Source organism: Balaenoptera ricei, chromosome 3 (genome assembly GCF_028023285.1).
Source record: "Balaenoptera ricei isolate mBalRic1 chromosome 3, mBalRic1.hap2, whole genome shotgun sequence".
NCBI classification, from domain to species: Eukaryota; Metazoa; Chordata; class Mammalia; order Artiodactyla; family Balaenopteridae; genus Balaenoptera; species Balaenoptera ricei.
In genome coordinates this window covers 154,922,817-155,211,174 of record NC_082641.1, presented here as the reverse complement: position 1 = coordinate 155,211,174, position 288,358 = coordinate 154,922,817, and the positions used below count along the sequence as shown (strand labels likewise).

Below are 288,358 nucleotides of genomic sequence, written 5' to 3'. Positions count from 1 at the left end.
AATAGCCTACTGACTGGGTTCCTGCTCTGTTGAGGAAAAGGGTCGTTGACTCTCCCCAGAAGGTGTTCAGTTCACATCCCAAAAGTCCCTCTCTTCAGGCCCTGGGGAGGTGTAGCAGCTCCTGAGGGCGCTCTTTCCTGAGGCTGGCTGCCAGAAGTGTGTGTGTGTGGGGGGGGGGGTTCCTGAGAGTTCCCGGGTGCTGGTTGAAGTCCCCAGAGAATGGTCATGCAGGTTGGGGAGTCAAGTAGGTGGAGAGAGAAGGTCGGGGGCAGAGGGCCCCTTCCTGAATCCAGAGCTCACAAGGTTCCCCCCCCATTTCCAGAAACTCTCTCTTCCCCCACACCAGCCCACATGGCCCCGTACCGGGAAACCGGGAGCCCAGAGCACCTGTGGCCGCAGAGACACTGGCACGCAGCCCTCGGAGTGGGCGGGGCCGGCTGCAGGCAGATGGGGACGCGGTGTGCTCCCGGGAGGCCTCGGGCTGAAGGTGGCCCTCTGAGAGAAGCGGCCCAGCTTGGCCAGGAAGGTTAGAGGCGGGGGAGAGCAGCCTAGGGCGCCCCCTCGGAGCAGTGGGAGTGGGAAGAGGCGCAGGGGCGGAGGGAAGCCGCGACGGGAGGCGAGTGGGCTCTCAGCAGAGGCCAGCTTAGCCCGCGGGAGCTGCCTCGGAGCAGGGGGCGGGAGGGCAGTGCCGCCCCGGGGCTGCCGGGCTTCGCGGATCGCGGCTCTCCGCACACGGCTCGCAGGACCCTGTGACTCTGTATCCCCTCCCTCACCCCGCCCCCCTCGCGAGGCCGCGCCGCTGGGTGGCCTGTGTGGACGGGCACAACCCCATCGCCCGCCCCTCCCACACCCGCCTCTGCCCACCCGCCTGGCCCTGCGCAGCTTGCGGCCCGGGGGCCTCGAAGGTCCCCGCGCACTCAGCCAGCGGCCTCTGCTGTGTCTGCTGCGTCTGCTGCTGCGGCCGGAACCCGCGTCCAGACCACGCCGGGCACCTCCAGCACCCCGAGTCCGCGGGAGCGCACGCGGGCCCTGAGGCGGGACTTCCCGCTTGTGGACGGGGGGCTGCAGTGTGTGCGGGCTGGTGGGGGCCGGTGGGGGCCTAGCCTGGCCCTGGGCAGGGGAGGAGGTCCGGAGCATGCAGAGCTAGTGGGGAGGCTCCCTCACACCACCCCTGGATGTCCTCTCCATCATCTATGGATGCCCTTCCCCTTCTCTGTCATCCCCTCCCTGGTGGGAACCCCTCAGCCCAGGCCTCAGCTGCTCCTAGTATAGTCTGTGTGACAGTGTGAGGTGGGGGACCCCCCGGCTGGCCCAGGCCAGGCAATGTGTCCTGCCTGATCCCAAGACCTAAGGAGCCCACCCATTTGCCTTGACCTCCCTCCAGCCACAACGACATGCCCCTGGGTCCTGAGGCAGTTTTACCACAATGGGCTCCAGGATGTTAATCTGTGCAATTTCAGCCATGGCCAGACCAGCTTGGACAGGCTGAAAGACGGTCTCGTGGGTGCCCAGGTACCAAAGGGCCACACAAGGTGCCACCATGGCTGCTGGGGAATGTGGGGCAGTTTGGGGGCCTCAGAGACCACAGGTGAGTCACACTGGAACTAAGTTACCATAGTGGCCTAGAAAGTGCCATGCCATGGATGCTGGGGGCTACAGGGGTCACAGTGAGCCAACCTGACGGGCATCCAAGTACCACAGAAAAAGCAACGCGTTCCATGTGACTTCTGGGCACAGTGAGTGCTGTGCCAGCTGAGGAGGCTATGAGAAGCCCAAGGAGTTCCAAAGCCCGAACCGAGCCCTGGCCTTCCCTCAGTTCTGGTCAGCCTACGTCCCATGCCAGACCCACGAACGGGATGCTGTGCGCCTCACCCCGGATCAAATTGACCTCATCCGCCTCATGTGTGCCTCCTATTCTGAGCTGGAGCTTGTGACCTCACTTAAAGGTAGACGGGGGACTTCCCTGGTAGTCCAGACGTTAAGACTCTACGCTTCCACTGCAGGGGGCTCGGGTTTGATCCCCGGTGGGGGAACTAAGAGCCCTCATGCTGCGCGGCACGACCAAAAAAAAAAAAAAAAAAGGTAAACAGACTGGTGGTGGTAGGTGCTAGGGACTTCAGTAAGCTACCCCTGCCTCTGAAAATGATCATCTGACCTACCTGCCCCCAGCTCGCAACAATACCCGGAAGTTGGCTTGCCTCATTGGTGTGGAGGGCGGCCACTCACTGGACAGTAGCCTCTCCATCTTGCGTACCTTCTATGCGCTGGGTGTGCGCTACGTGACACTCACCCACACCTGCAACACGCCCTGGTGAGCGCAGTGCAGATGGTAAGGGCCCAGTGAGGCAGGGATCTGCCCAAGATCACGCTGGGGCCCAAAGCAAGTTTACCCCTGGGATCCGCCCTGAACCTGGGGTGGGGAGGGGAATGGAGGTTCGCAGAACAAGACTGAATCCCCAGAAGGGCCCTCCTACTGCCAGGCACAGCCCAGTTTGGGTCCCTCCTCTTGCACCAGGGAGTTGCAGGTGTAGACGGTTCGACAGAACCTCTTTCTAGGCTCTTGTAGCCAAGTCATGGCCACCAGTCAGACTGCCTCCTGGCCATCCTGCAGGGCACAGAGCTCAGCAAAGGGGATCCACCCCTTCTACAGCAATGTCAGTCGGCTGACCGGCTTGGGCGAGGTAAGGACCCGGGTTCCATACCCTGCCCCACATGAATGTACAGCCCCGCCTGTTCCCTCCAGATAAATGCACACAAGGTAAATGCAGCCCTGATGCCCTCTCCCCATCCTGTCCCTGCAGAAGGTGGTGGCAGAAATGAACCGCCTGGGCATGATGGTGGACTTGTCCCATGTCTCGATGCTGTGGCACGGCGAGCCCTAGAAGTGTCACAGGCACCTGTCATCTTCTCCCACTCAGCTGCCCGGGGTGTGTGCAAGAACACTCGGAATGATCCTGATGATATCCTGCAGCTTCTGGTGAGAGACTGCCCTGGCCCTCAAACCTAAAGCAAGAGGTTCAAACCGGGAGCCCTTGAACCCGAGCCTCTTCTCCCTCAATTTCCTCAAACCCCAGGTTAAATATCTTCTGCCCCCAAAACCCACGGTCCACAGCCCCTGAACTCCTGAGCCCTAGGTGGGGGTCTAGGTGGTAAGATACTCCACCACACCCGGAAACCCAGGGCCAAGACACCACCCAGACCAGGGCTGCGGCTCCTCCATTCACACAAACCCAGAGAGGAGACGACTCTGACCTCAACACCTTCCTCACAGGGGCCGAGAGAGTGAACAGGCAGCTGGCTGTGCTGGGGGCCAAGCTGACTGTCCACCGGCCCGCCCCTGCAGAAGAAGAACGGTGGCATCGCGATGGTGCCCTTGTCCGTGCGGGTGCTGCAGTGCAACCCGTTAGCCAACGTGCCTACTGTGGCAGGTGAGCCTCACCCTGGGCTCTCTGAAAACTCTGATTTGGAGCTGAAGCTGGGTCCAAACTTGGGGAGGACTTCAGAAGAGCCCCAGTGGCTTGACCCACCTGTTGGCAATAGGTACAGCTCCCAAAAACCCAATAACGGACGGTACACAGCACCTTGGTGCCATGTGGAACTGGAGCCACGGAATCAAAACTGCGGTACTGATGGGTAGCAGGGAGGCTGTCAGACACAGAGCCCGGGTGCTGCCCATCTGTGCCTCTGCAGGGGCTCCTAAAGCGCACTGCCCCTACCTCTGGCCAAGGGACTGGACAGCTCCTTAGGTCTCTGGGGTCTTCATCAGTTGTACTCTTGTTCCTCTCTCATCCTCCACACCCGGGGAAAGGAGCCCCCACAGGTTCTCAAGGAGACTGGGAGGCAGGGTGAATCGTGGGTGGGAAATGGCCCAAACAGGGGGCTCTGGGGTCCACTCCAAATCTGAAGTCCAGTCTAGAGCCAGCTGGGATCACTTCAGATCAAACCTCAGGGCCCTCGAGTTGGTACTCTCGGTGCCAGGCCACGAAGGAACTGGACTGTTTGGCCTACAGGCTGCAAAAAGGGGAATCAACAGAGGCCAGTCATCACCCCCACCCCTGCCCTGGAAGCCCCACACTGCTGACTTCCCATTCTTCAGATCACTTCGACCACATCAGGGCAGTCACTGGATGCAAGTTCATCGGGATTGGCGGAGATTATGACGGGGCTGGCCGGTGAGTGCTTCCCCATGGCTTGTCTCGGGCTGGCTGGGCAGCAGTGGGGCTTTCACAGCCACCGTGCCCACCACACTGTGGTCCTCATGGCCTTGACCATAGCCTCAGGTGTGCTGGCCCAACTGGTATCTCCCCTCTCCCAGGGTCTGCTTCCTGGGCTCTCCTGTCTGCTTGGCCCTACTCTAGGTCATCATATTTGTCTAAAACACCACACAGAGCTCATCTGCCCAGCATCTGCGCCCATGCAGTGCCAGCAGACCCACGGCCTCTGAGCAGACTCTTCGCAAGGTCTGGGCTGGGCTGACCATCGTCTCTGCCTGCAGCTGGGTCTGTGCATGCAGGGGGGTCAACCCAGTTCTTAAAAAGCTTTTCTTCTCTTTATAAATGGAGGCAAAAATTGCATTCAGTGAAAGGCATAGATCTTAACAGTACAATTCAATGAGTTTTGACGAATAGTCGAGGCGCTCTTGGGGCCTTCCTTTGAAGGATGAAGAGCAGGAGTGAATCATTTACTCTCTCCAAGTCTCCATTTTCCATATCTGACCAGGGCTGGGGTTCAGTGGACCCTGGACACATAGGGCTCTGGTTCTGACTCAGGACCAGGGAACAGGTCTGAGGCCCAATAGCTGGCTGGCTGGCGGCCACACAGGTTCCCACAGGGGCTGGAGGACGTGTCCATATACCCGGTACTGATAGAGGAGTTGCTGAGGCGTGGCTGGAGTGACGAAGAGCTCTGGGGTGTGCTTCGAGGAAACGTGCGGCGGGTCTTCAGACAGGTGGAACAGGTATGCTGGGCTGGGCAAAAGAGTAGCTCTGAGCAGGTGGTCTGAGCAGGTGTACGTGGGGGTGCTGTGAGAGGTGCTGCCCGCTGACTGCCGCCTCCAGGTACGGGAGGAGAACGAGGGACAGAGTCCCTTGGAGGATGACTTCCCAGATGAGCAGCTGGGCAGCTCTTGCCGCTCCGTCCTCCCACGTCTGCATCAGAGAGAGGATCTGGCTCCAGACCAGAAACTAACCAGAGCTGCGGTTCGTGGGAATCCCATTTTGTCACCTAAGTGGTCATTCTCAAAATCTTGCCCCCACATGGGCCCAGGCCTCACAGTTATTGCTGCCTTCCCAGTCCTCATTGTTTGGCTCTGGTGATCCAGTTAATCCTGCCAGATGTCACTTTGGCAGCCACAGATACCCCCCAAAGTTTCCTTGCATGCGAGCACAAACATTTCCTATGTATTATTCTCTTCTGATAATTCTTTCAATGTATCCCTTCTGGCTTTGTGCAAAGCGATTCTTTGTTTTGTACACGGGGACCACATCTGGGAAAACATCGCCGCACCCTCATAAGTGACAGGGGGAGACCCGAACTGGCCAAGCCATGACAGGAGCTCGCCGCTGCTGAGCTCTACAGATCCCGCCCCTTCCACACAGTTCGCCAATTCCGTGGCGAGCTCATCTTTCTTGATGTTCTTCCCTTAGGAGACGTGTACAATGCAGCAGGATTCTCAACCCGTTCCCCGTGGTCACTTGTGCTAGATGGAGCTTTGCAGTGTTCTGTGCCGGCCGTGGGCCGCTGGTGGAACACTGTGTGACAACTGCCTGCACAGGACTTCAGGGTTCATGAAATGTCTGTCTTCCCAGCCTGACGCTGCTGAAAACCACGCTTCCCAGAGAAGGAGAGAGATCCAGCTGGTCCACACCTGCATACACATTTGTTGACATGTGCAGAGGACAGCAGGCTCTAGCAGGACCCACATCAGCCTAAATTCAAGAACTCCGGTGCCAGCCCTTGACAGCAGCTGAAGGGGGGTTTACAAGAGATGCAACCTCGAACCATACCCTAGGCTGAATCAGAGGTGCTGTTGGAAGAAATAGGCCGTTGTGTCACTTTCCCGAAGAGTTTGGCCACGAGAAAAGTCCCCCAGAGCCCAGCACTGTGGGAGAGGCCTCACCCACAGAGCAGGGCAAGTGTCCCAGGCAGGGTGCCCCGCGCCCGGCACCCCGCCAACGCAGCAGGAAGGTGCCCCCCCCTACGCCCCAGACAACGGGAGCTCTCCCTTCCTCAATAATTGAGCTTCTCATCCAAAAGAGGTTCTCTTCCCACCCAAACATTAGAGCTTCTAAATATTTCAGGATCCCTGGGTTGTAGAGGGTCACTCGCCGTGCCCTTTGGATAAATGAAGCCAACGTCAGCTGCTTCTGGGCTGGCCTTGAACAAAACCATCAAGATGGGAAATCTCTGCTCCTGCCCTTCCTCCCGTCACCCCCCGTCAAGCCTTTCCTGCTGCATGCAATGACCCGGCTCTTTTGTGAGCAGGTGAAGAACACCCACGGTGCGTGCAGTTCTGTGGTCCCTGCAGAGATGAGGTGGGTGCGGGGGACCCTCAACCATGCTGGCCTCTGCTGCCATCCCCAGGGCCCTTGATGTGGGCTTCAGCACAGCACAGCCAGCCTCAGGAGGCCTGTGGGACCACTGGGGCCCCGGTGGCGATCCCCTGGATGTTCCTGGGAACGCTCCCACGACTCCAAGGCCAGTCCTGCCAGCACCCAACTCCACCAAGCTGGCACTCCTTACCTTTTCCGGATTCCGTTCGCAGCTCCCTCCTCATACGCATTCTCAAAGCTTCCAAGAGGGGTGACCCCACTTCTCTGCTACAACTCCACCCTGAAGGCAGCCCCCGCCTGACAGCACCGCCCGCCCCCCCCCCCTCCGTCAGGGCAGCCCTGAGTAGCTGCCCCTCCACGTGGACTGTCCGTTCCCAGGTCCCACGCCAGCCCGCCGAGGGGTGGAGCCTCCAGGAGAGCCGCTGTCCTGCTCGCACTGCCCCAGCATCACCACCACCGCCACTTGCCGCCACTCTGCACTTGCCTCCTGTGTGCTTCCCCACCCCGGTCCCCTGCGTGGGTCCCCCGCTGCGCGTACACAAGCCTGTGCAGAGACAGAGCACAGCCACCAAGTCTGAGCCTCGCCGCTGACGTCTGTGCTTGGAGAGGCTGGAGGAAGCTGCTCCCCAGTCGGCTTCACCGCAGGGTCCTGGTACCCAGTCTGCCTCCAGCAGGGAGGTGATGGGACCCCACGGAAGGATGCCCAGAAGCTCTCCCGGCCCGCGGGGTCTGGGGCTGTTCAGCTCTCTAATGCTGGGTCCTTCGGAGATAAAGTCTTCAGTCACCTGCCTGGGCACCCCATCCCCTCTGAAGATACAAACTCAACCTCCTCCAGGGTCTTGGCCTGGAGGGAGGAGCCGCCCAGGGTCAAAGCCCATCCCTCTCTCTTCCCACCTCTAGACCTGTGGGAAGGGCTCAGGCTAAACTCCCGGTGCCTCTTCTCTCAAACCCTCAAATGATAAGAGAAGAGGTATGTCTGTCCACCTTGCAGGGTCCTTACTCCGCCTGCCAGTAGGCGACATGGTCCTGGAGGTGCTTCTTAAACTGCCAGTCTCACTGTCTTAGCCTCAGAGTTACACACGCCCAGGAAGGACCCCGGGTACACGGCGTCCCGTTACTCCCAACTCTACTCCTGAGCGTCAGGGTTAGCTGACAGCAGGCGACAACCCATTTCAGGGATTTCTCATTTCCAAGGGCTCTTGAATGCAGAAAGAGCCCTAAGAGTCAAAGGAATTTGGCTCCAGTGGTGAAGTTACAAGTCATCTGGCAAACACTTACAGCTGGAGGGCCAACTAAGCACCCCCTTAAATCTCACCACACAGACTCTGCTGATCCGGGCTGGCCGGTGTGGTTCTCCTAAGGTTGCTTGTGCTATCGATCATCTTGCTGTACCTCCCAGTTAAAGATACAGCCTTAGGAAGATGGCTGGACCCAGACCATCAGGCAATCATATTTACCCATTGACCTACCCTCTTCCTCCCTCCTTCCTCCCTCGCTTTGGAAGCTTTAGCGAAACATATTTCACTTCCCACTTTACAATGAAATCATTAGCCTCTAAATAATGCACCTTGCATGGATAGGAGGGCAGGCAGTCTGCACACACACCTGTGCTGGTCGCTCTGCCCAGTGAAAGGGAGGAGCAGAGTATTCCCCAAGGGGCTTTCTCGGAGCTTCGGAGGCTGAAATTTGAGGGTTGACGGGGTGTACACGTCAGGAAGTGAAAGAGAGAGACTCCAGCTGCGGGAGAGGAGGGGAGAGACTCTCAGTGGTCTTCCTAGGTAGTGAGCTGTCGGAGCGAGTGGCATTCCTCCCCATCTCGCCCATGAAACTGTAAACACAGCACATGTCTCTGTGTCCTTTTCCTAACAATGGATTATTTTTTAAAATCTTTTAACTCTGTGTGTTGTTGTACAGGAGGGTCACTGAGGGATATATTTGAGACTAGGACCCCTAACTCCATGAATAGCAAAGTTAATATCTGATGCAGCCAGGACGTTGCAAAGCCTCTTGGGACCCCAGGCACCCAGGATCGCTGTGCACGGAAGAGCCAGCTGCCCATTCGCTGCTCATCCCCCTGCAGGCTCCCCTGTCACTTGCTTACCTGGCCTCCTGTCTGTATGTTCCCTGTTGCAGCTCACGGTGCTTGACTAACTGAGCCCGAAGCATTCAGAGCCTCTTCTGCTGGGTGCTCAGAGCACTGATCCCAAGAGCTGCACCACCAAAACAGGATTCTAAGGGTCGACAAAATGGGAAATCTTGCAGTTTATCCTCTTTCTAAGGACCCACTGTACTTTTTGTTAGTAAAGCCTCTTAGATAACCTTTAAGAAAGACACCTGGGTTTTTTTCCAAACTCACTCAACTTTTCCCATAATGAAATTTTTATTAATATCCCGCAGACTTGTGCTTCACAAAAACACTCAGGAAGTCTTTTCCAGAAGCGTATAGGTCGTGTCTGCAACAGTAGTTCTCGTGCAAATGCAGCAGTGAACTTTGCATGACTGTTTCAAGGATGTTTAATGAAAGCCAAGGGCATGATTCCTAAAATGCAATTCAGTGAAGATAATTACACAAGGAAATAAACTAATATGGTTCAAGTCATTGGCCTTCTGGTAGACCAGTGAGAGGCATCTGCCTCAGACTGCCTACAGGGGTGGATGGGGCGGGGGACCTTGGATGGTCACTCCTAAAGGGCACTCCTCTCCCAGACTTTGTAAGTACTAAACAGCCCACAATTCGAGGTTAGACTCTCAGAGGGAAATCAAAAGCACTGTTATCTTGCTTTAATAATTGAGGATAGGATCTATATGCTTTGGAGAGGAGAAAAGCAAATGGCAGAGATGCCATCCAAGTAGGAAACTTGGTGAGCTAATCAGTATTCTCCCCTGAATGGAAGTCTCTATCCTCCTCCAGGACTGAGGCAGGGACGGACTTGCCTGAGGTCATATAGTGAGTTGGTAAGAGGAGAAAGTCACATCCAGTTCCCAGACTCTGTTCAGTGATTACTCACCCTACCAACAACCCAAAGACCTCAGCTCTTCTTGAATATCTTGAACTGAGTTGTGGGCTTGTAAGGTGCCCAGAAGTTTTGTATGGTTTTGTTTTATTTCTAGTAAGTAGCTGGAAGTCTGAGACCACGGTTGATGCACAACCAGAGGAAAGGGAAGGAAAAGAGGAAAAAGTACATGAAGTGCGTCCTCCTGAACTCTTGCTATTTTGGTTTCAAACTTCACTTCTCCGTACTCTAACCATGAAAATACCGATGGTCATGGTGATGGCAGTGGCTGTGATTTACTGAGCACCCACTCTGTACTCTGTCCCGTCTTAAGCAGGCTCTCTTGATTCTCATGCTGGTTCTGTCTCATTTTTCTGACTTTTAAACCTTGGAATGTCCCACCCACTCCTCTTCTCCATCCTCACTCACTCCCTTGATGATCTCATGCAGCCCCAAGATTGTTAATGAACTACGCACTGATGAGCGTATCCCAGCCCCGGCCTCTCCCGGGGCCCCGGATGCTCACACGCCTCTGTCTACCCATCACCTCCACTTGGGTATCCAACGGACTACTGCTGCTTAATGCGCCTGAAGCCAAATTCTTGGTTCCTGCACCCCACAACCAAAGGGTTCTCCTTTCACCCAGTTCTCCGTTTCAATATGTGACAACTCCAGTTTACCCATCGTTCAGGACAAAATCTTTTTTTTTTTATTGCAAAAGTGTTGTTTCTTTTTTCTTAAATTTTTATTGGAGTAGAGTTGATTTACAATGTTGTGTTAGTTGCAGGCTTACAGCAAAGTGAATCAGTTATACAGATACGTATATCTGCTCTTTCTTAGACTCTTTTCCCGTACAGGCCATTATAGAGTATTGAGTAGAGTTCCCTGTGCTATACAGTAGGTCCTTATTAGTTACCTATTTTATACACAGTAGTGTGTACGTGTCAATCCCAATCTCAGGACAAAATCTCGAGGTGTCTCTTTGTGTCTCACTATTCACCCAACCCACCCCTCATACTAGCTCATCCTACAGGTTCTACCTACAGAATATTTCCAGATTCTGACGGTCACTTATCACCACGACCACTGCTGAAATCCAAGCTCTCTTCCTCTCTCACCTGGAGATGCAGTCACCTCCGACCTGGTCTTTTGGCTTCTCCACTTACAGTGTTGTTGTTTTCTTTATTGGAGTATAATTGCTTTACAATGTTGTGTTAGTTTCTGCTGTACAATGAAGTGAATCAGCTATAGGTATACATATATCCCCTCCCTCTTGGACCTCCCTCCTCCCCCCCATCCCACCCTTCTAGGTGGTCACAGAGCACCGAGCTTACAGTCTTAAAAGCTACTTTCCACTGAACAACCAGAGTGGTCTTTCTAAAATATACATCAGGTCATTTCTCTGCTCAAGGCCACCAGTTGTTTCCCATCTCACTTAGAGTAACCCTGCCAGGCTGTATGATCCAACCAGCCCCTGCGTGCACACACACACACACACACACACACACACACACACACACACACCCTCTCTGCCCTCTTCTCCTTGACCCCCACTTTCCCACCCCTCCAGCCACACAGAGCTTCTTCATGCTCCTTGAACTTGCCAAGCACTCTCCCACTCCAGCACCTTTGAACTAGCTCTTTGCCGTACCTGGACATCTATATGGCACCTCATTTTCTTCCAGGTTCTGTTGAAGTATCATCTTATCAAAGATGCCTTCCTTGACTGTCCTTTAAGAAAAGTCATCCCCACATGCATACACTGTCTCCCCTACCCCTCAGCCCGGCTTTATTTTTCTTCTAAGTATCATAACCACCTGACACAGATGTCATTGCCGTTTTCCGTCTTCCCATGTTAGACTATTAACATCCGAAGAGGAGAGACTGTTCTGTTTACTGCTTGATTTCCAGCACCTAGAATACGCCAGAGTATGGATTTATATGTTTATATTATTTGTTAAATCAATGAGTGCAGGTACCGTGATCCAATTTTACAGATGAAGAAACAGAGACTCTTAGAAGCTGATTACCTGCCAAAGACCAGTAAGCGGTAAGTTCAACCAGTAAGTTCATCAGACACTGGAGTCTTTGCCTTGGTGTCCAGTCCCCTGTGGTGCCACCACGTCCATCACATTCACAACAATAAGGCATCTCCTTCTCCCGACCTCTCTTCTGCTGCTTCCGGGAAACAAACTGCTCTCGGGAGGTGTGGTGGGGAAATGCACAAACCAGCAACAGGCAGAGAGAAGTACAGGGTGTGTGCGGTTTTATTGGTGCCACACACCCGGCCTCTTCTGTCTCTTGTAATCGAGTTGCTGAAATGTGTACGGCCGGCCCAGATTCCAGGGCACCTACTCCAGAGGAAAAGCGGGGCTTGTAAAGGAGGCTGGAGATGCCCACGGCCACTTTGCTGAGCCTCATCACACGCGCTGCTCAGGCTTCTGGATTAATCATGAGATGTGGAAAAGAGCAGGAAATCTACCTCCGTAACTGCAGCTCAGCTGGGTTCCTTAGGACATTTCCCAGCAGGCAGAGTGATCCCCGCTTTGCCAGTACTGCAGGCCCATCATTAAGCCCAAGATCCGCCATCCCCTCCTGGGAACAGAGTGCCTGACTCGCCCTCCCACCAAGACCTGCCGGGGGAGCCAGTGGACGCCCCTGACCCAGAGCTGCCAACAGATGCCGCCGCCCACCTGGCTGCCACAGGATGGGGCCGGGAGGGACAGGGCAGCTGGCCCCAGTCCGGCTTCCCGCTCCCCCTCCCCCGCCCCTCCCCCCCAGCGCTGACTCCCCCCAGCTCTTGTCAAACAGAACCAGCTCTGCTACTTACCAAGTGTAGCACCTTGGGCACGTTATTTAATCCAAGCCTCGGTTTCTGCGTGTAAAGTGGGGGTCAAGATCACGCTGACCTCCTAGGGCGGCTGTGAGACTGACCGAGACGAGGTCTACTTGGCAGCCAGCACAGTGCTTGACCCGTAATGGAGCCGGGTAGGTGGCAGCTGTCATCAACACAGACTCAGAGGGCTGGCAGGGGTATCAGAAACCTTTCAGCCAGTGGGAGGCACTGCCAACTACACCCCTGGTAGGCAGGGAGAGCTGGACCAGTTGCCAGCCAGCCCATCCCTCAGTCTCTGGGGCAACTGCAGGGGTTCCTACCAGCCCCTCCCTCCTTCCTGCATCTGATTCCGATGCCATCAGCAGTCAGTGAGCCCAGAGGGACTCTCCAAAGCTCCCCTGGCTTTCCAGTTTCTAATTTCTACCATGATAACCTACCGTGGGTCCAGAGAAAGGCAAACTCTTGGCCACCTGAGGGACAGGGAGGCAAGATACCCAGTCTCGCTGTGGCTGATGGTAGAAAGCACGATGGCAACTCAGGTTTCTAAGCCTCCAAAGACAGTGGGGCCAGGCATGTGCCTACCAGCTTGGGTGAGTCTATTGCTACATCTTGGGGAACTGTGTTAGCCGCCTGGCATCCGGTTGGTGACATGACCTGGCTCACAGTGAGAGTGTTAACACACAGAAATCAGCAGACGTTGCCAGTCAAGGTGCCTCCCTTACCCCAACCCCCAAGAGCTGGTGAACGTTTATCAGCCCACCACCCAGCAAGACTGTTCTCGCTCCCCACCCCTGCCTTGGTTGCTTGTAACTATTCCCCTCCCACTACACGCCCATCTCAAGTGTTCCTGAAATAAACCGCCAGAGACAGGTGATGAGAAGCCACTGGGGATGCGGGCAGGGGGGCTGACCCCCTGAGCCAGCATTAAGGCTCCGCCTCCCTCCTTTCACTGTCTGTGCTCCTTCTCGGAAGAAAGTTCACCAGCAGGTATTTGGATGCAAAGACTCATCACCAAGATCTTTGCACCAGTGCTCCGAGGTGCATGTGGAGCAAAGAGGCAACCAGGAAAATGGCTCAGAGCCCCGGAACTCTGACCTCTAGGGGACCACCTAGGGTCACAGAGACTTGTGGACTCCGCCCAGACCCCATGGAGAGCCTTGTGAGGAAGAGCTTGTGGGGCTGGTGGAAAAGGAGGGCTATCCAGTGTCAGCCAGCATCAGCGAGCTCAGCAGAGACCTCAGCTTCTCTAGGGTCACATCTGCATCGCCCCTTGAGGAAGCTGAAAGGAATCCAGGGCAGCAGCCTTGAGGCTGAGGGAGACGGAGCATCTCTGCCCCCATGCCCTTCACCAAATGGACACTGGCCGTTCTGTTCCATCAGGAGCATCGCTGAGCAGCAGCAGCTTCTCCAAGGACCCGGGGGCCCCGGATACTGGGAGTGGCACCGCGGGACCCCCGATGGGCATCCCCCTCCCTCCCCCTCTCTCCCCCACGGAACCCCTTCCCTCCGCAGCAGTAGGTTTCTCCCTGAACTTTACCCTTAAGGGAATCTGGTGCATTCTCTCCTACAATATTTATGACCCACATCAATTTTTCATTCATCCCATCACTCAGCTTCTCAGGCGAGTTTGGAAACTTTCCCTCTGAGTTCTCCTTCTGCTGAGGGTGAGATGGGGACCGGAGTAAAGCCCCAGGGACCTGCTGCACCATCCGCCCTGCCATCCTCCTGCCCAGAGAGCCAGTGTCTGCCACGTTAACTGCCAGCCCGTCCGCCCCTCTTTCTAAGCCGCTCACAATCTGATTACACCTCAACGTCCAACCTTACACTCCACCTCTGCGGCCCCTGACCCCCCCCCCACCCACTTCTCACTGTGATCTGCAAACACAAAGCTTCCCCTCTCTCTCTGGGTGGGGAAAGGGGTTCCTATTGCTTCTGACCATGTCCTTCCTTTGGTGCATCTGGCCCTGCCTCATCCTCCAAGCCCAGACCAATTCCACATCTTCCCCCAAGCCACGTTTCCCCTCATCTAACCCCCATACCATCTCCTTGCTCATCCCTGTTTCACTTCAGCCAGTAATTAATGACTCAGTATTTAGCTGTTCTTTAACTATTCTCTCTGGCTGAAATGTAAGCTCCCTAAAGACAGAGTCTGCACTTTCACACTTCTGTGGCCTGGTTCCCATGGGGCTTACGGTATATAGCACCAGCTACGTAGCAGGTGCTTCATAAATAACTAGATACAGAAATAAATAGCAAAGAATAAAATAACATAATAAAATGATAAATAATAATATAATTATAAATAAACGATTTAATACATAACTTGGTGGAAATCATTTGGACTTTTCTCTAATTTCTACCATGGGTCTTGGTAGAAGACCCATGGTAGAAATTATTATAATTGGGTCTTGTTTTTATCTGGTCTAATCTCAGATGTAATGACGATAATACAGAGATGTTCTTATCTCTGAGAAATACGATAGTATGTTAATTATATTAATAATAATAACGATTGCTCCAATTTATTGAGCCCTTACTCTGTGCTGGAAGCAGCAAAGTGTTTTGCAGGCACTATCTAGCTGACCTTTCAGGTAAGTGTTGTTATAACCCCCATTTCACAGGTGAAACACAGAGAGGTTGTGACTTGTCCAAGGACACACAGCTAATACGCGTTAGAGCAAATGCTCAACAGCTGTAGCTCAGACCAGGGCCCATGCTTAAACGTCGCCTCGTTCCTGCCACAGCTAGTAGCCCTGCATCCCTACATCCCTGCGCACAGTCTCCAGGAGGGCAGCCTGAGGTGTGGACAATGCAGTAGCCACCAAAGGCCGGTGCAACCAGCCCAGCAAAAGAGGAGAACCTTCAGGTAAATATGGGGAATGAGCATAAACACTTATATCTGCTCCCGCCTGAAATACCAGAAATGTTACGTAAAGGAATAACAAAAGGGTCGCTCCCCAAAGACAGGGAGAGGAGGGGAAGCCACAGCATCAACACGACACAACAACCAAGACCCAACACGGCCAAAATTAAATAAATAAAATAAATTTAAAAAAATTATATCAGAAACGAAAGTACTTCTATTTAGAGACAGATTCAGCAGTAAGGATACTGACAGCAACAGAGAAAAAACAAAAGAAAAAAAACATTAAAAATTAGAGAGTACAAAACAATGAGAAAGACACAGCCCAGGTTCATTTAATACAGGGACAACTAGTCCTTAATACCTTACCTGTCTAGTAGAAATCACTACAATGCAACTTATTTTTACTGTGCATAATGTCACTCTAATTTATCTAGAAAGGATTAAATTGTGTTCAGCACTTTCTTTTTAAGAAGCATGAACTCGTTAAATTTAAAAGTTTTTTAGTTAAAATGTTTATAACATAGAATCCTAAAATAGTTTTCTCCTGATAGTCTGCCTTCCTCTATATGTACAAGCAGTCATACGTGATGATCTGACTGGACCTGTTTAGAAAGAAAAGGCAACTCTGCCCAAGAAGCTACTTTGCATGAACCTGAGATGAGGTGGAAGAAGGAAAATCACTGGACTGACTGAAGCAGAGTGATGATTAGGGATCAATGAAAATAGAACAGTAAACTGAGGGCCATGAATCCTGGCACAGCAAACAGGAGTAAATGAAAGTTTTCAGGAAAATAGTTATGTGGGATGCAATATGCAGTCAACTAACCTTTGACCACGGTGCCCAAAACACAAAATGGGGAAAGGATAGTCTATTCAATAACTGGTGTTAGGAAAATTGATACCCACATGCGAAAGAATACCATAGACAAAAATTAACTTGAAATGGATTAAGGACTTAAATGTAAGACCTGAAACCATAAAACTTCTAGAAGAAAACATAGGTGGTAAGCTATTTGACATAGGTCTTCGCCATATCTTTCTGGATTTGACGCCAAAAGCACAAGCAATAAAAGTAAAAATAAACAAGTAGAACTACATCAAACTAAAAAGTTTCTGCGCAGCAAAGGAAACAACCAACAAAATGAAAAGGCAACCTATAGAATGTGAGAAAACATTTGCAAACTACCTATCAGATAAGGGATTAATATCCAAAGCATGCAAAGAACTCATATGCCTCAATAGCAAAATTTAAAAAAAAATTCCAATTAAAAAGTGGGCAGAGGACCTGAATAGACAGTTCCCCAAAGAAGACATACAAATGACCAACGGATATATGAAAAGGTGCTCAACATCACTAATCATCAGGGAAATGCAAATCAAAACCACAATGAGATATGACCTCACTACCTATTATAATGTTTATTATGAAAAAAGACAAGAGATAACAAATCTTGGTGAGGATATGAATAAAGGGAACCCTTGTACACTGTTGGTGAGAATGTGAATTGGTGCAGTCACTATGGAAAACAGTATGGCGGTTACTCAAAAAGTTAAACATAGAACTACCGAATGATCCAGCAATCCCACTTCTGGATACATATCCAAAGGAAATGAAATCAGTATCCCAAAGAGATATCTGCATTCCCATGTTCATTGCAGCATTATTGACAATAGCCAAGATAAGGAAACCTGTGTCCATCAATGAACGAAGAAAGAATATGTGGTATATATATTCAATGGAATATTATGTAGCTATAAAAAAGAAGGAAATCCTGTCATTTGTGACAACATGAATGAACTCAGAGGGCATTATGTTAAATGGAAAAAGTCAGACTGAGAAAGACAAATGCTGCATGGTATCACTTACATGTGCAATCTTAAAAAAAAAAAAAAAAAATTGAACTAATAGAGACAGAAGAGAAGGGTCCTTGCCAGGGTCTGGGAGATGAGGGAAACAGGAAAACGTTGGTCAAACGTACAAACTTTCACTTTTAAGAAGAATATGAATAAGTTCTGAGGATCCAATGTACAACATGGTTACAGTAGTTAATAATACTGTCTTGTATACTTGAAATTTGCTGAAACAGACTTTAAGCATTCTCACCACCAAAAAGAACAAAAACAAAAACAAGGGTATGGGGGTAGAGGGGAACTATGTGAGGTGATGAAAATGTTAATTAACTCGATCAGGACCAGTATTTCCCAATGTCTAGGTGTATCAAATCAGTTTGTACACTTTAAATATATACAATTTTATTTGTCAATTATACCTCAAGAAAGCTGGGAAAACAAGAACTAAATAAATATTTAGTAAATGAAAAAAAGTTATGAGGTAGGTGTTTAGGAAATATTAATTAGGAAACACTGTACAGACAGGACTAGAGCAGACAGGTACTGCAAACAAGGAAGTAATCTCTCTCTTCTTCTATGGAAATAAACTAAGAGTACCCATGCCTGACAGCAATTCATCAGCAATGTCCCAAAATTCAGATTCCCAAGAGAAAGAACAAACGAATAGGAGAGAAGAGATGCTATGTATATCCTCAGCCCACAGCTTTATCTGTTTTCAGGCTACAAACCAGTTTCTTACAGTCCCCTGGGAATAGGAACATGAACCTGCAGGAGGATAATGGCTGCTTTAACATCACTCTCTAAGCTCATCAACGATGTGCTAATAGTTCATACATTTAAGCCAGACACTCGTAACTCATTTTCAGTGGTGCACTTGTCTAATAAATTGTTGGAAACTTTGAAAAATCTTCAGTGTTCCATAAAAATGAAGCCTTTTCACAATAATTGAAACCAGTAATGCAAAACAAATGTATTTCCTTGATAAATTTAGTTTTAAGTAAGCTTTAATTTATATGCTAAATTTTTTAATTTAGTTCAAGTTTTGGCAGAGACATGTTTATTTTAATTGTTGGCCTTCAAAACTCTAGCTTAGGAATAAGCATATGCTTCTTTTCAATTTTCCGCATAAACTGGATAAATTTCTTCAAGTTGCAAATGAGGGGTGAACATACACTGTATTGCTTCTGGAAAGGTTACAAAATTGCAGCACTTTTTGTGAATCCTTTATGAGAGATCTTACAGCATTACCCTTAAATCTTAACTAGGGTTCTTATATGTACTTACATTTAAGCTGTTTTCAAAGAACATAATACATTAGCATCTAGACCTCGTGCCCAAATAGCCCTCTTTGGAGCACTTGTCGAATACTCTAATACATTTTGAACTCCTCTCATTGCTTTATAGAGATTCACAAAACACATGGATCCTTTCTCTAAGATGAAAAACCTCCCAGAGGAAAAGCACAAACACAGCCTCAGCCCACCTATACTGGAGACCCTGTAACCAATCTGACAAACATACAGTGCGTATTTCTCCAGCTATAGCCTTTGGAAGAAATCAATAAAACTTTCAGAAAATTAAAGTTAGAGCTCTTGAAACACTGTAGGAGGTAACATTCATCCTTTGCAAATACCTTAAGAAAACTGACTTCTGAGAGAATCCAATCCCTATTATAAAATATTCTTCCTTCACCAGTAATGGCAACACTGGTAAAGACACTGCTAAGCATGTTTGCACTCATCTGAACCAAGCAGGCATAGAACCTAGGTAACAACGCCCACTGGCTATTAATATGATTGAAACTATCTGTGAATTGGGACTCAGTTGATATTAAGATGTAAAACCCCTGAAAATCTACAAGAGCGTTTTCTTCTGGGGTGTTTTATTTCGTCGGTTTCTTTTTCAGTCTACCTTTTAAGGTATTACCCGATCGCCATGTTATGTATGGTGTCTAGCCATGGTACTGATGTTCATGATTCCATGAAATGGCATCTTTGCTGTACAAAGTATCAGGGTTATAACAGAGAGAGTGGTGAAGGACTAAGAAACATACTTTAATAGAGCCAGTTAACTTGCTGGACACTAACATCCAGTCAGGAGCCTCAAGTAAAATCTCTGCCCAAAAGTTTCAATTGCTAAATAGCAAGGGAATAATACCAAGGCCCAATCACAGAGTAGCAAATACCAGAGGCCTGGGAAAATCCCAAGAGAATAGCTTCAATGGCAGTGATTCTCAAATGTTCAAGGTACACAACAATCACCTGGTGAATGTGTAAGAACAGTTTCTGAGGCCGATCCTCTGAGATTTTAATTCAGCAGGTCAGGCGAGGTCCATGAATTTATAGTTCTAACACGGCTGGCGGAACCAGAGCTGCTGCTCTGAGGAACACACTTTGAGAACCACTGCCCCACCACTATTAAATCAGAGTCGGCAGTCTTCTAAAAGGCAAGGTGACTTGCGTGTTCATTAAAGTTTGAGAATCACTGCTTTAGGAAATGAGGCAACAGGTTTGTTTGGTTTTTTCCTTCTTCCTGTGATATCAGGATAGGGAGATGGTGAAAAGAGATGTTTTCAAAAGAAAGTAAGTGCTTAAATCACACTCTTTGTCATGAAACAAACCTATCTGGCCACCTTGCTCACCTTCCCCAATGAAGCATCACTCACTCCTTCCTTTATCCACCTCTCCATCCTCACTGTACCTTACCTAGGGCTCACGAGGAGACAGAGGTCCCATATGAACTTCAGATCTGCATGTTATAGATTTCCCGGGAAAATCTAGAATTCATATAATTGTTTTTCTAGTCCATAAAAATTGCACTGGCATTAAACAAAGAATCAAGTTTGAATTACATACGTTTAGAAAACTTTTCATGTAAATAACTTCACAAGAAATTCACAGAAAAATATTGTTTTAGACTGATTGGCAACAGGGCCACGACAAGAGCAAGAAATGTCAACAGAGGGGCCTCCTGTGGTCACCCATGTCTCAGAGATGGAGGAAGGAAAGATAGCCTCTTGACTGATTTGCACTGTATGTAATTTTACATTACATGTAATTACGTGGACTAAACCAAGTGTAACACAGAAGACTAAACATGTTATCATTCCATGTGATGAGCCTCTACAAAGAGGAAAAAACAGAAGATGTGAAAAAAAACACTTTTTTTTCTACTTTAATTTTGTACCTATATGAGATGATGAATGGTCACTAAACTTACTGTGATAATCATTTCATGATGTATGCAAGTCAAAGCACTACGCTATATACCTTCAACTTTTACAGTGCTGTATGTCAATTATATCTCAGTAAAACCGGAAGGAAAAAAAAAAGTGGAAGATGTGAATATATCAAGCCTTGGCAATGGGAAAGGCCTAAGTCCACGTGACTAATCACACCTCCTTCTTGCTGATTCATGCTATTGTAGATTCAGCAGCTCCAGCAGCGAAACAGCTTATCTGTTAATAAGCTACAGAAAGAAGAGCCCCAAGTCCCATCACGCACTGCAGAAATGTGAGTTGAACTGGCAAACATCTCCCAATCCACCACAACAACCCCTTGCCTCGCTTACCTGAAACTTTCACACATACCACATCTCCCCAATTATTTCCATAATCAGTGAGCCTATTGCTGATCTAAAACCTGACACATACATGAGTAGATTCCAGGTCTGTTAAGTACCAGGAGAAAAGGAGGACATAGAAAAACACCGCCTTTAGTCTCATTTTCTCTGAGAAATTCAGTGCACTGCAAGACAGCACTGGACTGAGAACACGGAACCAAGGTTCTAACACCAGTTTTTCTACCAGGTACCTTGAAGCAAGTCACTTGGCCTCTTTCATCTCATTTCTTTCGAAATTAGACTACATTATCATTCAGATACTTCCATATCTAGGAGTCTGTGATTATGCTGAGTATCCATGCTATTAGAAAGCCAAAGAAACAGCTACTCAGAAGCACATGGAAAATAACCATCTTGGATGAGACTTAAGAGCTGCAGTGGCACTAGCTCCACACAAGGCATCCTAATCCCAGGTCAGAACTCGGTACTGCAGGCTGCCCAGAAACTGGGGCATATAATAAGGTTTATTCATATGAGCATCCTTCCTAACTTATTCAACCAGAAGCCTTTCATGAATACCACCCAGATGCTGAAATTAGGATCGCCATCCTTAGGTATCAGGGATTAAAGTATGATCCAAAGAGTTCAAGTTGCCTCCAAAATGTCTGCAACCGCATGGAAGTTGAAGGCCTCGCTCACCTCATTCCCACCACATCCTGCAAATCCTTTTCTTAGAAGGAAGTCAGAAAGAGAAAAACAAATACAGTATGCTAACACATATATACGGAATCTAAGGAAAAAAAAAAAAAAAAAAAAAGGCCATGAAGAACCTAGTGGCAAGGCGGGATTAAAGACACAGACCTACTAAAGAATGGACTTGAGGATACGGGGAGGGGGTGGGGTGAGATGTGAAGGGTTCCTTTATTCATATCCTCACCAAGATTTGTTATCTCTTGTCTTTTTTCATAATAAACATTATAATAGGTAGTGAGGTCATATCTCATTGTGGTTTTGATTTGCATTTCCCTGATGATTAGTGATGTTGAGCACCTTTTCATATATCCGTTGGTCATTTGTATGTCTTCTTTGGGGAACTGTCTATTCAGGTCCTCTGCCCACTTTTTAATTGGAATTTTTTTTTAAATTTTGCTATTGAGGCATATGAGTTCTTTGCATGCTTTGGATATTAATCCCTTATCTGATAGGTAGTTTGCAAATGTTTTCTCACATTCTATAGGTTGCCTTTTCATTTTGTTGGTTGTTTCCTTTGCTGCGCAGAAACTTTTTAGTTTGATGTAGTTCTACTTGTTTATTTTTACTTTTATTGCTTGTGCTTTTGGCGTCAAATCCAGAAAGATATGGCGAAGACCTATGTCAAATAGCTTACCACCTATGTTTTCTTCTAGAAGTTTTATGGTTTCAGGTCTTACATTTAAGTCCTTAATCCATTTCAAGTTAATTTTTGTCTATGGTATTCTTTCGCATGTGGGTATCAATTTTCCTAACACCAGTTATTGAATAGACTATCCTTTCCCCATTTTGTGTTTTGGGCACCGTGGTCAAAGGTTAGTTGACTGCATATTGCATCCCACATAACTATTTTCCTGAAAACTTTCATTTACTCCTGTTTGCTGTGCCAGGATTCATGGCCCTCAGTTTACTGTTCTATTTTCATTGATCCCTAATCATCACTCTGCTTCAGTCAGTCCAGTGATTTTCCTTCTTCCACCTCATCTCAGGTTCATGCAAAGTAGCTTCTTGGGCAGAGTTGCCTTTTCTTTCTAAACAGGTCCAGTCAGATCATCACGTATGACTGCTTGTACATATAGAGGAAGGCAGACTATCAGGAGAAAACTATTTTAGGATTCTATGTTATAAACATTTTAACTAAAAAACTTTTAAATTTAACGAGTTCATGCTTCTTAAAAAGAAAGTGCTGAACACAATTTAATCCTTTCTAGATAAATTAGAGTGACATTATGCACAGTAAAAATAAGTTGCATTGTAGTGATTTCTACTAGACAGGTAAGGTATTAAGGACTAGTTGTCCCTGTATTAAATGAACCTGGGCTGTGTCTTTCTCATTGTTTTGTACTCTCTAATTTTTAATGTTTTTTTTCTTTTGTTTTTTCTCTGTTGCTGTCAGTATCCTTACTGCTGAATCTGTCTCTAAATAGAAGTACTTTCGTTTCTGATATAATTTTTTTAAATTTATTTTATTTATTTAATTTTGGCCGTGTTGGGTCTTGGTTGTTGTGTCGTGTTGATGCTGTGGCTTCCCCTCCTCTCCCTGTCTTTGGGGAGCGACCCTTTTGTTATTCCTTTACGTAACATTTCTGGTATTTCAGGCGGGAGCAGATATAAGTGTTTATGCTCATTCCCCATATTTACCTGAAGGTTCTCCTCTTTTGCTGGGCTGGTTGCACCGGCCTTTGGTGGCTACTGCATTGTCCACACCTCAGGCTGCCCTCCTGGAGACTGTGCGCAGGGATGTAGGGATGCAGGGCTACTAGCTGTGGCAGGAACGAGGCGACGTTTAAGCATGGGCCCTGGTCTGAGCTACAGCTGTTGAGCATTTGCTCTAACGCGTATTAGCTGTGTGTCCTTGGACAAGTCACAACCTCTCTGTGTTTCACCTGTGAAATGGGGGTTATAACAACACTTACCTGAAAGGTCAGCTAGATAGTGCCTGCAAAACACTTTGCTGCTTCCAGCACAGAGTAAGGGCTCAATAAATTGGAGCAATCGTTATTATTATTAATATAATTAACATACTATCGTATTTCTCAGAGATAAGAACATCTCTGTATTATCGTCATTACATCTGAGATTAGACCAGATAAAAACAAGACCCAATTATAATAATTTCTACCATGGGTCTTCTACCAAGACCCATGGTAGAAATTAGAGAAAAGTCCAAATGATTTCCACCAAGTTATGTATTAAATCGTTTATTTATAATTATATTATTATTTATCATTTTATTATGTTATTTTATTCTTTGCTATTTATTTCTGTATCTAGTTATTTATGAAGCACCTGCTACGTAGCTGGTGCTATATACCGTAAGCCCCATGGGAACCAGGCCACAGAAGTGTGAAAGTGCAGACTCTGTCTTTAGGGAGCTTACATTTCAGCCAGAGAGAATAGTTAAAGAACAGCTAAATACTGAGTCATTAATTACTGGCTGAAGTGAAACAGGGATGAGCAAGGAGATGGTATGGGGGTTAGATGAGGGGAAACGTGGCTTGGGGGAAGATGTGGAATTGGTCTGGGCTTGGAGGATGAGGCAGGGCCAGATGCACCAAAGGAAGGACAGGGTCAGAAGCAATAGGAACCCCTTTCCCCACCCAGAGAGGGAGGGGAAGCTTTGTGTTTGCAGATCACAGTGAGAAGTGGGTGGGGGGGGGGTCAGGGGCCGCAGAGGTGGAGTGTAAGGTTGGACGTTGAGGTGTAATCAGATTGTGAGCGGCTTAGAAAGAGGGGCGGACGGGCTGGCAGTTAACGTGGCAGACACTGGCTCTCTGGGCAGGAGGATGGCAGGGCGGATGGTGCAGCAGGTCCCTGGGGCTTTACTCCGGTCCCCATCTCACCCTCAGCAGAAGGAGAACTCAGAGGGAAAGTTTCCAAACTCGCCTGAGAAGCTGAGTGATGGGATGAATGAAAAATTGATGTGGGTCATAAATATTGTAGGAGAGAATGCACCAGATTCCCTTAAGGGTAAAGTTCAGGGAGAAACCTACTGCTGCGGAGGGAAGGGGTTCCGTGGGGGAGAGAGGGGGAGGGAGGGGGATGCCCATCGGGGGTCCCGCGGTGCCACTCCCAGTATCCGGGGCCCCCGGGTCCTTGGAGAAGCTGCTGCTGCTCAGCGATGCTCCTGATGGAACAGAACGGCCAGTGTCCATTTGGTGAAGGGCATGGGGGCAGAGATGCTCCGTCTCCCTCAGCCTCAAGGCTGCTGCCCTGGATTCCTTTCAGCTTCCTCAAGGGGCGATGCAGATGTGACCCCAGAGAAGCTGAGGTCTCTGCTGAGCTCGCTGATGCTGGCTGACACTGGATAGCCCTCCTTTTCCACCAGCCCCACAAGCTCTTCCTCACAAGGCTCTCCATGGGGTCTGGGCGGAGTCCACAAGTCTCTGTGACCCTAGGTGGTCCCCTAGAGGTCAGAGTTCCGGGGCTCTGAGTCATTTTCCTGGTTGCCTCTTTGCTCCACATGCACCTCGGAGCACTGGTGCAAAGATCTTGGTGATGAGTCTTTGCATCCAAATACCTGCTGGTGAACTTTCTTCCGAGAAGGAGCACAGACAGTGAAAGGAGGGAGGCGGAGCCTTAATGCTGGCTCAGGGGGTCAGCCCCCCTGCCCGCATCCCCAGTGGCTTCTCATCACCTGTCTCTGGCGGTTTATTTCAGGAACACTTGAGATGGGCGTGTAGTGGGAGGGGAATAGTTACAAGCAACCAAGGCAGGGGTGGGGAGCGAGAACAGTCTTGCTGGGTGGTGGGCTGATAAACGTTCACCAGCTCTTGGGGGTTGGGGTAAGGGAGGCACCTTGACTGGCAACGTCTGCTGATTTCTGTGTGTTAACACTCTCACTGTGAGCCAGGTCATGTCACCAACAGGATGCCAGGCGGCTAACACAGTTCCCCAAGATGTAGCAATAGACTCACCCAAGCTGGTAGGCACATGCCTGGCCCCACTGTCTTTGGAGGCTTAGAAACCTGAGTTGCCATCGTGCTGTCTACCATCAGCCACAGCGAGACTGGGTATCTTGCCTCCCTGTCCCTCAGGTGGCCAAGAGTTTGCCTTTCTCTGGACCCACGGTAGGTTATCATGGTAGAAATTAGAAACTGGAAAGCCAGGGGAGCTTTGGAGAGTCCCTCTGGGCTCACTGACTGCTGATGGCATCGGAATCAGATGCAGGAAGGAGGGAGGGGCTGGTAGGAACCCCTGCAGTTGCCCCAGAGACTGAGGGATGGGCTGGCTGGCAACTGGTCCAGCTCTCCCTGCCTACCAGGGGTGTAGTTGGCAGTGCCTCCCACTGGCTGAAAGGTTTCTGATACCCCTGCCAGCCCTCTGAGTCTGTGTTGATGACAGCTGCCACCTACCCGGCTCCATTACGGGTCAAGCACTGTGCTGGCTGCCAGGTAGACCTCGTCTCGGTCAGTCTCACAGCCGCCCTAGGAGGTCAGCGTGATCTTGACCCCCACTTTACACGCAGAAACCGAGGCTTGGATTAAATAACGTGCCCAAGGTGCTACACTTGGTAAGTAGCAGAGCTGGTTCTGTTTGACAAGAGCTGGGGGGAGTCAGCGCTGGGGGGGAGGGGCGGGGGAGGGGGAGCGGGAAGCCGGACTGGGGCCAGCTGCCCTGTCCCTCCCGGCCCCATCCTGTGGCAGCCAGGTGGGCGGCGGCATCTGTTGGCAGCTCTGGGTCAGGGGCGTCCACTGGCTCCCCCGGCAGGTCTTGGTGGGAGGGCGAGTCAGGCACTCTGTTCCCAGGAGGGGATGGCGGATCTTGGGCTTAATGATGGGCCTGCAGTACTGGCAAAGCGGGGATCACTCTGCCTGCTGGGAAATGTCCTAAGGAACCCAGCTGAGCTGCAGTTACGGAGGTAGATTTCCTGCTCTTTTCCACATCTCATGATTAATCCAGAAGCCTGAGCAGCGTGTGTGATGAGGCTCAGCAAAGTGGCCGTGGGCATCTCCAGCCTCCTTTGCAAGCCCCGCTTTTCCTCTGGGGTAGGTGCCCTGGAATCTGGGCCGGCCGTACACATTTCAGCAACTCGATTACAAGAGACAGAAGAGGCCGGGTGTGTGGCACCAATAAAACCGCACACACCCTGTACTTCTCTCTGCCTGTTGCTGGTTTGTGCATTTCCCCACCACACCTCCCGAGAGCAGTTTGTTTCCCGGAAGCAGCAGAAGAGAGGTCGGGAGAAGGAGATGCCTTATTGTTGTGAATGTGATGGACGTGGTGGCACCACAGGGGACTGGACACCAAGGCAAAGACTCCAGTGTCTGATGAACTTACTGGTTGAACTTACCGCTTACTGGTCTTTGGCAGGTAATCAGCTTCTAAGAGTCTCTGTTTCTTCATCTGTAAAATTGGATCACGGTACCTGCACTCATTGATTTAACAAATAATATAAACATATAAATCCATACTCTGGTGTATTCTAGGTGCTGGAAATCAAGCAGTAAACAGAACAGTCTCTCCTCTTCGGATGTTAATAGTCTAACATGGGAAGACGGAAAACGGCAATGACATCTGTGTCAGGTGGTTATGATACTTAGAAGAAAAATAAAGCCGGGCTGAGGGGTAGGGGAGACAGTGTATGCATGTGGGGATGACTTTTCTTAAAGGACAGTCAAGGAAGGCATCTTTGATAAGATGATACTTCAACAGAACCTGGAAGAAAATGAGGTGCCATATAGATGTCCAGGTACGGCAAAGAGCTAGTTCAAAGGTGCTGGAGTGGGAGAGTGCTTGGCAAGTTCAAGGAGCATGAAGAAGCTCTGTGTGGCTGGAGGGGTGGGAAAGTGGGGGTCAAGGAGAAGAGGGCAGAGAGGGTGGGTGTGTGGGTGTGTGTGTGTGTGTGTGTGTGTGTGTGTGTGCACGCAGGGGCTGGTTGGATCATACAGCCTGGCAGGGTTACTCTAAGTGAGATGGGAAACAACTGGTGGCCTTGAGCAGAGAAATGACCTGATGTATATTTTAGAAAGACCACTCTGGTTGTTCAGTGGAAAGTAGCTTTTAAGACTGTAAGCTCGGTGCTCTGTGACCACCTAGAAGGGTGGGATGGGGGGGAGGAGGGAGGTCCAAGAGGGAGGGGATATATGTATACCTATAGCTGATTCACTTCATTGTACAGCAGAAACTAACACAACATTGTAAAGCAATTATACTCCAATAAAGAAAACAACAACACTGTAAGTGGAGAAGCCAAAAGACCAGGTCGGAGGTGACTGCATCTCCAGGTGAGAGAGGAAGAGAGCTTGGATTTCAGCAGTGGTCGTGGTGATAAGTGACCGTCAGAATCTGGAAATATTCTGTAGGTAGAACCTGTAGGATGAGCTAGTATGAGGGGTGGGTTGGGTGAATAGTGAGACACAAAGAGACACCTCGAGATTTTGTCCTGAGATTGGGATTGACACGTACACACTACTGTGTATAAAATAGGTAACTAATAAGGACCTACTGTATAGCACAGGGAACTCTACTCAATACTCTATAATGGCCTGTACGGGAAAAGAGTCTAAGAAAGAGCAGATATACGTATCTGTATAACTGATTCACTTTGCTGTAAGCCTGCAACTAACACAACATTGTAAATCAACTCTACTCCAATAAAAATTTAAGAAAAAAGAAACAACACTTTTGCAATAAAAAAAAAAAGATTTTGTCCTGAACGATGGGTAAACTGGAGTTGTCACATATTGAAACGGAGAACTGGGTGAAAGGAGAACCCTTTGGTTGTGGGGTGCAGGAACCAAGAATTTGGCTTCAGGCGCATTAAGCAGCAGTAGTCCGTTGGATACCCAAGTGGAGGTGATGGGTAGACAGAGGCGTGTGAGCATCCGGGGCCCCGGGAGAGGCCGGGGCTGGGATACGCTCATCAGTGCGTAGTTCATTAACAATCTTGGGGCTGCATGAGATCATCAAGGGAGTGAGTGAGGATGGAGAAGAGGAGTGGGTGGGACATTCCAAGGTTTAAAAGTCAGAAAAATGAGACAGAACCAGCATGAGAATCAAGAGAGCCTGCTTAAGACGGGACAGAGTACAGAGTGGGTGCTCAGTAAATCACAGCCACTGCCATCACCATGACCATCGGTATTTTCATGGTTAGAGTACGGAGAAGTGAAGTTTGAAACCAAAATAGCAAGAGTTCAGGAGGACGCACTTCATGTACTTTTTCCTCTTTTCCTTCCCTTTCCTCTGGTTGTGCATCAACCGTGGTCTCAGACTTCCAGCTACTTACTAGAAATAAAACAAAACCATACAAAACTTCTGGGCACCTTACAAGCCCACAACTCAGTTCAAGATATTCAAGAAGAGCTGAGGTCTTTGGGTTGTTGGTAGGGTGAGTAATCACTGAACAGAGTCTGGGAACTGGATGTGACTTTCTCCTCTTACCAACTCACTATATGACCTCAGGCAAGTCCGTCCCTGCCTCAGTCCTGGAGGAGGATAGAGACTTCCATTCAGGGGAGAATACTGATTAGCTCACCAAGTTTCCTACTTGGATGGCATCTCTGCCATTTGCTTTTCTCCTCTCCAAAGCATATAGATCCTATCCTCAATTATTAAAGCAAGATAACAGTGCTTTTGATTTCCCTCTGAGAGTCTAACCTCGAATTGTGGGCTGTTTAGTACTTACAAAGTCTGGGAGAGGAGTGCCCTTTAGGAGTGACCATCCAAGGTCCCCCGCCCCATCCACCCCTGTAGGCAGTCTGAGGCAGATGCCTCTCACTGGTCTACCAGAAGGCCAATGACTTGAACCATATTAGTTTATTTCCTTGTGTAATTATCTTCACTGAATTGCATTTTAGGAATCATGCCCTTGGCTTTCATTAAACATCCTTGAAACAGTCATGCAAAGTTCACTGCTGCATTTGCACGAGAACTACTGTTGCAGACACGACCTATACGCTTCTGGAAAAGACTTCCTGAGTGTTTTTGTGAAGCACAAGTCTGCGGGATATTAATAAAAATTTCATTATGGGAAAAGTTGAGTGAGTTTGGAAAAAAACCCAGGTGTCTTTCTTAAAGGTTATCTAAGAGGCTTTACTAACAAAAAGTACAGTGGGTCCTTAGAAAGAGGATAAACTGCAAGATTTCCCATTTTGTCGACCCTTAGAATCCTGTTTTGGTGGTGCAGCTCTTGGGATCAGTGCTCTGAGCACCCAGCAGAAGAGGCTCTGAATGCTTCGGGCTCAGTTAGTCAAGCACCGTGAGCTGCAACAGGGAACATACAGACAGGAGGCCAGGTAAGCAAGTGACAGGGGAGCCTGCAGGGGGATGAGCAGCGAATGGGCAGCTGGCTCTTCCGTGCACAGCGATCCTGGGTGCCTGGGGTCCCAAGAGGCTTTGCAACGTCCTGGCTGCATCAGATATTAACTTTGCTATTCATGGAGTTAGGGGTCCTAGTCTCAAACATATCCCTCAGTGACCCTCCTGTACAACAACACACAGAGTTAAAAGATTTTAAAAAATAATCCATTGTTAGGAAAAGGACACAGAGACATGTGCTGTGTTTACAGTTTCATGGGCGAGATGGGGAGGAATGCCACTCGCTCCGACAGCTCACTACCTAGGAAGACCACTGAGAGTCTCTCCCCTCCTCTCCCGCAGCTGGAGTCTCTCTCTTTCACTTCCTGACGTGTACACCCCGTCAACCCTCAAATTTCAGCCTCCGAAGCTCCGAGAAAGCCCCTTGGGGAATACTCTGCTCCTCCCTTTCACTGGGCAGAGCGACCAGCACAGGTGTGTGTGCAGACTGCCTGCCCTCCTATCCATGCAAGGTGCATTATTTAGAGGCTAATGATTTCATTGTAAAGTGGGAAGTGAAATATGTTTCGCTAAAGCTTCCAAAGCGAGGGAGGAAGGAGGGAGGAAGAGGGTAGGTCAATGGGTAAATATGATTGCCTGATGGTCTGGGTCCAGCCATCTTCCTAAGGCTGTATCTTTAACTGGGAGGTACAGCAAGATGATCGATAGCACAAGCAACCTTAGGAGAACCACACCGGCCAGCCCGGATCAGCAGAGTCTGTGTGGTGAGATTTAAGGGGGTGCTTAGTTGGCCCTCCAGCTGTAAGTGTTTGCCAGATGACTTGTAACTTCACCACTGGAGCCAAATTCCTTTGACTCTTAGGGCTCTTTCTGCATTCAAGAGCCCTTGGAAATGAGAAATCCCTGAAATGGGTTGTCGCCTGCTGTCAGCTAACCCTGACGCTCAGGAGTAGAGTTGGGAGTAACGGGACGCCGTGTACCCGGGGTCCTTCCTGGGCGTGTGTAACTCTGAGGCTAAGACAGTGAGACTGGCAGTTTAAGAAGCACCTCCAGGACCATGTCGCCTACTGGCAGGCGGAGTAAGGACCCTGCAAGGTGGACAGACATACCTCTTCTCTTATCATTTGAGGGTTTGAGAGAAGAGGCACCGGGAGTTTAGCCTGAGCCCTTCCCACAGGTCTAGAGGTGGGAAGAGAGAGGGATGGGCTTTGACCCTGGGCGGCTCCTCCCTCCAGGCCAAGACCCTGGAGGAGGTTGAGTTTGTATCTTCAGAGGGGATGGGGTGCCCAGGCAGGTGACTGAAGACTTTATCTCCGAAGGACCCAGCATTAGAGAGCTGAACAGCCCCAGACCCCGCGGGCCGGGAGAGCTTCTGGGCATCCTTCCGTGGGGTCCCATCACCTCCCTGCTGGAGGCAGACTGGGTACCAGGACCCTGCGGTGAAGCCGACTGGGGAGCAGCTTCCTCCAGCCTCTCCAAGCACAGACGTCAGCGGCGAGGCTCAGACTTGGTGGCTGTGCTCTGTCTCTGCACAGGCTTGTGTACGCGCAGCGGGGGACCCACGCAGGGGACCGGGGTGGGGAAGCACACAGGAGGCAAGTGCAGAGTGGCGGCAAGTGGCGGTGGTGGTGATGCTGGGGCAGTGCGAGCAGGACAGCGGCTCTCCTGGAGGCTCCACCCCTCGGCGGGCTGGCGTGGGACCTGGGAACGGACAGTCCACGTGGAGGGGCAGCTACTCAGGGCTGCCCTGACGGAGGGGGGGGGGGGGCGGGCGGTGCTGTCAGGCGGGGGCTGCCTTCAGGGTGGAGTTGTAGCAGAGAAGTGGGGTCACCCCTCTTGGAAGCTTTGAGAATGCGTATGAGGAGGGAGCTGCGAACGGAATCCGGAAAAGGTAAGGAGTGCCAGCTTGGTGGAGTTGGGTGCTGGCAGGACTGGCCTTGGAGTCGTGGGAGCGTTCCCAGGAACATCCAGGGGATCGCCACCGGGGCCCCAGTGGTCCCACAGGCCTCCTGAGGCTGGCTGTGCTGTGCTGAAGCCCACATCAAGGGCCCTGGGGATGGCAGCAGAGGCCAGCATGGTTGAGGGTCCCCCGCACCCACCTCATCTCTGCAGGGACCACAGAACTGCACGCACCGTGGGTGTTCTTCACCTGCTCACAAAAGAGCCGGGTCATTGCATGCAGCAGGAAAGGCTTGACGGGGGGTGACGGGAGGAAGGGCAGGAGCAGAGATTTCCCATCTTGATGGTTTTGTTCAAGGCCAGCCCAGAAGCAGCTGACGTTGGCTTCATTTATCCAAAGGGCACGGCGAGTGACCCTCTACAACCCAGGGATCCTGAAATATTTAGAAGCTCTAATGTTTGGGTGGGAAGAGAACCTCTTTTGGATGAGAAGCTCAATTATTGAGGAAGGGAGAGCTCCCGTTGTCTGGGGCGTAGGGGGGGGCACCTTCCTGCTGCGTTGGCGGGGTGCCGGGCGCGGGGCACCCTGCCTGGGACACTTGCCCTGCTCTGTGGGTGAGGCCTCTCCCACAGTGCTGGGCTCTGGGGGACTTTTCTCGTGGCCAAACTCTTCGGGAAAGTGACACAACGGCCTATTTCTTCCAACAGCACCTCTGATTCAGCCTAGGGTATGGTTCGAGGTTGCATCTCTTGTAAACCCCCCTTCAGCTGCTGTCAAGGGCTGGCACCGGAGTTCTTGAATTTAGGCTGATGTGGGTCCTGCTAGAGCCTGCTGTCCTCTGCACATGTCAACAAATGTGTATGCAGGTGTGGACCAGCTGGATCTCTCTCCTTCTCTGGGAAGCGTGGTTTTCAGCAGCGTCAGGCTGGGAAGACAGACATTTCATGAACCCTGAAGTCCTGTGCAGGCAGTTGTCACACAGTGTTCCACCAGCGGCCCACGGCCGGCACAGAACACTGCAAAGCTCCATCTAGCACAAGTGACCACGGGGAACGGGTTGAGAATCCTGCTGCACTGTACACGTCTCCTAAGGGAAGAACATCAAGAAAGATGAGCTCGCCACGGAATTGGCGAACTGTGTGGAAGGGGCGGGATCTGTAGAGCTCAGCAGCGGCGAGCTCCTGTCATGGCTTGGCCAGTTCGGGTCTCCCCCTGTCACTTATGAGGGTGCGGCGATGTTTTCCCAGATGTGGTCCCCGTGTACAAAACAAAGAATCGCTTTGCACAAAGCCAGAAGGGATACATTGAAAGAATTATCAGAAGAGAATAATACATAGGAAATGTTTGTGCTCGCATGCAAGGAAACTTTGGGGGGTATCTGTGGCTGCCAAAGTGACATCTGGCAGGATTAACTGGATCACCAGAGCCAAACAATGAGGACTGGGAAGGCAGCAATAACTGTGAGGCCTGGGCCCATGTGGGGGCAAGATTTTGAGAATGACCACTTAGGTGACAAAATGGGATTCCCACGAACCGCAGCTCTGGTTAGTTTCTGGTCTGGAGCCAGATCCTCTCTCTGATGCAGACGTGGGAGGACGGAGCGGCAAGAGCTGCCCAGCTGCTCATCTGGGAAGTCATCCTCCAAGGGACTCTGTCCCTCGTTCTCCTCCCGTACCTGGAGGCGGCAGTCAGCGGGCAGCACCTCTCACAGCACCCCCACGTACACCTGCTCAGACCACCTGCTCAGAGCTACTCTTTTGCCCAGCCCAGCATACCTGTTCCACCTGTCTGAAGACCCGCCGCACGTTTCCTCGAAGCACACCCCAGAGCTCTTCGTCACTCCAGCCACGCCTCAGCAACTCCTCTATCAGTACCGGGTATATGGACACGTCCTCCAGCCCCTGTGGGAACCTGTGTGGCCGCCAGCCAGCCAGCTATTGGGCCTCAGACCTGTTCCCTGGTCCTGAGTCAGAACCAGAGCCCTATGTGTCCAGGGTCCACTGAACCCCAGCCCTGGTCAGATATGGAAAATGGAGACTTGGAGAGAGTAAATGATTCACTCCTGCTCTTCATCCTTCAAAGGAAGGCCCCAAGAGCGCCTCGACTATTCGTCAAAACTCATTGAATTGTACTGTTAAGATCTATGCCTTTCACTGAATGCAATTTTTGCCTCCATTTATAAAGAGAAGAAAAGCTTTTTAAGAACTGGGTTGACCCCCCTGCATGCACAGACCCAGCTGCAGGCAGAGACGATGGTCAGCCCAGCCCAGACCTTGCGAAGAGTCTGCTCAGAGGCCGTGGGTCTGCTGGCACTGCATGGGCGCAGATGCTGGGCAGATGAGCTCTGTGTGGTGTTTTAGACAAATATGATGACCTAGAGTAGGGCCAAGCAGACAGGAGAGCCCAGGAAGCAGACCCTGGGAGAGGGGAGATACCAGTTGGGCCAGCACACCTGAGGCTATGGTCAAGGCCATGAGGACCACAGTGTGGTGGGCACGGTGGCTGTGAAAGCCCCACTGCTGCCCAGCCAGCCCGAGACAAGCCATGGGGAAGCACTCACCGGCCAGCCCCGTCATAATCTCCGCCAATCCCGATGAACTTGCATCCAGTGACTGCCCTGATGTGGTCGAAGTGATCTGAAGAATGGGAAGTCAGCAGTGTGGGGCTTCCAGGGCAGGGGTGGGGGTGATGACTGGCCTCTGTTGATTCCCCTTTTTGCAGCCTGTAGGCCAAACAGTCCAGTTCCTTCGTGGCCTGGCACCGAGAGTACCAACTCGAGGGCCCTGAGGTTTGATCTGAAGTGATCCCAGCTGGCTCTAGACTGGACTTCAGATTTGGAGTGGACCCCAGAGCCCCCTGTTTGGGCCATTTCCCACCCACGATTCACCCTGCCTCCCAGTCTCCTTGAGAACCTGTGGGGGCTCCTTTCCCCGGGTGTGGAGGATGAGAGAGGAACAAGAGTACAACTGATGAAGACCCCAGAGACCTAAGGAGCTGTCCAGTCCCTTGGCCAGAGGTAGGGGCAGTGCGCTTTAGGAGCCCCTGCAGAGGCACAGATGGGCAGCACCCGGGCTCTGTGTCTGACAGCCTCCCTGCTACCCATCAGTACCGCAGTTTTGATTCCGTGGCTCCAGTTCCACATGGCACCAAGGTGCTGTGTACCGTCCGTTATTGGGTTTTTGGGAGCTGTACCTATTGCCAACAGGTGGGTCAAGCCACTGGGGCTCTTCTGAAGTCCTCCCCAAGTTTGGACCCAGCTTCAGCTCCAAATCAGAGTTTTCAGAGAGCCCAGGGTGAGGCTCACCTGCCACAGTAGGCACGTTGGCTAACGGGTTGCACTGCAGCACCCGCACGGACAAGGGCACCATCGCGATGCCACCGTTCTTCTTCTGCAGGGGCGGGCCGGTGGACAGTCAGCTTGGCCCCCAGCACAGCCAGCTGCCTGTTCACTCTCTCGGCCCCTGTGAGGAAGGTGTTGAGGTCAGAGTCGTCTCCTCTCTGGGTTTGTGTGAATGGAGGAGCCGCAGCCCTGGTCTGGGTGGTGTCTTGGCCCTGGGTTTCCGGGTGTGGTGGAGTATCTTACCACCTAGACCCCCACCTAGGGCTCAGGAGTTCAGGGGCTGTGGACCGTGGGTTTTGGGGGCAGAAGATATTTAACCTGGGGTTTGAGGAAATTGAGGGAGAAGAGGCTCGGGTTCAAGGGCTCCCGGTTTGAACCTCTTGCTTTAGGTTTGAGGGCCAGGGCAGTCTCTCACCAGAAGCTGCAGGATATCATCAGGATCATTCCGAGTGTTCTTGCACACACCCCGGGCAGCTGAGTGGGAGAAGATGACAGGTGCCTGTGACACTTCTAGGGCTCGCCGTGCCACAGCATCGAGACATGGGACAAGTCCACCATCATGCCCAGGCGGTTCATTTCTGCCACCACCTTCTGCAGGGACAGGATGGGGAGAGGGCATCAGGGCTGCATTTACCTTGTGTGCATTTATCTGGAGGGAACAGGCGGGGCTGTACATTCATGTGGGGCAGGGTATGGAACCCGGGTCCTTACCTCGCCCAAGCCGGTCAGCCGACTGACATTGCTGTAGAAGGGGTGGATCCCCTTTGCTGAGCTCTGTGCCCTGCAGGATGGCCAGGAGGCAGTCTGACTGGTGGCCATGACTTGGCTACAAGAGCCTAGAAAGAGGTTCTGTCGAACCGTCTACACCTGCAACTCCCTGGTGCAAGAGGAGGGACCCAAACTGGGCTGTGCCTGGCAGTAGGAGGGCCCTTCTGGGGATTCAGTCTTGTTCTGCGAACCTCCATTCCCCTCCCCACCCCAGGTTCAGGGCGGATCCCAGGGGTAAACTTGCTTTGGGCCCCAGCGTGATCTTGGGCAGATCCCTGCCTCACTGGGCCCTTACCATCTGCACTGCGCTCACCAGGGCGTGTTGCAGGTGTGGGTGAGTGTCACGTAGCGCACACCCAGCGCATAGAAGGTACGCAAGATGGAGAGGCTACTGTCCAGTGAGTGGCCGCCCTCCACACCAATGAGGCAAGCCAACTTCCGGGTATTGTTGCGAGCTGGGGGCAGGTAGGTCAGATGATCATTTTCAGAGGCAGGGGTAGCTTACTGAAGTCCCTAGCACCTACCACCACCAGTCTGTTTACCTTTTTTTTTTTTTTTTTTGGTCGTGCCGCGCAGCATGAGGGCTCTTAGTTCCCCCACCGGGGATCAAACCCGAGCCCCCTGCAGTGGAAGCGTAGAGTCTTAACGTCTGGACTACCAGGGAAGTCCCCCGTCTACCTTTAAGTGAGGTCACAAGCTCCAGCTCAGAATAGGAGGCACACATGAGGCGGATGAGGTCAATTTGATCCGGGGTGAGGCGCACAGCATCCCGTTCGTGGGTCTGGCATGGGGCGTAGGCTGACCAGAACTGAGGGAAGGCCAGGGCTCGGTTCGGGCTTTGGAACTCCTTGGGCTTCTCATAGCCTCCTCAGCTGGCACAGCACTCACTGTGCCCAGAAGTCACATGGAACGCGTTGCTTTTTCTGTGGTACTTGGATGCCCGTCAGGTTGGCTCACTGTGACCCCTGTAGCCCCCAGCATCCATGGCATGGCACTTTCTAGGCCACTATGGTAACTTAGTTCCAGTGTGACTCACCTGTGGTCTCTGAGGCCCCCAAACTGCCCCACATTCCCCAGCAGCCATGGTGGCACCTTGTGTGGCCCTTTGGTACCTGGGCACCCACGAGACCGTCTTTCAGCCTGTCCAAGCTGGTCTGGCCATGGCTGAAATTGCACAGATTAACATCCTGGAGCCCATTGTGGTAAAACTGCCTCAGGACCCAGGGGCATGTCGTTGTGGCTGGAGGGAGGTCAAGGCAAATGGGTGGGCTCCTTAGGTCTTGGGATCAGGCAGGACACATTGCCTGGCCTGGGCCAGCCGGGGGGTCCCCCACCTCACACTGTCACACAGACTATACTAGGAGCAGCTGAGGCCTGGGCTGAGGGGTTCCCACCAGGGAGGGGATGACAGAGAAGGGGAAGGGCATCCATAGATGATGGAGAGGACATCCAGGGGTGGTGTGAGGGAGCCTCCCCACTAGCTCTGCATGCTCCGGACCTCCTCCCCTGCCCAGGGCCAGGCTAGGCCCCCACCGGCCCCCACCAGCCCGCACACACTGCAGCCCCCCGTCCACAAGCGGGAAGTCCCGCCTCAGGGCCCGCGTGCGCTCCCGCGGACTCGGGGTGCTGGAGGTGCCCGGCGTGGTCTGGACGCGGGTTCCGGCCGCAGCAGCAGACGCAGCAGACACAGCAGAGGCCGCTGGCTGAGTGCGCGGGGACCTTCGAGGCCCCCGGGCCGCAAGCTGCGCAGGGCCAGGCGGGTGGGCAGAGGCGGGTGTGGGAGGGGCGGGCGATGGGGTTGTGCCCGTCCACACAGGCCACCCAGCGGCGCGGCCTCGCGAGGGGGGCGGGGTGAGGGAGGGGATACAGAGTCACAGGGTCCTGCGAGCCGTGTGCGGAGAGCCGCGACCCGCGAAGCCCGGCAGCCCCGGGGCGGCACTGCCCTCCCGCCCCCTGCTCCGAGGCAGCTCCCGCGGGCTAAGCTGGCCTCTGCTGAGAGCCCACTCGCCTCCCGTCGCGGCTTCCCTCCGCCCCTGCGCCTCTTCCCACTCCCACTGCTCCGAGGGGGCGCCCTAGGCTGCTCTCCCCCGCCTCTAACCTTCCTGGCCAAGCTGGGCCGCTTCTCTCAGAGGGCCACCTTCAGCCCGAGGCCTCCCGGGAGCACACCGCGTCCCCATCTGCCTGCAGCCGGCCCCGCCCACTCCGAGGGCTGCGTGCCAGTGTCTCTGCGGCCACAGGTGCTCTGGGCTCCCGGTTTCCCGGTACGGGGCCATGTGGGCTGGTGTGGGGGAAGAGAGAGTTTCTGGAAATGGGGGGGGAACCTTGTGAGCTCTGGATTCAGGAAGGGGCCCTCTGCCCCCGACCTTCTCTCTCCACCTACTTGACTCCCCAACCTGCATGACCATTCTCTGGGGACTTCAACCAGCACCCGGGAACTCTCAGGAACCCCCCCCCCCCCACACACACACTTCTGGCAGCCAGCCTCAGGAAAGAGCGCCCTCAGGAGCTGCTACACCTCCCCAGGGCCTGAAGAGAGGGACTTTTGGGATGTGAACTGAACACCTTCTGGGGAGAGTCAACGACCCTTTTCCTCAACAGAGCAGGAACCCAGTCAGTAGGCTATTTGAGTGGAAGGAAATGAAGTCATTTCCATGGCAGCAGAGCCCCCATCGCAGCAACCTTCCTCCCAGGGCTGCTGGCCGACCTTCTGTCCAGGATCCCTCCTACCTCAGCATGGAAGGCCTGGCCTTGTGAAGAAGTATAGGTTCTGAGAAAAGACCTGGCACCTGGGTTCTGCTGCTACACTTGCCTTATCTCGAGGCCCTTGTGACTCTAGCTTTCCCAGAAACCTCAAGGGCTAAGTGCCTGTGCTTGCTCAGAGGCCGCACGCCACTCCCCATTTCCAGCCTCAGGCCCTCCCCCTAGCTGCCTCCTCTGGGGACCCCCTCCCTCCAACACACACACACACACACACACACACACACACACACACACACACACACACAGAGGGGATGTGCCTTCTCACAGAAGCTCAACCACTGAGATGCTTTAGGGACTGTGCCCAAACTCCTTCATCCCCAGCCTCTCCAGTTTTTGCTCTGATCCCTGGCACCCCCTGGAGCTGTTCCACCTTTGGAACCTTTCCTGGGTAGCAGGAGTGCCTAGCACAGGGGTAGTGACCTAAGTGTGAGCACTGGCGACCCTAGAAGTCTGTTACAGAAAAACATTGAGCAGTAAGGGACCCCCCTGGGGACAGAAAGGGCTGGGAATAAAGGAGCATGTGAACCTCGGGGCAGGGTGCGTGCTGCTTGACTCTCCATCCTGTTCTTGCTTCAGGGAGCAGGTCTTCCTGGGTCTCTCTATCCTGCCTCCTGAGACCCCAGGCAGGAGGCTCTTTGGGAAGCCACAGATTGCTGCTTTCAGTTTCAAAAAACCCAGCTCCCCCCTGGTTTGTGGTGGTGGCCGCTGACACTGGCTCAGAGCAGGAGCCCATGTGGTAGCCTGCTAAGGCTTCTCTGCACCCTGTCTCTGCTCCTGCATTCTTCTCGGCTCGCAGAGTGCAGACTTTTCTGTCTTCAGCTGGCAAAGGGGCCCCTGAGGATTGAGCAGAGGAACGTCACGTTTTCTTCCAGGCCAGCTTCAGCCCTGGGATGTTCAGGGCAGACTGTCATTTCAAACCTCAGTTTCTGAGGCTCCTTGCTTTTGGCCATTTAGTGTGGCAGGAGGCTCCTGGCTGAGGAAGGCTCAAACAGAACGACGCAGGTTGTGATCTGTGGCAGTGGGCAGTGGGGGGACGGGGTGGGTCACTGCAGGAAGAGGCATTCGCTGCCTTAGGCAGTTAAACCATTGCCCTCTCTTCAGAGTGCCTCAGCCAGCAAGATGCTGTGGGGTCTACCTCCTGGCACCATGCTCCAATCGCCGGATTTTGGGTCTGGGGCAACCCAGGTCTTCGTCTGACTCTTCCGGAGCGCGCTTTCTCTTGGGAGCATGTCTAGGGACTGGCTTCTCTGCTTCCACCTTTGCTGGCGTGGCCAAAGGAACTGCTGCTGCAAAGAAAATCAGAACTGATCAGTCACTTCTGCTGTACACAGTCTCCTGCCAGAATTTCCCTCTCTCATGTCTCTCCCAGTTTCTGGCTGAAGACCTTTAATCGACTTGACATCCAAAACACAGCCTTGGCCCATCACCTCTATGAGTCCCTAGAGAAGGGACACTGGCTGCAAAAGCAATTCCTAGAGCCTATGGCTGCAGCACATGAGGAAGTCTCTTCACCGTTTCCAGGGTAAACAGTAGAACCCGAAAGTCATTGCAACCATGAGCCTCTCCATCTCTCCCTTCCACAACAGAGAAAACATTTCTTGCAGTCTGTCACTTCTGAGGCTTTAATGGAAATGTCTTTCAAGTTTTGGAAAAAAATAATCTAATATAAATTGGTGAAGAACCCCTCCCACCTTGGCAACCCCTCTTGGGCCCCATTTATACTGCCTGTTTCCACCACACTGAACTCTAGCCCTCTGATACTTTTATGTAGATTAGAACAAGGCCGAATACTGAGGCAGAGTGATCAGGAGACTGAGAACCGCGTTCTGGGTACCAAGTCTAGGCTCACACCAACCCAGCCTCCTGGGACACCATCTCCTCAGCCCTCCAGTCTCATTAGCACTTCGACAGCCCTCTTGGTTCTTCCGGTCTTCCCATCAATATGGCACCACCCTCTCCCCTAGAAGTAAAAATCATTATAATTCTCCCTCTCTCCACCGTGAAAGGATGAGATAAAGGCTCAGCAGCAGCCCCCGTGAAACACATGGTCACCACTGTGAAGAGGTGTTACTAAGACGATTTGGTCCGACTCCGAGAAGGAAAGAGACAACTCTGCCCTAAGGCTGATCAGGCCCACAGGAGGGAACCACACTGGGGGCAGCCTTTGAGAGAGTGGCAATGCGAGAGAACCTTCTTTAGGAGGGGACTCCCTGTTGCCGACCTTGAGCAAGTAAGGATGGGACATTGGTTTACTGGGGCTGTTGCAGAGGGGATGTGCCCAGAGGTTGGGCCACCCTGCTTGAGAATCAAAGCACCTTCTAGTCCGAAGCTGCTTGAATGCTCCAATCGCCGGATTTTGGGTCTGGGGCAACCCAGGTCTTCGTCTGACTCTTCCAGAGCGCGCTTTCTCTTGGGAGCACGTCTGGGGACTGGCTTCTCTGCTTCCACCGTTGCTGGCGTGGCCAAAGGAACATCCCCGTAGGCCCGGTAGCCACCAACCAGGCAGTATGTCTCCCCATGCCAGCCCAACTGCGTTTCTCCACACCCTCGGTAGGGGACATGGTACTGACCAGGGGTAGGAGGAGAAACGGGAGCCACTGCTGCTGCAAAGAAAATCAGAACTGATCAGTCACTTCTGCTGTACACAGTCTCCTGCCAGAATTTCCCTCTCTCATGTCTCTCCCAGTTTCTGGCTGAAGACCTTTAATCGACTTGACATCCAAAACACAGCCTTGGCCCATCACCTCTATGAGTCCCTAGGGAAGGGACACTGGCTGCAAAAGCAATTCCTAGAGCCTACGGCTGCAGCACATGAGGAAGTCTCTTCACCGTTTCCAGGGAAAACAGTAGAACCCGAAAGTCATTGCAATCATGAGCCTCTCCATCTCTCCCTTCCACAACAGAGAAAACATTTCTTGCAGTCTGTCACTTCTGAGGCTTTAATGGAAATGTCTTTCAAGTTTTGGAAAAAAATAATCTAATATAAATTGGTGAAGAACCCCTCCCACCTTGGCAACCCCTCTTGGGCCCCATTTATACTGCCTGTTTCCACCACACTGAACTCTAGCCCTCTGATACTTTTATGTAGATTAGAACAAGGCCGAATACTGAGGCAGAGTGATCAGGAGACTGAGAACCGCGTTCTGGGTACCAAGTCTAGGCTCACATCAACCCAGCCTCCTGGGACACCATCTCCTCAGCCCCCCAGTCTCATTAGCACTTCAACATCCCTCTTGGTGCTTCCAGTCTTCCCATCAATATGGCACCACCCTCTCCCCTAGTACTCAGCAGCTCAGGATGGGATGTGTCTGAGGGCACCGATATAGATGTCTCCATGACAGCACAGAGGTGCCTGGGTTTGAAGGTGTGTTTCAGGAGTGGCCCTCTTCCTCAAACTGCTCCATTTACCATTTGCCAACAAAAATGCACTTGTCTTTTGCTAAGAGGCCAATCAGGAAAGGGTCTGAATGGAAGCATCCTGTAGCCCAAAGGGGAAGCTACATTTATAAAGATCAGGACCATCCTGCACACTTGTCCAGGGATGACCTTTCACTTGTCCTCAGCAGTGAGCACTGTGGGTCCCTGAAGGTGTCCCAGGTCACTGGTATTACTTACAGCTGGCAACGCGCTCAGGTATACGTAGTGGGCAAACCCCACAGGAACATGAGGCAGCCAGGTGAGATTGTGTGTACACCATGCCTCCGGGCGGTCTCGGTGTACCTGCCGCACTGCCCACCCATGGAACAGAGCACAGGTCTGAGTTAATATAGACGATCCAGTCACACATTCTCACTCAGACAACCAAAGAGATCGGTATCTGGTGGAGAACTGTCAGGGAAGTTTCTCTGAGGGCAGCACGTTGGCAGTTACGCGGCCATGGAAACTGTTAGAAGGCCGGCCGGTGAGGTCATCACTACCCAGTGAGGTCATGATAAGGAACGTGTGACTTGGGGGTCAGGCTTCAGGAGGAGGGGCAGTTTTGTGGAGGAGATCAGGGGGGAGGCAGAGGTACTCTACCTGGCCCCTCACACCTGGGCCTCCCCACCCATGCCCTAGTCTAGCAGACACCCCACGTGGGGCGTGCCGGTGGGCTGGCACAGCCCCAGGGGCCCCAGGAGGGCAAGAGAGACCCACTTTCTGAGATTGCCAGTGACACACCCATAGTCCGGATATTATCCGTAACGATTACTAAGGTGGTTTATCTCCCTCCACTTTTACTAAGAAAAGGAGTAATTGAAGACTCTAAGTCATTTTTACTGAGGTTCTTTGTTTTTTTTTTTCCTTCAAAATACTAAATGTAAAGTCTGCAGGGCGTATATAGGTGTTCAACTTTTTTCCAGATTTTATGTTTTTGGTGTTTTGTAAAAAATTTTTATTATTTATTTATTATGTTTATTTTTGGCTGTGTTGGGTCTTCGTTTCTGTGTGAGGGCTTTCTCCAGTTGCGGCGAGTGGGGGCCACTCTTCATCGCGGTGCGCGGGCCTGTCACTATCGCGGCCTCTCTTGTTGCGGAGCAGAGGCTCCAGACGCTCAGGCTCAGTAGTTGTGGCTCACGGGCCCAGTTGCTCCGCGGCATGTGGGATCTTCCCAGACCAGGGCTCGAACCCGTGTCCCCTGCATTGGCAGGCAGATTCTCAACCACTGCACCACCAGGGAAGCCCCTTTACTGAGGTTCTTAATACCTTCCTCACAAGGGTGGACAAAACTCTCAGCTTTTTGTATTGAGTGCAGATGTCTCTATTCTTGCCCATTTCAGAGTCCTCCTCACACAAAATCTAGGTTTTGTCGATCTTTAGTACCCTGTCTCTCATCTTATCTCAGATTATTCTGTGGTAAGATGGTGCAAACTATGTATTTACTAACTGGAGAGAATTCAAGTCCCCGGAGCTGTTGTAGCTCAAAATTCTGTTTTTTGTTTTTTTGTTTTTTTTTTTCAAAATTCTGTTTTAAGTGGAGTCATTTTCTGTGCTTTCCTTTCATGCTGTCTGCAAAATGCCTGTTTCTGTCCTCCTTGAGATCCAGGTTTACAGCGCTCTCCTTTTTCTCATTCTGGGGTCTCTATGTTTGTGGCATCTCTGAGGGCCCATGTTCTGTTGAGGCTGAATTTGATACCTGGTGGGGGGGGCGGGGAAAGCAACTTCCAGATGGGTCAGCCTAGAAAAGGATCCCCCATTGTGTAGAAATTTAAAAACAGGCAAAATACCTGTCCTATCAGACACTATGATTTGCCCCCTCTGTCTGACGCAGCCCAGAGCTTCGTCATTTAATTCACACCTATCTACTGTGAAGGCCCAGCCAACAAGATCATTTTGGAGCCCTGAGTGGGTGCCCAGAATGGATGGGAGAGCTGAGGTAACCAGAACTCTGCCTTTTTTATGGACAGGTGTTAGGGCATCTTCTTTTCAAAGTGACACATTCCCAACCCATCCAACTCACGTAGAGGAACAAAACCACTGTCACCAGCCAAAGGGAGAAAAACATGGGGCTGCAGAGGAGAGGGATCTTGTGGGGACTCTTGTATTATTCATCCACGTGCAAGTATGAGCTCCAGATTTGATAAGACATGCAGTCTGATCAAAAGTCATGCAATTAATGATTTCTTTCAAAAATCAAAGAACTCTTTGATTCTTCATTTTAATGTAACTTTGACCTCTTTTCTTTCCATGTCATAAAAGAGGCCTTGACTAAGCTAAACATGCTCTCTCTCCGTGCCTGCAATGTATCAGAAAGCATCGTCAGTTACTTTCACAGGCAGTGGAGAACTCCTTAATTTTTCTCTGACGACAAGAGCTCCCTTTGAGCCTGGGCCAGAGGTGAGCAAGATTCTGATTCTGGAAAGATGTAGAAAAATGAAGTTCCTTTTGCCAGAGGTTCTGGGTGAGCATTGTTGATGTATGACTGTTAGCAGTCTTACCCTCCTTCCACCTATTCTTCCTTTTCTGCATGGTGGACTGTCCTTTAGTTTTGGGGGTACAGTATTGGGGGAAAAAAGGAAGGGGAGGCTAGAGGTAAGTAGGCTAGTGGCGGGGATTTTGTGCACGAATATTTGAAGAAGGAAGTGTGGGAGCAAGTGCTGTGGTAAGACGGGAAAGGGAGAATTTAAAAAAAAAAATCTGTGATCCATAAATCCCCTTCAAAGACTCTAAGCAAAGTACTTAAATTATTTCACAATTACTTTTTGGTTACTACTCTGCAGTATAAAAAACAATAAGTTCACTTTTTATCGTATCCCTATGTCATTAGCATCATTTTAAAGACGTGTCTTAACGGCTGTATCGTGTACCATCCTTTATTTAACCAGCTCCCTTTTTTGGACAGTTAATTCAGTTATTTTGTTGTTTATAAATAAATAAATAATATATATATATATATATATATATATATATATATATATATATATATATATGATGGATATTTTTGTTTGTAATTCTGATTATGTCATTTTGTCAGTCAGGATAACTGATGGTAGCTGTACTAACAAACAACCTAAAATCTCAGTGGCTTAGCAGGTGTTGACTGAAAAAAATGCACAACTAAAAGTTGAGAATCATCTTTTTTTTGGTGGACTTGCTGAGGACTTAAGCCCGGGAGGCAGTGTCAGATCGCTCTGAGAGATTGCACTGAAGAGGGAAGGGAGGAACCAGGACATATAGGAGTTTTGCAAAAACAAAACAAAACAAAACATTAAACCCCCAAACAACCAGGTAGTCGGAACATCAAAAGATTACTGTTAATTAAAGAAAAACCAGACATCTCAAGTCAATGAATTTAGCATTTTTCTATGTACGGGAAGAGGCAGGAGTCTGGGCTCATTGGAATCCTTCCTTTGATGTGCATTTGAACTATCTAGAGCCAGCATCCTGCTTTTCTCCATCCTGAATCCCCTCCGGGTGCACCATCGGGGATGGCTGCCATGGTTGATGATGGCTTGATGGCTGCAACACTCTGTTGACTGATAGGGCAGGCGACATTCTTCATCCATACAGGTTCAAGTCTTCTTTCTTGCTCGATTTACTGGCTAGGGTTGGAGTGGGAGACTCTGTTCTTTGCAGATGTGAGGGACTCAGGGTCCTTCAACATTGTGGCGTCACCTTCCTCAGGTCCTCAGAGCCCCGGCGCTGGAAGAAGGGAGCTTGGAGAAGGCACGCACGCTCTTGGCCTCTTCTGCCCGGAGAGGACAGAGCCACTTCTGCGCATGGTCCACTGGTCAGGGCTCGTCCCAGGGCCCCACCCAGAGGCAAGGGGGCTGTCGAAGGGAATCTGGATGCAGCAAAGAGAAAGGGCCAATGGGTATTGATTACCAACTAGCCAAGGTCCTACCTACCTACCAATTCACTGTCAGATCTTTAGAATACAAAGGGTTACATTCCTGCAATCCTCCTCTAATTCGAGACAATTCTCCATTCATATTCTCTTTTGCTTAGAGCAACCTTGAGCTGGGTCTTCCCAGGCTCTTCTTTCTACCCCTACAGGCTGTGGTCTCCTCGGAAGCTTTGGTGGGATGCAGGCAGCATCTGGGAGAAGGCGCCTCGGAACTCACGTGCCCGCGTTGCCCAGGACCCCAATTCCTTCCACCTCTCGGATGCTGCTTTCTTTTCCCAGGGACAGAGCCAAGCTGTAATTGACTCCTTGGGTATTTCAAAGTCCCTGATCCCAAGACTGAAGGATGACTGCCTGCTGTTGTGAAAGGTTACCAAATTATCAGGACCTCTGATTGGGAGGGACAGTGGGAAGAGGGGAGGTGGTGTCAGGGGAAAGGCACTGACATTTTAAACTCAGCTGGCGACTCCAGCCCTTGGTAATGGCTTTAGTAACTTCCCAGCTGATCCCTGTGATTGAGCATCAGGACCATTGAATGCTAATTGGATTGAAAAGCTTCCCCCTCATGTGCTAAAACTCTCAGGCAGTAAAAGGCTTCTGACCATGTCTGGAGTTGCGTGCTGGGGACAATGTGGTGGGTTGCCTCTGTCTACGCTTAACTGCTGTTCGTCTTCCCGGCTTGACGGGGTAGGGTTGCTGTACATACACAGACTTTAAAATTATTTTTAAATTATTTTTTTAAACTGAAGAATGGTTGATTTACATTGTTGGTGGTTTCCGGTGTACAGCAAAGTGATTCAGTTACGCATACACACATACATACGTATACATACATACATATATATATATTCTTTTCCAGATTCTTTTTCATTATCATTTATTGCAAGATATTGAGTAATATTGAGCACAGTAATACTGTGCTCTACAGTAGGACCCTGTTGTTCATCTATTTTACATATATCATATATCTGTGTGTCTCTGTTAATCCCACACTCCTAATTTATCCCTCCCCTCACCCTTTCCCCTTCGGTAACCGAAATTTTGTTTTCTGTGTCTGTGGGTCTATTTCTCAAACAGACTTTTTTTTTCTTTTTTTTTTTTTTAAGCAGATTGCACCTTGCTGTGTCTGGATCAATACTCTGGAGTAAGCTGTTTGCCCTCAAAACTGCTGGGGCCGCAGCCATGGAGCTGCAGGATCCCAACGGGGTCCTGACGTCCATCTGCTCTGTTTTTTTCAGGTGCGCTGAATCGACAGTCCTGAGTTTTGAAGTTTTCCTGGAGGGGACGTGAGGGGATTTCTCCAGGATCGATGGAACTCCTTTTGTGGTGCTTCAGTGCTTCCACCATGAAGCGCTCATTTCCCTATGCACGTCCCCCCGCCCCACCCCACTGTTTCCTTTACTCTCTCTCCTCCCACTCCCAATTCCCAGAAGAAGATCTAGGAATCAGGTCCAAACATAAGATCTTTGGAGAATCCTTGCGTGTGTTTTTTTAAATTTTTATTGGAGTACAGTTGATTTACAATGTTGTGTTAGTTCCGGGTGTACAGCAAAGTGAAGCAGTTATACATATACATATAATCCACTCTTTTTTAGACTCTTTTCCCATACAGGTCATTACAGAGTACTGAGTAGAGTTCCCTGTGCTATACAGTAGGTCCTGATTAGTCATCTAGTTTATAGGTAGTGTTGTGTATATGTCAATCCCAATCTCCCAATTTATCCCTCTCCCCTCCCCACTTTCCCCCCCTGGTAACCATAAGTTTGTTTTCTACACCTGTGACTCTATTTCGAATCCTTGTGTTTTACTCTCGTCCTGAAACTAGATAAAGCCTAGTCATCAATCAACAGGTGAGGAAGTAGAGCCAGGCATTGGTTGAGTGTTGATGTTTCTGGTACAAGCTGACTCTCCGCTCATCATCCCACACCTTCATCAGCCATCATCATGCTGTCTGTCACCTCCTCTTCTCTGAAGAAGGCCCGGGCCATCTTTTGAAAATACAAAGTCCAGCATTGAGACCCTCCCAACTGAGAGAGCAGGAAGGGCCAGGGCTGCTGAGGTGTGCTCCCTGAACCCCACTCAGGGGATCTGTGTTGTTCCCACCTGGGTGTATTGTGTGGACCCCTAAAATTCCTCCAAACCTCTGCCTCTGCGCTTCCAGATTGCCCCTGAAAGAAATGAACAATAATCATAATACCCACCACGTACTGACCGCTGGTCTCTTGAGGGCTGCCTTGCCATTGGACAACATTTGTTGAGCTCCTACTGTTTGCCAGACAGCGGGTACATGCTTTATGTGTGTTTAGCCCTTCTGACAACATAGTGATTTAGGACCTGTTAATATGTCTATTTTGCTGAAATGGAAACTGAGGTTCAGAGTGGTTAAATAACAAGGAAAAGTCCATGTTTTTACCCCCTACACTAATATATATGTATATTTGTGTATATATATTCTATATATGTATATTTAACATGTATATGATGTTGACTGAAAAAAATGCACAACCTCAAAGTTGAGAAATATGTTTTATTGGGTGGGCAAAACTGAGGACTTAAGCCTGGGACACAGCCTCTCAGCTCTCTCTGAGGGACTGATCCAAAAAGGAGAGGGAGGAGCCATCAACTATAGGAGTTTTTGCAACAAAGACCAGGTAATCGGAACATGGAAAGATTCCTGTTAATTAAAGAAAACCAGACATCTCGAGTTAATGAATTTTTAGTGTTTTTCTGTGTATGGGAAGATGCAAAAGTCTGGGCTCACTGAAATCCTTCCTTTGATATGCACCTCAGCTATGTGGGCCAGTATCCTGTGCTTTCTCATCCTGAGTTCCCTCGGGGTGCACCATCAGGGGAGGCTGTGGCAGTTGACTGCTAGATGGTGGGCATCCTGTTTCCATCCTGAGTTTCCTCAGGGTTCACTCTTGGGGCGGCTATAATGTGATGGCTTGATGGCTGCAACATCCTTTGTTTACTGATATGGCAGGCAACATTTTTTCATTGACAATTATATATATACAATCGACACTGTTCGTGTTACATATATTATCTATTTTACGTGCTACGCGTTTTTTAGACTCTTTGCAAAAAACCTTGCAAGGTAGGTGTTATTCTTTACATTTTGTGAAAAAGAAATTAAAGCCTCTAACAGGCTGAGAAATTTGTCAGGTCACTACATCACGATTAACTAGTCAGTGAACAAGATTTTGAATCCAAGTAATCCTTTTGTGAAAACAAAACCCCCCCAAAAACAAAGAAACTATGTTCTTTCCATGCTCCAAAATATATTTTGGTCAAGTGACTTAAGAAACTCTCCCTTAAGCTTGTCTAAAGCAGAAAATAAGACAACAGTGCTTGACTGGAAATTATCAAAAGGCAGGATCAAGCAGGAATAATGAAAGGGAGCCTGAGGTTTCCGGGGATGAACCCACTGGCTAAATAGGCCCCTGGAAACAGAAACCCACTTTTTTTTTTTTTTTAATTCATTTGTATATTTGTTTATTGACTGTTTTCCTCCAATAGAATGTAATCTTTTTTTTTTTTTAACATCTTTATTGGAGTATAATTGCTTTACAATGGTGTTAGTTTCTGCTTTATAACAAAGTGAATCAGCTCTACATATACATATATCCCCATATCTCCTCCCTCTTGCTAGCTCATGATTTAGGACCCACGCACAGGAGAATTCAGGCTGCATTAATAGAAAAATATGACTTGCAGCCCTGGAGATGTGGCTTCAGAGGAAATGATGACTTAATGCTTGTGATCTGTAAGAATGTTGGTGTTTTGGGTCAAATAACCTATGCATTTTCTCAAGGGAGGTAGGTTTGGGGAAAAAAGGCAATAATTAAACTGAACATACCAACAAGGAAAAAATAATTTAACTGTTACGATGACTCATTTAGTTGGCAGCTTCAGGTAATGAGGTGCTCTGGATTAATTTTCCTGAGAGCAGAAACATATCCCTTTAAATGATGAAGCATGTTATCTTCATCAATCTTTGAAGAAAATATTTCCAAGGTACATTTTATATTCTCTTTTGTCAGTAGTATTCTTGACAATTTTTAGGACTAGAGACATAGTTTTGTTTTTGTTTTTAAAGAGTTTAAAGAACGATTTGATCTTTGAAAATCATGTTACATCGTTGGTCCCCAGTGTTTTCATCTACAGTATGTGAACTTTGGGTTAGATGATCATCAAGGTTCCTTCCATCTCTAATATTCTCTAAGTAAAGGGCTCTTGTGCACAATAAAATTTAAAACATAAGAATCATCGAGGGGGCTTGTTAAAAATGCAGATTCTTAGGTATCATTGTTGGAGGTTCTGATTCAGTTGGTTTGAGTGAGGCAAGAGAACCTGTATCATAAATGGGTGCATACCCATGGCCATTTTGATGACCTCATTTTGAGAAACTGATTCTCTTTCCAGCCTCAGATAACAGATGTCATAACCATTTTTGGCCACCAGGGTACCGTTGCTGCCCTGCCCTCAGTGGTGTGAAGTTGTAAGGGGCTGACCAGACCCAGAGGCCTGTGCTTTGATAGTTTGCTTCTGATCCCATCCTCAGTATTAACTGTCACTTAGTTAATGTAGCTGCTGAGGAAAACCAGATAATCGAGCTGCAAATTAGGTGCCCTGCATTTGTACCTATGAGTCATTAAGTTTTCATCTCAGGCTGGGTAGGGGCGAGGGGAGGACTTCCATTTTCTCCTGTAGTCTAAAGTGCATAAATGAGCCACGGCTATCTTAGACCCTGTTTGGAGGTCTCTTACTCTTCGTTCGTGTTCTTTCTCATCCTAAGAGTCAAGTTTCTGGAAGGGCGACATCAGGAGAAGTGGCAGATTTCTGTGTAAATATGTTAACATTTCATAGTGAGGTTTGGGGTCAGGGCTGTCCCTGACTTCTCTTTTAAATTTCTTTATTTTTTAAACAGTTGTATTGATGTATAATTCACATGCCATACAATTGACTCTTTTGAAGTATATGCAATTCAGTGGTTTTTAGTAAAATCTGTGAATTTATAGAGTTGTATGCACCTATCATGTAATCTAATTTTTGAACATTTCCATCACCCTCCAAAAGAAACCTTGTGCCTATTTGGAATCACTCTCATTCCCACCCCCAGACCCATTCAACCGATAATTTACTTCTTACCTCTATAGATTTGCCTTTTGTAGACATTTCATATAAATGGGCTCATACCGTATGTGGTCTCTTGTGTCTAGCTTCTTTTATCTAGCGTAATGTTTTTGAGGTTATGCAGTAGCATGTATCATATTGCCAAAGAATATTCTATAGTATGGATATACTACATTTTATTTATCCATCCACCAATTAATGGACATTTGGTTTGTTTCCACGTTTTCGCCGCTCTGGCTGATGTGTGCATGTAGTTTTAATTTCACTTGGGTGGTTACCTAGGGGTAATTACCTGGGTCATATGATGAATCAGTGTTTCAAAGTAGCAGTTTCGAATTTGACAATTCCACCAGCAATGCATGAGGGTTCCAGTTTCTCCGTATCCTTGCCAACGCTTGTTATTATTGGATACAAGTCCTTTATTGGATATATGATTTTCAAATATTTTTTCCTAGTTCATGGCACGTCTTTACTTTTTTAATGGTGTCTTTTGAAATGCATTATTTTTTATCTGAATGAAGCCCAGCTTATTTTTTTCTTTTATCAATATACTTTTTGGTGTCATAGCTAAGAAATCTTCGCCTGACCCAACATCAGTGTCTTGATGCTTACCTAAAATCTTGTAGGCTTTGTTCAATAGGAAGTGACCAGTGACACCTACTAGTTAGTGCCTTGTTTAAACAGATGAAAGATGAATATGCACGTTGTGGCCTGAACCTACTCTAATGAAAGCTTGCCGACAGTTTTCCTAAGGTCGTGAAGGTGCCGCAGCCAGACTGGACTCCTCCATCACCATGCCATGGCCTTCTGAGCATCTCTTCCTCATCTTAGTGCCTGCCAGCAGCAGAGGAAGGAGAACATAGGTCTTTCATGTACCTTTTTGTACTATGAGGTAGCACTGTGCCCTCCTTACTTTTTCAGAGCCTTAGGTAGAGGACCCTACCCTGAGGTGCCACAGCTGGAGGAACACAGCCCTTCTCTTTCTATAGGTTTTAGAGTGAGATATCGGGACAGTAGCTCAGTCTCAGGCAACAAAAAAAAAACAAACAACAAACCACCCCACTACCTTGACTAATATAGTGGCCCATATAAATAAAAGGGATGAACCCAAGTTCACCCAGGTAGAAAGTAGTACAATGAGAACTGGAACTTAAGGCCTCATGACTCATTCAGCTGTGAACACTGACCCAGAACTGGGGTCCGCAAACTCTGGCCCACTGATCAGATCTCGCTTGACTCCTGGTTTTGTACATAACGTTTTGCTTGAACACAGCCGCACCCATTCATTAACGTATTGTGCATGGCTGTTTCTGTGCTACAGCAGCAGATGGGCAGTTGCAGCAGAGACATATGGTACACAAAATCCAAAATGTTTACTATCTGACCCTTTACAGAAAAGATCTGCTGACCCTTGCTCTAGGATGCCATCTGATTTCTGATAGCACCGAGGAGAATAATTCATGCACACTGGGTTAGATTGTTCATCTCATGTCCTCCTTAGGTCAAAGATCTCTTAAATGCTCACCCTTGCCATAGCCAACTTGGGGAGCATTTTCTAAGGATGCAGAAATATTTCTTGCCAGGTCTTTCCAATCCACACTGCTCCCTGACTATCGTTCTTAAAACCTATTTTTAAAAAAATTTTTATTGGAGTATAGTTGATTTACAGTGTTGTGTTAGTTTCAGGTGTACAGCAAAATGAATCAGTTATACATATACATATATCCACTTTTATTTTTTTTTTAGAGTCTTTTCCAAATAGGCCACTAGAGAGTATTGAGTGGAGTTCCCTGTGCTAATAAGAAGAGCAGGTTCTTATTAGTTATCTATTTTATGTATAGTAGTGTGTATATTTCAGTCCCAATCTCCCAATTTAGCCTCCCTGCCACAATCCCCTGGTAACCCTAAGTTTGTTTTCCACATCCGTGCCTCTACTTCTAAAACCTGTCTATTTTAACCAACTACCACTCATTGCTTACTGTCTCTGGCTTCATGTACTTGATAATAAATCTATTTCTTGTTCTATCCTGGATGACATGTTCCACGGACTGAGATAATATCTTATTCTACATAATTTGTCCTTGATATTGTCTATCTTGGCGTCTTCGTCTATGTCCCAAAGAAGACAGTCACACTCTGTCTTCTGGTACTACTACTAATACCACATTTTATGGCATGAATTTGACCCAGTGCACTGAACTATCCCTTTAGAAGCTGTATGCAACCTGTCACTGGGTTTTAGCACAGAGGTAGAACTCAGATTAGTGTTCATATTTAAACAAATCTACTTGACCAGAAGCTTTTTGTCTCACCATTTATTTTATTACACAAGTAACTTCTGTCTTTGCATCTATGATGTAAATATTTTTAATTTCCTAAATTATCTGAAAAATTATTTAGACCTTCCATTTCAGTAGGCATTGGAATTGCTGTGTGATGACTATTTCATTATTTTATTTCCAAATGTTAAATTAGGCTTCAAGCTTTGGCCAAGAGTAGACAGAAAAGGGTTTAAAAAGAAATGAAGAGTGGGAGAGACTTCTGATGCGATGGAGACTTAATCAAGATTTGATTTTGAATCAATAATTTATAATAAAGGTTTGATTTTGAATCAATAATTTATGTCATTGCAAAATAACTCCCTGGTAAAATTCCATTCTTTGGTCATCATTAAGTACAGAAATTAACAATCAGAATATGCAGTGCTCTTCTTCATTTTCTAAAAACAAACCTATATCTAGATGAGAGGAGAATTCATTTCATAACTCAGGCTCTGGGCTTACGACTCCAAGTCCTGTCTTCTTTCAACCATACCTGCTAAGTTTCTGTCTAACCTCTTGAGCATGAGGTAATGGCTTCAGCTTTCATCCCCTTCCTCAGTATATAGCTTGGTGACTAAGAGTAAGGGATCTAAAACTTGAGAACTTGGGTTCAAATCTTGACTCTAAAATTTACTTGTTGAGTACTCTTGAGCGTGTTATCTGTTTTTGCCTCAGTTTTCTCATCTATAAAATACAGATAACATTACTCCTCTCAGGGAGTTGCTCTGAGGGTTAAAAGAGAAAATTCATACAATGCAAGAATTTATCAGTTCTTGGAACACAATAAATACCGAAAAAAAATGTTAGCCATTATCAAGGGCCCCCTCATTTTATGGATAATATAGATTAGTTTATATAGGTCTAATATTTACATATACATAAACATTTTGTACCTATATGTGTGTATACGTTCTTCTTAGAAATTGAGCAGTCAACATTCACATCTAAATATGTGCTCTGTGAAATGCAGATCTCCTGTGTACAGACACAGTGCTATAGTCATCTATTGCTACATAATAAAGAAGTCCAAAGTTAGTGGTGAAATAAACAAAAATTTTAATATGTGCCCAGATTCTGTGGGTCAGCAATTCAAACAATACACAGAGGAGATGGCTTGTCTCTACTCCATGACTGATGTCTGAAACCTCAGCTCATGAGGATTCAAATGGCTGGGGCTGGAATCATCTAGATAATTTTAATTCACACGTCTGGCCCTTGAGATGGGATGACTTGAAGACTGGGCCCAACAAGGACTGTTGACTGGAGTGCCTATAGATGGCTGCCCATGTGGCTTGGACTTCTCATAACGTGGTAGTTAGGATTCAAGATAGAGTATCCCAAGAATGAGTGTCCAGGGTTCAAGCATTCCACGAGAATCATGCAAAATCATGCATGACCTTTTATGACCTAGTCTTAGATGTTACATAGCATCACTTTCATTATATACTATTGCAGGCGTTGGAGATCTTTTTCCATAAAGTGTCAGACAGTCAATATTTTAGGCTTTACAAGCCATACAGTCTCTTTTGCAACTACTTAGCTCTGCTGCTGTGATGTGAAAACAGACACAAACAATACATATACTAAGGAACATGGCTGTGTTCCAATAAAGCTTCATTTATAAAAGCCGGTAGAGGCCTAGATTTGGCCCACCAGCCATAATTTACTGACCCCTGCTCTATTGTTTGAAGGCATGGAAAGCCTGCCCAAATTCAAGGGAAAAATGCCCACATCTGGATGCGAAGAACGGCAACGAATCTGAGACCCTGTATTAAAACCACTACATATGGGATATTTATAAGAGGATCTGTCTGCATACCTTGATTCTCCCATGTATGTTGGATATGAGGTATTGGGACATCCTTACATCTCTGTAAGCCTGGGTCAAGGTCAAAGTTGGAATCTGAACTTAACGACCTTGATTTCTGGAATAATTGGTAACTCTAATTATGATTTCCTTACACTCCTTACCCCAATAAATATACCACAAAAGATAGATTTCAAGTAAACAATTGCTTTATGGCAGATTTTTATTGTCTCCATTGACTGAATTATTCCATTTTGGTTGGAAAGCATGGGTTTTGTTTCTTTCCTAAAGAGGTCTGCAACTTTTCAGATGTGGCATTTCATTCTACTGAGAGGATGATGTAGGTTTTTATAAACGGAAAAAGCAGGGCAGGCTGAGTTCACTCAGATCATACTAATGCTTACAGGAATAACCGAAACTGGAACACAGGCTTCCAGGTTTTCCTGTCCTGTGCTCTTTGCGGTAGGTGCCATTGTCTGCTGGGCCTGGCAGTAATAATTTTTGACCTTTACCTCTCTACGCTATTGTGAAGCGGTTTTGGGTTTTGTTAGCTTTCTTATGAGTTTGTACTAAATTGTGTCCATAAAATAGGCTGAATTCCTCAGGGAAGGTTGAGAGCTGTTACTGTGTTATCACTTAAAATGTTGTGTTGGTTACCTTTTGTTCTTTTCTTTTCTCCAGCTGTCTCCTGAACTTAAAAGCTATATTATCCTAAATGAAAGATGTGCATCTGGTGGAAAACACTAATTTAAGGGATGAAAATTCCTGATGATTGCTTCAGTCAACCCTTAATACACACTGAGCTTCATTAGTAAATAGACAACTCTCAGACCTTTCCCTTGGAAGAGGTCGCATAATCAGGCTTTGTGTTGATTTTGCATTCTGTTCGTTAGAGACAGAACAAATTAGAATAATTGGCTGGTACAGGGAAAGCACAAAGAACTTTCTTCTATTTTTGTGATGCATCCCGTAATAAGGGTTGAAAATGAGACTAGAGGTAAGAACGTGAAACTCAGAAGAGCAAAGGAGAGAGGATATTGTTTCTTTGAAAATATTCTTTCAGTGTTGGCCCAGAAGAAATAGGAAGCTGAGGAAATTGTTTTTTTTGTAAATGATGATTTTTGTGTTAATGATGTGAATTCCACAATTAGTAAGAATCAGGAAGCAAGCATCCTTTGCCACCAAGGACTTGGGAGCAAATGAAACCATAAATACTCCCCCGCTCGTGGAAACCCTTTTGGAGCAGTAATCAGAGAAGGGTAAAGGCAAAGCCTCAGGGCAAAGGTGTTCAGAGCAAAGGGATAGGCGGAGAACAAAAGGAAAGTGGATATTTTTAGAGCTGTCATTTTGAAATTTACCTGCTTCTGATTCAGTGCTGCTTTGCTACCGTGTTGGTCCAGTGGAAATCCTCAAAGCAGGAGCAGCCGTATTTTAAAATAATAAGGTTAGAGCAAGTGACTTTAATCCAGGTCTCTTTAGCTCAAGAGCACAGAGGAGAGCGTGAGGAAAGGGTGAGGCCACAAGGAATTGTTCACTGGGTAAATTTTCCCCAAACCTCCCTAACTGGGAGAAATTGACCACCGGATTATGTGCCTTGAAGGAAAGCAAAAATGTTGAAAGCAAAGAGTGTGGAGCTTGTTTAGAAAGCAAGCTCTATCATTTGGTCACCTGCTGATAATAGCATTGGCTGAGACCTGACCATTTACAATGAAGGCACTTCTGTAGGTAATAAGTTCCAGGAGGGCCAGAACTGAGTATGTCTGTTTCAGCATTTAGCATGGTTTAGCATCTTAGAGCCCGGTACATTATTGGCATATAGTAGACTTAAAAATGAGTATTTGTGGATTGTCTGAATGAGTGGATGTGTGTGTGATTCATATCCTATTTGCAGGTCCTATGCCCTACAGTGGGTTTTCAGTGTCAGATTGTGAAAGTATTTATGCCGGGGATTGGCATTGTTCCCTATCTAATCGATAAAGATTACACATCAAAGGACGTTACACTGACAGCCCAAAAGCCTCATAGGAATTACTTAACAAAAAAATAAAATTGGATTCTGTGTAATTTCTAATTTATAAGCTGGCCAGAACACTGGTATTTCAGCCAGTCCTCTGGTAGTTCCAATGATGTCCCCATGATCACCCAGGCATAATCAGAATGGCTTTAGGATTTGGGAGCCAAAATGTTCCTCAGTATTTACTGCTTTGCTAGTCCATTTAAGAAAATGGACTATTGAAAAAACAGCTTCAGACACAATATGGCATTTTATGATTTAGCACGAAATCTGAGAAATATAGAGGTAATCTGAAGCCTGCAATGGTAAAGTTCCCTCTGCTATTGAAGTTATTGTCTTTAAACAATGATTCTACATCAGTAGTGCTATATATATATATATATATATATATATATATATATATATATGTTTATATATATATATATATATATTTATGATATTCAGGTTTATTTCCTCTTCTCTCTAAGCAAGTAATTGGTTGGTTGGTATGAGAGATGGTGTGGCTTCCAAAGGTGAAAAGTATTATTTTGTTGTAATTTCCGGCTACCTAAGGATGGGAGAGGCCCAGGACACTGCAGTCAGTATATTATGTGGAGCAGGTTATATTGTGGTTTATTTATGAACTTTTACATGTTTATTTTCTATGCAAGTTTGTGTGCTCCTTTCTGAGTTTTGGTAGATAAGTGTTTTGTAACTTTGGAATACTTGGAGTTATATATATATATATATATATATATATATATATATATATATATATATGACTTTCATATATATATATATTTTAACGTAGTAGTTAAAGCCGTGGAGAGAGTACTAGTCTACGTAGGTTCAAATTCTGGCTTTACCCTATGACTTCCCTGTGGCTTCCTCTGCTCACCTATTAAAAAGGAGTATAAGACAACTGCTGTGGTGAGTTATATACTAAGTGCTATTTAAGCATTTGCTATAATGATTATGTATACTCGAAGGCAAGGAACTTGCCCCTTGATCGTCTCTGTATTCCTAGTGCTTAAGAATTCCTAGTGCTTTTCTAGTGCATTGTCTTAGGATAGAGATAGCTCAGTATAGCTCTTCTCACTATAAAGTACTGTTACGTTGAAAGTGTTTGCTTGTGTACTAATAATCTATGACATATCTGCTGAGGACAAGGAAAGGAATAGTTTTAAAACTGCAATGGATAACAAAAGATTGTATGATGTAATGCCTTTATTACGTAATGATAAAACTAACAAATGATCATGGTAGAAAATTTGAAAAACTCCTAGACAAAATAGAGATCAACAAAATTTGCAGTAACTTTCAGAGTGTAGAGTTGTCCATGAATATTAGTGCTTTCACATTTTCCAGGACTTCAAGTAGACTCTGCTTCTTAAGAGTCTATTCATGAGATTTTATTTTAATGATGTTTTCATCATGGGGGGACACACACACACAAATCTGTTAAAAAGAAAGAAAGAAAGAAAGAAACACATGTAAATCACTGATGTTTCAGATAGCCACATGAAATAAGGTGAGAAAGGTCAACAAGCTGAAAGAATGTGGAGTAGCATCTCCTTAATCGCTTACATAATTCTGATAATTACCTCTTTGTGGCTAAAGTAATTAATGGGGAATCTAATTCAAGAAAAACGTATGAACTTCAAGCCTTCTTGAAGCCAAGTATTTCTTTCCACAAAAGGTTACTTTGCACGGCCATGCTTCCTTATTACCTGACAGGGAAAGAGTATTGTATGGCAAAGGATCTTCCCGAAGGAGGGTGCTTCCCACGCTGATTGTCATAAATGACTTCGGAATTACTGTTGCTGTATTACCAAAATCTTAAACTAGGATATTTTTGACAAATGCGGTCCTTAGTTAATTTTTAGAGCTACACACTGTCAGATGGCTCTGAAATAACAATTGTCTGGCTATTCTTCAGGGTGATCGCAATACGGTAATGACCTTGAGGTATCACTAAAAAGCAGGAAGGTGTGAGTCTTCCTTTGGTTCCAGAGTGAAATGCGAGTTGGAGTTGGAGTTGGAAAAGAGGCCGACAACCAAGTGATAGAGAAGGAAATGTGAGGTCATTAGTGAAAAAGCAGGTTTAAGTTAAGGTGAAAAGGCATGAGGAAATGGTCAACCGTTACAGTATTACAAAGATCATCACGAAGCGTATCCATGAATGTGGTTTGTATTGCAATCTGCTGAAAAAGAGACAAATATCCTGGCCTGGCCTTCATGGAGATTATATTTTATTGATTCTGATGATAGATTATTGTTGAAGAGGGCCTCCTATAAATTATAACCATGTAAAGGCAGCAAGATAATTTTTTTTTCTTTATGTATGTGTTTCTCATTCCTACTCACTTCTCTCTTAGGGGAAGAGAAAAATCACAAAAAACCAAAAATGTCAAATCTCAGCTATTCATTTGCAAAATAATTTTTTTCCCAAATTCCAATGGAGGCAGTAGGTTAACCGTTAAGATTTGTAAGGCTCAAAAAGCTAGATTTTTACAAAGTGTAGCCAAATTTTATTCCATAAGTAATAGCTTTGGAAAGAATATGTGATGATGCAAAGTTGGAAAAAGCTGGGTTTTCTTCCGTAAATGACTTCACTGTGTTGGGAGAAGAGGCAGAGAAGAAATCAAAGTAAGTAAACATGGGGTGAGTTTTTCTGATAGGGGACTCTAGTGCTTTAAAATAGACTACATAATCCTAGGGATAATCTGAGGGTAGAAGAGACCAATGCCTTATTTCCAATCTGGTACCCTGGAAGAAAACAGTGTATTTCCTTTGAGGTCTTGAGAGGTTTTTCTTCTGCTTTGTTTTGTTTGGGGTTCATTTTGTAGTCAACCTTACTAAGGTATCATTTGCATACAACAAAATGCAGACATTTTTAGCTAACGGTTCAGTGACTTTTAATTAATGTATACATTTGTATAACTACCACCCCCATAAAGATAGATAACAATTCTAAAAGCCGAGAAAGTTTCCTCCTAGGCTTTTGCAAAAGTATCCCCATCTCCCACCCCAAGGCAACCACTGATTTGTTTTTTATCTTTCGAGATGAATTTTGCCCAGTTTAGAATTTCATGTCAGTTGAATACTACAGTAGGTGCCCTTTTGATCTGGCTTCACTTGCTCAGCATATGGTTCTTGAGATTCATTCATGTTGGGATGTTTTAAACCAGGACTTTAGCCTGGGTGGCTGATTTTGTCTGAAGGCACCTACAGGTACATCTGGGTCTCTGGCATTGTCACTGTCTGTTCTTGGCTCAGTATTTTCAACTTTACTAAGAAGCACAAGGTTGAAGTAAGGAAGATCATTGTCAGTATACTGGAGGTGAAGTGGGTTCCGTTATGTAATATTCTCAGCATAAATTGACCTGCTTGGAATCATTGTGTTGATAATCGACAAGGATACTCTTCCTCCAAAAACCTTGATACTATAAAACTTCTAAAGGACGCTGTCCTAGGACTCTTTTAGTTTTAATTTTTTGGGAAACATTTCTGGAAAATTCCAATGCTCACAACCTGAAAGAAGCAATTATTCACCTGAAGGCTAACTCTGCTCAAGTTGAGTTGTCCGACCTTTACATGCTGATAGAACCCAAATAGCCTTGCAAAACAATGCTCTCTTATTGGATATAAGCACATAGACTATTTAAGATGGACGTGTATATGCAGTAAAGTAAAAAAAACAAAGACTCTTTGAGTTTCCCTTGCAGGTTTTTAAAATTTTTTCATTTAAGTTTCTATAGCATATGCTAATAGTTGAGGGCAACCTCAGGTTAGTTTTAGGTCCACTCTTTACATCAATGTTGAAGTACTCCATACCCACCTTTTTTCTACCTTCCTTCTCTTCTTCCATCTTTCCTTTCTAACTTCTTATAATCCATTATACTTAATCCTGCATTTGTTGAGGTGGCAATTAGTGTAGGAAAATTGAAAGCAGTGTGAAATTTTGCTGTTCAGAATGCATGTTGACCAAATTCTATATTGAGAAAAGGTCTGAATTTACCCACAGGAACCCTTTCTCAGCGTCTTTGAATACAGGCCATAGAAACTGGGCTATAATATCCTGACAGGTATGTCGAATTCACAGCAATAGCCCTCAAAGAGCTTACCTAGCGTACGTAGATGCGTATGAATGCATTTAATGATTGCTTTATTGGCAGCAGTGCCAACATACACAGTCTATTTTGTTTTATATCATTATCATTACCTGCTGTTGACCACTGTATACATTGCTAATGGTGTGGTTCCTATGGCTTGTGAATTTCACGGCCAAATAATATGTAATTTATTGCACACTTTAGTGTAGAAGATGGAGACTCCATAAATTTTCGTGTGCTCTTTGCCCCTTTGGAATGTATTACACTGAGATCAGGCAAAGTAATAAATTTACTTCAAATGTGTGTGATAGCTAAACATCAGTTAGGACTGATGGGCAATATTTCTTCTTCCAGCAACATAACAGTTTTTAAAGACTAAGCCATTGAACGTGGAGTTACTGAACATGGGACTCAGTTCACTGGGATCCCTTCTCAGAAAAATAAAGGAAAACTTGAATTGGATATGTGTGGCTTATTCAAGTAGTAACTGATCAGCTACATCTTGGTGAACTTAATTTGTCACAATCGTTTGGTATTTTATTAACTCTCTTCCCCTTCTTCCCCGGACTCTCATGAGAATGGATTATGAGTATCTTAAAACATACTAAGTCGTCTTCCATCCCTGTTACTCTAACTACAAAAGCACACTTTCCTTATCCAACGTAACTTACTGTCTTTTAGAGTAGCTGTGGTTTTAATTCTCTACAGAATTCAAACCAGCAAGAGAAACATTTTCAAGGAGCCACCACATTGTAGAGCTTTAGAAAGAAGACTTTAGAATTAAGGGCAAATATATCATTTTATGGCTAAAGCACCTGAGGCGTAAAGTAGGAAGGTAACCATCGAGGTCAGGGAAAGGGGTTGAAGATCAGGTTTCAGGCTGAGAAAGAGTCTACAGGGACTCAATCTGAGCAGTTCAAAACCTGAAAGGAGACCACGAATGTTCTGGGAAGGCTGGCATCTGGCCTCAAGTGTGGGATTTCAGACAGGGAGTGGGCCCGGGGGGAACTGAGCTTCTGCAGTAGGCAGAGAAGTCCACCTCATCTCCAGAAAGTGCCACTGACATCAGGGAGTTGAGGGGAAAGAGCAATGAATTCCAGTCCACCTGAGAAAGCAGGCCAATCTGATTAACTCTGAATTTAGGCTTATTTCAGATACTTCTTGAGAAAGAACTTGGACAAGCGCAAGTCCCGAGTAGCCTCTTTAAATCCATGCCCGGTATTTTCTGGTGAAGCTGCTTAAACCCTCCAAGTGACTCCAGTGTTTTAATTTCTCTCTCTATTTAATTCCGACAGTTCTATGATTGATTATTTAGTGGGCAAATAAGTAGGGTCACAAGAGAGTGTGAATGTATTTTACAGGATGAGGATGGGCGGAGTGGAGCAGTCTGGAATAGGACACCAATAAAAAGGGATCTGGGTAAATAAGAACGTCTATTAGAAAGGGAGAGGAATTCGCAAGGAAATTAGTGCCTGACACCAGGACATGGACATATGGTGAAGTTTGCGTGAGAGAAAGCAAGTATTAGAATTTGTCTTGCGAGCAACTATAAACACTTCCTGGAACAATCTAGGGTAGAAGGAAAAGGAAAGGAAGGTGGAAACAAAGGAGAAAGACAGCTAATGATGCTGGAGTCTCTCGCTGGGATTTGTGGTATCGCTTTTTGAAACTAAGTACAAAAAGTCAGAACTTGACTGATTGTTTCTTGAGCACGGTTTGTTTTCATTTTTGTTTTTTTCTTGCTGTCTCATCAGTTATTCCAGCCAGTGCTATGTCATTTTCAGTTTCAGTAAGCATGCCTGTCTTGTTTCCATTCGCATTATTCATGCAAATGTTGACTGAACTGATGACCCCGAGTTATCAAGGAAATATTAGATACACCAGTGGATACATTTCTTAATTTTAGAAAAAAATTACCGAGTGAAGGTGAAAATAACTCCTCTTAAATTTGCCATTTAAAAAAAACTTCTCCTAACATACAATACCTCATTGCCTAATAATGCCAGATAAATGAAGAATTCCTATGTATTCATGAACGCAGGCTAGTCTGTCTATTTTTTGGCAGGTATGACCGTTACCGAGGGTAACGGCCTAGTTTGCTGGCCGTGTCCTGTCTCCTAGAAAGTGGTAGTTTCTGTTGTCTTTCAGTTGGTCCATTGGATATCAGAGGTGAATTTATAAAACTATACTTCCCTTTACACTTTGTTTTGTTTTGTTTTACTTGAAGTATAGTTGATTGACAATGTTGTGTTTCAGGTGTACAGCCAAGTGATTCAGATATATATATATTTCTTTTTCAGATCCTTTTCCATTATAGGTTATTACAAGGTATTGAATATAGTTGCCTGCGCTATACAGTAGGACCTCGTAGTTTTATCTATTTTATATATAGTATACACTTACTCTGTGTGATCCAGGCTGGTCAGACCACATGATTCCTTTCACTTCTGATATAATTTTTCAGGTCCAACCTCAAATCTTTGATAAGAAGTTATTTTAAAATAAGTTTATTAGCATGTGTGTGCTCTAAATCCAACAGTAGTTATTAGAGATATGGTTTTGCACTAGGTATTCCTCTCTTTTTTGTTCTTGGCCAGCCAATTGAAAATTAGCTTTTATTTTCTGGTTGGTTTGCTAGATGTTTATGACTATAATAAAAGTCTTAAATTTTGTCTCATATCTTAAAACACAATCTGAATTAGCAATGGATATTGTGCTCTACATAGGGGCTGTGATATAAGTATAGTTTCCAACTTCAAAAACATATCACCTAGAAGGGAACACACACAGACACATATGCAGCAATTATGGCAACTGCATTTGTTTACGAAGTGAAATAGTACTGAGATGGATAAAGTGCTAGCAAGCCTTGAACAGCCAAATCAGCTTCAAAAATAGATGTGCAGTTCTTTAAAAATATTTTTAACATTTTTCCAGCTACATGTAGAATATAACTTAGCATAAAAACGGTATGGGTTTTATTTTAAGTAATTCAGCATTTTGACATCCTCATAATGAAATTAAATCCAGGAGGAGGTTTCTCTCCATGATCTCTTGAAATGGTCCTTGATCATCCCCAATATTTCCCATCATCACAAAGGTGGTACCAAGGGCAGGAAACTCCAACATTATTAAAGTTTCATAAAGCAAAGTCAATTTTAAGAATAGAATGACCCCAAACTGATAAAGGTCTTGACAGATAATTTCAAGGGAAGCATAAATTATTTTCTGTTTGTCAGAGGGCAAAAATATTTAGGCTGAGTTAATGAATGGTAGAGTTTTTGAGTGGAGAGTGTCCTTAAAATATTATGTAGATCTGTACTGTCAACAGATGCTAGCCACGTGGCATTATTTATATTTAAACAAATTTAAAAATAAGATTAAAAATTCAGTTCCTCAGTTGCATTTGCCATATTTCAAAGATGTTTATTAGCTCCATGTAGCTATTGAGTACTGCATTGCACGGTACAGATATAGAATATTTTCATTATCATTGAAAATTCTATTGGGCAATACTAAAATTATACCCAGATATTCACAGAGAAGGCAACCAAGTCTCAAGGAAATAATATAACTTCCCCAAGGTCACACAGCTATGTTTTGAAAGAAAAACAAAATGACACAAAGGAAATAGTAACAGAGGCATTAAAGAAACCCAGTAAGTTTCTGGAGCAGTCAAAGTAGGGTTTAAAAGTGCATACTTAACTGTTAGCAGGGTTGAAGCTCTTGATGGTTGGTAAGATCTACCTGCCTGAATTTGGACATGAGCATTTTATGCAATGAATTAAAAGCAAAAAATCATTTCAGCGAATGGCTGCCAGCTCCATAGTTTTAGCCACTGCTGTGCTTCCAGATTATGTTTATCACTTTCATGTACAGGGCACCACTGTGAAATGTGATGGTTTATCTGACCCCAGAGAAATCAAGAAATCTTGTGGGGGTTATGGCTATATTTGAAAAGGCTGATTTTTCAATGCATCATGCAGACTGGCCCTGTTTTAAAAGGGATTCCTGCCATCAAATAATCAAAATGGAAACTCTCTTCTCACCTTGCAAAAGTCAAAGATACTCCCTGCATTTTTATTATTTCGTTGAAATCCAAATATTATTTTTCCATTCTCTAACTTGTTTTCCTCACAGTGTGATCAACTATTGCCAAGGAAGGAAGGGTTAGATGTATCAATCAAAGTTTGCTAAAGGCCCCCTAGGTAACTGAACCCTCAGGAGAAACAATCGTCATGTCTTCTGTTTCTGTTGTTTCAATATCTTCGTAAAGAGTCATTTCAATATGTTTGGTTCTGTAGCAGAGGTTCTGTGAAGTGCTTCTGTTCCTCAGAGGTCCAGAAAGCCTGCGAGTCTGTGGGTAAAGGTGGGTAAGGAGAGAGAGGGAAGGAGGCTAGAGAGAGGCTCAGTGCTGAGATAAGGACAGTGTTCTAAAGCCTCCTGGGGGTGAGGCTGGGGTGCACAAACACCCACGACTAATCCAGACAGAAACTGAATAATCAAGGGGACGAGCACTGTGAAGTCATGTGGTCACCTCTCCCTCTAGAAATACACATTGCCCTCAGTAAGCCTCCTCCCGCCCCAGAAGAGCATTAGGAAGGTCTGGAGAGGGGGAGTATTGGCAGAAATGGAAAAAGCAGGTTGAAGGAATTACCCTGGAGCAGAGAGACCAAGAAACGCAAGCCAGCAGATGGAAGGCAGACTTTTCATGGAAGTCTCCAAGCCCAAGTCAAGTTCTGGGACCACCAAGTACAAGTCAAAGAGTGCTCATTTAACCCCTTTGGGCCCCCACGCGCGTGGAGGAAGACTGGACAGAGAGGGAGAAGGGGCCATTGAAGGTACAGTATTTACTATGGGATTTAACTCCTGAAAGGCCTCCCAAGTAGCTTCAGATCTGCTCAAGAATCCTTCATGTCCTGCTGGTTCGCAGTGAGTGGCTCACAGCTTCAAGGCCTCCTCTGCCAGATGGAGAACTATTTCAAGCATCCTGCCTCTATTTTGTACTGTAGCAATGCAGACAGGAAACCTGACCCCATTTTCAGGTTCTAAAGAGCAATTCTAAGTACCTGAAAGACTGAGGAACATGGTGGCTTTTATTTAAGATGTGGAGAGAGAGAGCACATACCTGGACTTGGGCCTGCAGCAGCACCAAGGGTTCCCTTTATTTTCTCTCCCGTCTCTGTTTCTCCTTTTCCCTCGGCTGGATTAGCCACGGGGACTCCAAGTTCTTCATTCTGCGGTCCTGGTACCAAGATCCTCCTGGGAATTATAAAGTTATTCACCTTCTACATCGAGCACTTCTTATTTTTTCCCCAGCAACGTAAGTCATCCTTAAGAGGAGTCAGGGTGCTAGCTCTTAAATATATTTTAGTCATCCCTTTGTACATTAAATGCTCTTTCTTGGAGACTGCTCCTGACATGGTGTTCACCGTGCTCTCAGCTGGCCTCCTGAAGTTCTGCCCTGCCTTCCCCACCAGGTACAGTTCAGGAGCTGCCTACCTCAGGGTGATAGGTTATCTTTTACATTTAGAGAATATAATTTGAATACATAAACTTCTCTGTGACCACAGCTTTATTTGCGACCCACAGGTTTTGTTATGGCATATTTTCATTATCATTCAATTAATAAAATTCTAATTCCCATTGTAACTTTATCTTCGACCTACATAATGATCAGAAGTATGTTTTTAATATCCAACTCTTTGGTAAAATATTGGTTATATATTTTTTAATTTCTTGCTTATTCGGAGTCTTGTTTTATAACCAGCATATAGTCAGTTTTATAAATGTGCCATGTGCACCTAAAAATTTCTGCGTAATATATATATTCCATCATTGTTGGTGCAGGGTTTTATTTAGGCCAGAGTTTTTAATGATGGTATTCAGATCTTCTATCATCTGCTGATTTGTTGTTGTGGTTCTATGTTACTGATCTAGGTAATTTAGATTTTTCTATTTCGACTTAGTTTTTTGGAATTTCCCTTCATATACTGCATTGAAGTTTAGATATATAATATATTCCTTGTAAAGTAACAGTGGGTTTTATTATCCTGCCTTATCGCCAGTGATAATTTTGGCTTTCAAATCTGTGTTAACATTAAAACATCTTCAATTGTATTTATTGTTGTTATGACATAATTTTTGAATCCTTTACAGTCTGACTCTTGTCTCTTGTAAGTGGCATAGAATTAGGTTTTTTGTTTGTTCCAATAATCCTTGTCCTTTAATTTGAGTATTTACAGTTAATGTATTTTCTTATAGACCGTTTACTCCTTGTTTACTATTTGTCCCACCTTGTTATGTTCCTTTTGCTCTTCTTTCTTCCTTTTAGATTTCTTCAAATTCCATTTTCCCTTGTATTAGCTTGTTATTTTTACATAAGTAGCAGTTACACATGTACCATGACTTGTTAGCTTTTTTACTGCTTCTCAAGCAATGCTGAGATCTTAAATTTCTTTGACTACTTTTTTCCTCTTCCATTTGTTTTTAATGCATTCTAATTTTTGATATATTTTATTATTACTCTTTTGTGCAGTTAGATTTTATTTAGGTTTATCCACTTATTTATCCTTTCTGTTATACATAATTCTTTATAAAGTCCTTATTTTCATCTGTGATAACCTTCCTTCTGCCTGCGGGTCTCCATTTATAATTTAATTCAGTCGGTTCTGATGAGAACGTATTTTCTAAATTTTGTTTGTCTGCAAATTTCCTTATTTCATCTTTCCTTCCAAACAACATTTTCTCTGCGTCTAGAATTCCCAATGGGCAGCTCTTTTCTTTAGCACTTAAAAATGTTATTCCATTATTTTCTAGTATCCAATCAGTTTCGTTGAGAAGTAAGCTGTAATCTTAATCCTGCTGTTCCTTTGAAAGGAATCTCTCTCTTTTTCCTGGGGCTGCTTTTAAGATGTCATGTTTTTCTTTGTTATTCATGAATTGTACTGTGGTGATCTTAGGTGTGGTTTTCTTTGTATTTATTCTTGTTGCATTTTTTTTAGTGCTTATTGAATGTATGGCTCCATATATTCTTTTTAGTTTTAGAGAACTCTCAGCTGTTATTTCTGAACTATTGTTTTCATCCCAATCTCTCTCTCCTTTTTTCTTTGGACTCCAGTTTACACATATGATAAAAATGTTTCCTGTGGCCCATATGTCTCAAATGCGCTTTTGTGTACTTTTTATTCTTTTCGTTTCCCATGCTTTAGTCTTAATATTTTTACTACTCTATCTTCCAGTTCACTTACCTCTCTTTACCTGTGTCCAATCCACTACCGAGTTTTAAATTTCGTATAATTTTTATTTCTATCAGTTCAACTTCAATCAGTTTCTACTTTCTGGTTGTCAAGTTAAATTCTCCACCTTGTCATCTATTTTCTTGAACTTGATAACATTTACCAAAATATGTATGAACTTTTAATGTTTAGGTCATCTATGATTCTGATTCTGTTTTGTTTTTTATTCATTTAATTCTCCTTTTCTTGGTAGTCTTGGTGGTTCTTCAGTGAATGAATACCAGACTTGGGATATGACAAGTTGTAGAGAATCTGAATGACATTACAGTTGCCCTTTGAACAACCTGGGTTTGAACTGCACAGATCCACTTATACATGGATTTTTTTTCCCATAAGTAATACAGTACTACATGATCTGTGGTTGGTTGAATCCTCAGATTCAGAACCACAGATAAGAAGGGCCGACCATAAAGTTATATGTGGATTTTTGACTGCACAGGGAGTCAGCGTCTCTAACCCCTACATTGTTCAAGGGGTCAACTGTATTTTCTTGAGGAGAGAATTTCCTATTCTTAGGTAGGGAGCAGAGGGGACCATCACCTCAGTCACTGGACCAACTTCATACTCATTTTCCTTCTTTATCAGGTTCAATGTAGACGTTGCATCAACCTTCCTAACACACAGACACACACACCCCCACACACACACACATATGTAGAGACTTCCAATGTCCTAGTTCATATCATTAGTTTTCCATTGGGCCAGAAATCTTTCATAGGTTCTGAACCCCCGTTTTGTCTCTTCAGCATTATGAGCCAACTAAGTCTTTGCTTTGACTTCAGTTAGCTTTTGTTTGACTTCTTAGCATCTTGCCTTGTCTACCTATTTATACATGGAAAATACTGCAAGGGAACACTGTTGCTGAATCCAGCTCAGTTCTCTGAATGTTTACTCTCTCTGTGATTTTGGTCCTTAAAATTCTAGCTGCCTTGTTATTTCTCAATTCCAACTCTGGTTTCCTTAGTCCTATGACATTGTCCTAAGATCTACTGGCTTTTCTACCTCTTAGGAGTCACATTTGGTTTTGGTTTCTCAGACTTTTGCTCTTCATCGGTAGTTTCTAAATGACTGGGCTAGAAAAGCATGTGCAGAACATGGTTCTCACTTCAGTGAGTTTCTTTCTCTATTTTACTCTTCTGGGTCATGGCTACCTCAGTAGCTTTCTAACGCTCACAGTCAAATGTTGCTTATGATTTATCTGGCCTTTCTAGTATGTTTTCCTAAGGTAAACTGATATAGTTGGAAACAGAAGTTCGTACCCACCATTTAAAAAATTCTGTTTTGTCTTTCTATGAATTCTCTCCTTGTCCCATCTTCTGTCACTTTTTCCCACCAAAAATTCCCATTCTCACAGATAGATTATTTTAAGATTAAAAATTATTATTAAGGGCTTCCCTGGTGGCGCAGTGGTTGAGAATCTGCCTGCCAATGCAGGGGACACGGGTTCGAGCCCTGGTCTGGGAAGATCCCACATGCCACGGAGCAACTAGGCCCGTGAGCCACAACTACTGAGCCTGCGCGTCTGGAGCCTGTGCTCCGCAACAAGAGAGGCCGCGACAGTGAGAGGCCCGCGCACCGCGATGAAGAGTGGTCCCCACTTGCTGCAACTAGAGAAAACCCTCGCACAGAAACGAAGACCCAACACAGCCCAAAATAAATAAATAAATAAATAAAAATTAAAAAAAAATTATTATTAAGCTAATATGTTAATTTTGAAAGGAATTAATTTTGCTTTGAACAAGAACACAGATTGGTGAATGGAATATGGAAGATGCCTTAAGACCTTTTTCATCTCTAAGAGTAGTATCCAACCATCGGTACCATAATAAGTTTGTCAACTGTGGAAGAAAGCAGTCTTTATAACATCAACATTATTCAATAATCTCAAAAACTGCTTCACTTTCCTGCTCATGCCACCAATTTCCAAATGTTCAATGGGAGCAGAGAATCATGGGATGGGACATGGAGAAATGGCCTGTCATAGTAACTATAATCATTGGAAGAATGAAATTATAAATAAAGAGGGTTTTCTATGAACATATTTGAAATGTTTGTTCCTAAAGAACTTGTAGAATAAGACTCAGAAGTTTACACAGAAACACCTCTTGATAAGTATGAAACTCAGTAAAATTTATCTCCTAATAGTTTTTTCTTTTGTGTTATGTGATTGTCAGAGTGACACAAAACTATTTTTATCTGGACTTCACAGATCTTCTTATTTTTACTATGGGATCAGTGACCCTACATGTTTGAAAAGTGGCAAAATAGTTAAAATTGGAACATTTCCCCCAAATCCAGGGCATATGACTTACATTTCTGTAGAAGGCAATATTATATTTCTGTCTAGTTCTGGGGTAAACATTTTCATACCTGCCAATCCAATTTGACTAATGTATTGTTTTTACAGTGCATTAGTGGAAATTAAATGGTAAATTCAGTCAAACAGCCATTTCATACATCAGAAAGGAAAATCAGTCAACACAACTGTCTGACCGAAATGAATGAAGAAAACAATTCAAGGCAAACAACTGTCCCAGTAGACTTGTATAAATACAGTAGTGGTGTCATGTGCAGAATTAATCTTTCCTCACTCTTAACTGGAGAACACTCTGCCAGCCAATTCAGTCACTCAAATGATACTGAATTATAATATTCCAGTTTCATTTACTCTCAGTTACTGGTGACTGCCCTACCTTCTCCTCCTTCATCTGCCCATCAGTGGAGAATGTCAGAGCAGGAGAATAGTAATATTGGCATATTGTAATGTACTGTCTTGAATTCCGCAGCTTCAAAATTCTTAGGCTAACTCAATGATCTTAAAAGAGTCTGGTGCAGAAAGGATATGTGAATTAAATGGCAGACCACCGGCTGATCCTTCCAGCACTAACATCCCTTATTCCTGGTTCTAATATATCACAGAATACTCAAGAGGAAGTTTTTGAGTGGTCAGCAGAAATATGGCTCCAAAGCAGGCACATGGAAAAGAAATGTTGTCATCTGTGATCCACTTTAAAGTTGACTTGTCTTTTACTCATAAACCAGATTCAGTGTGAATTCTCTTCTGCTGAAATGTTAGAGAATCTGTTGGAGGAGTGTGGCCAATTCTTTTGAATTTTTTTACTCTCTAACATTTTTTTTAGACATCTTTATTGGAGTATAATTGCTTTACAATGGTGACTTGGTTTCTGCTTTATAACAAAGTGAATCAGCTATACATATACATATATCCCCATATCTCCTCCCTCTTGCATCTCCCTCCCACCCTCCCTACCCCACCCCTCTGGGTGGTCACAAAGCACCGAGCTGATCTCCCTGTGCTATGTGGCTGCTTCCCACTAGTATCTGTTTTATATTTGGTAGTATATGTATGTCCAAGCCACTCTGTCACTTCATCCTAGCTTACCCTTCCACCTCCCCATCTCCTCAAGTCCATTCTCTACGTCTGCATCTTTATTCCTGTCCTGCCCCTAGGTTCTTCAGAACAATTTTTTTTTTTTTTTTTTTTAGGTTCCATATGTATGTGTTAGCATATGGTATTTGTTTTTCTCTTTCTGACTTACTTCACTCTGTATGACAGACTCTAGGTCCATCCACCTCACTGCAAGTAACTCAATTTCTTTTTATGGCTGAGGAATATTCCATTGTATATATGTGCCACATCTTCTTTATCATTCATCTGTTGATGGACACTTAGGTTGCTTCCATGTCCTGGCGATTGTAAATAGTGCTGCAATGAACATGGTGGTACATGTCTCTTTTCGAATTATGGTTTTTTTAGGGTATATGCCCAGTAGTGGGATTGCTGGGTCGTACGGTAGTTCTATTTTTCGTTTTTTAAGAAACCTCCATACTGTACTCCATAGTGGCTGTATCAGTGTACATTCCCACCAACAGTGCAAGAGAGTTCCCTTTTCTCCACACCCACTCCAGCATTTATTGTTTATAGATTTTTTGATGATGGCCATTCTGACTGGTCACACAAAGAACTCTGGCATGGTGGTCATCATCTAGCTAATCCTAACATGCAGACATTTATGAGAGTAAAGTCAGGTCTTTGCCAGAGTGGGTTGCTTATTTGGGCAACTGGGTCAAATCAAGAAGGGCAAATGTAGGCTGCCAGAGTAAATAAGGAGAGGAAGAACAAAAAGAACGAGACATTATCATTCATCAGTGATTTCCCCCCCAATATTCTTAGCCTCCACCTATCTCCATCTTACTGGTAACACAGGAACTAGACTGAACAATCAGGTAAAAGGTCTCTACAGAAACTGAGTTAATATAGAAAATAAAAAAATAAAACATAAAATTGTAAATTTTCTTCCTAGGGATAATTGAGATGATAGTTCAGTAATAACGTAAGATCAGGTGAAGTCTAAAGAAATTTTAGAAAACCTGGATAAAGTAAGAAAACATCTGTTCGCCGGCATCCGAATGTTCGCGAGACACCGAGACATGTGGGCCAAGTTCTGGAGAGAAGGGAAACACAGACGCAAGCTTGACATTTGGTGCAGCTTTTCTCCTCGGGGCATTTGCTGATTCAACTCATACAGCCTAGGAACTGAAAAGCCAAGGAGTTCAACAGACTCTAACCACAGAAGCCAAACGGCAAGAGCTCAAGCTAAAAGCAACAACTAATGGAATGACAGGCTACACGTATCCTTAGTCTCACAGGGCTGGCGGAACCATTACATTTAAAGCCTAACAAATACAAGGGTAGTTGGGAATAGGGAGAATCCAAACTTTCACATGGTAATGCCAAAGGGCAACACCCGTAGAGGAAGGACAAGACAGAAATAGAGCAACCTTCACACAGACTGAAAAACAGCTTTGAAGGAGCTCAAACTGAGAATGGACTAAGGTTTCCAGTCCCTATAGGAACTGTCTGCCATGGGCAAAAGGAAATCTTTTCAAGAGAACGATAACAGCATCCAGAATGTGGAGGTATCTTAATAGTTTCCTAAAATAAGTTAAGCTCAATTTTAATATAAAAAATAATTGGACATACCAGGAAAAAGACTAAATGATTAAAAGCTCAAAAAAAAAAAAAAAAAAAGGACAATGTAAATAGACACAGGAGGACAAGAGTTAGTAGGCGGTTAAAAAAACAAAACAAAACAACTATGATTAAACAAAGAAAAGAGACACATGGCAAATAAGCATATGAAAAGATGCTACACATTCCATGTCATCAGGGAATTTTCAATTAGAACAACAGTGAGATACCACTACACACCTATTCAAATGGCTAAAATCCAAATACTGAAATCCCAAAGTTGTTGACAATGCAGAACAACTGGAATTCTCATTTGTTGCTAGCAGGATACTTGGCAGTTTCTTACAGAACTAAACATACTTTTACCATACAGTGATCTAGTAATCATGCTCTTTGGTATTTACCCATAGGAACTGAAAAGTTATGTCCGCATAAAAACCTGCACATGGATGTTTATAACAGTTTCTTTCATAATTGCCAGAACTTGAAATCAACCAAGGTGTTTTTCAATAGGCGAATGGATAAACAAACTATGGTATATCCGTACAAAGGAGTAGCATTCAGCGCTAAAAAGAAAAGGCTATGAAGCCACGAAAAGACATGGAAGAAGCTTAAATGCATATTGCTAAGTGAAAAAAAGCCAGTCTGCAAAGGCTTACGTGCATATTATATGATTGCTGTATGAAATTTAGGAAAAGGCAAAAGTGTGGAGACAGTCAAAAGATCAGTGGTTGCCAGAGGTTGTGGGGAGGGAGAAAAGGATGGGTGAAGCCCGGAATTTTAAAGGCAGAGAAACTCCTGTGTATGGTTCTGTAATGGTGGATACAGGTTATTGCACGTTTGTCAAAAATCATAAAATGTACAAAACAAAGAGTGAGGTCTAAAGTAAAGCATGGACATTAGTTAGTAATAATGTATCAATATTGGTTCATTAACTATAACAAATGTATTACGCTAATGTAAGATGTTAATAATAGGGGAAACTAGGGTGAGAGGTAAGGAAGTATGAGAACTCTGTCCTTTCTGCTTAATTTTTCTGTAAACCAGAAACTGCTCCGAAATAGTCTGTTAATTTAAAAAACAAATCTAGACCTGCATACAAAACTTGCACGTAAACCCAACCACAGCAGCATTATTCATACGAGCCCCAAAGTGGAAGTAACCCAAATGGCCATTTACTGTGAATGGATAAATGAAACATAGTAATATCCACACCATGGATTATTATTCAGCCATAAAAAGAAATCAAGTACTGATACATGCTACAACATGCATGAACTTTGAAAACATGCTAAGTAATCGTATGATTCCATTTGTATGCAATGTCCAGTCTAGACAAATCTGTAGAGACAAAGGATATTAGTGGCTGCCTAGGGTTTGGAGATATGGGAGAGTGAGTGACTTATAATAGATTCTTTTTCTTTTGGGGGGTGGATGAAAGTTCTAAAATTGATGGTGGTGGCAGATGCATAAGACATTAAATTGTACACTTTAAATAATATGGAAAGTAAATTATATATCAATGAAACTATTATTTAAAATTATGATTAATGTATTAAAAAAAGGACAACATATACAATTTAAGCAGAAAGTATTTGTGAAATGCAACCAAAAGAAACTTCTAGAATTAAAAAAGCTGAAATTAAGCACTCAGAAGATCGGCTGAACAGTACCTTAGTCAAACAAAAGAAAGGATTACAAATGTCAGTTAAAAAATAACTACACTAAAATTTGGAGGGAAAATGATGGAAAACAGAGAAATAAGTACTTAGGACATATAGAGTATATATAAAACACTGTATCTAGCCAACCCCAAGTCACACAGCCTAGGGAGGAGACACACAGCCTACCTGAATCACAAGGACTCCTCCAAAGGAAAAATGAGGTTCTGATGCCGGAAGTGGAAGGAATGAATTACAAAGAAAAAGAACAATGGTAAACTATAATCTAGATATACATTGGTAAATACATAGGTTCCCTGGGGTTGTGATCTGGTACAAACAATAAAAAAAAAAAAAAAGATAAGACTCATAGTAGAGGCTGCTAGATTCTGCTGAGGAAAATGTCCAGGGAGGGAAGAGTTGATTTATTTCCTTGTTTTTTGAGAGTCCACATATAAGTGACATCATGCACTATTTGTCTTTGTCTTATTTCACTTAGCATCGTGTCCTCCAGTTTTATCCATGTTGACTTAAATGACAGGATTTTCTTCTTTTTTAAGGTTGAATAATATTCCATTGTATATATATATACCGTATTTCCTTTATCCATTAATCTACTATGGACACTTAGGTTGTTTCCATACCTTGGCTCTTGTGAATAATGCTACAGTGAATGTGGGAGTACAGATATCTCTTCAAAAATGATGATGTTTCCTTTGGATATATACTCAGAAGTGGGAGGGAGGAAGAACTTACGACACAAATCGACCATGTGTAAAAGATGTAGGAATGAAAAACTCTGAACACCTAGGAAGAGTGTAGAGTATTTGGCAAGGTCACTGTTCAAGGTCATACATAGTTTAAAATTATGACATTTCAGTGAGCCTGTGTGCATGAAGGCTTGCTTGTATTTCGGGATTTGAATACAGTGCAAAGAAGTGCTGCTAAATTTTCGATCAACATCAAAAAAAGGGTGGAAATGTTTTTTTCTTTTATTATGAAACTGGAGGAAAGGCAAGCCTAGAATTCTAGGCCCACTAGAATTTTCCCTGATGATAGTGGTAATTTAGGAGAAGAAGAAGGATCCAAGGCCATAGAACAATTTTGAAAGCAAAATAAGGCTGCTGAGTCTTCACCCAGTGTATGAGATTAAGTTCTAATGGCGTATGATGAAGTGGGCGTGACACAGCTGGCAGAGCTGGTTGAGTTGCTGAAAATGGCTCTTGAAGCTACAGGCATTGGACAGTAGACGTAGAAAAAGAACAAGGTAAATCCAAAAGAGTGGAAGGACAAAATTAATCAAGAGAAAAGTCAAAACTAGAGAAGAAAAGCAGTAAACTTGGCAAATAAAACCAAAAGCTTGTTCTTTAGAAAGACCAATAAAATAAGCAATATTTGGCAAATATGTTCGAGATGGGGCTAGCTATAACACAGAGCGAATTTTTTTTTTTTTTAATTACGGAAGAATACTATGGTAGCTTTATACCAACACATTTGAAAATCTGGACAAAATGGCTGATTACTGATTAGTTATATGTAGCCATTATTTACTTCCTGTTTTGAGTAGAGAATACAAGAAGCTTTAGGAAATTAGAAAATATAATCAAAGATATACACCTTAGAAAGACATCAGTTATTTTCCAATGTATTAAAAAATTAGAAGAGTCCTAATACAAAAATCAGATATGGAAAATTTACCCAAAAAGTAACTAGAAGCACATTTCTTTGAAGATCTTAAGTCCTAAGTAATATTAGCAAATAGATTCCAGCAACATATTTTTAAAAAGTCATTATGATCAAGAGGGATTTATCACCATAAAGCAGATTTTTTCAAGTAGGATAAAGTTGGAATGAGGAAAGAAATGTCCATATCCAATATCAAAACACACTCCAAATTTCAGTAGTTTAAAAGAATCTAATACGCTGTAACAGTACATCAGTAGATTATTCAAGCAGAATCGGAACCCATGTATATGTGAGAAATAAAATATAGGGTAAATAAAGTACAGGCTGTCTTCACTGTGGAGCTATAAAAATGATCACAGAAGCTGAACTGTGCAAAGTTGATCTCAGTGATTGATGGGGAAAATATTATTGTTCTATGACCTTAAAATCTTTCTGACAAAAACACTAGAAACTTTCTTGTTTAAAGTTATAGATAGACTTATAAAAATTAGTAAATCTTGTATTTAGTTAATACAGTGCAACCTAAAACATTAGAAGTACTGAAAATTAACATGTTTTATTCCATTGTAAAAAACTTATGAGACTTCTAGTTTTGAGTCCAGCAAGGAAGGAGCTTGGAAGTTGCCACTCTGTCCTAACAGGTAAATATCTGGACACACTGAAAAATCAACAATTCTTCTTAGATTCATTAGAGAAGTGAGGTCACAGGAAAAATCACCGTGCCCAAAACTGGAGAGGCAGATGGCAGATACAGAGAGTAACAACTTACCGGAACAGAAACCCAAGAGCAGAAATCTCTGTGGAAAGCAATGGTGAGGTAGGAAAACCTGAACTATATTTGAAGGATTGCTGGAGGCTTGTGTGGAAAAGTCTGTGAGGTAAAAACTCCAGGGAAGCCCCTATCCTTTTGCGAGTTTTGTCTCTTGAGCTCTACCAGGTTGTGACTACCAGGTGAAGGTCAAAGGAAAATCCCCTTGGAATTCTGGCAGGGGGAGGGTGAAAGGAGCAATTTTGAAATACACCAGAGCATTCTGCTGTTCTTCATAAGGCCTGCCCTCAGGAGAAACGGTTTTACCAGAGGCCTAACCTATGGGGTTTTGTCAGAGCCTAACTGACCTGGGGGAAGGGAAATATCCTACCGTGACCCCTGCCGGCCACTGGGTTTCACCTAAGGTGAGGGAAAATACTGAGAGGCACTTGTGACATTCATAGCTGAGGAGCACATGCTCATTATAAGACTGAGACCTAATCATAAGACTATGCAATGCTTCTATAACACCACATCTCTAAAGGACTATGTACTGCAGTGAATTTCACCAGTGCATCGTGTCTGGATTTTCAAGGAAGAGAAAAGTGAATCATATAAAATGCCTGATTAAACCGAGAAATGGCAGAAAAAGAGTGGAATGTAAAAAAGGAACAAAGAACACTGGCAATAAATATGAAACAGTAACAAATATGGTAGGTATTAATCCAATGATATCAATAATCATTTTAAATACCAATGGTATAAATACACCAGTTAAAAGACAGAGATGGTCACAGAGGATCGATAAACAAGATCCAAATATAAGAAATCTACTTTAAATATGAAGGCACATATAGCTTAAAAGTAAAGGGTTGGGGAAAGCTACATCATGCTAACTAATTAAAAGAAAGTGTGAGAAGCTGTATCAATCTCAGACAAAGCAGAGTTCAGAGCAAAGAAAATTATCAAACACAGAGGGACATTCCATAATGATAAAGGGGTCAATTCTCCAAGAAGACATAACAATTCTTCATGTTTATGTGCCTAACAACAAAGCATCAAAATTCGTGAGACAACAACTGATAGAACTGCAAGGAGAAAGAGATAAATCCACTATCATAGCTGGAGATTTCTACACCGCTTTATCATAAATGGACAAATCCATCAGGGAGAAATTCAGTACAGACATAGCTGAATTCAGCAACACCATCGACCAAATGGATACAATAAACATCTACAGACTACTTCAACAACAGCAGAATACACATTGTCTCAAGCTCACATGAGTACACACGAAGACAAACCACATTCTAGGCCATAAAACACACTCTAACAAATTTAAAATGTCAGAAATCATATAAAGTCTGTTCTCAGACTGCAGCGAGGTCAAACTGGAAGTCAAGAACAAAAACAAAGCTGGAAAATTCCAAAATACTTGAAGATTAAACGGTTCAATTCTAAGCAATACATGGACCTTGCTGTATGTGAACTGAATAACATGCACAGTGACCAATCACCTACAGACTTTGAAAGAAGGGACCTGATTGTTCACTGACCATGATACACATCTGTTATATCCCGGGTGATTTGTGGAGTTAAGAACTAGCTGTGAAGTTTGTACTTTATGCCCTTCCTCACAGTTAATATGGCAGTAACTGAAATTTGATGGTTTTGTTGTGGTCCTGGGATTATTTAACTAAATCATGGTAACTGAAATTCATGCATGGGCAAACTGTTCAGAGCGAGGACTGCATGTGTAGCATACATTGGGTAACATTCCATTGCAAGAAACAAATACCTAGAAGACTGTAAGATAGGATGAGAAATCATACTCTTGTTATGAGGAAGTCTGTCCCTAAGCAGAACATGAAACTGAGATATCATAAAGAAAAAGGCGAGTTGATTTGACTTGATAAAAATTAAAGAATTCTGCACAGCAAAAGGCAACCCAAACATAAAGATAACTGACAAACTGGGAAACCAAATATAAATATCTGACCATGGATTTGGCCAACAATTCCTTTTCTTCACAATAGTATGAGGAGGGAAAATCTCAGTGAGTCAAACCTCATGAATCAATAGATGAGAGGTTAGACTAAAGTTCTCATATGGTGTGGATTTAATTTTATGGAATGCAACTTACCTTCCAACAGAAAATGTGAGTATTACCAGTCTTATGAAGATCCTTGGCAATGCAAGTAGAGAAACCTTGAGTAACTGTGTGATAGATGCATCTCTTTCCTGTTCTATAAGAGGAGGAGAACAATGAACAGAATGTCTATTTCTCCAGGGCAGAATTCCAATATTGCCTCTGTACCACTGAGCCTTGTAAAACATCGAAGCGGACAGTCTTTAGCAAATCACTCTTAAAGAGTCAAGAGGGAAAGAAATGGAAAGGCTAATGAACTTGCCAATGACCTATGTAGCCCTGACTGCTGAAAACAGCGATGATGGGAAATATGTGATGCCACGTATGTGAAACTTGAAGAGCACAGAGATTCAAATGGAGTAGAGTAGGGAAGAATGCCTCTGATAACCCACCCAAGTTGAATTATTTATAGTCTCAACTGGGAAATGTTGATTAAGAAATGAGAGGAAACAGGCAAGAGCGGCCCCTGAAATTGTGCCTAAATACCTCCAATATTCCTAAGGAATCCCACGGACAACTGTGTCAGAGCGGAGCTGACAAAGGGAGTATATAGTAAGCGCAGAGGTCATGGCCTTGTCAGCCAGCATATGGAGAGCATTACTGATCCTCAGCAAATCATTACTGATCCTCAGGAAAATGTACTGTGACTGGGTCCAAAACCTGACTGGAATTTTCCATAGATGTGTGATATTGGAGATGGGTTTGCAGGTGCACTTGCCAAATCACCTTTGCAAAGCACAGTAGGCCACAGCCAGAGGAGCAAAGGCTGCTCTGCTCTTTCTCAAGCAGAAAAGGATTTTAGAAGTGCCCACTTCTGTCCCACAAAGGATGGGGATAGCAGATTACGAATTAGTGATTAGCACAGTATCTGTGATCCCTCGGCTAATTTCCGTCTTGAAGCTGGGATATAAAGACTCAGGTGTTGGGTGATGAGCCACAAGCCGTCTGAACAGGTGCTTAATCAGGACTGGACAGGATGAATTCAGGCCTGGGCATCTGGCATCTGGTTCCAGCCCTTTTCCTGGCAGTTAACCTTTAGACATGTCCCTGACACCTTTGCATCTGTAGCTTTTCGTTGTTGTTGTCAGGTTGTTTAAATGTGTAAAATGGTGATAACACTACTTGGTGGCATATTCTATTTTAAAAAACCTTCCATTACTCCACGCACATCAAACAGTAAATGCGTTCTCTTAGTAAACCTGCATAACAATTTTCTGAACTCTTGTGTTCTGGGCAAGACTTATGAATACAGCAGGCAAATAAAGTGAAAGGTGAGACAGTACATAGTGTTGTATTCAATTGGGTCTTGATACCCAAGTGTGACTCTTCACCAAGGATTATGCAGTAGTTCAGGACACAGATTAAAGTTGTTTAGAGTGTGTCCTAAAGTCTCACTGGCAGAATTTAAATCTCTACTCTGGAAATTGTAGACCTGAGACAAATTGCTTCCCTCAACTTCATTTCCTGCATCTGAGAAAGATAATAGTATCTACCTTGTAGTAGACTGAATAATACCATTGCCCCCAAATGTCCACATTCTAATCCCCAGAACCTGTGAATGTCACCTTAAATGGCAGAAGGGACGTTGCCAGTGGGATGAAAGTAAGGGTTTTGAGATGGGGAGATTCTCCTGGACTACCTGGATGGACCCAAATGTAACCACTGGTATTCTCATAAGAGAGAGGCAGAGGAAGTTTTTACTCCAAAGAGAATGTGATGATGAAGTTGGGGTTGGATTGATGTGGCCAGAAGTCAAGGAATGCTGGCAAGGAAACAGATTCTCCCTTGGAGCCTCTAGAAGGAGGATGGACGGCCTTGTCAACTCCTCGTTCCAGCCCAGGGAAACTGGTTTTGGACCTCTCTCTTCCAGAACCATAAGAAAATAAGTGTGTTTTGTTTTAAGCAAGCACATTTGTAGTAATTTGTTACAGCAGCCCTAGGAAACTAATGCGTACCTCATAGGAACTATTTCTCCAATTAAAATGTGTGCCTGGAAACACACTTGGTGGCATGTCTGACACATGGTAGGTACGCTACTGTAGGTCGTTCTCGGAAACTGAAGCCTTGGTTTTGAGGGATCATCAAAACCAGTACAGTGGTTGCCATGTTTCTCCTTGTTCATCCTGGTGACAAACCTGGTAGAGAGAGCTCCATCCTTTCCCACAGGATGCCCACCCCAGTACTTAGAGGGAAGAGGTTATGTCTCACTTAAGGCACCTTCCTCTTTTCCTTTCTACTTTTTTTTTCATTCATCTTCATCCAACTGGCCTTTCTAAATTTTAAAGAAAACAAGACCATTTCTCGATGGATTCAGATACTACCCCAAGTTAATATTCCAACCAAGTTCTTGTTCTTCCGGGTCTCATCACCAGAAATTTCTGAGCCTAAATCCTCTCTAGTTTTTAGGATCACCCATTTTCTCATTTCTCCCTTCTCTAGTTCAGAGTCTTGTCAGTTTAGTCCTTTCCCTAACCACAACTTATAATAAGGTGACACAGCAAAGTGATGAAAGTCTAGACGGTCTGGTTTTAGTCCTGGGTTTTTGCCACCTACTTACTGTGTGGCATTAGGCAAGCTATTCAACCTCTCTGGGCCTCAGTTGCCCCAAAAAAAGGTGAATATTACATACCTACAGGGTTGCCGTTATGAGGATTCAGTGAGTTAATATTTGCTAAGCACTTAGAATAGTACTTGTTGTAGTCTAAGCACTACAGTTGTGCTTGTTAATAACAGTAATTGCAATTCCAAGCGTAAAACTTACTCAGCTTTCTGTCATAACTTTGAAAGGTTGGTCTATCTTTTGGCCGGCGTTTCAGGTAACTGAGTCGAGGCACGGGCTGAGGCATTGCTACCACTGGGTGGTGTGTTCCCAGAACTTGGAGCAGCGGTGTGAAATGGGTAGTAGTTCTACTTGGAGACGGGGCAGACTGGACAATGACGGCCCGGGAAGGAGGTGTGGTGTCCATAGCTTCGGGGTCAGAGGTGCCGCCTGCTGAATGACCAATGGCAGCCGAAGCCGTAAATGGGGGGCTGGGGAAAACAGGGGCAGAATGGACAGTGACGGCCCGGGAAGGAGGTGTGGTGTCCATAGCTTCGGGGTCAGAGGTGCCGCCTGCCGAATGACCAATGGCAGCCGAAGCCGTAAATGGGGGGCTGGGGAAAACAGGGGCAGAATGGACAGTGACGGCCCGGGAAGGAGGTGTGGTGTCCATAGCTTCGGGGTCAGAGGTGCCGCCTGCTGAATGACCAATGGCAGCCGAAGCCGTAAATGGGGGGCTGGGGAAAACAGGGGCAGAATGGACAATGCCGGCCTGGGAAGGAGGTGTGGTGTCCATAGCTTCCATATCAGAGCTGCTGCCTGCCTGATCTGAGAAAAGAGAGTGAAAGTGGGAGAGCCTCTCCCTAGCTTCTAACTCTTCTCGAGGTCTAGCACGCACTGGACAGCTCAGCCTGGTGCTGTGACATTCCATTGTACGTGTCATAGAGCAAGGGCAGGCGGGGGCGGGGGTGGGGCGGGGGCCACAGGCAAGCCCAGCCCGTGGAGAAACCCGGCCCAAGGACAAAGAGCCTGAACTCTTCTGGGACTTCTCGCTGTGGGTGGCAGGTGTTTGGCACCGGATGGGCCACCGTGCGGAGACTGTTGGGGACTCTGGAAGCCTTCTCCTCCAGAGCTCACCCTGCCTGGGCACCAGCTCTGCAGGTGTTGCGTTTAATGTTGTCCCAGAGGTCTCTTAGGCTGTCTTCATTTCTTTTCATTCTTTTTTCTTTAGTCTGTTCCGCAGCAGTGAATTCCACCGTTCTGTCTTCCAGGTCACTTATCCGTTCTTCTGCCTCCGTTATTCTGCTATTGATTCCTTCTAGTGTAGTTTTCATTTCAGTTATTGTATTGGTCATCTCTGTTTGTTTGTTCTTTAATTCTTCTAGGTCTTTGTTAATCATTTCTTGCATCTTCTCAATCTTTGCCTCCATTCTTATTCCGAGGTCCTGGATCATCTTCACTATCATTATTCTGAATTCTTTTTCTGGAAGGCTGCCTATCTCCACTTCATTGAGTTGTTTTTCTGGGGTTTTATCTTGTTCCTTCATCTGGTATGTAGCCCTCTGCCTTTTCATCTTGTCTGTCTTTCTGTAAATGTGGTTTTTGTTCCACAGGCTGCAGGACTGTAGTTTTCCTTGCTTCTGCTGTCTGCCCTCTGGTGGTTGAGGCTATCTAAGAGGCTTGATGGGAGGCTCTGATGGTGGGTAGAGCTGACTGTTGCTGTGGTGGTCAGAGCTCAGTAAAACTTTAATCCACTTGACTGCTGATGGGTGGGGCTGGGTTCCCTCCCTGTTGGTTGTTTTGCCTGAGGCAACCCAACACTGGAGCCTACCTGGGCTCTTTGGTGGGGCTAATGGCAGACTCTGGGAGGGCTCACGCCAAAGAGTACTTCCCAGAACCTGCGCTGCCAGTGTCCTTGTCCCCACGGTGAAACAGAGCCAGCCCCCGCCTCTGCAGGAGACCCTCCAACACTAGCAGGTAGGTCTGGTTCAGCCTCCCCCAGGGTCACTGCTCCTTCCCCCGGGACCCGATGTGCACACTATTCCGTGTGCGCCCTCCAAGAGTGGGGTCTCTGTTTCCCCCAGTCCTGTCGAAGTCCTGCAATCAATTCCCACTAGGCTTCAAAGTCTGATTCTCTAGGAATTCCTCCTCCCGTTGCCGGACCCCCAGGTTGGGAAGCCTGACGTGGGGCTCAGAACCTCCACTCCAGTGGGTGGACTTCTGTGGTATAAGTGTTCGCCAGTCTGTGAGTCACCCACCCAGCAGTTATGGGATTTGATTTTACTGTGATTGCGCCCCCTCCTACCGTCTCATTGTGGCTTCTCCTTTGTCTTCGGATGTGGGGTATCTTTTTTGGTGAGTTTCAGTGTCTTCCTGTCGATGATTGTCCAGCAGCCAGTTGTGATTCTGGTGCTCTCGAAGAGGGAGTGAGAGCACGTCCTTCTACTCTGCCATCTTGGTTAATCTTCCCTATAGCAGCCAGAATGTCTCTGGATGAAAACAGAATAAAATTAAAGCAATATTTTTCACCTCCTCATTCCTCTAGTGGCTTCCTTTCATCTTCGTTTCTCTCTCAGTCCAAACCTGGTCAGTCTGATTCTCGCTTTCTGACCACTCTCACTATCTTTTGAAGCACAGAACCGTGAATCCACTCTTCCGATAAATCTAAGATTCATGACATCTTCTGCACTCATAACTGAATTTCTAGACATCTCATTCCTGGGATAAGTTCCATCATTCCAGTTGCTTATAGGAATTCAAGACAACGTTAGTATACAATGTTCTGTTACATATCTTTGTTTTAGGACAAGCATACTGACCTTGAGGTGAGACTGAAGGAAACAACAAATCCAGGAAGAAAGTGTGAAAGAGAACGTTAGAAAAAACTTAGTGAGGGCGATATTCAGAAATAATATTATTCACAGACATAGACAAAATATAAAGCACAGGATTAGAGAAGGGAAAGGAGTCACACAGATTCTGCACTGGCAACAAAAATTAGTCATTTCAGATTTTCAACAAGTGTATTTTCATATTAGATTACACCACTGTACCTTAATGTAAGTTTCTAAAAGAACAAATTTTGTCTAAAATTTACCATTTCCTAGGGCAGGAAAAAAAGTAGTTTCTTAAACACAAAGGAAAAGAGAAGAAGGCTAGCTGCTCCCCTTCTCGTTTAAGTAGCTAACTGTGATCCTACAACGTCAGTCAGCTTAGTTCTAGACACACCCATCTTAGAACTGACAACTCCTTTACCCACCCCAGTCCATGTCTTAGACCCAAGTCATCCAGGAGCAAAAGTAGAAAAACACTGACAGCTTCAGTTATTCTGTAGAAAACAGAACTCTAATTCATTTGGAAAATTTTGAAATAATTTTCTCAAATGTGAAAATAATGTTTCCTTAATTACACCCATTATTTCTCATTCCACATCTATCAAATCCACCCCCAAAGGCGCAATCTCAAAGCAATAATGAAGACTATATGGCTCTATAAACATCAATTCATTTCCAATACTGCTCAGCAGAAAGAGATGCAAAGTAGCCATGATTCATATTCCTACCTTAGCACGAAGCCCCTGAGGTTCATTACTGCTTTTCATAACAACAGGCAGTTTTCCCTTTTTAAAAATTAATCAATTTCATTGAAAGTAGTATCGATATTATCCTCCAAATACTTAAGACTTCTAACAGCCAGTGCCATCCAGCTCACCTTCAGGATCTAAATTTTACTTTAAGAATCTAACACAAGAAGTTTATTTCTTGAATGCAAGCACCATTTCAACTTGCACTTTAATGTTTTCTAATATTTCAGTACTAAAACGAGAGTTTTTTAAAACTCATTGTCAGAATAATGAAAGGCAAGGATAACAAGATTTATGATCGCCATCACATAAGATAAATAGATGAAAAACAGAGAAACAAAATGACAAACAAAACTCCTCACAACCACACAGCAAATACGTGGTGGATCCGTGAGAGGAATGTAGGTCTGCTGACACACCTCCTGGACATACTTTATATGTCCTATGATGCTTACAGACTCCTGAAGGGATCTACAAAAATCCACGGATCTTTGGCATTTGGAAAACAGTGTAGAATGCAGACAATGTTTAAAGTCAAAGAGAGGCCAATCATTTATCTAAATGACTGTTCCCAATGATCTTTTTTATTTTTGTTGGTTATGACACATTACGTTAGAATAATTTTAGATCAGTGATGACACTCACTGAAATCTCATATAGATGCAAAGTTTTATATGAGACACGAGAAAATCCCTGAAAAAAGAAAAATTAAGCTTATTCCTGTCGAGAGTGAGCAACCTTAAGGATCTTTTTAACTATTTTACAGTTCAGGAGTCATATTTCACTTTGGCATCAAACTTTAGCTCTTGGGAAATAAATTTAGGAGAAAAAAAATCTGCATATAGAATAACTATATATAATTCTAATGTTTCCAGTGTCAAGTAAAAACTTGAGGTAACCATCAAAATTTCTATCAAGACTGTAATAAATTATAAGGTGCTGTGCCCACAAGAAACTTTAGGAAGATGGCCTAATAGAACTGACTATGTAAAGCGGTGTGATTTATTCTTCTTTTAAATGAAATCAGTGAAATTCATCTAGGAGGACGAAGGAAGAAACAAGCGGCCCCCCCCCGAAAGCAAGCTGAAGCCAGCAGGATCTGATAAAGAACCAGTCGCCTTCCGTTACAACAGTCGCAGCATCTCGTTTTCCCTTTTTCTTTTCGTTTTTTTAAACACAACCCGTTCTCCCTCAAGAAAGCACACACAATCACCACACTCATTTCTCCTCTATTCCAGCTACGTCAAGACCACATTCACCAACACTGTCCTTCGTGGATCAAAGATACATGACTATAAATTTAAAAGTAAGGAAATGCTTTAAGGAACCATTTTCCTCATGAATTGTATACTAGTTTACGCCAAATCTATATACAGCTTAATATTAATTTCCCTATGGGAGATTTCTGAAGACATTAAGCTGAATGATCAATTCGGGATTTCTTTACAGAAAAAATATTTACAAATATGAAGATTAAATATGTAGGTTTATATTCTCAGGTTATACTGTGCCATAGATGCCTGAATGTACTGTGATACCAATATAAAATCACAAACATAAAACCCACTTTCCAAATGAAAATGTCAACAAAAATTTTAGGTCAACCTAAGCAAATAAACTTTCAGGATGCAGTTAAAACAGTCAAATATCTAATGATAATAGTAAACATATTCATCTGGTTACACACATTTAAAATGGAATACATGAGAAGATAACGTTAATTTGGAAATACTTCCTTCCACCCCCAGCCACTGAAATAATTTTATTCACTCTCTTTGCGCACATCTTCAATATCAATTCACCAAAGGAAGAAGATGTGCCATTACTTTATGTATTACCAAGAAATAAAAAAATATATACCAATTAAATCACGCCATTATTGATTCACGTATCCCAGTTTCAGTGATGTTAAAATGTAAAAATACAAGTTAGAATTGGTATTTCACTGTGACAGAAGAGGAGAGAGGTTATCTATACTTTTGTTTAACCTGCAGATAGAAAAGTAATCCTACTGAATTATATTAAATAAGAATATTTAATGCATATGCGTTTACTTATATTTTTACAGAAAGAAAAGTATACGGGCAATGGTAAACATATTACAAACATATAGAAGAAACAAATATAAAAATATATTCACTATAACAAACAAGGGTATAAGGGACTATTAAATCTCCATCTGCTTGATCAACGGTCTGAATGTGTGGGGGATGGAAAGATAAAAGTGAAGAAATGTGGGATGATTAGACAGTAAAATGAGAAAGGAGCTGTGTCTCTACGTTTTAATGTATGTATTTATTGGGCCCACAACAATGTACAGTCCTGGGACAGAATGTGATAGATACTATAACAAAAGCACACACACACACAAAAAAAAAAAAAAAAAAGGAAAGAGACATTACTACCTAAGAGAGGTCAGTAAAGTTTTTTTTTTCCCCAAAAAAAGATAACAATTAAAAGGGGTCAAATCCCCACAAATGAATAAGGGGAAAGAAAATTTTAGTCAAAGAGAAAATACTCAGAAAAAGCAGATAACAAAAAAGCATTCACCTCCTAATTCTAAAGCCCAGTTTTAAAGAAAACAAAGAGTTAATTAAATCTACTAATAGCAGACCAAAAGTTGGAAATATCTTGTAAACTCTTAAGTTTGCCAACACATTTTGAAAGATTTATAAAAAGTAAAAATAACTCCGTTTTCATTACATAAAATTTCAGGTACTAGTAAGCTTTAAAAGCAAATAAAAAAACTTAAAAGGTCATATCCTCGAGCCATGAGGATTTAAGCCTAGCAACTATCTTCCCTAAATTCTCCAAATACCACCAGAGAAGTACTTTCTCTTACACATGCACGCGTGCAAATAACACCACAGACTAAATCTCACTCCCGGCATGATGGGAAAACGACCCCATTCTTTGTGTTCAAGCTCAGTTCATTATGTTGATCTTGAACTACAGAAGTATAGATTCCTCTCACTTACCAAAATGAGGTTAACAGTTACTGCTGTAGCAATTTAGACAGTTAATTCAGGGGCTAACTACCTTGAGCCTGAATTCTGAGCAAACTGGGAACACCCTTGCTTTAAACAAAAAAATCAAGCAGCTCCAAATCTTATGAATACATCATATACCAGTTGTTTAATAGAGCCAGTTGTTTATAAACCAGAATGTAGTTCCCTTGGAAACATTATAAACACAGGTTAAGTTTTCTTGCTAGTCCACAAAATTTAAGTTTAATCATGATGTAAAAGCCTAGAACTAATAGTTCTAGATGAGGTCTGGAAAAGACAGTTAGCAAAGAAAATGAAAGCAACCATCACAAAGCAGAAAAACTAAGTTTCCTCCTAATAAAAACCTAATATAAATCTACTTACGAGACTGGCCCCAAAATGTGCTTATGTACCTATACATATGTGTGTGTATATGTGTGTGCGTGTGCGTGTATGTATGTAAATAACAACACTGATTCCTGGTTCTCTTGCCTTTGTCAGAATAGTACCAGTAGCAGCACACTATCCTGGCTTTCCCTCTCCATTTTACATCTCCATCTACGCTACAGTTCTAGGACCTAAAATTAGGAGCCTAGGATCCAAAACAACCTGCTAGCCTTCTATCCAAACAACCTCTCAAGCCATTATCATTTAATACTGGTCACAAAAATTAGAAGACCAGACTTAAGAGTCTGAAGTTCAACAAGAAGCCCCTTTTCCGTAATAATTCTGTATCCTGGGGCACACATTAATTGAGTATGTTAAGTATGACTTCCCAGGAGAGCTCAACCAGACCGCAAATGGAAACCTCCTCACTGAAATTTCTAGGTACCGGCAAGCTGTGGAAGAACGCCTCTGCCAGCATTGCCTACAGAGGAAAAGTCCGCTCCTTGCTGGAGCTTTCGTCTTCTGAGGCTAGATGATAAACTCCTGGAAGGCAGAGATTTTGTTTGCTTTGTTCCCTGTTGTGTCCCCAGAGCCCAGAACAGTGACCAGCAAATAAGAGCCTTCATAAGTAGAAAAATTCATTCATTCATTAATGAAGAAGGAAAGGGTATATACTTTGTGGCAAAGAGGAGAGTGAGGTACAGAGAGAAAAACTAAACTCACAGATTGGCTATTATTCTCAAGAGCTTGATAACTACAAATCTTACTAACAGTAGTGTTTTTAGAGATGCATATTTAAAGGGAGAGTAACCAGGTAAAAGGAATAAGGAATAAAAAGAACTTTAGGGTTTTCAAAGATTAAACATGTCTAAGAAAACATGTCCTTTCTTCTCATCTTTTAATCCCTCTTATAAATTTCAAAACACAACCCCAAATGAAATCTACATCCATTAAAATTCCAGTTTTTATATTCCCACAAATCAGGAAATACAGTAAATCCAAATTTCTTATAAATTATTTAAGTTACACAATAATATTCTATTATTCTTTACATCACTGAAAATTCCTAACTTTCATAAACCAAAGGCAATCCTTGATACCTAAATTATGTGAAAAATCAGAAGATGGGTGTCATTCTCCAAACATAAAAGTTTCTAAGTGGGATGCTGAATGTAATTTAAATAAACCTCACATTAGAGTAAAAATTGAGGATTTCTAGTGCAAACACCAAACTCTGCAGATTCATTAGTGCTTCTGTATCAGAAAAAAAAAGGTAATAAAGCAAATACAGAAGCAAAATTATGCACGGGGGATAATGCTCCCAGTATACTGCCATGGCATGGGTATTTAGCTAAAGGGACATGAGTGAAAGAGCAGACAACAAGCAATTCTTTCAGGAGTCTGAAAAGATACTACTATCAGAATTTCATCAGCCTACATTACTAAACATTTTAAACATTATGCCAAAGAAAAGGCTATTCATCGTGCATCTAAATAGAAACCATAATATGCTCACTTGAGAAGAGAAATATTCAATTTACATTTTGGGTTCCTCATGCTAATCGAAATCAATCTACTTATATAACACGTCAATCTTTAGGTTTGTTTTTACTATTATTTTCTCCCTTAAAATCATCTGTGGAGACTATCCAGAACCGCCAGGTGATGACTTTCTTGAAGTGTCAACCTGGGTAGGCTACAGCACCCAGTTAACTTAATCCAACACTAATCTACATGTTGCTATGAAGGTATTTTGCGGATATAAGTAAAGCCTACAATCCATTTAAGTAAAGGAGATTACTATCCCAGATAATCGAAGTGGGCTATCTCAATTCTTTGGAAGGCCCTAAAAGCAGGTTTCCCAAGGAAAGAAAAGAAATTTTGCCTGCGGACCACCGTTCTGGCCCATGCCCACGGGAGTTCTATCCTGCAGGTGATCTCCTCCTGACAGCTTTCCCATACACATTTCAGACTCGCTTAGCCAGCTGCTGACAATCATGCAAGACAATTCCTTGTAATAAAACGGATATATATGTATCATATATATATAAATATATGTATGTATCTCTCCTACTGGTTCTGCCTCTCTGGTTGAACTCCAACTGATACACACCACAGTACGGAATATAAATTTAGAAATAGTACTTCTTCGATTTAATTGGGAAAAATATTTTGTATTTGCAGATGTATGGGTAGGCCTACATAATCCTCGTTTTAAAATTGCAGTAGCTCAAGACACTGGTACAACACTAAATCATCTGACAGGAACTACCATTGTTCTGGAAGAGCAGTGTAAGGGACTATTTGTTTTTCTCAAGACCACAAAGAATAAGTCTGGGAATTCTTCATGATTTAATCTAAACCTATTAATATTGGAGAATCTTACATAAGTACTAGGAAATTTTAAAAGAATAATAAGAATTTTCTTTAGCCCAATGATAACATTCTGCTGTCATTTTTGCACTTAGAAGGTGGCTGAACACCCAGTAAAAATGCATGCTACTTCCTGAATCAGGGTGTGGCACTACAGCTGCATCGCCTGAGAGGCTACTACTTAAAGGGCACTCCAGCAAAAGAACCACCACATAAAAGATGGGCTAGAAACCAAGAATAAGACAATTATATCCAACAATATCAGAATCTTAGCAGAGAGAACACATACTTTATCCACAAGCAATGGACCTAAGAGGTACTGTTCAACTGGATATATAACCGGCTGGTCTTTAATTCTGATCAAGCAAAACCCCCAGCAAGCCCCAGCAGCAGCAAGAGTGGCAGCAGCAACTCCTCGAGTACACAACTGTAGCCTTACTTAACACTCACTTTCCCAGGAAGTCCCAAACAAACCCCCCCGACGGTGCAGGGACAGAAATGTGGCGTGGAAGGTACAAAGTGCGGGAGGCTGGCTTTCTGGGAAACAGCATGGCCAAGAGGGACATGAACACAGACAGACACAGAGACCAAAACCCCAATGGAATAGGACCAGGATAAGAAACGCCAAAAGAAAGGTGAAGAAACTCAGATGAGGAATGACAGGGAGCCAGACACCCACACCCAGGAAACAGTGGAACAGCAACATAAGAAGCAAACGGTTAGTAAGAAACACAGCAGCCACGCACACGCAGCTCAGTACTAAAACTCTGGGAAGAAAAGGCATAAAATAATTCCAATCATCTTTTATTCCCCTCTTAAACTATGCTGCTCAATAACAAATTACAAAGCCAGTAGCAATTGAGTTTTTAAAACTGTTTCTTTTCTCGGTAGCCAGGAAACTGTGCGTCGAATCTTAAAAGAAGATTACAATGTTACATGACCAGAGGACAAAATTCTATAGTACTTGTTCAAATTTATAAGTAATATTCTGTGGAAAGAACAGATCATTTACAACTCTCTCCCCAAATGTGAGAAATATAGTGGCTAATAAAAGCTATCTGGTGTGCTTTGGATATCAAATATAGATTTAATTCTATTTCTTACTCTTGTTCAAATCACGTCCATCTCCCAAAATCAGTACTGGGTCCAAAAATGAATTGAAACATTTTTCAAGCAAGGTATCTGGAATAGCAAGCAATAATTTCAATGCAGAGTTCTAACACAAAAAAATCAAACTGAAAAATAAAACTTTATCAAGAAATTTCTTTTCTGAAACACTGAAATACATTTAGTGGGAAGTCACTAATCCATCAGAAGTATCGTATTTTAAAATCTATGAAATTAAGATTTGAATAAAAGTCTGATTTCAAAAAATAAATAAATAAATAAATAAAATAAAAATAAATTACATCTATGAAGTACTGCTGTTGATTTCAGGGTGACACAAAAGCAAAGAAAGGCATGTACTTATGTAAGTATGTAACGAGAGTGTGTGTGTGTGTGTGTGTGTGCACGTGCACGTGTGCTGGGGGTAAAGATGCAGTGCAAACAGGGAAGACGTACAAAAAACATACATAATCTAATCTTGAGACTCTGATAATTTGTTAATTCTGACTTAAAGAACTTTATCCACCCATCTTATCCAGAACCAGACCAGAAAACACGAATAGAGTTAATATCAAAATAAGAGGAAACAAATGAGTAGGTGATCAGCTCATTCATTCGCACTTTCAACTTAGTGAAGAAGAATTGTGAGGGTTGGACTTTATCCTTTTAGTTTTTTGAAAATCAAAATTCTATGGGTACAGAACAAGAGGAAAAAGTTACTTCTAGGGGAAAATATCAAGTCTACCAATATCCTAAAAATTTAAAACTTAGTAAACAACTTATGAAAGTAGTCTACTACTTCCCAACATTCAAGAGCATGAAAATAAAATACTTCTAAGAATCAGGCTCAAAGGAGTCACACGGATTAATGACTTCATTCTGTCACTGCCAGTCTCTCTGACTGTTCAGAATACAGTGATTAATGCAGTTCTACTGGAAGAACTATTTCTATGCACTTGTGAATTTATGTTAAATACATGGTGTAAAGGAAGAGGCCAAGAGGCATACGCTTTATCTTTCGTACAAAATACCCTAACAAGAAAAAAAGGCAAAGAAAATTCCAAGAGAGCTATCTGGCTGGTTCTGTTTAAACAAAGCTCATTCTGAAGAAGTCAAAGTCAGAGCTCAATAAAAAAATCACATCCAAGTCTCCTAACTTGTCCTCAAAATGTCCCTCCTTCTAAATTTGACCTATGTACCAATGTAATAGCTTGCTTCTCCACAATACAGAGTCTAAAAATTCACAGCCCAAAAGAGCAACGGCTCAACATAAAAGGTCTAAACCAATTAAAAATTTTAACTCCTTAAACTTGAGGTTCATTTGTTCCTTACACAGATAAATAAATAATGAGAGAGCAAGTGGCTATCTGCACTCTCTTGATTAGCCAGTAGAAAACTTTAACTTCTTAATCAATGAATACTTTCTCTTTCCAATCAATGATGCTGAAGTCCATAGCTTCCCAATCTATTCCCACTCCGTGTTGCCATTCAGAGACTGCAACAGTGAAGCTACACTGACTTAGAATAAAAAGTAGGTAATAAAGTAAATTCAGAGAGGCAGATATATTGGAAAAATATGTCCCGAAAAGTACATAGTTTTAAAACCATCCTTCAACCTCTCTAACATAGAGAGTGCCTCTTCAGCTTTCCTTTCCTTACCTTTCCAACTCAGCAATCTTCTTATCTTTGTCATTCTTCTCATTTTCCACCTCCTTCAAGATTTCCAAGAGGCGGTCAACTTCTGCCTGGGCCTTGCTAGAGTCATCTTTGTACCTGGCAATCTCTCTCTCCAATTGCTGTATTCGATCACTCATCTCTGGACTGGCTCTGGCTTCCGATGCTGCCTCGTGTGCCTGCAAAGAAAATGTCCAAATTCTATCAGATATACATACAGTGGCAGTGGGCAAACCATGTCCCCAAAAGCCACCTATACTCCAATTTCAACAGGGGATTATCAAACATCTAATAGCTAGTCTTCAATTTATAAGGTTCTTCTCTGCTTAAATATTACATAGACAAAATATCACTACACAGTTACATTTTTTTTTTAATAACTGGAAGTTTGTACCTTTTGACCACCTCCACCCATTATACAAACACACACACACACACACACACAGCCCTCCATTTCTGACAACTACCAATCTGGTCTCTGTATCTATGAGTTCAGTTTTTGGTTGGTTTTTGGTTTTTACATTCCACATATAAGTGAGATCATACAGTATTTGTCTTTCTCTGTCTGACTTACTTCACTGCCCTGCTTTTAAAATGTAATAATGCTAGGGAAGCACTTATCTACTAGAATGGGATAAAATCTGAAATATGATATTTAACAATTATTCTGGGTCTTACATTTTATTACTAGACTCTTATCTCAATCTTACTTTAGGAAATATGCTCTCATTTATTTTAAGACATTTTTTTAAAGTCAAAGGGTTTTTTATTTTCAATAAGGCAACTTCCAATATAAATTAAGTTTAGAAACAGACATGATGAAATAGTCAAATTCATTCAACATCTAGCAGAACTGAAAAAGCTGTATAAGACAGGTATATTGTTAATTAAGATCTCTGTGATCTACTTTCAAATTCCTGGGCATAGGTTAACTTAACTGATTCCATAAACAGTTATGTGTTAATGAATAAAACTAAAGCTGATTCCCAAATATAATTAATAAATTGTTTTTATTATATTATTTTAGATTTTATTCTAAACAGCAAAATTCATACAAATACCTTCATAAAACAAGAATGAGTAGGCCTGTTCCATACGGGAAGCTACTGGAACTTCAGTTCCAACATGTAAAAAACTCAGAAGTCATCACTACTATTTTTACAAGAAAAAGTTGAAAAACAGAAAATCAATGAGTTTTCTAGGACCTATCAGAGAACTGAGGGTCACAGGAAAAATTACCCCTCCAACATCAAGAGACACTGGCAAACCCACAGAGCTGAAGCTGAGATCTGCTCACCTGGAGCAGAAGCTGTGAGCAGAAACACTTAAGTGGTAATTTTAAGGAACTGCTGGGGGCTGAGTGTGGATGTACAAGCAAGCGAGTGAGGAAAGTCCCAGGGCCAGCGGTTTTAGGGGCGCCCGTACTTTCATGGGCTTTAATCCAGGAACCACACCAGGGTCTCACAGTGAAGAGCCAACAAAAATCCCCTTGTGGTTCTGGCTGCAGGAGGGGAAGAGTAACAATTGTGAAATATGCCCAAAGTGTACTCTATCCAAAGACAGACCCTCAGGAGTAAAAATTTTAACAGAGCTTTGTCCTACCTGGGGAAAGGGCATTTCTCCCACTCTCGCCCCTGCTAGTAAAAAATAAGACTCATATATTTGACACAGATGTTGGAATTACCAGACAGGGAATTTAAAGTAACTATGATAAATAGCTAAAGGCACAGGACTTCCCTGGTGGTCCAGCGGTTAAGAATCCGTCTTCCAGTGCGGGGGACACGGGTTTGATCCCCGGTCAGAGAACTAAGATCCCACATGCCGCAGGGCAACTAAGCCCGCGTGCCGCCACTACGGAGCCCCCACGCCTCAACTAGAGAGGCTGCATCCCACAAACGACAGAGCCCATGCGCTCTGGAGCCCGTGCGCCACAACTAGAGAGCCCGCGCATCACAATGAAGATCCCGCATGCCACAACTAAGACCCAACACAGACCAAAAAATAAATAAATAAAATAAATAAATATTTTTAAAAAATAGTTAAAGGCGCTAAGGGGAAAAGGAGACAACACCCAAGAGCAGAGGGGCAATGTAAGCAGAAAAATGGACACTGCAAAGAAGAATGAGAAGGAAATGCCACATATTAAAAACATGGAAGATCTTGCTTATAATGTGGAATCTGAAAAAGGTGAACTCAGAAAAGCAGAGGGTAGAAGGGTGGCTGCCAGGGGCTGGGGGTGGGGAAATGGGAAGATGTTGGTCAAAGTGTACAAACTTTCAGTTATAAGATGAATAAGTCCTGGGGATCTAACGTATAGGATATTGACTCTAGTTAACAATGTTGTGTTGCATACTTGAAATTTGCTAAGAGAATACATCTTAAAAAGTGTTCTCAACAACCTAAGTGTCCATCAGTGGATGAATAGATAAGAAAATGCGGTATGTACGTATGTGTGTATGTATACACACACAGGAATATTACTCAGCCATAAAAAAAGGGGGAAAGTCTTTTCATTGGCCACAATATGGATGGACCTTGAAAACGTGCTACGTGAGATAAGTCAGACAGAGTAGATAAATGTCATTATGACTGCACTTACATATGGAATCTAAAACAAAAACAAAAAGACCAAGCTCACAGAAAAGACCGGTAGCCTGCCAGAAGTGGGGAGTCAGAGGTGGGCGACATGGGTGAAGGGGACCAGAAGGTACACATTTCCAGTTACAAAACAGTAAGTCCTGGGGATGTGATGTACAGCATGGTGACTATAAATATGTGCTGCATATGTCAAAGTTGCTAAGAGAATACATCTTAAAAGTTCTCATCACAAGAAAAAAAATTTATAACTATGTATACTGATGGATGTTCAATAGATTTACTGTGGTGATGATTTTGCAATATAAACAAATATTGAGTTGTTATGTTGTACACCAGAAACTAATAAAATGTTATATGTCAATTATACTACAATTTTTAAAAAGTGTTCTCACCACACACACGAAAAAAGGTAACTATTTAAGGTTGATGAATGTGTTAATTAGCTTGACTGTGGTAACCATTTCACAATGCATACATAGATGAAAGCATCATGTTGTACACCTTAAATATATACAATTTTTGGCATTGAAAAAGCTGAGGAAAAAGAAAAGAGTGAAAATGTATATTGCAAACTCTAGAGCAACCTATATTTAGGTTGGAGGAGGGCGTTGTGGGAGCAGTGTAATAGGAAAACATCACTAATTAATTAAAATGAAAAGTTACAGTTGTCCAGAATGAAAGAAGGGAAAATACGAAAAGTAAAATGGCAATTAGCAGAAAAACAAGTAATAAATCAGAGGAGGGGGAAGCCACCAAGTCCTCTACCCAAAGATAACTTTATTTTTTCTCATGAACCTAAACACAAAGTTTAAGAGATCATAAAAATGGCCAGCTATAGAAGTATCATAACAAGGAGATTAAAAATAAACAAAGAGAAAATGTGGGATTGCCATAAATAGGCGAGTTTGGAATATTAGTGAATAACATTTATTACTCTTGACAGTTACTGCTCAGTTTCATAATCCTAAATACATCTAACAGTCTTACCTTCAATATTCCAGTATTTAATAGAAAATTACCTCCACTTCTTTAGTGAGGGGGAAAAAAGTCAATTACCAAATCTGAATTAGTTAATCTCAAAAAAAGTATTTTCCTACTTATTCAAAAGTAACTTTAAGCTACTGGATTTTCTTCCTTTCCTTAGCTTAAGAATATGACTTCATTTCTGGCATACCCTAAATAATGATTCATCACAAGGTGTTCATGCTGAACACACCCAATATATGTCAAAAGAACACCACCAAGTCTCAAGACTAGGCTGGGCCCCCTTCTCATCAGTAATCACATGAACTGGACCCAGTTAATCAGAGTTGGTAACTCAGAGATAATAAGTATGAAAATGCTTTGAAAACCACAAACTGCCATATAAATATTAGAGAGGTGTAAATCAATGAAACGGATAGTAAATACCTGTACCAAATTCTAATATTCACCGGTATGGGTGACTAGCACTGTTAAATTATCTCTTTCCAGGAAGCCTAATGCTAATAGAAGAAAAATATCAGATAACTGAGATTTTTACATTGTGGTCTTACATTTCATCTACAAAGGAGCTGCATATTTTAATCTTACTCTGAATTGCCAATTTTCTAAGAGTTTGGGGACTCTCAGGAGTAAAGTAAAATAGGATAAGAATGCCAAGAGAATTAATCAAGGTATAAATGGTATTTTGAATTTTAGGAGATTATTACTCCACTGGTAAGTTATTCCATATGGACACTATAGAGTTTTCTACTATGCTGTTATTTAAGGCAAAGCAAGAACAGTCATCAAGACAGTATGGGACTGGCACAAAAACAGAAATACAGATCAATGGAACAGGGTAAAAAGCCCAGAGATAAACCCACTCACATAGGGTCACCTTATTCTTGATAAAGGAGGCAAGAATATACAATGGAGAAAAGACAGCCTCTTCAATAAATGGTGCTGGGAAAACTGGACAGCTACATGTAAAAGAATGAAAGCAGAACACTCCCTAACACCATACACAAAAATAGACTCAAAATGGGTTAAAGACCTAAATGTAAGGCCAGACACTATCAAACTCTTAGAGGAAAACAGAGGCAGAACACTCTATGACATAAATCACAGCAAGATCCTTTTTGACCCAGCTCCTAGAGAAATGGAAATAAAATCACAAATACACAAATGGGACCTAGAAACTTAGAAGCTTTTGCACAGCAAAGGAAACCATAAACAAGATGAGAAGACAACCCTCAGAATGGGAGAAAATATTTGCAAATGAAGCAACTGACAAAGGATTAAACTCCAGAATTTACAAGCAGCTCATGCAGTTCAATATCAAAAAACAAACAACCCAATCCAAAAATGGGCAGAAGACCTAAATAGACATTTCTCCAAAGAAGATATACAGATGGCCAACAAACACATGAAAGGATGCTCAACATCACTCATCATTAGAGAAATGCAAATCCAAACTACAATGAGGTATCAACTCACACCAGTCAGAATGGCCATTATCAAAAAATCTACAAACAATAAATGCTGGAGAGGGTGTGGAGAAAAGGGAACCCTCTTGCACTGTTGGTGGGAATGTAAATTGATACAACCACTACGGAGAACAGTAGGGAGGTTCCTTAAGAAACTATAAATAGAACTACCATACAACCCAGCAATCCCACTACTGGGCATATACCCTGAGAAAACCATAATTCAAAAAGAGTCATGTACCACAGTGTTCATTACAGCTCTATTTACAATAGTCAGGACATGGAAGCAACCTAAGTGTCCATCAACAGATGAATGGATAAAGAAGATGTTGCACATATATACAATAGAATATTACTCAGCCATAAAAAGAAATGAAATTGAGTTACTTGCAGTGAGGTGGATGGACCTAGAGTCTGTCATACAGAGTGAAGTAAGTCAGAAAGAGAAAAACAAATACCGTATGCTAACACATATATACGGAATCTAAAAAAAAAAAAAAAGTTATGAAGAACCTAGGGGCAGGACAGGAATAAAGACGCAGATGTAGAGAATGGACTTGAGGACACGAGGAGGGGGAAGGGTAAGCTGGGACGAAGTGAGAGAGTGGCATGGACATATGTACACTACCAAATGTAAAACAGATAGCTAGTGGGAAGCAGCCGCATAGCACAGGGAGATCAGCTCAGTGCTTTGTGACCACCTAGAGGGGTGGGATAGGGAGGATGGGAGGGAGATGCAAGAGGGAGGAGATATGGGGATATATGTTTATGTATAGCTGATTCACTTTGTTATAAAGCAGAAACTTAAAAAAAATAAATAAAGCAAAGCAAGAAATTGGAAAAGTTTTCTTTAACCTTTTTCAACTGCGAGTCCATCTTCAGACACTCTTCCTTCTTCTGCTCCAAAGCAATTTCTAGTGTCTCAAGCCGTGAGTCCTTTTTCAGTCCTGCGGAAGCCAGGGAAGAAGCATGCTCTTTCAGATCCAAGAGTGAAGCCTAAAAGAAGCAACATACATCTAGGATAAATACTATTTATTAACAAAATGGAGATTTAAATTCTTAAATTTATTTTCCTGGTGGTTTGTAGTTTCTTTCCGTTAGCATATACTGACATATTTCCATTTCAAGAACATGAAATACAGAACAACAACATTAGCTCTGGCTTTCAAGTTCTAAGTAAAACAGAATGAATTCCCAAGAAATACCAACTGAATAGTGACTTAAAGAGCTCTACCAATACATATCCAGTCCCACAAAATAAATGGAAGTAGATCAAGCTTTGTGAATGTAAGCAGTAACCTTAGTAGCTACACTGACTTTTTTCTTCTCTTCTAATTTTGGAAGAAACATTCTATTAGAAACACAAATTCCCATAAATTTTCCTAAAGATATTAGAAAGAAAACCCTGAGAATGTCCCTAAAGCTCATTATTATCTGATCACAAGGCATTAGGCATTTCTGCTATTTAGGTGACATCGACAAGATTCTTCAAAAGTAAAATCAAAGTCTATTAAGTCACCTAACTGGTCAACAATCATTTAAGATTTCTCTGCCAATGCTGAGGTGATCGTTAAGAGCTGATGTAAATAAACTGTCCTCCTTGTGCATATGCCGTTCGTCTATCAGCTTTCTCACCATTAGCACAATATTTCTCCAAATGTAACTGGAGAAATACTGTTATTTTAGGATCTGTAAAACGTCATTAGCAAGTAAGAAGCCAACTCATAACAGTTGCAAGAGGTAAGAGGTAAGACTTAGGAAAGAAATGATTCCATCTACTATATCTCTGCAAAGCTTCCTGAAATAATCCCTGCTATAAGAAGATTCTTTAAATCTTCCAACAGACCCTTTTTTTATACGCATTATGTAAACACCAACAACATATACACACAATGCACTGGCTAAGCAAACCAAATAATTCCATTTTGGTGATCTTGACCTCTTTCTCTGAGAGGTCGCCTTGCAATAGGCTGACTTTTTCTTTCAGGTCTTTAAGATCTTTTTTGTAGTTATGAATTTCCTCCTGCTTTCCTTGCTCATCTCGGTCCTGCTGGTCCTTCAAGCGTTCGATTGTCCGCTCCTGATAAGAGAGTACATCAATACATGAGAAAATTCCTTTCATACTTCTATCATATGACTGCAATTCAGCTTCTAGCTGATAAAATTTCACACTTCCATCCTCCATTCAAAAGACAGTGATAGGGCTTCCCTGGTGGCGCAGTGGTTAAGAATCTGCCTGCCAATGCAGGGAATACAGGTTCGAGCCCTGGTCTGGGAAGATCCCACATGCCACAGAGCAACTAAGCCCGTGGGCCACAACTACTGAGCCCATGTGCCACAACTACTGAAGCCCGCGTTCCTAGAGCCGGTGCTCCGCAGCAAGAGAAGCCGCCACAATGAGAAGCCCATGCACCGCAATGAAGAGTAACCCCCGCTCGCCGCAACTAGAGAAAGCCCGCGTGGCAACGAAGACCCAACGTAGCCAAAAATAAATAATAAATAAATAAAATAAATAAATTAAAAAAAAAAAAAAAAAAGACAGTGATAGGTCGTTAATAACTGACCTTGTAAAGAATTCAACCTTCCAACCTATCTTGCCCTAACATACATCTGGTTTTGTTCTTTTGATTCCCCTAGGTTTCTTTTCCTATAACCTTAATTAGTATTAGATGTCCCTAGAGTATTCTTTTGGAATAATCTCATTTATTCAAATCCCAAGCAACAAAAAACTTATACATATACCCTAAGGACAATAAGTAGCAAATATTTCTTTTCTATATATAATTCACATGTTGCCTACAAAGCAATGGAAACAACTCACAACTCACACAGCAAACAGGAGGAGGTTGGAGAGATTATGATTTGTTGAGCTTAAAGCATAAAGAAGGATAAAGAAAAGAGAAACCATTAAAACTTCTGTCAACAGATACTCAGGAAGTTTGAAAGTTGAAGCAATTTAAGTACATTTATGGGTATTATTTCTGAATATATTCGGGGATCAAGCCTTGATCCCTGGGCAGGAAGCCTGAAACATTCTGAGTCCAAGAGGCTTAAGGAACAGTAACCCTATCCCTTAAAGAAAAAAGAAGAAGAAGAAGAATCCAATTAAAATGCCCCACCAAGAGTCCTTAAACCTCCTCCAAGACATTAACACTTGTCATATTGGGCCACTTCTTTATTTAGTCAACCATTCCTGTAAAAACTAGGTTTGCTCATGAAGGCAAAATGAAGTGGCAAGGCCACGACTAGAAAAATAGCAAGTACACTGTATTAATAACTAAAACCCATGAATATATTAGATCCCAATGCGGCACAGTAAAAGAGAACTAATGTTGCCTCCTGATGGTCAGCGTCTGACATTCCCACATCACCGATTCTAGCTGACCATACACATAAAAAGAAGATAGTAAACAGGGAGCACATGGCTAGTTCTTTAGAAACTTCAGCCACTGCCCTCCAGTACGGAATCCATCCTGCCTAGCAACAGGTGCTTAAATTGGCAACAACAAAACGAATCTTCCTTCCCTTACACTGGGTACGTCAGCAACAGTACAGGCAGCTCTTTTCCCTTTTGCCAAAGCGACTTCTTCTGTCTCCTCTATCAAGTCTCATCACTAAAGTGACTTTCAGATTAATGAGAAGGCAGAAGAAATGTGTCTGTGAGGAGTCTGGGCCAGTCACCCACCTTCTCGGCAAGGGCCTCCTCCAAAGTAGTCAAGGCGGTGTCAGTGTTGGTGGTGTCAGCCTGCAAGGATTTGACTCGCTCCTTCAAGCTGCTCATCTGCTTTTCCTTATCTCTAAGTTGCTCTTGGAGATTTTCAATCTGAGTTGTGCACACACATTTAAGGGGGGAAAAAAAAGGAAATTCAGAGAAATACAAACAGTCACAATAAAAATCATTTTAAGTTGGAAACAGGTAGATCAGGGCTGTCAGTGTGTGCTCTGTAGAAGTAATTTAACCCTAAGGGTCTTAGAACTTCATGCAAAGCTTTAAACTGAGAACTTATAGCCAGAAGAGAGAAAAGACATACACATGGGTATGGTCATACATGCAGAGTCATAAATCTCTATAAAGAAATAAGGAAAGTAGCTAGGGAGAAAAGACCCAACATATAGGGATGGGGATAAAGGGAAGACCTACAGAGAGGAAAGCCATGAGAAACTGGATTACTTCCAAAGCAACAGTGTAAATGCCCAGAGAGATTCCTTTAAAAAATGCTGAGGGAGGACAGCAAACTGAACAGCTGGATGCTAAGAAAAACAAATCAGCTGTAAAAAGGAAAAACTGTTCTTCAATTTATTTATTTACTTATTTATTTTTGGCTGTGTTGGGTCTTCGTTTCTGTGTGAGGGCTTTCTTTGGTTGTGGCGAGTGGGGGCCGCTCTTCATCGCGGTCGCGGGCCTCTCACTGTCGCGGCCTCTCTTGTTGTGGAGCACAGGCTCCAGACGCGCAGGCCCAGTAGTTGTGGCTCACGGGCCCAGCTGCTCCGCGGCATGTGGGATCTCCCCAGACCAGGGCTCGAACCCGTGTCCCCTGCATTGGCAGGCAGATTCTCAACCACTGCGCCACCAGGGAAGCCCGGAAAAACTGTTCTTAAATGCTAGTGTTCAAGTTAGGTTTTTATATCATCTTTTATTTCAACAGCAAGCATTTTCAATGAAATTTATTATTATAGTTATTCATTCCTTCATATACCCTAGTACGCATTCATTTACTCAAAAAACTATTGGTGAAGTCTCTATTACATGCCAGGCACTAGTGACACAAAGAAAAATGAACAGACCCATTTTCATTATAAGATGGGAAGGGGACTTTATGTACCTGAATCCAAGCTATGGATGGGCTTCCGTGCCATTCTAACGAGCACACATTTTACTCTAGACAGATGGGGACTATTAGGGACTTTTAAGCAAAGAAACAGTCCGGTCAGTTCTGTATTTCAGACTGATAATTCTGATAGCTGTGGAGAAGATAGTCAATATCTAAGGGGAGTTACGTAGAGGCATGAAAACAGCTAGGAGAGCGTATCAATTCAGGTAAGAGAGTTTGGAAACTAAGTGAGTTAAGAGAGATGGAAAATAGGGGATGGGTTTGTGAAATAGTGTGGAAACAGCATATTATCACTAGGGAGACTCCCGTACACACAATGAAAAATAGGAAGCAAAAATATGGAGGAACTGTAGAGAGAGATTCTTAATAAGCAAAAGGAAAATAAGTAAGACAACTATTCTAAAACTCACAAACTTCATTCTTTCATTCAGCTACGTGCCAGGCAGTTTTCTAGGTGTTGAGGATATAGAATTAATCCAAACAGACAAAAATCCCTGCCCTCAAAGAGCTTAATCCTAATATGATAGACAAGGAATGAATGAATGAAATGAACATAGTATGTAGGATGGTGATAAGTCCTACAGAGAAAAATGAAGCAGGAGAATATAATATCATTGTCTACTCTTGAACTAGCTGGTTTATTTCCCATGGCTTTCAAAAAGCAACATAAATGTTATCTGCTTTGGGACGACTTTCTTGCTCTTATCCCCATGACAATAAGATGACCACAGTCTGTATGCCATCACACATGAACAAAGTATTGATCTACATACATACATATACACATCTCCCATTCTTTTCTCTATCTATACATTTATCTCCATTCTTTCATCTATCTATACATTATAACACGAATCTCCAACCATATTGTTATTACTCATTCTATACACATCTCCACAAATAGACTGGATCTTACTCCTCTACCCCAGCTTTGTATCTTCATATCTGGCACACATCAGGTCTATAATAAATTCTGGTTCATTAGTCAGTAAATAATACATAAGCTTGGACTTTTATAAACTGTATTTAGGCATACACATAGACTTCTGCCAAGAAAAGAACTACAAAAGAACCTAAATCCAACCTTCAAATAATTCCTGCATCAATCAATTTAATATAAGCTCTTTAAGGGTCTGCTTCATTCCAAGCAGACCCTTCCAAGGGGAAGAAAAAAAGGTCCCTCTCTACAGTCCCTGAGAATTCCACAGCAGAACAAATAAGCTAAGCGAAAAGATTCAGCGAACTCAGAATAGGGAACCATGAGTACTGTCAGGCTTGGATTTTCACTCTTTAACGAAGGAAGAATCCTACAGGTGAACCACTGCAACTGGCTCCAGTCTTTTCCATGCCGATAAAGTCCAAAGCATACTGTGAGAGAAAAGACCATCACATATGAAAAGCATTAGTTTCCTTTAGTTTAATCAGACACTCCTATTGGAATCTCATATGGATCAATACTTAGGTAAATTCACAACCACTAAAGAGATTTTGCCACTTAAAAATCTAGTACTCCATAACATACAGAAGGCAATGCCCTGGTGTTTACATATTTAACCAGCTGTGCGGGTCATCCTAGTTGCTGACATATAAACCTTACACACACACAAAAAAGATATCATTCTGTTGATTAGACTTTTTTACCAAGGAAGAGCAGTACAAACCACCTTTTTTAAAAAATAAAACTTCATAGAACCAACCAAGTTTTACATACAAGAAACCAGAGATTTGTTTTATGAGCCCACCTAATATACAAACAGCCCTTACATGCATAATAAGGATTATACCCTTCTTTCTCCTCCATCATCAGCATCTAAGAAATAATTAAGATGTTCACTGTTAACAATTCCACTTGTATAATTTGTATGTAGGCCAACTATTAAAGGGATCCATTATTCTTTGCCAGCAAAAACAAAAACCAACAAACAAAAAGACTTTTCCTGATATACTCAGGTGCAGAAGCTGCTAAACCAGGTAAAATCCCCATTAACAAGTTCTCCCTAAGCTACTTTCTTATCCAATTAGCCAGCTGTCTAAACTGCTGAGTTGGAGGGGAGGAAGAGGATGGCTATTCCTGGAGAGCAGAAATAGCCACTCCACGGTGAAGAAAGGGCAGCGCTCACTAGAGTTGTCTCCTTTGGGCAAGCTGCTATCGGCAAGGAAGACTTGCAGTAGATACAGGTATGTGCAAACCAGCTGCAAGAGCATTAACCCAAATGAGGCTCTGTGTGGTGTGTGGGAGGATGGATGTCTACAAAGCACTTTCCGTTTACCCAGCATCATGATGGACAGCAGCTGAATCCTACTGAAAACTCCTTTTATATATCCTCACTTTGGTTGAGACTCAAAATCGTGATTTTGTGATCAAGGCTCTCTGGGTTCAGACGTTGCTAACCAAGGGGTGTATAAATGCTATCATATTAATCTTGCCATTATTCTCTTCTTTTAACTAATCCAATATAGAGGCTGTGAAAACTGTTCACCCTAATAGTCCCATATCACACCATTTCAGTATTTACTATGCAATTGCTATAAAATATATAGTGGAAATCCCATTCTATACCAAGTTCAATTATCCACAGGATCTAAAATACACTATTTACAAAAGCTTTGAATACAACAGCTAAGAGAAAAACTGGATCAGTTATGCACATACTCGACTATTAATGATAGAGATGACTGCTTCAGAATCATGCTAAGTGGAAAAATACTCCTTTAAATATGCTCAGAATATCTACCCAAGAAAAAAACTTTCCATTTTGTAGAAACAGAAACCACAGAATCCCTAAAATGGCAATATGATAAAAACAACAAAAAATTACTCGTGATGGGGGTGGTGGAGGAGGCGGCGGCAGTGGTGACAAGAGGCACCACTAACACAGAGAGTGTGGTATGTATCAGGCACTGTTTTCAGAAATCTATGTATAACAACTATTGAAGCTCCGCCACAAGACTATAATTATTAGGCAATCTAGCTCCAGAATTCTACTCTTAATCACTGTGCTATAAATAATATGTTCTATGATGGGGGGCGGGGGGGGGAAAGAAGAATCACACAAAGATGTCTCAAGCATCTTTCCATAAATGATTCCTTGTTATTAAGTAGTGTTTATCAATAAACACAATGTTATTACTACGGTCACATATGAAAATATTCTCCCCTACAGAAGCAAAGAAGGAAGGGTGGAGGTACCAAACCACTGCCAATGCAGAAGAGCATCTTCCATGTACTTCCGTGTATAGTCAAACATAACACACTAAAGCTGGTGGGCAGAACCAAAGGTACTTGATATCAGGATCAATATCATGATAGTATTAAGACAGTCTGTTTGGCCTTTCAAGGGGTAGAAGGAGGCTAGTTTATTTATACACACGGACTAAGGAGCACTTAACAATAGCTAAAAAAGCTTTTCTTCTTTTACTTTAATAACTTATACTTAGTAATATTGAAAATTAATAAAAAATTCTTGCAGAAAATAATGTATTTTATAATTCTATGGGCTCTTCCTACTTTATGCATAACCGATCTGTATTAAGAAGAAATCATTAAGCAGCTATTAACATGTATTCAATTTCTGCATGAGTAAAACTGTGCAGAGATCGAAGGAATTGGTGTTTAGTCTATATTATCTGTGTCCCTGGTGATGAAGAGGGAGGGGAAGGGTCAATCAGGTTTATACATACAGCCTAAAATCATAGAGAAGAACTAAGAGTGAAGAATTCAAGAAGGAAACACTTTCTAAATAACTATTTAGAGAAGAAAGGCGTTTTCCTTAAAATGACCTCTCTAATTAGGGTATAACTCTGTTAACTGGGCTAGAAAGAAAATCGAAATAATTATTATATGATACAGAGCCTTTCTTCTCGTACAATTTTTATTTTACAAAGAGAGAAAAACCGATGAAAGAGGAGGAAGACTAATGCACAATGCATGCTGCACGTGAATCCATCAAATCTGCACACCAGCTCCACACTGGCACAGATTTCTTAACATCTTTTGTTTTGGTTTTTATCAGCATTGCCAGTTGTCAGAAACTATCATGGTTCAACGTGGGTGATTTATTCCTAGTCAAGTGGAACTGACTGCTCTGCTGCTGAGGCCCTAATCACTGAGCAAACGTAGAAGGGACTTCCTGTAGGATGTAGTTCTAAGGACAAGAAATCCCAAAATACTCCTTGCAGTCACCTAGCTACCTGGAACATCATTTAAAGGAAAGAATTTTTTGGATGATGCCTCCACACTTGTTCTAAGCAGCCGTCAGTGTCAAATGTATTGTGGAAAGCAAGTTACTCAGAAAGGCTCTGACCTTTACCTTCTTGGTTAATAATACCTCTCAGTATCAGTGGTAAAAGTACAGTCTGGATGAACTGGTCATAATCAGCTGGCAAAAGAGACCTACAGTAATCAATGGAATCTAAAAAGGAAAAATTCACTAAGTCCCCTGATCTACGCAATTGTCTGTCTACCATCCTGCAGGCCTGTGAAATGTACTAACAAGGCACAACTATACTTTACCAAAATGATCAGGGTTTGCCCAGACTGTACTGGTCTCTAAATTTTACTTGTCCAGTTACGTGTTTCCAACGATTAGAGGATACAAGAGCAACAAAGTCATGTGGAACTCTAAGCAGTGTTTTAAACACAATTTAGGTTGTTAAAACTCCCATATCTATATTCTCAATGACTGTTTAGGGTCTTTAATAAGCCCAGCAAAGATTCTGGCTGACAACCAATTATTTCTTTGGTTGAGTTTCCCTCCCAATTGTGCTATTCTCTCATCATATAAGTAATGGACGGATTATCGTGATGAATAAATAGCTAGCTATGTCCCACTGGGCAAGTTACTTGTTCTTTCTAATTACCTACCTACAAGACAAAGACCACTAATATTCCTTTCAATTCTAAAATACAACTGTATTCTTATGATGGGAAAGACGAGAACATTTAAAAAGTAATACACTTCAGCAGAGTACCTCTGTATTTTATCTTAAAAACTGTTCAAATTGAACTATACAGGAAGTATAGGTATGACCTTTAGGAAAATACAGAGTCCATTGCTCCGGTTAGATTTTATTAATTGCTGGGAGGGAAAGTAAGTTCCTTGATAGACTTGCTCATGGTACAGATAATGGAACTAGGGACCTCTTGAATTAAAATAACTGGATAATATGAAGCAAAAGCTGGTGAGACCAAAGGTCACACTGCTAGTCAAGATCTGCTTGGTAGACAATTAAGGAAATGGCTCAAATACTTCTTTTTATATCTGGCAGGCATATATAAAAACTTGACGGATATTCATATGCTAAAATTGCTCAAAAAAAACCAAAAAAACAAAAAGAGGACCCATAAATCCACGGTGGCTGTCCTTGTGAAGCAGCGGCAATGATGAGACTGCACCTAGGACCTCAATTCACACCTATACGAATGGCATCCCTTGAAGCTGTGCAATAACAATAGATAGAACACTCTTAGATCTAATAGTTCACTACATTTTAGTGATGAAAGAACTCAGTATTTTTAAGTAACTAACTAAAGCAGACACACTAGGCTTAGTTTCTGCCCATCCCCCCACAAAGAACCACTATTCTTTGTATTACTTATTACCAATAACAAAGTCGGGAAAAATCAAGTACATAACAATAGAAGGCTAGCTAAATTAAATATGCTCTATCAACCATTACAGTTCATATACTTGATGATTAATTAAGGATATGCAAACTTCTTTATTATATAACATTACATGAAAAAGAAAAGTTATCAAAATGTACAATATTATCCCAATTTGAAGGAAAAGTTTATTTTTACATAGAATTTTCCTTGTTATACCTTTTCCACATTTTTCAAATATTCAGAAGGGACATACATGATTTCAATGATAATGACAAAAGCAATAATTTTCTAAATCCTATCTGAGAAATCTCAGGATTTACAAGAAATATGATTAGGATCATGGTAAGAGAGGTTCTCCTAACATATGCACTTACCAACATGGGAAATCTCTAGGGGTTTCTGTGGGACATGTGAGCGTTTCTATTTAACCCACACCTTCCACAGGTTCATACTGTGGGACCAAACCAAGCTGTCAGAGACTTGGGGGGTTTTCCGCAATGCCAAAGAAGACTGAGAGATAACAAATGAATCCAGAGAAACCAAGACTTGCAAAACCTATTTGAAATATAAGGTCCAAAGGAAACAGCAATAGGATGCTTCACATATTTTAAGTCTAAATTCAAGTTCATCTCACTCAATTTTTATTTTAGCCAGGCCTACTTTTATGGCCTGAAGTAAGCTAACTTGTACTAAAAGTCAATCCTAGTGTGACAAGGCTGGGTTTCCCAAGAAGCAGACCTTGAGACAGATTTTATTGTTCAAGAAATTAGAGGGTGCTCTTGGGATCAATACCAGTGGAAAGGAAGTGGGGAGGGGGGAGCATGATGGTGCAGAGGGAGAAATTAGGCTGCCATGAAGTCCCAAAGGATTCAGACAACCCCATGGGGAGCTCTGAATCTGCGACGACCTTTCAGAGTTGCCCCAAGTCAGGGCAATGGATTCAAGCCCTTGTACCCTACAAGGATCAATCATTGGATACCAATGGGAAGGGATGTGGCCTTGTACAAGGTAGGTCTCTTTAGCCAACGCAATCTCCACAGGGGATACTTCCAGCACCTGGGGGAATACATCCTTCAACCCTCAGCAGGGATCTGGGTCACTCATCACAGCATCCATTATACCCAGCAGCTATGTATGCTCTTTCTAGTTAAATAATATTTAACATGAAATTGTAACTGCTCTCAATTTATGCTGTATTTGAATCACATACATAATTTTATGGCTTTGTAAAACCTAGAGACCCTTGTATCCCAACTTGATTGTTTCACCAATGGTGGGCATTTTGAAGCAGGAGTTCAGGGATGGCCTTTAAGGTGTGTCTGACATCCCAGTCCACACAAATGAGCCATGCGCATTTTTACATGAAGAGCACCCACAGCTTTCATCAGATTGTCAAAAGGGTAGGAGAAAAGTTACAAATCATTAATTAGTGGCATTCTTTTCAAATACCCACAATATTTTCTAAAACGAATAGCCACTTCACTTAAAATTGCTTGCTTAGCTGTTTTACAAAGATACTGTGTTACCAAATTTGCTGTGTAAGAGTTTGGCCTGGTTGGGATGCAGGGAGAACAGATCCAAACAACAGTTCCTCACCTGTATGCAATGGAAGCTCAAGAATCTTATTAAATTTAGTAAATTCTCCTTGGTCAACTTGAATGATTTTTCTAATCTGAAAAACCCCTGCAGGAAAAAAAAAGTGTTAGGAGAAAAAAGTAAGCAGGTCTGGCAATTACAGGAAGATAAAACAGATAAAGGACAAAATACACGTCTGATGCTGGAAGCTCTTTTCTGGTGAGGGTGTACATATCGGTATGGCAGAGAGAAGGAAGAGCACAAAAAGCTACTTCATCAAAGTTTGATTTAATAATTTCTTCAGGAGGTTAATTATTTCCACTTCTCAACTAGAGTTGACAGGCACCTAGGCGTCTATCCAAAAACAGGCATTCCCACAGGTGAGAATGCAATGCAAGTTAATTCATGCCAAATTATAAGCAGTTTTAAGCAGAAGAAAATATTAACTGTGCTTCAGAACTCTGATCAAGCATTTTTTTTTCCAAATCCTTTGCCTCTTTCTAGATATTTATCTATGTAATATTTATACTCTGACAAGTTCCTGCTACAAGGTCTCCTGAGAGACTACTAAGAACAACCTTTGTCCCAAAAGGAATCTGACCCTTCCATATTGACTTGTTAATTACCATTTTTCAAGTTTAAAATATGTTTTCAGTCAAAACAGAAGTCAGGGCACTCCAAACTAGAGCTTGCAAGACTCTGAGAATATTAATATGGCATACGATTAATAGGAAATGGACACATCACATAAATCCTCAAATTATTCACGAAGCTCCTTAAAAGTCCAAAGAAATGATGTTTTCATAAGAGTCAAAATTACTTCTGTGTTGTACAAAGCATTACACTATAAGCCTTTGAATGCTTCTTGTTTATATTATACCCTAGCACTTGAAAATAAAGCATTTATCCAAAGGCTATGTTCTCTCAGGTCCATTCCTATTGCCTCCATGATAATGGTGGTAGAACAAGTTTCTACATCTCTCCAGGTGAAAAATACAAGGCTCTTTAAAAACACATCCACTCTTATCCCAGGAATGCAAGATTGATTCACCATACAAAAATCAATCCATATAATGTACCATATTAATAAAGAACAGAAACCACATGATCATCCCAATAACTACAGAAAAAGCATTTGACAAAATCCAACACCTCTTCATGATAAAAAACACTCAATAAACTAGGAATAGAAGGGAACTTCCTCAACTGGATAAAAGGCATCTGTAAAAAACCCAGTTAACATCATACTTAAGGTGAAAAATGAAAACCTTTCCCCTAAGATAAAGAACAAGACAAGGATGTCCACTCTCACCACCTCTATTCATCATTATACTGGACAATTAGGGAAGGGCAATTAGGGAAGAAAAAGAAATAAAAGGCAGCCACATTGGAAAGAAAAGGTACAGCTACCTCTATTTGCAGATGGCTTTATCTTATACGTAGAAAATATTAAAGAATCCACTAAAACACCATTAAAGATAATAAGCCAATTTAGCCAAGTTTCAAAACCCAAGACCAATAAACAAAAATCACTTGTATGTCTTTACACTAAAAATAAATAATCTAAAAATCAAGTAAAGAAAATTCCATTTACAGTAGCAGCAAAAATAATAAAATATTTAGGAATAAATTTAAAGAAGTGCAAGGCTTGTAAACTGAAAACTACAAAACATCAATGAAAGAAACTAAAAACAACCTAAATAAGTTAAAAGACATCCTGTGTTGATCAGCTGAAAGACCTGATGTTGAGGGGAGGCGGTTACTTCTTTTTTTGGACGCCCAAAAGCCAAAACGATCTTGAAAAGGAACAAAGGTAGAAGATTCACAGCGTCCAGTATCAAAACCTACTACAAAGCTACAGTAACCAAGACAGTGTGATGTGGGAAACAGACAGACATATAAATTGATGGAACAGAACTTAAAGTTCAGAAATGAACATGTGTGTCTATGTACAACTGATTTTTAGCAATGGTCCCGAGACCATTCAGTGGGAAAAGAACAGTCTTTTCAACAAATGGTGCTGGGACAAATGGATATCCACATGCAAAATAATGAAGTTGGATCCCTACCTTACACCACATACAAAAATGAACTAGGAATGGACCAAAGACCTAAATGTAAAAGCTAAAACTATAAAACCCTTAGAAGAAAACACAGGAGGAAATCTTTGTGACCTTCAATTAGGCAATGGTTTCTTAGATATGATGTCAAAAACATAAGCAACTAAGGAAAAAACAGATAAACTGGACTTCATCAAATTTAAAACTTTTGTGCATCAAAGGATGCTATCAAGACAGTGAAGAGATAACCCAGAGAATGGGAGAAATATGTGCAAATCACTTATCTGATATGGATGGAATCTCCCGAATAAAGACTTTCTAGAACTCAATAAAAAGCCAAATAACTCCATTTAAAAATGGGCAAAGGGGGCTTCCCTGGTGGCGCAGTGGTTGGGATTCTGCCTGCCAGTGCAGGGGACACGGGTTCGAGCCCCGGTCTGGGAGGATCCCACATGCCGCGGAGCGGCTGGGCCCATGAGCCACAATTGCTGAGCCTGCGCGTCTGGAGCCTGTGCTCCGCAACGGGAGAGGCCGCGACAGTGAGAGGCCCGCGCACCGTGATGAGGAGTGGTCCCCACTTGCCGCAACTGGAGAGGGCCCTCGCACAGAGGCGAGGACCCGACACGGCCATGGATGGATGGATAAATAAATAAATAAAAATTAAAAAAAAAAATGGGCAAAGGATCTGAACAGACATTTCTCCAAGGAAGATACACAGATGGCCAGCAATTACATGAAAAGACATTCAACAGCATTAGTCATTATGGAAATAGAAGTCAAAACCACAACAACATACCACTGCACACCCATTAGAATGGCTATTTGAAAAAGAAAAATAACTAGTGTTGGCAGAAATGTAAAATGGTTCAGCCGCTTTAGAAACAGTTTGGCAGTTCCTCAAAAAGTTACAGGTAAAGTTAACATCCATTCCATCCCAAGATATAAACTCAAGAGAAATGAAAAACGTTATGTTCATACAAAAACTTGTACATAGATGTAACATAATCATTATTCAAGTGGAAACCACCCAAACGTCCAGAAACTGATGGATGGATTAAAAAAAAAAAATGTGCTATATTCATTACAATGGAATATTATTCAGCCATAAAAAGGAATAAAGTACTGACACTTGCTGCAACATAATGAACCTCGAAAACATTAAAGAAGCAAGACATAAAAAGCTACATATTATATGATTACATTTCTATGAAATGTCTAGCATAGGCAAATTGATAAAGACAAAAAGTAGGCAGTGGATGCAGAGTATACGGGTTGTGACAGGTATGGGTTTCTTTTTAGGGTCATGAAAATGTTCTGGAACTGGACAAAAGTGATGGTTGCACAACCTTGTAAGTATACCAAAAACAACTGAATTATATAGTTTAAATTAGTAAAGTTTATGGTATGTGAATTATATCTCAATTAGGGAGGGAAAAAAAAGCATCAATCCAATTAACCCCACGGTGCTAGCTTTAAAAGTCAAGGTTCCCCCTCCCCCCCCCCTCCACCCAGGGGTTTTTACAACCAAAAAATGTTTCTAGACCTTGTACAATGCCCCTTTTGAGACAAAACTGTCCCTCCCTTCCCCATTAAGAAACACTGATATAAATGGAATGAAATTATAATCTATTAATTTGAAGCGTCAATCTTTAAAAAGCATAGTTTCTGTGACAGAATAAGAAAACAGAAAAAAAAAAAAGTCAAGGTTCCCAATATCCATCAACGAAGCGTGAAACTACTCTAGTACTGAGATTTATCTGGCGTTATTCCCCAAATAACACAAATACAAATAACAGTTTAGTCAAGTTTCTCTGTTCTTAATGGACTTAAAAATTCTCTTGCAATCACTGTGTCATCCATGCACATACTCAGTCTGACGCGCTTCTAGATGGCGTCTCTTCCACGTTAGATCACTCATACGCAAAAGTTTTCATCTAGACGGTTGTGCTGCTCACGTATGATGATCTCCAAATTGAATACGTAGCATTAATTCACCTTCTGCTGTCAGCCTGCCCTTTCCACACACCTTATTCCTCTGTACCCTTTTCCTATCAATTATTTTCATACCCAGTGATAATGCCTCAATTGGGTAAAACAATTTAAAACTGTTTAGAATTCCTTCTGGTTTGAAGTGACTTCTGTTGACAGCAATAGATGATAGTAGAAGTCCTATGAATAAGAGATTAAAACACTGAGCAGAACATGGAAATATACAAAAAAGTCATACGACAACAGAAAAGAAAGTGAGAGCTATGTTACCATACCACACAAACAAAATCTCGCCCTCATGTTCTCAATCCTTTATCCAACATTTTTATTCAGCTGGAGCAGATATTTTGCACAGACGGCCGCAACAATGTCTCCGACTTCACGTGCTTTTTTGTAAGTGGCTTTGCCTCTCCTCCAGTAAGACGTGGAGTATTTTCCTTGACGCCCCCGCCACCAAATCAAGTTAGGTCCTGTGACTACTGTGACCAAAAGAGTACAGGCAAAAGGAATCCCCTGCTGCTTCCAAACCAACTCCTAGCACAACCCTTAACTGGCCAGGAGCCACGGAGCCAGAGGCCAAGGAATACCCAGGCAGGATGTACGCAAATGAAGAAACCATCCTGGTAGTGGGTCACCCAGCTGCAGACACCCCCAGCTGTCACCAAACAAATCAGGGACAAACTACGCAAGAGAGCCCTTCCTGAATTCCTGATTCACAAATAAAATGACTGTTTACTCCACTAAGCTTCAGCAATAGTTTACTATGCAGCGAGAGGTTTTCCTCCCCCGTCTATCTTTACAACGCTATTGCTCTTTCTGTTTTAATCACTGATATCGAAAGTGTATTGTTTCTAGATTATCAGAAGATCGGGATGAGGCATGTTGTGTTTTCTTTTATTGTTTTTATTTTTTGGAGAGGGGTGTTCTGGAAGAGGAGGGATGGTGAGAAGGAACATATCATAATGAAAAGATATTTTGTAACAAAGTAAACTAAGATCCTCCCTTTTTTAGGGAATAATTCTTCAATCATTGTAAGATGTCACTTGTATAATACCAGCATCATTTAAAAAGTTATCTACTGACAAATGGAAGTTAAACCAGACTTTGAAAGTTCAACTATCTACCCTCCTTAAGGTTTACTTGAAAAAGTGAGGGGAAAAAAGTTCTATGAAGCAAAGTAAATCCATATGGAGCATATTCCCCAGCAGAAAAGTTACCGTCAATCAGACTTCATTTACTATGCATTGTTTTTTCAATAAAATATTTCAAGAATTTAGCTATACATATTTTCCACTGAGGAAAAAAATTTTTAATTAAACTGAGTTCTATTAAAAAATAATAAAGAAAGAAAGAAAAGGGAAAATTCTAATGCCTAAGTATATTAAGTTTCCAACTTAGAATCCAATTAGGGCCTGACCTGCTCTTCTTTCAACTTAGCTTCATTAACAGCTGGCTTGTGATTTAAAAAGAATATTTAGAAAACATTACAATTAATCCTTATTAAAAATAAAAGCACAATTTTTAAAATATTAATTTTCTCAGAATAAATTAGTAAATATTGTTTTCAATGATAAAATATATTCTTTCCATTTTATGATATGGAAAAAGTGAAGAAACTAACATGTCCTTAAAGTCAAGACTCTACAGCAAACAAATAGAGTGTATAAAGAACCTATTCTTTCTGACTTCCTACCGAAAACAAAAGAACAGGAGACTTAAAGAACCAATCTAGGACCACAAAAAGGGAAAACTTTCTAATTCAATTATCAGTTAGCTTTCTGCTACTGATAAATCTAAACTCTAAATACCAAAACCTAGGAAACTGGAGATGCAGGCAAGGTGAAATAAAGAGAAGTTACAGAAGCATACAAGGGAAAGATGATAACGTCTGCGTCAGCAAATTAAACTCCAAGCTACATTACCATTTATAATCAACCAAGCAAGAAGCTGTACAATTTTAACACAGATTCTGAATGCAGCTCAGATTCAAATGCTCAATTACGTTTTCCAGGTCAGTGATTTATTATGAAGATAAGAAATTTACTGTAACACAAAACTACTTTAAACCATAGCGGAGAGCCCTGGAAAGGAGAGGCCGGTGCTAATCCCACTGTACTGCATGCTTGGCCATCTGCTATTGTCTCATTTCATTCTCTGAGCGCAGGGCTATCCCCGTGCATACAAATACATATACTACCTAGAAAGCTGGAAGCCTATGGGCAGGCAGTGGTGGCCCAGACAGACCCAAAATCGGTCCAGAGTATGTGATTCACAATCCAGCCATTCTCAAAGCTGCTACGATTTTCAGAAAACAAGGATTTTTAATGCATATTTAATATGCCAAAGTAATGCCAAAGTAATACATTGTTTCCTGGTATTCTCCTTAAATATTAAAAGAGTTAAATATTACTTAAACTTACAATTATAAGTAATATTTGTGAGAAAAATGATAGAGAATGCAGATGCCAAGAACAAGGAAAGGATGAAAGCAGAGTTACCATCTGCTCTTCCTTATGGAATAAGTGGATAAATCAAGAAGCAAAATAGGGACCTCCCTGGTGGCGTAGTGGTTAAGAATCCGACTGCCAATGCAGAGGACACGGGTTCAAGCCCCAGGAAGATCCCACGTGCCACGGAGCAAATAAGCCCGTGCACCACAACTACTGAGCCCGCGTGCCACAACTACTGAAGCCCACAAGCCTAGAGCCCATGCTCCGCAACAAGAGAAGCCACCGCAATGAGAAGCCCGCGCATCGCAACGAAGAGTAGCCCCCGCTCGCTGCAACTAGAGGAAGCCTGCACGTAGCAATGAAGACCCAACGCAGCCAAAAATAAAGAAATTAAAAAAAAAAAAAAGAAGCAGCAGCAAAGTAGGTTAAGTGTTGCATAGAATTAAGACATGTCTCCAGGGACTTCCCTCGTGGTCCAGTGGTAAAGAATCCGCCTTACAATGCAGGGGATGCTGGTTCGATCCCTGGTCAGGGAACTAAGATCCCACATGCCGCAGGGATAAGCCCATGCGCCACAACTGCTGAGCCCGCGTGCCACAAACTATAGAGCCCACGAGCTCTGGAACCTGCGCGTCACAACTACAGAGCCCATGCGCCCTGGAGCCTGCACACCACAGCTAGAGAAGAGAAAACCTGCCGCCACAACTACAGAGAAGCCCACGCGCTGCAACGAAAGACCCTGCGTGCCTCAATGAAGATCCCGCATGCTGCACCTAAGACTTGATGCAGCCAAAAGTCAATTTAATTAATTAATTCAAAAAGAAAAAGACATCTCTCCAGGAAAATCTCAAGATCCGCCTGTAAGGTTATACTTCAATATACCACCGCAGGTAAATTTCTAAAGTTTCTGATGGAAAATCTTCAGGGCCAGGGGAAAGAAAAACTGAATTCTATTTATCAGTTTCCTAACTAAACTAATAGGACAATAAAGATGAGTATATTCTCTGAAAACCTTCGCATTATGTAAGAAATGGGAATAATTTTCCCAGAGACCAGGTAATAGGAGAGATCATAGTAAGAAAGAAAAGGCATTGAGAGACAGAGCTCTACCAGAAATTTCTAGGAATCCGTATTACAAATGTATGAAGTACAGAGGTGAAATTCCAGGGCGTGACCCTCTGGAAAGGACACTATTCCCCTTTTTCATTCACACCGCTCTCTCAGCTTGGGACCTCTTACCCCTTCCCCATCTGCCTAGCAAACTTTCACACACCTTTCAAGACTCGACTGCTAAGACTTCTCTTAGACTCCTTTCACACAAGGTCGAATCCGGAATGCCTTGCTTTGTGCCCACTGTACACCATTTGTATGGTAACTTCTTTAACTGCTACAACTCTGAGACTCTGAGAGCAGAAACCATCCTCTCTGTGTACTTAGCACAGTGCCAGGTGCACAGCAGAAGGCAATGCTGACTGCATGAATGAGACAGCTGAGGACGCCTGGGAAGACTGGGACGCCCACAAGAACATAAAGTGACTGTGCAACTATCAATGCACTCAGTAAGGGGGGAAAGGAGAGAAGCCAAGAAGATTCCAGTGTATAGAAATAGACACACTGCTTAGAAAGCTAGGCCATCGTGTACATCATCATGTGGCTCACATCACTCTAAGAAGGAATTATACAGAATGATAATGAGTCCAATGGACTCAGATTTTCAAGACAGATTTCTTCTGGATGAAGAACAGAGGAGAAAATGGATTTACAAAGGAACTGTACTGTATAGCACAGGGAACTCTGCTCAATATTCGGTAATAACTGAAATGGGAAAAGAACTTGAAAAAGAATAGTTACATATATATGTATAATTGAATCACTTTGCTGTACACCTGAAACTAACACAACATTGTAAATCAACTATACTCCAATATAAAATAAAAATTTTTAAAAAATAAAAAATAAATTAGACCTGCAAACAAACTGGGATTACCAAAAAAAAAAAAAAAAAAAAAAAAAAAAAAAAAATCCTACAGACAACAAAAGGAGGTCTTCGAATTGTTTGGATAAACATATCAATCTGATAGAGTTTTCTTACAATATACCACAAAAGTCTTTTCTGAGCCTATGCAACATTTTATCACCTACATGGACGTATAAAGAATATATTCATGGGCATCCCCAGTGGCGCAGTGGTTAAGAATCCACCTGCTAATGCAGGGGACACGGGTTTGAGCCCTGGTCCGGGAAGATCCCACGTGCCGCGGAGCAACTAAGCCTGTGCGCCACAACTACTGAGCCTGCGCTCTAGAGCCCGCGAGCCACAACTACTGAGCCCGCGCTCTAGAGCCCGCGAGCCACAACTACTGGGCCCGCGTGCTGCAACTACTGAAGCCCGCACACCACAACTACTGAAGCCCGTGCGCCTAGAGCCCGTGCTCCACAACAAGAGAAGCCACCGCAATGAGAAGCCTGTGCACAGCAACAAAGAGTAGCCCCCGCTCGCCGCAACTAGAGAAAGCCCATGCACAGCGACAAAGACCCAACACAGCCAAAAATAAATAAATAAATTTACTTTTTTTAAAAAAGAATATATTCATAAGGGTTGAAGGTATAAAACTGAAGGAGATAAACAGACTAAATAAATCAAGTTTCAAAAGATTCTCAAAGATTAGAGTCATTGGCTGAATTTAGCAAAGTAAAATGTAATAAGAGCAAACAATATTAACACCTATTAATATATGCATGGTATATAACACTTCATGGGTTCCAAGGTGCTTTTATACACATTACATCATTTAACAACCCCCCCAAAGTAACTATTATACCCTGTCTACAGATGAGGAAACTGAGGGTTAGTGAGTTTTCCCAATACCACATTTCAGGGAGGGCCAAGAACAGAACATTAATCACCTTCTAATCATCTCTCTTGCAACTAGATCCAAAATTCCAAAGAGTACAAGTATGGAGGAAAAATGAGTGTAGAAAAACAACTGCCATCAGAAAAATTAATCAGGGCAAGTAAGAATAATGGGAGGAACAGCAATATTTCACCGAGGAAAATAAGATTTGGGGGCTGTCAAATATAGGCTCCCAATATCTAAAACATCATCCTGCTGAAGGAGGCTTACACTTGTTCAATACGGCCCAAGCTAATCTTAACCAGCAAATACGATAAGTAGCCAAATTCTGGTTCAAGGAAAGAGGGTCAAAACTGTCCAAGCCATTCATGCATCTTAATTGGACATATCTGACCATAAGCTGAATAAATCCATTTGCCAGACTTTGTAGGAAATTTTCATCCAACGAACAGCTGGGCTTTATCAAATGAGACTCTACATCTGCATCAGACATTGTTTCAAAATATACACATAAACTTCTAGAGGAAGGTGGTTCTAATTTCACAATTATAAAATTAGGAATGAATTTAAAGTAAAACACAGGAAAAATTCTTTCTCAATGAAGATAGATATGTAGGTACAGAGAAGGGTTTTTCTAGGCATTTTTACTATTCATATTCAAACAAAAGGAAACATATAAAGTATATAATAAGCACCCATGTACCAGCAAATTAAACAGAAGTAAATCTGCCTCCAGGTATCTTAAATATATTTCAAATATAAATATGTATCTATGTTATGAACTATGTTAAATTACACACAAACGCATTACCCATCGTTAAGAATGAGAATTACCTGAACTACTTAAGATACTCATACATTCTTCCTTATCCCAACCCTCTTCCCTTCCCTACCTCCAGAAGAAATAACTTTGCTGAATTTTTATCCTAAATATTCCCTTGCCCTAAAACGAAAAGAATAATGTATTCCACTGTGTGACTATACCACAACTTACTGACTCAATCATTCTGTCAATAAACATTTGCAAAGTATTCCCTCAGTTTTGTTTTGGTGTTTTCCTTAATCCAAACAAGGTTACTATGAGCATTCTTACATACATCCTGGAGTTCATCTACAGTATATGTATCTGGCAGGGTACCCTTATGTTTAGTAAGTGCTTTCCAAAATAGTTGTACCTATTTAAAAACCCAACAGCACTGTGTGAGAAATTCAGTTGCCACATTTACCAACACCTGATACTGTCAGACTTCTTAATTTTTGCGAACACAGCTTACAATGCTAAGTATAAAATGGTTTCTTAATCTGGTCTTCTTTTACATTCCACTGATTACAGTGAGGGTACATAACTTTTCATATTTATTTGCCATGTGTATTTCCTCTTATATAAATTTTATTAACACATACACAGGTTGTACGAAAACATGCATCCTGACCTAAGATACGGGTGCATGCATAAACACCAAAGCAAGCGTTTATTTCTGCAAGAGAACGGAGGGGAATACTCTCAAGAAAAGATATGCCAAAGAACTTTGACTCTGTTTGAAATTTTACTTCCCAAGTTGAGTAATTACCATTACTTATTATGTTATTCTCTATGCTTTTTGAATCTCACAAATAATTAAATTATAAAATGTAAAAAGATAATATAAATGCATGGTCAACAAGCAAGCACCCAGCGGACTTCCCTGGCTGTCCAGTGGTTAAGACTATACTTTCCAATGCAGGAGGTACAGGTTCAATCCCTGGTCAGGGAGCTAAAATCCCACATGCCTCGCAGCCAAAAAACCAAAACATCAAACAGAAGCAATACTGTAACAAATTCAATAAAGACTTTAAAAATGGTCCACATCCAAAAAAAAAAAAAAAATCTTAAATAAAAAGGTACACTTTAAAAAAACAAACAAACAAGCAAGCAGCCAGGACCACTCTTGAAAAAGTGTTCAAAGGAGTTCTTGGGGAACCAAGAATTAAATGAAATGTAAACCTTGGGAACAGGTAAGCCATGGTGCTACAAACAGTGGTAAACATTAAATTCACTTAAACACAGAAATAAAGGCTAAACAATATGAATCACGATTACAGAAAAGACTTTTTCCCCTTCGAAAAGCAACACAATGTAAATATGAAAAGCACTGTGGACTCAGCAAAAGACAACAAAGCTTACCAACAAAAATCAGGAAGGGGGATTCTAAACAAACTAAGTATTTTTCATAAAAAGCAGTCAAAGAAACAGAGGCAGATAAATGGAACAGACCAGAAATAGGCCCAGATTTAAACGACAATTTATTTTTGGCATTTCAAATCAGGAGGAAAAAGGTAGATTATTTAATAAATATTATAATGATGACTGGCCACATAGAAGAAGAAAAAGCTGAATCATTAAAGCCAATATATAAATTTTATAAAACAATTTTTAGGTATAAAGAAAAAAGAAACTTCAAATGTACCAGAAGAAAGCATGCGTGAATTACTTAATAACCTTGGTGGGCATAAGGACTTTCTGAGCATGACTGAAAATTGAGAGGACACAGAGGAAAGGACAACTAAATTTGACACATAAATTCTAAAACAAATACCATAAAGGAAGTAAAAAAGAAAATGACAAACAAGAAAATATATTTGTAAAACATGAGGAAAGAGGCCAATTCACTTACTAGGGAACCCCTATAAATCAATAAGGGAAAAAAATAAACCATCTAACAGAAAAATGTAGAAACGACATGAATATGTAGCTTCAAAACGAAGAAAACCCTATGAAAAAATGCTCAACATGCACTCAAATTTAAATAAATATTAAGCAAGAAAGTAGATATTTTTGGAACTTCCCTGGTGGCGCAGTGGTTAAGAATCCACCTGCCAATGCAGGGGACACGGGTTCAAGCCCTGTTCCGGGAAGATCCCACATGCCGCGGAGCAGCTAAGCCTGTGTGCCACAACGACTGAGCCTGCGCTCTAGAGCCTGCAAGCCACAACTACTGAGCCTGTGCTCCGCAACAAGAGAAGCCACTGCAATTAGAAGCCTGTGCACCGCAACAAAGAGTAGCCCCTGCTCGCTGCAACTAGAGAAAACCCACGCACACCATAAATAAATAAATAAACAAACAAACAAATAAATAAATAAATGGGGGCGCGGAGAGAGACGAAGAGAGGGAGGGAGGGAGGAAGGAAGGAAGGAAGAAAGAAGGTATTTTAAAATTATCTACCAGGTCACTGGAAATTTTTAAAGGTTTGGCAACAAATGTCTGATGAAGCTGTGCAGAAACTCATCTTAATATATAAAAGCACAAGCTTTTTAGAGAACTGGGCATCCATCAATTTTTTTAGATGCATACAATATCAATTCATGAATAAGGTATGTTTATGTCATTAACTGTTATGCTACTATAACAAATATATAAACAAGAAAAACCCCTATAAATATCTACTTATACAGCTATAGGACATCAGTTAATTATGGTGCAAGTAAGACACCGAAAACCAAGCAGACATTAAAAACAATGAGATAAAGCTACATATAAAAAGACACAAAAATACGTTTATTTTTAAACGAATAAAAAAGTATGATCCCACTTGTCTTTTTTTAAAAACGGTGTGTAACATACGTATGCCTATATATGCATAGATATTTTATAGAAGAGTATACAAATAATTATTAACAAGTTACATCTCTAAGGAGCTGCACTGAGAGGGTCAAAGGATGAGAAAAGATAAGTTCATTTCATATGTTTTTGTACTTTTGATTTTTTTTTTACCTTGAACATATATTACTTTCATAATTTAAAACTAGCTAATTTTTTAATCCACATTGTCATTTCTTAGTGTCTTTTCTTTAGTTGAGGTATAACTGACATGTAACACTGTGTAGTTTCAGGTGTACAACATAATGATGCAGTATTTGTTTATACTGCAAAATATCACCACAAGTAAGTCTAGTTAACATCTGTTACCATATATAGTTATGAAATTTCTTTTCCTGTGATGAGAACTTCTAAGATCTACTCTCTTAGCAACTTTCAAACATGCAGTACAGTACTGTTAACTATATTTAGTCACCATGCCATACGTAACATCACCAGGACTTAATTATTTTATAACTGCAAGTTTGCACCCTTTGACCCCCTTCTTAGTGCATTAAAATCTAGATTTTAAAACAGTTGAGCACATTTACTCAATATTTCAAAACAAATATATTTGAAATATACTAGTGATTCTACATTCTGCATAAAAATTAGACAAAAAAAGTTTCAGAGGCTAAACTTTTACAATGATTGTACAACACTCTCCCCCAAAGTATACTTCAGAATTATTTTTTCTATTAAAAGAATAATTGTGGGCACACTAGAAGTTAGTAGCAAAGTTACAGCAACAATCTACAGTGGGAATAACCCAGGGATTTACAGCAAGCCAAAACATTAATACACATTGACCAAGAAAAAAAAAGAATACTCAAGTGTATAACACGTTTTGCAAAGCTCATGTGTTTCAAAGTTCCCAATTAAAAAGCAATATAGGGACTTCCCCGGTGGTCCACTGGTTAAGAATCCGCCTTCCAGTGCAGGGGACATGGGTTCGATCCCTGGTCGGGGGAATAAGATCCCACATGCCACGGGGCAACTAAGCCCACGTGCCTCAACTAGAGAGCCCGTGTGCTGCAAACTACAGAGCCCATGTGCTCTGGAGCCCATGCGCCACAACTAGAGAGAGAAAACCCACATGCCACAACTAGAGAGAAGCCTGCGCGCCGCAACGAAAAGCTTGTGCGCCGCAACGAAAGATCCCATATGCTGCAACTAAGACCTGACGCAGTCAAAAACAAACGAACAAACAAAAAGCAATATAGGGGAAGTTTCTACAAGCTAAACACAGTCTAACCATATATCCAGCCATCATGCTCCTAGCTATTTACCCAAATGAGTTAAAAACTTGTGCCCCCACAAAAACCTGTATGGGAATGTTTATAGCAGCTTTATTCATAATTGATAAAAATTGGAAGCAACCAAGATGTCCTTCTGCAGGTAATTACATAAACTATAGTACATCAGACAGAAGAATATTATTCAGCGATAAAAAGAAGTGAGTTATTAAGCCATGAAATGAAATGGAGGAATTTTAAATGCATATAGTAAGTAAAAGAAACAAGTCCTGGAAAGGGTGCATACTGTATGATTCCAAATACATGACATTCTGGAAAAGGCAAAACTGTAAACAGTAAAAACATCCGTGGTAGCGAGCTGGGAGAGCGATGAATGGTAGGACACAGAGATCTTTAGGGCAGTGAAGATACTCTGTATGACGCTGTAATGGTGGATTCATGTCATTATACATTCAGCAAAACCCACAGAACTGTACAAGACAAAGAGTGAAACCTACTGTAAGCTACAGACTTTAGTTAATAATAATGTACCAATATCGGTTCATCAATTTTAACACATGTACCACACCAATGCAAGATGTTAATAACGGGAAACTGTGGGCAGGGAGTAAATGGGAAAATGCCCTAAAAATAAAGTCTGTTAATTTAACAACAACAACAAGAAAGCAATGGGGGTATCTCAAAGGCATAGGGAAGGGAAGAGCCCAGCGGAAGGTGCTCGGCTGGGGGTTGTAGTTAAGGTGGGACAAAACCAGGTGACAAGCAAGGAGGAAGGGGGAAGGGCCGCACCACAGCAAACACAGCACTCGTGTGGCCAGGGAGGGGCTGCTGACCCCGTGCTCCTCTTGGGGAGCTCACAGCGAGCCATTTGTTTGTGTTCTCCGCACTCACGCATTCTCCAAGTCTTGGTAACCGGAACATTTCTCTCTCCCGGCTCAGAAATGATCAGTGGAAAAGGAACCAAAACAAGTACCTCATTATGTGTTAAGATTAATCTGGGAAAACTGTGGGCTGTTGACTGAACTGCTTCTCTTAATCGGCTGGTGCTCTAGCTTTAAAAGTTCCCAGGAGACAACCTGAAATCCAGAATCTTCTCAAAATAGAAAAGACTGGGGGAAATTCTGAATACATCACCAAACAGTAAGAGCCTCAAGCCTTTGGAAAGAGCCCAAAGGCCAAAAGCAAGACCTGCAGAGCTCTGTCCACACTGGTGGGTAACCTGATGATTATCTAACAAATTCAGCATGTGTCTACCAGAGTTCCAGAAGAGTGAGAAACCTTGGGATTCGTCTGAGTTAGAACAATCTTTGATTACAGCTGAGTCACCTCTGTGTTCTTAATACAAGTAAGACCTGGGGTCTTTTCACTGTGTCTATTCATGTGATAAGTGTCGCCCTCCAGTGTGAAATGGAAGGACGCCCTTGTTCTGTGGGGAAGACAACTGTGGAAGAAGGAGCTATGAGTACAGAGAGCGCCACCTAGAATGCCCCCTCCAAACCCGTCGGCAGAAGGCCTCTTCCTGGGGGCCTCTAACAGATCCTGAATGCTGCAGAAGCCGCAGAGGCTTGGGATCTGGGACCTTCCAGGAACTCAAGATCTCTCTTGCTGAGGTCCTTTCCATCACCACATGGACCAAAGTCTTCACCAAAGCCTTTGTGCTTCTCACCGTCTTCCTTATCAGGAAGCTCCACACGCCAGCCAACTATCTCACTGGCTCCCTGGCCAAGACCAATCTCTTGGCTTTCATCTTGGTCATAGCCATCTGCATCACATATACCATCACCCACACCTGGAACTTTGGCCAAATCCTATGTGACATCTGGCTGTCTTCTGGAATCACGTGCTGTGTGCATCTCTGCATCACTGCTGTGGACGTGTACTGGCCATCACCAACATCCTGTAGTACAATAAACGCCAGATATGCGGCCTCCACAGTCACCACTGTCTGGGCCATTTCATCTCCATCCTGTCGCTCTTCTCCCAGATCTCCTACATGATCTACTCCACAGATGGTGCCTTCTACATCCTGTCCGTGCGGCTCATCACCTTTCACACGGCCTCCGGAAGCCACCATATCACCACAGCCCAGCTCATCAGAGTTCACTCTACTCCCTCAACCCCCAGTCTCGCACTCAGCCAGCTCCCCTCTGTCAACCACCTGAAAATCAAGCTTGCTCACAGAATCCTGGAGCAAGGGGATGTTTGCACCTCAAGAAAGGAAAGCCATAATAAAAATAACTATAGCTCTCTTGAGAACCTTTAACTGCCTCTAAACTTACTGTGTTTTCTGGTTTATTTTATGCGGATCCAAAAATTAAAGCTATTTCTATTTTATCAGCAAACAATGGTCCAGGAAACACATCACGAACGTTGAGTCTAATGATGTTAGTACAGCAACTTCTACAACAAAATAAGTAGGCAGCACATACAGGCTCTAAGCACTGAAAATGACAGGTATAGAGGCATTATCTTAAAAGAAGCGATAATAATCTAAACCAGTTTTGAAAGTACCTGTGCTACCTATTTGATAACTGTTTTAAGACAAATCAAAGTCTATAACATGACAAATTAGTGAGGCAGCTAGTGTACTAAAAAGAGCACAATTACCGGGCCTCTAAAGCCTACTCCACTGGCCTTCCACGGCGAAAGGCAAAGAGACTAGACAAAGCATAATACATGTCATATTTGTATGATGTCCTGTAGTGTCAAAAAGCTTGAACACATACTACTAATTCTCCCAACAGGAAAGTTGTTGTCATGGGAAAAGCTGCATTTTGGAATAAGACCAACCTTGTGACAAAACCTGAAGCTACCACTTTTTTAGCTAAACAAATTTGTACAAATTTGAACCTCCCTTATGATGTAATATGTCTCGGACTTTGTTGGTTTGGGGCTTGTTTTTGTTTTGGGGGCGGGAAAGGGGAGCATGGGAGAATGGATACCAAGGTATAAAAGTGTTTTATTAGTGAGTACTGAAATAACTTAATGGATTGGGACTAACATTTTTCTATTTCCTTTAAGAAATGGGAGAAGATAGTTCAGAGTATATTTTGTGAAAATTTTGTTTTAGCTGTACCTCTAAGCATGTATACTATACGTTGACACAGATGAATGTAACATATATTTCTTATTATGTGTCATGGCCTAAAAATTTAGCCACTGATTATAACAGAGCAATCAAGATCTAAAACCCACTACCAAAAAGTTGCAAGGATTAAACAACATTACAGATATAAAGTGGCTAACATAAGTGCTGCCACTCTATTTTTACAAACTATGATTATTCCAGGACAATGAGGCATTATTTCTAACTTCAAACCCCTGTTCACAGTTATTAAAAACTTTTTTTAATGTTTATCTAGTTAAAAATAAGACGTGCATTAGTTTGAAACAACCTTTGGGTTCTAACCAATGTACTTGTGACTTGGCAAAATCCACCAACATTACAAATGCATATCCTTTCACCCAGCAATTCTACTTTAAGTAATTTACCTAGAAATATACTTCACATATGAATAAACTAAATATGCACATTTTTAAAATGCAGCATCATTTTACATAACAGCAGAAACTTTATGCAGACTGTCCATCAGTGGAAACCTTGTAATAAACCGTAGCACATCCACACAGGTGCTGTTGGTAACAATGAAGAAGCCCCGGAAGAAGTTTCAAAATATATTAATGGGAAAAAAGGAAAGGAAAGGAAAGGGAAATAAAGGAATGGTAACATTTGTGTTTAGAGAAACATTTTTGCTTTATATGGATTATGCATAAAATGTTTATGGAAGAACACACAAAGAGGTAAACAGAAAAAAAGAGAATACGTATTTGCCTGTGTATATGTAAACTGTGCCTGGAAGCGTATACAAGAAACGGGTAAGGGGAAGTGAGCAGTTGGGGGTAAGGTGAGAAGAACATATGTATAAAAATGTAAAGCAAAGTAGCATCCACTAACAAGATACTACAGTCACCCATCTAGAGTGATCAAATTTTTATGTTTACTCATTGAAAGCAAATGAAAACCAAATTAACAGAGGACAAATATTGAACATGGTCCTCTGTACACAAAAGAAAAGCTGAATTTGAGGTTTAGTGAAGAGAGTTTTATTCCTGGGCTATTGTTAGAGGTTAAAAATAAACTGGGACAATGTCAAATATTTCTGATCTATCCCCTCAGTGGAGAAGAACAATAAATACCAGTGTCTACTGTAACTATTATCTCAAACGTACCCTTTAATTTAGCTAAAAGGGGGAGGGGAAGACAATTATTAGTATTTCCCTTATTTATTACAGTGTTAGCCTCTTTCCAGTTATGATTAAGGTAAAATAGGAAAGAAAGTCTTCCTTTCCTTGACATATGTAGATTAGATGTCATTACAGTAGCATGTGTTTCTATTCAAAATTGCAGTCTTGCAAGAATCCCGGCCCACGTACTACACTAATTCATGGCCCTACAGTTGCCATACAAGACAGAAGATTAGGAGAGGTAGAAGAATGCCAATGCAAATACTCTGGCAATTTACAAGGCACTTTTCAGAGACAGTAGCATGGAAAATACTACTGAAGATACCAAACAGTGTTTACTTCGCAAGTTTAAAAACTGAATATACAGAACAGTTTTCACAATCTACCTCCTGCAGCAATGGTTTCAATTACGACCTGCAAAAATATAAACAGAGGAATGAGAGAGAAACTCTGATAGCACTTAGGTACAACTCAGTGGTAGGAATGAGGACGTGGGTCTGATGCGGGACCCTGGGCTCAGAACACCTGCACCTCACCTTCTTCTGAAGGACATTAACTTTCCGCTCCTTCACATCCAGCATGTCCTTGAGGTCATGGATCTCTCCAGCTTGTGTCCCCTTCTCCTCAGCCATGTCCTGGATTTGTTTTGTCTTCTTATTCAGCATGGTTTCCTTCTCTTCCAAACGCAACCGCAGAGCATCCACCTAAGAATATAACATTTTTAAAAATGATTAACTGAAAAGAAAGGAACGTAATTCCTTCCAAATAGATGTGTACAGTTGCCTAAATGATACTTTTAGAGTAAACTTTCATTAGAATCAAATAAAATACCACTCTAAATACAACTGTGACTATTTAGAAATGAAACCCTAAAATTTTGTGAGCACTTCCATGATAAAATAACATTTACATCCGTTAAATTACGGTGTAATCAAAATAAACAGATTTGAATAAAGGGGACAAAATTGGAGAATTTATATAAAGGGGTTGAGTTGAGCTTTGCTACTTCTATAAAAGTGGTATAATCTATTACGTTTCTCAAATTTAGAATCATTTGGAGGATTTAAACAGAATGCCAGGCCAAGCCACCAGTTTCTAATTTGGCAGGGTTGGAGCTCAAGAATCAATATTTCTAACAAGTTCCCAAGTGATGCTACACTGCTTTAGAAAATCTAAAAGTAGAAAGAAAACCATAAGCGTCACCAAACATGACACTTGCTGTATCAGAGAATACAATCTAGCTGCAGCTGACAATCCCATAATGCACTTAGAGATCTGTAAGGCAAAGCAAGGTCTACTTTCAGATCTCAAGACTAGTCAGCTAAAGCTTGGTATCCAGGTACCTTTATCACCAAAGTTTCATACCATCCATTAGATATAACTTTAAAATAATTAGAAATCTAATATAAGTACTTATGTTTTCTTCCAGTTTTGAGATACAACTGACATACGGCACTGTGTAAGTTGAAAGTGTACAGCATAATTATTTGACTTCCATGTGTCATGAAGTGATTATCACCGTAAGTTTTATGAACATCCATTGTCTCATACAGATACAAAATTAAAGAAATAGAAAACCTTTTCCTCATGACGAGAACTCTTAGGATTTTCTCCCTTAAGGACTTTCACATACAACACACAGCCGTGCTGATTATCTTTATCCTGTTGTGCACCGCACCCCAGTACTTATTTACCTGATATCTGGACGTTTGTACCTTTTGACTGTCTTCATCCAATCTCCCCTCCCCTGATTCCTCACCTCTGGTAACCAGATATCTGGTCTCTTGTTCTGTTTGTTTTTCAAGTATAACTGACCTACAGCCCTATGTTACTTCCTGAAACACAGCAGTGTAAGTTGATTTTACTATATATTTCAAAAAGTCTATTACAATACGTCACCACACAATAATATTCCATAGTTACTGACTGTATTCCCCACACTGTACATTTCATCCCCTTGACTCATTTATTTTTGTAACTGGAAGTTTGTCCCTCTTAATCTCCCTCACCTATTTCTTTCCTCTCCCCATCCTCCTCTCCTCTGGCAACTACCTGTTTGTTCTCTATATCTATAATTCTGTTTCAGTTTTGCTATGTTTGTTCATTGGCTTTTTAAGATCCCACATAGACGCGAAATCACACAGTATTTGGCTTTCTCTGTCTGGCTTACTTCACTTATTAGCATAATGTCCTCAAGGCCCATCCATGTTGTCACAAACAGTAGGATTTCCTTCTTTCTCATGGCTGAATAATAATATACACATACACAGACAACATCTTCTTTATCCATTCATCCACTGATGGACACTTAGGTTGCTTCCATATCTTGGTTCATTAATGCTGTAATGAACATAGGGGTGTATGTGTCTCTTATAATTAGTGTTTTTGTTTTCTTCAGATAAATACCCCAGAGTGAACTGCTGGATCATACAGCAGTTCTACTTTTAATTTTTTGAGGAATCTCCATACTGTTTTCCATAGTGGCTGCACCAACTTACATTCCTACCAACAGTGCACAAGGATTCCCTTTTCTCCACAGACCACAGACTCACCAGCACTTGTTATTTGCTGGCTTTTGGATAATAGCCACTCTGACAGGTGTGAGGTGATATCTCATTGTAGTTTTGATTTGCATTTCCCTGATGATTAGTGATGTTGAGCATCTTTTCACGTGCCTGGTGGCCATCTGTATGTCTTCTTCGGAAAAATGTCTACTCAGATCCTCTGCCCATTTTTTAATCAAGTTTTTTTTTTTTTGATGTTGAATTGTATGAGTTCTTTGTATATTTTGGACCCCTTATTGAATACATTATCTGCAAATATCTTCTCCAATTCAGTAGGTGGTCCTTTTGTTTTGTTAATAGTTTCCTTTGCTGTGCAAAAACTATGTAGTTTGATGTGGTCCCACTTGTTTAGTTTTGCCTGTTTCCCTTGCCTGAGGAGACATATCCAAAAAAAATTACTAAGACCGATATTGAAGAGGGTACTGCCTATGTTTTCTTCTAGAAGTTTTATGGTTTCAGGTCTCACATTTAAGTCTTTAATCCATTTTGGTTTTTTGGTTAGTTTCTTAAATTAATTTATTTACTTTTGACTGTGTTGGGTCTTTGTTGCTGCACACGGGCTTTCTCTAGTTGCGGTGAGCGGGGGCTACTCTTTGTTGTGGTGCGCGGGCTTCTCATTGTGGCAGCTTCTCTTGTTGTGGAGCACGCGCTCTAGGCACACGGGCTTCAGCAGTTGTGGCACGCGGGCTCTAGAGCGCAGGCTCAGTAGTTGTGGCACACAGGCTTAGTTGCTCCGTGGCATGTGGATCTTCCTGGACCAGGGCTCAAACCTGTGTCCCCTGCATTGGCAGGAGGATTCTTAACCACTGTGCCACTAAGGACATCCTTTTAATCCATTTTGAACTTGTTTTTGTGCATGGTGTGAGAGAGCAGTCCAGTTTCATTATTTTTCATGTAGCTGCCCAGTTTTCCCAACACCGTTTGTTGAAGAAGCTGTCTTTCCCCCACTGTATATTCTTGGCCCTTTGTCATAGATTAATTGCCCATATAAATGTGGATGCATTTCTGGGCTCTCTATTATGTGCCATTGATCCATGTATCCATTTTTGTGCCAGTACCACACTGTTTTGAATACTGTAGCTTTATAATATAGTTTGAAATCAGGGAGTATGATACCTCCAGCTTTGTTCTTCTTTCTCAAGATTGTTTTGGCTATTTAGGGTCTTTTGTATTTCCATACAAACTTTAGAATTATTCTAGTTCTACGAAGAATGCCATTGGCATTTTGTACTTATTTTAAAATCTATTCACAGCAAATTTCATTAAACATACTCACACACCAAATTCTTTTGTTTTTTTGCTTTCCCACTAAGGATTTATAATTCAGCAAATAGTTACACATTTGATTACAGAAAAACAGGGAGGTGGGTTTCTTTCTGTTCAACAAAAATGTAACATGAGTCACACATGCAAGCCACTTCTGAAATTTTTAATTTTCTAGCAGCCACATTAAAAAATGATAAAGGAACAGGTAAAATTAATTTTAATAATATATTTTATTTAATCTAATATATATACACATTATTGTCATTTCAAACCTGTAGTCTATATAAAAAAACTATTAACAAGCTATTTTACGTTTCTGTTTTGTACTAAGTCTTCAAAGCCCAATGCATATTGTAATTGACACTTATGTCACATCTCAATTTGGACTTGCCATGTTTCAAGTGCTCAATAGCCACATGTGGCTGGTGGCTACACACTGACAGTGCACATCTAAGATAACAAGTACGTTTCTACAGAACATCTTTAATCTTGAACTTGTCCTATATTATTTTTCCTGTCTGAATGTAGAATAACCCACAAAGAAAAAAATAGGTCGGACTTCCCTGGTGGCGCAGTGGTTAAGAATCCGCCTGCCAATGCAGGGGGACACGGGTTCGAGCCCTGGTCCAGGAAATTCCCACATGCCGCGGAGCAACTAAGCCCGTGCGCCACAACTACTGAGCCTGCGCTCTAGCACCCGCAAGCCACAGCTACTGAGCCCGTGTGCCACAACTACTGAAGCCTGTGTGCCTAGAGCCCGTGCTCTGCAACGAGAAGCCACTGCAATGAGAAACCTAATTTTTTTTAAAAATAGGTAATATGGGTAATGACTCACAGAGAGAATACCAAAACATCAGGAAATATTATTATTACCTTATATCACAACTATATTATTACATCAATAACATATTGAAACTATATTATATCAAAACAATAAGGTATCTGAGAACCAGTACTGTATGTTTAGTGGCACTTACTGCTCAATAAGTATTGTGGAAAATTTCCTAGGAGACCAGTCTCATTTGAGACTGATATAGATAAGCCATCATGTACTTACAAATTATGTTGGACCACACTGGAGAGGAAAAACATGGAAATAAACAACATTCCACTCTGCTAAACTCTATTTCTCTCAACCACTTCAATGCCACCAGTCTCACCAAGCCAGAAATAGGGGAAGCCGTCTTTTCAGGTCCCATTTATAATTCGTCAGCACAAGTTCCACTGCCCCCTCAATAAACACTCTTGCACCTGGAATTTTCCTCTATTCTACTTTAATTAATGATACAGGGTAAACCTTATTACATTCTGGAAAGGTCCACCTAAGAACTTTCAAACTCTGAAAATCTTATTTCTGAAACACGGTTCTTTCCTTTCTTCTACTAAATCTACTCTTTGTCCATAGTATAACCTCTGACCTATCATCCCTAACTTTTTGTTATTCACCTCCATTCTGGTTTTATTTGTTTTTCTCCCAGCCTGAGCAATCATTTCAAATACAGCCTCACATCATCTTTTTTTTTCCAATCATGTTTATTTTTACAAACCTTTACTTCTGCATTAAACAGTTTTCTCCATTCTACCCTCAGACTTCTGAACCTTCCTGCACATGGTCATGTATATGCTTGCCAAGCACATACACAGTATATCAAAAGTCCTCGGAATTCTATTCTCAAGCATCGTATTTTCTTCCCTTGTATTTTCCCTGTGGAAAATTTCAATTTCCCATGGTAACCAGCAAAACTGGTACTTTGAGAAGAAAGCAGACCCAAGATCTCAAAGCTAAAAAGAAGTGATGGAGCGTGGATTTAAGATTAAATGGTCTGTCTTCAGATCCTAAGCTCTTAACCACTAATTCTGTAAGATTTCATATATGTAAAATTCTAGAAAATGCAAACTAATTACAGTAACAGAAAGCAGACCGAGGGTTGCCTGGATATGAGGGAGGAAGTGGGGAGGAGAGAAGAATATCAGGGAGAGGCAGAAGAAAGGGGTTACAAAGAGGGACAAGAAAACCTTGGGGACAGGTGTTCTTTATCTTGACCGTGCCACTGGTTTCAGAGGTGTATATGCCGAAACTTACCAAACTGTACATTTTGAATATATGCAGTTTATTTGATGACAATAAATTTGATTTTTTTAAGTAAGCAAAATTAGAAAGCATGGTATTAGAACAGGAATAAACCAAGAGACGTTTGCCACAGTAATGCAAGCCCAGACACACACACTCACACCATTTAGTGACCCATACACATATAAACAGAGGTGACACTGTAATCAGTGAGGAAAGCACAGAGTATCTGATAAACTGTTTTTAGACAACTGGCTACCCATACTGAGGGAGGGGGGAAGAACCCTGACTCATATACACAAAAATGAATTCTAGATGAATTAAAGCTTTACATATAGAAAGCAAATCTTTAAAACTTTTAGAAAGAAAGATACTGTTTAAGTATCTTTTAAGACAGGGCAGCATGGAAGGATTTTTTTTTTTTAAAGACCCAGAAAGGATACATCGTAAAGAAGAAATACTGGTAAAGCCAACTACCTTAAAATTCAAAACTCCTACACGTCATTTACCATCTTAAAATGTTTTAGTATTTTACCTATATTTTAAGTGCCTGAAATAGTTCTTAGTACACATACTACTAAGGAAAATAGAGGCATATTTATACTAACTTTTTTTTTTTAATTTATTTTATTTTATTTATTTTTATTTTTGGCTGTGTTGGGTCTTCGCTGCTGTGCACGGGCTTTCTCTAGTTACAGCGAGCAGGGGCTACTCTTCATCGCAGTTTGTGGGCTTTTCATTGTAGTGGCTTCTCTTGTGGCAGAGCATGGGCTCCAGGCGCACGGGATTCAGCAGTTTTGGCACGCAGGCTCAGTAGCTGTGGCTCGTGAGCTCCAGAGCGCAGGCTCAGCAGTTGTGGCGCACAGACTTTGTTGCTCCACGGCATGTGGGATCTTCCTGGACCAGGGATCGAACCCGTGTCCCCTGTATTGGCAGGCGGATTCTTAACCACTGCGCCACCAGGGAAGTCCCTACACTAGCTTTTTAAAATGTTGATATTTTGTGAACTGGTCAAAATAAATATGATGCAATACTGAACTTCAAGTTTCAAAATGTATGACCATTTACAATCACTCCAAAAAAATTAAATACCTAGGTCTAAATCTAACAAAACATGTATAGGCTCTGTATGCTGAAAATTACAAACGGCTAATGAAAGCAACTGAAGAAGATCTAAATGAGTTCTTCCCATGAATAGTATATGAAATGGAAACTTGACATGTGTAAAGATAGCCAATCTACTTAAATTTTTCCTCAAAGATGAGGAAAAAGAAAAGATTACTCAGCAGTGAGAAAAAAAAAAAAAGTGTTTTACTGACAAACAGTAGAACTACAATAAGCCAAGCCCAGCGAATCCAAAAGATGTTACATTACAAATTTCCAGTTTTGGTGCCTGAATTCAGCACTAGAGAGCTCAGAGCAAGAATTAAAATCCAATGCAGAACAAAGATGGAATACATGATCACCACTGAGTTCTCCAATGGCCCTTTCTAAAGTGCAAGGTGACAAAATTCCTTAAGTTACCCCCAGTTTTCCTTCATCTACCTATTAAAATCAGAAACACTCCACTATGCAAAGAAGGAAAAAAGGTCCAGAAGGGAAATGTCAGAACAGATTGAATATTTATTCAATAGGGAGAAAAGAACTGCCACCACAGAGCGAAGATTCTTGTGAATAGGAAATTCAACGACCAGGCTGTCGAGATGCCAGAAGAACTCACTGACCCTTATCCACCTGGCGTTTGTTGAGGCTCAGCTCCAGCCGGCCTACGTGGCTACTAGTCCCATCTGACAGCATCAGATGTGGCTCCTATTAGTGAACCCATTACAGGGCATCCATCAGCCAGGGCGAGTCAAGAGGGAGCTCCTTGAACCCTCTGACCCGCTGCACAGTTAAAGAGGTCAAAGTCTTAGAAAGTACACATGCCAGAAATCTAAAAATAAATAAATCTCATGCCAAGTCATTTCTACCTAATTCCTACATTCTAGTTTGTATTCTGTATACTATATATTCCACTTCTAATATGTATTCTATATATCCCAATAACCACAAGCAAAAGAACAAAGCAACTCACCTTAAAAACATTTTACCCAATACCCTTGAAATACACTATTAAATTCTTATTGCAGAAGTCAAAAGCCCAGACATTTAAACCTGTAGATAAGCTTGAACTGCCTTGTCTCTCAGTTCTTCTCAGCATTAATTTCAGAAAAATGAAAGGCTTTCCATCTGTGGGTCAGGAATCAGAATACAGCAGGAAAACGTCCCTCATCACTTCTAAGTGTTTCTCATTCTGATGGGACCAATGTCTCAGGATAATAACTGTGAGGACTCATATTGCTGCTTCTTTACCAAAAGTACCCAGATGCCCCAGCTGCACTTTTACGTTAGATCCCTGACTCTGCTAAGTGACCTGGAAATGGGCCTGCACTAACCACTCATAAATACCCGCATGCCGATTTGAGGGAATGTCAGTCAGGTATGAGACCCACAAGAATTGGTGACTGAAAAAGGTAAAGAATGAAAACTCCTGTTATAAACATACAAACCTTTGGTGTTACTGCAGTGGGAAATGCAGGTTTTGATATTAAAAATATTTCATATCACAAATATTAGCCACAGAAACTACCCAAGCCCATAGTCTAATTACTAAGTGATCTTTTCAATTCAAATCACCTGTGTACACTTTTTCCTGATCTGCTTTTTCATGCAATGCAGAATTTAAATGGGCTAGTCTGGAGAGCTGAGATAAAAATAACCACAAAAACCACTTTGCTACTACTAGATTAATTGCTCTGAATTCTACACTGATCTTTTGGTTTGGTGTGAACTAAATTCAGAGTATAATTTTGCGTGAGGTCCGTATTTTGCAAACCGCAAAAAACATATTCAGGAAAACCCCTCACAGACTAGCAGGACACACAGTCATCACCCTAACACCATTCTTGGCAGGAGGAATAAGACCTTTTTTATTCACATCAACTGAGCTGGAGGAACAGCATCTAACCAGCTTGCCAAGCATCAAGGTCTGTGGCAAACAGGTTAGGCCAACTTCAACAAAATCAGAAGGTTTTTCCTCCACAAGACTTTCTCTACCAAAGGACATGAACAGAAAAATGGCTACCTTGCTGTTTTGGCCTTTTACTTCTGACCACAAAAGTATTAATTATCTCAACCCATCTTAATCTTCTTTTGTTTTACATCAATAAACAGATCTACCTAAGAGCACATTAGCACTAGTAACTGCATGCCAGTGACAATGGCATGTTTCCTATAATTCCTCTTTTGCAATTATATGACTCACTGCCTTTCTAACTCTCTGACCACACCTTTTCAGTTTTCTTCACTGGATCCGCTGTCATTTCCCCCTCTTTACATCTCACTCGATACAACCTTCCTCTGGAGAAACCAATTCATCCCTAAGGCTTTAGCCACTACCCCCATAATGACAGCTTCCTAATATTTATTCCTAGCCTATTCCTAGCCCCAACCAGTTCTAAAAACCTGAGATTCTAACAAAAGTTTCTGCTTTCACTGAATATTTAGTTTAGAATGAGCTTTTTTGGTTTTAATCTTTTCTTTGAAAGGACCTTTAAAGATCACCTAATGTGGTCACACATAAATGTAAGTTAAATCTGAGTACTGTCTACTATATTATTTTCTGCATTTTTCCTGTATTTCATACATTTTTTTTTAATTTATGTATTTATTTATTTGGCTGTGTTGGGTCTTTGTTGTTGCGCGTGGGCTTTATTTTAGTTGCGGCAAGCGGGGGCTACTCTTAGTTGCGGTACGCGGGCTTCTCATTGCGGTGGAGTCTCTTGTTGCGGAGCACGGGCTCTAGGCGCGTGGGCTTCAGTAGTTGTGGCACATGGGCTCAGTAGCTGTGGCTCACGGGCTCTAGAGCGCAGGCTCAGTAGTTGTGGCGCACGGGCTTAGTTGCTCTGCGGCATGTGGGATCTTCCTGGACCAGGGCTCGAACCCGTGTCCCCTGCTTTGGCAGGCGGATTCTTAACCACTGCGCCACCAGGGAAGTCCCCATAAACTTTTAAAAAGGTAAATAATCTAAACTACTCCTAATTTTAAAGCTGAGGAAATCAAAGCTGAAACTAAGTGACTTGCCGAAGATCACTAAGTATAATTTCCTATCACCACATCTCCCACTGTTCCCATCTAGAAAAGAGGATGACTGAAGGGCGTTGGGTCATGAGGCTGAGAGTGTACACAAGCAGACCTTTTTAAAAGGCTATTTCAACTGCACTGAGTTCTGTCTGACATCCCAACAAAAGGTTGAAGAGCTCAGAGAAACTTGCAAAAGGCCACAGGCAGAGATGTGTCATTCAACAGTGCACAGTTTATCTGTACAAAGGTGGGGAGAGGGCTACAAAGTTATCATCTAAAAAAACCAGTGGTGATATTTTAAACCCACTGATATTTAATATTCACCTCCAAATTCAGATGAGAACTTCATAATTTAAAAAATCTATTCTAGCCACATTAAACATCTATTCTAACCTTAGGAAGGTGGTATTATTATTATTCTCAGTGACAGATGAGAAAATGGAGGATTACAGAGGTAAAATAACTCATCCAACGTCACATAACTAATAAATGTAGAAGGCTATTTCAAGCCTAGGTCTGACTCCAAAGCCCATGCTTTGACCACAGTGCTACTAAATCCAGACCACCTCTGTGAAGGTCAACCGATTAAAGGAGATGTTCATAAAACTGGAGCAATTCCATACATACTATACACTGTACACTGCCCAACACAAAAGGACCTCATTCCATGGACCCTGAACAGGAAAAACACCAGGTCTTTTCCCACATCCCGTTTTTCCTTCAAGAATTTTAAAATTAAAAAAAAAAACCAAAAAACTCCTGAATCCATGTTCTTTTTCATATGTGCTTAATTTTGTGATTTGAGAGCTGGATGAAAGTCTAGGGTAGCTTCAGAGAGGAGGATGAGATCGATAAAGAGCAATTATAGGGGGCCTCCCTGGTGGCGCAGTGGTTAAGAATCCTCCTGCCAATGCAGGAGACACAGGAGCGAGCCCTGGTCTGGGAAGATCCCACATGCCGCGGAGCAACTAAGCCCGTGCGCCACAACTACTGAGCCTGGGCTCTAGAGCCTGCGAGCCACAACTAATGAGCCCGCGTACCACAACTACTGAAGCCTGCAAGCCTAGAGCCTGTGCTCTGCAACAAGAGAAGCCACCGCAATGCGAAGCCTGTGCACCACAACAAAGAGTAGCCCTTGCTCGCCGCAACTAGAGAAAGCCCGCGCGCAGCAACGAAGACCTAATGCAGCCAAAAAAAAATAAATAAAATTATTTTTTTAAAAAAGAGCAATTATAGGAACAGAAAGATAGCAATTATAGAAATAGGTGAGAACTTTCAAAGAGCTGGTTCAAACTGTCTTTTATGGGATCCAACAGGAGAAAGCTGCTTTGGAAAAAGTGAGCCTTGTCAAGTGTCACCAGAGTAATTTAAGAAAAAATAGCAAATCCTGATAAACAGGCATATAACATTCATATAATCACCCCAAGTTCAAAAGGAAGTTAGCTTTTCTACTGTTATCTTTTAGAATGAGACCCTTATATTTGAGCAGTTGTCCTAATAACTTACAGGGGTAATTGCTGCAACTCAGTTAGTCCTAAAAACAAATACAAAAACCATCCAAGAATGACCACAAATACAGTCTTTGTTCTCTATGGTACAAGAAACCAATCACAAGCCCATCTGTATGAGACCTAGCTAATAAGAACACTATTTCAGAGGGAGGTACAAAGAGAAGGATGGGTTGCCAAGGGGAAGAAGTCATCTATTAGACTGTGACAAGCTTTTAAGTGTTTGCATTATCATTAACCAACTGCCTGGTTCCCTGGTTCCCACACCTGCCACCTCCATCCAAAACTATCACAGCAGCACTTGCCAACAGGCTCAGCTCCAAAACACTGGCGCCCTCTTCTGACCCTTTTGTAGTACTGCATTCATACCAGGCACTGATGTGAAAATCTCTAATAAAGCCACAAATTAATAAATTTGCAGGTAACATTTTTCAGATAATTCTGTATTTGCAATTCCCTGAATAAACCTTAATTTAGCTTGATAAAAATGTTAAATAGCAGACCTTCTACATAAAATTTATGCCAATGAAAAGAAAAGCAACAATGTTCTCTTACCGTTTTAACAGTTTACATATATTAGCTGATAGTATTACAAGAATTAGAAGGATGCCAATAACTGACAGACAAAGACCTTACTATGTGCCAGGCACTAGGAGTGAATAAATTAGTTTAATGCTAACAACCTAATGAGGCAGGAACGCCTCTTCATCTTACAGGTGTAAAACGAGGCACAATGAACTTAAGTAATGTGCCCAGGACCCTGCACCTGGTAGCAAGTGGTAAAACTGAAGTTCACACTCAGTAACTGTGACTCCAGAGCCAGAGCCTTATCTACCCCAAAATATCCCTCTGAGGTATCATGATAAAATGAAACGTGATCAAAATAGAAAAAGTATAAGTTGTAAGGAAAATTATAAATACATCATCCAAATCTCTCATTTTCAACAAAATCCCTAACTGTAAAAAAATAAAATACCACACGAAACATTTTGGTCATTTTCCCATTCCTCCTCGCTTGAAGATTCTGAACTTCTGGGTCTAAGATGTTTTTATGCCTTCTTTTTACTACCCATTCCTTTCTTCATTACACTATGCCTTTATTTATCTATTATCTTGTTCTTGAAAAGAAAAGAAAAAATTAATCCATACTATACGCTTTATTTTTCTTCTATACAGCAGAACTGCTTACCTATTCCTACCTAAATTCTCTATTTCATTGAGATCTTTAGAAAATATTTTCCTTAAGACAGTAAATCCAAATAGCATCATCAATTCCTTCTCATTGCAAATATGAGAGATTCTCATCTGCCTGGAATTATTTAGTGTGTTCCTACCTCTAATCAAGGCTGGCAGACTAGATAATCTTCTAATATTTCTAAAAATGCTAACTTTATTTTCAAACAGGACATGAAGGCACATGTCTAATAATCTGCAGTTCAAAACAAGATTTATCTCAAACATTTCTAGATTCCACAGTTTGCCTACTTAAAGCTATTCATAATACCAAAAATTAAGGACACTTAATAACCCAACACAGGCTGACCAAGCTCACTGCCATTCATGACTGAAAGATTTACCACGGGTGAAAACAAATGCTTTTACAACTATCGTTTCATTTCATAACATTAGTTTAAAGTCTACTTAGAAGCACAGACTTAGTCAAAGTCTGAAGTATCAAAAACATATATTAACTGCACCGGTTTAATTTGTTAGATACAAGAACAATAGAAACAAGATGGTTATAGTTTAGTACTATAACTGACCACATCGCTAAAGAATCCATCGTAACATTATTCATAGCTCCCATATCTCAACACAACAAGAAGTGCACAGGTAACACACAAGAAAAGGTGCCAAGGAATGGGCTCCGTGCAAATCCCACAACTCCTTTTACCTCGTTCTGCAGGATGGCAGCCCTCGAGGCTCCTTAGCAGTCAAGGACTCCTTCAGCACTTCAATGTGCTGCTTGCTGTCTGAGAACTGGTTGGTGAGTGTTTCTAGCTTTATCTGTAGGGCTAGTAGTTCTGTGTCCTTTCTGGACAGCTCCTGCTTCACCTGACCAATCTAGAGAAGAAGAAAAAGCAGTGTAAGGAAAAAAGAAATAAAACCACCACCTCTGATCTGGATCTTTGACAGATCCACGTCAAGATATACAGCATTAACTTTATGACAGGACACAATTCATCTTTTTGCACCATCTAATCTTAGCTGACCACCCCCCCACACAAAAAAACAAAGCTTATTCAACTAATAGCAAAATTTCCAGTTTTCATTTATTGTCTCCCCTAAACTGTTGAAATCCATTAGAAAAGGAATGGAAGAAGAAAAATCCCAATTCACTTAGATGACTATGAGACAGCAGTAAGCATCTGAACATGACTAAAGCAGTTTTCATCTTATTAAGTCATAAGAAACTGCAAATCATACAGCAGGATTAGTGTAGATGGAATACAGAAAGAAAAAAGAAACTTCCTACTATTGCTATCTAAACTCAAAAGCTGCACAATCATTTTTTCATTGTTTTTTTTTCATTCTCAAATGAAAGTGTACATAAAGTCCTTCTTAAAAAGCCACTTTAGTGTTATAAGGCATTATAAACATGTGCTTTCTAAAAATTATATAATTTTGAGGAGTTAGGGGTACTGACCTAAAAGAAAGATTCCACCTACAAAGTTATATTACCTACAACATGTCATATCAACTAAATGGATAAAAGTATATAACCTAAATAAAGAACGCATAAAATCTCATTCTCTAAGAATCTACATGTGTAATCAAATTTGAATTACTCTGACAGAGTAATCCATACATCAACAGGTGCCACTCACTCCCCCAGAAATTTTTCTCATCTTAACTTAGAAAACATTTAACATCAAACATCTCCTTTACATTTCTACCGTGTTTCTAAGAATTTTTACTCTTTTATTCTAAATGTAAGCCAAATTAAAAGAAATCATATCTGTTTTTACGTTGTATCTACTGCCTAAGCAAGGTAGCTATGCACTAAAATATAGACTCTTGGAAGTATAAATTTCACAAGAAGTCAGTAATCTCAGTACCACTGATGAAACAAAAAATACTTTTTAAAAAGTTGAAGGTATCTAAAGTATTTTGACTGAAATAATCTTAGGCATAAGGGACAAAGTTTTTGAGAACAATTTCCCATGAGAAAGTATGAAATACATTTGACTGTAATTAAAATTACTTTTAAGGAGGACTAAAAATAAACTTATAATTTACTGTTCTGTTTCATCAGGAAGACAAGCATTTTTCTCATATGCATGAAATCTCTACTTACAAATAGAATATTCATTCATTCAACAAACATTTCTGTGTGCTCACTGTATGCAAAATACTCGCAGCTGCTAAGGACATCAGTGGAAGATAGCTGTAAACAGCAGCTACTTCCATCCTGTAACACAGATACGTACCCAGGAGCTGCCACATACTGTAATGGTGTAGCATCTTTCATGACATCCCTTTACCAACATCCCACCCCTAACAAACAGAATGCACTAAAAACGCACTTGTGGTATGAATGAATAGTCAGGAGAAACGTTCAAAATGTTCTCACCTCATCAGCTAAAGAACTATGGCTTAAAGATTACTCAAATTCCCAGCTACCTCTAGACCATGTGATCAAAAATAAATATAAAATCTCAGTTTCCTCATCATCTGCATTACTAAATAATCCTCAAAGAATGCTATACTGACCATAAAGACTGAGAAAAAGAAGAAAATATCCTAAATAGAAGAGTTTAGAAGCACAAATTTTCCTTAAAAGTTAGGAGCATAAGGCTTTTGCAGTCAATCCCATGTGAGAACGAACGAGTGTGTCTTCTTGGGTAACTACCTCTCTAAGCCTTGGTTTCCTAATCAGTAAGATGGAGAAAGCAAACCAGTGCCACTGTACTGCGTACAGATTAAACCAAAAAAGCATATAGAATGTTTAGCCTGTTGTTCGACACAAAAAGAAATTAATAATACTAGCTGAGGAAAAAAAAGTTATAGATCAACTTCTCCTCTAGACAATACATGGTTACAACAAACCAAACTGGACCCTTTTAGACAAAATATCTCACTTTTCTATCTATACTATAAAGTGGTCCATAAATAGCAAACACACTAAATTAGCACAAGTGGTTTTTTTTTCTTTCTTTTAATGCTGCATTCCAGTCTTATCCTACCGTAATTTTCAGAAGCAGTTTTTTTCCTGACACTTGTGAGACAAATGCGTGCACAGCCTAGTATAGGGCAGTGGAGTGCAGAGCTTACCAGCACAGGTTCTGGAACCAAATGGCTTGTGTAAAAATCAAACTCTGCCTCTTACTAACTGTGCTTCCTGAGCACCACTGTGTTACCTCAGCTTCCTTATCCATAAATTGGGTTGAGAATATACCCACCTTAGTAGGTTATAAAATGCTTATAATAAGTACTCAAGTGTCACCTATTTTATTATAATCATTTTATCACAGTTTGAAATGGAATTTCAAGTTCTCTAGACAGATGATTGAGCTACTGAATAGATTTAGAGACTTTAAGTCTCATGCTACTTCTAACTGACCAGATAACTAAATAAGCTAATCACTTCTATACATCTGTTCCAAAGAAAGTAAAATTTGTTGCAAAATCACCTATCGGGGACTTAAAGATGATGTCTACATATGAAGGTAAAGCACTTCACTCAAGAAATCAGATTCAAATAAACCCTGGGTGATGGACCTAGAACATCTGCACATTCTTTGTACCTAAGAAGAGAAAGAGACCATTCACATAAATCAACAAGTTTCTGGTTAACAGGAAAGGAGTCGAGAAAAAACAGCTTTGAAGCACCATCCACACAGTGACAAAGCAACAATAAAAAACCAGGGACAGGGCTTCCAGAGCACATGAGGGCTCGCTGCACACAGGGTGGCACGTGGGTCAAACCGGTGAACAGGAGTCAGTTAAAGAGCAGAGCAGGCTGGTCAGTGCTAGTCCCGGGCAAAGCTGCCGACCACAGAGTGAAAGTGTGAGCACCCAGAGCCAGAGCAGCAGGGTCCCACTGTGGGATCACTGCACGCAAAGGGTAAATCTTTCGGCAAAGACCTCTGCCTGAAGACCAGCCGCTCTCTTTTTCAGCTCCTCCCCTTGAGCCTCTTTCGAATTTAGCTCCTCCTTCAGTTGCTCTACCTGTTACGACATTGTTATTCTTTTTCACTCATGTGTCAACTTAGGTCTTCTTATTATCTGCTTTTGAGCCAGAGCAGTAACTGGAAATAACAATAACTCATATAACACAATCAAATCTGTTCCCCTAATTTCCTCTTCAAAGGACCCTAGATGGGCTCACTATTTTCACAGGGTAATGGACTGAAATGTGCTAATCAGCAAATGGGAAGCAGAGATGATATTTTATTTTGTTCTCAAGTTAGAATGATAAATCAAAACTAACAGAAAGTTGGATATGTGAATTTTTAAGTTCTAAAAGTTACATGAAATTGGCCGTAGTCATTGATAACAGATTCTTAAAATAACAGAGGAATATTCTACTGACTTATATGCAGGTATGGGTATCACAGAAAGAAGCCAGAAACTGTATCATTAAAGGAACAGTGTTCACTTCTGAGAAATTAGGGAACTAACACAATTGGGATATGGGGGGCAGGGGGAGGGGGAGGAACACTTATTTTCTAGCTAATATTTTATAATTGAAATTATGATCTTTAAAACACCACAGACCTGATAAACTGATAACTGTAATAAACTAAGTCCTCTAATTTGCCTAAAATAGTTCATAGGATCAAAATAAATGCCTTTGGCTCTAAAGAAGGAATACTGTGACTGAGGTTATAATACAGACTGATATGTCTCAGCGATGCCTATCCTACTGTACATACACCCCAAGTGCACGTGGGAAACAATAAACCTGATACACATGGGTCTTCTCCAAGGGAGAGCGCAAAGGGCTTTCCTTTAGGGAACTGTGTTTGAAGGGAAAACACGATTTTATTTAAGCCATTTCAGGAAAAAAAAGGGGAGGTGGATTCAGTCTCTTAGGCTGAATTTGACTTCTAAATTTGTTCACAACACATAGAAAACGCGATGTTTCATATAGTGAGAAAAACTCATCTGGATGTAATCCTACTAATCGCCTCAGAAGTACTGGTAGACATGAAATGTTAAACTGTGATAATACACACTTAGCCTCATACAAGTAATTTTCTTTGAAGTGAAATTTGAAATAACGATACAACATCAGTAATTCTGACTTTAATTCTGGGAAAGTTCTATCTGAAAGAATTACGGTACAAGTATTCTTCCCTGAAGCCTGATAAAACAGCGTGAGGTCCATCATCACTAAGGAAGTAGGAACATGCATCAATTTTTCAAACCCCATTTAAAAATCACGGTATCACACACCATGACCTTGTTTTTCATAAATTTAGAATGGCTCCGATAGACCTCCATTTGCCTCATTTCTTCCTCTCGTTCTTCAGTACTCAAAGCCCCGTTCGATTTCAGCATCTGAATCTCCTCTTCCAAGTCTCAGAGCCCACGCTCCATAGAGGAAATTTTTGAATCCTGAGGACAAAGGAAGATTTAGACATTAAAGTATTCGCAAAAAGTCAAGAGAGGTTGCACAAGTCTGTCTTTACAGATGTGAAATTTAATAAAGATAAACAAATATGTAGAAATATTGCAACTGGTGCCTTGCTTCTAAAATATATCCTTCATGGCCATATGGTGGAGAGGAGGAGGACTGAGATCTATACTATGATTTTTCCTCTATCCTTTCCTCTGCACCCTTTTGATTAAAATTGAGAGTATTAACTAAAGAAGTAGAAGCAATGGAAAACTAGTTAAAGTTTCTAAGTACTTTATGGTCAACAAACTTCTAGTGAAAACATCTGTAATATTAACAGTAAAACCTTTTCTAGCTATAATATTTTATCGTTTTACTTGACCCCCCTAAAAGGCTTATTTCTGCCCCCAAAGGAGTGGGGAAAAGAGTAAGAAGGTTTCAAAGATTTACACAATAATGCGTATAACCCTTATCTACAATAATAAAGATCTGATAACGTCCCACTGCAGAAAAACAAAGGGATGAATAATTACGTTAACAGTTACACTTTATCACACAGTGGTCCCGCCTTTTCCACAGTTTTACTTTCCGTGGTTCTGCTTTCTGTGGTTTCAGTTACCTGAGGTCAACTGCGGTCAGAAAATATCAAATGGAAAATTCCAGAAAAAAACAATTCAGAAGTTTTAAACTGTGCACCGCTGTTCCAATCAACACGATGAACTCTCACACCATCCCATTCTGTCCCACCGGAACGTGAATCATCCCTTTGTCCAGTGTACCCGCGCCCGTTAGGCACTCACGGCAGTCGTCTCGGTTATCAGATGGACAGTCCTGGCATCACAGTGCTTGTGTTCAAGTGACCATTTTTACGTGACAGTATTTTATTTAATACCGTCCCCAAAGCACAAGAGTAGTATGCTGGCAATTCAGATTTGACAAAGAGAAGCCGTAAGGTGCTTCTTTTAAGTGAAGAGGTGGAAGTTCTCACTAAGAGAAAAAATCACATGCTGAGGTTGCTAAGATCTACAGTCAGAACGAATCTTCCAGCAGTGAAATTGGGATGAAGGAAAAAGAAATTCGTGCCAGTTTTGCTGTTGCACCTCAAACTGCAAAAGTTATGGCTACAGTGCATGACAAGTGCTTAGTTTAGATGAAGAAGGCATTAGATTTGTGCAGTAAGATACTGAGAGAGAGAGAGAGAGAGAGAGAGAGAGAATGAGACCTATTCACATAACTTCCATTACAGCATACTGTTATAACTGTTCTATTTTACTATTAATTACTGTTGCTAATCCCTTACACATTGTGCCTAATTTATAAAATTAATCATAGGTATGTATAGGAAAAAACATAGTATATATAGGCTTTGGTACCATCTGTGGTTTCAGGCATCCACTGAGGGTCGTGGAACCTATCCCCTGCAGATAAGAGGAGGCTACTTACTGCATTAGTAATCTTACTTATTCGCTATACTTCACCATGCATTGCAAATATCTCATAATGATTTCTAAAAAGAAACGTCACTGTCCTTGTAAATCAGCATCACCACGAATATCACCTCCTAGTACAACATCCGTCTATACTCATTTTCTTGGTTTTGTCTGTCACAGTATCTAGTTTATCCCCAGATTACTTTAGATGTCATCAATTACAGAAAAACTCCTACAAAGAATAGATACTTTTACATCTATAGTTGCATATGCTTATTCACCTAAGAAGTAAAGACCTTAAAGAGCATAAATTCAGTATAGCTTTATTTTATTTGGAATTTTAGAGAAACCATTCCTTTAGGAAGAAATTTTGAGACTGACTTCCTCTTTTCACTTTACCTCAAGCCTGTCTTGACTGACTTTCCTTGTTATCTGAGAGTATGCTGATAAGAGTTAAAGGATTTATCATGAGACACTTACAGCTAGCTATTTTTAGGTTCGGGGGAGAGGCGAGGGCTGTACTCCTCTGACTTGCATTGCATTACCTTTAAAAATAACACAACGAAAATTTTCTTTTACAAATCTATTCAAATGAAACTTACATTTGGTTCAAAATTAAACATATTAAATTAACACAATCAGAGACACTCTAAACCTAAACCAGGATTTTGATTTACTTGGTTTAAAACTATCCCGGCCCATGAAGAATAAACAAATAAACGGCTTCAAATGCACTATCTGAAAATCCCAACACAGACAGAGAGGCAGCTCTTGACCAAATCAGACACTCACTATCAAATCATGCACCATAAAATCTGCACCTAAAAAGGGACCATAACTGCAGCTCTGAAAGCCATGAGGCAGAAAAAGAACCTGCCAGGCTACTTTCTGGGATGAGGCCAGAAAATTAACGTCAGAAATGTTGGACTAGTTGTAGCACCGACCAGTACTCAGGCTGGGTTTATTTGAGGACAGCCCTTTTCAAGGAGGCTTCTTACTCCTAGAATGTATAATAACTAAATAAATAAATTCTTTATCATCTTACTACTCTATACTTCCCCAGCCCTGGGTCTCCCATCATTAATCAACCAACCCCACTGAGTCCACTGAAATCCTCTTTTCCTTGTTAAATTTCCCAAATGCTCAACTTTTTTTCAAAAGTTGTCTCCCTGCTCTAAGTAAACCCAGGCTTTCCCAAAGGATATAATTTCCCCCAACGCTCTCCATTGAAGTTCACTAATCCACCAGCATCACAGAGTGGCAGGGAGAAGTGTGGGCATCCTCCAGGTTCCTCCATGCTGCTCCCATTTAAAGCTCACACTCCTCTTCACTCTCCCTCTGCACGGCTGCCATCTAGGGGCTTCCCCGTCACTCCCGCCCGCTGAAGAAGTCTTCAGCACCCGGCTGACAATAGATCTCTCCTTCAAATGCCACTCTTGCCATAATCCTAGGATTTCAATGTCCGAATTCCTTGACATCCGTAATGCCAACGCCTTCATCCTCCGGTCCATTTTAGCTATCCAGTTTACAAGACCACATCACCCAGGCCTCTCCTCTAGGCCTGACACACCGTCACTCACATTAACTGCTGCTCTTGTACCTCACAGAGTCCTCCACCTCCCTAACTTCTACATTTTCTCCCAACCTGTCCATCCATTCTGAATTCTCTTCCCTCCTATCCAGGCTACATTCCTGGACTCATCATCCCAACTACTCCTTCACCTCCACCCTCAATTCACTTGCATCCCAGTAATTCTGCCATATCTACCCAGCAAAACTCTAACCCTACAGCAGTCCAGTAATTCCTCCCTGCTCCTCCACTGCTAAAGGGAAAAGAAGAAGTTAGAGAAGGGAGAAGGAAGCAGAGGGAAGAAAGTGGGAGAAAGGAGGAGGGAGAGGAGGAGGAGAGAGAAAAGAATATTACGTCACCTTGAAGACAGCTGGGCTCTTTTATTGTCCACCATCACCTCCTTTCCCATTTCCCCCAAAGACCAGTCTAGGTCTTCATGATCCTCTCAAGCTCATGCCACACTCTCAGCATCTCAGCTATTGCATCTGCAATTTCAACATAACATCCACCTGACCCCACTCGGCCACCAGAATCTCAGTCTCTTGCTTCTTAGCAGAATGGCTGGAGGTTAACACAACTTAAAATAGATCTACTGCCAGTTAAAACCAGTACACTTCCCTGTGCCATCAAAAGGCAAGCAAAATAATTCTGTGAACACAGGTACACTCGTGTGTTTTTAGGTTCCAACAGGGATCAGGAAATAACATGTACAAATAAACTTGTGGGAAATGTGAATATGTAATTACACCTTTCTAGAGGCTGTTTACAAGATTATGTTCAAGACTATGAATTGTCTAACTATAAAGAACCCAGAATCCACTAATTTGGTATTTGTTTGGTAAACCCTTTCCCCAGTGAGAATAAAGATGTATACAACAATAAAAACAAAGTTTTAAGAGGAAATCTTCTAAATTAAGAGAACCATTCTGATAACTGTACTTGAGAAGCATCTATTTACATAAAACTATTTATATACCAAAAACTAAAGACTCTTGCCACATCAACAAATATTAAATGAAGGCACATGATGCAAAACACCGTGTCAAATTTTTTAGGGGATACAAAGAAGTTAAAAAAAGAGACAGAGAGGGCAGGAGGGGGAGAGGGAGGGGTCCCTATCTGTAAGAGTCTTCTAGCTCTTGCAAGAAGGAATATGTTGTTAATAAAAATAATAATAGCATAGCAGCTAACACTGACTGAATGTTTACTATGTGCCAGGTCCTGTTTTAAAGTGTTTTACTTGTTTTAACTAATTTAAACCACAAAAGAACCCATGGGATAGGTACTATTGTTATCACCATTTATTAATAAAGAAATTAAGGTATGGAGAGGTTAGGTTACTTGTTCTATGTCATACAACTGGTTAAATAAAGCCAGGTTTTGAATCCAGGCAATTTAACACAGAAGGCAAGCGCTTAGTCACCAATCACCATAACGTTCAGCCTAAAGATTTCCAACTACTCAGTAACTTAAAGCAGAAGTTTTCAAAGTATAGTCCGTGAAAGCCTGGGGGTGCCTCCTAGCCCTTTTGAGAAGTCAAAACTATTTTCATAATAATACTATGACTTTATGTGCCTTTTCCACTGTGTTAACACGTGCACTAAAGGTATAAAGGACAGGCAAAAGCGCTCGTGCCTCTGGACAACAGCGCCAAACCGTGCTAGCCGTCAGTGTAGTCTTCAGTGTCAGCACTCTCAGACAAAAAAGAAAACTAAGAAAGAACATTTTTAAAACACTGGCTCACTTAGGAATGTCCCTGGTAACTTTTCATATGCTCAGCCCTTGAGTATGTATCTCTGTACCATGCTGTGTGACGACACAGGAAGGGGCCAGGCCCGGCTGCTGCACCTGGGTGTGACGCTGCTCCCAGGACAGCACTGGGTGCTCTGTGAGCTGCAAGCCCAATCAGGTACTTTTTTCACGGAACCCTATTCTTAACTCGAGAGAAGAACTGACACACAAACTTGGTATTTGGCGGACATTTTCTTAAAAACAAATGAAATGAGTCATTTTAAGAGAATAAGGGGCCCTGATATCAAAAGGTTTGAGAACAGCTGACTCCAAGAAATGCTGGACAAGAGGAAACGAAACTGAAGTTCTTTTAATGTGTCATTTTCATTAAGTCTTACTATTTCTTCTCAGTCTACAAAATGAGTGAACTATTATTACATACCACTTTCTTAAACTCACACATTAAAATGTGAAATGACACATAAGATTCCTTAGGAAGTTCTCACTTACCTTCATTTCGATAACAGTTTGCAGAGCTTTAGTTTTGGCAGAATCGGGGGCATTCTCAAATCTCCGATGCATCTCCTATACAAGAGAAGCAAAAAAGAGAGTAAGTGCCCTCCTTTTCACTCTCATTTTTTCAAGAGGGGAGTGGAGAGGCGAGGGAGTAGTAGTTACATGCAAAGATGACTACCCCGGCCTTGTAAGACTCTGATCCACTTTCTGTCTTCCTGACCTTTCCCTGTGGACCAGGGAGCACACAGACTGCATTCAGGCTAAGGGGTACAGGAGGGTCCCCGTCTCTGCACACCTGGTTATACACGGTAAGTCACACAGACCCCAGCCGCCACAAGAGGTGAAGCTCTGGCACATCCCCACGTTGTGTGTCACTCTTCCACAGGACTCCAAGACATATTATCAGAACTCCAAACAATCCAAAAAGGGGATTAGAAAGAGTCCCTTTTTAAAAGGAGAAATCAGGACTTCCCTGGTGGCGCAGTGGTGAGGAATCCGCCTGCCGATGCAGGGGACATGGGTTCGAGCCCTGGTCCGGGAAGACCCCACATGCCGCAGAGCAACTAAGCCCGTGCACCACAACTAGTGAGCCTGCGCTCTAGAGCCCATGAGCCACAACTACTGAAGCCTGCGTGCCTAGAGCCCGTGCTCCGCAACAAGAAAGGCCACCGCAATGAGAAGCCCGCGCACTGCAACGAAGACCCAACACAGCCAAAAAGAAATAAATTTATTTAAAAAAAAAGAAAAAGGAGGAATCAAAGTAGCCACAGTCCGCACTGCACAAAACAACTGAAAGCATTTGTGTGGACAACCTCCTTTGCACAGCATCCTCCCCCAGAGCAACAACCACCGGGCTACCTACGATGGAAATCTCTCTCCAGAGGGGCTACAATCAGATAAAAAAAGAAGGTAAGACTGCTGAACAAGTTTCCCAAACAGTCTACAGGTAGCAAATGGCAGAAAAACATAGCTATTTTTTTCAATCCAAATGTCAGTGCGTTCAGGATCAGAAAGGAAGGAAGGAGATGGCAGAATATCACAGTTCGGGTCTTCAAGGATCACCCTGAAGTTACCAGACCTCCTCAGGCTATTTTCTTGTCAGATTCTGGGAATGTCTCTGAGTCAGCCAGTACTTCCAGAGTACCCTGGTACAGCCCCTAGCGATGGCAGAGAATACAGATGGATATTTTCCATCTGAACAGTGCTGGTGAAATTCTAGCCCTGCCCTCTGCTCTGCCCATTTGACATGTATATAGATGTTTCCTAGGTCACTCAAACTTATTTCATCCAAAACAAAACTCGTCATTTTCTCCTCTTTAACCTAGCCCCTCCTCTGAAGACTGATGAGTCTTGCCCATCTCCTTAAATGGCATTACCCTCCCGGTGGTTCAAGCCAAACAGCACAGTGTCTCCCTTCATTCCTCCCACATCTTCACTTCCTACCACCTTCTAGAGCAGGTCCTAATTGTTCCAGCTTCAAAAGACTTCTTGAATTTATCATTTCACTCCAGTTCCAGTCTAGTTTAAGCCTAGATTACTACAACAGCCTCGAGTTAAGTTTCCTTTCATTTCCTCTGTCCATTTTAAAGAAAGCAATGGTGTACTCTAGATAAAGCATCAACAAATCACGGCAATAGTCTGTTTTCAATCCTTCAACGAGTTTCCTATTTACTTCTCACCCTCTACAAGGTCAACACAATCTGATCATAACAGACAGAAGACTAGCCCTCCTGTCATAAACTATGTTAAAATTAGACAAAAATGCATAAAGCAACTGTTTTCAGACGCTGGAAAACAAGCAGCACAGGAGTATGATCCTTGAGAGAAGAGAAACTAACAAGGTTATGGTCCGGACTTGCTATCCAATATGTGATGCAGGGAGAGGAAGACCAAACAGAAAACAGCAGTCCCGCAGAGCTCAGAAGACAGATCAGTGGGTAAGAGTCCCAAAGACAGGAGAAATGTGCAGAGCAGAATGACACAGAGGAAGAAGCTAGCCAGAAAAGCAGCAGTGTCTGATCTGACAGGGGTCCCCTGGAGTCTTTGACCAAATACTAAGCCTGCATGTACAGGGAAAGACTCCACAGTGTCAAAGAACAACTACCAGAGAGCTATGAGTTGAGCAACTACCTGAACGCACATGGGGCTGGGAAGAATTCAAGCTCCAAAGAGCCAGAGTGGAGAGAACATCAGAGGCACTGAGCAGAGACACCAGAAAGGCCATGTCTTAGGAGTAGAGACAGTCTAGCCCTAGAGGGAAGGCTACCTAGACTAGAGCCAACAGAGTGTAAAAGCAAGTCTCGTTAAGGATCGAGTTAATCCACAATTAACCCCTGCAAGATAAAACACTTCATTAAGACAGTAAAATGCAGAACACATTAATCCAGGACAAAATCTGAACACATTAGTTCAGGCCATAATCACCTCTCACCTGCATTAAAACAACAAACTCATCAGTTACCCCCCAGCCTCCAGTCTGTCCACACTGAATCTACTCCCTACACTGTAAACAGGTGATAAATTGGGCACACAGATATTAGGGAAATTTCCAAATGCTTTCCAGTGAAACTATTACAATTTCATTTTAAACTCTAGCAAGCATATCAGCGATATATAAGGAAAGAAATCCATTTGAATAAAAAAAAATCCTCCTCTGCTAAGGAACTAGGGTGCACTTTAAACCATTCGCAGGCATAAAGCTTTCCTGTTAAGAGCTTGTAAAACCTATCAGTCGTAACAGATCTCCATTCAAAGGCCTGCGCATTAAAGCTCATTATGAACACCTCCTGCAGTCAGTGGGCTGACCAACTCCCCTTTCCCAGAGAGCACATCGAGCCTCTGACTCCTGCACCGTTAATAAAGGGAGAGGACTCTGCGAATAAAAAAGAATGTACCGTTCAGACAAATGTAAGAAGTCGAATGTGCTAGTGCTTGCTTTATTTTGCTCTTTTTAGCCTGAAAATTTTCACTCTACACAAATTAAAGAAAGCCCAGAGATTCATACAGGTAGAATTATCTGGATCTTGTTATACTGTCAACTGTGGTACACGGTAGAAAATGTGTTCGGTTCCTCCCACTGATTTAATAAAGAATAATGACTAGAGAAAGAAAACAAACAAGTTAGGAACAAAATTTCTCCGTTGTTAGTAGTTTCTTTCTTTTTAAAAGTAAGTCAACATTTACTTACACAACTGAGAGAAAGGAGCATTTGTGACTGAAAAGTAGTACTTATGTCTGAAATTTCTTTCTTTCAAGTTTCAGGTTTTAGCCTCCAGCACCCTTGGTTCAAGGCTAGACGTCCCTTCAGCAGATTTCAATCCTTCACACAAGTTCTGGGCTTACTGTACTCCACACCGGAGAAGTGAAGAAGGAACCCTCACTGCTCCTCCTGTACCTCAACTCCGCCGTTGTCAGACAGCACTGCACTTTGACCCTTTACCATCTCAAGTAACAGCATGCTTCTGAGAAAACATATCTTCCTGTCAAAATGGAAATGAGGTACAAATGACACAACAAAAAAAAAAAGATGAGGAAGGATAACCTGAATCAGTAAGTTATGCGATGCAACTGTTCACACTTTCCAAAATCACTAGGAAAGGGAAAACTAACTAGGGACCTTTTTTCTTTTTGAATTCTTCCTACTCTTTGTCCAAGGTTTCTATTTTTTTTCTATATATGTTTATTTCTCTTTTCTTCCCCCTAACCTCCTCTGCTCTTACCTGACAACTGCCAAAGATACAGATGGGCATTCCTCAGACATGTTAGAGCCAAAATTCCTAGCCTAGAACCTAGTTAAAGAATAGGGCTTTTTTTTTTTTTTCAAACATCTTTATTGGAGTATAATTGCTTTACAATGGTGTGTTAGTTTCTGCTTTATAACAAAGTGAATCAGCTATACATATACATATATCCCCATATCTGACACCTTTTTTTTTTAACATCTTTATTGGAGTATAATTGCTTTACAATGGTGTTAGTTTCTGCTTTATAACAAAGTGAATCAGATATACATATACATATGTTCCTATATCTCTTCCCTCTTGCATCTCCCTCCCTCCCACCCTCCCTATCCCACCTCTCTAGGTGGTCACAAAGCACCAAGCTGATCTCCCTGTGCTATGCGGCTGCTTCCCACTAGCTATCTATTTTACGTTTGGTAGTGTATATATGTCCATGCCACTCTCTCACTTTGTCACAGCTTACCCTTCCCCCTCCCCATATCCTCAAGTCCATTCTCTAGTAGGTCTGTGTCTTTATTCCAGTCTTGCCACTAGGTTCTTCATGACCTTTTTTTTTTTCTTCTTAGATTCCATATATATGTGTTAGCATACTGTATTTGTTTTTCTCTTTCTGACTTACTTCACTCTGTATGACAGACTCTAGGTCCATCCACCTCACTACAGATAACTCAATTTCATTTCTTTTTATGGCTGAGTTAATATTCCACTGTATATATGTGCCACATCTTCTTTAGCCATTCATCTGTTGATGGACACTTAGGTTACTTCCATGTCCTGGCTATTGTAAATAGAGCTGCAATGAACATTTTGGTACATGACTCTTTTTGAATTATGGTTTCCTCAGGGTATATGCCCAGTAGTGGGATTGCTGGGTTGTATGGTAGTTCTATTTTTAGTTTTTTAAGGAACCTCCATACTGTGCTCCATAGTGGCTGTATCAATTTACATTCCCACCAACAGTGCAAGAGGGTTCCCTTTTCTCCACACCCTCTCCAGCATTTATCGTTTGTAGATTTTTTGATGATGGCCATTCTGACTGGTGTGAGATGATATCTCATTGTAGTTTTGATTTGCATTTCTCTAATGATTAATGATGTTGAGCATTCTTTCATGTGTTTGTTGGCAATCTGTATATCTTCTTTGAGAAATGTCTATTTAGGTCTTCTGCCCATTTTTGGATTGGGTTGTTTGTTTTTTTGATATTGAGCTGCATGAGCTGCTTGTAAATTCTGGAGTTTAATCCTTTGTCAGTTGCTTCATTTGCAAATATTTTCTCCCATTCTGAGGGTTGTCTTCTCATCTTGTTTATGGTTTCCTTTGCTGTGCAAAAGCTTTGAAGTTTCATTAGGTCCCATTTGTTTATTTGTGTTTTTATTTCCATTTCTCTAGGAGGTGGGTCAAAAAGGATCTTGCTGTGATTTATGTCATAGAGCGTTCTGCCTCTGTTTTCCTCTAAGAGTTTGATAGTGTCTGGCCTTACACTTAAGTCTTTAATCCATTTTTTTATTTTTGTGTATGGTGTTAGGCAGTGTTCTAATTTCATTCTTTTACATGTACCTGTCCAGTTTTCCCAGCACCACTTATTGAAGAGGCTGTCTTTTCTCCACTGTATATTCTTGCCTCCTTTATCAAAGATAAGGTGACCATATGTGTGTGGGTTTATCTCTGGGCTTTCTATCCTGTTCCATTGATCTAAATCTCTGTTTCTGTGCCAGTACCATGCTGTCTTGATTACTGTAGCTTTGTAGTATTGTCTGAAGTCAGGGAGCCTGATTCCTCCAGCTCCATTTTTCGTTCTCAAGATTGCTTTGGCTATTCGGGGTCTTTTGTGTTTCCATACAAATTGTGAAATTTTTTGTTCTAGTTCTGTGAAAAATGCCAGTGGTAGTTTGACAGGGATTGCATTGAATCCGTAGATTAAGAGTAGGGCTTTTAAACCTCAAACACTGCTGCAAATCTTAACATGAGAGCAGTTGCACTAAACAAGGTTTGTTGACTAAAATATTATAGAGACCAAAATTAACATACGTGTAAATGTTTTAAAACAAATTAGTATTTTAATTTCTGTTTTTTGTGTTTTTTTTGGCCATGTCGTGCATCATGCGGATCTTAGTTCCCCGACCAGGAATCGAACCCGTGGCCCCTGCAGTGGAAGCACGGAATCCTAAAGACTGGACCGCCAGGGAATTCCCAACAAATTATTTTATTCATCACAATAGGATCTACATTTCAAAAAAACAGGAGCACGTATAGAACTGAAATATTTATTCAGCCTATAGACAATGCTTGGTATGCATATGGACAGCCGATCCAAAAATTCCATAGCCAATTCAGGTATGTTCTGCCAACAGACTGAGAACCAAACTTTGGTGTATCACAGAATCACCTGTAAAGCCTGTTAAAACTCCATACGCCTGGCCCCAGGCACTAACCACGTCTTGACTGTAGTTCAGTATGTGTCCAACAGATGTCTTCACGCTTCTATCCATCAAAGGAAAGGCACTCCAGTAAACAATACAAAATCTAACAATAAGTCACGTAACAATGTAATTTCAGTACAAACAGAAAATACAATGCTTAATTTAATTTTTGTTTTTCTTCTTTGGCTTTTATTTGGGGGAATTATTTACCTGCTATCTCCAGAATCATGTTCATAAACAAAATGGAAAACTAATCACAAATGTTCCTGGATATGAGTGCCATTTTAATGTTACTGTATTTCATCAAATCTAAGATGCCACTGATTGTAAGGTAAACCACTGTTTAATGTGCTGGAAAGAAAAGAAGGAAATGCCTCCAAATAAACCATGACCCAAGCTTCTATCATTCAGAATTTTTATTTTATATTGATTGCAAGACCCTTTTTTACTTATTTAACCATAAAGTTTAATCATATATCATTTTGAACTGTTTTATAACTTTCTCCATACCAATAACTGTTTCAATGCTGGTTCACAGCATAATATCACTGAAGACATACTGAACAACAGCTAAAGTTAACATGAGAAATAGCAACAATACTCACAACATTGACTAAAATGAGCAGCTGTTAACTGTTTGTGAGTACACAGGCAAACAAATCAAGCAGGACTGTGGCCTTGCTGACAGAGATTTTAAGATGCCATCAAGGATAAGACTTATTAACTCAATTTCATACTGTTGAGATGGGAAAAACTATGAGTCCTGGAACTGATGAAAACCCGCTTTTTTAAAAGATGGACAATAATCCAATAATAATAAAATCTATGGATATCCCAGTGTTGCCAGCTCTCAATTCTTTCTGCCTTTCTTGACACACTAGTGATATAATGCACAATAGCCATTTCAAGTCACCACTCACCCAACCTAGAGTTGTTCTTTATCAGACTTCCTTGTTCACTCGTAATTTTCCCTCCCCCATTTATTCTCAACACAGCCAGAGTAGATTTTAAAAGCTAAACTAGATCACTCCCTCGATTAAACATTGGTGCAGTTTTCTCTTGCACTTTGAATAAAATTGTTGCATTACCTGCAGGGATCCTGAAGGCAAGTGCTTTGTCTCCTAGAGGGCATGGATTTTTGTTTTGTTCACTGCTACTATATTTCCTTGTGCTCTGCACATGGGTTAGTGTCCAATAAATATCTGATGAATGCAATGAATGACTCTGGCCCTGGCTACCTCTTCAACCTCTCATCTCATGCCTGTTTTCCCCTTAGACAATATGCTTTTGTCCTCTAGTCTCCTTGCTGTCTCCTGAAAACTTCTCATCCGGCCTTTGAAACTGTTAACCTTCTTCATGAAATGATTTTACCCAAATGCTCAGCAAGACTCTTTCAACTTTCTTCAGATCTCCCTTAAAGGGCACCTCCTCAAAGATGCTTACTTACCCTGTTTATCCCCTCTCCCAACATAATTAGACTCAACTAATTTATTTCCTCTCATAATTATGTTTATTGTCTCTCACCAGATTTTTAAGTTCTAGGAGGGCACAGACCATGTGTTCTGACATGAAAAATGTATACCCAGCGTGTATCCCAGGGTCACATACATTCTAGAAGCTCAATGGATGTTTGTTGAGTAATGAGCAAAGAAAGGCTGTGCCGAGTGCCTCTAGCACCTTGTCACTCTGGAAACAAAACAGTCAAGCCACATGTTACAAAGCTTTACTCCAAATTACCATTTTAGCTTCTGTTACCTGTATTTTCTAACATACACAAATTTAATGGTTTAAGCCTCTTGCTATGGCAATAAAAGATTCTTTCCTGTCTCAAGATTGTATTAAAACCTTTTTCTTACATTCTCTTCTAGTGTTGTTATTTTTTAACAAGTAGCTCTTTATTTCATCTAGAACTTAATTTGATGTAACTATGTACTGTTTTCCAAATAGATGGCGATTATTCCCAAACATGTATCATATGCTTAAAACTATATTATTTCTGGTTCTATTCTGTCTCATCAATCTAGCTATCTATTACTGTGCCAGTACCACAGATTTTAATATCACTGGGTTTAAAACACATATATCATGAGCTGCTTAAACAAGTGTTCCCGCACCGTTCTCCTTGCAAAGAAACTGCAACATCATTTGGGCACGTGTCAAGAATATTCCTATTGGGATTACACTAAATTCACAGAGTTGGGGGAAAGCAGCATCTTTATATTAATGTTCCCATCTACATTGTAATGAAAATTTAGCCCTATCCTTTCCATTACCGTTACTGATATTATTTATTCCATTTTCCTTATCTAACAGCACTGCCTAACACTTCCAGAATAATGTAAATACTGATGAACAGTATCTTTGCCTCTCCCTAACTTTAATGGATGCGTCTTAGTATACGTCAGAGTAAGCACAATTCTGGCTACTAGTTTAAAATATGTTTATAATACATATTTACTGAGTTGTTTTATTTAAATCATGCTATAAAGGTATCATTCCATTCTTATTTTTAGTTCATTTGGTTTAGTTTTCAAAGTGTCTAACATTTTATCTAACGTCTTTGAGATAGCTATCAAACACTACGAGGTTATCTTTTCCTTTCACCTATTACAAATTATAACTGTGAATGACATATTGAGCCATTCTGGATTCCTAGAAGAAACTCCTTTTGGTCAGAATATTATCCTTTTATCATAATGCTGATTTTATCTGCCAATATCTTATTTACAACTTCTATACCTAAACTCATAAGCAAAACTGGTTTGGGGTTTTAGTTTGTTTTCTAACCTTCGTTAGGTTTTAGTATCCAGTGGTCACACTGGAGAAAAAAGAATTGGAAAAGCTATCCTTCTTTCTGTAAGCTCCAGGCTTAAACTTCTTTCCCTACATTTCAACTTATTCAACCAACATTTCTTGAGTACCCACTGTGCATTTGTTAAGACACTGACAAGATAAAATTTCATATATATATATACACACATCCTTGGTGCAAAAAATTAAGTGAACAATGAAGAAACACACATGGAAGTATACTATAATATTACTGGCTCATCTACGTATATGTATAGAGCTGCACAAGGAAGACTTCACAGAAGAACTGCAATTTGAGCTAAGTCTTGAAGGCAAGTAGGAGAAAAAGAAAGGAGAACCAGCATTCTAAACATGTGTTCATGAAGCAATCACTTCTACTTGCTCTTAAATAATTTTAATCCATAGGACTGTGTTTCCTGTAAGATGACGCTACATTACTAATGGCAACTGGAATTGTGTATTGATACAACTAACAAGGCCTACATTTCTTTCCACTTTATGTTCAGAAGTGGGACTTAATATTTGTAGAGCTTGTTACTTCAAAATTAGTCTTAAATTCATGTTTTTTCCTACTACTTGTTCAAATTCACCATATTGCTGGTTGTTCTCTGCCAGAATAACACTGTGGCTTTCCATAATCCTTAACTATTCACTATTTATTAACTCCAAAACTCAAAAATAAATGGGCACAGGTTGAAATATTCAGAACAGAAGGAGTAAAAACGTAACATTCAAAGTTCATCACGATGCTGGTAGGGTTTTCATGCTGCATGCTATCTGAGATGATTACACCTTCTCTTACAATGTTCTATGGCCAGGCTCCAGGTTACCTCATTAAAATATAAACTCTTGAAAGTAAAATGAAAGAAACTCAGGATGGTGCCTACAACACAGTAGTTGATAGAAAATTTTCTAAAACAATACAGTCCAGTAATTTGAAGATTGTAATGCACATAGCTGCAGATTAACCGTAAAAATACAGTATATGCTTCTGGGAGGATAAACTGGTCCAATCACTCTGGGAGACAAGACTGATATTCAGAGTTTTGAAAACGTACACACCCTGAGCAAATTCATTTCCGGAAATTTATGCTAAAGAAAAAAATTAATGTACAGGGATATATGGTTAGGGATATTCAGTGCAGCACAGTTTTATAATAATGAAAAATTAATAGTAGTCTAAATTTTCAACAGTAAGAAATATAAACAAATGCAACAGAACATTATAAATTCAACTGAAATTACAAAACTCTACATGTACTGACAAAGAAGGATGTTCAAGACAAATTATTAAGAAAAGCGGGTAACATTACCCGCATCATGCATTATGCATCGCTGCACTACCTAACACAGTAGCCACTACCTACACAGAGATACTTAAATTTAAATTTGATTAATTAAATTTAATTTTAGTTATATTTAAATAAAATTTAAATTTCAGTTCCTCAGTCACACTAACCACATTTCAACTGCTCAACTGTCACACGCAGCCAGTGGCTACCATATTGCAGAGAGCAGATACAGACCGTCGCCATCATCAGGGGAAGTCGCTGTTTTGCTGCTTTTAACCGCCTTCCTCACCCTTCATTTAAAAAGGGATTATTCAGACTGGCACTAAAATAGTTCTGAGATTTTTTTTCCCCCTATCCAAATGTGAAAATTATCTGAAGACTCTGACCTCATATAGAGAAGTAGAGCTGTCATTTTTTTTTAATTCAGTGTAAGATGAATTATTCACTTAAGCTTTCTTAAAATGAAGCATTACATAGAAAAGTGAAAAATTATCAGTAGACACAGTGGTCAGCTAAAGTCTCAGTTTCCTCTCTAAAAATAAGTGACAGCATACCTCTGTGTCATTCCCTCTAGCTGTGCCTCCAGGGCAGCATATAATTTTTATCACGGATCTTTTACAGCAAGGCAACAGTTCCCATGGAAACCACAGGGCAAACATCCATTACTGCTGCCTAGGACTTTATAAGCACACCGAAACTGAGGGAATCGCTTACTTTCAATTATTAATATTTTAAAATTGAGCAGTAGTTAGCTACTTTAATTCTGGTTTTGTTGTGTGTGTCTCTATGAACAAATCAATAGATGAGGAACAAATCAAGAAAATTCTGTGCCCCTCTAGCAACAAAATGAGTCTACAGAAATCAGGAGGGGGAAAAAAAACCCCAGAAAGGTATTAAACCAGTATACATGCCAGCCAATGTCATCCCATACAAGACAGCAAATCAGAACAGAAATCAGTGCAGAACTTAGGTAAGAAAGAAGAAATTCCCTTGCACTAGCTCAGGAGAGCATATAAATTTATCTAGGTCAAAATGCTGACTAATCAGGAAAAAAAGACAGTCATAACAACTGAGAAAGTGGCCACTCACCTCTCTCAACAGAGCGTTCTCTTTTTCCTTCTGCTCCAAAAGGCTTTCGAGGTGGTGGACATGCATCTCTGCCTCTGCCAGTCTCCTTGTTCTCTCATGGTCCTCCTCAGTAGCCTTAGCAGAAAGCCCCTTGCTCTGCAACATCTCCAGAAGCTTCTTGATGGATTCGTCCCGAGCGTTCAGGGTTTGCTTCTGAGTCTCAATCCGCAGCTCCATCTCCTCCAGAGTCTTTCGAAGGAGGAACAGCTCCTTGGCCTGCCGCTCATGCTCAGTGTGCAGCCTCTGAAAGTTCTCCTCCGTCAGCTCTGCCACGCAAGGCTCACCAGTCCTACTGTTACTATCCTGTTGAAACACCTGGTTCAGGTCCCTCTGGATCCGCAATTCATCCTGGAGAGCCTGGACTGTCATTTGCATGTACTGGTATAAAGACAAAAAAGAAAACCCAAATGAGCTTTCCTCCTCAAGTAGCAGAAACAAAGCAGACTACGGGCAATGAGAAAGCAGCTACCACAGCTCTCAGAACCCTGCATTTAGCAAATGAGGATTCACATTATTCTGTTTTACACTGTCTTTAAAACTGATTGAGATAATCTGTAAAATGTCAGTAATTTAATTTGTGTTTATTACCAACAGGAAACAAGGTCAGTCTGGCAGCTCCTCACTTTGCTTGACTAAATAAAGACACTGTTCAAGATTAACAGAAGGTATTACACAGAACTGAAGGTGAGGAGTGGGGAAAGGCAGGGGAAACCTATAGGAATACGGACACATCATACAAAAAATTTCACCAAAAAACACAAAGGATGGCAAAATACAAAATGACTTTTAAGTGCTTTACAATTAAGTTAGCACATTAAATAATAAACATATGAGTGCATGCCAGAATGTGCTTAGCACTCCTTATGTGTTAATTCATTTAATCCTCATTATAACACATGTACTATTATTTGAATTTTATTGATGATGACACCGGGCATACAGAGACTTAAATAACTCACCCCAAGATCACACAGTAAGTAACAGAGCTGGCATTCGAATTAAAGCAATTCTTGCAGCTCACTGAAGCTAGTACCCAAAGGTAATTAGATAACTTGAAGCTTTAAAAACAAAAAACAAAACACAAAAAACTGAGGCTGTGTGTGCTATTTATACAGAAGAAGATAACAATATAAGTGAGTAATTTGAGTAATTAAATGAAAATGTTAGTGCAGATAAGCTAGTAAAATGTTCCAGAGGGTATATCTTTAGCCTGTATCCCTAACGAAGGTATATGAACCTTTAATCTGAATGGATAAATTCTAGAACATTATACAAAGAACCTAAAAGGAAGTTACATCAAGAATCATGTTTTTAGAAATGAAGAAGCAACAACAGAAAATCACCCTTTGTATTCAAGGTATTCAAGGTCTGGCAGTGTGCCGCAGTGGAAGGAAACTAACCCACAATCAGAAGACAGGAGTTTTAGTTCCAGCTTTCACACTAAAGAGCAACCTAATTTGGAACACATTGCCATCTTTCTGGGTTTCAGATTCCTCATATTTAAAGTGAGGCTATAAATGCCTGCACCATCTTTTCACAGAGCTAATAATATCATTGAAATCTTTGTGGCATATATGTTAAAACAGACATTGTTTAAAATTTTTGGCAAACTGCAAAACAGCAGTAAATATCTCAAGGAAACGATCTGGCAAGTGTACAAAGACGCTCACTGTTGTTTACACCAGCGACAAAATTAGAAACAACCTAAATGGATATTAATAGGTGATGAGTTAAGTAAATGAGAAATGTCCACCGAGTTTAATACTATGCATCAATTTTTTTAAATGTAGATTTATAGTTACTGATAAAAACTACAGTTACAACATATTAAGAGTAAAAAAGCAGATATATAATAGCAAGTATAGGATGACTGTGATTCTAATTTTTAAAAAGTATAAACATGCAGAGAAAAGTCTAAAAGGATGCAAACAATTACCAGTATCTGGGTATGGGTAGATTTTACATTTTTCTTCATACTTTTTTGTACTATCTAAATCCCCTACAGTAAGCAAGTAATCAATTAAAAGGGACATTTTTACCTTTAAAAATAAGAGAAAAGACTTCAGAGATGCCTGCTTGGCTGTGTTCAATTTGCTACCACTTTGGTTAAAAGGGAGGGAACAATAAATATTTACTATTTACTATAAATAAAAAATATCATAAGAAATAAAAATACTTCTGTAATGTTACACAAGTAATAATTAATGGTTATTTGGGGGAACAGAGGAAGGCAAGAAGGGAGGAAGGGAGGAACGAACTGGAATCACTGGGGGACAACACGTAAGAAAACTTTATTCTATTCCCCATAAAAATTTTTTTAACTGAAGTGTAACTGACATTGAAAATTTTTTAATAATAGCTTTATTGAGACATAATTCACACATGCCATAAAGTTTACCACTTTAAAGTATGTAAGTCAGCAGTTTTCAGCATATTAAAAGTTATACATTGATCACTACTATCTAATTCTAGAACACTGCCATCACCCCTTAAGAGAAATCCCATATACATCTGCAGTCACTTCCCAGCCACTTCCCATCTTTCTCTCCTCCTAACCCTCCCTCCTCTTGAATTTGAACTAAATGTATGTACTACCCACCCAAAAATTAAATTAAAAAAAATGCCTAATGATATTTTTCAGCCTCAAAAAGGAAGGAAATGCTGACACACGCTGCAACATGGATGGACACTATGCCAAATGAAATAATCCCGTCACAAAAGACAAATATTACACGAGTCCACTTACATGAGGTCCCTAGAGCAGTCTACCTCACAGAGACAGGAAGCACAAGAGTGGTTGCTAGGGGCTGGGGAGACAGGAGACGGGAGACAGGGAGCGACTGTTTGATGGGTGCAGAGATTCAGTCTTACAGGATGAAGAGTTGTGGAGATGGATGGTGGTGATGGCTGCACAACAGTATGAATGTACCTTATGAACTGTACACCTGAAAATTGGTTAAGATGGTAAATTTAACATGGTGAATGTAAGCTGTATTTTACAACGATTTTAAACACTGGGGAAAAAATATGCCTGCCACAGAATTCCAACGTGTTGATATTAAATAATTTACTTATAACTATTGATAAATATTTAGTTTGGTTCTCATTTTCCACTATTATAACAGGCACCTTCACATGTATATCTCTGCACATTTATCCAAATTTTTCCTGGAGATAAATTCTGAAAGGTGGAATTCCTGGATCAGAGGGTATGCAGTTATGATTTTAATACACACAACAAATGATCTCTAAAAGGGTCTGTACAGATTTAAACTTCCACCAAATGATGTCTGAGCACTTTCCTATACCTTTGACAACTGGGTATTTTCTTTCTTCTCTTTCTTTTTTGGGCTTTCCTTTGATTACAAGTAAGACTGAATATCTATTCACATATCTACAGGCGCTTTGTATTCCTTCCTTTGTGACTCATCTGTTCTTGTTCTTTGCTCATTTTGTTTTGGGGACATTTAACCTTTCTCCTAATCCACTTTAAGATCTTTTTATATTTGGAAAACAACCTTTTGCCTGCTGTACATGTTACAAATATATTTCCAAATCTGTCATTTTTCTTTTAACATAGTTTATGGCAACTTAAATACAGAATTTTTTTAGTGCAAAGATAAGAACCTCTTCTTTTATAGTTTCTGGTTTTGGTATTATGCTTAGCAAGTAGTGAACTTTCAATTATGGCAGTCTTCAAACTCTCCAAAAGCACTGGCTTTTTCTTATGAAAAATAAATTCACAATAAAATTATCAGGTATTTGAATTCATGAATATGATTCTTTAAATAAATTTAACTACCCGCATCATGCTGTAAAGATTCTCAACAGTTGTTGGAGTTCAAAATCCTTCATAAAAAGATGTGTCAAAACGCTAATTCTCTGAAGCCTATAATCAACCTCCAGTTTCATTCTTTACCTTTGGAAGTCATATAATCCAAATAAATTCTGAGCAAGCTTATCCCACAGGGAAATATCAGAAGTTAAATTCAACAATGAAACTGATTTCTAGGTACAACTGTCCCTCCTTTCCTGGACACTCATCACCAAATTCATTCAAATCAGGAGAAACAGATGTTGACGACAGCTAACAGTCTCGCATACACTTTAGCACTTGTGATTATACTAGAATGGCAAGCACTGTTTTGGTGAAGAAAGAAAATACAACGACTAATGTGCCCTGCTTCTTCAGCTCTGCTTGCACCCATTTTACTAGAATACAGAATTAAAATGATGCTCTGATTGGTAGCCAAGAAGGCTACACAGCAATTTTCTCCATTGAAATGGGAATCAGCACCCCTTCTTTAGGCTACATTCAAGCTAGATTCACTTTACTAAAATTCCTGCCAACTCCCCTGGGAGAAGAAAGCAGCAGCAGGCAATAAGCCAGGCTGCTCTTTCTCTAGCACATTCATACTGAAGATAAAGGGAGCATATCTGCACATATCACAGACATTTACCATGACCGACCAAAAACACATGCTGAATTTAGCAGGACAATCTCAGTTGTCAGATATTAGGAAAATTTCTATTTGGGAATTCTGCTCATGACACTCTCCAAAATGATCTCACACTTCTCACATGCCAAATTGTACACCAACACTCACTAGTCTACTTCTGCTCACTCTAACACTCAGCTTGAGCTGGAAGACTGGAAGAATAACTGCTTAAAATTTAGTCCAAGGATTGTGCTAAAATTACACCAGGCTGTTATCTCAATGAAATGGTAGGATGTTGTGAACAATAGAATGAAAATTCTTAAATCTCTGATAGGGTTTATGATCATTTTTTAGAAAAATACATCTCAAAAACAACAAAACATCACAACAATGCTTCATATATTTTAGACAAATATCAGAAGCTCTTCTGAGGCAAAACTTCCATTAGTTTCTCTGAACAAGAGAACGCTTTGATCCAGTTTATCCTGATTTCTAAAATGACAGAACCAAGGAGTCTAGAGCTATTTTTAGTTACAGAAAAAGAATATTATGGATACATGAAAATGGTCATCATCACAAACAGTATACTGTATCCCAGAGAGTTCAATGCACTATTTGTCAAGATAACCATTAGAAAAAATACCAGTACTGCATCTTATTATGTTAAATTAAGAACGATTTTTTTTCTGAAACATGTAAATACATACATTGAGGAAACTTTATCAATGCAAGATGCAAAAGAGTTTATAATAATTCTTACTAACATCACCCAAGTCGATCCTCAGGCTTTGTGATGTTCTGATCTGTGCTGTACCGTATGTGTCCCTAAGAAGAGCACTTACCAGCCCAATCTGCAATTTATTTCTTTGTATCTGTCTTCAAGAAAAACTTTCTAGAACTTGGGACTTTCATCTTTTTACTCTAGGGCACGGCACAGTGTTTGGTATAGTAAGTGCTCAATAAATTTTTGATGAAAGATTGACAAAAACAAATTTTCACGCATTATTTTGAAAGTAAATGGCTACTGGATAGTAGATGCAAATCAAGTCCCTGGAAAATTTTATCTTTCCCCTATAACAGAGAGAATTACTCTTATTCTGTAACAATTAGTTCCTTACCAGCTAACACACAAAAAATTCTATCTCAAATACAAACTGGCCAAAATACTAAATGCAATCCTAATTTTTAAAAAATGTTAATTATACACTCTGGATTTATTTGTGTTTGATCTGAAGTGAAGAGAAGCATTTTCAAATAATTAACTGTCAACAAGAATCTTTTATACTTTTAATACTATACAACATACACCAAAAGTGTAGGATAGAGTTCTTATCCAAAAACAGAGCTTACAAAGTGGTAAAACTTAATAGCTATATATACACACTCACAAACCAGCACTATACCTTATTATAACTTTTAAATTAAGAATATTCAAGAACGAGAAATGGGACACATAAAAGCACTTATTATATATGCAACATACTCAAATGAAGTTCAGATTCTATAAGATCACTATGATTTGGATTCATGAATCTTTAATATGAAAAGAAAGTATTCTAATTTCTATCATTTTAGAAGAAACTCAAAGTTTTTTAATGAGTCTGAATCTCCAAGACTGAGACAAAGGAAGAGCCCCTAAGGTAGTTCATTTCGTCTGATCATTAGTCTAGTATTCTTTCCGTTGATTCTTTCAGTTGCTGACAAGGATTTATTTTCTGTGCAGCAAAGCACACTGTAAACTCTCAAATATTAAACCAAAACCAAGTTCTCAGACTGATCTAAATAAACACCAGCAAGAGACATACTACAGTGCAAGAAACAACCACACCAGAATTCAAATGGATAGATTAAATTGTTTAAATGAATGCTACTTTGAGCTTATTCTCCTCTAAAACAGATGTCAGAGTCAAGAAAATGAACAAGCAATTATTCCAGATTCCTAGCAGCTACTCTCTGCTACTGAATCCAGGAGAGAAAAAAGAACATCTGCCTTTATGCCAGCATAACCCAGAGGAGAAATTAAAGAATAAACAAAAATACTATCAAAATGGGGAAGTCCCGAGGTCATAATACATTCTATTATTGTGTGCTCATCAAGACAACAACTCAAGTGACAATAAACTGATTTTAGTACAAGTTCTAGAAATTCCAAATAGCTTTCAGTTACCCAAACTCCCATACCATTTACTTACCCCTTAGCCTCTACTTAAAGAGTATAGGTATATGTATAACTGATTCACTTTGTTATAAAGCAGAAACTAACACACCATTGTAAAGCAATTACACTCCAATAAAGATGTTAAATAAATAAATAAATAAATAAATAAAAATATAAATATAAATAAATAAAGAATATCCTCTACCCGTTCCCTCACTTTCACTCCCAGCTAAATCCTACCTGTCCTTTCATCCTTAGATCAGGCATTACCTCCTCTAGAAAGCCTGTCTGACTCTCAAACTGAACAAAAGGCAGAACTAGAGAGGAAGGAATGGGTGGAGGAAGAAAAGTACAGAAAGAAGAAAAGATAATATCCCAAACCAGATATTACAGTAGTAAAAATATCATCCTAAGCAATGTCAGGATTGAAGACGTCATTCCATTAAAAAATAACATCAAAATAAAAATTTTTTTTAACCTTAAAAGTAAAATCAACCAGCAGAGGGATCCTATAGTAACCATTTCCATAGTGTTTAACTTGAGAATGCTCAGTACTAACAAAGCAAAGGCAGAATTAAATACAAGGGACCATAAAGGTACTGTTCAGTCTAGCAGCATTTTAAGTATCAACCTCACTTCTTTCTTCATGCTCTACAGCCCAAAAGTTTCAAGCACCTGCAACAGACGTCAATGAGGTTAACAAAATTCCCAGATTTAGTCCCTGAAATACTAGTATATAAATCAAGAAGAAGGGTGAAGAAAGAAGGGTAAAGAAAGAGGAGTTAAGCGATACCAATCAGCTGTGAACATGTTAAGAGCTAACCCTGGCAATGTTACAACTGGGAGTGGATTCAGCTGAATAAACACACACCGGAGGCAGCAGCTTGACTGTGAGGCGGGGAGGGGGGGTGGTCCCTGCTGACATTCAGCTGCAGGACATGGCATAAAGCTAACGGGCTAATGTCTGTGTCCCACAGAGCTATGTCAACACTGAAGTCACTGTGTGCCCAAAGCTTTCCAGAAGCTACAGAATTCCTTTATCCTTTTTTTCCCCCCCTTTTCCTCCAGAGAAAGAGAAGAGGCAAGGAAGACTGATATTGAGGGAGAGTACAAAGAGATCATGACCTTACAATCTTACAGAAAAGCACTCCTGTACACTGCCATTGTTTAAGATGCTTTCACACACACTATGACTAAACTGTGTTAAACTGAAATGAAGCCCATCAAAATTATTTACATAAATAATTGTCTTGGGGAGAAAATAGCATAGAACATATACAAAGAACATCAGCTAACCAGAATAAACCAACCAAATTACTCACATTTTTTTTCAAGACTTACCTCTTTAATAATGGGCTTTCTTGTAAAAATCAAATCTACACTAGGCAACTGATAAGACTACAACAGTCCACTGTTGTATTTTGTTCTAGAGATACTAAGACCAAGTGCAGTTAAGACAAGAGAAGGAAACCAAAGGTATAAGAATTAGAAAGCAAGAAAGTCATTATACAGAGATTGTAGGATGAAAACTCAGAAGAAATTACAGACAAAATATCTGTATAATTAAGAGTCCAGCAAGGGACTTCCCTGGTGGTCCAGTGGTTAAGAATCCACCTTCTAATGCAGAGGACGTGGGTTCTGCATCCCACATGCCACGGGGCAACTCAGCTCACGTGCCACAACTACAGAGCCCAGCAGAGCCCACGCACTGCAACGAAAGATCCTGCATGCTGCAAGGAATATCCCGCGTGCAGCAACTAAGACCTGACGCAGCCAAAAATAAAACAAATAAATAAATAAATATCAAAAAAAAAAAGAGTTTAGCAAGCCTGGCGCATATAAGATCAACATATAAAATTTAACTGCATTTCTCTACAAGGAACAAATCTTTAAAAAGTGTCATTAAAAAGAGAGAGAGGGCTTCCCTGGTGGCGCAGTGGTTGAGAATCTGCCTGCCAATGCAGGGGACACGGGTTCGAGCCCTGGTCTGGGAAGATCCCACATGCCGCGGAGCAACTGGGCCCGTGAGCCACAACTACTGAGCCTGCGCGTCTGGAGCCTGTGCTCCGCAACAAGAGAGGCCGCGATAGTGAGAGGCCCGCGCACCGCGATGAAGAGTGGCCCCCGCCCGCCGCAACTAGAGAAAGCCCTCGCACAGAAATGAGGACCCAACACAGCCATAAATAAATAAATAAATAAATTTACTTAAAAAAAAAGAGAGAGAGAAAGAGAATCTTGATAAATAAAACTAAAGAAGCATCTGGGGATAAAATAACAATAAAAAAACTATTATGGAGAAATCATAATTGTTTCAAAAGCAAAACACCAAGGTATAAATATTATTTTCTTTGTATACAATTCCTTAATTTTTCCATGGCAACCATCAAATAAGGCATATCAAAGACTCTTTTGCACATGCTTCTGTAAAAATGTTAAGTAGATAAAAGAAATCTTTAAAAATTAATAAAATTTTTTTGAAAATCAATTTAGGTAGTAAACAGACAATACAAAAGATTGCTTCATGTTTTAGCAGCACGTTGAGAGGAAATAAAACCATATGGGATCTTCACAGGGTATTTAAAAGGAAAATACATTTGTTTTCTCGACTCTCACCAATTTTATCACATAAACTCCAATAAATACATGTGTTACCATTATTTTCATTCATCTCCTACATCCATATTTACTCATCGCGTTGTATTTTCAATTTGAATACTTAGGTCTATGATCACAAAATCTTTCACTTCACTTCAGCTGACTGCATACTTTTAGGGGAAAGTTAAACATGCACTTACCCTATGACCCAGCGATTCCACTCCTAGATACTTCCGCAAGAGAAATAAAAACATGGCCACAAACACATCTGTATAAAAATGTTTACAACCGCTTTATTCATAAGAGCCAAAACTGGAAACAACCCCATCAACAGGAGAATGGACAAATTGATTATGCAATATCCATGCAATGAAAACTACTCAATATTAGGATGACTATGGATACATGCAACAACACGAATAAACTTTAAAAAAAATATATAGTACACTGAGCAAAAAAAGAAGCCAAACACAACAGAGTACAGACTATATGGTTCCATGTATAGGAGGTTCTAGAGCAGGCAAAACTAATCTAAAGTGAAAGGAATTAGAACACTATCTATGTGTTCAGGGCAGGGAAAATACGGATTGGGAAGGAGCTCAAGGGAACCTTATGGGATGATGGAGATGTTCTATATCTTCGTAAGACTGCATTATACGACTACTGGCATTTGTCAAAACTCATGGAACTATGATACTGAAGATCCATGTATTTTGCTGTATGTAAACTATACTCCAACAAAAAATAAATATATTAAAAGAGAAAAAAGTAACAGATATAGGTCAGAAAAGGGAAAAGTAAATAAATATTCAAGATAATTTCTTAACAAGTAGGAATGACTTCACTTAAAAGAAAGAAGGATAATTTAGTTGACTTTAAGAACACTTCCAGTCCCAACATGTATTATGCTCTATCACCTAATTCAATTGTAACCCTGCATTCTTAAAAAGGTTAGAGAAGAAAGCAGAAGCTCGAGGCTACAGAGACTCATTCAAATATACAACAACGTATGGAAATCACCATCAACAATTTGCCTTATTTGCTTCAGATATCTCTCTCTCTCTCCCCCACCCCTCACTGTTGCTTATTTAAAATTCACAGAAGTGATGTCATCTGTTCTTGATTCTCTTTGCAAATTGCTCATGTTACTCAACATAATGTGTCTGAGAATGTAAACTGGTATAGCCACTATAGGAAACAGTAATGGAGGTTCCTCAAAAAATTAAAAATAGAACTGCCATTAGATCCAGCAATTCCACTTCTGAGTTTTTATCCAAAGAAAACAAAAATAACTAACTCGAAAAGATATCCGCACCCCCATGTTCACTGCAGCATTATTTATAATACCCAAGATATAGAAACAACCTAAGTGTCCATCAATGGATGAATGGATAAAGAAAATGTGGTGTGTATATCTATACACATATGTGTATAGATATACACAATGGGATATTATTCAGCCATAAAAAAAAATAAAATCTTACCATTTCGGAGGGGGGGGGGTGGAACCACAAGCTCACAGGTAGAGAACAGATTGGTGGTTGCCAGGGGTGGGGGACAGGGAGTGGGTGAAATGGGTAAAGGGAGTCAAAAGGTACAAACTTCCAATTATAAAAATAAATAAGTCCTGGGAATATAATGTACAGCATGGTGACTATAGTTAATAACACTGTATTACATATTTGAAAGTTGCTAAGAGAGTAGATCTTAAAAGTTCTCATCCCAAGAAAAACAAGTTCTTTGTAACTATGTGTGGTGATGGATGTTAACCAGACCCAGTGTGTTGATCATTTTGTAATGTATCCCAATAGCAAAATATTGAAACTAATATAATATGTCAACAATACTTCAATTTTTTAAAAACGTGTTTGAGATTTATCCACACTGATATACATAACTCTAGCTCATTCACTTTTATGAACTGTATAATACAGGTTTCACAATTCCTTATCCAAAATTCTAAAATCCAAAGAGCTTTAAAAAGACTAAATTGTTCTCCAAGCTTAATGGAAAAACCTGACTCAACTGCTATGAGGCTATTTACCATTTATTTATCCAATTTAATATGAATATTCCTAAGTTTTGCTACAGATTTAATATGTTTGATGACTGGGTATTGTCCAGATCCCAATGGGAGTATTACACAATATACAGTTTATATACTGGATTACCTTTCAAAATCTGAAAAACATCTAAATTCCAACATACATGTGCCCTAAGTATTTTGGAGGAAAGGACTGTGTACTCACATTCCATTTTGTGAATAAATACCAACTTATCCACTCACCTACTTGAGGAACAGTTAGATGTTTTTCCACTGTTATCACTGTTACAACAAGCACATGTACATCTACCTGTCTCCTTGTGCACATGTGCAAAAGTTTCTCTCAAGAAGACACACGGAAATGAAACTGCCAGGTAGTAGAGCGTGTCTTCAACCTTACTGGTCATTTAAATGTACCTTTTTCAATTTACTATAAACAAGATGCATGACACAGATGATAAAAGGGAGCAGATATCCAGCCTATAACTTTCATATCTACAGAACCATTAATCATATAACACTTTCCATTAATCATAAAACCACTTTCCTAGAAGGAAATTTTTGGTGGAAATGGATTGGGTTGTTAGTTAAAAAAAAAAAAAAAAAAGAAAAGCTAAATGATTGTGCATTCAATTCTATCCATAAGGAATAAAGACAGTGTTTTCAAAGAAAGTTATTACTTATGAAGCTACTTTAATTAGCAGAGCCCAAGTATCGTTGTAAGGCTTGAGAATTTTTTTTAAAAAGCAATAATTCTATCTATAGGATCTTTTCTCTCTGAAAGAAGGAATGAGAGAAGAAACAGAAAAGATTGGAAAGAATCCTAATTTCTCTCCGCTCACCCTACTTCCTAAAATGGCATCTTTCCCTGAGAATCCCCACAAAATACAACTACTTTAATCTCAGTACCAAAAATTTTGATGTCAAAGATTCCTATAAAAATGATCTTAGAGATAAGGACACTGAAAATCTGAAAGCAACAATAATCAACAGTTTCAAGAATTTCCTTTCTATCCTTTTCATATTTATTGGAAAATAAATAAATAAGCAGGCTTCTTTTTTCTCTCAGGTATTTGAGAAACAAAAAAGTAACACAGGGATACCTGATTCATTACTAATGTTTAAAATATTTTTAAACTAAACTTATGAATTGGGATAGATGCTTATATAATTCGTTTTTTCTGACAGCTTTTAAGAACACATTCTTTGATCCCCATATTATAAGGAAAATTGGCTTTTTAAATAAACCTACTTGCTTAACCCAAGGTATCTAAACAAAAACAAGAAAACTTAAATGAGAGGTTCACAAAGGAACATTTGATGACGTTAGTGAACCTAAAATATGTCATATTTCTTATACAGACTTAAGCAAAAGAAAATATGAATCCCAACGTATAGGCAAGTGCCACAAAAACACAAAACCTACAGGAACACAAGAACAGCACTTTATCCTAGGTGGAAAAACGAACCCCTAGCCTATTTCAATACCAGAAGAATGACAGATTCTGAGAGGGCTCCGGCTACCTTGGGAGTTCTCTCTATCAAGAACAAGAACTAGTAATTAACATGAAAGAGTCCATTTCAGACAATTCTGCCCACAAAGGAGGCAGTGCTGTTGAAAAATAAACTTAACCAAACATTGGAGAACAGAAAAAAATACTGAAGTATAATCCCTCACTGAGGGAAGAAAGATCTTTAGTTAGTAGCAGGCATTAAGCTCCCTGACAGAGATACTATGGCAGGTGGGTATAATAAACATGGTCTGTCTCCATATAAAGGTAGATAAGACAGATAACGGTGGATAAGAGAGTCATTAATCCCAACAGCAACAAAAATACACAATTATAACTGCAAACAGGGATAAAAGCTATAAATCCAAGGTAGTAAAAGATAAGAGAAGATTTGGGGGCTGGGTGAGATCTGAAGAATGAGTTAACTTCCATTAACTATTTAAAGACACAACACTTCTACTGTGAGGAGAAGACTACTTAGGTGAAGACCCTCAAGAAGGAGGGGGCACAGCACATTTGAGGGATTAAGGAGACTGAGCACCAAGGAAGTGTGACAAGAGTTTTGGACTTTAAGGGCAACAGGAAGCCCTGAAAAAGTTTTGAGCAGAGTATGGTCATCTCTACCATCATCACTAACAGTGATGCCGGGCACATACTACCACATTTAATTCTTAGAACAAGTACATGAGGTAAGAATTATATAACCATTTTACAGATGAGGAAACTAAGGTTTGTAAAGACTTAGCAGCCTGCCACGCTCACATAACTAGTGAGTGGTGGAGCCAGGATTCAAACATCACATGGGCACTTTCAAAAGCCCAGACTGGCTGCAATGAGGCTGCACACCAGGGGGAAACAGAAAGACTGGGGAAAATTGGGAGACCACTGCAATAATGTCAGCCAACAGCGACATGACCAAACTATGACAGTGGCTGTGGGGTGGGAAAATGGATGGCTTACAGAAATACTTCAGAGAAAAAAGATCACCAGCATTTGACTGGCAGGGTGGGAAATGAGGGAGTGAAGCAATCAAGGAAAATTCTGAAGTTTCTGACTTAAACACCATGGACAAGTTGGTGGCACCATAAACAAAAATGGGAAAAAATAAGGAAGGACCAGAATTGAGGGGAAATCTTGAGCTGAATGTAATGTGCTTTTGAGATGCTGAGAAAAGGTTTGAGGGAGCAACTGGGCATGTGGGTCTGGAGCTTAGAGGAATGATATGAGCTAAAGATGTTAAGTGTGGAAGCTCTGATACACAGATGTTAACTGAGGCCAAGGCAGTGAATGAGCCTCCCTAGGAAAAGAAAACACAGCAAGAGGAGATAGTCATAGGACTGATTCAACATTAGATGGCAGGCAGAGGGTAAGAGGCGGCCAAAGGAGACAAGAGGAGCAGTCAGAGAAGTGGGTAGAAATCAGGAAAACAGTGTCACAGAAACTGAAAGAAGCTGATAAGGACCCTTTCTCTAAGGGGAGAACACAGACCAAGAAAGATCTGGCTCTGGGTTCAATTCCTGGTTCCATCAGGATGACTTCAGTGAAGTTAACTAAATACTCTGAGCCTTAATTTATTAATCTATACTATGAACATTATGAAACTGAATCTACAGGGTTATTATAATAATTAGCAGTAAGACAGAACACCTATCACACTGTAAATTATCAATAAATGGCAGTTACTGTTGTTGCTCCTGTTTGTAAAACCAAAAGGTTTGGTTAGTGGCTTACTGAACCCAGCCCTGGGAAGCCCTAGGGGTTCTAAAGAACATCTTCAGGGAATGCCTGGCAGGGCCACACTGGGGCATCTGGGCTCCCCAGTCCTGTCTCAATCAGAACAGCTTTGCCTTCTTTTTCATTTTACTTCTTAAAATAAGTTTTAGGCACTTGCCTGGTGGCACCGTGGTTGGGAATCCACCTGCCAATGCAGGGGACACGGGTTCGAGCCCTGGTCCGGGAAGATCCCACATGCCGCAGAGCAACTAAGCCCGTGCACCACAACTACTGAGCCTGCGCTCTAGATCCCGGCTCCACAACAAGAGAGGCTACCGCAATGAGAAGCCTGCGCCCCACACCGCTCGCCGCAACTAGAGAAAGCCTGTGCGCAGCAATGAAGACCCAACACAGCCAAAAAAAAATTAATTAATTAATAAATAATAAGTTTTATTTTCATATCTGAATAATATTCATTTGAAAAAAGGGGTCTGCAGCTTAAAGTCTTTTTCAAAAAGCAAGGACTGGATTGTCTCAATAGTCCCTTCAATTCATTTGGATTACAGCTTGTAATTCTATTTTTTTTCTTTTTTTGAATTTTTGAAGTTTATTTTATTTTTTTATACAGCAGGTTCTTATTAGTTATCTATTTTATACATATTAGTGTATACATGTCAATCCCAATCTCCCAGTTCATCCCACCACCACCCACCCTCCCCGCCACTTTCCCCCCTTGGTGCCCATACGTTTGTTCTCTACATCTGTGTCTACTTCTGCCCTGAAAACCAGTTCATCTGTACCATTTACAGCTTGGAATTCTTCACTGAAGTAAAATATTTGAGAAATAAGGACAAAACAACACACTTGATAACATAATCCCTAACATGAAGCTTATTATTTATGATTATTTAATTAGAATAATGGTTATAAATCAATTAGCTCTGTTTATCTACTGAAAATTGTACTAGGGTCAGTGCCATTACTGCCATTGAAGCACCACAGCCTTATAATAGCAAATTATTGTTTGTTTGCTTAAGATTATAACCGCATGAACGGTGAAGAAAAGAGTTAAGCAGCATTAAAATCACAAAGGGCTTTCTTTTTTCATGAAAAATAAAGTTGGTTAGTGTGCTCAAATTACTTGTTTTCTTTTTGAAAGCCCTGCATGAAGAAAACCAATTAATAAAGAACCAAAATATCTCACCAGCCTTTTCTCATTGAAATCAGTACCTCTAAAAACTTTCTTTTAATATCCTTTTCATATGCTATTGATTGTTTGTAACTAATCACTTTCCATGTCATCATTGTGTGTGGTCCTCTTGTGATAATTATCCCACACTCTCCAGTTTAGTCTGTTGAGCAATCACCACTCTGGTGCAGCTGAAAATTCTCAGGGACACTAGCTTGAATCTCTATGGCACAGATGTCCTTATACTTCATTTTAAAATGGGACAAAGGTTTTACAGAGCCTTGCTGATCTTTTGTCCCAGACACTGGCTGTCTTTTTCATCCAGGACATAATCAAAAATGTACTGTATTAAAAAAAATGTACTGTATAAGTTTTTTAACTACAACTTTAGAATTTATACTCTTCAATAGTAAGTCACTTCTCTTAAATGACAGAATTTGCTCCTATTTAATTGCTGGAAATTTTAAGCAATTAAATAGGAGCTGATGGTGGATCAATAGTTGTCTTCATTTTAACAGCTCACCCAATAATGAGGAACATGAGAACTGCATCTGGAAGATTTGGTGTGAAAGGAAATGACTTCTGAAAGGCTGACTGATTTATTTGTGCTGATACTGGCACAGACTGCCCTACTTTAGGCAGGATGGTTAGGGAAGGTCTCTTTGAAGACGTACCATTTAAGCTGACACCTGAGGCAGCCAGCATATAAGAGTGGGGTAAGAATGTCTGGCAGCACATAAGAATAAAGAGTTAAGAATAGCATATATATATATATATATATATATATATATATATATATGTATATGTGTGTGTTTGTGTGTGTGTGTACATATATATTTGAAGGACATTTTTTTCAACGCCCAATCGGCCATTGATACAAATTGAAAGCCTGTTATAATCAAATCAATGTAGTCCTGGAAAAAGAATATCAACAAAGAGATCAATGGAACAAATCTCACAATAATTAAGCACTTAAGAAAGAAAAAGGAAATGCCACAAACCAAAAGAAAAGAGACTGATCACAGTATTTAGAAAGCTTTTCAATTATTAGGAAAACATCAAAATAAATACGTTCTCCCCACACAAAATTAAAAATAAGTTCCAGGAAGATTAAAGAACTAGGTATAAAATGCAAATTAATTAGAAAATAAAAAGAATAAATATAACATATTTAATGATATTCAGATAGGGAAGGACTTTCTAAACAAAAAACGAAATGTAAGAAATTACAAAAAAATTACAAATTACAAATGTAAGAAAAGTATAGTACATTTTACTGCTTAGAAATCTAGAATTATAAACATCAAAAGTCAAAAACTAATGAGCAAATGACAAAAACTAAAAATTATTCACAACTGGGAAAGTACTTTATCCTCACTATTGAAAAAGCCCATAAACGTCAATGAAATACTAAGACCTTACTGTCCCCAAGAGAAATTAACAAATAGGAATATACCAATCACAGACAATATGCAAATTGACAATAAACACATGAAAATGTAAACAAAGAATTGCAAATGAAAGCAAGGTAAGACAAAATTTTTTTACCTATGAAAGAGGTAAAAGTTTTTTTTCAGGCAAAAGATTTTTAAACATTATATGAACAGGTAAGGTGATACATGCATTCTTACATGCCTGATCACCTAAAGTGGTCCAATCCTTCTAGAAGACAGTGTGTCAATAAGTATATTCATCTCTTTTATTTTATAAGCACAACTGTATCATCCTTAGGAAGCAGAAACTATCTTCTAGCAATGTTGCTTTTCTCTCCAAATATAAGGTGGATAATATAGTAATTTGTAGGGTCATTTTTGTAACATTTTCTCATTACAAAGTAATAAATATAAGTGTTAAACATTTTAAGAATACATAAATGTATACGGGAAAACCTCAAAACCTCAAAGGAATATGGGATTCCTTTGATACCCTCTGATGAATAGATTCAATTTTTTAACAACCTATCATAGGAAAATAATCAGAAATGTGAAAATGTATTAATAAAGATGGCCATAACAGTAATACATATGACAAAAAAACCTGAAAAGTGGGGAGACCTTCAAGATGGCGAAAGAGTAACACATGGAGATCACCTTCCTCCCCACAAATACATCATAAATACATCTACGTGTGGAACAACTCCTACAGAACACCTACTGAACACTAGCAGAGGACCTCAGACCTCCCAAAAGGCAAGAAACTCCCCACGTACCTGGGTAGGGCAAAAGAAAAAAGAAAAAACAGAGACAAAAGAATAGGGACGGGACCCGCACCAGTGGGAGGGAGCTGTGAAGGAAGAAAGGTTTCCATGCACTAGGAAGCCCCTTCACTGTCGGAGACAGGGCGTGGCAGGGCGAAGCTTCAGAGCCACGGAGGAGAGCGCAGCAACAGGGGTGCGGAGGGCAAAGCGGAGAGATTCCCTCACAGAGGATCGGTGCCGACCAGCACTCACCAGCCCAAGAGGCTTGTCTGCTCACCCGCCAGGGCGGGCGGGGGCTGGGAGCTGAGGCTCGGGCTTTGGAGGTCAGACCCCAGGGAGAGTACTGGGGTTGGCTGCGTGAACACAGCCTGAAGGGGGCTAGTGTGCCACAGCTAGCTGGGAGGGTGTCCGGGAAAAGTCTGGAGCTGCCCAAGAGGCAAGAGACCATTGTTTCGGGCGCGTGAGGAGAGGGGATTCAGAGGGCCTCCTAAATGAGCTCCAGAGACGGGCGCGAGCCGAGGCTATCAGCACGGACACCAGAGACTGGCATGAGACGCTAAGGCTGCAGGTGCAGCCACCAAGAAGCCTGTGTGCAAGCACAGGTCACTATCCACACCTCCCCTCCCGGAAGCATGTGCAGCCCCCGACTGCCAGGGTCCCGTGATGCAGGGACAACTTCCCCGGGAGGACACACGGCGCGCCTCAGGCTGGTGCAATGTCATGCCAGCCTCCGCCACCACAGGCTCACCACCGCATTCTGTACTCCTCCCTCCCCCCAGGCCTAGGTGAGCCAGAGCCCCGGAATCAGCTGCTACTTTAACCCTGTCCTGTCTGGGCAGGAACAAACGCCCTAGGCAACCTACATGGAGAGGAGGGGCCAAATCCAAAGCTGAACCCCGGGAGCTGTGTGAACAAGGAAGGAAAGGGAAATCTCTACCAGAAGCCTTAGGAGCAGCGGATTAAATCTCCACAATCAACTTGAGGTACCCTGCATCTGTGGAATACCTAAATAGGCAATGAATCATCCCCAAATTGAGGCAGTGGTCTTCGTGTGATTTTGCCTGTATAGCTTTGCTTTTACCAATTGTCCTAGGGTTCTCTCTGTCCGTTTTTTGTTTCTTAGTATAGTTTTTAGCGTTTGTTATCATTGGTGGATTTGTTTTTTGGTTTGGTTGCTCTCTTCTTTTTTTTTTCTTTTTTTATTACTTTTTAATTTTTTTATTTTCAATAATTATTTTTTATTTCTTATTTTAATAACTTTATTTTATTTCTTTTTTTTCTCCCTTTTCTTCTGAGCCATGCGGCTGACAGGGTCTTGGTGCTCTGGCCAGGTGCCAGGCCTGAGTCTCTGAGGTGGGAGAGCCGAGTTCAGGACATGGGTCCACCAGAGACCTCCCAGCTCCACGTAATATCAAACGGCAAAAGCTCTCCCAGAGATCTCCATCTCAACGCTAAGACCCAGCTCCACTCAACAACCAGCAAGCTACAGTGCTGGGCACACTATGCCAAACAACTAACAAGACAGGAACACAACTCCACCCATTAGCAGAGAGGCTGCCGAAAATCATGATAAGGTCACAGACACCCCAAAACACACCACCAGACGTGGACCTGCCCACCAGAAAGACAAGATCCAGCCTCATCCACCAGAACACAGGTACCAGTCCCCTCCACCAGGAAGCCTACACAACCCACTGAACCAACCTTAGCCACTGGGAGCAGACACCAAAAACAACAGGAACTACGAACCTGCAGCCTGCAAAAAGGAGACCCCAAACACAGTAAGTTAAGCAAAACGAGAAGACAGAGAAACACACAGCAGATGAAGGAGCAAAGTAAGAACCCACCAGACCAAACAAATGAAGAGGAAATAGGCAGTCTACATGAAAAAGAATTCACAGTAATGACAGCAAACATGATCCAAAATCTTGGAAGTAGAATGGAGAAAATACAAGAAACGTTTAACAAGGACCTAGAAGAACTAAAGAATAAACAACAAGGATGAACAACACAATAAATGAAATTAAAACTTCTCTAGAAGGAATCAATAGCAGAATAACTAAGGAAGGAGAATGGATAAGTGACCTGGAAGATAAAATAGTGGAAATAACTACTGCAGAGAAGAAAAAAGAAAAAAGAATGAAAAGAATTAAGGACAGTCTGAGAGACCTCTGGGACAACATTAAACGCACCAACATTCGAATTATAGGGGTCCCAGAAGAAGAAGAGAAAAAGAAAGGGACTGAGAAAATATTTGAAGAGATTATAGGTGAAAACTTCCTTAATGTGGGAAAAATATTAAAAGCAGCAAGTGAAAAGCAACAAATAACATACAAGGGAATCCCCATAAGGTTAACAGCTGATCTTTCAGCAGAAACTCTGCAAGCCAGAAAGGAGTGGCAGGACATATTTAAAGTGATGAAAGGGAAAAACCTACAACCAAGATTACTCTACCCAGCAAGGATCTCATTCAGATTTCATGGAGAAATTAAAACCTTTACAAACAAGCAAAAGCTAAGACAATTCAGCACCGCCAAACCAGCTTTACAACAAATGATCAAGGAACTTCTCTAGGCAGAAAACACAAGAGAAGGAAAAGACCTACAATAACAAACCCAAAACAATTAAGAAAATGGTAATAGGAACATACATATCGATCATTACCTTAAATGTAAATGGATTAAATGCTCCAACCAAAAGACATAGACTGCTGAATTGATACAAAAACAAGACCTGTATACATGCTGTCTACAAGAGACCCACTTCAGACCTAGAGACACATACAGACTGAAAGTGAGGGGATGGAAAAAGATATTTTATGCAAATGAAAATCAAAAGAAAGCTGGAGTAGCAATTCTCATATCAGACAAAACAGACTTTACAATAAAGAATGTTACAAGAGACAAGGAAGGACACTACATAATGATCAAGGGATCAATCCAACAAGAATATAACAATTGTAAATATTTATGCACCCAACATAGGAGCACCTCAATACAGAAGGCAAAGGCTAACAGCCGTAAAAGGGGAAATTGATGGTAACACAATCATAGTAGGGGACTTTTAACATCCCACTTTCACCAATGGACAGATCATCCAAAATGAAAATAAATAAGGAAACACAAGCTTTAAATGATACATTAAACAAGATGGACTTAATTGATATTTATAGGACATTCCATCCAAAAACAACAGAATATACTTTCTTCTCAGGTGCTCATGGAACATTCTCCAGGATAGATCATATCTTGGGTCACAAAGCAAGCCTTGACAAATTTAAGAAAATTGAAATTGTATCAAGTATCTTTTCTGACCACAATGCTATGAGACTAGATATCAATTACAGGAAAAAATTTGTAAAAAATACAAACACATGGAGGTTAAACAATACACTAATTAATATACAAGAGATGACTGAAAAAATCAAAGAGGAAATCAAAAAATACCTAGAAACAAATGACAATGAAAACACGACGACCCAAAACCTATGGGATGCAGCAAAAGCAGTTCTAAGAGGGAAGTTTATAGCAATACAATCCTACCTCAAGAAACAAGAAACATCTCAAACAAACAACCTAACCTTACACCTAAAGCAATTAGAGAAAGAAGAACAAAAACACCCCAAAGTTACCAGAAGGAAAGAAATCATAAAGATCAGATCAGAAATAAATGAAAACGAAATGAAGGAAACGATACCAAAGATCAATAAAACTAAAAGCTGGTTCGCTGAGAAGATAAACAAAATTGATAAACCATTAGCCGGACTCATCAAGAATAAAAGGGAGAAGACTCAAATCAACAGAATTAGAAATGAAAAAGGAGAAGTAACCACTGACACTGCAGAAATACAAACGATCATGAGAGATTACTACAAGCAACTCTATGCCAATAAAATGGACAACCTGGAAGAAATGGACAAATTCTTAGAAATGCACAACCTGCCGAGACTGAACCAGGAAGAAATAGAAAATATGAACAGACCGATCACAAGCACTGAAATTGAAACGGTGATTAAAAATCTTCCAACAAACAAAAGCCCAGGACCAGATGGCTTCACAGGCGAATTCTATCAAACATTTAGAGAAGAGCTAACACCTATCCTTCTCAAACCCTTCCAAAATATTGCAGAGGGAGGAACACTCCCCAACTCATTCTACAAGGCCACCATCACCCTGATACCAAAACCAGACAAAGATGTCACAAAGAAAGAAAACTACAGGCCAATATCACTGATGAACATAGATGCAAAAATCCTCAACAAAATACTAGCAAACAGAATCCAACAGCACATTAAAAGGATTACACACCATGATCAAGTGGGGTTTATTCCAGGAATGCAAGAATTCTTCAATATACGCAAATCAATCAACGTGATACATCATATTAACAAACTGAAGGAGAAAAACCATATGATCATCTCAACAGATGCAGAGAAAGCTTTCGACAAAATTCAACACCCATTTATGATAAAAGCCCCGCAGAAAGTAGGCATAGAGGGAACTTTCCTCAACATAATAAAGGCCATATATGACAAACCCTCAGCCAACATCATTCTCAATGGTGAAAAACAAACCATTTCCACTAAGATCAGGAACAAGACAAGGTTGCCCACTCTCACCACTATTATTCAACATAGTTTTGGAAGTGTTAGCCACAGCAATCAGAGAAGAAACAGAAATAAAAGGAATCCAGGGCTTCCCTGGTGGCGCAGTGGTTGAGAATCTGCCTGCTAATGCAGGGGACATGGGTTCGAGCCCTGGTCTGGGAAGATCCCACATGCCGCGGAGCAACTGGGCCCGTGAGCCACAACTGCTGAGCCTGCGCGTCTGGAGCCTGTGCCCCGCAACGGGAGGGGCCGCGATAGTGAGAGGCCCGCGCACCGCGATGAAGAGTGGCCCCCGCACCACGATGAAGAGTGGTCCCCGCTTGCCGCAACTAGAGAAAGCCCTCGCACGAAACGAAGACCCAACACAGCTAAAAATAAATAAATAAATAAATAAATAGAATAGCTATTAAAAAAAAAAAAAAAAAAAGGAATCCAAATCAGAAAAGAAGAAGTAAAGCTGACACTGTTTGCAGATGACATGATACTACACACAGAGAATCCTAAAGATGCTACCACAAAACTACTAGAGCTAATCAATGAATTTGGGAAAGTAGCAGGATACAAAATTAATGCACAGCAATCTCTTGCATTCCTATATACTAACGATGAAAAATCTGAAAGTGAAATTAAGAAACACTCCCGTTTACCACTGCAACAAAAAGAATAAAATATCTAGGAATACACCTACCTAAGGAGACAAAAGACCTGTATGCAGAAAATTATAGGACACTGATGAAAGAAATTAAAGATGATACAAATAGATGGAGAGATATACCATGTTCTTGGATTGGAAGAATCAACATTGTGAAAATGACTCTACTACCCAAAGCAATCTACAGATTCAATGCAATCCCTATCAAACTACCACTGGCATTTTTCACAGAACTAGAACAAAAAATTTCACAATCTGTATGGAAACACAAAAGACCCCGAATAGCCAAAGCAATCTTGAGAACGAAAAATGGAGTTGGGGGAATCAGGCTCCCTGACTTCAGACTATATTACAAAGCTACAGTAATCAAGACAGTTTGGTACTGGCACAAAAACAGAAATATAGATCAATGGAACAGGATAGAAAGCCCAGAGATAAACCCACGCACATATGGTCACCTTATCTTTGATAAAGGAGGCAAGCATATACAGTGGAGAAAAGACAGCCTCTTCAATAAGTGGTGCTGGGAAAATTGGACAGGTACATGTAAAAGTATGAAATTAGAACACTCCCCTAACACCATACACAAAAATAAACTCAAAATGGATTAAAGACCTAAGTGTAAGGCCAAACACTATCAAACTCTTAGAGGAAAAGAGAGGCAGAACACTCTATGACATAAATCACAGCAAGATCCTTTTTGACCCACCTCCTACAGAAATGGAAATAAAAACACAAATAAACAAATGGGACCTAATGAAACTTCAAAGCTTTTGCACAGCAAAGGAAACCATAAACAAGACCAAAAGACAAACCTCAGAATGGGAGAAAATATTTGCAAATGAAGCAACTGACAAAGGATTAATCTCCAAGATTTACAAGCAGCTCATGCAGCTCAATAACAAAAAAACAAACCACCCAATCCAAAAATGGGCAGAAGACCTAAATAGACATTTCTCCAAAGAAGATATACAGATGGCCAACAGACACATGAAAGAATGCTCAACACCATTAATCATTAGAGAAATGCAAATCAAAACTACAATGAGATATCATCTCACACTGGTCAGAATGGCCATCATCAAAAAATCTAGAAACAATAAATGCTGGAGAGGGTGTGGAGAAAAGGGAACACTCTTGCACTGTTGGTGGGAATGTAAATTGATACAGCCACTATGGAGCACAGTATGGAGGTTCCTTTAAAAACTAAAAATAGAACTACCATACGACCCAGCAATCCCACTACTGGGCATATACCCTGAGAAAACCATAATTCAAAAAGAGTCATGTACCAAAATGTTCATTGCAGCTCTATTTACAATACCCAGGACATGGAAGCAACCTAAGTGTCCATCATCAGATGAATGGCTAAAGAAGATGTGGCACATATATACAATGGAATATTACTCAGCCATAAAAAGAAATGAAATGGAGGTATTTGTCATGAGGTGGATGGAGTTAGAGTCTGTCATACAGAGTGAAGTCAGTCAGAAAGAGAAAAACAAATACAGTATGCTAACACATATATATGGAATCCAAGGGAAAAAAAAAAAGGTCATGAAGAACCTAGTGGCAAGACGGGAATAAAGACACAGACCTACTAGAGAATGGACTTGAGGATATGGGGAGGGGGAGAGGTGAGATGTGACAGGGTGAGAGAGTGGCATGGATATATATACACTACCAAATGTAAAACAGATAGCTAGTGGGAAGCAGCCGCATACCACAGGGAGATCAGCTCAGTGCTTTGTGACCAACTAGAGGGGTGGGATAGGGAGGGTGGGAGGGAGGGAGATGCAAGAGGGAAGAGATATGGGAACATATGTATATGTATAACTGGTTCACTTTGTTATAAAGCAGAAACTAACACACCATTGTAAAGCAATTATACCTCAATAAAGATGTTTAAAAAAAAAAAAGAAAGAAAGAAGAACAAAAAAACCCCAAAGTTAGCAGAAGGAATGAAATCATTAAGATCAGATCAGAAATAAATGAAAAAGAAATGAAGGAAACGATACCAAAGACCAATAAAACTAAAAGCTGGTTCGCTGAGAAGATAAACAAAATTGATAAACCATTAGCCGGACTCATCAAGAATAAAAGGGAGAAGACTCAAATCAATAGAATTAGAAATGAAAAAGAAGTAACTACTGACACTGCAGAAATACAAAGGATCATGAGAGATTACTACAAGCAACCATACGCCAATAAAATGGACAACCTGGAAGAAATGGACAAATCCACAATCAACACTGTGAAAATGACTATACTACCCAAAGCAATCTACAGATTCAGTGCAATCCCTATCAAACTACCAATGGCATTTTTCACAGAACTAAAACAAAAAATTTCACAACTTGCATGGAAACACAAAAGACCCCGAATAGCCAAAGCAATCTTGAGAAAGAAAAATGGAGTTGGAGGAATCAGGCTCCCTGACTTCAGACAACACTACAAAGCTACAGTAATCAAGACAGTATGGTACTGGCACAAAAACAGAAATATAGATCAGTGGAACAGGATAAAAAGCCCAGAGATAAACCCACGCACATATGGTCACCTTATCTTTGATAAAGGAGGCAAGAATATACATTCGAGAAAAGACACCCTCTTCAATAAGTGGTGCTGGGAAAACTGGACAGGTACATGTAAAAGAATGAACTTAGAACACTCCCTAATACCATACACAAAAATAAACTCAAAATGGACTAAAGACCTAAATGTAAGGCAAGACACTATAAAACTCTTAGAGGAAAACAGAGGCAGAACACTCTATGACATAAATCACAGCAAGATCCTTTTTGACCCACCTCCTAGAGTAATAGAAATAAAAACAAAAATAAACAAATGGGACCTAATGAAACTTCAAAGCTTTTGCACAGCAAAGGAAACCATAAACAAGATGAAAAGACAACCCTCAGAATGGGAGAAAATATTTGCAAATGAAGCAACTGACAAAGGATTAATCTCCAAAATATACAAGCAGCTCATACAGCTCAATATCAAAAAACAAACCACCCAATCAAAAAATGGGCAGAAGATCTAAATAGACATTTCTCCAAAGAAGACGTATAGATGGCCAAAAGGCACATGAAAAGATGCTCAACACTGCTAATTATTAGACAAATGCAAAGCAAAACAACAATGAGATATCACCTCACATCAGTAAGAATGGCCATCATCAAAAAAATCTACAAACAATAAATGCTGGAGAGGGCATGGAGAAAAGGGAACCTTCTTACACTGATGGTGGGAATGTAAATTGGTGCACCCACTATGGAGAATAGTACGGAGGTTCCTGAAGAAACTAAAAATAGAGTTACCATATGATCCAGCAATCCCACTCCTGGGCATATATCCAGAGAAAAACATAATTCAAAAAGATACATGCAAACCAGTGTTCACTGCAGCTCTATTACAATAGCCAAGACATGGAAGTAACCTAAATGTCCATCAATAGATGAAGGGATAAAGAAGATGTGTTTTATATATTTATACATATATATGTATACACACACACACACACACACACACACACAATGGAATATTATTCAGCCATAAAAAGGAATGAAATAATGCCATTTGCAGCAACATGCATGGACCTAGAGATTATCATACTAAGTGAAGTAATCCAGACAGAGAAAGACAAATATCATGATATCGCTTATATGTGGAACCTAAAAAAAAAAAAAAAAAAAAGATACAAATGAACTTATATACAAAACAGAAATAGACCCACAGACATAGAAAACAAACTTATGGTTACCAAAGGAGCAAAGAGTGTGGAGGAGGGATACATTAGGAGTTTGGGATCAGCCACAACTCTCAACAGCATGTTTGGATAGATGATTAGGCCTGAAGTGCTTAATTTGTTAAAAGAAAGGTATTAAACAACCATTTTATTAAGATATGAAAATGAGAGACAACAACAAGGAGAAATTTAAGTGCAAATTAAAGCAAAGACTACTTTAAAAACTTTAAGTCAGTAAATCTGCATGACAAAAAACTTGTAGAAAATCTAAGAACAGCATGATGCTATAGTAGTATCTCCTGAGCAAATGAGGAAGGTGATTTAAGAGACAGGTCACCTGCCAGAGCCACGTTTTAACACCTTATTTCTAGAACTTTTATTTAATGTTTATTCATCAAATTTCTATACCACTTATAAATTCTCTGAATACTTTAATAACTCATCCCATGCCTCAGTGTGTGAGTGTTTGATCTTACCAAAAACAGTCTTGCAAATCACAGTATTTTTCTGAAATGTAATCTCTAACCTGGGTTGGCAAGGGAAGTCCATAAGAAAGTTTAGTACTGTGGTTCCAAAAATAATAACAATAATAAAACAAAAAAAAAATCACACGCAATTCCCTTTTAATGGTTTAAAGTCAAGCGTTCTTTAAAAAATTCTTTCATATCTTTTCAAAGTCCTAACAATAAAGGAAAATTCCTTTACAAATCCACCACTGTTTTGCTATAGACACTTGAACTGAGTGGGAAAGATGTGACAAGTCAAGTCAAGATATTGGTACACAGAGAAAACGAAACAATACTCCTACACCGCTGCTTTACTGGGGCCTGTTTGTGCTTAGGAGTATCACATCGATACCTTGTATTCCCGAATATTATACCCATCCTTCCTCTACGTTCTTATCATCAGGGATAAAACCTTGTCTTCAACTGCTTCTACTAACCTGCTCGTAAGAAGCAAACTTTCTCATCACGATACTCAGAACCCTAAATTCTCCCCGTTCTCCCTGCGTATCAACCTATTTCTGGCTCCAGTATCTGTCACTTCCGAGAGCACATCACCTGCAATTCTTTTCGGAAAGATCAGGCTCTCTTAACCTCCCACTGTGTCCTAATAATCCATAAGCACAGGGGACACCCCGATATTTGTTTCCTCAACTCCTGGGCTGCCGTCATGATATCAAAACAATCATGCCCCATGAAACTTCATGCTGAGGTGTCATGGCAAGATCCTCTGCTACTTTGTAATTCTCATATTCAACATGTATTGATAGTTCAAAGTAGCAGAAAAGAAGAGGGGATGTTAGCTTCAAGCACTGGCTGGGCTCAGAAAGACTGTTTACTTTAGGTCAGAGAGAGTGCGTATTTACTGCAGAGAAGAAGGAACTAACAGAAAGTGAGCAAAGATTATGTGAAAGAAAATTAATGGAGACAGATTGCAGAGGAGGGAACCAGAGCTTAAATCTGTGATAGAAATAAGAAGTGAGCTTGGTGAAGGAGAGACAGTATCTCCTCTGAGTCAGAAGAGACGACAACAAGAACACAGGTAACTGCTGAGGTGATGAAGGTAACTGAGGGGTCCCAGCATAGACTTGGTTTCAGTAAAATGAGAGCAGGACAATTACACAGGGGTGGGGATTGGAGTGATGGAGAAAGTACTAAGGGACTTAAAAAAGAGACATACTTGTTCTGAAGAGAAGGAAACCAGAACTTTTCAAAGTCACAGAGGAGAAAAAGCAGCAGCTGTATTCTGCACAGCAGATATATACAGCCTTCACAACAGACTATCTCAAGGAAGCTGCAAGATGCCTAGAAAGTACAAAAATGATGTAAACAATGGTTCTGCTAAAAGTGACAATTTTGTCAAAACTGACTGGAGAGTGTGGCAAATGTTAATGGTGAAATATGGGGGATGGGTATAAGGAGGTTTACTATACTATTCTCTACTTTTGTGTACCTTTGGAAATATTTATAATAAAAAATGTTTTTAAAAATTGCCTAGCCATCGTATGACCTCAGGAGCAATGGTTATCGTCCTCAGAAAGCTCAACAACTTGCCAGAACTTTCCAGAAGGTTTTAGGAATTTCAGAGACACAATTGCATACGGATACATACACTCTAGAGGACTGCAAAATTCAATGACAGCGAGGCAAAAAAAAGTTTCTAGTTGACGAGGATCTGTCCCAAATTTGTTCTAAGGAGTGAGAAACACAAGTGAGCATTAAAATTAGGCTAAGTGTGTCAGGCGTGACAAACAGGGCCAGAAGATGAAAGCGATGAGGACAAGTATTTCAACTAAGCATATGCCTGAAGAACAATATTATAAAACTTACTTCATCTCCAGAACTTCCTCTAAGTGTTTTCTTCTCTCGGCCCGAAGGTTGGTCACATGAGTTTCCTTCTCTGCCAGTGACTGCTGAGTGCAGGACAGCTTCGCCTTCATGGACTCCAGCTCCTGTTTTACCTTCTCCATGGCCATCAGTAACTCCTCCACCTACGATCAATACAGAAAAGAGAGAAACTGAGCAGCTGGGTCAGGTATAGTCAGAGGAGCTGGGCAGTGGGCAACGCCTGGGTCCACAAAATTGAAGACACACCCATCAAAAATTCTGTACTCTCGCAGGATCAGACATAAATGGCAGTGAAAGAAATACATCTCTCATCTTCCCTCCACTATAATTCTTCTCAGTTTAGGTCTAAAAAACCCTCATTTTCTTTTTGACAAATGTAAGGGCATCAGAAGTAACAGTGTGCCAGAAACAATCCCTTCGAAGGAATTTATTTGGAAACAGTCCAGAAACTTCCATGGAAATAACAATATAATGCAGATAAAAATATAAGGAACAAAATCATAATAAATATTTCTAGAACGATTTTAGGAAATAAAAGCCATAAACCTGACTAATACCAGATGCAGAATAAACATAAATGAGTCATTTTTATTCGTTCAAACTAACATTCTTCTGTTTATACCATTACAAAGAATTTCTTGTTAAAGAAACAGCTAGAATTCAATCGGATAATTTCCTGCTCTAAAGCTAGGTAGGTAGAGATTTTCTGAGAAAGGCAGGAAGAAAAGAAAAAATATATATGACCAGATAGAGAAGAGACAGAATGCTTTTAAAAGACCTGTAAAGGACTTCCCTGGTGGCGCCGCCCGCGAGGACCAGGACGGCCGTCCGCGCCGCCCCCACTCCTCCCCTCCCTCCCCGGCCGCCGAGGCTAACCGCGGACAGGCCGCTGGCGGGGTCTCCCGGGCCGTGCGGGCAGCCCGAGGGCCTCCGGGCGGGAAGCCCACCTGTCCGCGGGCGCCAGCCTCCTCGGGGCGGCCCGCCCCGGGCTCTGCATGACTGGCCCCCTGAAGCAGCGGCGGAGGCGGCGGCCCACTGTTTGCACCGCACCGCCTCCTAGGGCAAGCGGGAGGAGACAGACGCCGCCCGCCCGGCGCCTGCCGAGTGCGCGTGTGCACCCGCGCCGGCCCACAGCCCAGAGCCCCCGCCCGCCAGCCCCCAGCCCCACGCCCGCCAGCCCCACGCCCGCCAGCCTCACCTACGGCTCCGCCCTGCCCGGGGGCGCGCTGCCGGGACCCAGCCAGGGCCGTGAGGAGGAGCGGGCGGAGGAGAGCCGAGGGGCCTAGCGCCAGCGACGGGCGGGAAGCTCCAGGCACCGCCCGACCCCGAGCTGCCGCCACCGCGGCCCTCTCACCCTGCTCAGGGATGCCGCTGCCGCCGCCGCCGCCGCCGCCACAGCTCGGCCGGGACGCCCGACGTCATCGCGCCCCGCCCCCTGCGGGATTCCCCAGCTCCGCCCCCGGCCGACGTCAACGCGAGCCCCGCCCCCGCGCGACCGCGCCTGGTCGGCGTCCCGCGGCCTCCTGGGAGTGCGACTCAGGCGCGCGCGGGCCTCGGGCACTTTCCGGGTGCTGTCTTTACTGTGATATCTTAGTTAAGTCTAGTGGGGTGTCCCCCCCTTTTTTTTAATTACTAAAGTATGTCATTGTGTTAATTCAACATTAATACTAGAAACAAAAGTGAAAATTCCCATAGCAACAGCTGCTCTTTTTCTATGCTACGTTTATGCTTTTAGAAGTAGTATAAGAGCTGTTAAATGTGCGTTTTGCACATACTGTGTAAAACACATTGATGGAGAAAGAGCAGGGAATGAAGTATTTTGGCTAATCAAATAATAAACAGTGTATTGATTATCAATGTTCAGAGAAATATAATGTAATAAAGTAGATTAAGCATAAAGGTTACGTGGAATATAGTTTACTTCTATGGCTTTTCAAAATGTGAGCCTGGAGGTGCTGATTCATTCATGTATTCATTCAACAGTTATTTATTGAGTATGGTTCTGGGTACTTTTTTTAGCCTTTGGGAATACAGTAGTGAACAAAGCTGACAAAAATTCCCACCTTCATGGAACTTCCCTTCTGGACACCTTCTTGGGAAATGAAGAGGAATTCAGCAAAGGAGATTAATAAGAGGTTATTGAGGGAGGAGGAAGACCAGGAGAGTGCGATGTACTAGAAATGAAGGAAAGGAAGTTTTCAAGGAGGAGGGAATGGTCAACTGTGTCATTGTTTAAAGATGTGTCAGACTGTTGGGTAAAAAAGAATTCTGCCTGATTATAATGCCTAATAACAGAGAAATGACTAAATGCTTTTTAGTGTGAGATGAGACAAATGTAAGAATCTTTCAGTTTTTTACTTCCTTTGACTGATTTTTAAAAACATATATATTTCATTCTTTATTCTTTTCAGAACAAAATATGCAAACTGGGAGTTTATACTTGTACTAAGGAGACGTATGACACTGTTGTTACTAATTATATGTACACTTATTTTTTTAATACATGTATCAAATCAGAAGTTATAAAAGTATACAAGGAAAAAAATAAGTCTCTTCTGTCCCATCCAGTTACTCCTGACGGCAGACACTGTTTCCAATTTGTTGTTTTTCCTAACCAGTGAAATTTTGTGCAGTAACACGGCATTTAGCTATTTTAAAATTGCATAAATATAACAAGTGTTTTTATCCCCTATATTTCTTTTTGCAGGCTTAATATTTGTTTTTATAATTTAAGTCTAGCTACCTGCAGACCTTTTTTTTTTTTTTTTTAAATAACAGCTTTATTGAGAGACAATCCACATACCATACGATTCACCCATTAAAGTGTACAATTAAATTCTTTTGGTACATTCATCACCACGATCAATTTTAGAACATTTTCATCCTCCCAAAAAGAAGCCCCAAACTCATTAGCAGTCATTCCCCTGACCTTTGGTTTTAAAGCTCTCTTTTTTTTAAAAAAAATAATTACTTAATTTATTTTTGGCTGCGTTGGGTCTTCGTTTCTGTGCGAGGACTTTCTCTAGTTGCGGCGAGCGGGGGCCACTCTTCGTTGCGGTGCGCGGGCCTCTCACTATCGCGGCCTCTCTTGTTGCGGAGCACAGGCTCCAGACGCGCAGGCTCAGTAGTTGTGGCTCACGGGGCCAGTTGCTCCGCAGCATGTGGGATCTTCCCAGACCAGGGCTCGAACCTGTGTCCCCTGCATTGGCAGGCAGATACTTAACCACTGCGCCATCAGGGAAGTCCTATATGGGAAATTTTTAAAAATATTTCCTAGAAACCACCAGACTCGTTGGCCAGTGTCACATTGACAGTTAGAGTTGTAAAGGAGGATGGGTTTGGGTTTAGGTTTGGGAATGCGTTTATTACAACTGGCCCAGACCTCCACGCTTCATCCCTTAGGGTTAAAAGAGGGGCCCCCCTGCTCCCTAAGATCAAGGGTTCTCCACCCCAGCTGAACAAAATAGCAGTCTCTTAACGGGAAACAAGTGGGGATAGCGGGCAATGAATAATGGGCCACGGCTGCGGGTGATGGTGTCCGTTAGCTTTAAGGCCGCCACACAGGTCCCAGCAGTTTCTAACAGTACATGGGATGCCTATCACCCAGCAACCTTGACTGACTAGCAGTGGCACCCTGGAAATGCTGTGTTGGGAAGTACCTACCAATGAAGTACTTGTAGGACCCCAGGAAAGAACAGCTGTGCTTTACAGCACCGGCTATGACCCAAATAGCCAAGGAGGTAGCAAGCAGCATGATATCTGTACCGCAGATCTTTTCTTGTAGCTGGAAAGCCCCAGCCTGTGATGGCAATTCCTATTTTCTTCCCTCTGGAAGATCAGTCCCAACCGCACTACCCCTGCTTCTGCTTCCTCTGAGTCTGAATGTCATCTGCCCACATTGAGGAGGAAAGGAGGAAGCCCAGGAGAGGCGTAGGCAGGAGGAATCCCACATTCCTCCTGACATCTGATTGAAGCACAGGTAAAGTGAGTCTTATGCTGTCCTTACCGAGTTCTAAGTATGAGGGACTGTACTGCACACGCAACCCCAGAATAAGCACTGGAGATAAACCGACTTGCAAACTGTGTTATCTGAAAAATCGCCTCAAATCTGAAATCACCAGTATTTCTACACCATTTTTAGTGTCTATTTTTACGAACCAGTTTTCGAAAGCACCATCAGCAACAGGTCTAGAGAGTTCCTTTCCAAACCTGAATATTTTTAAGCAAACTTTTCATCTTCCTTAGCTAGATGAGTTCAGGAAAAACATTTCATTGATTAAAAGGGCTGCATTACAAAGGTTTGCCCCAAGACAACACAAGCTCCTCGAGAGCAGGGATTTGGGGCTGGTTTGCTCAGTGTCCCCAGCATCTACCCCAGGTGTCCTTACATCAAAGCATTCCATAAATATTTGTTGAATTAATGCCGTCGCATGACCGGCCTTCTTGTGCTGTATGATGTGAACTGCGTGACTTTCCCCCTGAGGATTAAGATATTGATGGAGCATCCTTCAAGATCAATGGCATGCCCTAGATGAAAGATAGGGATGTGTAGGAGGAAACCTTGCCAGTCAAAGCTATCTATCTATTCAGTCTTAAGTGGAAACTCAAAAGACATGCACCACGGGAGCTGGTTGTAGGCCCAAAGTCACAGCTCTCCTTACAAGGAACTGTGTCATGCTAGGAAGTCACTTAACAATCATAGCAGACACGTACATAAGTGTCAGGCCCTATTTCCAGTGCTTTATGTAGATTACCTCACTTAATCTTCACAACAAGGCTATAAGGCAGATTCTGTTACCATCACGTCCCTTTAACCGATGAGCAAACTGGGGCACTGCGTTACATCACTTGCCCAGTGTCACATACAGAGCATCAGAGCCAAAATGTGAACCTGGCAATCCGGCTTAAGTATCCGTGTGAATAACATCTGCATTGTGTGGCCACCTGGGCCTCCCAGGACCTCTGGGATTTCAGTTTCCTCACTGTCTGGGGGGCGGGTGCAGACAGTGAGGAATGATGGATACATCAGGAGGCTATCAAACCTTCTCAGCTGCTTGATTGCTTTTTGAAAAGAAATCTTGGCTAGTCAAATTCATAGAAACAATGTAGGATGGTGGTTACCAAGGGCTGGAGGGAGATGAAAAGGGGGAATTGTTATTGAAAGAGACTAGAGTTGCAGTTTGCAAGAGGAAAAAGTCTGGAGATCTATTTAACACTGAGTATACTTAACACTACTGAGCTGTACACTTAAAAACAGTTAACAAAAGTTTCCAACTTATGTGTTTAACCACAGGAAGGGAGGAAAGGAGGAAAGGACAGAGGAAAGGATGGATGAAGGGACTCTTACCTGGCAGCTCAAGAAGTAAAACAGAGGCGGAACTGCTGAATCAGTGGGAAAAGGAGCCCAAGGTTCCAGCCTCTCGGCTTCTTTCCCCAGATCCTCCCACCAGAACAGCCCCTCGGGGAGATCATCAAAGCAAAGTTTTAAAACCACTAAACAGGACAACTTCTCAATTCTCTTTAAGACAATTTCAAAAGCCGCGGGTCCAATCACACTCTCAAAAGTCTCCAGCTGAAAAGCCCTCCTGGCCCCTCAAGGCCGAATCGGTTCACACTCACCACCATGGTCCTTGAGATTGTCCACATTGTAGCCCCAGTGTAAGTGTCCAAGCTCACAGAGCACCGCCGTGGCCCCCTGTACTCAGAGTTACTCATCACAGCGGTCTCTTGAGCCTCTGTGCGCTGCCTATTTCATCCTTGTTTGTGGAGTGAGAGCTGTGTGCTCACCCGCCGCCCCAGCTCAGAAGGCTGTTTCTAGTCCCACCTTAGTTATGGGCGAGGCGCTATATCTATGCCACTGTCACCTGCACAAGGTGCCCAATTCCCCCACCTCGTCTGTTCTGGGGGCTTAACAAGTATCCAGGACTCTCAGATGGAAGGGTGGAGAGGGAGTAATTCAGAAGAGACTTAGGCACAGGGGAGCATGATGATACCCCATCCTTCCCTTTCCCTCAACCAGGGTGCTGAGCCATGGTTCCTGATCAGGGAGAGAATGAATGCTGGGAAAGCAGCCAACGCCATAACCAACTTGTAGCAATGAGGGCCAGAGAACTGAGACGAAAGTACGTGGGGGCCATTGGCACATACTGTTCAGTTAAAAAAAAGAAAAGAAACCAGGAATGCTAACTAAAGGACAGAACGATTATTATCTTTTGACTGTAAACCTCTCTCTGCATCATCCTTGGGTCCTAAAGCGACCTATTTCCATCACACGCACATTCCACCAGCAGCCGAAACTCACCTCAGCACCCATGTTATATTCTGACCCAGTTTACATGGAGCTGACTGAAAGGCAAAGAATAAGAAAATGAGGCATTTGAAAGGGAAATCCATGCTTCCTAGTTTAGAGCTGCACAAACTCCTTTGCCCACCACAGGAAGGGATTAGGTTACTCAATCCGAGTAACCCATTTCTCTTTGTTTGGGAACATGGTGATTCTATTCAGAGGGCATAAATAAGATAAAGGACCCACGCATACTAGATTTTTCATTTGGCAAGCAGAATAAAAATCTGAACCTATACCTGTGGAAAAGTAATCAATTTTTCATAGACTTATTATAGGCTTCACAAAATCTACTGCACACATATTTTTAAAAGTAAGAAAGTGGCTTTTTAATGATACTTAAAATACATGGCATGGCAAGAATTATTTAAAATGTGTTTCTGAGGCCTGAAGTTTGGTACTGCCTGCTAAAATATAGATGATTTGGATAAGGCTGTCTTCTCGGGATAAACGTGAGACCTAAGCGCATCTTATCATAAAACTAATAGGAAGGTTGGTATTCAGGCAGTTAAGTAATTGGTATAAATCCTCCCAAGATATTAGATCCCCTGAACTCGCAACAGTTAGTGGTTGTTCATTGGCTTGTGTGCATTAAATAACTCCCCTTAACCCAGAGGCCAGCAATCCACTGTTCACATAAAGTCAACACAAAGCAGAGCAAGAGGAAGCAGAGCTGAATCCAATAGATACATGACCACGACTCATCCAACAAGTGTTTTCCGAGGAGCACGCCAGGCCTGGGAAAGTGGACACGTGATCCACGGGGTCTGGATGCCCAGTCTCGATCCAAGCAGATTGGCTCCGTTTTTATGAGCCATCGGCTTGATTGTCCACATTGGTTGGCATGCTTTTCGCAGGAACACATCTCTGTTCTAAGCGGAAGGCTATGCGCCTACACCTGTGACCAGCCCTGTATGAGGAGTGTACGTGCGTGTGTGCGTGTGTATGCGTGACTGAATGAATGATTTTTAAAATGTCTACATAAAGCAGATCTAATATACGAACATCTCCATTTACAAAAAGGCTTTCATTTTTTTTATCATGCAGCAAGTCACTGAAATATTACACTATTTTGTGTCCAGCAACTCCCTTCAAGGAGCTATGAAAACATGAAGCATCACTGATGTCAGAAGTCACAGTCTAGCCGAGAAGACAAGTGACAGACCCGAAACAGAGACCACAGCAAATGTCTGACACCAAGTGTAAAAGCTTCAGGAGTTCACAAAATCCAAAGTCACTAAAAGCCCAAGTTGCTGAGAGGACTTGGAGCAGTGGGCGTTAAGAAGGGCAGCAAAGATGGTAGGCTTTAGATTACCAAAGGGACGGAGGTGGCGTTTCACGGAGGTACAAGAAGCAGAAGCAATGACTTAGAAGCAAAAAGAAGCCTTCTGTTTGCCGATAGCAGTGACAGCACCTGCCCTGATCAGAGCCACAGGAGACAGGGCTCATTATAGGGTGGGGACTCGTTATGAAGGGGTAACAAGCTGCCCAGAGAAGTTGATTTGTTACATTAGGGAGTCATTTTAGGATCCTGAATGGGAACAACCGGGTGTTCCTTCCGTATGGTGAGAACTCACCCCAGGATTCCTTTCAAGAGCACGCTCCCCTTGACATTGAGTTAATGATTTCATTTGCACTCAGCTTTCCAATATCCCACCTCAGTGGTTCCCAACTTATGGACCACAGAGTTATGGCAGAGGTCCTGAAGGCAGATAAGCACTGCCCAGAAACGACTTGCTCCTGGCATATTGCCGCTGTCTCGTTCTAGTATCTGTAGATACCATGTGAGCCATAAAACGCAAATTCACTCCAAAGCCACAGTCACCTGAGTTGCCCCAGGCGCCAGCCTATGGCTGCACATGGAGTCACTGTAACAGTAGCCCAGATGTCACTAGCTCCCACCTCCCTGCTGTTCATGCAGGACTTCAGCCTCCAGTAAAGTGCCCCTCAAGCATTCCTAGGAGTTCCCAGGGATTTGGTGCCTGAGCCTGCGAACAAGGCCGTCGTCCTCTCAGCGGCCACTGGGCGGCGATGGGTCCACACAGCTCCCTCTCCTGCGCCTTCAAGCACCCTGAGGCCTCCGCAGGCCAAACTGCAGGATGGTCCATATGGAGTAGGGGAAACATCTCATTCCTCCTGGGAGCTACCATTCCCAAAGCAGTCACACTGGTGCCATACACGATAGCTTACCGAGGGTATTTTAGAAAAACAACTCTGACAGTTGTTACTTACAGCCCTCAAGCTGTGAATGAAAACTGTATGTGAAGGTGAATCTAGCGGAGGTTGGGCAGGAAGAAAAATACCAGGGACAGAGCCCATGCCGTGCTCACAATCAACCTTCCCATAATGTGCTATCAAAATGCACATCATCCTGTTTGACCCAGCAAATCAAACTTCTAAGCACACAAGGAAGTGAAAAGTGTAGGAGGATTTTCAACGCAGATTATTTGCAAGAGTGAAAAAGGAGAAACACACATCTCCTAGTACAGAAGGGGTTAAATTATGACACACTGACAGGGTAGAATACAGGCAGCTGTTAAAAACGATGACATCAGCTTGGAAGTACCACTGGAGAGCTCTGCGATGCATCGTTAAGTGACACAATGCCAGTTAGAACAGCGCTCCACAGCCTGTTAGGAGGCGGGGTGAGCGGCGGGCAGGCCAGCGAAGCTTCATCTGCCGCTCCCCATCGCTTGCACGACTGCCTGAGCCCCCCGCCCCCTCCCCCGTGGAACCATTGTCTTCCAGGAAACCGGTCCCTGCTGCCGAACAGGTGGGGGACCGCTGAGTTAGAAGACGTTAGGGACAGCGTGATCGCATTTCAAAAGTGTGGAGGAGGGGCCGGGAAGAGGTACATATGGATATTATATGTCAGGAACAAAACCTATGGAGCTACTGACAACCTTTCTCCCTCATACCCATGCCTGAAGGGGAGTCTTTTTTTACCACCCAGATCCTTTATGGAACTGATCTGGGAGACAGTAAGAGAGATAAAGAGTCCTCAAATGGCCAGATTAGTCTTCATGAGAGGAGATGAAAGAGGAAGTAGTGGATGAGAGAGGCAGGCAGCCAGCCAGCCAGCCAACCAGGAGATGGAAGAAAAGAAGTACCTGGAGCTTTTAAAGACGGGGGAGGTGGAGGTCCTGGAGCAGCTACTGAAGACTTGGTGTACGGGAGAGAAAGCTGGGTGACGTAGGTTCAACATGTTTGGCCGTGTCATGTGCTGTGTGACCCCTCCACAGAGTCTACAAATACACCCATGACAAAGATCTAGAACACGCATGAGGTTTTGAGATCAGACTGGTGTTTCTTCCCCATGTTTCTGTGCTGCCCATGAGGTGAGAACAAAAGCTAGTTTAAGGTTGTACATGTATGAAAAACGCCAGGAAAGACACCCCAGAAATTGTCCCAGCGGTAACATCTGTCAAGGTTGATTAGGTACTGGTGGACTTTGTTACAACAAAAGTGTATCTCACATGTATAATTTTCATGGGCATGTATTTTACTTTCACTCAGGACAGGGGTTTGGGTGAGGCAAGCAGGGTGACTACAGTGCAAAACTGAAGGAGACACTGACTCTCAGCGTCTTGCTGGTTCAGAGCCGCATGTAAACACCCCCGTGAGGGAGTGCCTCCTTCACTTAGCGCCCTACCCACCCTGCTTGCCTCACCCCATCCTGGCTCTGCTTGCCTTGTTAATCACAGTTCTGAATCTCATTGAAATTCAAACTGGGATGCTATCTGCCACACACACTGCATACAGAGTACATTGCCATTCTGAAAGCACTTTCGTATATGTAGTTCACTGTCTCTTCATGACAATCTCAGAGGCAAATGAGACTAGTATTATAATTCCCATTCTACAGATGGAGACCAGAAAGGTTAAAAGACCTGTCCAAGATCACACTGCTCAGTGACAGCAAACTCAGTTCAGCTGAGTTTGATTACCATCCCCAAGTATTTCCATGACCCCACCCACATACAAAACAAACAAAAATTATCACTCATACCTATCAGGAAAACAATGAATCTCTGAAGTGAACCTAGCCCAGATATTCATGTCTCCCGTCAAATAAGGCCCGGCAGCCCCCATTTGCCCCCTTGGAAACCACGGAGGCAAAGCCCACAGAAGATGTAGGCCGGCTCTAGCCAAGACGGCGCCCCATGAGGAGCAGCCCCTCTGGATTCTCGAGTAGCAGCAGGTTTTCAGGACGAGCAGCAGGCCTTCACGAGGGCCTACAGGCAGGTCCGCGGCTGCTGGCTGGCACCAGGTGTGAGCCATGGGAACTCTGGGAGCTGGCCGGGGGGGGTGTGTGTGGGGAGCATCTGCACAGGAGGCATGAGCCTAAGAGAATCTCTCAGCATTGGACATTCCACAAGGCGTACATGCAGCTACTGGTGGTCGGCACTTCCGGGTTTTCGCCTTGAGGTGAGCGGAAAGGAATAACACGGCACCACTAGCCACCAGCCTGGAGCTCAACCAGCCGGCCTGGCAGCCTAGAAATTTGCTTAAGGAGTTAATCCAGGCAGACCCTGAACTACCCTGTTCATCCAGCTGTGTTTCAGGGCACAGCACGATTCCAACACTGCATGTAATAAAAATGAAGAATACCCCTCCCCCTGCCCTCTGCAGATTCGTTTTTCTCGGGTCCCACTGGTACTTTCGTTTAAAACTAAGTTTAAAAATAAAGAAATCAGCAAACCACACTCATTTGCCAAGTGTGCTTTTTTTCCTTCCTTCACAAACCTAAATCACACCTGGCAGAATTCACGCTGTTCTTATTTACCTGTTCCTCTAAGAATATGAATCCATTTCCCTCTAGCCTGGGTTTTAGGTACATTGTTTAGCCAAGCCTTTACCTCCCTCTTCTGTTAAAAAGAGGAAAACATACAGCAAACTCAAGTTCTATATCTGTGAAAATGTTAAGAGGAAACTACCCTAGGATGTTTACACAAGCTGTGTAAAGTGGCTTTAAAGAGGCTCTCGTATTCCAGTATTACCCATACTACATTCGAATTAATACTTCCCAGAAAAAGTAAACTTTAAATAAGATCCAATCAGGATCAACTGCACACCCACCTGAGTAGCTGAACAAAATCAATGGAGCAATTCTTTGGTCATCGGACTAAAAGATTCAAGATTGACTTTTTCCCCCTTTTAGTAAAATATGAAACTCCCTGGTAACCTGAAGTATTATTGGGTCCTGTATCTTGCAAGGATTTATGCGCAATTTATCTAAAAACTGCCTTTCAACAGCTACACGAATGGCTGAAATTGCTTGATCTCGCCAGGCAAAGAGTTTTTAAAAACATTAACCTCAGAAACAGAATATATGTCTGTCTCGTGCGAAGTACCAGAGTTTTCAATCATGAAATTAAATATTCCTTTGCAAACTCAGCTATATCCTAAAACAGCCAATGATAACCTCTTGCAATACTCAGCATTCTGTGGAGAACTGAGTTTCTAAAGGGCCGTATACTGTCCTGAACGTAATGGGAGATTCCTTTAAGGGAGTTTTTCCTTCTGAGGAAAACAGCTGTACACCGTGGACTACTGAAAAGCCCCGCTGGGCCTGTCTTATTTATGAGATGTTTCCACAGCGGGGTCTTCTGTGTTTACATGGCGCTGCTCCTCTTAGTGAGGGTGACCACTACCGAGCCTTGGATTAGGCTCTCAGCGTATATACACACACTGCCAACCAGGCACCATGACCCTCACTTCTCAGCGGAGGAAACAGTGTTAAAAGGAACTTACCCGAGGTGGCGAAGCTCGGGGAGAAGCGGAGCTGGGATGCAGTCCCAGCAGTGAAACCGCGAGGCCCGTGCTCTCCAAGGCAAACTCCGCCCAACCCCCCACCCCCACTGCCTCTTTGAAAACCTCCTCCTTACCTGGTAGGCAGGCACACCTGAGACCAGTAGTTCCCTGGGGATAAGAATCACCCGGGAAGCTTGTTCACTCTACCTTCCCAAAGCCCCTTCCCTGGAGATTCTGACTCAGCGGTTCCAAGCTGGACCCAGAAATTGTCTTTTGAACAAATGATCCAGGTGATTCTTATCATCAGAGGACTGTGGGAACGGTCTTAGATCAGGGGTGGCCGGGGCCAGGGAATATCTTTGGCTTTGTGGGCCATTAGGTCTCTGTCACAACTACTCGACGCAAAAGGAGCCAGAGAAAATTCATGAATGAACTGGTCTGGCTGTGATCCAATCATTTATTTACAAAAACAGGCGGCTGGCTACAGTTTGCTGACCCTTCTCTTAGACCATTCATCATACCATTAAAAAAGAGACATTAATGCCTGCTATTTGTCACCTCACTAAGGCTATGTCTCAATCAGGCAATTGACCCAATGAAAATCCTCCCAACACCATGAAACATCACTCTCATCAAGAGGATAAAGTCAAGGTTGTGTCTGCCCTCCCTCAAGCAAGAACAGATGGAATTTACATGAGAGGATGCAGTCTAAGCCAGAGAGTAGAAGCACACTGTATCTTAATGTACAAGACACACTGTATTTTAAAGGACAAGCACACTGTATTTTAAAGGACAAGAATGAAGTGGTAACTATAAGATGCTGGCGGAGATTGTGGCGGGTTTTCTTTATGCAGTGGATTTTCTAGGGCCCCCAAAACTCTTCCTGCATCCTGGGAATTACTAGCTCAGACCACCATATCATTTTTCCCGGTACCTATTGTTATATTCTTTTTTTTACTCCCTCATGAGGATGATTGATGCTCAGCTGAATTCAGAGGAGCGTTTGATTTGCCTGCCATCCTCCGGGAATACCCCTGCTAAATGCAGGAAAAATCACTCAACATCAAAGATCATTCAGCCACGGATGTGAGAGCGACTGTCACCTTATAAAGCTTACAGTAGCCAGCGTCCTCTTACAATTTTCCCCAGTGCAAACTACAGAGGTGGGGAGGGTTGGAGGGAGCACGGGTTAATACAGTGGAATTTCCTTTGGCACCAGCTCCAAGCAGTCTTTTAACAGAGATGTTTAATTGATCTTTATTGAGGAGAACCTTCCCTTCTGCTTATAGAAGAAATGATCACTTTTCCCTCGGGTTCTATCTGGAGAAGTTAATAGCCCCAGTTTTCTCTTACAGCAGAGATACTTAGTGACTGGGAGACTATCATAAGTAGAGTTTATTGTCCAAAATACAAACCCAGTTCTAATCAACCTGCACAGTGAGATTGCCTTGCTTGTATCTGTTGATACCTGGAGGAGCTTCTCCCAACTGACGAGCGCATTGTTCTTTCCACTCAGGCTCTGCTGTCCAGTTAACAAATTGGATAGCGAGGTAATCTATAGGCCTTTGCCAAAGACCGCTGAGGATGCCCTAATGTGTATCAATTTGATCCTCACATGCAGTAGCTCCCAGATGAGGCCCGAGAGCGGAGCCATAATCATTTGCGTACACGGTGCAGGAATATTTTGCAGGTGTGAAGACGATCATTGCAATACTTCCAGGATACAGAGACACTTCCGGGATTCAGTACAAAGACAGCCGTTACTGCTTGGCAGCTATGAAGAGTGATGGAAAAACAAACAAACAAAAGTAATACTTACAGAGTTCCTTTAGCTCTTTTATAAAGGGCTTTATTGATATTAGCGTTACTTTTTGAAATAACTTCCAAACACAACAAGCAGGTATTAATATTTCCGTTTTAGAGCTAGGAAATTTTGTATTAAATGTTCTGACTGCTGTGCTCCTTGAGGACTAGATTTAGCAGTAAACTAGAGGCTAGGACTTGCTGCTACAGTAAACTCTTACTATTTGGGAATTTGTTCTAGAGATACGAATTTCCTGGGTCTTTTTCTTTGTCCTCTCCTCCTTCTGGCTGCCGGCTTTCCCCACCTGCCACCTGCCACGCCCTCCCCAGCCCTCCAAGTTGCCATCCTGGCATGGCAGGCACCGTGACCATGATTTCTGAACCACATTTTGGAACCTGTAGTATGAAAAATACCAGTGTTCTTAGGTGGACAAGAGGACAGAATTTTTGAAACCATGATTGTCCACAAAAATCGGAGATATGTGATCACTTTTCTAGTGTCGCTCTAGCATATTCTCCAATGACGAGCAAAGGAAGGTGTGGAAGGGAAGCACCTACCATTTACTGACACAGTTAATAGGAATATACTCAAGGCAGGTGTAAGGCCCGGGCCTGAGGTCTTCCCGAGAATGTGAGAGGGAAGGAGGAGGGAGGCTTTATACCTGAGATATTGGATTCCTTTTTTCCCCCCATGTTACTGAGATATAATTGTCATATAATTTTATATTAATTTCAGGTGTACAACATAGTAATTTGATATGTGTATAAATTGCAAAATAATTTCCACAATAAGTTTAGTTAACATTTACCGCCTCACATAGTTACAATTTTTTTCTTGTGATGAGAACTTTTAAGATCTATACTCTTAGCAACTTTCAAATTAAAAAACAGTATTGTTCGGTGCTTTGTGTCCACCTAGAGGGGTGGGATAGGGAGGGTGGGAGGGAGATGCAAGAGGGAGGAGATATGGGGATATAGGTATATGTATAGCTGATTCACTTTGTTATACAGCAGAAACTAACACACCATTGTAAAGCAATTATACTCCAATAAAGATGTTTAAAAAAAAAAGAAAACAGTATTTTTAACTATAGTCATCACGATGTACATTACATCCCCAGGAGTTGTTTCTCTTATAACTGCAAGTTTGTACCTTTTGACCACCTTTCCCATCCCCCCTACTCCCACCTCTGGCAACCACTGAACTGTTCTCTGTTTCTATAAGCTCAGTTTTCTTCGATTCGTATACGTGAGATCATACAGTATTTGTCTTTCTCTAATTTCACTTAGAGTAATGGCCTCAAGGTCTGTCCTGGCTTTTTTTTGCATCTGGTATCACAGTTAAACATGGTTAGAACCATGTTGGTGTTGTTACCAGGTCCTTGTCAGGTGTCATGGGCTGAGTTGTGTCCACCACGGAATTCACAGGATGAAGCCCTAAACCCCAGTACCTCAGCATGTGACTGTATTGGGAGATCAGGCCTTTAAAGAGTAATTAAGTTAAAATGAGGCCATTAGGGTGGATCCCAGTCCAATCTGACTGGTGTCCTTATAAGGAATGCAGATTAGACACACAGAGAGACACCAGGCCTGCCCAGAGGGTGAAAGCCCTGTGAGGACACAGGGAGAAGGCGGCGCTCTGCAAGCCAAGGAGAGAGGCTGGAGCAGGCTCTTCCCTCAGGAGCCTCAGAGGAAACCAACCCTGCTGACAACTTGACCTTGGACTTCCAGCCTCCAGAACGGTGAGAAATAAATTTCTGTTGTTTAAGCTACCCAGACTGTGGTGTTTTGTTATGACAGCCCTAGCAAACTCATACAGATACCAAAAATTAACGTGGAATGAGGCCTGGAACACCTACCGCTTACATGTTGTTTGCTACATGCCAAATACATGCCAAATACTAACTCGATCCTCACCATAGCCCTATGAAGTGGGCACTATTGTTCTCACCCCCATCTTACAGACAAGAAAACTGAGGCACAGAGATGTTCAGTGAATTGCCTAAGGCCATACATCTGACATGTGGAAAAGCTGGAATTTGAACCCAGTCACCAGTCTCGGAGTTCACTGTTTTGTCTCAATTTTCTACCTGTTATCCCCCAACTGATCATCCACAAACCTTCCAAAACTGGTTCAGGAGGCAGCGTGGAAAGCAAACCTGAGGATACTGTGCCCCACTCTTGAGAGGCAAGGACTCACAACCTGGGAAGCTTAGGAGGGACAAGGAAAGCTGGTTCATCTCAGAGGCCCATGGATGGAAGGAAGAGACACCTGGGCCTGGTGAACCGAGGGCCTGGAGGCAGGAAGGCTTTTCCCATGTTGGCTGTCACCCTGATCCACAGCTCTGCCATCAGGTAGCCTTGGGTTCCTCCAGGCACACTGGCCCTATGAGTACATGATGTACTACAGGCTGCTGGAGCATATTGGATGCAGAGTCAGAAATGGTTCACTCCCTCTCCAGCTGTCATTTCTCCAGAACAAGCAGGGAAAAGATACCAGAGACAGGGAGGTTCACCTTCATCCTCTAGACCCGGGTTTCTCAGCCCCGGCTCTAGTGACATTTTGAGCTAGGCAATGTGTGACTTTGTTTCTTTGTTGTGTGTGACTGCCATGTGCGCTGTAGGATGTTTAGCAGCATCCCTGTCCTTACCTACTAGATGCCAGTAACACATCAGCTACTTGTGACAACCAAAAGTGCCTCCAGATATTGCCAAATATCCCCCAGGGGACAAAATCACTCCCATTGAGAAGCACTTCTCTAAGAGAAACAGAAAAAGGTACTTCCTCAAGACACCATTTCCATCTGTCAGAAGGCTGTCATAATAATATATGCAAACGTTCTACATTTATGGTGCTGTACAGTGCACAACCTGCCCAACTGCCCATGGTCATCCACCTCCTCCCTCCCTCTCCTCAAGCTTCACAGGAAAATGAGGCTAATCTGCCCTACACTTTATTGTTCCTTTCTACTTTCCCATATTTCTGAGATACTATAAGGAACCCGAGGGCTTCCTGGTCTAAACTTGGGATTCAGTTCGGGATTGACCTTTCTCCACCCTGAGGTAAGGATTAAGAAAATAAAACCTGTGCTGATCCTTCTGATTTTCTAGTTCAGCCATTAATGTGACAGGCATGAGGTGCTGATAAAGTGGCCAATTTATTCAATCCCTTTAATGGAGAGAAAAAGTTTAAACTTTTATTGGTTTAGCTTGCCCCAAAAGCAACTATCAAATGTTGGCAGGATACAATGAAGGCTTACCTTGTTAACATAGTTAAGTCTCTCTCTCTCAGAACTAGCCCATTTAGCTCCAGGTTCCTTAGCGCACCCGACGCACTCACACAGCATTTAAGAGCTTTACACAACTGGAAGGTCACATCTTTATTTCTTATCGCAGGAACACGACTTCTGTAAACTTTATTTCTGTCACAACCTAAAGCAAAATTATTGTAAAATGAGTGATTTAAACCATACATTTTATCATCATTAAAAAGCACCTTTAAAAAAAAAAAAAAAAGCATCTGCTCTGTGCTAAGGATAAGAAACGACTCCTGCCCTTAAAGCCTGCATTAAGGAGGGACGTGAAAATTTGAATCACATGAGATAAAGAAGCATAACCTTTATGCACAGAGGTTCCTTGGAGGCAAAATGTTATATCTAAGTGACAGCTTCATGATAACCCTGAAGCAGAATCTAAAAAGCTGAGGCTATGCAGAGGTGGAGTAGGAGGTGCATTAACTGCAGAGGGAGCACCTGTGCAAAGACACTCAAGCCTGACACCTGCTGGGCACTGTAAATACTGCAGGTGGGGATGACTAAAGGCCAGGGGTCCAAATGTGAGAACAGACAGAAAGGAAAATAGAGATGTTGGCGGAAGCAAGCCTGGGAGACAGCATGGCTTGTATCCCACAGGTGATGAGGCCTGGGGTTACCACTGGCTAAGTAAGGGTGCCTCCGCTGATTAGAAAAAGGTGCCCCGCTGCTGAAGGACCGATTAGATAAAGGGAGTGATCCCAAAAAGCTCCCCTTCCTCAGGGCCAAAGAGCCCCAGGAGGCTTGGCCGAGCACAGTTCAGACTACACGCCTCTGTGCAGAGCACACGCTGGGCGGCTAGTATGCACTAACTCTGTGTGGGCAAGCCATTAGCAGCATTATTTTAAGCGTATCTTTTTATGTTAGAAGATCACTCAACCCGAGTAGGCAGATGAACTTAGAGGAACTGAGCCCAGGGGCCGCGAAACCACCCAGGAGCTTCTGCCATAGTCCGGGCAAAATGTAATATGGATGAAGAAGCAAATTGAGGAGGAGGCCAAAATCTACGAGCTAGACCCACTGGATTGAAGACATAAAGTTCACTGAAGGAACTCTGAAGAGAACAGGCTCTGCAATAAACTTTTCTTACATTCAATGTAAAATATTAGGCAAAATTAAGTACAGTGGCCTTTAAGGTCCTTTCAGCTCTAATTTCTTTTGATTTCTAACTTATTACTCTGGTTAAGTAAAGTCCCTTCAGAGGTACAGAACAGTTCCTACACCTGCATTGGATGCAAAGAATAATCTGACTTCTCTTCACCAGGGGATGAGTTGAACTGTCCTTGCAGAAGAGATAACAGATGGTGTGAACCCCAGATCCTAGAAGAAGGCCAGGCACACGATAAGTATTCAGCTTTTTGAAAACAAATGAACAATCATTTCCTCTCCTAGATCTTCACACCCTTCCTCTGCTGGCTACTTTCTTTCAGCTTATAAACATCCTCAAGTATACCCACTTAAAAAACTCTCAGACCTATGATTCTTTGGATCTTCTTGTGGGTAACTTAAGTCTCTCCCATGCCTTCAAACTCTTAGAGGAAAACATAGGCAGAACACTCTATGACATAAATCACAGCAAGATCCTTTTTGACCCAGCTCCTAGAGAAATGGAAATAAAAACACAAATAAACAAATGGGACCTAATGAAACTTCAAAGCTTTTGCACAGCAAAGGAAACCATAAACAAGACCAAAAGACAACCCTCAGAATGGGAGAAAATATTTGCAAATCAAGCAACTGACAAAGGATTAATCTCCAAGATTTACAAGCAGCTCATGCAGCTTAATAACAAAAAAACAAACAACCCAATCCAAAGATGGGCAGAAGACCTAAATAGACATTTCTCCAAAGAAGATATACAGATTGCCAACAGACACATGAAAGAATGCTCAACATCATTAATCATTAGAGAAATGCAAATCAAAACTACAATGAGATATCATCTCACACCAGTCAGAATGGCCATCATGAAAATATCTAGAAACAATAAATGCTGGAGAGGATGTGGAGAAAAGGGAACGCTCTTGCACTGTTGGTGGGAATGTAAATTAATACAGCCACTATGGAGAACAGTATGGAGGTTCCTTAAAAAACTAAAAATAGGACTACCATACGACCCAGCAATCCCACTACTGGGCATATACCCTGAGAAAACCATAATTCAAAAAGAGTCATGTACCAAAATGTTCATTGCAGCTCTATTTACAATAGGCAGGACATGGAAGCAACCTAAGTGTCCATCATCGGATGAATGGATAAAGAAGATGTGGCATATATATACAATGGAATATTACTCAGCCATAAAAAGAAATGAAATGGAGGTATTTGTAGTGAGGTGGATGGAGTTAGAGTCTGTCATACTGAGTGAAGTAAGTCAGAAAGAGAAAAACAAATACAGTATGCTAACACATATATATGGAATCTAAGGGAAAAAAAAAAAAAGGTCATGAAGAACCTAGTGGCAAGACGGGAATAAAGACACAGACCTACTAGAGAATGGACTTGAGGATATGGGGAGAGGGAAGGGTAAGATGTGACAGGGTGAGAGAGTGGCATGGACATATATACACTACCAAATGTAAAATAGATAGCTAGTGGGAAGCAGCCGCATAGCACAGGGAGATCAGCTCGGTGCTTTGTAAACACCTGGAGGCGGGGGATAGGGAGGGTGGGAGGGAGGGAGATACAAGAGGGAAGAGATATGGGAACATATGTATATGTATAACTGATTCACTTTGTTATAAAGCAGAAACTAACACACCATTGTAAAGCAATTATACTTCAATAAAGATGTTTAAAAAAAAAATGTTGACCCTGATTTATCTAAGTAGTGGCAGTTCATTTAAATTTTATGTTTTTCTTTGTAGTTTTTCCCCTTTTCCCCCAACATCTTGGAATAAGAAGTTTCACAGTAAAAAAAAAGTTGTTGCTAAAAATCAGGTTAACTCAAATGCCTATTGTGCTACTGTGAGTCATTTAAATTCATCAGTACTCTTAGAAAACTTTTAATAACAAGAGATATGTGTTCCAGGAGGACAGTTACCATTAGAATATTTACCTCATTTGGAGAAGATCATCCAATAGAAATCCCCTCAACCTTACTGAAATAAATGCACTAGAAAAGTTTAGTCACTAAAAGACATGCCTTGAAAACATTAAAGCATTTACAACTTAAACTGCTGCAGTTGAATATAATTCCAAAGATACTCAAATTTTAGAAATGTAAGGCTAGCATGATATCACCTGACCAGAGTAAAAACAATGGTTTCCTCCTTGGCTCTTGCATCAGATGTCAATTCCCACCCTTGCCCCACTTCCACCTGCTCTATTTTTTAATCACACTGGTGGATCTCAAAATATTTCCCTATGAAAATAAAAGGTATAGAAAATTATCGTTGGTTTTTGATACGATAATTTAATAGGGCTATCTGGATTAGGCTGAAGATGATCTTAAAATAAAGAAAAAATATTGCTAGGTAATACCATTAAAGGAGAAAACTAGGAGATATGATTAAATTACTGAGGGATTATTTTCAAGTCTTTAAGACACTGTAGGAAAACAGATGAAGTTTTCCAATTAATTATATCTATTCATTAGCACAGGTTCGGCATCACTTCAAATTTCTGTTGGGAAAGCAGCTCCAGTTGCTATATACAATACAAAAAAACATTTAAAAAGCATCTTAGTCACACTGACCTCTTCTTGATTAGTCCTAATATATCAGATTTTAATATGTGCAAAGTCTTCCCAATAAAATGGGTAAGTTGTGATGTATTAAAAGGAATACAATGCATCTTTTTCTAAAACAAGAAAACGAATTATACATATGTGTATATATACACACCCACATATATATATTAAATTATACACACACATACACCATACACACAAGCAGAGAACCCCAAATTAGATAGAACTGGCCAATAAAGTAGATTATATCTCCCTGGAAGTCACAGAAATGCAAAATAAGACAATGCTATTAATTAAGTAGAAAACTGGAACACAAAATTACATATAAAATTATATAATTATATGTTAAGTTTTGTGTGCACTTGCGTGTGTCAAAAACCAAATGAAACATACTAACATATTAACTGGTTGGTGTTACGGATGTTTAGAGATTAATGTTTTTTCATTTGAAAATTTCCTCATAGAAAATGGTCGTGTATTATTGATTGTGTATTATTTTTATAAGAAGAATTTACTTCGAATTTCTAAAAAGGAATAACAGATATATGCTTGCATAAAATGTCAACAGAGTCTATTCTAATTCTGAAACAAGCTGAAAAAATATTTTCTCAAGACATTCGGCAAGTATCACCTAAAATTAAATAGACAAGTCATCTAACTTTGTGTTCAGCTTGGCTTTCTTCATCTTCTGTAATAACCACATTTGTGGAACAAATTCCTATCAAAGGTTCAGACCTAAACAAAAACTACTGAGTAAAAACACATCTGTTTTGGCTTTTTCTCCGAAGAGTTCCCAGTATTTGTTAAAATTGAGATCTTTATATTAAACTACACGCACAAATAAACCCTACCAGGACCAAATGTTACAAAACACAGCATGAGGCAAAGCAAATATATTTCACGACAATAAACTAGGTACCTTCAGGAACAACTTCATTTCTTTTAAGCCATCGCGATAAAACTGCCAATAAAATCATGTCCAGCTTTTTATTCTACAATGTTTTGAATTTCCCTAAAAACATCAAAATATTTCCTATTTCCTCAGTTAATAACCATTTCTATATTCTGACATGGCACTTTATGTGGGCAGTAAAGAAATATTAAAGCAAGCAGAAGAGTGATTAAAAGCAGTGACTAATGTCGGAGAGAGCTGGGTCTGAATCTTCAGTCCTGACTCCTAATTTTATGGTCATTAGAAATTCCTTAACTCCCCCTGAACATTACCTTTCTCACACATAAAATGACAGTAGTAATACTACACCATAGAATTGGAAGGTTAAGTCAGATCACGTATATATAACTCTTAAATTACTATATTAATTATATTAAGCAAGCAAAACTATGCTAACTAAAAGAAAACAGCCAATGGTATTGATTCCCAAGGAAATGGAGGGAAGTAATGAAGGAATCCTTCAGCCTTTGAATAATAGTCAAGTTTTTCTGTTTGTTTAACCTATTTCCATCTGAATAAGTCAAAGGCGAAAAAGAAATCAATCATGAAGTCCAGTCTGGAGATAATTCAAGAAATCAAGAGATTATATTACAACTAAGTCATGCAACTCAGGTGGAATCAGTAAATAGATTTTAAAACAAACTGGGTCTGGGTATATAAGTAGGAAAACAATACTGTTGCATAGGTCTCTTGGGTCTTTGCTGAGGTCCACAAATTCTCACAACTTCCGGTGACTAAACAAGTGCCTATCACTTCCCTAAGGAAAGAGAAATAAAAGCAATAGGAATAATTAAACTTGGTCCATGACCAAAGGTAGAGTAACAATCTCTAGAAAAGAAGCTTACTGGTCAATACTCTTCAACCTCAAATTTGATTTCTCACTGAGATACCAAGAAAAGTGTTTGAGTTTGGCAATCCCAAGAAACTGACATTTTCAAGTCAATTATGATACAGTTTGGACCTTACCAAGTTTCTAAATGTACATGTTGTAAAAAAAAAAAAAAAAAAAAAAAGGCATACCACAGAAATAGATGTGGGTAGTGGCAAATCGCTATGTTAGAACACTGAACCTGATTCAATTTCAGCCAGATACTTTATATTCTGCTCAAATTCAGTCTGTCTCAGATATTTACTGAGAATAACATTAAATTAACACCAGGTTGGGGGTGAAGGGTTTAGCCTTACTGACCCATACAATAACTGGTCTTGAGAACACTAGGAACACTGTTGATTCTGTACCCCTTATACTCATTGAAAGAAACCAACATTTCCAGGGAAGTCAAGACCAATTTGTCTTGCCAGATCCTTAGAACAAGGAATTACAAAAGGACAGTTTAGAATATACTCCACCTTCCTGGGTCATGTGTTGCTGTCATCAAAGGAAAAATTCTTTTTTTCCTCTTTTGGAGGAGAGGGGGTGAACAGGTGGTGGTTGTTTACCTGAATACAGAATAGACTAGTATGAATAAAATAGAATGAAAAGATGGTTGAGAAAATACATAAGTAGAAAAGTCTGAGCTGGAAGTTTCTGGTCCCTTTCTTTCCGGTCAGCCTGTACTTTGGTCCTAATGTATATGACAGTGTCCCAAAATGCTTAGTCTACATTCATCAGGATTGTGTGCATGTTGCATCTAGAGCACTTAGAGCAAAATTTTTCTTCAAAGAATTTTACCTTTAGGTTGAAAAGAAATATGTTCCTTGTAACATGGTATAGAAAAATATTCCACAAATGGGACGTCCCTGGTGGTGCAGTGGTTAAGAATCCACCTGCCAATGCAGGGGACACGGGTTCGAGCCCTGGTCCAGGAAGATCCCACATGCTGCGGAGCAACTAAGGTCGTGCACCACAACTACTGAGCCTGCGTTCTAGAGCCCACGAGCCACAACTACTGAGCCCAGGTGCCACAACTACTGAAGCCCATGCGCCTAGAGCCCGTACTCCACAACAAGAGAAGCCACCGCAGTGAGAAGTCCGTGCATCACAAGGAAGAGTAGCCCCCGCTCGCCACAACTAGAGAAAGCCCACGCACAGCAACAAAGACCCAACGCAGCCAGAAATAAATACATAAAATAAATTTATTTTAAAAAAAATTCCACAAAATAAATCTGATCATCAGCGGAATAAAATTTCTGTGCTGCCTATTTTATGCCAAGGGCTATTCTAAGTACTGTAAACAAACACAACCTTTGGACCAGAAACCAGGTTCTTCAAACGACACTTGAAAACCTGAGATCCTTTAGGCATCCCATAAAATTTGTTTCTTTAACCCAAATTTCACAAAAAGGCAAAAATAATCATATTCAATCTGAGTAATTTAACCATGAGAAAAGTGCCCAACGCAGAGAAGGTTATACCTAAATATTTGTTTAGTGAATAAAAGACACAAGAGGTGAACTGCTACAGCTGGCCAAGACTAGAGCAAGAACAGTTATCAGAAATATACAGGTTAAAGAATTTCTCTAGTCAGAAAAAAAAAAAAAAGCTAGATATTTTTAAATGTCTGAATGTTTGTTTCGCAGGGTTAGAAGGCAACATAAGGAGAAGTGGTTCAGTACCCTGGATAGCTCCAGGGAGGCACAGTTTCTCAAGTCCCAGATCTACTTAGTTGCTGGTGTCTTCCAGCTGCAATTTCCCTGTTAAAGGGCTCTGTCATTTTTAAGCCAGATTCATGCCCCATAAAAACAGAGTAGACTCCTCAACCCCATCCTCACCCCGAAACACATGGAACAAATACGCACACAGAGAAGTCTAGCCTGTTCGTTAAAAACAGTATCTTCTGTCCTGACCAGGGAATAAACCTGTCACTTTAGAAAACTGATCCAGGAAGTCTTATCTCTTGCTGTGTGACAGCTGATCCTGAGAGGGCTCACCGCCCAGATCTAGAGTAAGGGTTTACCCACGGGATCGATAAAGTAGCTATCTTCGAGTTGAAGTAAAACGTATTACCACACCATAATTCAGTGTTATAAACTCAAATCAATAAATCTCTTTCTGAAGAAGACTCTACCGGAAGCATAGTACCTCTCCATAACATTCACATAAGTGAAGCAACTTACCCATGAGCTATGACTACAAAGTCGTGGTAATGATTATAAAGTAACAAGAACTGTAAAGTAAAATGACACCATTTCATATCTCAAAACTATACAGAGCTAAAGTAAAATACTGACAAACAAAAGAGCCTCATCTTTACTATTCGACTTATTTTGCTTACCTACTGAGTTCCTAAATCTTTGCTTGTTACTAGACCGCAGCAGTCATCTTATGGTTGGACATTTATTTGCATAGTTTCTCCCATACTAGATTGCAAATTTCTTGATAGGAGGGATCGTGTATCATTCACCATGGCCAATGGTATCCTGGACACAGTAAATGTTCAATAACTGTTTATTGAATTAAACTGAGTTGAAGTAACTCATCTCTGGTTTATGAAACTTCTGTTTTCATAGCGATACGAGTGGGAGCCATCCCAGGACCCAATCATGTCACCGTACAGGAAAAGGAAGAGTTGTTGGTTCTTATAGTAAACGTAACAAAGAGATTTGGGGCATCTGGAAATATTTACCCCATAAAGAATCCTATGAGAGAAAGTGATACAAACCATACCTTCCCTTCTGCTGAGAAATCACAGAAGATTCTACTTATGTCGTATTTTTAAATCCCCAAAGACTGTATTATGAGGGAGAGAAATATAAAAACAATTGAACCCTTGAGGAAAACACAGGTCAAAAGAGATTCCTTTTAAAGAAAGAAAAAGGAGGCAGGGAAGAAAAGCAAAGGGGGAGAGGAGGAGGGAGGGAGGGAAGGAGAAAGGACGAAAAGAAAGATGATGCTGTTAAAAGTGATGCTGGAGAGTAATGAAAGTTATGTCTTGACAGATGGTGAGAAGGTTAGGAAAAGCAGCACCACCCAAAAACTGTACAAGTAGAAAATAAGCTTATTCTTGTTGGTCCATGGATTATATTACACGGAATAGAGGAATGGTGGGTATGTATGTTTGTTCGTTTGTTTGAAGATTACTTGTTGGGCAAATGCTTCCAGGAAATGCTTTGGGAGAGTTCACTTAGCTATCTTGCAACAGACGCTCAACTTCAATAATCTCAAAAACTGCCCAAGTTTTCCAAGGCAAATCCACATTGTATGCTCAGTCTCACCAAATTCATATACGCTGTCCATTTTTATTCTTACGTAAAATTTATCTTACCTGAAATTATCAAGTGTTTTAAAATAGTTATTAAGAGTTTGGAGCACTCATGTTAGAAAATTAAGTGTTACCAAGTGAGGCTCCTTTTTTTTTTTTTTTTTTGAGGCCCCTTTTTAATTCAGGACGTTTTCCATTTTACTGGGAATCAATTCTGTCTGGTGTTTCTAATCCAGCATGTTAAAAAATCATCCTACAAGGCCTCTGATCTTGTTTAAACACTAAAATTTCACAGTACAGATCCAAATTTCCATAAAAGTGACTCTGCTAGTGAATCCATTTCATTGTCCCCTCCATCTGCAAAGAATAGATTTTTCTTTTCTACCTCAAGAACACCTAATCCTTACATTTTAAGAAACAGTACTTGAGTGCTTTTACTGCCAAAAGTCTCATTGTAATATAGCTGGAATATTCCCCTGTGAGTACTAGTTAGTGCTATTGCTTGTTCACACATGCTTTTTTAATTTCAAGTATGATTAGTTATAGGCAAGTCACTGAATATTTAAATTTGGTACAGATAGGTTTTCAAACTACCTGTGAACAGAAGCCTGTAAATTAGAGGGAGTGTGGGAATATGAAATCTGAGCAGAGCTGTTTAAAATCTGGCTGTTGAACATTATGCTCCCTTCCTTACCTGTAACACCTGCTTTCTGCGGAACCAGAAGTCTGTGTCTCCTGTGGCTTAGGTTTTAGACCGGGGTGAGCGTTGTAACAGCCTCACCATAATGTCTGGCATGTTCCAGACTCCCCTGTGGTTGAGAATATGCGTAAGTTGAGATGGAGCAGGGAACAGCAGAATCTTCAAAGCCGAGAGAGAAGTCCAGAGACCACAGGGAGACCTCAATGCCCATTACAGGCTTAAAGAAAATAAAAATAAAACTCTAGAATAGTATTGACTTGCTAAAACCCAAAATGAACATAAGTATTAAATTTTTACTAAACTGTAAATCAAACCTTAACAAAAACCTAAGTCATCAGTTTAAAAGGAAACCAAACTGTTGTAATTCTAAACCCAGAGGCAGTACTGCGGTGTGAGATAAAATGCGTGAGACCAAAAATTGGCAAGTTCTGGATTCTTTTTCCTATTCTGTTTCTTCTGAAATGTACCACCGAGCATATCACTTAACCCTCCTAGACCCTGGATTTCCATTTTTTCATCTGTAAAACAAAGAATCTGGACTAGAAAATAACTAAACTTGCTTCCAGAAATAAACCGGCATTTCATTCCATTTGAACTCAAATCTGACTTGCACTTGAACAGTTCTAAAAAGAGAGAACACTTTGTGTCTTTTATAAATGTGTTATAAGTTTCCGAAGTTAAACTCTAGTTCCTTATGAGGGTAATATGCGTTTTTCTTTCAAAACAATTCCAGATGATAGGAATGAGGACAAAGACCTGAAGAAGTGAAAATATATATATATATATACGAATCTATGTGTGGGTATATGTATCTCCAGTTCCAGAGTATATTCTCATTTTCTTCCAAAATCCTGCAAAGTTATAGAAAGTAGAGCATAAGGGCCAACATAGCGGCTCCTGGCTTGAGGTATGTCTCCTTCACCACTCCTCTGAGTAAACCAAGGAGCCAGAACATGTCAGCAGCAAGAGAAAGCTTCCTGCAACATCATACGAGAAAAGGCCCATATCAGAGTCTAAAACTAGGCTGCCAAGAATTGCACTTAAGTTGTCGGAACCACAAAGGACAAGGTATCTGCCGCTCCTCTCCTACTGTATTCCATGGTCTTATAATGAGGGACAAAACTACAGCCAGCCTGTACTCAGAGCTGTGGTCCTGCCCTGGCAGCTTGAAATCCTAGTCAGACAGGCCACATGATGCTAATGGAGAAGTCTAAAACATTTAGCAGCGTCAGAAATGAAAAACAGCTCAAGAAAACCCAATGAGGATCCAAGCACTGAGAATGACGTATTTCCTAATGACCAAATCCAAGTTTGGTCCACTGAGACATAGGCCGTCTCTTAGAGTGAAATACCTTAGACAACATTAATTAATATTGTGAGTGATGGTTGTTAAAAAGCAAGGCAGAAGAAATATTCAAAGTTTAACCTCAAGGAACATGTGTAAACCATAGCTTTGAGAGGAGGTGGCAAACATATAGGTGACTTCCCTGTTCTGTTTATCTAGCAAACAGTCCTAATCAATAACATTAGTCTTTTCTATAGTACCTGGCTCTCAGTTCCACAGTCTTTCTCAAACAGCCAGGCCTTACTAATCAACCTGAATTGGCATGAGAAAGAAAACCTATTTACCCCTTTTCCTATAGGAGAAAAGAGCCCTGTGTGTGGAGAACTGGGAAGCCTTGTTAGTCCTTTGGGCTTCACCATTAACCAGTTAGACAAGTCACTTTGTAATTCAAGGCCTCTCCACCCTTAAGAATAAAATTTCGAGTAGGGGTGGACTATCTCTAAGTTTCCTTTGTGTGTTCAAGCCTCATATATTTATAATCTTAGGCGATGGGGAGTATCTATGACGACTGAAAAAAGCATGACTATCCCATAACTCAAAGAAATAAAGTTACTCATTGAAGTTATCAATTATCGTTATTTTTTTCCCTCCTGAAGAGCTGCAGATACTAATTATAAGATTCTTTGTCCAACAGTGGTTATTTAAGCCAGGAAATATCTTCTAATCCAACTCCTTCACAGATGAGGAATTAGATTTTCAGAAAGGTTAACTGATTTGCATAATGTCATGCCAGTAAATCTGAATACCCAGATTATGATTATCAACACCAAGGTTACTAGCACAATTATCAGTTTTTGTGGAGTTTACAGAGTGGTTTCCAAACTGCAAACCCAAATCTATTGACAAGCCAGTACCTCTCCTCCATCATGGTCTCCTTTGTGGTGATTTCTTTGTACCTGAATACATTTAAGGTGCCTACATTCTTTCGATTCCTTCTGATTCCTTTTGATTCCTTATTCATTGAGCACACTGTACTCATCCATTCATACCTGCAATTTGCCAGTTTCCCAATTTAGCATCTCTGAAATATTTACTAGTGGGGAGTATACTTCTTTACCGCATCATAACTATGCAAAGTAAGACCTTATCTAACACAAGCCCTGTGGAACCCAAAGGGCAACCATTTACTGCTACCTTTTTGTCTATTGTCTTTTACCTGCATGTAGTTGCTGTTTATGCTTCCTTGAGCGGAAATTAATTAACACCCTAAAAATCATCATGATACGGCATAAAATGATCTTAATACGTCACTGTGTCTGTTGTCTAAGCTTGAATCCAATTTTCAAGTGCTTTATGTTGATTTGATAAGCAAGAAGAGGCATTTCAGGTTGTACATGAAATAAATGAACATAAATTCACCAAGTGACCATATTCCTGTGGGAGCAAAAGGAGGCATGGTATTTAGCATAAATGAGTGTAAGTGGTGAGTTAGATAAGTAGTCAGGAGACCCGAATTCCATCCTCAACTTTCACACTAAAGGTACAAACTTGCACAACTTTCCTCACTTCCTTGAGCCCCAACTAAAAGTGAGGGAGTTCAACTCGCTTTTCTAAGATTAGATTCATATCTATCATTTTATGACTACCATGGGCAGCCCCTAATACCCCCTCCTCTGCATGTATGGCAGCTCTTCTGGGCAGTTATCTAATACTTCACGTGGCAGCGCACACCAGCCCCTGTGCTGTGCTTCGCCAGGATGGCCCACTGCCAGACCGGCAGGCACAGCCTCCGGCCCTATGACGAATCCCAAGCATCCCAGGGCAGCAGTCAGTAGCAGCCTGCTTCAACAAAACCTAAGAAAACAAAACTTCTCATCTTCACCTTCAGTCTTTACTACACGGGACAAATTTAAGACCTTAATGGCTACTTTTTCCTCCAGTGTAAAGTGCCAGGCCAGCTGGCTCTAAAATACTTCATAAAGCATGCAAAAAGCCCCAATTCCATAGGCATGTATCACTGCACTAAGAAGGGGCCTTGGAGAGTTTTAATATTAAAAACTGAGGCCCACAGAATGCAGATGTTAGGACTAGAACCAAGCGTTCTTGATTCCAAACCGGTGTGCTCCCAAGGGGAATTTATCAAAGTACAGAGAGAATTCACAACTTCTTACTTCAGTGGATTTTAGTGGGTGTTTCTGTAACACATCATGCAATCTAGTGTTTTCTTAACATTCATGGTGAAAATTTTAGAAATCTCCACATCTTGATTGTTATAGTGAAGCAGTACAGTAATGAGACAAAGCATTTGTTCTCGAGCTAAAATCACGTCTCCTTCACTTATATTTGGCCAAGTTAACTTCTTTGCACTTCTTTTCGCCGTCTGAAAAATGGCATTAAAAATGCTTTCAAATTATTTTTGAAAGTTAAAGACAGATAGCTAATGTAGCATTAGTAGTGCTGTGCCTTCACACATTCCTTAATGGAGTCAAAAGACATATGTTGTCTGACGGTCACAACAAATCTTACAAATTAAAGTATCTCTTCAATGTGGCCTGATATCCCAGTTGGCCCTTGGGCTAACATCCTAAGATGCACTAGTGATCTTGAGAACATTTCCTGCAAAGGTCCTGGACTGATACTGTTCTTTGTTTCCAGGACTCTTAGAACCAAGCTGCATGGAAATATGACTGGGGATTTGAGAAGATATTTTGTTTTTTAAACACAAGTTTAAATAAACTTAAGTAATGGAAATAAAAGAAAGTTCTTTTTTTTTTTTTTTTTTAATCTCAAGATGGTACAGGAGAGGCTTCAAATGTACCACTTCCTGGTAATGTAGAAATAATTTCTGAGAACATTAATCTCAACACAGCAATTTAAACCAACACACGTGTGCATTCATTATAAAAACAAATATTAGCTGCAAGACGTATTATTCAATGTAGGATCAGACAACTAGTCCTTAATACCTTACCTGTCTAGTAGAAATCACTACAATGCAACTTATTTTTACTGTGTATAATGTCATTCTAATTTATCTAGAAAGGATTAAATTGTGTTCAGCATTTTCTTTTTAAGAAGCATGAACTCGTTAAATTTAAAAGTTTTTTAGTTAAAATGTTTATAACATAGAATCCTAAAATAGTTTTCTCCTGATAGTCTGCCTTCCTCTATATGTACAAGCAGTCATACGTGATGATCTGACTGGACCTGTTTAGAAAGAAAAGGCAACTCTGCCCAAGAAGCTACTTTGCATGAACCTGAGATGTGGCGGAAGAAGGAAAATCACTGGACTGACTGAAGCAGACGGAGTGATGATTAGGGATCAATGAAAATAGAACAGTAAACTGAGGGCCATGAATCCTGGCACAGCAAACAGGAGTAAATGAAAGTTTTCAGGAAAATAGTTATGTGGGATGCATATGCAGTCAACTAACCTTTGACCACAGTGCCCAAAACACAAAATGGGGAAAGGATAGTCTATTCAATAACTGGTGTTAGGAAAATTGATACCCACATGCGAAAGAATACCATAGACAAAACTTAACTTGAAATGGATTAAGGACTCCAATGTAAGACCTGAAACCATAAAACTTCTAGAAGAAAACATAGGTGGTAAGCTATTTGACATAGGTCTTCGCCATATCTTTCTGGACTTGACACCAAAAGCACAGGCAATAAAAGTAAAAATAAACAAGTAGAACTACATCAAACTAAAAAGTTTCTGCACAGCAAAGGAAACAAGCAACAAAAGGAAAAGGCAACCTATAGAATGTGAGAAAACATTTGCAAACTACCTATCAGATAAGGGATTAATATCCAAAGCATGCAAAGAACTCATATGCCTCAATAGCAAAATTAAAAAAAAAAAAAATCCAATTAAAAAGTGGGCAGAGGACCTGAATAGACAGTTCCCCGAAGAAGACATACAAATGACCAACGGATATATGAAAAGGTGCTCAACATCACTAATCATCAGGGAAATGCAAATCAAATCCACAATGAGATATGACCTCACTACCTATTATAATGTTTATTATGAAAAAAGACAAGAGATAACAAATCTTGGTGAGGATATGAATAAAGGGAACCCTTGTACACTGTTGGTGAGAATGTGAATTGGTGCAGTCACTATGGAAAACAGTATGGCGGTTACTCAAAAAGTTAAACATAGAACTACCGAATGATCCGGCAATCCCACTTCTGGATACATATCCAAAGGAAATGAAATCAGTATCCCAAAGAGATATCTGCATTCCCATGTTCATTGCAGCATTATTGACAATAGCCAAGATAAGGAAACCTGTGTCCATCAATGAACGAAGAAAGAATATGTGGTATATATATTCAATGGAATATTATGTAGCTATAAAAAAGAAGGAAATCCTGTCATTTGTGACAACATGAATGACCTCGGAGGGCATTATGTTAAATGGAAAAAGCCAGACTGAGAAAGACAAATGCTGCATGGTATCACTTACATGTGCAATCTTAAAAAAAAAAAAAAAAAAAAATTGAACTAATAGAAACAGAAGAGAAGGGTCCTTGCCAGGGTCTGGGAGATGAGGGAAACAGGAAAACGTTGGTCAAACGTACAAACTTTCACTTTTAAGAAGAATATGAATAAGTTCTGAGGATCCAATGTACAACATGGTTACAGTAGTTAATAATACTGTCTTGTATACTTGAAATTTGCTGAAACAGACTTTAACCATTCTCACCACCAAAAAAAACAAAAACAAAAACAAGGGTATGGGGGTAGAGGGGAACTATGTGAGGTGATGAAAATGTTAATTAACTTGATCAGGACCAGTATTTCCCAATGTCTAGGTGTATCAAATCAGTTTGTACACTTTAAATATATACAATTTTATTTGTCAATTATACCTCAAGAAAGCTGGGAAAACAAGAACTAAATAAATATTTAGTAAATGACAAAAAGTTATGAGGTAGGTGTTTAGGAAATATTAATTAGGAAACACTGTACAGACAGGACTAGAGCAGACAGGTACTGCAAACAAGGAAGTAATCTCTCTCTTCTTCTATGGCAATAAACTAAGAGTACCCATGCCTGACAGCAATTCATCAGCAATGTCCCAAAATTCAGATTCCCGAGAGAAAGAACAAACGAATAGGAGAGAAGAGATGCTATGTATATCCTCAGCCCATAGCTTTATCTGTTTTCAGGCTACAAACCAGTTTCTTACAGTCCCCTGGGAATAGGAACATGAACCTGCAGGAGGATAATGGCTGCTTTAACATCTCTCTCTAAGCTCATCAACGATGTGCTAATAGTTCATACATTTAAGCCAGACACTCGTAACTCGTTTTCAGTGGTGCAATTGTCTAATAAATTGTTGGAAACTTTGAAAAATCTTCAGTGTTCCATAAAAATGAAGCCTTTTCACAATAATTGAAACCAGTAATGCAAAACAAATGTATTTCCTTGATAAATTTAGTTTTAAGTAAGCTTTAATTTATATGCTAAATTTTTTAATTTAGTTCAAGTTTTGGCAGAGACATGTTTATTTTAATTGTTGGCCTTCAAAACTCTAGCTTAGGAATAAGCATCTGCTTCTTTTCAATTTTCCACATAAACTGGATAAATTTCTTCAAGTTGCAAATGAGGGGTGAACATACACTGTATTGCTTCTGGAAAGGTTACAAAATTGCAGCACTTTTTGTGAATCCTTTATGAGAGATCTTACAGCATTACCCTTAAATCTTAACTAGGGTTCTTATATGTACTTACATTTAAGCTGTTTTCAAAGAACATAATACATTAGCATCTAGACCTTGTGCCCAAATAGCCCTCTTTGGAGCACTTGTCGAATACTCTAATACATTTTGAACTCCTCTCATTGCTTTATAGAGATTCACAAAACACATGGATCCTTTCTCTAAGATGAAAAACCTCCCAGAGGAAAAGCACAAACACAGCCTCAGCCCACCTATACTGGAGACCCTGTAACCAATCTGACAAACATACAGTGCGTATTTCTCCAGCTATAGCCTTTGGAAGAAATCAATAAAACTTTCAGAAAATTAAAGTTAGAGCTCTTGAAACACTGTAGGAGGTAACATTCATCCTTTGCAAATACCTTAAGAAAACTGACTTCTGAGAGAATCCAATCCCTATTATAAAATATTCTTCCTTCACCAGTAATGGCAACACTGGTAAAGGCACTGCTAAGCATGTTTGCACTCATCTGAACCAAGCAGGCATAGAACCTAGGTAACAACGCCCACTGGCTATTAATATGGTTGAAACTATCTGTGAATTGGGACTCAGTTGATATTAAGATGTAAAACCCCTGAAAATCTACAAGAGCGTTTTCTTCTGGGGTGTTTTATCTTGTCGGTTTCTTTTTCAGTCTACCTTTTAAGGTATTACCCGATCGCCATGTTATGTATGGTGTCTAGCCATGGTACTGATGTTCATGATTCCATGAAATGGCATCTTTGCTTTACAAAGTATCAGGGTTATAACAGAGAGAGTGGTGAAGGACTAAGAAACATACTTTAATAGAGCCAGTTAACTTGCTGGACACTAACATCCAGTCAGGAGCCTCAAGTAAAATCTCTGCCCAAAAGTTTCAATTGCTAAATAGCAAGGGAATAATACCAAGGCCCAATCACAGAGTAGCAAATACCAGAGGCCTGGGAAAATCCCAAGAGAATAGCTTCAATGGCAGTGATTCTCAAATGTTCAAGGTACACAACAATCACCTGGTGAATGGGTAAGAACAGTTTCTGAGGCCGATCCTCTGAGATTTTAATTCAGCAGGTCAGGCGAGGTCCATGAATTTATAGTTCTAACACGGCTGGCGGAACCAGAGCTGCTGCTCTGAGGAACACACTTTGAGAACCACTGCCCCACCACTATTAAATCAGAGTCGGCAGTCTTCTAAAAGGCAAGGTGACTTGCATGTTCATTAAAGTTTGAGAATCACTGCTTTAGGAAATGAGGCAACAGGTTTGTTTGGTTTTTTCCTTCTTCCTGTGATATCAGGATAGGGAGATGGTGAAAAGAGATGTTTTCAAAAGAAAGTAAGTGCTTAAATCACACTCTTTGTCATGAAACAAACCTATCTGGCCACCTTGCTCACCTTCCCCAATGAAGCATCACTCACTCCTTCCTTTATCCACCTCTCCATCCTCACTGTACCTTACCTAGGGCTCACGAGGAGACAGAGGTCCCATATGAACTTCAGATCTGCATGTTATAGATTTCCCGGGAAAATCTAGAATTCATATAATTGTTTTTCTAGTCCATAAAAATTGCACTGGCATTAAACAAAGAATCAAGTTTGAATTACATACGTTTAGAAAACTTTTCATGTAAATAACTTCACAAGAAATTCACAGAAAAATATTGTTTTAGACTGATTGGCAACAGGGCCACGACAAGAGCAAGAAATGTCAACAGAGGGGCCTCCTGTGGTCACCCATGTCTCAGAGATGGAGGAAGGAAAGATAGCCTCTTGACTGATTTGCACTGTATGTAATTTTACATTACATGTAATTACGTGGACTAAACCAAGTGTAACACAGAAGACTAAACATGTTATCATTCCATGTGATGAGCCTCTACAAAGAGGAAAAAACAGAAGATGTGAAAAAAAACACTTTTTTTTCTACTTTAATTTTGTACCTATATGAGATGATGAATGGTCACTAAACTTACTGTGATAATCATTTCATGATGTATGCAAGTCAAAGCACTACGCTATATACCTTCAACTTTTACAGTGCTGTATGTCAATTATTATATCTCAGTAAAACCGGAAGGAAAAAAAAAAGTGGAAGATGTGAATATATCAAGCCTTGGCAATGGGAAAGGCCTAAGTCCACGTGACTAATCACGCCTCCTTCTTGCTGATTCATGCTACTGTAGATTCAGCAGCTCCAGCAGCGAAACAGCTTATCTGTTAATAAGCTACAGAAAGAAGAGCCCCAAGTCCCATCACGCACTGCAGAAATGTGAGTTGAACTGGCAAACATCTCCCAATCCACCACAACAACCCCTTGCCTCGCTTACCTGAAACTTTCACACATACCACATCTCCCCAATTATTTCCATAATCAGTGAGCCTATTGCTGATCTAAAACCTGACACATACATGAGTAGATTCCAGGTCTGTTAAGTACCAGGAGCAAAGGAGGACATAGAAAAACACCGCCTTTAGTCTCATTTTCTCTGAGAAATTCAGTGCACTGCAAGACAGCACTGGACTGAGAACACGGAACCAAGGTTCTAACACCAGTTTTTCTACCAGGTACCTTGAAGCAAGTCACTTGGCCTCTTTCATCTCATTTCTTTCGAAATTAGACTACATTATCATTCAGATACTTCCATATCTAGGAGTCTGTGATTATGCTGAGTATCCATGCTATTAGAAAGCCAAAGAAACAGCTACTCAGAAGCACATGGAAAATAACCATCTTGGATGAGACTTAAGAGCTGCAGTGGCACTAGCTCCACACAAGGCATCCTAATCCCAGGTCAGAACTCGGTACTGCAGGCTGCCCAGAAACTGGGGCATATAATAAGGTTTATTCATATGAGCATCCTTCCTAACTTATTCAACCAGAAGCCTTTCATGAATACCACCCAGATGCTGAAATTAGGATCGCCATCCTTAGGTATCAGGGATTAAAGTATGATCCAAAGAGTTCAAGTTGCCTCCAAAATGTCTGCAACTGAATGGAAGTTGAAGGCCTCGCTCACCTCATTCCCACCACATCCTGCAAATCCTTTTCTTAGAAGGAAATCAGAAACTCCCTTTTTTGAAGACAGATGGGTAATTCATGTACAACCATCTATGAGACTGCCTGCATGGGGCCTCCTTGTTTGAAGACTACAGAGATTTTAAATTAAAAGAACCATCTATGTCAACTCTGCCTAGATGATGTGTTCAAAGGGAAGACTCAAAGCAGCAAACTAGAGGGAACTTTTCGTTTACTTATTTCTCAAAAGCCAAATAAACCCTCTAGGAATGGTTATCTGTCATTTCCTTTCTCAGCACCCACTGTTCCTTCTTCTGGCTGCAGTCACAATTTTTATTTGCAAACCATGACTACCGCCCTCAGTGGACCCATGTCTTCTGTCCCAGGGTTCCTTTTCCTCTAAGAATTTTATGATTTGCATGAATCACTTTGCATAGATAACTAAAATTGATCATTAAAATCTGAAATTAAAAAAAAAAAAAAAGAGCATGCAACACCCTGTTCTTATTTTGCTTCAAGGATACTCCTACTGAGCTCATGGAGCTGAAAGCTGCAAAAACTTGAAGGATCCTCCTCTCAAGTTGAAAGACTAGGACATGAAGTACCCAAGTATGCCACACAGAGTTCAAGAAAAGGAATACAGCCAGATCTTCCATCTAAGTATCAGGAAGAAATCGGAGGTAGGAAAAGAATTGGGGTAGCTCAGCAGTAGCCTTTTTCTTAACGTCAGAAGCCTGATTTTTATTCCGAAACAAGACTATAAAACAGCATTTCCCAGACATTCTCGCATGGAGGTGTAATCATGTGACTGTGTCTGGGCCAATGACCTGCAAGAACAAGTGTTATGCTGGCTTCCAAAAGGCTCTGGCAAAAGTCCAACTTAATGAAATGAAAATGTCTGATTAGACCTTGACTTGTCCTGACAACTCTGGTCACAGGGAAAGCAGTCTTATTGACTCATCATGTCATTTCGCTCAACTATTAATGCAAGGAGTATCATGAGGAAGAAAGAACTGCTTGCAAATGTACAAAGTAAGCAACAAATACCCCTGTCAACAGTATTAAATTATTTATCAATCACACACTACAGGTTATATCACAGTAGTTACAATGATGGAGGCCACTGGGTCCTCACCAACAAAAAGACTGGTTCTTCCACTTTTAGGACAGTTATTTAGAGCAGGGCTCCCCAACCCCCCAGGAACCTGGCCGCACAGCAAGAGGTGAGTGGCGGGGAGCGAGCGAAGCTTCATCTGCCGCTTCCCATCACTCACATTACCACCTGAACCATACCCCCAACCCCCCGTCCGTGGAAAAACTGTCTTCCACGAAACTGGTCCCTGGTGCCAAAAAGGTTAGGGACCACTGATCTAGAGGACTACAGGGCACTCAGCGTTTATCAGGAGTCTGTGCTTTCACAGAATCTACTCTTCAGTAAGTCTACGAATCTTTTATCCTTGGCCCTAAAAGCCAAAATCAGGGTTGTACTTTATTATAATCAAGGTGTTTAGGAATTTCTGGTGAAAATAAAAGTTTACACTCAAAAGTGAATAAATGTTCCTGAATCTACCTTTCATCTTTGGTTAATACGTTTCTTGCTAAACAAGCCAAATTCATAAAGGAAAAGACAGGTTACCTCATAACACTTTCTTTTCAACTAAAGCAGTAAAGACCCACACTAACACTGCATTTTTTTACTTCCAAATTCTATACATCAGGCTTCTCACAGAAACTTTCACTTCAGCCAGTGGAATACCTTGCAGGAGGCAGGCACTCAAGAAATATTTGTTAAGGTGACTTGAACATAGTAACACATTAGGTGAACATTATAGGAAGTTAGCCTAAGGGCTCTTCACTCAGAAGAAAACAGCTTTTTACCATGTTCTTTATTGCCAAGTGAAAGGATATACATATATAGCCTTGTTCGCTCAAAATGTACCCTCTCCACATCACTGACATCCTGTAAATGGCCATAAATCACAACTGGTCCTTGTCATGAGAAAAACTGTGTGTCAACTTGAGTGTGTCTGCCTTAAACGACAGGTGCAAGGGTAAAATCAAACATATTTAAGTGCTTGGGAAAGAAACACTGCTCTACAGAAGCAAGGGACTATTAGGGGCAGGAATTATAAACTTATACACCTTTTATAGCAATAGACTCCAGACAGGAAATCAGGATGAGACTGGTCTATCCTGGCATTCATTTCATAGAGTTTAGTTTTGACTGATGAATGTTTAAACCCAAAGCACTGCAGTGGTAGTGCCAATATATGTCATATTTTCAGTTGCATCTCCTTTCTGGACTAGGAGCGCCCCTAACTACTCATAAGCCTTAAAATCCTAATTATTGGGTAGACCAGCGGCAGACTGGAGTGACACGAAATTAAGGTTGACTTTTAAGAAAATAGGCACATGTCTTGTACTGCTCTATTAGATACACTTTGGCATTTTGCAGAGCCCAAATGAATTACAGAAGAGACACAGGTACTCTTAATACATCACATGCCTTCTAAAAATTCTGGAAGACGTGGGGAGTCCCACATCATTTCTTTGGGACTAGAGACGTTGCCAAGGACTAAAATTGATGATGCATAGAAGGAGAACCCTCCAAAACTAACTCCTCTGCTTTGCTGACCCAAAGGAAGCCAAAGGAAAGAGACTCTCTCACTCCAAGTAACTCCCTAAACTAACAATGTTTAGAAAAAACAAGTATTTTCAAGATGGTTCAGAGTTGGAGGATAGCAGGCAGAGAGTAGAAACTGACTTGGATTTGATTATGGGGTCACGAGAAAGGATCAGAAATGTTCATTTTTAGTTGTTATTACTGAAGTTTTTATAAAATCCCAAGACATTCACTAGAACTTTACTAATTAAGACACGTAACCCACACACAACTAGACTACAAATACTTCTAATACATGTTTTTGGTTTTTGTTTTTTGAGAAAGAAATCTCAACTACCAAAGGTTCACCAGCTGCAGGACTTCAAAGGCAGTAATAGGAGCAATGGTCTCCAATGACTCAATCTGGAAAGAAAAATCTCTCACACAACCCACCCGTTAGACAAGATGACATATACATCTACTTCAGGACACCTTACGTTTTGGATGAATAGCCTTGAATTTACTTCACAGCCAATAGCTTGCCAGAGAAAACTTCGAGTTGGATCCTATTACTTAATACACTAAATCCACAGCTCAAAGTCCATCTCACTGGATAATTGAATATAACTAGCGATGGGAATTAAAACTGAGGATGCCAGCAGCCCTGATTTCGCTGTTATTATTTGTACTGTGTGAAATGATTTTCATATTGGCAAGTATGGGATCTCTGAAACTGTGCACTCTTCCTATCTACCATGGTACATACGATTATTTGCCCATGCACGCTCTGAGGGGCAATGTGGTACAATGAAAGGAGCCCTGAGCTTGAGTCAAAACCAGTTCTAGTGCCAGCTCTGCCACTATCTGGCTGAAGACCTTGGACCACACTTTAGGTCTAAGTTTACTCATTAATTTATTTAATAACCATGATTTGATCACAGACCTAAAAGAACACAACATTGCTCAGCTGTAAAAGGGGGGAAACTAGACCTAGTTTATAGACCTGGTGTTAGATTTAAATGCGATAATGGGTGTACTTTGCATCCAAGACACATTGGTGCTAGTCTTCTTCTACCGCAACTATCAGGCACTGTGTTCAGTCTAAAACACCACTGCAGGGAGCACACTGGAAGCCCTCATCACGTTTGTCATCACTGGGTAAAGCCTCTTGCCTCTTAGTCGGTAAAATCCATGAAGGCCAGGATTTTCTTCTTTCTAATACACAGACACATCCTCTGAACCTGCATGTGCCTCAGCGCCTAGTAAGCACTTAATAAATAATTGTTGAATGAATAAATTCTCTTTTATTCCTTAAAATAACTCTGGATCAACTAATATTTTTACCACTTTACAGTGAGGAGGCTGAATAATGAGATAAACTGTCTATAAAATCAGGTGATAAGTCCCTTCCAATTCCACAATGCTATCTATAGTTTTTATATTTTCCAATAGTTCATCATTATATCATTCTTCCTAAATAATTGCTACTTACTCACATTTATTGGTTATTGCTTAAATAATAGCAAGAGTCTCAAACTATAAAATCTACTCCTATCTTTAAGGAAAATAAAATATTTGAACTGTAAAAAAAATCATTTGTTTCTAAGAAAACTTTATTCTCACATCTACACACAAACTATCTAATGAGGTTATTCTTAAGAAACTCTTCCAAGTAATCTTCCCAACCTGAACTTCCATATCCTTTTCCCCAAATAAGAAGCGAAATAAACAATCAGTCAAGAGTGATATTAAAAACATGGGGGCAATCCTGTCCCTAAAACATTTCTTCACCAAAATTTGGATTCTTTCACTTTCAGAGCAGCAAGATCATCTTTTTTACTATCTTTCAGAAGATAACTGTAGCTTCCCTAGTCTGGGGCCCTAAATGAGAAAGACCTGGGTTAGATGCAGCCAATGTCACAGGGTCTCGTGGCTCTCAATCAGTATTTTCACACACTCCCAATCATAAATGCCCCAGAGACCTCCTATCCCCAAAACGGACACTGCTGTATCTCAAGTTCAGGTTTACAGAATGATGGCCTCCTCCAAGGCCTTCCTTAGAAAACGTATTCCCAAATTTGCCATCTCACCTCACGCTTCCTTCTCCAAAAGCAGCCTACTCTTTACCACTTATAAGTCTTCTCCTCTAGAGGGCTGAATGTATATTGGGGCACTCAGCAGATATTACACTCTACTCCATCAAAAGGATCTCATAAATTTGTTTTCATTTAGTAATTAACATTCCTCTAGACTCGCAGAAGTGCTGAGGGCAAAGTCATAACGCTTTTAATGGCAAAATCAAAATGGAAGCCCAGGTCAGACTTCACATCTAATGCTGTTGCTGGCAGACCCAGTGATTTTTGAGACCGAGCAAGATGATTTTATCATTAAGGCATCACCACTGCTGTGCAGGGAATTTCTCTTTCATTACACCTCAGCTCCCTCCCACCTCAAAACACTGCGTAGAGTTCTAACGTACTCTGAAACCACAGCAACTTATGACAGAGCAGCCATCATGATGACCTGTAAGTCATCAAGATACATATCAACCACTGGCTATGTTATTAATACCTGAAGTATCAAATTTGCTAAGGAAGCAAAAAGGAGCTTCATTCTTCCTCAAGGGGAATCAGAAACCAGTACGTTCAAGAGAGGATTTCCATAGGAAAACCGCCCCTGCCACAGACAGCACCTACCATCAACATGTTTATGGGCAAACACAGTATCAGAAAAACATGCTGTGAGTCTTAGAAACAGCATATGCCTCATTTCATACGGGCTGCTATGGTGCCAGGCATTGTTTTCTGTTTTTTGGTTTTTTTTTACTGCATTTCAGAGAAATAACCGTAAAATGAAGGTCTATAACCAGCATATAACACAATAAACAACAGCATCAGCTTCTGCACCCTTTTTGTGAATGGTTTCCCTATGCTTTAATTGAAAACGTAAGTTTTAATATGCTTTGCGTTTTCTCTCAAAATAGTTTGGGACCAATTCTATTCTAAGACTTCTGTATTTACCATCTCCATCCAAGGTCCAAAGATTACAGAATTTACAAATGAAGGACACCCTCTACACACACACACACACACACACACACACACACGTCAGTAATAGAGGAGCTATGACAACAAAATTCCTTAATGACAGAAAGAAACACAGAGGACAGTGGCTTGAAACAGCAATGGTGGTCACCACAAGCTTTGTCCTAGAGTTCAGCTCAGGTCTTTCTGAAAGCCTGGACCAAAAATTCACAAAAACAAGAAGCAGTAACACAGTTCACATAACTTTCCTGAGCTTAAATATATAATAGATCCGGGTAACTGTCCAACCTAGGTTGTATCTTCAGGGAATCTCAAACTCTCATAAAAAACCAAGGTTTCTGGCTCAAGAAAAGGCTTAAAAGTTAGAGATGAGCATTGTTAAATCACTGGTTCCTATTCACATTTCAACCCTTGAAATAACGTTTCACTACTTGTCTCAGTCACCAGCGACTCCAGTCTGTCTTGAGAAAGCTCACACGCCTCCCTGGACTCAGCCATCTCCTTCTCACCGACAGGTCAGGTCCAATACAACCAAAGCTTAATTCACTTTAAAAGATATGTGGGCTTCCCTGGTGGTGCAGTGGTTGAGAATCTGCCTGCCAATGCAGGAGACACGGGTTCGAGCCCTGGTCTGGGAAGATCCCACATGCCGCGGAGCAACTGAGCCCGCGAGCCACAACTACTGAGCCTGCGCGTCTGGAGCCTGTGCTCCGCAATAAGAGAGGCCGAGACAGTGAGAGGCCCGCGCACCGCGATGAAGAGTGGCCCCCGCTCGCCACAACTAGAGAAAGCCCTCGCACAGAAACGAAGACCCAACACAGCCAAAAATAAATAAATAAATAAATAAAAGATATGTGAACTATTATTCAAGGACAGTAGCTGTCTGTTCACAGAAGCTTCATCCACATCAAGGCAGCTGAGTTTGTGAGCTTGATTTTTGTATTCTTCTTTCATTCTGTCAAAATTCAAGCTTACAGATATTTCTACTTTCAGTCTATTCTTTAATAAATGTCCCGCTCAGTGTAAGACAGGACTCAGAGTTTCAATGACATAACTGTATATTTTCCCAAGAAAATTGTTTATGTACCTTTCCATAAATGTTTTAACTTTTTCACCTAGAATATAAAATCCTTGAACAAAATGTCTGTCTTCTATAGTTTAGCAAGATACATGCTCAACACAATTTCCAAATCACCTTTAGTACCAATTTTAACCATGAAGAACACTGAAAATTCTACTGTAAATTATCAAATATATGGAAGCAAATATATAAATGAAATTCTTCTGTCATTTAGTACAAAGAAGAGAGATACAAATATAGGATAATTTCTCAAATGAGTTTCAACTACTTAATGTGCTACTTTAAAGCATATTCACAAACAATAGAAATAATCAATCTGAAGAACTGGATTCATCTCTATACACAAGGGACATTTTTATACAGTTTCTCGAAGAATTAGCCACACAAGCACAATAGGTACCATAAAGATTAAAAGAAAGTAACTGCATTAAAAATACTTCAGTTTATTAAAAGGAACGGTTCCTATTTTATAGGTATACACATCTATTTTTATAGAAAAGAACACATCTATTTTTATTCTAATTTCCATGACTCACTCCCCACCCATTCACCCGAGGAGATAGATAACAGTTGATCCTATTTTTCACCTTTTAATTTATTCTACCTGGAGAAATAAAATTCATCATTGTCCTATGTTATTTTCCCTCCCCTTTGGACATTTACCCACGAAATAAACATCTACTACCCACTGCTGTTAAGCAGTGTGCTGGGTCCTGGGGCTCCATCCCAGTCTCCTCCGCTGGTTTCCCCTATTTGCCCCAATTTCTAAGCGCTGAAGTGTCCCAGGACTCAGCCCTGTCTCATCCTCAAGTCAGTCTACACATGCTCACTTGGTGGTCTCAGCTAGTCTCCTGGTCTAATTAGCATCTATCCTATGCTGACCACCCCCATATTTATATATACTGCAGACCTCTTTCCTGGGCTCCAGTTTCACATATGGACTCACCAACTCATCCTCTGCCAATAGATGTTTTACAGATCTCGAACGTTTAACAAGCCCAACTAACTGCAGATCTTCTCCACCAAACCTCCTTTTAAAGGATGAAGTTGATGACAACTTCGTCCTTCTAGTTAGTTAGGCTGAAATCCTTGAAATCATCCTGACACCTCTTTCTGTCATACCCCACATCCAAGCTATCAACAAACCTCTCTTGGAAGGCTGGCCAAGGAGACACTTTGACGTAAGCTTCTGCCCAATCCTGACGCCTCTGCCTCCCTCCCACTATGTTGTTCCCAAGGGCACATGCTTACAAGTATTCTACACACTAAACCCTGTCTGAGTCTACTTCCCAAATGATCCAAATGCTTCAAGTCTTCACTACAAACATCCATTACAATATTGTGCATAGAACAGCTTATCCCTACTAGAAATAAAACAAAGGATGATTTTAGCTGATCTATGTGTAGAATCATATAGTTATAGATTCAGAGATTAAGGATATTTCTTGTCTTCTTTACAAGGACACTGATTGCCTCATGCTGCCTTACTACTCTTTTTGTTTATCCTTCATGCAGCAATGAAAGGCTTTAAATAAATCTTATCCATTCAAGTCCAACTGGTATTTTTTCTTTCTCTTCCCTGAGGAGCATCTTTTTTCTATACTACCACTTCTCTATTACTTCAGTTATTCACTGCATTTAGTTGTTTATCTTATTTTTTTCAGAAATATTCCTTCATAACAAGGAGGTGCTAAAAACCTCATTTCACAAGTAGGTATGAAAAAGAAATATCTTGAACACCTTTCCTAAAAAGAAATCTAAAGGTAGGTAATTTAGTACATAAGACTTTAGGAAAGCATTAGAAGAAAGTAAGACAAAGTCAAATATTAACAATTTACTGAACATAAATTCTCATTACACAAAATAGTATCTCTCCTTATAACTTCAAAATATTAATAGGGCCACACAGCAAAATATCAAGTGTCAGATGCAGCTAGACTACAAAATGTTATGTTTTTATTTTTAGAAGTATGTTTTTTATTACTGCTGAAACGAGAATTTTAGAAAAAAAACTACCATCAGTTTCTTAACATGTAATTTATTTGTAAAAGTCAACCAAAACAATCTGAATTCAATCATCAGCTCAGGAAGCAGATTCCATGACATTTTTTTCCCCTAAATGGCTAAACGACACAGGCAGCGATAAAATATGCAGAGAAAGAACCATGTCACAGAAGATGTGACAATTTTGATAAATGATGATAAACTGTGATGTAGAACAGCCGTTTGTAAGCTGCTGTTTTCAAAAACATGTATTTTAATGATGATTTTTGCCAAATATCATTTTAGAGAGATATTCTGTAATAAAACCATTGACAAACAAAATTGGTACCTTATTATAAATTAGAACAGAAATGTATTTCAGTTTTCAGCAAACTTGTAATTTTGCTTTGAATGAGAATGCATTTTAGATCCAGTCAGTTCCTTACAATGTTAAACACAGTCATCATCTGACCCAGAAATCCCACTCCGAGGTATAAAACAGAAATTAAAACATACTTTCACACAGACCCTTGTACATGAATGTTCATACATGCAACATTATTCATAAAAGACAAGAAGTGCAAACAACCCAAATGTCCATCAAGTGACATATAATATCAATAGAACAGAATATTATTCAGCAATAAGAAGGAATAAAGTACTGATACATGCTACAATACGGATGAACCTTGAAAATATTATATTAAGGAAGCCAGTCACAAGAGGCTACATATCATTATGTTTATATGAAATATAAATTCTATTTATATGAAATGCCCAGGATAGGCAAATCCATAGAAATAAGATGTAGATAAGTGGTTGCCTAGGGTTGAGAGTGTAGAGGGAATGGAGAATAATTGCTAATGGATATAGGGTTGCTTTCTGGGGTAATGAAATGTTCTAGAATTGTGCACGGTGATGGCTGCACAACTCTCTGGCTATACACAACCTCTGAATTGTACACTTTAAGTGGGTGAACTGTATGTGAACTACATCGCAAAAAAGCTATTTAAAATGCCAGTTAAAAAGGCCAGTCAGGGGCTTTCCTGGTGGCGCAGTGGTATAGAATCCACTTGCCAATGCAGGGGACACGGGTTCGAGCCCTGGTCCAGGAAGATCTCACATGCTGCGGAGCAACTAAGCCCACGAGCCACAACTACTGAGCCCAAGTGCCACAACTACTGAAGCCCGCGCGCCTAGAGCCCACGCACCGCAATGAAGAGTAGTCCCCGCTCGCCGCAACTAGAGAAAGCCCACACACGGCAACAAAGACCCAACGCAGCCAAAAATAAATAAATAAATCAATTTACTTTTTAACAAAAGGGCCGGTCATGTTGTAGCTGTTTATAACTTGTATAGACTTTTCAAAGTCTAAATCCCTAATTATCAAAATATGTTTCTTACTGTCCACAAACCTCATTTCATTTCCTTACATAAAACCATCTGCCTATTCCACTATAAATACTACACGTAGTGAAAGAAAGTGCTTCTAAAATTAAATTATGTTTTCAAAACAGATTTCTCCTTAATATATTTAATTTTAATGATTCGCATGTGAATTATCCACACTTTCCATTAACTATGGTTAAATTTTCAATCTCAGATAAGTATCCCCCAATACAAAAGCACATTAACAGGCCATTCCTCTCCCAACACAAGCTGTGTGGACTAAATTTTTAACGTATTAGCTTGAATTTTAAAAAGCAAAATTAAGGAGGCAGATCTGTAAGAAAAGCAAGCATATGAAGTCTCAGAATTTTAGAATGGAAAATATTTTCAAGACTGATCCTCTTCAGGACTACTGAAACTTTAATATCTAAGAACTAACCCCAGGAATTTTGTGATATTCTCATATCACCTTACTTTTTAAATTTTTATTGGAGTATAGTTGATGTACAATGCTGTGTTACTTTCTGCTATACATACCTTACTATTTTGCCTTATTATTTATATTTACATTAAGTTGATTCCTTTCCTCTTTTTTTTTTAACTTAGCAATGTATGACACAACATCAGTGAACTTATGGGTTTGGTAAGCTATCTGTACTAGTCTAACAAACATTACAATAAATAAAATTTTAAATGGTGATGTGTCTATCACTTAAAAACATCTTGCACATGATCAGTACTACATATACCACACTTTGGGAAATACTGATCTAGTTTTATCTTCTAATTTTATGGGTGAGAAAGTTGAACTTCCTGGTGACTCTCAAAAGTCTGTGCACATCAGAACCTCCTGGAGGGTTTGTGTTAAAATAGAGAGTGCTGGGCCCTTCCCCAAGAGCGTAGGTCTGGGGTAAGGTCTGAGAATTTACGTTTCTAACAAATATCTAAGTGGTACTAATGCTGCTGGCCCAGGGACCGCCCTTCAAAAACCACTGACCAAAACCTACTAACCCCAAATTAGTCAGACCAGAATTTAAACTAGAACCCAATCTTCTCTTAGATGCTCTTATAATTATATGCTCTATCAAACATGTTTAATGTTGCTGAATTTTATTCACCTTTCACTTAATTTTACTCTTTTCAATAAAGGTGATTATTAAATGCTAAAGATCAGGTTTATACATTTTTAAGACTTCAGAGTTGTTATAAAATAGTGATTAATAAAAATTTAAGGAAAAGAACATTACAATCACCTTTGAGGACCCTGAATCCCTTTTCTTGGTCACATACCCTCCGTTAGTCCTTTGAGATAAACATTATCTTCAAGTTTGTGTCTTATCATTCACTTGCTTTTCTTGTTAATTTTCTCATAGCTGTATCTCTAAATAACATATTGTTTAGGTTGTATGTTCTGAGCTTTATACTATATCTTTTTATGCTATTTGCTTTTTTATTCAATATGATGTTTTTGAGATGTAGCCCTCGGTTTTTATCAGTAATTCATTGCTTTCATGGCGGGACAGTATTTCATCGACAAGAAAACAGCACTAAAATTGTTGACTTTTTTTTTCATTTTGAAAAAATCAGAGGTAAAAAAGAAGTTGCAAAAATAGTACAAAGAAGTCCTATGTATGCTTCATCCAGTTTCCTCCAATGGTTACATCTTACCTAACTATATTACAGTATCAAAACCAGCAAACTGGTTTTGGGACAATGCTTGTGTATAGTTTCATGCCATTTTATTATATATGCAACTCTCAATTTTTAAGTTCTTTTTTTTTTTTTTTTTTTTCTCGCGGGCCGCCCAGGCCGCGAGACCAAGAGCCGCGGGGGCCGGGCCGGCGCGCCGCCCCCGCCCCGCCTCAGGCCGCCCGCGCTTGGGCCGCCGCCCGGCGACGCGAGGCCAGTCCCACCCCGCCCCCACCCCCGCCGCCGGCCCGGGGGTCGCTCACCTTCCGCGTTGCCCCAGACCACCATGCCCGGGCACAGCCGCCTCCTGCGGCCTCGCTGGCCCCGCCGCCGCCACACGGTGCCCTCGCCTGCGGCGGGGAGAAGGGCCGGGGAAGGAGTCGCACCGCCGCGCCGCGGTCCACGCTCGCCCCACGCTCGCAGCGGCCACACTGAGCGCGCCCAATGGCTGCTCTGTCCCTCCCCCTCCGACGGGCGCGCGCGCCGCGGCTCCGCCCCGCCCCTCCCCCTGCGGCGGCCGGCGCGCTCCCAGGCTCCTCCCCGCCCTTCCCCACCCGCGGCGGTTCCGGCCCCGGCTCGCACTCTGCCCCGCGCTGCGTAAGTGCCCGCCTCGCGCCTAGCCTCGGGCGACCCTGAACCACCTGCGCCGCGCCCCTCCCAGGCCCGCCCTCGGAGGTCAGCTCCTCCACTGCACGTGACCGTCTCGCTCGCGGGGGCGGAGAGGAGCGCGGCGCCGGCCCGCCTTCCGCATCCCGAGACCTGCGCGCCTCTCGCTGGGGTTGATGCGCTGTTCTCCTCTCTGCGAGTCCCCGCCCCGCGCTGCACTCCCCAGTCCGGGAGGACACTAGTTCAGGGACTGACTATGCTTAATCAAGATCATTCTATTGATATTAATGAATATCTGAGTTACTTCCTTTATTCCCCCCCCCCGTCAATTAAAGACAATGCTCCTACCTATTAGAAAAATGAAAATCCAAACACTGACAGCCCCAAATACTTGCAAGAATGTGAAGTAATAGGAACGCTCATTCATTGCTGGTGGGAATGCAAAATAGTACAGCCATTCTGGAAGAGAGTTTGGCAGTGTCTTACAAAACTAAACATACTCTTACTATACGATCCAGCAATCGGACTCCTTGGTATTTACACAAAGGAGTTGAAAAATTGTGTCCACATCAAAAACCTGGACACAGATGTTTCATAGCAGCTTTATTCATAATTGCCAAAACTTGGAAGCCACCAAGATGCCCTTCGGTAGATGAATGGGTAAACAAACTGGTGCATCCAGATAATGGAATATTATTCAGCACTAAAAAGAAATAAGCCATCAACCCATGAAAAGATATGCAAGAACTTTAAACGCTTATTACTAAGTGAAAGAAGCCAATCTGAAAGGCTACATACTCTTTGATTCCAACTAAGTGATACCATAATGGTGGATAATGTCATTAGTCAAAACCCATAGAACATACAACACCAAGCGTGAATCCTAATGTAAACTATGGACTTCGGGTGCTAATGAAGTGTAAATGTAGATTCATCAATTGTAACAAATATCCTTCTCTGCTGAGTAGTTGATAATGGTGGAGGCTATACCTATGTGGGAACAGGGGGTACGTGGGAAATCCCCGTACCTTTCACTCAATGTTGTTGTGAACATAAAACTGCTCTAAAAAAATAAAGTCTACAAACTTTAAGCTATAAGATGAATAAGTTCTGAGGTTCTAATGTATAGCATGGTGACTAGTTGATAACACTGCAATGTATAACTATAATTTGCTAAGAGAACTTAAAGGTTGACCCCAAAACATATACATATATATTTATATATTCCTCTTTACCATAAATGTACGGCTGTGCGCCTGGCTTCTCTAATCTCTTCCAATCATCTATTTTTATTTCTGCTCAGTACCATGCTGTCTTAATTGGTAGAGTTTTATAATAGCGAGTCTTAATATCTAGTAGGTCAAAAATCCCCAATTCACTCTTCCATTTGCTGTTAAGAATCAGCTCGCATGTTCTATGTGGGGGAGGGAGGTGAAGGAAATTCATTTTAGCTTCATAAAACCTCTAAAACAATTTGGGGAGAATCACATCTTCTGTAGATTGAAATTTTCTATTGAAATAAGATTTATTTCTCCATTCCTTTAGTTTTTCTTAAGTGTCTTTGTTCTATAATTTTCTCCATATAGTTGTTGCCTATTCTTGCTAGAGTTATTCCTAGGTACTTTATAACTGTGATAATATTATAAATGGTATCTCATTGCCTTTTCTAAATAGTTGTAGCAGAGTACAGAAATGCAATTGATTTTGTATATTGATTTTGTTTGCAGTATACTTGCTAACCACTTTTATTCATTCGCATACTTCATCTGTAGATTCTTTTGGTTTTTCTACAGGGACAAGATATCCTCAATGACTAGTGATAGCAGTTTCTTCTTCTCCAATGCTAAGAATTCTTCTTTTTCTTCCTGTGTAAGACTTCCTATATAATGCTGCAAAGAAGGATTATCTTATCTTGTTGGTGAAAGGCGTCTTATCTTGTTTCCAATATTAAAAAAGAATGTTTTCAGTGTTTCACCATTAACTATCACATCTGCTGAATATTTATACCTTCTAATGATAGTCTGTTCATTTTGTATCATGAATAGACACTGAATGTTATGGAATGCATTTTCTACATCTCCTGAGATTAAATTTTTTTTAAATCAAGAATTCAGTGGGGGACAGATGGATTGAGAGTTTGGGGTTAGCAGACGCAAACTATTATATATAGGATGGATAAACAACAAGGTCCTACTATACAGCACAGGGAACTAAATTCAATATCCTGTGATAAACCATAATGGAAAAGTATAAGAAAGAATGCATATATATGTAACTGAGTCTCTTTGCTGTACAGCAGAAATTAACATTGTAAATCAACTGTACTTCAATAAAAAAACTTACTCTGCACCCATAATGTGTCACACTGTTCTAGACAGTAGAGGTAAAGCAGTGACCAAACAGATGAAAACACTTGCCCTCAGGGAGTTCACCTTGTATTAAAGGAGAACAAACACAATGAATAAATAAAATGCATAGTTTGTTACATATTGATCAACACAAAAGGCAAAAATGAAGTAGAGAGGGGAACAGGTAGTGTGGGGAAGGAGGTCTGCAACTTCAAATGCAGTGGTAGGAATGGGTGTCATTGACAAAATGACACCACCTGGCAAGAGCCTGCAAGCAGAAACAAGAGCATAGCTTGTATGCAGTAAGCACTGCAAGGCAATATGAAGTTCTGTTACAAATTCTGTGAAGGAAAAGTGAATTTCTGAGTAGGTTCACTGGAAAATATAAATGTTAACATACCATTTTAGTTGCTAATTCCCTATCACAAGCAATGAAGCTTAAAAATCTTACATCAACTATTAAGTAAATTAAAAAAACAGCTGAAACCATTATAACCACCAGTAGTACCAAAGTAGCATTCTTATTAAAAGTATGAAAATAACCATTTCAATATAGAATACAGAAAGACAACAAAAATTATTCTGTTGTTCAAAGTAAATTATTATAAAATTTCAACTTGGGTCACAGAAGCCTATCAAAAAAATAAGTATGGGAAAAGCATAAATGGAAAAAAGAAATATTCACAAGTACAAGACCTAAAACTCATTGTAAGTACTCCCCATAAGTTATCTGACCCAATCCAGGGCTAACACTCTAAAGAAACATGAAAACAAAAAGACAATCACTCAGAGACCAGATGACAGAAAGAGGAAAGGAATCGTTTCAAAGATGTGTTACAGAAAGTTCAAGTACAAAATTTTCAAATTAATATTGAGAATGCAAAAGGAAAACAGACCCAGCAAATCTAACTAGCAAAGAAATAAATAAGCAAAGACAAAAAGAGAAGTACATCTAAACACACAAAGACTGACCAAAAGAGAATAAGGAAACTCCTAAACCAAAAGGTCACAGAGGTGTCCTATCCAACATTAGCTCATGGGATGATGATAGGTGTTTATGCGGGGGGGGGTGAATAGGTCAAAGTTAATCTATTAGATTCTTTATGCAGTACATCTCAGAATCTTTCAAAATGCCACTGTGAATTATGAATCACTAACCTACTTTGGGGGTAGGGTATGGGGGGCACAGAGTAAGTACGCATAAGAATGTAGTCTTTCCCATGCCAGCTCACCACGGAACCGTTTATTTTGGCCAAAAACAAAAGTCTGTGAGAAAAATGTTGTCCTAAAGGATGGTAAGACAGATGAAATTCATAAGTCGCTTTGTAGAGTTAAAGGAATGCTAAAAAAAAAAAAAAAATTTAAGGACTTTCTGGTTGTTGTTTTTTTCTTTTATTATTGGTAGAAAGCCAGCCAAGAATCAGTTGGACTTACAAACATGAGTACATGGATGAATAAAAGATAGAAAAGAGAATAAATCAAAATTCTGATATATTTTACTGAAGAGGATATTTGGATACAAATGTTGTTATGAAGCAGTCCAACTATGCTAAAGTAAAGAAAGAAAAATGCAAGGGTTGTACTCGTCCTAACTGACAAAAGTGAAATAAATCACCAGGATGGAATGGTATCCAACCAGAGTTCTGGATGCTCTTGAGGACGACTATGAATCTGTAGGCAAAGTTAGATAGAATCATCCAAATAGCCCCAAATTTGGCTCCTACAAAGGCTCCGGAGAAGACCCAATAAAATAAGATTCATTGTGGATTTGTTGGAAGTATAGGGTAGGTTGAGGGAATTTTTAATTAAGAATAGACTCAGACACTGAAGTAAAAATAACCTAATAGAAGAAACACCGTAAAGTTATAGAATCTATAGATATCTGTATTAATTCTATATCTATAGGTAGATTCTGTATCTATAAAGAGAAATAGATATAAAACACCTGAAATTTTTTGAAGTGGTAAATAAACTGAGGCAGGAAATAATATTTATTTAGACTTTCGACACATCTTAGACAACATTCTTCAACAAAGGCTTAAAATATTAAATCACTATCAAAAGAAATATTCTGCCCCAGATAGGAAAGTGGCTTGGTGGCAGAAAACAAAAGGAAGAAATAAGCAAAATTTCAAATATAGTTTATCTCGGGATATTAGTGAAAACTAGTCTCATTTGTATAATATTGAAAAATGGAGCACACGGCAAATGTTCAGGTTTAGAAATGAGCAGTGAAATGCCAAGCGCCAGAGATAACCGACGGAGAGTTATTTATTTATTTAGTACAGTCCTGGCAATGACAAGGGTCATAGCCAGTATGATCCACGACATTCAAGGAAGCTCTCCACGTGCCAAACACCACCTGAGTCACTGTATGTGCATGACTTTGTTTAGTCTTCACAACTTCCTACAGAAGTAATTGCCATTTTATTCCATGAGTTTACAAGCTAGACAGTAAAGGCTCAGAGAGGAAAGTAACTCCCCCAAAGATCACTAAGGTAAGTAGGTGGCAGTAATAGTAGCTACTAAATGATAGAGCTAAAATTTGAAACCTGGCAACTGACCCCAGAATCCTTACCTACTTTGGGGGTAGGGTATGGGGGGCACAGAGTAAGTACGCATAAGAATGTAGTCTTTCCCATGCCAGCTGACCACGGAACCCTTTATTTTGGCCAAAAACAAAGCACTGCGAGAAAAATGCTGTCCTAAAGGGTGGTAAGTCAGATGAAATTCATAAATCACTTTGAAAGGTTAGAGGAATGCTAAAAAAAAAAAAAAAAAAAAAAAATTAACTACTGCACCAATGGTTCTCAAACTTGAGCATGCATCAGAATCACCTGGAAGGTGTGTCAAAGACAGACTGCTGGGCCCCATCCCCTCGAGTTTCTGACTAAGCAGATTTTGTGGGTTCCGAATTTCTATTTCTAACAAACTGATGTTTCTGCTCAAGGGCCCACACTTGGAGAAATATGGTCCTAAGCCACAGGTGGTGAAACAAGAGATCACGATAAGAATGGTCTCGGGAAAAGGAGAAAACCTAGGTGAAGAAAGCTGGCGTGGAATTAAGGAAAGGAGGGATGAATCATCCAGTAAATGGGGTCAAGCTAAAATCACATGGAAATTTTCCTGGGCCTTTTGCTCCCTGGGTGGGCAAAGAGTCTTCCTGGGACCTCAAACAGCCTAAAACTATTCAACCCAGCTTCGGGCACAGTAGAAATTTAATGGCAAAAGGATGTCCCCACGTTCAGGATCTCTGTACTCTGGCTACCACCACAAACCTTACCCACTGACAATGCCTAGAACTCCTTTAACAGGAAACAAAACGTTTTACTTTGTAGCAAGAAATAGAAGCTTGAGAAGGAAATAAGTCCTAAAAAGTGAATATATATCGCTGTCTACAGATCTCATTCCAAATGTAAATGACTGCTTATAGATTAACCATAGGTCTAATATAACATGGCATGTCTAATATGCTTAAAATTACAAAAATTCAGTTTTATTACTTTGGAGAGGAAGCATGATGCTACATGCAAGGCATCAAATTTGGTGTTAGAAATCCTATATTTGGGGATAAATGACTTCTGACAAGTCTTTTTTTGTTTCTTTGTTTATATTTTATTTTTGGCTGCGTTGGGTCATCGTTGCTGCACGTGGGCTTTCTCTAGTTGCGGCGGGCGGGGGCTACTCCTCGTTGCGGTGCACGGGCTTCTCATTGCAGTGGCTTCTCTTGTTGCAGAGCACAGGCTCTAGGCACGTGGGCTCAGTAGTTGTGGCTCGCGGGCTCTAGAGCGCAGGCTCAGTAGTTGTGGCGCATGGGCTCAGTGGCTCCGCGGCATGTGGGATCTTCCCGGACCAGGGCTCGAACCCATGTCTCCTGCATTGGCAGGCGATTCCTAACCACCGTACCACCAGGGAAGTCCAGACGTTTTCTTCATACGTAGAAAAGGAGCAGTAGGGACTTCCCTGGTTGCACAGTGGTTAGGAATCGCCTGCCAATGCAGGAGACACGGGTTCGAGCCCTGGTCCGGGAAGATCCCACATGCCGCGGAGCCACTGAGCCCATGCGCCACAACTACTGAGCCTGTGTGCCACAACGACGGAAGCCCGCGCGCCTAGAGCCCGTGCTCCGCAACAAGAGAAGCCAGCGCAATGAGAAGCCCGCGCACCGCAAGAAGAGTAGCCCCCGCCCGCCTCAACTAGAGAAAGCCCACGCGCAGCAACGACCCAACGCAGCCAAAAATAAATAAATATAAAATTAATTTATTTTTTTTAAAAAAGGAGCAGTAATTCCCCACAGAGATGTGAGGATCAAAAGGGATCCTATTTGTGAAAGCATTTGGTCAATTATAACTCACTTTTTCAATTATAAGGTGTTAGGACTACTTCGGGGAGTAACACGTTTTATACAAGCTGTTACTAGATGTGCACTGTATTCAAGTTTAGGGTGCATATTAACGTCCAGTGTCATTTATACACAAGAGATGCCTTCTAGGCTCAAGAGACAAAAGTTACAAGTGATAATCAGGCATTCATGAAGCTGGGATTTGATAACGTTTCTCCCAGTCTAAACGCAGTGGGAAAAATCCAGAACTGAAAGTGGACACAAACTACTTAGTATTTTAGGAAAGCAGGAGAGACACAACAGGATTGGGGAGAAGTATCAAGTCTATCAGAAGCTCTCAGGGACGCCTGGTGTCTACCTACAGAGGCTGCAACCAGCATATTCTTAGGACAAAACCCTAAGGTAGTGGGTGGTTTTTTCTTTGGTTTTTCGTTGCCTGAGAGTGAGCTACTGTCCCGATATCTCACTCTAAAACCTATGGAAAGAGAAGGGCTGTGTTCCTCCAGCTGTGGCACCTCAGGGTAGGGTCCTCTACCTAAGGCTCTGAAAAAGTAAGGAGGGCACAGTGCTGCCTCATAGTACAAAAAGGTACATGAAAGACCTATGTTCTCCTTCCTCTGCTGCTGGCAGGCACTAAGATGAGGAAGAGATGCTCAGAAGGCCATGGCATGGTGATGGAGGAGTCCAGTCTGGCTGCGGCACCTTCACGACCTTAGGAAAACTGTCGGCAAGCTTTCATTAGAGTAGGTTCAGGCCACAACGTGCATATTCATCTTTCATCTGTTTAAACAAGGCACTAACTAGTAGGTGTCACTGGTCACTTCCTATTGAACAAAGCCTACAAGATTTTAGGTAAGCATCAAGACACTGATGTTGGGTCAGGCGAAGATTTCTTAGCTATGACACCAAAAAGTATATTGATAAAAGAAAAAAATAAGCTGGGCTTCATTCAGATAAAAAATAATGCATTTCAAAAGACACCATTAAAAAAGTAAAGACGTGCCATGAACTAGGAAAAAATATTTGAAAATCATATATCCAATAAAGGACTTGTATCCAATAATAACAAGCGTTGGCAAGGATACGGAGAAACTGGAACCCTCATGCATTGCTGGTGGAATTGTCAAATTCGAAACTGCTACTTTGAAACACTGATTCATCATATGACCCAGGTAATTACCCCTAGGTAACCACCCAAGTGAAATTAAAACTACATGCACACATCAGCCAGAGCGGCGAAAACGTGGAAACAAACCAAATGTCCATTAATTGGTGGATGGATAAATAAAATGTAGTATATCCATACTATAGAATATTCTTTGGCAATATGATACATGCTACTGCATAACCTCAAAAACATTACGCTAGATAAAAGAAGCTAGACACAAGAGACCACATACGGTATGAGCCCATTTATATGAAATGTCTACAAAAGGCAAATCTATAGAGGTAAGAAGTAAATTATCGGTTGAATGGGTCTGGGGGTGGGAATGAGAGTGATTCCAAATAGGCACAAGGTTTCTTTTGGAGGGTGATGGAAATGTTCAAAAATTAGATTACATGATAGGTGCATACAACTCTATAAATTCACAGATTTTACTAAAAACCACTGAATTGCATATACTTCAAAAGAGTCAATTGTATGGCATGTGAATTATACATCAATACAACTGTTTAAAAAATAAAGAAATTTAAAAGAGAAGTCAGGGACAGCCCTGACCCCAAACCTCACTATGAAATGTTAACATATTTACACAGAAATCTGCCACTTCTCCTGATGTCGCCCTTCCAGAAACTTGACTCTGAGGATGACAAAGAACACGAAGAGTAAGAAACCTCCAAACAGGGTCTAAGATAGCCGTGGCTCATTTATGCACTTTAGACTACAGGAGAAAATGGAAGTCCTCCCCTCGCCCCTACCCAGCCTGAGATGAAAACTTAATGACTCATAGGTACAAATGCAGGGCACCTAATTTGCAGCTCGATTATCTGGTTTTCCTCAGCAGCTACATTAACTAAGTGACAGTTAATACTGAGGATGGGATCAGAAGCAAACTATCAAAGCACAGGCCTCTGGGTCTGGTCAGCCCCTTACAACTTCACACCACTGAGGGCAGGGCAGCAACGGTACCCTGGTGGCCAAAAATGGTTATGACATCTGTTATCTGAGGCTGGAAAGAGAATCAGTTTCTCAAAATGAGGTCATCAAAATGGCCATGGGTATGCACCCATTTATGATACAGGTTCTCTTGCCTCACTCAAACCAACTGAATCAGAACCTCCAACAATGATACCTAAGAATCTGCATTTTTAACAAGCCCCCTCGATGATTCTTATGTTTTAAATTTTATTGTGCACAAGAGCCCTTTACTTAGAGAATATTAGAGATGGAAGGAACCTTGATGATCATCTACCCCAAGGTTCATATACTGTAGATGAAAACACTGGGGACCAACGATGTAACATGATTTTCAAAGATCAAATAGTTCTTTAAACTCTTTAAAAACAAAAACAAAACTATGTCTCTAGTCCTAAAAATTGTCAAGAATACTACTGACAAAAGAGAATATAAAATGTACCTTGGAAATATTTTCTTCAAAGATTGATGAAGATAACATGCTTCATCATTTAAAGGGATATGTTTCTGCTCTCAGGAAAATTAATCCAGAGCACCTCATTACCTGAAGCTGCTAACTACATGAGTCATCATAACAGTTAAATTATTTTTTCCTTGTTGGTATGTTCAGTTTAATTATTGCCTTTTTTCCCCAAACCTACCTCCCTTGAGAAAATGCATAGGTTATTTGACCCAAAACACCAACATTCTTACAGATCACAAGCATTAAGTCATCATTTCCTCTGAAGCCACATCTCCAGGGCTGCAAGTCATATTTTTCTATTAATGCAGCCTGAATTCTCCTGTGCGTGGGTCCTAAGTCATGAGCTAGCAAGAGGGAGGAGATATGGGGATATATGTATATGTAGAGCTGATTCACTTTGTTATAAAGCAGAAACTAACACCATTGTAAAGCAATTATACTCCAATAAAGATGTTAAAAAAAAAAAAAAGATTACATTCTATTGGAGGAAAACAGTCAATAAACAAATATACAAATGAATTAAAAAAAAAAAAAAGTGGGTTTCTGTTTCCAGGGGCCTATTTAGCCAGTGGGTTCATCCCCCGAAACCTCAGGCTCCCTTTCATTATTCCTGCTTGATCCTGCCTTTTGATAATTTCCAGTCAAGCACTGTTGTCTTATTTTCTGCTTTAGACAAGCTTAAGGGAGAGTTTCTTAAGTCACTTGACCAAAATATATTTTGGAGCATGGAAAGAACATAGTTTCTTTGTTTTTGGGGGGGTTTTGTTTTCACAAAAGGATTACTTGGATTCAAAATCTTGTTCACTGACTTGTTAATCGTGATGTAGTGACCTGACAAATTTCTCAGCCTGTTAGAGGCTTTAATTTCTTTTTCACAAAATGTAAAGAATAACACCTACCTTGCAAGGTTTTTTGCAAAGAGTCTAAAAAACACGTAGCACGTAAAATAGATAATATATGTAACACGAACAGTGTCTATTGTATATATATAATTGTCAATGAAAAAATGTTGCCTGCCATATCAGTAAACAAAGGATGTTGCAGCCATCAAGCCATCACATTATAGCCGCCCCAAGAGTGAACCCTGAGGAAACTCAGGATGGAAACAGGATGCCCACCATCTAGCAGTCAACTGCCACAGCCTCCCCTGATGGTGCACCCCGAGGGAACACAGGATGAGAAAGCACAGGATACTGGCCCACATAGCTGAGGTGCATATCAAAGGAAGGATTTCAGTGAGCCCAGACTTTTGCATCTTCCCATACACAGAAAAACACTAAAAAGTCATTAACTCGAGATGTCTGGTTTTCTTTAATTAACAGGAATCTTTCCATGTTCCGATTACCTGGTCTTTGTTGCAAAAACTCCTATAGTTGATGGCTCCTCCCTCTCCTTTTTGGATCAGTCCCTCAGAGAGAGCTGAGAGGCTGTGTCCCAGGCTTAAGTCCTCAGTTTTGCCCACCCAATAAAACATATTTCTCAACTTTGAGGTTGTGCATTTTTTTCAGTCAACATCATATACATGTTAAATATACATATATAGAATATATATACACAAATATACATATATATTAGTGTAGGGGGTAAAAACATGGACTTTTCCTTGTTATTTAACCACTCTGAACCTCAGTTTCCATTTCAGCAAAATAGACATATTAACAGGTCCTAAATCACAGTGTTGTCAGAAGGGCTAAACACACATAAAGCATGTACCCGCTGTCTGGCAAACAGTAGGAGCTCAACAAATGTTGTCCAATGGCAAGGCAGCCCTCAAGAGACCAGCGGTCAGTACGTGGTGGGTATTATGATTATTGTTCATTTCTATCAGGGGCAATCTGGAAGCGCAGAGGCAGAGGTTTGGAGGAATTTTAGGGGGTCCACACAATACACCCAGGTGGGAACAACACAGATCCCCTGAGTGGGGTTCAGGGAGCACCTCAGCAGCCCTGGCCCTTCCTGCTCTCTCAGTTGGGAGGGTCTCAATGCTGGACTTTGTATTTTCAAAAGATGGCCCGGGCCTTCTTCAGAGAAGAGGAGGTGACAGACAGCATGATGATGGCTGATGAAGGTGTGGGATGATGAGCGGAGAGTCAGCTTGTACCAGAAACATCAACACTCAACCAATGCCTGGCTCTACTTCCTCACCTGTTGATTGATGACTAGGCTTTATCTAGTTTCAGGACGAGAGTAAAACACAAGGATTCGAAATAGAGTCACAGGTGTAGAAAACAAACTTATGGTTACCAGGGGGGGAAAGTGGGGAGGGGAGAGGGATAAATTGGGAGATTGGGATTGACATATACACAACACTACCTATAAACTAGATGACTAATCAGGACCTACGGTATAGCACAGGGAACTCTACTCAGTACTCTGTAATGACCTGTATGGGAAAAGAGTCTAAAAAAGAGTGGATTATATGTATATGTATAACTGCTTCACTTTGCTGTACACCCGGAACTAACACAACATTGTAAATCAACTATACTCCAATAAAAATTTAAAAAAACACACGCAAGGATTCTCCAAAGATCTTATGTTTGGACCTGATTCCTAGATCTTCTTCTGGGAATTGGGGGTGGGAGGAGAGAGAGTAAAGGAAACAGTGGGGTGGGGCGGGGGGACGTGCATAGGGAAATGAGCGCTTCATGGTGGAAGCACTGAAGCACCACAAAAGGAGTTCCATCGATCCTGGAGAAATCCCCTCACGTCCCCTCCAGGAAAACTTCAAAACTCAGGACTGTCGATTCAGCGCACCTGAAAAAAACAGAGCAGATGGACGTCAGGACCCCGTTGGGATCCTGCAGCTCCATGGCTGCGGCCCCAGCAGTTTTGAGGGCAAACAGCTTACTCCAGAGTATTGATCCAGACACAGCAAGGTGCAATCTGCTTAAAAAAAAAAAAAAGAAAAAAAAAGTCTGTTTGAGAAATAGACCCACAGACACAGAAAACAAAATTTCGGTTACCGAAGGGGAAAGGGTGAGGGGAGGGATAAATTAGGAGTGTGGGATTAACAGAGACACACAGATATATGATATATGTAAAATAGATGAACAACAGGGTCCTACTGTAGAGCACAGTATTACTGTGCTCAATATTACTCAATATCTTGCAATAAACGATAATGAAAAAGAATCTGGAAAAGAATATATATGTATGTATGTATGTATACGTATGTATGTGTGTATGCATAACTGAATCACTTTGCTGTACACCGGCAACCACCAACAATGTAAATCAACCATTCTTCAGTTTAAAAAAATAATTTAAAAATAATTTTAAAGTCTGTGTATGTACAGCAACCCTACCCCGTCAAGCCGGGAAGACGAACAGCAGTTAAGCGTAGACAGAGGCAACCCACCACATTGTCCCCAGCACGCAACTCCAGACATGGTCAGAAGCCTTTTACTGCCTGAGAGTTTTAGCACATGAGGGGGAAGCTTTTCAACTCAATTAGCATTCAATGGTCCTGATGCTCAATCACAGGGATCAGCTGTGAAGTTACTAAAGCCATTACCAAGGGCTGGAGTCGCCAGCTGAGTTTGAAATGTCAGTGCCTTTCCCCTGACACCACCTCCCCTCTTCCCACTGTCCCTCCCAATCAGAGGTCCTGATAATTTGGTAACCTTTCACAACAGCAGGCAGTCATCCTTCAGTCTTGGGATCAGGGACTTTGAAATACCCAAGGAGTCAATTACAGCTTGGCTCTGTCCCTGGGAAAAGAAAGCAGCATCCGAGAGGTGGAAGGAATTGGGGTCCTGGGCAACGCGGGCACGTGAGTTCCGAGGCGCCTTCTCCCAGATGCTGCCTGCATCCCACCAAAGCTTCCGAGGAGACCACAGCCTGTAGGGGTAGAAAGAAGAGCCTGGGAAGACCCAGCTCAAGGTTGCTCTAAGCAAAAGAGAATATGAATGGAGAATTGTCTCAAATTAGAGGAGGATTGCAGGAATGTAACCCTTTGTATTCTAAAGATCTGACAGTGAATTGGTAGGTAGGTAGGACCTTGGCTAGTTGTTAATCAATACCCATTGGCCCTTTCTCTTTGCTGCATCCAGATTCCCTTCAACAGCCCCCTTGCCTCTGGGTGGGGCCCTGGGACGAGCCCTGACCAGTGGACCATGCGCAGAAGTGGCTCTGTCCTCTCTGGGCAGAAGAGGCCAAGAGCGTGCGTGCCTTCTCCAAGCTCCCTTCTTCCAGCGCCGGGGCTCTGAGGACCTGAGGAAGGTGACGCCACAATGTTGAAGGACCCTGAGTCCCTCACATCTGCAAAGAACAGAGTCTCCCACTCCAACCCTAGCCAGTAAATCGAGCAAGAAAGAAGACTTGAACCTGTATGGATGAAGAATGTCGCCTGCCCTATCAGTCAACAGAGTGTTGCAGCCATCAAGCCATCATCAGCCATGGCAGCCATCCCCGATGGTGCACCCGGAGGGGATTCAGGATGGAGAAAAGCAGGATGCTGGCTCTAGATAGTTCAAATGCACATCAAAGGAAGGATTCCAATGAGCCCAGACTCCTGCCTCTTCCCGTACATAGAAAAATGCTAAATTCATTGACTTGAGATGTCTGGTTTTTCTTTAATTAACAGTAATCTTTTGATGTTCCGACTACCTGGTTGTTTGGGGGTTTAATGTTTTGTTTTGTTTTGTTTTTGCAAAACTCCTATATGTCCTGGTTCCTCCCTTCCCTCTTCAGTGCAATCTCTCAGAGCGATCTGACACTGCCTCCCAGGCTTAAGTCCTCAGCAAGTCCACCAAAAAAAAGATGATTCTCAACTTTTAGTTGTGCATTTTTTTCAGTCAACACCTGCTAAGCCACTGAGATTTTAGGTTGTTTGTTAGTACAGCTACCATCAGTTATCCTGACTGACAAAATGACATAATCAGAATTACAAACAAAAATATCCATCATATATATATATATATATATATTTATAAACAACAAAATAACTGAATTAACTGTCCAAAAAAGGGAGCTGGTTAAATAAAGGATGGTACACGATACAGCCGTTAAGACACGTCTTTAAAATGATGCTAATGACATAGGGATACGATAAAAAGTGAACTTATTGTTTTTTATACTGCAGAGTAGTAACCAAAAAGTAATTGTAAAATAATTTAAGTACTTTGCTTAGAGTCTTTGAAGGGGATTTATGGATCACAGATTTTTTTTTAAAAATTCTCCCTTTCCCGTCTTACCACAGCACTTGCTCCCACACTTCCTTCTTCAAATATTCGTGCACAAAATCCCCGCCACTAGCCTACTTACCTCTAGCCTCCCCTTCCTTTTTTCCCCCAATACTGTACCCCCAAAACTAAAGGACAGTCCACCATGCAGAAAAGGAAGAATAGGTGGAAGGAGGGTAAGACTGCTAACAGTCATACATCAACAATGCTCACCCAGAACCTCTGGCAAAAGGAACTTCATTTTTCTACATCTTTCCAGAATCAGAATCTTGCTCACCTCTGGCCCAGGCTCAAAGGGAGCTCTTGTCGTCAGAGAAAAATTAAGGAGTTCTCCACTGCCTGTGAAAGTAACTGACGATGCTTTCTGATACATTGCAGGCACGGAGAGAGAGCATGTTTAGCTTAGTCAAGGCCTCTTTTATGACATGGAAAGAAAAGAGGTCAAAGTTACATTAAAATGAAGAATCAAAGAGTTCTTTGATTTTTGAAAGAAATCATTAATTGCATAACTTTTGATCAGACTGCATGTCTTATCAAATCTGGAGCTCATACTTGCACGTGGATGAATAATACAAGAGTCCCCACAAGATCCCTCTCCTCTGCAGCCCCATGTTTTTCTCCCTTTGGCTGGTGACAGTGGTTTTGTTCCTCTACGTGAGTTGGATGGGTTGGGAATGTGTCACTTTGAAAAGAAGATGCCCTAACACCTGTCCATAAAAAAGGCAGAGTTCTGGTTACCTCAGCCCTCCCATCCATTCTGGGCACCCACTCAGGGCTCCAAAATGATCTTGTTGGCTGGGCCTTCACAGTAGATAGGTGTGAATTAAATGACGAAGCCCTGGGCTGCGTCAGACAGAGGGGGCAAATCATAGTGTCTGATAGGATAGGTATTTTGCCTGTTTTTAAATTTCTACACAATGGGGGATCCTTTTCTAGGCTGACCCATCTGGAAGTTGCTTCCCCGCCCCGCCCCCCCAGGTATCAAATTCAGCCTCAACAGAACATGGGCCCTCAGAGATGCCACAAACATAGAGACCCCAGAATGAGAAAAAGGAGAGCGCTGTAAACCTGGATCTCAAGGAGGACAGAAACAGGCATTTTGCAGACAGCATGAAAGGAAAGCACAGAAAATGACTCCACTTAAAACAGAATTTTGAAAAAAAAAACAAAAAAACAAAAAACAGAATTTTGAGCTACAACAGCTCCGGGGACTTGAATTCTCTCCAGTTAGTAAATATATAGTTTGCACCATCTTACCACAGAATAATCTGAGATGAGAGACAGGGTACTAAAGATCGACAAAACCTAGATTTTGAGTGAGGAGGACTCTGAAATGGGCAAGAATAGAGACATCTGCACTCAATACAAAAAGCTGAGAGTTTTGTCCACCCTTGTGAGGAAGGTATTAAGAACCTCAGTAAAGGGGCTTCCCTGGTGGCGCAGTGGTTGAGAATCTGCCTGCCAATGCAGGGGACACGGGTTCGAGCCCTGGTCTGGGAAGATCCCACATGCCGCGGAGCAACTGGGCCCGTGAGCCACAACTACTGAGCCTGAGCGTCTGGAGCCTCTGCTCCGCAACAAGAGAGGCCGCGATAGTGACAGGCCCGCGCACCGCGATGAAGAGTGGCCCCCACTCGCCGCAACTGGAGAAAGCCCTCACACAGAAACGAAGACCCAACACAGCCAAAAATAAACATAATAAATAAATAATAAAAATTCTTTACAAAACACCAAAAACATAAAATCTGGAAAAAAGTTGAACACCTATATACGCCCTGCAGACTTTACATTTAGTATTTTGAAGGAAAAAAAAAAAACAAAGAACCTCAGTAAAAATGATTTAGAGTCTTCAATTACTCCTTTTCTTAGTAAAAGTGGAGGGAGATAAACAACCTTAGTAATTGTTACAGATAATATCCGGACTATGGGTGTGTCACTGGCAATCTCAGAAAGTGGGTCTCTCTTGCCCTCCTGGGGCCCCTGGGGCTGTGCCAGCCCACCGGCACGCCCCACGTGGGGTGTCTGCTAGACTAGGGCATGGGTGGGGAGGCCCAGGTGTGAGGGGCCAGGTAGAGTACCTCTGCCTCCCCCCTGATCTCCTCCACAAAACTGCCCCTCCTCCTGAAGCCTGACCCCCAAGTCACACGTTCCTTATCATGACCTCACTGGGCAGTGATGACCTCACCGGCCTTCTAACAGTTTCCATGGCCGCATAACTGCCAACGTGCTGCCCTCAGAGAAACTTCCCTGACAGTTCTCCACCAGATACCAATCTCTTTGGTTGTCTGAGTGAGAATGTGTGACTGGATCGTCTATATTAACTCAGACCTGTGCTCTGTTCCATGGGTGGGCAGTGCGGCAGGTACACCGAGACCGCCCGGAGGCATGGTGTACACACAATCTCACCTGGCTGCCTCATGTTCCTGTGGGGTTTGCCCACTACGTATACCTGAGCGCGTTGCCAGCTGTAAGTAATACCAGTGACCTGGGACACCTTCAGGGACCCACAGTGCTCACTGCTGAGGACAAGTGAAAGGTCATCCCTGGACAAGTGTGCAGGATGGTCCTGATCTTTATAAATGTAGCTTCCCCTTTGGGCTACAGGATGCTTCCATTCAGACCCTTTCCTGATTGGCCTCTTAGCAAAAGACAAGTGCATTTTTGTTGGCAAATGGTAAATGGAGCAGTTTGAGGAAGAGGGCCACTCCTGAAACACACCTTCAAACCCAGGCACCTCTGTGCTGTCATGGAGACATCTATATCGGTGCCCTCAGACACATCCCATCCTGAGCTGCTGAGTACTAGGGGAGAGGGTGGTGCCATATTGATGGGAAGACTGGAAGCACCAAGAGGGATGTTGAAGTGCTAATGAGACTGGGGGGCTGAGGAGATGGTGTCCCAGGAGGCTGGGTTGGTGTGAGCCTAGACTTGGTACCCAGAACGCGGTTCTCAGTCTCCTGATCACTCTGCCTCAGTACTTGGCCTTGTTCTAATCTACATAAAAGTATCAGAGGGCTAGAGTTCAGTGTGGTGGAAACAGGCAGTATAAATGGGGCCCAAGAGGGGTTGCCAAGGTGGGAGGGGTTCTTCACCAATTTATATTAGATTATTTTTTTCCAAAACTTGAAAGACATTTCCATTAAAGCCTCAGAAGTGACAGACTGCAAGAAATGTTTTCTCTGTTGTGGAAGGGAGAGATGGAGAGGCTCATGATTGCAATGACTTTCGGGTTCTACTGTTTTCCCTGGAAACGGTGAAGAGACTTCCTCATGTGCTGCAGCCATAGGCTCTAGGAATTGCTTTTGCAGCCAGTGTCCCTTCCCTAGGGACTCATAGAGGTGATGGGCCAAGGCTGTGTTTTGGATGTCAAGTCGATTAAAGGTCTTCAGCCAGAAACTGGGAGAGACATGAGAGAGGGAAATTCTGGCAGGAGACTGTGTACAGCAGAAGTGACTGATCAGTTCTGATTTTCTTTGCAGCAGCAGTGGCTCCCGTTTCTCCTCCTACCCCTGGTCAGTACCATGTCCCCTACCGAGGGTGTGGAGAAACGCAGTTGGGCTGGCATGGGGAGACATACTGCCTGGTTGGTGGCTACCGGGCCTACGGGGATGTTCCTTTGGCCACGCCAGCAACGGTGGAAGCAGAGAAGCCAGTCCCCAGACGTGCTCCCAAGAGAAAGCGCGCTCTGGAAGAGTCAGACGAAGACCTGGGTTGCCCCAGACCCAAAATCCGGCGATTGGAGCATTCAAGCAGCTTCGGACTAGAAGGTGCTTTGATTCTCAAGCAGGGTGGCCCAACCTCTGGGCACATCCCCTCTGCAACAGCCCCAGTAAACCAATGTCCCATCCTTACTTGCTCAAGGTCGGCAACAGGGAGTCCCCTCCTAAAGAAGGTTCTCTCGCATTGCCACTCTCTCAAAGGCTGCCCCCAGTGTGGTTCCCTCCTGTGGGCCTGATCAGCCTAAGGGCAGAGTTGTCTCTTTCCTTCTCGGAGTCGGACCAAATCGTCTTAGTAACACCTCTTCACAGTGGTGACCATGTGTTTCACGGGGGCTGCTGCTGAGCCTTTATCTCATCCTTTCACGGTGGAGAGAGGGAGAATTATAATGATTTTTACTTCTAGGGGAGAGGGTGGTGCCATATTGATGGGAAGACCGGAAGAACCAAGAGGGCTGTCGAAGTGCTAATGAGACTGGAGGGCTGAGGAGATGGTGTCCCAGGAGGCTGGGTTGATGTGAGCCTAGACTTGGTACCCAGAACGCGGTTCTCAGTCTCCTGATCACTTTGCCTCAGTATTCGGCCTTGTTCTAATCTACATAAAAGTATCAGAGGGCTAGAGTTCAGTGTGGTGGAAACAGGCAGTATAAATGGGGCCCAAGAGGGGTTGCCAAGGTGGGAGGGGTTCTTCACCAATTTATATTAGATTATTTTTTTCCAAAACTTGAAAGACATTTCCATTAAAGCCTCAGAAGTGACAGACTGCAAGAAATGTTTTCTCTGTTGTGGAAGGGAGAGATGGAGAGGCTCATGGTTGCAATGACTTTCGGGTTCTACTGTTTACCCTGGAAACGGTGAAGAGACTTCCTCATGTGCTGCAGCCATAGGCTCTAGGAATTGCTTTTGCAGCCAGTGTCCCTTCTCTAGGGACTCATAGAGGTGATGGGCCAAGGCTGTGTTTTGGATGTCAAGTCGATTAAAGGTCTTCAGCCAGAAACTGGGAGAGACATGAGAGAGGGAAATTCTGGCAGGAGACTGTGTACAGCAGAAGTGACTGATCAGTTCTGATTTTCTTTGCAGCAGCAGTTCCTTTGGCCACGCCAGCAAAGGTGGAAGCAGAGAAGCCAGTCCCTAGACATGCTCCCAAGAGAAAGCGCGCTCCGGAAGAGTCAGACGAAGACCTGGGTTGCCCCAGACCCAAAATCCGGCGATTGGAGCATGGTGCCAGGAGGTAGACCCCACAGCATCTTGCTGGCTGAGGCACTCTGAAGAGAGGGCAATGGTTTAACTGCCTAAGGCAGCGAATGCCTCTTCCTGCAGTGACCCACCCCGTCCCCCCACTGCCCACTGCCACAGATCACAACCTGCGTCGTTCTGTTTGAGCCTTCCTCAGCCAGGAGCCTCCTGCCACACTAAATGGCCAAAAGCAAGGAGCCTCAGAAACTGAGGTTTGAAATGACAGTCTGCCCTGAACATCCCAGGGCTGAAGCTGGCCTGGAAGAAAACGTGACGTTCCTCTGCTCAATCCTCAGGGGCCCCTTTGTCAGCTGAAGACAGAAAAGTCTGCACTCTGCGAGCCGAGAAGAATGCAGGAGCAGAGACAGGGTGCAGAGAAGCCTTAGCAGGCTACCACATGGGCTCCTGCTCTGAGCCAGTGTCAGCGGCCACCACCACAAACCAGGGGGGAGCTGGGTTTTTTGAAACTGAAAGCAGCAATCTGTGGCTTCCCAAAGAGCCTCCTGCCTGGGGTCTCAGGAGGCAGGATAGAGAGACCCAGGAAGACCTGCTCCCTGAAGCAAGAACAGGATGGAGAGTCAAGCAGCACGCACCCTGCCCCGAGGTTCACATGCTCCTTTATTCCCAGCCCTTTCTGTCCCCAGGGGGGTCCCTTACTGCTCAATGTTTTTCTGTAACAGACTTCTAGGGTCGCCAGTGCTCACACTTAGGTCACTACCCCTGTGCTAGGCACTCCTGCTACCCAGGAAAGGTTCCAAAGGTGGAACAGCTCCAGGGGGTGCCAGGGATCAGAGCAAAAACTGGAGAGGCTGGGGATGAAGGAGTTTGGGCACAGTCCCTAAAGCATCTCAGTGGTTGAGCTTCTGTGAGAAGGCACATCCCCTCTCTCTCTGTGTGTGTGTGTGTGTGTGTGTGTGTGTGTGTGTGTGTGTGTGTTGGAGGGAGGGGGTCCCCAGAGGAGGCAGCTAGGGGGAGGGCCTGAGGCTGGAAATGGGGAGTGGCGTGCGGCCTCTGAGCAAGCACAGGCACTTAGCCCTTGAGGTTTCTGGGAAAGCTAGAGTCACAAGGGCCTCGAGATAAGGCAAGTGTAGCAGCAGAACCCAGGTGCCAGGTCTTTTCTCAGAACCTATACTTCTTCACAAGGCCAGGCCTTCCATGCTGAGGTAGGAGGGATCCTGGCCAGAAGGTCGGCCAGCAGCCCTGGGAGGAAGGTTGCTGCGATGGGGGCTCTGCTGCCATGGAAATGACTTCATTTCCTTCCACTCAAATAGCCTACTGACTGGGTTCCTGCTCTGCTGAGGAAAAGGGTCGTTGACTCTCCCCAGAAGGTGTTCAGTTCACATCCCAAAAGTCCCTCTCTTCAGGCCCTGGGGAGGTGTAGCAGCTCCTGAGGGCGCTCTTTCCTGAGGCTGGCTGCCAGAAGTGTGTGTGTGGGGGGTTCCTGAGAGTTCCCGGGTGCTGGTTGAAGTCCCCAGAGAATGGTCATGCAGGTTGGGGAGTCAAGTAGGTGGAGAGAGAAGGTCGGGGGCAGAGGGCCCCTTCCTGAATCCAGAGCTCACAAGGTTCCCCCCCCCCCCATTTCCAGAAACTCTCTCTTCCCCCACACCAGCCCACATGGCCCCGTACCGGGAAACCGGGAGCCCAGAGCACCTGTGGCCGCAGAGACACTGGCACGCAGCCCTCGGAGTGGGCGGGGCCGGCTGCAGGCAGATGGGGACGCGGTGTGCTCCCGGGAGGCCTCGGGCTGAAGGTGGCCCTCTGAGAGAAGCGGCCCAGCTTGGCCAGGAAGGTTAGAGGCGGGGGAGAGCAGCCTAGGGCGCCCCCTCGGAGCAGTGGGAGTGGGAAGAGGCGCAGGGGCGGAGGGAAGCCGCGACGGGAGGCGAGTGGGCTCTCAGCAGAGGCCAGCTTAGCCCGCGGGAGCTGCCTCGGAGCAGGGGGCGGGAGGGCAGTGCCGCCCCGGGGCTGCCGGGCTTCGCGGATCGCAGCTCTCCGCACACGGCTCGCAGGACCCTGTGACTCTGTATCCCCTCCCTCACCCCGCCCCCCTCGCGAGGCCGCGCCGCTGGGTGGCCTGTGTGGACGGGCACAACCCCATCGCCCGCCCCTCTCACACCCGCCTCTGCCCACCCGCCTGGCCCTGCGCAGCTTGCGGCCCGGGGGCCTCGAAGGTCCCCGCGCACTCAGCCAGCGGCCTCTGCTGTGTCTGCTGCTGCTGCTGCTGCGGCCGGGAACCCGCGTCCAGACCACGCCGGGCACCTCCAGCACCCCGAGTCCGCGGGAGCGCACGCGGGCCCTGAGGCGGGACTTCCCGCTTGTGGACGGGGGGCTGCAGTGTGTGCGGGCTGGTGGGGTCCGGTGGGGGCCTAGCCTGGCCCTGGGCAGGGGAGGAGGTCCGGAGCATGCAGAGCTAGTGGGGAGGCTCCCTCACACCACCCCTGGATGTCCTCTCCATCATCTATGGATGCCCTTCCCCTTCTCTGTCATCCCCTCCCTGGTTGGGAACCCCTCAGCCCAGGCCTCAGCTGCTCCTAGTATAGTCTGTGTGACAGTGTGAGGTGGGGGACCCCCCGGCTGGCCCAGGCCAGGCAATGTGTCCTGCCTGATCCCAAGACCTAAGGAGCCCACCCATTTGCCTTGACCTCCCTCCAGCCACAACGACATGCCCCTGGGTCCTGAGGCAGTTTTACCACAATGGGCTCCAGGATGTTAATCTGTGCAATTTCAGCCATGGCCAGACCAGCTTGGACAGGCTGAAAGATGGTCTCGTGGGTGCCCAGGTACCAAAGGGCCACACAAGGTGCCACCATGGCTGCTGGGGAATGTGGGGCAGTTTGGGGGCCTCAGAGACCACAGGTGAGTCACACTGGAACTAAGTTACCATAGTGGCCTAGAAAGTGCCATGCCATGGATGCTGGGGGCTACAGGGGTCACAGTGAGCCAACCTGACGGGCATCCAAGTACCACAGAAAAAGCAACGCGTTCCATGTGACTTCTGGGCACAGTGAGTGCTGTGCCAGCTGAGGAGGCTATGAGAAGCCCAAGGAGTTCCAAAGCCCAAACCGAGCCCTGGCCTTCCCTCAGTTCTGGTCAGCCTACGTCCCATGCCAGACCCACGAACGGGATGCTGTGCGCCTCACCCCGGATCAAATTGACCTCATCCGCCTCATGTGTGCCTCCTATTCTGAGCTGGAGCTTGTGACCTCACTTAAAGGTAGACGGGGGACTTCCCTGGTAGTCCAGACGTTAAGACTCTACGCTTCCACTGCAGGGGGCTCGGGGTTGATCCCCGGTGGGGGAACTAAGAGCCCTCATGCTGCGCGGCACGACCAAAAAAAAAAAAAAAAAAAAAGGTCAACAGACTGGTGGTGGTAGGTGCTAGGGACTTCAGTAAGCTACCCCTGCCTCTGAAAATGATCATCTGACCTACCTGCCCCCAGCTCACAACAATACCCGGAAGTTGGCTTGCCTCATTGGTGTGGAGGGCGGCCACTCACTGGACAGTAGCCTCTCCATCTTGCGACCTTCTATGCGCTGGGTGTGCGCTACGTGACACTCACCCACACCTGCAACACGCCCTGGTGAGCGCAGTGCAGATGGTAAGGGCCCAGTGAGGCAGGGATCTGCCCAAGATCACGCTGGGGCCCAAAGCAAGTTTACCCCTGGGATCCGCCCTCAACCTGGGGGGGGGAGGGGAATGGAGGTTCGCAGAACAAGACTGAATCCCCAGAAGGGCCCTCCTACTGCCAGGCACAGCCCAGTTTGGGTCCCTCCTCTTGCACCAGGGAGTTGCAGGTGTAGACGGTTCGACAGAACCTCTTTCTAGGCTCTTGTAGCCAAGTCATGGCCACCAGTCAGACTGCCTCCTGGCCATCCTGCAGGGCACAGAGCTCAGCAAAGGGGATCCACCCCTTCTACAGCAATGTCAGTCGGCTGACCGGCTTGGGCGAGGTAAGGACCCGGGTTCCATACCCTGCCCCACATGAATGTACAGCCCCGCCTGTTCCCTCCAGATAAATGCACACAAGGTAAATGCAGCCCTGATGCCCTCTCCCCATCCTGTCCCTGCAGAAGGTGGCGGCAGAAATGAACCGCCTGGGCATGATGGTGGACTTGTCCCATGTCTCGATGCTGTGGCACGGCGAGCCCTAGAAGTGTCACAGGCACCTGTCATCTTCTCCCACTCAGCTGCCCGGGGTGTGTGCAAGAACACTCGAAATGATCCTGATGATATCCTGCAGCTTCTGGTGAGAGACTGCCCTGGCCCTCAAACCTAAAGCAAGAGGTTCAAACCGGGAGCCCTTGAACCTGAGCCTCTTCTCCCTCAATTTCCTCAAACCCCAGGTTAAATATCTTCTGCCCCCAAAACCCACGGTCCACAGCCCCTGAACTCTTGAGCCCTAGGTGGGGGTCTAGGTGGTAAGATACTCCACCACACCCGGAAACCCAGGGCCAAGACACCACCCAGACCAGGGCTGCGGCTCCTCCATTCACACAAACCCAGAGAGGAGACGACTCTGACCTCAACACCTTCCTCACAGGGGCCGAGAGAGTGAACAGGCAGCTGGCTGTGCTGGGGGCCAAGCTGACTGTCCACCGGTCCGCCCCTGCAGAAGAAGAACGGTGGCATCGCGATGGTGCCCTTGTCCGTGCGGGTGCTGCAGTGCAACCCGTTAGCCAACGTGCCTACTGTGGCAGGTGAGCCTCACCCTGGGCTCTCTGAAAACTCTGATTTGGAGCTGAAGCTGGGTCCAAACTTGGGGAGGACTTCAGAAGAGCCCCAGTGGCTTGACCCACCTGTTGGCAATAGGTACAGCTCCCAAAAACCCAATAACGGACGGTACACAGCACCTTGGTGCCATGTGGAACTGGAGCCACGGAATCAAAACTGCGGTACTGATGGGTAGCAGGGAGGCTGTCAGACACAGAGCCCGGGTGCTGCCCATCTGTGCCTCTGCAGGGGCTCCTAAAGCGCACTGCCCCTACCTCTGGCCAAGGGACTGGACAGCTCCTTAGGTCTCTGGGGTCTTCATCAGTTGTACTCTTGTTCCTCTCTCATCCTCCACACCCGGGGAAAGGAGCCCCCACAGGTTCTCAAGGAGACTGGGAGGCAGGGTGAATCGTGGGTGGGAAATGGCCCAAACAGGGGGCTCTGGGGTCCACTCCAAATCTGAAGTCCAGTCTAGAGCCAGCTGGGATCACTTCAGATCAAACCTCAGGGCCCTCGAGTTGGTACTCTCGGTGCCAGGCCACGAAGGAACTGGACTGTTTGGCCTACAGGCTGCAAAAAGGGGAATCAACAGAGGCCAGTCATCACCCCCACCCCTGCCCTGGAAGCCCCACACTGCTGACTTCCCATTCTTCAGATCACTTCGACCACATCAGGGCAGTCACTGGATGCAAGTTCATCGGGATTGGCGGAGATTATGACGGGGCTGGCCGGTGAGTGCTTCCCCATGGCTTGTCTCGGGCTGGCTGGGCAGCAGTGGGGCTTTCACAGCCACCGTGCCCACCACACTGTGGTCCTCATGGCCTTGACCATAGCCTCAGGTGTGCTGGCCCAACTGGTATCTCCCCTCTCCCAGGGTCTGCTTCCTGGGCTCTCCTGTCTGTTTGGCCCTACTCTAGGTCATCATATTTGTCTAAAACACCACACAGAGCTCATCTGCCCAGCATCTGCGCCCATGCAGTGCCAGCAGACCCACGGCCTCTGAGCAGACTCTTCGCAAGGTCTGGGCTGGGCCTGACCATCGTCTCTGCCTGCAGCTGGGTCTGTGCATGCAGGGGGGTCAACCCAGTTCTTAAAAAGTCTTTTCTTCTCTTTATAAATGGAGGCAAAAATTGCATTCAGTGAAAGGCATAGATCTTAACAGTACAATTCAATGAGTTTTGACGAATAGTCGAGGCGCTCTTGGGGCCTTCCTTTGAAGGATGAAGAGCAGGAGTGAATCATTTACTCTCTCCAAGTCTCCATTTTCCATATCTGACCAGGGCTGGGGTTCAGTGGACCCTGGACACATAGGGCTCTGGTTCTGACTCAGGACCAGGGAACAGGTCTGAGGCCCAATAGCTGGCTGGCTGGCGGCCACACAGGTTCCCACAGGGGCTGGAGGACGTGTCCATATACCCGGTACTGATAGAGGAGTTGCTGAGGCGTGGCTGGAGTGACGAAGAGCTCTGGGGTGTGCTTCGAGGAAACGTGCGGCGGGTCTTCAGACAGGTGGAACAGGTATGCTGGGCTGGGCAAAAGAGTAGCTCTGAGCAGGTGGTCTGAGCAGGTGTACGTGGGGGTGCTGTGAGAGGTGCTGCCCGCTGACTGCCGCCTCCAGGTACGGGAGGAGAACGAGGGACAGAGTCCCTTGGAGGATGACTTCCCAGATGAGCAGCTGGGCAGCTCTTGCCGCTCCGTCCTCCCACGTCTGCATCAGAGAGAGGATCTGGCTCCAGACCAGAAACTAACCAGAGCTGCGGTTCGTGGGAATCCCATTTTGTCACCTAAGTGGTCATTCTCAAAATCTTGCCCCCACATGGGCCCAGGCCTCACAGTTATTGCTGCCTTCCCAGTCCTCATTGTTTGGCTCTGGTGATCCAGTTAATCCTGCCAGATGTCACTTTGGCAGCCACAGATACCCCCCAAAGTTTCCTTGCATGCGAGCACAAACATTTCCTATGTATTATTCTCTTCTGATAATTCTTTCAATGTATCCCTTCTGGCTTTGTGCAAAGCGATTCTTTGTTTTGTACACGGGGACCACATCTGGGAAAACATCGCCGCACCCTCATAAGTGACAGGGGGAGACCCGAACTGGCCAAGCCATGACAGGAGCTCGCCGCTGCTGAGCTCTACAGATCCCGCCCCTTCCACACAGTTCGCCAATTCCGTGGCGAGCTCATCTTTCTTGATGTTCTTCCCTTAGGAGACGTGTACAATGCAGCAGGATTCTCAACCCGTTCCCCGTGGTCACTTGTGCTAGATGGAGCTTTGCAGTGTTCTGTGCCGGCCGTGGGCCGCTGGTGGAACACTGTGTGACAACTGCCTGCACAGGACTTCAGGGTTCATGAAATGTCTGTCTTCCCAGCCTGACGCTGCTGAAAACCACGCTTCCCAGAGAAGGAGAGAGATCCAGCTGGTCCACACCTGCATACACATTTGTTGACATGTGCAGAGGACAGCAGGCTCTAGCAGGACCCACATCAGCCTAAATTCAAGAACTCCGGTGCCAGCCCTTGACAGCAGCTGAAGGGGGGTTTACAAGAGATGCAACCTCGAACCATACCCTAGGCTGAATCAGAGGTGCTGTTGGAAGAAATAGGCCGTTGTGTCACTTTCCCGAAGAGTTTGGCCACGAGAAAAGTCCCCCAGAGCCCAGCACTGTGGGAGAGGCCTCACCCACAGAGCAGGGCAAGTGTCCCAGGCAGGGTGCCCCGCGCCCGGCACCCCGCCAACGCAGCAGGAAGGTGCCCCCCCCTACGCCCCAGACAACGGGAGCTCTCCCTTCCTCAATAATTGAGCTTCTCATCCAAAAGAGGTTCTCTTCCCACCCAAACATTAGAGCTTCTAAATATTTCAGGATCCCTGGGTTGTAGAGGGTCACTCGCCGTGCCCTTTGGATAAATGAAGCCAACGTCAGCTGCTTCTGGGCTGGCCTTGAACAAAACCATCAAGATGGGAAATCTCTGCTCCTGCCCTTCCTCCCGTCACCCCCCGTCAAGCCTTTCCTGCTGCATGCAATGACCCGGCTCTTTTGTGAGCAGGTGAAGAACACCCACGGTGCGTGCAGTTCTGTGGTCCCTGCAGAGATGAGGTGGGTGCGGGGGACCCTCAACCATGCTGGCCTCTGCTGCCATCCCCAGGGCCCTTGATGTGGGCTTCAGCACAGCACAGCCAGCCTCAGGAGGCCTGTGGGACCACTGGGGCCCCGGTGGCGATCCCCTGGATGTTCCTGGGAACGCTCCCACGACTCCAAGGCCAGTCCTGCCAGCACCCAACTCCACCAAGCTGGCACTCCTTACCTTTTCCGGATTCCGTTCGCAGCTCCCTCCTCATACGCATTCTCAAAGCTTCCAAGAGGGGTGACCCCACTTCTCTGCTACAACTCCACCCTGAAGGCAGCCCCCGCCTGACAGCACCGCCCGCCCCCCCCCCGCCCCCCGGCAGGGCAGCCCTGAGTAGCTGCCCCTCCACGTGGACTGTCCGTTCCCAGGTCCCACGGCAGCCCGCCGAGGGGTGGAGCCTCCAGGAGAGCCGCTGTCCTGCTCGCACTGCCCCAGCATCACCACCGCCACTTGCCGCCACTCTGCACTTGCCTCCTGTGTGCTTCCCCACCCCGGTCCCCTGCGTGGGTCCCCCGCTGCGCGTACACAAGCCTGTGCAGAGACAGAGCACAGCCACCAAGTCTGAGCCTCGCCGCTGACGTCTGTGCTTGGAGAGGCTGGAGGAAGCTGCTCCCCAGTCGGCTTCACCGCAGGGTCCTGGTACCCAGTCTGCCTCCAGCAGGGAGGTGATGGGACCCCACGGAAGGATGCCCAGAAGCTCTCCCGGCCCGCGGGGTCTGGGGCTGTTCAGCTCTCTAATGCTGGGTCCTTCGGAGATAAAGTCTTCAGTCACCTGCCTGGGCACCCCATCCCCTCTGAAGATACAAACTCAACCTCCTCCAGGGTCTTGGCCTGGAGGGAGGAGCCGCCCAGGGTCAAAGCCCATCCCTCTCTCTTCCCACCTCTAGACCTGTGGGAAGGGCTCAGGCTAAACTCCCGGTGCCTCTTCTCTCAAACCCTCAAATGATAAGAGAAGAGGTATGTCTGTCCACCTTGCAGGGTCCTTACTCCGCCTGCCAGTAGGCGACATGGTCCTGGAGGTGCTTCTTAAACTGCCAGTCTCACTGTCTTAGCCTCAGAGTTACACACGCCCAGGAAGGACCCCGGGTACACGGCGTCCCGTTACTCCCAACTCTACTCCTGAGCGTCAGGGTTAGCTGACAGCAGGCGACAACCCATTTCAGGGATTTCTCATTTCCAAGGGCTCTTGAATGCAGAAAGAGCCCTAAGAGTCAAAGGAATTTGGCTCCAGTGGTGAAGTTACAAGTCATCTGGCAAACACTTACAGCTGGAGGGCCAACTAAGCACCCCCTTAAATCTCACCACACAGACTCTGCTGATCCGGGCTGGCCGGTGTGGTTCTCCTAAGGTTGCTTGTGCTATCGATCATCTTGCTGTACCTCCCAGTTAAAGATACAGCCTTAGGAAGATGGCTGGACCCAGACCATCAGGCAATCATATTTACCCATTGACCTACCCTCTTCCTCCCTCCTTCCTCCCTCGCTTTGGAAGCTTTAGCGAAACATATTTCACTTCCCACTTTACAATGAAATCATTAGCCTCTAAATAATGCACCTTGCATGGATAGGAGGGCAGGCAGTCTGCACACACACCTGTGCTGGTCGCTCTGCCCAGTGAAAGGGAGGAGCAGAGTATTCCCCAAGGGGCTTTCTCGGAGCTTCGGAGGCTGAAATTTGAGGGTTGACGGGGTGTACACGTCAGGAAGTGAAAGAGAGAGACTCCAGCTGCGGGAGAGGAGGGGAGAGACTCTCAGTGGTCTTCCTAGGTAGTGAGCTGTCGGAGCGAGTGGCATTCCTCCCCATCTCGCCCATGAAACTGTAAACACAGCACATGTCTCTGTGTCCTTTTCCTAACAATGGATTATTTTTTAAAATCTTTTAACTCTGTGTGTTGTTGTACAGGAGGGTCACTGAGGGATATATTTGAGACTAGGACCCCTAACTCCATGAATAGCAAAGTTAATATCTGATGCAGCCAGGACGTTGCAAAGCCTCTTGGGACCCCAGGCACCCAGGATCGCTGTGCACGGAAGAGCCAGCTGCCCATTCGCTGCTCATCCCCCTGCAGGCTCCCCTGTCACTTGCTTACCTGGCCTCCTGTCTGTATGTTCCCTGTTGCAGCTCACGGTGCTTGACTAACTGAGCCCGAAGCATTCAGAGCCTCTTCTGCTGGGTGCTCAGAGCACTGATCCCAAGAGCTGCACCACCAAAACAGGATTCTAAGGGTCGACAAAATGGGAAATCTTGCAGTTTATCCTCTTTCTAAGGACCCACTGTACTTTTTGTTAGTAAAGCCTCTTAGATAACCTTTAAGAAAGACACCTGGGTTTTTTTCCAAACTCACTCAACTTTTCCCATAATGAAATTTTTATTAATATCCCGCAGACTTGTGCTTCACAAAAACACTCAGGAAGTCTTTTCCAGAAGCGTATAGGTCGTGTCTGCAACAGTAGTTCTCGTGCAAATGCAGCAGTGAACTTTGCATGACTGTTTCAAGGATGTTTAATGAAAGCCAAGGGCATGATTCCTAAAATGCAATTCAGTGAAGATAATTACACAAGGAAATAAACTAATATGGTTCAAGTCATTGGCCTTCTGGTAGACCAGTGAGAGGCATCTGCCTCAGACTGCCTACAGGGGTGGATGGGGCGGGGGACCTTGGATGGTCACTCCTAAAGGGCACTCCTCTCCCAGACTTTGTAAGTACTAAACAGCCCACAATTCGAGGTTAGACTCTCAGAGGGAAATCAAAAGCACTGTTATCTTGCTTTAATAATTGAGGATAGGATCTATATGCTTTGGAGAGGAGAAAAGCAAATGGCAGAGATGCCATCCAAGTAGGAAACTTGGTGAGCTAATCAGTATTCTCCCCTGAATGGAAGTCTCTATCCTCCTCCAGGACTGAGGCAGGGACGGACTTGCCTGAGGTCATATAGTGAGTTGGTAAGAGGAGAAAGTCACATCCAGTTCCCAGACTCTGTTCAGTGATTACTCACCCTACCAACAACCCAAAGACCTCAGCTCTTCTTGAATATCTTGAACTGAGTTGTGGGCTTGTAAGGTGCCCAGAAGTTTTGTATGGTTTTGTTTTATTTCTAGTAAGTAGCTGGAAGTCTGAGACCACGGTTGATGCACAACCAGAGGAAAGGGAAGGAAAAGAGGAAAAAGTACATGAAGAGCGTCCTCCTGAACTCTTGCTATTTTGGTTTCAAACTTCACTTCTCCGTACTCTAACCATGAAAATACCGATGGTCATGGTGATGGCAGTGGCTGTGATTTACTGAGCACCCACTCTGTACTCTGTCCCGTCTTAAGCAGGCTCTCTTGATTCTCATGCTGGTTCTGTCTCATTTTTCTGACTTTTAAACCTTGGAATGTCCCACCCACTCCTCTTCTCCATCCTCACTCACTCCCTTGATGATCTCATGCAGCCCCAAGATTGTTAATGAACTACGCACTGATGAGCGTATCCCAGCCCCGGCCTCTCCCGGGGCCCCGGATGCTCACACGCCTCTGTCTACCCATCACCTCCACTTGGGTATCCAACGGACTACTGCTGCTTAATGCGCCTGAAGCCAAATTCTTGGTTCCTGCACCCCACAACCAAAGGGTTCTCCTTTCACCCAGTTCTCCGTTTCAATATGTGACAACTCCAGTTTACCCATCGTTCAGGACAAAATCTTTTTTTTTATTGCAAAAGTGTTGTTTCTTTTTTCTTAAATTTTTATTGGAGTAGAGTTGATTTACAATGTTGTGTTAGTTGCAGGCTTACAGCAAAGTGAATCAGTTATACAGATACGTATATCTGCTCTTTCTTAGACTCTTTTCCCGTACAGGCCATTATAGAGTATTGAGTAGAGTTCCCTGTGCTATACAGTAGGTCCTTATTAGTTACCTATTTTATACACAGTAGTGTGTACGTGTCAATCCCAATCTCAGGACAAAATCTCGAGGTGTCTCTTTGTGTCTCACTATTCACCCAACCCACCCCTCATACTAGCTCATCCTACAGGTTCTACCTACAGAATATTTCCAGATTCTGACGGTCACTTATCACCACGACCACTGCTGAAATCCAAGCTCTCTTCCTCTCTCACCTGGAGATGCAGTCACCTCCGACCTGGTCTTTTGGCTTCTCCACTTACAGTGTTGTTGTTTTCTTTATCGGAGTATAATTGCTTTACAATGTTGTGTTAGTTTCTGCTGTACAATGAAGTGAATCAGCTATAGGTATACATATATCCCCTCCCTCTTGGACCTCCCTCCCCCCCCCCATCCCACCCTTCTAGGTGGTCACAGAGCACCGAGCTTACAGTCTTAAAAGCTACTTTCCACTGAACAACCAGAGTGGTCTTTCTAAAATATACATCAGGTCATTTCTCTGCTCAAGGCCACCAGTTGTTTCCCATCTCACTTAGAGTAACCCTGCCAGGCTGTATGATCCAACCAGCCCCTGCGTGCGTGCACACACACACACACACACACCCTCTCTGCCCTCTTCTCCTTGACCCCCACTTTCCCACCCCTCCAGCCACACAGAGCTTCTTCATGCTCCTTGAACTTGCCAAGCACTCTCCCACTCCAGCACCTTTGAACTAGCTCTTTGCCGTACCTGGACATCTATATGGCACCTCATTTTCTTCCAGGTTCTGTTGAAGTATCATCTTATCAAAGATGCCTTCCTTGACTGTCCTTTAAGAAAAGTCATCCCCACATGCATACACTGTCTCCCCTACCCCTCAGCCCGGCTTTATTTTTCTTCTAAGTATCATAACCACCTGACACAGATGTCATTGCCGTTTTCCATCTTCCCATGTTAGACTATTAACATCCGAAGAGGAGAGACTGTTCTGTTTACTGCTTGATTTCCAGCACCTAGAATACGCCAGAGTATGGATTTATATGTTTATATTATTTGTTAAATCAATGAGTGCAGGTACCGTGATCCAATTTTACAGATGAAGAAACAGAGACTCTTAGAAGCTGATTACCTGCCAAAGACCAGTAAGCGGTAAGTTCAACCAGTAAGTTCATCAGACACTGGAGTCTTTGCCTTGGTGTCCAGTCCCCTGTGGTGCCACCACGTCCATCACATTCACAACAATAAGGCATCTCCTTCTCCCGACCTCTCTTCTGCTGCTTCCGGGAAACAAACTGCTCTCGGGAGGTGTGGTGGGGAAATGCACAAACCAGCAACAGGCAGAGAGAAGTACAGGGTGTGTGCGGTTTTATTGGTGCCACACACCCGGCCTCTTCTGTCTCTTGTAATCGAGTTGCTGAAATGTGTACGGCCGGCCCAGATTCCAGGGCACCTACTCCAGAGGAAAAGCGGGGCTTGTAAAGGAGGCTGGAGATGCCCACGGCCACTTTGCTGAGCCTCATCACACGCGCTGCTCAGGCTTCTGGATTAATCATGAGATGTGGAAAAGAGCAGGAAATCTACCTCCGTAACTGCAGCTCAGCTGGGTTCCTTAGGACATTTCCCAGCAGGCAGAGTGATCCCCGCTTTGCCAGTACTGCAGGCCCATCATTAAGCCCAAGATCCGCCATCCCCTCCTGGGAACAGAGTGCCTGACTCGCCCTCCCACCAAGACCTGCCGGGGGAGCCAGTGGACGCCCCTGACCCAGAGCTGCCAACAGATGCCGCCGCCCACCTGGCTGCCACAGGATGGGGCCGGGAGGGGCAGGGCAGCTGGCCCCAGTCCGGCTTCCCGCTCCCCCTCCCCCGCCCCTCCCCCCCAGCGCTGACTCCCCCCAGCTCTTGTCAAACAGAACCAGCTCTGCTACTTACCAAGTGTAGCACCTTGGGCACGTTATTTAATCCAAGCCTCGGTTTCTGCGTGTAAAGTGGGGGTCAAGATCACGCTGACCTCCTAGGGCGGCTGTGAGACTGACCGAGACGAGGTCTACTTGGCAGCCAGCAGAGTGCTTGACTCGTAATGGAGCCGGGTAGGTGGCAGCTGTCATCAACACAGACTCAGAGGGCTGGCAGGGGTATCAGAAACCTTTCAGCCAGTGGGAGGCACTGCCAACTACACCCCTGGTAGGCAGGGAGAGCTGGACCAGTTGCCAGCCAGCCCATCCCTCAGTCTCTGGGGCAACTGCAGGGGTTCCTACCAGCCCCTCCCTCCTTCCTGCATCTGATTCCAATGCCATCAGCAGTCAGTGAGCCCAGAGGGACTCTCCAAAGCTCCCCTGGCTTTCCAGTTTCTAATTTCTACCATGATAACCTACCGTGGGTCCAGAGAAAGGCAAACTCTTGGCCACCTGAGGGACAGGGAGGCAAGATACCCAGTCTCGCTGTGGCTGATGGTAGAAAGCACGATGGCAACTCAGGTTTCTAAGCCTCCAAAGACAGTGGGGCCAGGCATGTGCCTACCAGCTTGGGTGAGTCTATTGCTACATCTTGGGGAACTGTGTTAGCCGCCTGGCATCCGGTTGGTGACATGACCTGGCTCACAGTGAGAGTGTTAACACACAGAAATCAGCAGACGTTGCCAGTCAAGGTGCCTCCCTTACCCCAACCCCCAAGAGCTGGTGAACGTTTATCAGCCCACCACCCAGCAAGACTGTTCTCGCTCCCCACCCCTGCCTTGGTTGCTTGTAACTATTCCCCTCCCACTACACGCCCATCTCAAGTGTTCCTGAAATAAACCGCCAGAGACAGGTGATGAGAAGCCACTGGGGATGCGGGCAGGGGGGCTGACCCCCTGAGCCAGCATTAAGGCTCCGCCTCCCTCCTTTCACTGTCTGTGCTCCTTCTCGGAAGAAAGTTCACCAGCAGGTATTTGGATGCAAAGACTCATCACCAAGATCTTTGCACCAGTGCTCCGAGGTGCATGTGGAGCAAAGAGGCAACCAGGAAAATGGCTCAGAGCCCCGGAACTCTGACCTCTAGGGGACCACCTAGGGTCACAGAGACTTGTGGACTCCGCCCAGACCCCATGGAGAGCCTTGTGAGGAAGAGCTTGTGGGGCTGGTGGAAAAGGAGGGCTATCCAGTGTCAGCCAGCATCAGCGAGCTCAGCAGAGACCTCAGCTTCTCTAGGGTCACATCTGCATCGCCCCTTGAGGAAGCTGAAAGGAATCCAGGGCAGCAGCCTTGAGGCTGAGGGAGACGGAGCATCTCTGCCCCCATGCCCTTCACCAAATGGACACTGGCCGTTCTGTTCCATCAGGAGCATCGCTGAGCAGCAGCAGCTTCTCCAAGGACCCGGGGGCCCCGGATACTGGGAGTGGCACCGCGGGACCCCCGATGGGCATCCCCCTCCCTCCCCCTCTCTCCCCCACGGAACCCCTTCCCTCCGCAGCAGTAGGTTTCTCCCTGAACTTTACCCTTAAGGGAATCTGGTGCATTCTCTCCTACAATATTTATGACCCACATCAATTTTTCATTCATCCCATCACTCAGCTTCTCAGGCGAGTTTGGAAACTTTCCCTCTGAGTTCTCCTTCTGCTGAGGGTGAGATGGGGACCGGAGTAAAGCCCCAGGGACCTGCTGCACCATCCGCCCCGTCATCCTCCTGCCCAGAGAGCCAGTGTCTGCCACGTTAACTGCCAGCCCGTCCGCCCCTCTTTCTAAGCCGCTCACAATCTGATTACACCTCAACGTCCAACCTTACACTCCACCTCTGCGGCCCCTGGCCCCCCCCCCCACCCACTTCTCACTGTGATCTGCAAACACAAAGCTTCCCCTCCCTCTCTGGGTGGGGAAAGGGGTTCCTATTGCTTCTGACCCTGTCCTTCCTTTGGTGCATCTGGCCCTGCCTCATCCTCCAAGCCCAGACCAATTCCACATCTTCCCCCAAGCCACGTTTCCCCTCATCTAACCCCCATACCATCTCCTTGCTCATCCCTGTTTCACTTCAGCCAGTAATTAATGACTCAGTATTTAGCTGTTCTTTAACTATTCTCTCTGGCTGAAATGTAAGCTCCCTAAAGACAGAGTCTGCACTTTCACACTTCTGTGGCCTGGTTCCCATGGGGCTTACGGTATATAGCACCAGCTACGTAGCAGGTGCTTCATAAATAACTAGATACAGAAATAAATAGCAAAGAATAAAATAACATAATAAAATGATAAATAATAATATAATTATAAATAAACGATTTAATACATAACTTGGTGGAAATCATTTGGACTTTTCTCTAATTTCTACCATGGGTCTTGGTAGAAGACCCATGGTAGAAATTATTATAATTGGGTCTTGTTTTTATCTGGTCTAATCTCAGATGTAATGACGATAATACAGAGATGTTCTTATCTCTGAGAAATACGATAGTATGTTAATTATATTAATAATAATAACGATTGCTCCAATTTATTGAGCCCTTACTCTGTGCTGGAAGCAGCAAAGTGTTTTGCAGGCACTATCTAGCTGACCTTTCAGGTAAGTGTTGTTATAACCCCCATTTCACAGGTGAAACACAGAGAGGTTGTGACTTGTCCAAGGACACACAGCTAATACGCGTTAGAGCAAATGCTCAACAGCTGTAGCTCAGACCAGGGCCCATGCTTAAACGTCGCCTCGTTCCTGCCACAGCTAGTAGCCCTGCATCCCTACATCCCTGCGCACAGTCTCCAGGAGGGCAGCCTGAGGTGTGGACAATGCAGTAGCCACCAAAGGCCAGTGCAACCAGCCCAGCGAAAGAGGAGAACCTTCAGGTAAATATGGGGAATGAGCATAAACACTTATATCTGCTCCCGCCTGAAATACCAGAAATGTTACGTAAAGGAATAACAAAAGGGTCGCTCCCCAAAGACAGGGAGAGGAGGGGAAGCCACAGCATCAACACGACACAACAACCAAGACCCAACACAGCCAAAATTAAATAAATAAAATAAATTTAAAAAAATTATATCAGAAACGAAAGTACTTCTATTTAGAGACAGATTCAGCAGTAAGGATACTGACAGCAACAGAGAAAAAACAAAAGAAAAAAAACATTAAAAATTAGAGAGTACAACACAATGAGAAAGGCACAGCCCAGGTTCATTTAATACAGGGACAACTAGTCCTTAATACCTTACCTGTCTAGTAGAAATCACTACAATGCAACTTATTTTTACTGTGCATAATGTCACTCTAATTTATCTAGAAAGGATTAAATTGTGTTCAGCATTTTCTTTTTAAGAAGCATGAACTCGTTAAATTTAAAAGTGTTTTAGTTAAAATGTTTATAACATAGAATCCTAAAATAGTTTTCTCCTGATAGTCTGCCTTCCTCTATATGTACAAGCAGTCATACGTGATGATCTGACTGGACCTGTTTAGAAAGAAAAGGCAACTCTGCCCAAGAAGCTACTTTGCATGAACCTGAGATGAGGTGGAAGAAGGAAAATCACTGGACTGACTGAAGCAGAGTGATGATTAGGGATCAATGAAAATAGAACAGTAAACTGAGGGCCATGAATCCTGGCACAGCAAACAGGAGTAAATGAAAGTTTTCAGGAAAATAGTTATGTGGGATGCAATATGCAGTCAACTAACCTTTGACCACGGTGCCCAAAACACAAAATGGGGAAAGGATAGTCTATTCAATAACTGGTGTTAGGAAAGTTGATACCCACATGCGAAAGAATACCATAGACAAAAATTAACTTGAAATGGATTAAGGACTTAAATGTAAGACCTGAAACCATAAAACTTCTAGAAGAAAACATAGGTGGTAAGCTATTTGACACAGGTCTTCGCCATATCTTTCTGGATTTGACACCAAAAGCACAAGCAATAAAAGTAAAAATAAACAAGTAGAACTACATCAAACTAAAAAGTTTCTGCGCAGCAAAGGAAACAACCAACAAAATGAAAAGGCAACCTATAGAATGTGAGAAAACATTTGCAAACTACCTATCAGATAAGGGATTAATATCCAAAGCATGCAAAGAACTCATATGCCTCAATAGCAAAATTAAAAAAAAAATTCCAATTAAAAAGTGGGCAGAGGACCTGAATAGACAGTTCCCCAAAGAAGACATACAAATGACCAACGGATATATGAAAAGGTGCTCAACATCACTAATCATCAGGGAAATGCAAATCAAAACCACAATGAGGGGCTTCCCTGGTGGCGCAGTGGTTGAGGGTCTGCCTGCCAATGCGGGGGGCGCGGGTTCGGGCCCTGGTCTGGGAGGATCCCGCGTGCCGCGGAGCGGCTGGGCCCGTGAGCCACAGTTGCTGGGCCTGCGCGTCTGGAGCCTGTGCTCCGCAGCGGGGGGGGCCGCGGTGGTGGGGGGCCCGCGCACCGCGATGGGGGGTGGTCCCCGCTTGCCGCGGCTGGAGGGAGCCCTCGCACAGAAACGGGGACCCGACACAGCCATAAATAAATAAAAATAAATAAATAAATATTAAAAAAAAAAAAAAAATATTCCCTATTACCCTTTAAAAAAAAAAAAAAAAAAAAACCACAATGAGATATGACCTCACTACCTATTATAATGTTTATTATGAAAAAAGACAAGAGATAACAAATCTTGGTGAGGATATGAATAAAGGGAACCCTTCACATCTCACCCCACCCCCTCCCCATATCCTCAAGTCCATTCTTTAGTAGGTCTGTGTCTTTAATCCCGCCTTGCCACTAGGTTCTTCATGGCCTTTTTTTTTTTTTTTTTTTTTTTTTTCCTTAGATTCCGTATATATGTGTTAGCATACTGTATTTGTTTTTCTCTTTCTGACTTCCTTCTAAGAAAAGGACTTGCAGGATGTGGTGGGAATGAGGTGAGCGAGGCCTTCAACTTCCATGCGGTTGCAGACATTTTGGAGGCAACTTGAACTCTTTGGATCATACTTTAATCCCTGATACCTAAGGATGGCGATCCTAATTTCAGCATCTGGGTGGTATTCATGAAAGGCTTCTGGTTGAATAAGTTAGGAAGGATGCTCATATGAATAAACCTTATTATATGCCCCAGTTTCTGGGCAGCCTGCAGTACCGAGTTCTGACCTGGGATTAGGATGCCTTGTGTGGAGCTAGTGCCACTGCAGCTCTTAAGTCTCATCCAAGATGGTTATTTTCCATGTGCTTTTGAGTAGCTGTTTCTTTGGCTTTCTAATAGCATGGATACTCAGCATAATCACAGACTCCTAGATATGAAAGTATCTGAATGATAATGTAGTCTAATTTCGAAAGAAATGAGATGAAAGAGGCCAAGTGACTTGCTTCAAGGTATCTGGTAGAAAAACTGGTGTTAGAACCTTGGTTCCGTGTTCTCAGTCCAGTGCTGTCTTGCAGTGCACTGAATTTTCAGAGAAAATGAGACTAAAGGCGGTGTTTTTCTATGTCCTCCTTTGCTCCTGGTACTTAACAGACCTGGAATCTACTCATGTATGTGTCAGGTTTTAGATCAGCAATAGGCTCACTGATTATGGAAATAATTGGGGAGATGTGGTATGTGTGAAAGTTTCAGGTAAGCGAGGCAAGGGGTTGTTGTGGTGGATTGGGAGATGTTTGCCAGTTCAACTCACATTTCTGCAGTGCGTGATGGGACTTGGGGCTCTTTCTGTAGCTTATTAACAGATAAGCTGTTTCGCTGCTGGAGCTGCTGAATCTACAATAGCATGAATCAGCAAGAAGGAGGTGTGATTAGTCACGTGGACTTAGGCCTTTCCCATTGCCAAGGCTTGATATATTCACATCTTCCACTTTTTTTTTTCCTTCCGGTTTTACTGAGATATAATAATTGACATACAGCACTGTAAAAGTTGAAGGTATATAGCGTAGTGCTTTGACTTGCATACATCATGAAATGATTATCACAGTAAGTTTAGTGACCATTCATCATCTCATATAGGTACAAAATTAAAGTAGAAAAAAAAGTGTTTTTTTCACATCTTCTGTTTTTTCCTCTTTGTAGAGGCTCATCACATGGAATGATAACATGTTTAGTCTTCTGTGTTACACTTGGTTTAGTCCACGTAATTACATGTAATGTAAAATTACATACAGTGCAAATCAGTCAAGAGGCTATCTTTCCTTCCTCCATCTCTGAGACATGGGTGACCACAGGAGGCCCCTCTGTTGACATTTCTTGCTCTTGTCGTGGCCCTGTTGCCAATCAGTCTAAAACAATATTTTTCTGTGAATTTCTTGTGAAGTTATTTACATGAAAAGTTTTCTAAACGTATGTAATTCAAACTTGATTCTTTGTTTAATGCCAGTGCAATTTTTATGGACTAGAAAAACAATTATATGAATTCTAGATTTTCCCGGGAAATCTATAACATGCAGATCTGAAGTTCATATGGGACCTCTGTCTCCTCGTGAGCCCTAGGTAAGGTACAGTGAGGATGGAGAGGTGGATAAAGGAAGGAGTGAGTGATGCTTCATTGGGGAAGGTGAGCAAGGTGGCCAGATAGGTTTGTTTCATGACAAAGAGTGTGATTTAAGCACTTACTTTCTTTTGAAAACATCTCTTTTCACCATCTCCCTATCCTGATATCACAGGAAGAAGGAAAAAACCAAACAAACCTGTTGCCTCATTTCCTAAAGCAGTGATTCTCAAACTTTAATGAACACGCAAGTCACCTTGCCTTTTAGAAGACTGCCGACTCTGATTTAATAGTGGTGGGGCAGTGGTTCTCAAAGTGTGTTCCTCAGAGCAGCAGCTCTGGTTCCGCCAGCCGTGTTAGAACTATAAATTCATGGACCTCGCCTGACCTGCTGAATTAAAATCTCAGAGGATCGGCCTCAGAAACTGTTTTTACACATTCACCAGGTGATTGTTGTGTACCTTGAACATTTGAGAATCACTGCCATTGAAGCTATTCTCTTGGGATTTTCCCAGGCCTCTGGTATTTGCTACTCTGTGATTGGGCCTTGGTATTATTCCCTTGCTATTTAGCAATTGAAACTTTTGGGCAGAGATGTTACTTGAGGCTCCTGACTGGATGATAGTGTCCAGCAAGTTAACTGGCTCTATTAAAGTATGTTTCTTAGTCCTTCACCACTCTCTCTGTTATAACCCTGATACTTTGTACAGCAAAGATGCCATTTCATGGAATCATGAACATCAGTACCATGGCTAGACACCATACATAACATGGCGATCGGGTAATACCTTAAAAGGTAGACTGAAAAAGAAACCGACGAAATAAAACACCCCAGAAGAAAACGCTCTTGTAGATTTTCAGGGGTTTTACATCTTAATATCAACTGAGTCCCAATTCACAGATAGTTTCAATCATATTAGTAGCCAGTGGGTGTTGTTACCTAGGTTCTATGCCTGCTTGGTTCAGATGAGTGCAAACATGCTTAGCAGTGCCTTTACCAGTGTTGCCATTACTGGTGAAGGAAGAATATTTTATAATAGGGATTGGATTCTCTCAGAAGTCAGTTTTCTTAAGGTATTTGCAAAGGATGAATGTTACCTCCTACAGTGTTTCAAGAGCTCTAACTTTAACTTTCTGAAAGTTTTATTGATTTCTTCCAAAGGCTATAGCTGGAGAAATACGCACTGTATGTTTGTCAGATTGGTTACAGGGTCTCCAATATAGGTGGGCTGAGGCTGTGTTTGTGCTTTTCCTCTGGGAGGTTTTTCATCTTAGAGAAAGGATCCATGTGTTTTGTGAATCTCTATAAAGCAATGAGAGGAGTTCAAAATGTATTAGAGTATTCGACAAGTGCTCCAAAGAGGGCTATTTGGGCACAAGGTCTAGATGCTAATGTATTATGTTCTTTGAAAACAGCTTAAATGTAAGTACATATAAGAACCCTAGTTAAGATTTAAGGGTAATGCTGTAAGATCTCTCATAAAGGATTCACAAAAAGTGCTGCAATTTTGTAACCTTTCCAGAAGCAATACAGTGTATGTTCACCCCTCATTTGCAACTTGAAGAAATTTATCCAGTTTATGCGGAAAATTGAAAAGAAGCAGATGCTTATTCCTAAGCTAGAGTTTTGAAGGCCAACAATTAAAATAAACATGTCTCTGCCAAAACTTGAACTAAATTAAAAAATTTAGCATATAAATTAAAGCTTACTTAAAACTAAATTTATCAAGGAAATACATTTGTTTTGCATTACTGATTTCAATTATTGTGAAAAGGCTTCATTTTTATGGAACACTGAAGATTTTTCAAAGTTTCCAACAATTTATTAGACAATTGCACCACTGAAAAGGAGTTACGAGTGTCTGGCTTAAATGTATGAACTATTAGCACATCGTTGATGAGCTTAGAGAGAGATGTTAAAGCAGCCATTATCCTCCTGCAGGTTCATGTTCCTATTCCCAGGGGACTGTAAGAAACTGGTTTGTAGCCTGAAAACAGATAAAGCCGTGGGCTGAGGATATACATAGCATCTCTTCTCTCCTATTCGTTTGTTCTTTCTCTTGGGAATCTGCATTTTGGGACATTGCTGATGAATTGCTGTCAGGCATGGGTACTCTTAGTTTATTGCCATAGAAGAAGAGAGAGATTACTTCCTTGTTTGCAGTACCTGTCTGCTCTAGTCCTGTCTGTACAGTGTTTCCTAATTAATATTTCCTAAACACCTACCTCATAACTTTTTGTCATTTACTAAATATTTATTTAGTTCTTGTTTTCCCAGCTTTCTTGAGGTATAATTGACAAATAAAATTGTATATATTTAAAGTGTACAAACTGATTTGATACACCTAGACATTGGGAAATACTGGTCCTGATCAAGTTAATTAACATTTTCATCACCTCACATAGTTCCCCTCTACCCCCATACCCTTGTTTTTGTTTTTGTTCTTTTTGGTGGTGAGAATGCTTAAAGTCTGTTTCAGCAAATTTCAAGTATACAAGACAGTATTATTAACTACTGTAACCATGTTGTACATTGGATCCTCAGAACTTATTCATATTCTTCTTAAAAGTGAAAGTTTGTACGTTTGACCAACGTTTTCCTGTTTCCCTCATCTCCCAGACCCTGGCAAGGACCCTTCTCTTCTGTTTCTATTAGTTCAATTTTTTTTTTTTTTTTTTTTTAAGATTGCACATGTAAGTGATACCATGTAGCATTTGTCTTTCTCAGTCTGACTTTTTCCATTTAACATAATGCCCTCCGAGTTCATTCATGTTGTCACAAATGACAGGATTTCCTTCTTTTTTATAGCTACATAATATTCCATTGAATATATATACCACATATTCTTTCTTTGTTCATTGATGGACACAGGTTTCCTTATCTTGGCTATTGTCAATAATGCTGCAATGAACATGGGAATGCAGATATCTCTTTGGGATACTGATTTCATTTCCTTTGGATATGTATCCAGAAGTGGGATTGCCGGATCATTCGGTAGTTCTATGTTTAACTTTTTGAGTAACCGCCATACTGTTTTCCATAGTGACTGCACCAATTCACATTCTCACCAACAGTGTACAAGGGTTCCCTTTATTCATATCCTCACCAAGATTTGTTATCTCTTGTCTTTTTTCATAATAAACATTATAATAGGTAGTGAGGTCATATCTCATTGTGGTTTTGATTTGCATTTCCCTGATGATTAGTGATGTTGAGCACCTTTTCATATAACCGTTGGTCATTTGTATGTCTTCTTTGGGGAACTGTCTATTCAGGTCCTCTGCCCACTTTTTAATTGGATTTTTTTTTTTTTTAATTTTGCTATTGAGGCATATGAGTTCTTTGCATGCTTTGGATATTAATCCCTTATCTGATAGGTAGTTTGCAAATGTTTTCTCACATTCTATAGGTTGCCTTTTCCTTTTGTTGCTTGTTTCCTTTGCTGTGCAGAAACTTTTTAGTTTGATGTAGTTCTACTTGTTTATTTTTACTTTTATTGCCTGTGCTTTTGGTGTCAAGTCCAGAAAGATATGGCGAAGACCTATGTCAAATAGCTTACCACCTATGTTTTCTTCTAGAAGTTTTATGGTTTCAGGTCTTACATTGGAGTCCTTAATCCATTTCAAGTTAAGTTTTGTCTATGGTATTCTTTCGCATGTGGGTATCAATTTTCCTAACACCAGTTATTGAATAGACTATCCTTTCCCCATTTTGTGTTTTGGGCACTGTGGTCAAAGGTTAGTTGACTGCATATGCATCCCACATAACTATTTTCCTGAAAACTTTCATTTACTCCTGTTTGCTGTGCCAGGATTCATGGCCCTCAGTTTACTGTTCTATTTTCATTGATCCCTAATCATCACTCCGTCTGCTTCAGTCAGTCCAGTGATTTTCCTTCTTCCGCCACATCTCAGGTTCATGCAAAGTAGCTTCTTGGGCAGAGTTGCCTTTTCTTTCTAAACAGGTCCAGTCAGATCATCACGTATGACTGCTTGTACATATAGAGGAAGGCAGACTATCAGGAGAAAACTATTTTAGGATTCTATGTTATAAACATTTTAACTAAAAAACTTTTAAATTTAACGAGTTCATGCTTCTTAAAAAGAAAATGCTGAACACAATTTAATCCTTTCTAGATAAATTAGAATGACATTATACACAGTAAAAATAAGTTGCATTGTAGTGATTTCTACTAGACAGGTAAGGTATTAAGGACTAGTTGTCTGATCCTACATTGAATAATACGTCTTGCAGCTAATATTTGTTTTTATAATGAATGCACACGTGTGTTGGTTTAAATTGCTGTGTTGAGATTAATGTTCTCAGAAATTATTTCTACATTACCAGGAAGTGGTACATTTGAAGCCTCTCCTGTACCATCTTGAGATTAAAAAAAAAAAAAAAAAAGAACTTTCTTTTATTTCCATTACTTAAGTTTATTTAAACTTGTGTTTAAAAAACAAAATATCTTCTCAAATCCCCAGTCATATTTCCATGCAGCTTGGTTCTAAGAGTCCTGGAAACAAAGAACAGTATCAGTCCAGGACCTTTGCAGGAAATGTTCTCAAGATCACTAGTGCATCTTAGGATGTTAGCCCAAGGGCCAACTGGGATATCAGGCCACATTGAAGAGATACTTTAATTTGTAAGATTTGTTGTGACCGTCAGACAACATATGTCTTTTGACTCCATTAAGGAATGTGTGAAGGCACAGCACTACTAATGCTACATTAGCTATCTGTCTTTAACTTTCAAAAATAATTTGAAAGCATTTTTAATGCCATTTTTCAGACGGCGAAAAGAAGTGCAAAGAAGTTAACTTGGCCAAATATAAGTGAAGGAGACGTGATTTTAGCTCGAGAACAAATGCTTTGTCTCATTACTGTACTGCTTCACTATAACAATCAAGATGTGGAGATTTCTAAAATTTTCACCATGAATGTTAAGAAAACACTAGATTGCATGATGTGTTACAGAAACACCCACTAAAATCCACTGAAGTAAGAAGTTGTGAATTCTCTCTGTACTTTGATAAATTCCCCTTGGGAGCACACCGGTTTGGAATCAAGAACGCTTGGTTCTAGTCCTAACATCTGCATTCTGTGGGCCTCAGTTTTTAATATTAAAACTCTCCAAGGCCCCTTCTTAGTGCAGTGATACATGCCTATGGAATTGGGGCTTTTTGCATGCTTTATGAAGTATTTTAGAGCCAGCTGGCCTGGCACTTTACACTGGAGGAAAAAGTAGCCATTAAGGTCTTAAATTTGTCCCGTGTAGTAAAGACTGAAGGTGAAGATGAGAAGTTTTGTTTTCTTAGGTTTTGTTGAAGCAGGCTGCTACTGACTGCTGCCCTGGGATGCTTGGGATTCGTCATAGGGCCGGAGGCTGTGCCTGCCGGTCTGGCAGTGGGCCATCCTGGCGAAGCACAGCACAGGGGCTGGTGTGCGCTGCCACGTGAAGTATTAGATAACTGCCCAGAAGAGCTGCCATACATGCAGAGGAGGGGGTATTAGGGGCTGCCCATGGTAGTCATAAAATGATAGATATGAATCTAATCTTAGAAAAGCGAGTTGAACTCCCTCACTTTTAGTTGGGGCTCAAGGAAGTGAGGAAAGTTGTGCAAGTTTGTACCTTTAGTGTGAAAGTTGAGGATGGAATTCGGGTCTCCTGACTACTTATCTAACTCACCACTTACACTCATTTATGCTAAATACCATGCCTCCTTTTGCTCCCACAGGAATATGGTCACTTGGTGAATTTATGTTCATTTATTTCATGTACAACCTGAAATGCCTCTTCTTGCTTATCAAATCAACATAAAGCACTTGAAAATTGGATTCAAGCTTAGACAACAGACACAGTGACGTATTAAGATCATTTTATGCCGTATCATGATGATTTTTAGGGTGTTAATTAATTTCCGCTCAAGGAAGCAT

The 288,358-nt window shown here is 42.2% G+C and overlaps 2 protein-coding genes, 4 long non-coding RNA genes and 1 pseudogene across 7 annotated transcripts; 3 read left to right on the top strand and 4 right to left on the bottom strand.

The window, feature by feature from the left end:
* The first annotated feature begins 1,338 nt into the window (after positions 1 to 1,338).
* LOC132362745 (dipeptidase 2-like) lies at positions 1,339 to 5,344 on the top strand (annotated as a pseudogene).
* A 26,101-nt stretch (positions 5,345 to 31,445) lies between these two features.
* On the top strand, positions 31,446 to 50,959 carry LOC132362756 (uncharacterized). Its single transcript, XR_009502477.1, has 4 exons — positions 31,446 to 31,558; positions 32,275 to 34,583; positions 45,909 to 46,125; positions 46,995 to 50,959. It is a non-coding gene; the product is annotated as an uncharacterized LOC132362756 (long non-coding RNA).
* A 7,271-nt stretch (positions 50,960 to 58,230) lies between these two features.
* On the bottom strand, positions 58,231 to 242,744 carry LOC132362730 (ELKS/Rab6-interacting/CAST family member 1-like). The gene is given in 14 exon segments (XM_059917706.1): positions 58,231 to 58,471; positions 66,257 to 66,390; positions 94,299 to 94,492; positions 100,217 to 100,357; positions 101,301 to 101,441; positions 103,047 to 103,184; positions 130,385 to 130,552; positions 143,274 to 143,300; positions 143,303 to 143,443; positions 147,782 to 147,943; positions 153,186 to 153,260; positions 164,544 to 164,960; positions 193,771 to 193,931; positions 242,548 to 242,744. Coding segments are annotated over 14 exon segments (1,950 nt in total). The 5' UTR covers positions 242,573 to 242,744; the 3' UTR covers positions 58,231 to 58,445.
* LOC132362759 (uncharacterized) lies at positions 149,117 to 151,352 on the bottom strand. The gene is made up of 3 exons (XR_009502481.1): positions 151,304 to 151,352; positions 149,855 to 149,919; positions 149,117 to 149,127 (listed from the first exon to the last, which is right to left on the bottom strand). It is a non-coding gene; the product is annotated as an uncharacterized LOC132362759 (long non-coding RNA).
* On the bottom strand, positions 207,117 to 220,499 carry LOC132362747 (uncharacterized). The gene is made up of 3 exons (XR_009502464.1): positions 220,479 to 220,499; positions 210,949 to 211,120; positions 207,117 to 207,659 (listed from the first exon to the last, which is right to left on the bottom strand). It is a non-coding gene; the product is annotated as an uncharacterized LOC132362747 (long non-coding RNA).
* A 10,728-nt stretch (positions 242,745 to 253,472) lies between the features above and the next one.
* On the bottom strand, positions 253,473 to 268,048 carry LOC132362752 (uncharacterized). Of its 2 annotated transcripts, XR_009502474.1 has the most exons (3): positions 267,302 to 268,048; positions 255,807 to 256,023; positions 253,473 to 254,937 (listed from the first exon to the last, which is right to left on the bottom strand). It is a non-coding gene; the product is annotated as an uncharacterized LOC132362752 (long non-coding RNA). The 2 variants fall into 2 exon arrangements; XR_009502473.1 differs by lacking the exon at positions 255,807 to 256,023.
* LOC132362740 (dipeptidase 2-like) lies at positions 265,368 to 268,931 on the top strand. The gene is given in 10 exon segments (XM_059917729.1): positions 265,368 to 265,529; positions 265,756 to 265,833; positions 265,836 to 265,896; positions 266,197 to 266,266; positions 266,387 to 266,438; positions 266,441 to 266,562; positions 266,929 to 267,013; positions 267,682 to 267,757; positions 268,409 to 268,544; positions 268,645 to 268,931. Coding segments are annotated over 10 exon segments (984 nt in total). The 5' UTR covers positions 265,368 to 265,483; the 3' UTR covers positions 268,903 to 268,931.
* Positions 268,932 to 288,358: the final 19,427 nt, after the last annotated feature.